This window comes from Podarcis tiliguerta (assembly GCF_965153285.1).
Source record: "Podarcis tiliguerta genome assembly, chromosome: 2".
Lineage (NCBI taxonomy): Eukaryota > Metazoa > Chordata > Lepidosauria > Squamata > Lacertidae > Podarcis > Podarcis tiliguerta.
In genome coordinates, this window is record NC_139535.1 from 17,323,693 (window position 1) to 17,603,019 (window position 279,327).

The 279,327-nt window shown below is 46.8% G+C and overlaps 21 protein-coding genes and 1 long non-coding RNA gene across 42 annotated transcripts in view; 14 read left to right on the forward strand and 8 right to left on the reverse strand.

The window, feature by feature from the left end:
- LOC310670784 (olfactory receptor 2G3-like) overlaps positions 1-845 on the forward strand; it is a 12,664-nt gene extending 11,819 nt beyond the window's left edge. For both annotated transcript variants that reach the window (XM_083426544.1, XM_083426545.1), the window contains exon 2: positions 1-845. This exon is cut by the window's left edge and continues 169 nt beyond it. In XM_083426544.1, coding sequence (XP_083282670.1) covers positions 1-776 — 776 coding nt within the window. In that variant the 3' untranslated portion in view covers positions 777-845.
- A 7,165-nt stretch (positions 846-8,010) lies between these two features.
- LOC310670753 (olfactory receptor 2G3-like) lies at positions 8,011-10,528 on the forward strand. The gene is made up of 2 exons (XM_083426482.1): positions 8,011-8,505; positions 9,510-10,528. Exons 1-2 carry the CDS (start codon positions 8,431-8,433, stop codon positions 10,455-10,457), a joined length of 1,023 nt encoding a protein of 340 aa, XP_083282608.1. The 5' UTR covers positions 8,011-8,430; the 3' UTR covers positions 10,458-10,528.
- A 3,005-nt stretch (positions 10,529-13,533) lies between these two features.
- On the forward strand, positions 13,534-19,826 carry LOC310670786 (olfactory receptor 2G3-like). The gene is made up of 2 exons (XM_083426547.1): positions 13,534-13,595; positions 18,853-19,826. Exon 2 carries the CDS (start codon positions 18,856-18,858, stop codon positions 19,798-19,800), a length of 945 nt encoding a protein of 314 aa, XP_083282673.1. The 5' UTR covers positions 13,534-13,595; positions 18,853-18,855; the 3' UTR covers positions 19,801-19,826.
- An 11,181-nt stretch (positions 19,827-31,007) lies between these two features.
- LOC310670750 (olfactory receptor 2G3-like) lies at positions 31,008-32,250 on the forward strand. The gene has a single exon (XM_083426479.1). It carries the CDS (start codon positions 31,222-31,224, stop codon positions 32,245-32,247), a length of 1,026 nt encoding a protein of 341 aa, XP_083282605.1. The 5' UTR covers positions 31,008-31,221; the 3' UTR covers positions 32,248-32,250.
- Positions 32,251-38,964: 6,714 nt separating this feature from the next.
- LOC310670709 (carbohydrate sulfotransferase 6-like) lies at positions 38,965-40,602 on the forward strand. Its single transcript, XM_083426403.1, has one exon. The coding sequence runs from the start codon at positions 39,084-39,086 to the stop codon at positions 40,227-40,229; it is 1,146 nt and encodes a 381-aa protein (XP_083282529.1). The 5' UTR covers positions 38,965-39,083; the 3' UTR covers positions 40,230-40,602.
- An 8,600-nt stretch (positions 40,603-49,202) lies between these two features.
- Positions 49,203-94,133, forward strand: MGAT1 (alpha-1,3-mannosyl-glycoprotein 2-beta-N-acetylglucosaminyltransferase). 10 transcript variants are annotated; one of them, XM_083426240.1, is made up of 5 exons: positions 49,412-49,467; positions 50,988-51,071; positions 51,456-51,561; positions 60,788-60,922; positions 89,253-94,133. In XM_083426240.1, exon 5 carries the CDS (start codon positions 89,332-89,334, stop codon positions 90,679-90,681), a length of 1,350 nt encoding a protein of 449 aa, XP_083282366.1. In that variant the 5' UTR covers positions 49,412-49,467; positions 50,988-51,071; positions 51,456-51,561; positions 60,788-60,922; positions 89,253-89,331; the 3' UTR covers positions 90,682-94,133. The 10 variants fall into 10 exon arrangements, with proteins under 10 accessions (XP_083282362.1, XP_083282364.1, XP_083282366.1 ...); XM_083426239.1 differs by lacking the exon at positions 49,412-49,467 and adding an exon at positions 49,611-49,854 and having other exon boundaries at positions 50,971-51,071; XM_083426236.1 differs by having other exon boundaries at positions 49,203-49,467; positions 50,988-51,561.
- An 8,335-nt stretch (positions 94,134-102,468) lies between these two features.
- LOC310670677 (uncharacterized protein) lies at positions 102,469-116,720 on the forward strand. Its single transcript, XM_083426338.1, has 6 exons — positions 102,469-102,723; positions 108,931-109,094; positions 109,270-109,383; positions 111,011-111,583; positions 114,558-114,638; positions 116,136-116,720. Exons 2-6 carry the CDS (start codon positions 109,061-109,063, stop codon positions 116,576-116,578), a joined length of 1,245 nt encoding a protein of 414 aa, XP_083282464.1. The 5' UTR covers positions 102,469-102,723; positions 108,931-109,060; the 3' UTR covers positions 116,579-116,720.
- Positions 116,721-119,209: 2,489 nt separating this feature from the next.
- Positions 119,210-210,596, forward strand: LOC310671075. Its single transcript, XR_014507750.1, has 3 exons — positions 119,210-119,224; positions 209,872-210,301; positions 210,476-210,596. It is a non-coding gene; the product is annotated as an uncharacterized lncRNA (long non-coding RNA).
- On the forward strand, positions 120,966-127,860 carry LOC310670522 (uncharacterized protein). Of its 2 annotated transcripts, none has more exons than XM_083425993.1 (3): positions 120,966-121,475; positions 124,715-124,811; positions 126,125-127,860. In XM_083425993.1, the coding sequence occupies exons 1-3, from the start codon at positions 121,416-121,418 to the stop codon at positions 127,489-127,491; spliced, it is 1,524 nt and encodes a 507-aa protein (XP_083282119.1). In that variant the 5' UTR covers positions 120,966-121,415; the 3' UTR covers positions 127,492-127,860. The 2 variants fall into 2 exon arrangements, with proteins under 2 accessions (XP_083282119.1, XP_083282120.1); XM_083425994.1 differs by having other exon boundaries at positions 120,967-121,717.
- LOC310670952 (histone H2A-like) lies at positions 134,811-135,491 on the reverse strand. Its single transcript, XM_083426836.1, has one exon. The coding sequence runs from the start codon at positions 135,416-135,418 to the stop codon at positions 134,942-134,944; it is 477 nt and encodes a 158-aa protein (XP_083282962.1). The 5' UTR covers positions 135,419-135,491; the 3' UTR covers positions 134,811-134,941.
- Positions 138,423-139,207, forward strand: LOC310670954 (histone H2A-like). Its single transcript, XM_083426838.1, has one exon. It carries the CDS (start codon positions 138,470-138,472, stop codon positions 138,944-138,946), a length of 477 nt encoding a protein of 158 aa, XP_083282964.1. The 5' UTR covers positions 138,423-138,469; the 3' UTR covers positions 138,947-139,207.
- On the reverse strand, positions 141,439-142,053 carry LOC310670953 (histone H2A-like). The gene has a single exon (XM_083426837.1). The coding sequence runs from the start codon at positions 142,028-142,030 to the stop codon at positions 141,554-141,556; it is 477 nt and encodes a 158-aa protein (XP_083282963.1). The 5' UTR covers positions 142,031-142,053; the 3' UTR covers positions 141,439-141,553.
- LOC310670872 (butyrophilin subfamily 2 member A2-like) lies at positions 144,361-150,130 on the reverse strand. Its single transcript, XM_083426689.1, has 6 exons — positions 149,689-150,130; positions 148,669-148,698; positions 148,340-148,408; positions 148,042-148,072; positions 147,311-147,352; positions 144,361-146,396 (listed from the first exon to the last, which is right to left on the reverse strand). The coding sequence occupies exons 1-6, from the start codon at positions 149,731-149,733 to the stop codon at positions 145,876-145,878; spliced, it is 738 nt and encodes a 245-aa protein (XP_083282815.1). The 5' UTR covers positions 149,734-150,130; the 3' UTR covers positions 144,361-145,875.
- On the reverse strand, positions 150,677-171,822 carry LOC310672857 (E3 ubiquitin-protein ligase TRIM39-like). The gene is made up of 10 exons (XM_083430512.1): positions 171,024-171,822; positions 169,282-169,377; positions 167,535-167,765; positions 163,265-163,287; positions 160,291-160,409; positions 159,128-159,184; positions 157,408-157,922; positions 153,130-153,651; positions 152,677-152,772; positions 150,677-150,888 (listed from the first exon to the last, which is right to left on the reverse strand). The coding sequence occupies exons 1-10, from the start codon at positions 171,441-171,443 to the stop codon at positions 150,694-150,696; spliced, it is 2,274 nt and encodes a 757-aa protein (XP_083286638.1). The 5' UTR covers positions 171,444-171,822; the 3' UTR covers positions 150,677-150,693.
- On the forward strand, positions 172,693-186,630 carry LOC310670599 (zinc finger protein RFP-like). Of its 2 annotated transcripts, none has more exons than XM_083426174.1 (8): positions 172,693-173,292; positions 173,823-174,258; positions 177,747-177,842; positions 179,499-179,729; positions 182,899-182,921; positions 183,732-183,850; positions 184,444-184,473; positions 185,130-186,630. In XM_083426174.1, the coding sequence occupies exons 2-8, from the start codon at positions 173,836-173,838 to the stop codon at positions 185,636-185,638; spliced, it is 1,431 nt and encodes a 476-aa protein (XP_083282300.1). In that variant the 5' UTR covers positions 172,693-173,292; positions 173,823-173,835; the 3' UTR covers positions 185,639-186,630. The 2 variants fall into 2 exon arrangements, with proteins under 2 accessions (XP_083282300.1, XP_083282301.1); XM_083426175.1 differs by lacking the exon at positions 172,693-173,292 and adding an exon at positions 173,308-173,404.
- LOC310670741 (butyrophilin subfamily 1 member A1-like) lies at positions 187,683-197,793 on the reverse strand. Of its 2 annotated transcripts, none has more exons than XM_083426464.1 (6): positions 197,595-197,793; positions 196,884-197,165; positions 195,261-195,365; positions 192,381-192,401; positions 191,109-191,141; positions 187,683-189,290 (listed from the first exon to the last, which is right to left on the reverse strand). In XM_083426464.1, the coding sequence occupies exons 1-6, from the start codon at positions 197,692-197,694 to the stop codon at positions 188,776-188,778; spliced, it is 1,056 nt and encodes a 351-aa protein (XP_083282590.1). In that variant the 5' UTR covers positions 197,695-197,793; the 3' UTR covers positions 187,683-188,775. The 2 variants fall into 2 exon arrangements, with proteins under 2 accessions (XP_083282590.1, XP_083282591.1); XM_083426465.1 differs by having other exon boundaries at positions 196,884-197,217; positions 197,595-197,628.
- Positions 203,371-216,136, reverse strand: LOC310670888 (ohanin-like). 3 transcript variants are annotated; one of them, XM_083426722.1, is made up of 4 exons: positions 215,968-216,136; positions 212,629-212,729; positions 211,563-211,658; positions 203,371-204,439 (listed from the first exon to the last, which is right to left on the reverse strand). In XM_083426722.1, exons 2-4 carry the CDS (start codon positions 212,702-212,704, stop codon positions 203,934-203,936), a joined length of 678 nt encoding a protein of 225 aa, XP_083282848.1. In that variant the 5' UTR covers positions 212,705-212,729; positions 215,968-216,136; the 3' UTR covers positions 203,371-203,933. The 3 variants fall into 3 exon arrangements, with proteins under 3 accessions (XP_083282848.1, XP_083282847.1, XP_083282849.1); XM_083426721.1 differs by lacking the exon at positions 215,968-216,136 and adding an exon at positions 215,815-215,929; XM_083426723.1 differs by lacking the exon at positions 215,968-216,136 and adding an exon at positions 215,111-215,260.
- A 1,572-nt stretch (positions 216,137-217,708) lies between these two features.
- On the forward strand, positions 217,709-219,980 carry LOC310670762 (uncharacterized protein). 4 transcript variants are annotated; one of them, XM_083426496.1, is made up of 2 exons: positions 217,709-217,786; positions 218,666-219,980. In XM_083426496.1, the coding sequence occupies exon 2, from the start codon at positions 218,876-218,878 to the stop codon at positions 219,860-219,862; it is 987 nt and encodes a 328-aa protein (XP_083282622.1). In that variant the 5' UTR covers positions 217,709-217,786; positions 218,666-218,875; the 3' UTR covers positions 219,863-219,980. The 4 variants fall into 4 exon arrangements, with proteins under 4 accessions (XP_083282622.1, XP_083282619.1, XP_083282620.1 ...); XM_083426493.1 differs by having other exon boundaries at positions 217,771-217,902; positions 218,660-219,980; XM_083426494.1 differs by lacking the exon at positions 217,709-217,786 and adding an exon at positions 217,788-217,896 and having other exon boundaries at positions 218,660-219,980.
- Positions 219,981-224,703: 4,723 nt separating this feature from the next.
- On the reverse strand, positions 224,704-225,525 carry LOC310670907 (histone H1-like). Its single transcript, XM_083426757.1, has one exon. It carries the CDS (start codon positions 225,463-225,465, stop codon positions 224,821-224,823), a length of 645 nt encoding a protein of 214 aa, XP_083282883.1. The 5' UTR covers positions 225,466-225,525; the 3' UTR covers positions 224,704-224,820.
- Positions 225,526-231,406: 5,881 nt separating this feature from the next.
- On the forward strand, positions 231,407-242,120 carry RACK1 (receptor for activated C kinase 1). 2 transcript variants are annotated; one of them, XM_083426530.1, is made up of 8 exons: positions 231,407-231,660; positions 233,609-233,780; positions 234,643-234,790; positions 235,686-235,781; positions 236,443-236,553; positions 239,611-239,751; positions 240,713-240,823; positions 241,975-242,120. In XM_083426530.1, exons 1-8 carry the CDS (start codon positions 231,552-231,554, stop codon positions 242,038-242,040), a joined length of 954 nt encoding a protein of 317 aa, XP_083282656.1. In that variant the 5' UTR covers positions 231,407-231,551; the 3' UTR covers positions 242,041-242,120. The 2 variants fall into 2 exon arrangements, 1 of the variants encoding a protein (XP_083282656.1); XR_014507629.1 differs by lacking the exons at positions 240,713-240,823; positions 241,975-242,120 and adding an exon at positions 237,673-238,519 and having other exon boundaries at positions 231,423-231,660; positions 236,443-236,999; positions 239,027-239,677.
- A 5,279-nt stretch (positions 242,121-247,399) lies between these two features.
- LOC310672942 (uncharacterized protein) overlaps positions 247,400-279,327 on the reverse strand; it is a 38,532-nt gene continuing 6,604 nt past the window's right edge. The window contains exons 4-15 of the mRNA XM_083430625.1: positions 278,547-278,569; positions 276,091-276,203; positions 275,616-275,672; positions 270,725-271,237; positions 265,678-266,334; positions 260,363-260,588; positions 258,763-259,831; positions 257,056-257,151; positions 256,083-256,313; positions 255,194-255,216; positions 251,766-251,893; positions 247,400-249,278 (exon numbers count right to left, since the gene is read on the reverse strand). Coding sequence (XP_083286751.1) covers positions 248,755-249,278; positions 251,766-251,893; positions 255,194-255,216; positions 256,083-256,313; positions 257,056-257,151; positions 258,763-259,831; positions 260,363-260,588; positions 265,678-266,334; positions 270,725-271,237; positions 275,616-275,672; positions 276,091-276,203; positions 278,547-278,569 — 3,660 coding nt within the window. The 3' untranslated portion in view covers positions 247,400-248,754. The remainder of the gene's footprint in view (positions 249,279-251,765; positions 251,894-255,193; positions 255,217-256,082; positions 256,314-257,055; positions 257,152-258,762; positions 259,832-260,362; positions 260,589-265,677; positions 266,335-270,724; positions 271,238-275,615; positions 275,673-276,090; positions 276,204-278,546; positions 278,570-279,327) is intronic.
- LOC310670716 (uncharacterized protein) lies at positions 263,311-268,329 on the forward strand. 2 transcript variants are annotated; one of them, XM_083426417.1, is made up of 2 exons: positions 263,311-263,441; positions 265,359-268,329. In XM_083426417.1, exons 1-2 carry the CDS (start codon positions 263,432-263,434, stop codon positions 266,474-266,476), a joined length of 1,128 nt encoding a protein of 375 aa, XP_083282543.1. In that variant the 5' UTR covers positions 263,311-263,431; the 3' UTR covers positions 266,477-268,329. The 2 variants fall into 2 exon arrangements, with proteins under 2 accessions (XP_083282543.1, XP_083282544.1); XM_083426418.1 differs by lacking the exon at positions 263,311-263,441 and adding an exon at positions 263,475-264,178.

Consider the following 279,327-nt stretch of genomic DNA (forward strand, 5'->3'; position numbering starts at 1 on the left):
TGGACCCCCATCTCCACACCCCTATGTATTTCTTCCTCAGCAACCTCTCCTTCCTTGATCTTTGCTTCACTACCAGTGTGGCCCCGCAGATGCTGGTGAACTTCTGGAGGAAAAGCAAGACCATCAGTTATGGTGCCTGCGTGGCCCAGCTCTACATCTCTCTCGCTCTGGGCTCCACAGAATGTGTTCTTTTGGCTGTCATGGCCTGCGACCGCTATGCTGCTGTCTGCCATCCACTGCGTTACACTACCATTATGAGCCACTCTGTATGCTTCAAAATGGCTGCTTTTGCCTGGATTAGTGGGCTAAGCACCTCAGTGGTGGAGTCGGTGATGACTCTTCGGCTCCCACGGTGTGGAGAGAACCGAATAGACAATTTTTTCTGTGAGGTGCCCGCCTTAATCGAATTGGCCTGTGTTGACACCTCCTTCAACGAGGCTTTGCTTGTCGCTTCTAGTGCCGTCTTCCTTATAGTGCCACTAGGCCTCATTATGGTCTCTTATTGCTACATTGTGGTTGCTGTGTTGAGGATCCGCTCAGCAGAGAGCAGGCAGAAGGCCTTCAACACCTGTGCTTCCCACTTGATCGTGGTGTCGCTCTTTTATGGGACAGCCACCTTCAGCTATGTCCAGCCCGCATCCAACTACTCCCGTGATCAAGGCAAGATGGTTTCCCTTTTCTATACATTTGTTGTCACCATGCTCAATCCTTTAATCTATACCCTGAGGAACAAAGAGGTGCACAAAGCTCTAAGAAGACTGACGAAGAGAACTTAAGACTAATGTCTCCCAACTCCGTTCAGAGACTGTGTGGTTATATTTTAATAAAAAATAAATGAAACCTCACCGATCACTTATGTGGCACTTTTTGTCTTAACCAGAGCTTCTTATTAATTTTGAATTGGCTGCCGGATATGCCAATGAATCAGGCTGGACACTGCAGTCTGTACTGCACCCCTCTGAGGTCTGTGGCCTAGGCAGTTATCTAGTTTGCCCCATGATAGGGCTAGCCCTGGGTGCCAGTCTCAGTCAAATAGGCCTGTTCTGATACCTCACTGAATGTGGTGGTGCTCTTTGCTTCCAGTGTGGTATTCCTTATAGCACCCCTAGGCCTCATTATGGACTTTCATAGCTACACTATGATGCTGTGTTAGGTTTACTCAGCTGAGGGCAGTCAAAAGGCCTTCAACACCTGTGCCTCCCACTTGATTGTGGTGTCGCTGTTTTATTGGACGGCCATTTTCAGTTACCTTCAACCTACTATTCTTGTGACCAGGCAAGATGGTTTCCCTTTTCCATACATATGTTGTCACCACGCTTAATGCATTAATCTATATCCTGAGGTACAATGGGCTTGCCCCGTTCTTTCCAGGCACATGTCCTTGTTTTAAAACTTTGTGTTTTAGTGCCCCCCCTTTTTGCTCCTGTGCATTCACCACAGAAAAAACTCTGTAAAGCGAAAGGTCATTCAGGCGCAGATTTAAAGCATGGACCATGTCTGGAAATGTGGAGGAAAGCTAAAAGTGGATAAGCTCAAAGAGAGCACAACAACCACCCTCTCCAGTTGCAGTTCCTGGCAACTGATATTTAGAGCCTGAATACCATGTATATTGTAATGTCTACATTCACCTTCAGAGTTCAGGTGCATTCATTTTAAGGTTGAATGGTAACTGCTGGTGCCTATTTGGTACGTTCTCCTTCATCCCTAGAAGTTACATTTGGAGGTGTGCATTGAGAACTAATATCCTTTTTAAAAAGATAAAGATAAAAAAGACTGCCATTAATACGACCGTTGGGTTGATGGGAATAAAATGGGGGATAAAATGTCCTTCCTACAAATCTACTGTAAGGCCAAAGATGGGAGGGGAAGGAAGGTGGGGAAAACAGTGTCAAACTGGTTCTGCAGGATGGAAGTAATCTCCACCAAAGTAGCAATAATACCAAATGGCTGGTTCACATGACACAATGACAATCAGCAGCTGTAAAATGCATTAAACAGAAAAGCAGTGTGTTGGTATGGTGTGTGTGTGTGTGTGTGTGTGTGTGTGTGTAGAACTGGCAGACAGCTAAGCTGAAATATCTTGGATTGGAAAGTCAAATTAAGGGCCCCTGCAGCTGTCCTTTTTAACACACATTCATAGCTCTTTGTGCTCAGGATGCTTTTGGGGTGGTCACATACAATCCAACAACAACAACAATTATATATGTACCCTGCCCATCTGGCTGGGTTGCCCAAAGCATGCTGATTGCACCTGCAGAATTTGGGGGGGGGGCAGTCACACTGCTGCATTTCCATTCATTGCAAACTTCCTGTTGAAATACTCTATACTACAAATGTTTGGTGTAAGGGGTTTCTCCCACATCTGTTATGCTATAGCCCCAGCAGTTATGTGGTAACACTGAGGAAGCATCACAAAACAACCCGAAGCAAATTATTTATGCTACTACTAATCAGTGCTTTTTTCCTCGGGGGGCACAGGGGTACGCAAATCCAAAACATTTTGTGAATCTAAGTTTGGCCTCATTGAGGGACAGTATTTCAATATGAGTAGGAAAATGAGAGCACCCCTAAACAGTTTTTTAGGAGGGAAAAAGCACTGCCACTAATACACAATGATGGTGTTAAAAAAATGTTGCAGAATATCACTGACAGGGCCTTGAATATCAGTACATCACCACAAGGGGGGTGAACTGTGTCGTATGCATAGCAAGGAAACAAAACCCAAGTGGGAGAATAACCAAATGTAGATCAATTCCTAGTGAATTTTGTGGCTGTATGATGATGTGAACCCAGATCCCCCTCCCCTTGGACTAAAACTAGGTCTCTAAACGTGACACCAACACGAGGTGTCCAAAGAGCAAATTGGAGTACACAGAAATATCAATATGCATTGAAATAAATTTATCCAACCAACAGTTTCCATATAGCTAGTTGCTAGCCAGGGAGACCAAGGCCAGAGTGCAGATGTTTATAGGGTCTTTTAATAATAATAAAAACCATCATTGATCACTTTTGTGGCACGCTTCACTTGTATAAAACTTTATTTTTTCTTTCAGTTTGACTGTCATTAATATGACCATTAGGTAGATGGGAATAAGAATGGAGGATTAATCTTCCTTCCCAAAGATCCACTGTAAGGCCAAAGATGCAGGTTGGGGAGAGGGGGAACAGTGCCAAATTGGTTCTGTGGTACTGAAGCTGCTCCCACCAGCAGTAATACAACACTCTTGGTTCCCATGACATGATCAGCCATAGTAAAATGCTGCCATAGACTGGCTTGAAGTTGAGGAATGGTGGGAGGACACAGCTCAGAGCTTGGGGATTGGTGGTGGGACAACACTGAGGGGTCAAAGGGAGCAGAGGGAGAAGACTGGGAGGAGGTGTTGGTAGCTGAAGAGATAGCAGGGCTTAGTGACCCAGAGGAGCCTGTAGCAGAGAGAAGTCCAGAATAAGGAGCTGAAGCAAGAAAGGAGGGAGACCACGAGGTAAGGATGAGTCTCTGGCTGGTGAAGAGGCATGGGTGTCTCCCCCACCTGCTGTGATGAGCTCTCCTCCCTGCTGGTCTCACATAACCATGAGAGGTATGACATAAGAGACAATGGAAATGTAAAAGGTGTAACAATAGGATGTAATGAATACAAGGTAAAAGCCTTTGCTGATGACTTGGTTCTAACTATTGAGGATCCTGAGCAAAGTATAAAAGAGGTGTTGGAAGAGATAGAACAGTTTGGTAAGGTGTCTGGTTTTAAATTAAATAGGAAAAAGACTAAAATAATGGCTAAAAACATCGATCAAGAAATAATTGAAAGAATACAGCAACAAACCGAGATGAATGTGGTTAAAAAAGTAAAATACTTAGGGATTATGTTAACACCCAGAAATATTGACCTGTATCAGAATAATTACGTACCAGAATGGAATAAAATCAAACGGGACCTGGAGGTGTGGGGAAGAATGAAATTATCATTTTGGGGAAGAATAGCAACGATAAAGATGAGCGTGCTACCGAAACTGTTGTTTTTGTTTCAGACAATTCCAATAATTAGAGGTGTGACAATATTTAAGGAATGGCAAAGAACAATATCAAGATATATATGGCAGGGCAAGCAGCCAAGAATAAAATTTAAGATACTGACAGATGTGAAAGAAAGAGGAGGCTTTGCCCTGCCAGACCTAAAGCTGTATTATGAAGCTTCGTGTCTTTGCTGGGTAAAGGAATGGATAAAATTAGAAAACACACAATTGTTGGATTTAGAAGGGTACGACAATAGATTCGGGTGGCACGCATATTTATGGTGTGAAAAGTATAGAGTGCATAAAGGTTTTGAAAACCACATCTTTAGAGGACCGCTGAATGAGGTTTGGAATAGGTATAAAAACCTTTTAGAATTCAAAACACCATACTGGTTATCACCATTGGAAATTATGAGTGTAAGAAAGGTCAATATGTCAAGGAATTGGATTACATATGAGAATTTGTTGGTGAAAGAAGGTAATAAATGGAAACTAAAACCATATGAAGAAGTTAAGAAAAATGTATATGATTGGCTGCATTACCACCAGATAAATGCGATGTTTAAAAAGACATTGTGGGAGAGAGGTTTCCAAGAAAAGCAATCGAGGTTTCAGCAGGAGATTCTGAACAATGATGTTAAAGTTCTGTCAAAAATGTATAAATTATTGCTTGAGTGGCATACGAAAGATGAGGAAGTGAAATCGGTTATGATTCAGTGGGCCAAAGATTTCGGATATAATATTCAATTCGATCAATGGATAAAATTGTGGGAGGAGGGAATGAAATTCACTGCATGTACTACAATAAAAGAAAACGTAATGAAAATGATGTATAGATGGTACGTAACACCAGTGAAACTTGGTAAGATGTACAAAATTTGTAACAAATGTTGGAAATGTAAAGAAAAAGAGGGAACATTTTACCACATGTGGTGGGAATGTAAAAAAGTGAAATGCTTTTGGGAAATGATTTACAATGAGATGAAGAAAATGTTGAAATATACATTTATCAAGAAACCAGAAGCATTTCTACTTGGGATAGTAGGGAACGAAATCAGTAAGAAAGATGTGAAATTGTTTAGATATGCAGTGACAGCAGCAAGAATTTTGATGGCCCAGAAATGGAAGCAGGAAGAAATGCCGACCAAGGAAGAATGGAGAATGAAATTGACGGAGTATGCAGAGATGGACAAATTGACTGGAAAAATAAGGAACCAACGCGATCAGAGATTTTCCGAGGACTGGAGTAAATTTACAGAATATATCAAAACTGAATGTGAGGAGCAACTAACGCTTGTTGGCTTTCAAGAAGCTTTGTGAAAAAGACTGATAGAAATGTTGCTTAAAAGAAAGGTTAAGACCAAGAGATATAATGTGCAATATAAATGTAAGAAATGTGAGATGTAGTGAGAGTATGGAGAATTTTCAGATAGGCTGATGGAAGTCAAAAAGATGTTTATGTCAAAACAAATGTTAAATTTGGAGAAAATGTTTATTGGAAAGTGAATAAAAATTATTTATATAAAAAAAAAACCATGAGAGGTATGACAAGGGAGAAGTTAGCTTCACCCAGGTGCAGTCTCAGATTGCTTGGGGGGGGGTAATCCAGGTGAAGAGGGGACTTAGGCAGCTATGAGGAGACTTGGCAATTGCTTCATGGGAGCAAGACCCACTGGAGATGAGTTGCTGTGCTCATTAGGCCTGACACTCCTCCGCAGATCTTGTTTTTGCTAGTTAAGAGTTAACTCCAACTTGCTCAGTGTGATTTACTGCTGACTCGCTCCAGTCAGATGCATTAACTCAAAAAAGGTTGGTGTTCTGCCGAAGACAGTGGACCTTTAGGATTCAGTTGGACAACAAAGACCATCAAAATTGCTCTTTATTGGGTTTTATTAACAGGATGAGGAAAATAAAGAACGAAGGAAGAGGAGGCAGACAATATCTTATGGCCACATCTATTGCTGGAGAATCCCCCTTCTTGGGCCAGCAATGAGTCGAACGGGTCTACAGGAAGGTCTGCAATGAGATTCCCTTTGGTGGGCTTGGACCTTATACACTTTATGGAAGTATTGACGATCACCTTGCCTATTCCCATATAGCTAGTTAATTCAAAGACTTTTGCTCCCTAAGGAGTTAAGTAGTATTTTTCTTTCCATGCTTTCCCTCATGCAAGTCACAGCCTCCAGAGGACATTATGCAAGCAAGGAGGAGGAGAGTCCTCTGAGCCTTTGTAAAATTTTCCCCTAATTATTGAGTCTGAGTTCTGTTCCTTCTGGGGCTCCATGATGGTTCTTCAGGGAGCTGCTGAAGATGGAGGTGGATAGCAACTTGTTCCACCACCTCCCTGCTGGAGAACATCACAAAATCAGTTCTCCTGACTCCAGAAGGCCCCTTTTGAGAGAGACCGTGCTACTACAGTCATGTAGATGTGCAGATACTAACAGATACTATGGGACACAGTGCTGAGACAGAAGGGCCCAGGCGCTGGACTGAATTAGGCAAGCCAACCGAAGTAAGAGTTTTCTGGGGGGAGCATTTCCCTTTTTCTTCCACCTTTTGCATTGATCATTATGCAGATGTCGCCAAACATATGAGATTCCGCATCCCTGTCTCCTGCTTTGAGCTGTCTCCCTTGCCACTCTCCCCCTCTTTGCATGCCTCTGTAGCTGCAACATACTCTGCTTCGGTGGAAGATAATGCTACACAGTTCTGTTTATAACTACCCCATGAAACAGGTCCATCCCTGAACATAAACACATATCCACTTGTGGATTTATAATCAGCATAGTCGCCAGCCCAATCTGCCCCAGTATACCCAATCAAACCAGGATTACTGACAGCTGCTAACCTTCATTTAGAATATATAGTACCCTTTAGATACTGCACCACCCTTTAAACTCCTGCCCAATCATATTCAGTGGGGGCATTTACTTTTCTACTAAGTATCCCCACAGCATTGGCTATGTCAGGTCTACATGTGGTAACTGAATACAAAGGTTTACCAATCATTGACTGATATTGTTGACTGGCAACGGGTTTGAACTCTGCTGATTCTTTAAGAAGTCAGTGGCCATGGCTGTAGCAACTGTGTTTTCAGCTTGCATCTGCCTGCTTTCAATTAGTTCATGGATCTTTTGCCTTTGGTTGAGAATCATAGAATCATAGAGTTGGAAGAGACCACAAGGGCCATCGAGTCCAACCCCCTGCCAAGCAGGAAACACCATCAGAGCACTCCTGACATATGGTTGTCAAGCCTCTGCTTAAAGACCTCCAAAGAAGGAGACTCCACCACACTCCTTGGCAGCAAATTCCACTGTCGAACAGCTCTTACTGTCAGGAAGTTCTTCCTAATGTTTAGGTGGAATCTTCTTTCTTGTAGTTTGGATCCATTGCTCCGTATCCGCTTCTCTGGAGCAGCAGAAAACAACCTTTCTCCCTCCTCTATGTGACATCCTTTTATATATTTGAACATGGCTATCATATCCCCCCTTAACCTCCTCTTCTCCAGGCTAAACATGCCCAGCTCCCTTAGCCGTTCCTCATAAGGCATCGTTTCCAGGCCTTTGACCATTTTGGTTGCCCTCCTCTGGACACGTTCCAGTTTGTCAGTGTCCTTCTTGAACTGTGGTGCCCAGAACTGGACACAGTACTCCAGGTGAGGTCTGACCAGAGCAGAATACAGTGGCACTATTACTTCCCTTGATCTAGATGCTATACTCCTATTGATGCAGCCCAGAATTGCCGTCTTCTTCTCTTTCAACTTGAATCCCAAGGTAGTACTGAACATCTCCCAGTTCCTTGATATCCACTTCTTTGCTAAGATGTGCATAGTCTCTTTAATTTGCTGTAGCAATAATCAAGTCATGCAACTGAGCAGTTATCTCTCAAAACTAGCACCAACCGCCAAACTGATTGTCACAGCAACCGGTTAGAACATGGCGGTCGTTAGTCCTCTGTCGGAATGTTGAACTTTACTGTACCTTCACATCCCAGAGGGGTCCCTTCCAACACTACAGTTCTATGATTCTATGAAAATACTGTTATGAGTTTGAGGGGGGACAGGCTGTAAGCCTGGGCCCCTTCTAATTCCTGGATCCGGCATGGATTCAGTTCTTGGACTAGCTAGACCAGCCTGGTAATGGCCCGCTAAGTATGATTTAAGGTAACAAAGGAAGTGGCTCTGTGCAAATGGGTGGGCCTCCCTCCCTAAACTACCTGCTAGCTAGGAAGACCAAGGCCAGAGTACAGAATTGAGTTAGGAGAGCTAGAAGCTGGAGAAAAAGCTACAGGCTAGAAAGACAGAGGGAGAGTCATACCTGATTTCTACTGGAATCCAAGGCTATGGCTATGGGAGAAGGAAGACCCTCTTGGAGTGTAATGTTGCCAACCCCTCCATCATAGGCCCAGGTGGTATATATGTGTAAAGAAACCATCTCTCTTAAAGACACCACCGTCTCCGCTGTCCCTCAGTCCAAGGAAACGGAATCCTGGGTAAGCATCTGGGACCCTTTGAATATTCAGGGAGCATGTACCAATAATGTTGAAAGCAAAGCTACACCATGTCTTCATGTTGATTAAATGTGTATTGACCGGGGATGGAGGAGACATTAGACTGAGGTTCTAATTTAAAATGAAGTTACGTAATTTCCTCCTTCTGAAATAAATATGCTAACCTAAACATGGCCATTCTTTGAAATTCACACAGCGCAGCTCTCCAGTCAAGTAATGTGTATAAAACTGCATATAAGTCTGCACCCTATTCTTCTGACAATCATCTGGTTTAAATGTTGTTGTGTTGTTGTTTTTCAAAAAATAGTAGATTACCTTTGGCCCTCCAGATGTTGGTGAACTACAACTCCCATCATCCCAGTATTTGGCCATGCTTGCTGGGGCTGAAAAGAATTGTGCTTCAGCAACATCTGGAGGGCTAAATGTTAAGTCATGTAAACATGAGAAAGTTTTCTTGTACACGTGGTTCCTGGTTCATATTCATACTGTAAAGATTCAGAAGCAGTTTGGGTAGATATTACACTTAACTGGAGCTTGGATTTGGAGTACGGGGACTAGTCTCATGTCCAAGAATGAAAATCATTGGGTGATCACAGCCTTGCAAGAATAATAATAATAATAATTTATTATTTATAACCCGCCCATCTGGCTGGGCTTCCCCAGCCACTCTGGGCGGCTTCCAAAAAAATATTAAAATACTGTAATACATTAAACATTAAAAGCTTCCCTAAACAGGGCTGCCTTCAGATGTCTTCTAAAAGTCTGGTAGTTGTTGTTCTCTTTGACATCTGGTGGGAGGGCATTCCACAGGGAGGGCGCCACTACCGAGAAGGCCCTCTGCCAGGTTCCCTGTAACTTGGCTTCTCGCGGCGAGGGAACTGCCAGAAGGCCCTCGGTGCTGGACCATGCCACTATTGCTTTTGTGTTGTTTATCCCAACTCCATTTTGAGTAGGTGTTTTGCTATTTTTGTTTCTTCCTTTTCTAGATAATGTACAGGGAAGGATTGTGGGAAGAAGGTAATCAGAGCTATGAAGGCGAATTCATTTTACTGGGAGTGGCTGACCGCCCACGCTTGGAGATGTTGCTCTTTGGTCTTGTCCTGGTGTGCTACACAATTACCTTGCTGGGTAATACAACCATCATTGTGGTGTCGCGGCTGGACCCCCATCTCCACACCCCCATGTATTTCTTCCTCACCAATCTCTCTGTCCTTGATCTGTGCTTCACCACCAGTGTGGGCCCTCAGATGCTGGTGAACTTCTGGAGGAAAAGCAAGACCATCAGTTATGGTGCCTGCGTGGCCCAGCTCTACATCTTCCTTGCTCTGGGCTCCACAGAATGTGTTCTTTTGGTTGTCATGGCCTACGACCGCTATGCTGCCGTCTGCCACCCGCTGCGCTACACTACCATTATGAGCCACTCTGTATGCTACAAAATGGCTGCCGCTGCCTGGGTTAGTGGCCTTTGCAACCCAGTGATGGAGACAGTGATGACTCTTCGGCTCCCACGGTGTGGAGAGAACCGAATAGACAATTTTTTCTGTGAAGTGCCAGCCTTAATCAAACTGGCCTGCGCTGACACTTCACTCACTGAGGCTGTGCTCTTTACCTCCAGTGTGCTGTTCCTTGTAGCACCCGTAGGCCTCATTATGATCTCTTATAGCTTCATTGTGGCTGCTGTGTTAAGGATCCGCTCAGCTGAGGGCAGGCGGAAGGCCTTCAACACCTGTGCTTCCCACTTGACTGTTGTGTCTCTCTTTTTTGGAACAGCCCTTTTCACTTACCTCCAGCCCCCGTCCAACAATGCCCATGACCAAGCCAAGATGGCCTCCCTTTTCTATACATTTGTTACCACTATGCTCAATCCACTCATTTATACCCTGAGGAACAAAGAGGTGCACAAAGCTCTAAGGAGACTGATGAAGAGAACTTAAGTCCAATGTCTCCCAGCTTCATTCAGAGGCTCTGCAGTATATTTTAATAAAAAGTCCTCATTGATCACTTATATGGCACTGTTGAAATGTACAAAGCTCCCCTTTCATTTTCGTCTCCCACAGAATAATCCAATGAATTAGAATGTATTATAATGGTTATTCCCGAAAGTCGACTACAAGTTGCTTAAGATGAGCCAAGCTGGATCAAGCCAAAATCCTATATAGTCTAGCGTTGTCATATGTCTGGGAATTCCGGGACATGCCCTCTTTTGGGGATCCTACATGCCCATCCGGGGGGGGGGGGGCGTGTTATATCTTAAAGCAAATGTCCTGGATTTGGGGGTTTTTAAAGAAAAAAATGTGCACAGGTGACTCTGGTTCAAGCTCAGCCTCTGGTGCTCAACACAATGGCTGTGCATGTTTATAGTATCTTTTAATAATAATAAAAAACCCCTCTTTGACCTCTTTTGTGGCACTCTTCACTTGCCTAAAACTTTATTTCTTCTTTTAGTATGACTGTCATTGGGGACACGGGTGGCGCTGTGGTCTAAACCACTGAGCCTCAGGAGGTCAGCGGTTCGAATCCCCACGACGGGGTGAGCTCCTGTTGCTCGGTCCCAGCTTCTGCCAACCTAACAATTCAAAAACCAGTGCAAGTAGATAAATATGTACTGCTGTGGCAGGAAAGTAAATGGTGCTTCCGTGCACTGCTCTGGTTTCAGTATTCCGTTGTGCCAGATGCAGCTTAGTCATGCTGGCCACATGACCCAGAAAAACTGTCTGAGGAGCAGACAAACGCCGGCTCCCTCGGCCTGAAAAGTGAGATGAGCGCCACAACCCCAGAGTCGTTTGCAACTGAACTTAACTGTCAGGGGTCCTTTAACTTTTTTATGACTGTCATTTATATAACCACTAGGTAGATGGGAATAAAAATGGAGGATCAATCTTCCTTCCCAAAGATCCACTGTAAGGTCAAAGATGCAGGGTGGGGAGAGGGGAAACAGTGCCAAACTGGTTCTGCGGTACTGAAGCTGCTCCCATCAGCAGTAATACAACACTCTTGGTTCCCATGACATGTTCAGCCATAGCAAAATGCTGTCATGGACTGGTTTGAAGTTGAGGAATGGTGGAAAGAAGCAGCTCAGAGCTTGGGGATTGGTGGTGGGACAACACTGAGTGGTCAAAGGGAGAAGAGGGAGAAGACTGGGAGGAGGTGTTGGAAGCTGTAGAGGTAGCAGGGCTTAGTGACTCAGAGGAGCCTGTAGCAGAGAGGAATCCAGAATCAGAGATAGGAGCTGAAGCAAGAAAGGAGGGAGACCACGAGGTAGGGATGAGTCTGGCTGGTGAAGAGGCATGGGTGTCTCCCCCACCTGCTGTAATGAGCTCCCCTCCCTGCTGGTTTCACATAACCAGGAGAGGTATGACAAGGGCAGAGAAGAAGTTAGCTTCACCCAGGCGCAGTCCCAGATTGCTTGGGGAGGGGGGGGGTAATCTGGGTGAAGAGGGGACTTAGGCAGCCATGAGGAGACTTGGCAATTGCTTCATGGGAGCAAGACCCACTGGAGATGAGTTGCTGTGCTCATTAGGCCTGACACTCCTCCACAGATCTTGTTTTTGCTAGTAAAGAGTTAACTCCAACTTGCTCAGTGTGATTTACTGCTGGCTCGCTCCAGTCAGATGCATTAACTCAAAAAAGGCTGGTGTTCTGACAGTGGACCTGTAGGATTCAGTTGGACAACAAAGACCATCAAAATTGCTCTTTAATGGGTTTTATTAACAGGATGAGGAAAATAAAGAACAAAGCAAGAGGAGACAGACATTAATAAACATTAATAGAATTAAAACCTATCTATTAAAGTTTAACGTATCTCTTAAAGGTAACAATTAATTCAATTTATTCTTAGAGAGCTGTGCTCTACAAGGCTGCAAATGCTAGGCCCAGCCTATGCCTGGGCACTTCTGAAGGCATGCAAGGGGGAAATCTTCAGAACTCCTTGTGATACAATGGTCTTCTGAATATGTCCCAATGCAGTTGCCATAAAGCAAGTCTGATATATCCTGGAACAAAGGGTTGGAGCAGGGGGCCCTTCCAGATGCCTCTTTTTATTGCACATCCATAACTGTTTGTGCTCAGGATGCTATGAGCAGGCGTTATGTGCAATCCATGGGCGTTGCTGGGGGTGAGCAGGGGGCAGCTGTGCCCCGAAATGACATCAATAAATAAAAATACTGATCTAACTGACCAATCAGGTCGCAGATAACTCAGTTCCCCCCTCCCCCCAAAAAATCCATAAAGCCTGTTTATGCCTGTGGTGCAATCCCACTTTCAATACGGCTTGTACCTGGGAGAACTCACACGGCTTCATCCCCATTCAGTAGAGATCCCATAACTTCCTGCTACAGCCCCATAACTTTTTAAAGCACAAATGTTTTGGGGTGGATGTAGGTGTCTCCAAAAAATAATTTGGAGTACTCGGGAAAATCAATGTCTTCTAGCAAATTTTAAAGTTTACTTATTGCTTGAGGATTTAAATACTGGAAGGGCACTCCCAGTGGCGTAGCGTGGGGGGTGCAGGGGGGGCCAGCCGCATCGGGCGCAACATCTGGGGGGGGCGCGCTCGCACTCGCAGCTCTCTGCCCCTACCTGGCCCCACGGCTTAGGGGGCGCAAATTACTTGCCTTGCCCCGGGTGCTGACAACCCACGCTACGCCACTGGGCACTCCTCCACTGCCCTTTGCCCTTAAAGGGTTAAGCAGCTCTTTCCCTTCCATCCCTTCTCTGGTGCAAGTCAACCCCTCCTGAGGATGCTGTGCAAAGGAGGAGGAGGACGGGAAGTCTTTGGGACTTCCTTGCTCATTATAATGTGTATATTTTCTCTCCCTAATGATTCCGTCTGAGCTCTGGTCTTTCTGGGGCCCCATAACAGGAGAGCTGCTGGAAAGTGGGAAGAGACATTACTGCCCTTCTCCGTGATGTCATAATAAAAGCATCTCTCCTGACCCCACCAGGCCTCTTTTGAGTTAGAGAAATCATGCTAGTGTGCCCAAGCAGGTGGGCAGATGCATGTAGGTACACTTGAAGACAATGCTGAGCCAGAGGAGCCAAGGCGCTGGGCTGAATTAGGAAGACCAACCAGGGTAAGAGCTGGCAAGGGAGCTGTCCTTCCCTCCCTCTGCCCCACTATCATCGATCCTTACGAAGCTGGCTCGAAATGCATGGCATTTTGACTCTCTGCATTCAGTTCCATTCTTCAACTGCTTCATCTCTTTCTGTACATAGCACAGAGGTGTCAAGCAGCCTTTCCTGGCAGATGGCCTTCCAGGTGTTCCCATCAGCCCAGCTGACATGGCCGATAGTCAGGGAGGATGGGATTGTTACGCTTATCCACAAGAGTTGTAGTCTTGAAATATCTGGAGGGCACCAGTCTATGTGTTGAATGCTGTGGTTTTCTTTGCAAATCTAAACTAGGTCCACTCCTCCCTCCCTCTCCTCTCCCCATTATCAGCCTGACGGATTTCTCTCCCTAACATCTTCCTCAAAGCCTTCCCTTTCCCACTGTTCCATTCTGCTTTAGTTCTCTGCCTCTCTCTCTCTCTCCATCTCTTTGCCTCTATCCGTCTACACAGTCTCCTCCTTTGCTTGGCTCCCCCTCACTTGGGTGTCTCCCACCGTCTTTGTCTTTTCTCTCTGCCCCTCTCCTTCTAGTCACACAGGGAAGGCTGTAGCTCAGTGGCAGAACATCTGCTCTGCATACAGGTGCAATCGCCAGGAAGGTCTTGGAGAGACCCATGCTTGCAACCTTGGGCAGCTGCTGCCATCAGTATAGACCAATGTCCTTCAAGCTTGGGTCCCCAGATGTTGTTGGGTTGCAAGCGCCACCATCAGCTAAGGTGGCTGGGGATGATGGGAGTTGAGGTCCAACAACATCTGGGGATGCAAGGTGGAAGAACATGGTACAATACTGAGATAGATGGCCTAACGCTCTAACGTGGTGTAAGGCAGGTTTCTATCTTCTTGCTCCATAGGCACACCTAAGATACCTCTGGAATCCTCCTCACTGTAGCCTCATGACTGCACAGACCTATCTATGGACTGCAGAATCATGGAATCTTTGAACTGTAGAGCAGGAAGGGACTCTGAGGATCATCTAGCAGTCCAATCTCCTGCCAGGCAGGAATATGCAGCTGCTCCATACAGGGATCAAACCTGCAACCTTGGTATTATCAGCACCACACTCTAACCAACTGAGCCACCCAGGCTGACCTGAGAGTTCTATCCAGAGTTAGTCCAGTGAGAACTTCATTCACCCAGGGTTGAGCCACCAGCTCCCTGAACAAAGGCTCTCCTAGCAGACCAAGAGACAAAACTATGGACCACTCCATGGAATAACGAGGACGACAGGAGGTTGGATGCAAGTGAGCTGTGTAGGAGCAAGCTGAAAGACAAATTTGTGGAGCCTCTTTTTATTGGATAAAATACAGTTGGAAAAGAGGTAGTGAAACCATTCTGAACTTTTAACACATTCCATCTAAGCACATTTTAAACGTTAGCTAATACACGTGTCAGCAGGTATTTCCTGCAGATGTTGCAAAAGTGGATTGTGTCTGTGTTCCTTGTCATGCTTCAGCCAAGCGTCCTGTCTAGTAAACAGATCTTATGAAAGGATAAAAGGTCAGGGGGAATATTCTGTCTTCTAGCCAGGGGGCAGGAGTTCAAGGACTGTGGGTACAAGGCTCCTTGGCACACTGTTGCATGCTGGGTGCAAGGTGTGCCTCAGCACAAGCCAAGCAGAGCGTTGCCTCCACACTCTTGTGGGTTTCCCACAGGAAATCTGGTCAACCACTGTGCAAACAGGACGCTGGACTGGATGGGCCATTGGTTTGACCCGGCAGGGCTCTTCTTCTTAAGTTCTTGTTAATTTTATTTATTGCAAATGGCTTGGGTTTCCATGCTTCAATCGTCCCCCACCCAGACTATCTTGGAGATCTCAGAATGCAGTGCAGGCTACTCACATTTTAAAGAATTAAAATGATACCCGTAGCCCACATGCAAAACTAAGCTGGGCACAAGGGATCTGCTTCTCACTGAGACAGAGGTGAGGTAATGTGAGGAACGTCTTGAGAAAGAAAGGGGCTGTGGATGATAGAATTAAAGAGATTAGCAGAGATGAAATATTTTTCCATTCATGGGATGTAGCACTTTTCTTTCTTTTTTTTAAAATAATTTTTTATTAGTTTACAACAAAACAAAACAAAACATACATTATTTTCACATTCAAATATTCAAAGTCTTTCTTTTTTTTTGGACTTCCTTCAGCTTTTCCATAAATCTTTCGTAGTCTCTATTAATTTACGCATTTCTTACCCTTTATATTGTCATTATTTAAGTCTTTTTCTCTTCAGTTCCTTTTAACAATATCCCTCGCATTCTCACAGTGCTCTTTTAAATCCTTCTAGTGTTATTTCGCCATCACTTATACTTTCCAGATAATCAACAAATTTTCCCCAGTTTTCTGTAAACTTTTGGTCTCTTAGGTATCTAATCTTTCCAGTCATCTTATCCAATTCAGCATAGTCTAATAACTTTGATCTCCAGTCTTCCATTGTCGGTATTTCTTGTTGTTTCCATTTCTGTGCCAGTAGCACCCTTGCAGCCGTCACTGCATACTGGAAAAACTTACTATCCTTTCTTTTAATCTCTTTTCCTAAAATACCAGGGATGTAGCACTTTTCACGATATCCTGGTGTGTATTTTGCTGTGCTTTGCTTTCCTCCCTGAAGTTTCTTACCGTCCCACTTTTGAGACATGTGCTCGGAAATGAATAGAAAAAACGTGTCAGAGGAAGGTAGCTTGAAAATGCAGGTGGGGAGCAGATTGAATAGATTTATTACAGCTTTCTCCCTCATTTTTAAAAAACAGCTTTAGTGGTTCTGTTACTTGAGTCTGCAGCTAATGTGTAGTTAGGTCAATAATAATCTTTCAAAGTGTTTTTCCCCCCGTAAACTAAAAGGAACCCAAACTCTTAGATTTTCCTAGTCTAGAAGAGCTTCGTCTTTTTTTAAAAAAAGGTTTTATTGTTAAAATAATTCAGCATTAATACACACATACTGCGAATATACAAGCATACAAACATACATTTCATACAATCCTTAAAAATATTCAAACATACCTACACTCAGTCCCACAGATAATTCCTTTTCCCATCACCATCCACCACCCCTCACCCCACCTTTGTGTTAGACTTCCAATCTACTCAATTGCAATTTCTTTCCACTTCTATTACTTTCTTTCACACACCTTTAACCTAATTTCATGCTTCTTTTTCTATTACACATTGTTATCCATCTTATTTAGTATTTCAGTATTTAAAACGGAACTTGTTTATTCTAATAGGAGTTCTGATTTTTCAATATGGTTTTGCAAGTATCCTTTAAACACCTCCCAGTCCCTGTCTCTGTGGTACTATACCAACAAAAATAGAGTGGCTTGCCAAATTATTGGAGTACTACATTATATCCAAAACAATGGGAGAAATTGGAAGGATCTCGAAAGAGAAGATAGACAGGATCTAGAAGAGCTTCAAATCCAGTAACTTTCTAACGAGGAATTTGTGATATCTTGACCCATTTGTGATGTTAAGCCTCAATCTGGAAGCACCTGCAAGAACAAGGAGAGGGGCTGAGCTTCGATGCCTAAAAGAAACAGGGGAACAATAAAATGGCAACTAATGATCACGAAAAAACGAGTTGGCTTCATGGGTCATCAGACCTCTAAATGAGGCTGGATGTTAAGGAAACCAATACAATAAAAGGTAGGGACGCGGGTGGCGCTGTGGGTAAAAGCCTCAGTGCCTAGGGCTTGCCGATCGAAAGGTCGGCGGTTCGAATCCCCGCGGCGGGGTGCACTCCCGTTGTTCAGTCCCAGTGCCTGCCAACCTAGCAGTTTGAAAGCACTCCCGGGTGCAAGTAGATAAATAGGGACCGCTTACTAGCGGGAAGGTAAACGGTGTGCGGCTCTGGCTTGCCAGAGCAGCGATGTCACACTGGCCACGTGACCCAGAAGTGTCTCTGGACAGCGCTGGCCCCCGGCCTCTTGAGTGAGATGGGCGCACAACCCTAGAGTATGTCAAGACTGGCCCGTACGGGCAGGGGTACCTTTACCTTTACAATAAAAGGTGGGGAAAGCATATCATCCAGTGCCATGAGAAGTGAAAATTTCACCCCATTCCTTGTGACTGCTCAGTTCTGGGGTGGGGAAGACTTTTCACCCAAAGACATATTCCTTCTGGCAACCTTCTGAGGACCACTCATCAGTGGGAGGGGCCAAGGGCAAAAGTGGGTGGAACAGCAAATGCAAGCTTTTCTTTTCATATGTTAGGCTAGTTTCTACACACCCTACCCTCAAGCAAGAGACAGTAGCGGAATTCAAGGGCAGATTCCAGCCAGGGAGAAACACTTGGGGGGCAAAGCAGAGACAGTGGGGAAAACTCTTAAGAGACCTGGAAGGCTGCCTTTCACTGCTGGGCATGAGGTTTCCCAACCCTGGTTCAGTTGGTCAAATGGGACTCAGCTACACAGCTGCAAATATAACATTTTATATGTGTTTTAATTACATTATACAAATGTGACATTAGATAGTGATAGTGAGCTAATGGGAAATTCAATATATATGTTAATATATATATTTTTAAGAGCATCTTTGCAGCGTTTTTTATATATGTCTAGATTCAGCCATGGTCTCATCTTACTCTTACCTCTGGATCACCCCCCCCCCCCAGTAATGCACAAACATAGCTATCCTCAACTATGTATTATGCACTATAGCAGGGGTCAGCAAAATTCTTCCCGGACATACACAGAATCCTTCCATCAGAAGTAGTATCTGGGCAAAATATTTGGGAAACACATGTCAGCAATTTTGTTTTTGCCGATTTCCCTTAAAAATAGCTCAAAAATGTCAAACAAAGCTCAACAACATTGCCAAAAACGCAACCCTAGAATAGAATGTGAAGATCTATTTTCTTTTCAAGTACAGTGGTACCTCGGGTTAAGTATTTAATTCGTTCCAGAGGTTCGTTCTTAACCTGAAACTGTTCTTAACCTGAAGCACCACTTTAGCTAATGGGGCCTCCCGCTGCTGCCACGCCACCGGAGCATGATTTCTGTTCTCATCCTGAAGCAAAGTTCTTAACCTGAAGCACTATTTCTGGGTTAGCGGAGTCGGTAACCTGAAGCGTATGTAACCTGAAGTGTATGTAACCTGAGGTACCACTGTATGGGAATCTTGGGTGATCATAGGCTTAGAATGATACCACTAATCTTCTTCTGTCAGCTGCTTATACTAACTCAATTTTGAACTTGTGTTTCACAGTTTTCCTTATTTTCCCTTTTCCAGATAATGTACAGGAAAGCAGTATGGGAAGAAGGTAACCACAGTTACCAAGGAGAATTCATTTTATTGGGAGTGGCTGACCGCCCACACTTGGAGATGTTGCTCTTTGCAATTCTCCTGCCCTGCTACATGATGGCCTTGCTGGGCAACACAACCATCATTGTGGTGTCGCGGCTGGACTCCCACCTCCACACCCCCATGTATTTCTTCCTCAGCAACCTCTCCTTCCTTGATCTTTGCTTCACCACCAGTGTGGGCCCTCAGATGCTGTTAAACTTCTGGCGGAAAAGCAAGACCATCAGTTATGGTGCCTGTGTGGCCCAGCTCTACATCTTCCTTGCTCTGGGTTCCACAGAATGTATTCTTTTGGTTGTCATGGCCTACGACCGCTATGCGGCCATTTGCCACCCGCTGCGCTATGGTGCCCTTATGAGCCAATCCCTATGCTTCAAAATGGCTGCCGTCTCCTGGGTTAGTGGCCTTACCACCTCACTGGTGGAGATGGTGATGACTCTTCGCCTCCCGCGGTGTGGACAAAACCGGGTGGATCACTTTTTCTGCGAGGTGCCAGCCTTAATCAAGTTGGCCTGTGTTGACACCTCAGTCAATGAGGCTGTGCTCTTTGCTTCCAGTGTAGTGTTCCTTGTAGTACCACTAGGCCTCATTATGGTCTCCTACGGCTACATTGCAGTTGCCACACTGGCAATCCGCTCAGCTGAGGGCAAGCGAAAGGCTTTAAACACCTGTGCCTCCCATTTGATTGTGGTGTCCCTCTTTTTTGGGACAACCATTTTCACCTACCTCCAGCCCCCGTCCAACAGTGCCCATGACCAGACCAAGATGGCCTCCCTTTTCTATACATTTGTCACCACTATGCTCAATCCACTCATTTATACCCTGAGGAACAAAGAGGTGCACAAAGCTCTAAGAAGACTGATGAAGAGAACTTAAGCCCAATGTCTCCCAGCTTCATTCAGAGGTTCCACAATTTATTTTAATAATAATAAAAACCCTTCAATAAAATCACTTCTATGACAGTAATCACACAAAGCTGCTTTTTTTGTCATCACCCACACAATAATCCAACAAATTAGCCTATAATGAGAATTATTAATGTGGCAGCACCAAGGAGGCATCGTAGAACAAACTAAAGCAGAATAAATCCGCCACTAATGCACAATTATTGTGTCAGGAACGTGTTGGAGAACAATAGAAAATAACTGGAAGGGCTCTTAGTAGCAGGATCAACACAAGGGGGGGGGAGTGAACTGTGCCGTATGCATTGCAAGGAGACAAGCAATAGAGGGGGGAGGGAGGAACCCTGATGTGAATCATCTCCTAGTGCAATGGTTTTCAACCAGTGTGCCATGACACCCTGGGGTGCCTTGAATGATGGTCAGAGGTTCTGTGGGCAACATTGGCCTCTGTCTCTCTACCTTTCCCTCCCTCCTCTGATGCCCTCTCACTTCTCTGCCTCTCAAAGGCTTGCACAGCTGTTTATTGCAGCAGCCCTGGGTGCAAGCTACCCTGGCGAATGATGCCTCTAGGAGGCGCCTCTCTTTGGGGGGGGGGAAGGCAGCTCAGAAACTGGGGCAGCAGCAGCGGCTGTCCATAGGACTCCCAAAGAGAGGGGAGAGGAGAGGAGGCTGAGGGAGCCCTCCACAAGGGAGGGTGTTTGAAAAAGAGTGAGAGGCTGCCGGCTCTGCAGGAAAGGGGTGGCATAACTGGGCTGCTGAGCCCCACAGGGGTGTAGTAGTTGCTCAAGGGAGCGGGGAACTCAAAAAGGTCAAAAACCTTTGTCCTAGTGAATTTTGTGACTGAGTGGTGACATGAAGCCAGATGTTCCCTTGGACCAAATCCTGTTCTCAAACTGCTACACCTCCCTGCGTTTCCAAACAGCAATTTGGACTACTCTGAATATTAATAAGCAATAAAATAAATTTCTTCAAGCAACTTTCTAAGTGTCCACATTGCTTGTTGGTTCAAAGACGGCAGAGACATTCTTCCTCCCTTTTCCTTAAGGGGTGAAGTAGCCCTTTCCCTCTCATCCCTTCTCTGGAAGAAGGCACCCTCTCCTGAGGAAATTGTGCGGAGGAGGAGGAGGAGGAGGAGGAGGAGGAGGAGGAGGAGGACAGATCTCTGAGGTTTCCTTGCTCATTGCTGCAGTGTAAGATGTAGCTTTCCCCTAATTATTCAGTCTGAGCTCTGGTCCTTCTGGGACTCCATTGGAGAGCTGCTGAAAAGTGGGGAGGCAGCTTCGTCGTCCTCCTTCAGGAAGGAATCATAAAATAAGCTCCTCTGACCCCACCAGGCCCCTTTCGAGTTAGAGCAACCATGCTAGGGTGCCCATGTATATGTCCAGAAGTATGCAGATACTATGAGAGATGATGCTAAGCCAGAAGAGTCAAGGCTGAATGAGGCAGACTAACCAAGTCCAAGTCTGGTCCATGGGGTCACGAAGAGTCGGACACGACTAAACGACTAAACAACAACAACAAACCAAGGTAAGCATTGATGGGGGAAATCCTTTCCTTCCCACCCCCATCCTTTACTTTAAACATGATGTAGCTGATTCCAAACGTATGCCATTGTGTTCCGCTGCCTCCACCTGTCTCCTGTTCTGTCCCTTTACCCCCTCCCCTTGAAACCCAAAAATGTTAATGCTCTTTCCACTTTTTAAAGACTCTTCGTTTATTCACTTTCAACCTCCATCTGCTTCAGCTCCTTCTGCACAGACAGAATAGAAAGGTGTAAAGCAGCCTTTTCTGGTGTGCTGCCCTCCTGGCATTTTGAACAACTCCCCTCAACTCCTGCAAGCCTTCCCTTTCCAACCGCACCACTCCTCTTCCATGCTCTGCCTGCCATCTCCAGAAAGGGCTGGGCAAAAACATGTCTGCAGTCATGGACAGTTGCTGCTCATCAGCATCGTTCTGAGATAGGTGGACTAATGCTCTAACTTTGTATAAGGCAGTTTCCTGTCTTCCTTGGTTCACATATCTCCTCAGGGTGTCTTCCTCACTGGAGCCTCGTGGCTACATTGGCCCATCTCTGGTCTTCAGAACTCCATCCACAGTCAGTCCTGTAAGAGTTTCATGGGCGCAGGGTTAAGGAACCTGCTTCCCTATCAAAGACCCTCATAGCAGACCAAGAGGCCAACCTATGGACGACTCCATGAGATTAATGGCTTATGCTAATTTTATTTATCGCAAACGGATTATGTCTTATTGTCCCCTGTCCAGAGATCTCAGAATGCAGTGCAGGGTATATACATTTTAAATAATTAGAGATCATTTGCCAGTGTGCAAAGCTGACCGAGGCGTAATGAGTGTGCTTCTTACTGAGACAGGGGTGAGTTAGTGTGAGGAGTGTCTACTTGAGAAATAAAGGGGCCATAAATGATAGAATGGATGAATGTGAAATGAAGAAAAGAACAGCTATAAAATGAAGAGCAGAGCAGAGATTACATATTCAATGGTCTCAATTCATGTGCTATACTGTAGCACTTTTCACAATACTTTGGTGAGTTATTTGCTTTTCTTGTCTCCCTCCCTAAAGTTTCTCACCCCCATATTTTTGAGGCATATGCCTGGAAACGAACAACACTTTATTGTATTTAGCTAAAAGCCATTACAATCCAATTACAGATCCAACAAATTGAATAAAAATAAAACCTGTTAAAAGAGATCCAGAATGTATATACAGTGGTAGAGTCATGCTGGCCATATGACCCGGAAGCTGTCTGTGGACAAATGCCAGCTCCCTCAGCCAGTAAAACGAGATGAACACCGCAACTCCAGAGTCGTCTGCGATTGGACCTAACAGTCAGGGGTCTCTTTACCTTTACCTATGGCTAGATTTCAGAAAGTGGCACCAGGAGGAAATTTTTGAGATATGGGTTAAAGATAGGTCTTGCTCGTTATCCTGTTTATGAATCCAATAGCAGTCTTTTAATTCCAAGTAATACAAAGATATCTGTTGTCAAGTTTTTTGAGGCTAGGTGGTCTTGTACTATCTTAGCCCAGTTCCTTCTGCCTGGAAAAGCCTCTGGAGAAGGGATTTTGAAGTTTCAGGTGGAACATTGATTGAGCATCTTTATTGCAAAATGCTCCCTTCTGAAGGTCTTGTTTATAAATCCAATAGCAGTCTTTTAATTCCAGGTAATACAAAGATATCTGTTGTCAGGTTTTTTGAGGCTAGGTGGTCTTATACTATCTTAGCCCAGCCACACTTCTTCACTGTTCCTCCTGCCTGGAAATGAACAAGAGAAAAGCCTCTGGAGAGGTGTGAGGGATGTGTTTGCTGCCTAGCTAGTTAGGAGATAACATTCCAGGCATTGAGCCACTTCTGTCCGGTAGATTTATGACTGCGAAATCCGAGCCCTTGCAGGAGGCCCAAACAACACCTCCGTGTTGCTCAGTCAGTTGACGCTTCTAAATTTTTGTGGCCTGACTTTCTGGACCAGCATGCCCAGTGAGACAGGGAACACCTCTTATCACCTAGGAACAGCTAGTTCCAGGAACAGACTGGCCACTCCCAATTTCAGTCTCCGATTCAGAGGACTGGCTGGAAAAGTGCTGTTTGGGCTCTCGGTAAGTGTTTCCATGCCCCCCCCCCGTCTCTGTCTGCCTCCCTTTCCCTGACATCCACCCCCTCCTCAAAGGCCCCCTCTTCTCCGGGAGCCTCGACTGTCTCCAATTCCTTCCCATCCGGGGTGGCGGATGGAAAACCTGTAAAACTACCCTCCTCCTCATCCGTTACTTCAAAAACCTCCCTCAAGTCCCCCATTCCTCGTGTTCCCCAATATACTTCTTCTTCTTCTTCTTCTTCTTCTTCTTCTTCTTCTTCTTCTTCTTCTTCCTCCTCCTCCTCCTCCTCCTCCTCCTCCCCCTCCGATGGCTGGAACCCCTCGAACTCCTCTTCATCGTCCGTTGTCTCGAACACCTGTTGCAAAGACCTACCCCGGGGCTTGGGCTTGTCAGGGAAAAAACTGTGAAACTCCTCCACTAGGTCCCATTCTGTGATGCAGCTTTCTGGAACCCAGGTGTTCTCTGAGCTTGGGGCCCCTTCCCATGCCACCAGGTACTGTAACTGCCCCCCATGCCAGCGAGAATCCAGTATTTCCGTTACCTCGTTGCACTGCTCCCGTTCCTCCATTTCAGGTGGTGGGGGTTCCCCACCCTCACCATCCTGCCTCCTTCCCCCCCTCCTGTAGGGGGAGAGCAGTGACCGGTGAAACACTGGATGGATTTTCATGCTCTCTGGCAACCGTAGCTTAAAGGCCACCAGGTTGATTTGTTGGATTACCTCAAATGGTCCCACCCTCCGGGGCTTGAGTTTCTTGCAACCTCCTTTCCAGGGCAACCCTTGCGTGGACAACCACACCTTATCCCCAACCCGGACCACTTCCCCCGGCCGCCGATGCTTGTCAGCCTGCCTCTTGTAAACCTCCTTGGCCCTTTCCAAGTTCAACTGCAGCTGCAGGTGGATCGCCTCCATTTCCTCCGCAAAGCGTTCCGCTGCGGGCACACTCCATGACTCCTCCCCCCTCCCCGGGAATGCCCTTGGGTGACAACCATGGTTAGCAAAAAATGGAGTCATTCCCGTGGAAACATTCTCCACGTTGTTGTAGGCAAACTCAGCCAGAGCGAGTTTGTTCACCCATTCGCTGGTTCTCTGACTGACATAACACCGCAAATACTGTTGCAAGACAGCATTTGCTCTCTCCGCCTGCCCATTGGTCTCCGGGTGCCTGGCTGTGGTAAAACTCACCTCCACCTGCAACAGACTCATGAGTTTGCGCCAAAAACGCGAGGTGAACTGAGTCCCCCTATCTGAGACCACCCGCGTGGGTACCCCGTGTAGCCTAAACACGTGCTCAACGAACAGCTGGGCTATCTCTTCTGCCGTCACGGCATGCGAGCAGGCCACAAAATGGCACATTTTTGTTGGAAGATCCACCACCACCATGATCGCTGTCTTTCCCCCTGGACCTGGGCAGACCAGTGATGAAGTCCACCGCCACCACCTCCCAAGGCCTGCCCGGTGTGGGCAAAGGTTCCAGCAAACCAGCTGGTGCCGCCCTTTCCCCTTTGGCCCTCTGGCAGGTGTCACATCCTCTCACGTACTCCTTGACATCTTCCCTCACCTTGGGCCACCAAAATTCCCTGGTGACCAGCAACATGGTTTTATGCTGCCCAAAGTGCCCCGCCGTGCAGCTATCGTGGAGTTGTTTGAGCACTCTGTTCCTAAGGTCTCCCCCCAGGACATACAAAGCTCCCCTATAGTACAGGAGCCCCCCCCTAATTTCGAAACCTCCCTCGGAACCTCCCCTTTGCCTTAACTCCCCCATCTTTTGCCTGGCAAAGTCATCCTCTCTGAGCAGCCCCATCAGTTCATCGTCCTTGACCAATGTCCCCACACACAACCACTTGCTCTCAGGAAACATCAGTCTTGCCACCGGAGCCCCTTCTTCCGCCATGTACTCCGGTTTCTGTGACAGTGCATCGGCCCTCGCATTTTGTTCTCCCGGCACATACTGGATCTGAAAGTTAAAGTTGGCAAAGAACTCCGCCCACCTTATCTGTCTCTGGCACAACACCCTCGCCGTTCGCCAGTACTCCAAATTCTTGTGGTCAGTGCACACCAAGATTTGGTGCCTCGCTCCAATCAGAAAATGCCCCTATTGTTTGAATGCAGCGACGATAGCCAGCAATTCCTTATCGTAGATAGTATAGTTCTGCTCTGATTTACTCAGTTTCCGTGAAAAGAAGGCACACGGACGCCACTCCCCTTTTTGATCTGGCTGCAGCAAAACCGCCCCAATTGCCCGATCAGAGGCGTCCGTCTCAACCCGTAGTGGTAGATCGGGGTTGACATGGAGCAGTTGCTCCTCTGATGCAAAGACCCTCTCTAGCTGCTCGAAACCTTCTTGTGCCGCTTCCGTCCAGCGAAACTTCTTCTTGGCACTCAGACAGTCCGTTCTGGGCGCCGTTAGTTTCGCGAAACCTTTGATGAATTTCCTATAGAAATTGCTGAAACCCAGGAAACACTGAACATCCTTCCTGGTCTTAGGGCTCTTCCATTCCACCACCACCTTCACCTTCTCCGGATCCATGGTCAGACCCCTGTCTGACAGCCGGTAACCCAGGAACTCGACCTCTTTCGTGTGGAACTGACACTTCTCCAGCTTCGCCCACAATCGATGCTCCTTAAGTTTGCTCAGGACCTCCCGTACGTCCTTGACGTGCTGTTTCTCGTTGTCTGAGTACACCAGTACATCGTCCAGGAAACAAACGCAGTTCCGGTACAGCAAAGGCCCTAGCACGTGGTTCATGAAAGCCTGGAAACAGGGACTGCCACACTGTAATCCGAAGGGCATAACGAGATACTCAAATGCCCCCAGCGGGGTGAACATGGTGGTTTTCCACTCATCGCCCTCTCGCACTCTGATGAGATTGTACGCCCCCCGGAGGTCCAACTTGGTGAAAATCTTCCCTTTTCGCACCCTGGCTAGAACGTCGTCAATCCGGGGCATTGGGAAGGCCACCGGTTCTGTTAGGCTGTTTAGGATTCTGAAATCTACGACCAATCTGCGTTCATTAGTCGACTTCTTGTCCACAAAGAATACAGGGCTCTCACCAGCCGCCTTGGATTCTCTGATGAATCCCCGCCTCAGATTTTTCTCAATAAAGTCCTTTAGGTTCTCGATTTCTCCTTCCGACATGGCGTAGGTCCATCCCACAGGCAACGTGGCCCCCGGCTTCAGGTTGATCTGACAGTCATATGGCCGATGAGGTGGCAACGCGTCAGCCTCCTTTTCACTGAACACCTCCTGCAGGTCCTTGTAACACGAAGGTATCTCGGGCGTTCCTGCTCCGCATGCTGCTGCCATCCTGGCCTCCGTCAGCTGTTGTTGCTCTAGGCCCAGGCAGTTCTCCATGCAGTGCGTCGAACCAAAAGTGAGTGACCGTTGGTGCCATGAAACCACCGGGTCGTGCAGAGCCAACCAACTCATGCCCAATATGATCGGTGGACCCGCCAAGGTGGCCACGTGGAAGGCGATGACCTCGGAGTGGGTGGACACCCGCATCCTCATGGTAGGCGTTCGATGTGTGACTTCACCCCCCAACAGTTCTCTCCCATCAATGGTAGTAACTTGCAACGGAAAATCCAAAGGCCTCAGGTTAAGTTGGTGCTGGGCCGCAAACTCCTTGCTAAAAAAGGAGGCAGAAGTGACCCTGGCCAGTTCGTCTTTAACTTCCGAATTCAAGCCTCCCCCCCTTAAATAGAGCTTGTACTGGCGGTGATTCCAGTTCCCAGCCCAGCTTGTGTATAAGCATGGCGAACTCGGCCCAGTACTCTCGCACCGTGGATTTCCCCTGCTTCAAAGCTAACAACTCCTCCTGTGTCTTGTCAATTAAACTTTCATCTGAGTAGATAAAGTCCATAGCCTGCCAGAATTTGGACAGATTCTTGAGCGCTGGATTCCCCGAGGCAATTAATGGCCTCACCCAGCTTTTGGCAGAACCCGATAGGTGACTAATTACGTGGGAAACTTTCTGCGCTTCATCTTCAAACTGAGCGCTGTGCAGTTCCAAAAAATAACCCATTTCAGTTTTGAAATCCAAATAAGTCTCAGGGTCTCCACAGAATTTTTCAACCCACGCAGACCTGCCCCGTGCCCCTAGCAAACCTGCGGTCCTTTGCTGTGCTGCTCTGGATTCCATAAGCCGAGCTTGCAAGTCCAAAGCACGGGCCTGAAGTGCCGCATTTTCCTTTTGCAAGTCTGCAAATTGTTTTTCCATCATGGGCCGTCTGCTTTCTGCCACTAGCTCCCTGCAGCAAAAAATTGAGAAGCGTCAAGCTGTGAGGGATGTGTTTGCTAACTAGCTAGTTAGGAGATAACATTCCAGGCATCGAGCCACTTCTGTCCGGTAGATTTATGACTGCGAAATCCAAGCCTTTGCAGGAGGCCCAAACAACACCTCCGTGTTGCTCAGTCAGTTGACGCTTCTAAATTTTTGTGGCGTGACTTTCTGGACCAGCATGCCCAGTGAGACAGGGAATGCCTCTTATCACCTCTCTTCTGGGAATAGCTAGTTCCAGCAACAGACTAGCCACTCCCAATTTTAGTCTCCGATTCAGAGGACTGGCTGGAAAAGTGCTGTTTGGGCTCTCAGTAAGTGTTTCCATGCCCCCCCCCGTCTCTGTCTGCCTCCCTTTCCCTGACAAGAGGGGATTTTGAAGTTTCAGGTGGAACACTGATTGAGAATCTTTATTGCAAAATGCTCCCTTCTGAAGTTTCCCTTTAAACAAACAAACGAAAGCACCTTTGTGTTTCTGTTACTTGAGTTTGCAGCTAATACATAGTCAGGTCATTAATCATCTCTTAAGCTTTCCTAAACTAAAAGGAACCCATTTTTTTTTTTTAGATCTTTTTAGAAGAAGAAGAAGAAGAGTTTGGATTTGATATCCCGCCTTTCACTCCCTTTCAGGAGTCTCAAAGCGGCTAACATTCTCCTTTCCCTTCCTCCCCCACAACAAACACTCTGTGAGGTGAGTGGGGCTGAGAGACTGTGACTGGCCCAAGGTCACCCAGCAGCTGCATGTGGAGGAGCGGAGATGCGAACCCAGTTTTTAGTAGGAAAAGCCTTCAGTGTGGGATCATTTTAAGTTTCTGTATTTTGTCCTCTTCTTTTTTTACCTCTTTGAAGTCTACGTTCTTTCTGAAATACTATTATTATACTTTCAGAATACTATTACACTATTTAAACTGTGGGTGATCACCCACTCGCCCCACTCACACATGAAAACAAAGACCAACCACAAATGAATAACCACACCCTAGGCCAACCCCAACCTCTCTAACCACCAAAGGAACACAAGCGAACAGCAAAGAACCTGCACAAGCAACGCTGACACCAAACCCTACATATAGTAAGTGAAATAGAAACATTGCCACCCGACCCCACTCCCCCCCATCTCTCCCCCTCCACCTCTGTCCCCCTTATCTCAACAAATGAAACTGATTTGTAAAAATGTTACATGGGGAAAAAACACGAGAGAGAGAGACATTGCACACTTTTGTAAATCAACAAAATCTTATATATATATATATATATATATATATATATATATACCATTAAAAAATGTGGGTGATCGTATGTTCATATATTAGCGTATGATCACGGGTAGTTTATTTCATTCTAATAGATTTTAACTGGGAATTTTTATTCTTTACTTTAACACAATACCTTGTCTTTTTCAGTAAGCTTTGTAATCTGACCCCAAGATGTCCAGTTCAGAGCCAAACAGTGTTTTACTATTTCTTTCCTTCCTTCCTTCCTTCCTTTATTTAAAACAGGTGTGCCTAACTCACAGTTTCTGGATTCCTGTCAGCAATGTACCTGCTTCATTTCGTACTAACTAAACTTTTCTGGTGCGTTTTTTAAAAGCACCATTAGCACATATTTATTTCTTTATGAAATATATATATAGAGAGAGAGAGAGCCGTCAAGTGTCCCTTATTTGAAGGGACAGTCCCTTATTCCAGCGCCATGTGCCGCTGCTGTCCCTTATTGATAGATGTCCCTTAAATGTCCCTTAAATGATGTCCCTGCTGGCCAGGGAGGAGGGAGGCTCCAACTGTGTTGCTTGGCTGTGTTGCTCACCCAATAAGAAGTCTAAGAACGACTGGGGGGTGGAGCTTGCATGCCTTGTGTGTGGCTAGTTAATGCAAGCTGAGGAGGGTTTTGAATGCTGGATGCCATTTTGTTGTACGTGCTGCTGCAAACTTTGCAGTGCAAAGCCAGGCCAGGGAGCCATCTTAAGTTGAGGCTGCATAGGCCTTGTGGTGCATGTGATTCAGATTCTATTCAGTTGAACCTCTAGTTACAAAGTTGGTTGGACAGTGTTCTCAAAGCTACCAGCATGAGTTTGACCAGACTGCAGGAGGACAGGAAGACTGGAGTGCCTGGAACAGGTGAGGCTGCAGGTCCCTTATTTTGGCTGATGGTCCCTTATTTTCAAGGCTGCTGATCCCTTATTTTCAAATCTGTAAGTTGACAGCTATATATATATATTTATATACTGCTGTTAGATATGTTTACAACAGTTACACATTAGACCAAACAATTAGCACCATAAAAAAAAAAAATGAAACCAATGATATTGCACTAGTCCTACAACTTCCATCATCCTTGACTATTGGCCCTGCTGGCTGGCAGTTGTGGGAGTTGGAGTCGGAGTCAAATCATATCTGAAGGGCACCATGTCGGCTATCACTGTGCTAGAAAAAGCTGGAGTAACCACATTAAAACATAGTAACAGCCCTGCTAGATCAGAGCAAATGCCTCCATCTAGGCAAGCAAGTAGCAAGAGGGACTCAGCTATACCATTTATAAATAAAACATTTTAAGGGTGTTGTAAAGGGCATTGTGGACGTGGGTGGCGCTGGTGGGTTAAACCACAGAGCCTAGGACTTGCCGATCAGAAGGCTGGTGGTTTGAATCCCCGCGACGGGGTGAGCTCCCGTTGCTCGGTCCCTGCTCCTGCCAATCTAGCAGTTCAAAAGCACGTTAAAGTGCAAGTAGATAAATAAGTACTGCTCCAGTGGGAAGGTAAACGGCATTTCTGTGTGCTGCTCCGGTTCGCCAGAAGCGGCTTAGTCATGCTGGCAACATGACCCGGAAGCTGTACGCCGGCTCCCTCGGCCAATAAAGCAAGATAAGTGCCACAACCCCAGAGTCGGCTACGACTGGAGCTAATGGTCAGGGGTCCCTTTACCTTTACCTTTAAAGTGCATTATACAAATACGATGCTAGATGGCGATGGTGAGCTATGGCAAATTCCATATATTTTTCAAAACTTTTTTTAAAAAAAGCATTTTCACAACTTTTTTTTATATGTGTCTAGATTCCACCCAGCAAAGTTCAAGGGCACATCCTAGCCAAGCGAAAACAGTTGGGGTACAAAGTTGAGACAATGAAGAGCAGGGTAGGTAGACCTATCAGAAGAGCTACCTCTGGAGAGCTGCGTGCCAGGTTGTTTTTCTCAAACATTGCTATAGCAAGGTGGGGTGAACTGAGCAGTAGCCTCTCCAAGCACCACCTTCCTAAATTGGTCCTTTGTGTAGAAACTCAACCAGAACATGTGGGATTCAAGATGTTTCTAAAAGACAACTCCCATCATCCCTTGCTATTCATTGGCTATGTTTTCAGGACTGATGAAGGCTATGGTTCAGGAACGTCAGGAGGGCTAAAGGTTCCTCACCCCTGTACGAATCAAGTGTAGCATGCGTTCCTTCCTCATGTGTGTGATTCCTGGATCGTATTCATACTGTTATTGAGTCCTCGGTCTTAGAAATGTGTCACTATGGCTCTTGTGTCAGCTGCTCATACCAGTTTCCATTTTGAAATGGTCTTTTGTTACTGTTTTTGTATCTTATTCCAGATAATGTATGGGGGAGCAGTTTGGGAAGAAGGTAACCACAGCTTCCAAGCAGAATTTGTGTTATTGGGAATGGCTGACCGCCCACACTTGGAGATGTTTCTCTTTGGTCTTGTCCTGATCTGCTACACGATGACACTGCTAGGCAACACGACCATCATTGTGGTGTCGTGGCTGGACCCCCACCTCCACACCCCCATGTATTTCTTCCTCACCAATCTCTCTGTCCTTGATCTTTGCTTCACCACTAGTGTGGGCCCTCACATGCTGGTGAACTTCTGGAGGAAAAGCAAGACCATCAGTTACGGTGCCTGTGTGGCCCAGCTCTACATCTTCCTTGCTCTGGGCTCCACAGAATGTATTCTTTTGGCTTTCATGGCCTACGACCGCTATGCTGCCATTTGCCACCCGCTGCGCTACGGTGCCATTATGAGCCAATCCCTATGCTTCAAAATGGCTGCCGTTTCCTGGATTAGTGGCTTAACCACCTCAGTGGTGGAGACGGTGATGACTCTTCGCCTCCCACGGTGTGGAGAAAACCGGGTGGATCACTTTTTCTGCGAGGTGCCAGCCTTAATCAAGTTGGCCTGTGTTGACACCTCTCTCAATGAGGCTGTGCTCTTTGCTTCCAGCGTAGTGTTCCTTGTAGTACCACTAGGCCTCATTATGGTCTCATATGGCTACATTGTAGTTGCCACGCTGGCAATCCGCTCAGCGGAGGGCAGGCAAAAGGCCTTCAACACCTGTGCCTCCCACTTGATTGTGGTGTCCCTGTTTTATGGGACGGCCATTTTCAGTTACCTCCAGCCTCCGTCCAACTACTCCCGGGATCAGGGCAAGATGGTTTCCCTTTTCTATACATTTGTTGTCACCATGTTTAATCCACTAATCTATACGCTGAGGAACAAAGAGGTGCACAAAGCTCTGAGAAGAGTAATGAAGCGGAATTAACGCACCAGGCTTCATTAAGAGGTTCTGCTATTTTTCTTTTAAAAAATAAAGATTCCTTGTTGATGACTTGCTTGGAGCTGTTTACAGTACAAAGCTTCCTATTTATTTTGTACCACCCATAGTTGAATCCAATGAATTAGGCTGGATTGTGTATTGCGATTACAGTCCTTCTAGGAAGTTCTATGAGGCAACCATATGTTTGTGGGAAGGCAACATGCAGGACTTGAGTTCAGCAGTCCTCTACCCATGTGATTACCCCAAACCCAAAGATCTCCAAATTCTCAACTTGGCATTCCCAGCATTTATTGCCCCTGTTCACTAAGCCCTGTTACCTCTTCAGCTTCTGATACTTCCTCCTCCCAGCCTTCTCCTCTGTCCACTTATCATTGTCCCACCACCACTCCCTGGGACCCGAACCTTATTCTCTCGCTGGTTCCCCAGCTGGTTCCCCACCACCATTTCTCTGCATCCAACCAGTTCGTGCCACATAGATTTCTCAGCTTTGATTATATCAAGCAGATCAACTCTAGCCTTGGTCACTAATAGTTGATAATAAATAGAGGGAAGATGGTCCCATCTGTGTTGTGCTTCTAAATCAATAATCTCTTTTTCCAACCCTTTCTCCCCCCCCCCCCTTGTGTTTCTTCTTTCCCCCCTGCAACTATAATAATCCTACGTATCACTGGTTTGAAAGCACTCCACAATACACAGAGTTGTAGATCATCTACCGATCCACAATCAAGTCTGAAATATTAGTGTATTTCCCTCTGAATCTGTTGTCTAGCTTCTTTTGTCCACTATAGTAGGGTCAAAATGACAAGTTATTTCTCCTCGGTGTAAATTCCATTCTGTCCATCGAGCATCAACAGAGGAATGATCCGAAACCAACTTGAGTTCAATTTTAGCTGCTGCCTCTGCTTAACATAATCTGGGAGATATTAATATGAGGTGTTTCTTTGAATAGGAGTTGCAATTCACTGAGAGAGAAACTTAGGGTAGCTGGGTAAAGGAAGAACAAAACCGCTGGACTTTACATTAGGAGTATGCAGGGGGAGTACAGTGGTACCTCTGGTTGCGAACGGGATCTATTCCGGAGGCCTGTTTGCAACCTGAAAAGAACGCAACCCGCATCTGCGCATGCGTGGGTCATGATCCGCTGTTTCTGTGCATGTGCGTGATGTCATTTTACGTGTCTGCACATGCACAAGTGTTGAAACCCGGAAGTAACCCTTCCTGGTACTTCCGGGTCGCCACGGGACGCAACCTAAAAACACGCAACCTGAAGCAAACGTAACATGAGGTATGACTGTATATGGGAAAAGAGAGAAGAGAAGAGGAGGGGGAGAAATACTCTTCTACATGCACCAAAACTAGGAGACAGAACAGAGTTTAAAGCAAATTACAGCCCCAAGAAGGCTATCAATGGCTGCTGGCCATGACAGCTACGCTCTGGCTCAAAGTTCAGAGGCAGTAATGCTTCTGAATGCCATTTCCTGGAAATTGCAGGAGGTGGAGTGCTCTTGTGCTTGAGTCCCTGCTTGTGGGACATCTGGGTGGCCGCTGTGAGAACGGGATTCTGGACTAGATGTGTCATTGGCCTGATTCAGCAGGCTTCTTCTCATGTTCTCAGGGTGGGTCCTAAAACCTCTCAAGTATCAAAGCAACCACATTATCGTGTGGACGAGTTGCAAGATACACCTGCAAAACGCCACCATTCTGGAAGGGCGCTAGATGCTCCTCACATACCAGTCTCAGGCTTTGGGGAATCGGATCCCTCTCCCGGTGGCAGTAAATAAGCAGATCAAATGAAAGGAGCGTTTTTACCAGTTAGTTTCTTTAATAATCACAGTGAGACAAAGGAATGCATATCTCTCTAGATATGGCATTGCTCCCAGTACAGGTTCACCCCCTCCGTCCCCCTTAATCTACAGCACTCCTACGTCGGGTAATCTGAGCTTGTTGCAGCTGAGCTCTCTGTTCTATCACTCTCAACGCCTGTCTAGTCTTAGGCAAAGGGGGCAGGGGCGGGGCAGGAATGCTTTCCAAGGACACTGAATCTGCCAGCTCGCTCTCTCCTGGTGTTTCTTCTTCTAGCTGTTCCTCACCCAGTATTTCCCAGCTTTTCCCCTCTGGACTATGCCCCTCTGCAAACCACTGCTCTAAATCAATACAGTGGTGCCTCGCAAGACGAAATTAATTCGTTCCGCGAGTCTCTTCGTCTAGCGGTTTTTTCGTCTTGCGAAGCAACCCTATTAGCGGCTTAGCAGATTAGCGCTATTAGCGGTTTAGCGGCTATTAAAGGCTTAGCGGCTTAGCAGATTAGCTGCTAAAAGGCTATTAGCGGTTTAGCGGCTTAGAAAAAGGGGGTGGGGAGCGGGAAAAAATCTCAAGACTCGCAAGACATTTTCGTCTTGCAAAGCAAGCCCATAGGGAAATTCGTCCTGCGAAGCGCATCGAAAAACGGAAAACCCTTTCGGCTAGCGGGTTTTCCGTCTTGCGAGGCATTCGTCTTGCGGGGGACCACTGTACTGTCTTCCTGCCCTTAGGAAGGTTCAGGAGAAGGGGGTCGGCCCCACCATTCCTCCTCAGTCCTGCCCCTGGCAACCAGCAGTCATTAGCATTCTGCCACAAGGTGGCAACAGCCTCAGCTGAACTTCTGTAACTGGACTTGCAGTTCTCCTGGACTGGTGTTTTGATGGCATCTACACTTCAAAAATATTTTTGCATAGATGAGAAGCACCAATCCCTGGGTAAGCATCCATCTGGAAGCAGCACCATAGTTATAACTGCAATGTGTTGCGTTTAGGGAACTCTGTGGGGTCGTCGCCAACCACCCTGTTCCGTTTGTGCAAGGATTTCCGCTTGCGCAACAAAACTCCCCTCCCTTTCATCTCCCCACTAATTTGCTCCAGAGTCCAGAAGGAAGACCCAGAATGGATTTTGTCAGGGAACTGCCATCAGCCCAGACGCGAGAGGTTGAAGGGCAGTTGTGTTATAGGGAACCTCCAAAAGTCTTGCGACGCAGTTCCTCCTCTGGTGAGGAGGAAAGCCCCACCTCCAGCGGGGAGGAGATGGTGGGACCAGGGGGTGCTAGGGAGAGCCTCAACACTGACCCTGAGCAAGCTGGAGAGAAGGGAAGCACCTCTTCGCCAGCGCCCACTCTGTGCAGTAGGTTTCGGCGCAGGGAGGGGAGGAGAAGGTTGGGGATCAAGCGACTGTTATGCTGGGGGAGGTACAAGGACGGACCACTCCCAGATTCTGCTAGTGACTGAGCCAGACATGAACTTGTGACGCTCTTCACTGTAAATATTTTGCACTAAGAATAAAGCTTGGAAAAGGCAGGTCGGAGTCTTGCCTGTTTGCTCTTGAGCAACGACATCATCATCTGACAGATTTGGAAAGGCAAAAGGGGAAGTGTGGGTTAACACTTGCTTTGACACAGCATCATCTGACCTCCCGGCAAACAAATCAGGATGAATGCTCACTAAATAGCCAACATGGTCTAATCTCCCTGCAAATAAAGCAGGATGAAGGCTCAACAAAACAAGCCATTTGTAAGTGCCTTGACTTTCATCTGCCAGGTTTCTCCCTCCTCCCCGCTCCCCAAATTTGAGGAGGTGCATTTAAATATCTCCAGTATGTCCTTAGGAAACACATACAAAGGCCGCAGTCTCAGGACCCCAGACATATCATAAGCTGCCAAAAGCCCAAGGGTGTAAAATGATTTTAAGTATGGCGCCTAAAAGACTGTAGGCTACTCAGGAGGTGGTGGCTTCTCCTTCCTTGGAGGTTTCAAAGTGGAGGTTTGATGGCCACCTGTCATGCATGGATGCTTTGGTTGAAATTCCTGCGTTCCAGAGGGTTAGACTAGGATGACACTCAGAGTTCCTTCCAACTGCATAATTCAATGATTCTGTGGCATGTGGGCCCTGCATGAACGTGGCCTTCAACAAGTGTGTGTGGGGGGGGGAGCTAGAGATTGCCCATTCCTGCCCTCCTTTACTTCACTGATCTAAACAGCTCCATGGACTAAAAAGACGGGTATCTGCAGCATCAACAATGGCGATTTAGGCTGCAGAAACAGCACAACAGGAAGGAGTTAACAAACATACCCCCCAGTGTCTCTTCTCCTATTAAATTAATATCTGAGATGTTGGCGGTCCAATGACAGGTCTCCAGAGCCATGTCTGCTTAGGCCATCACTGTCTATAAAGAAGGTTGAATGAGCTGGGAGTGAAATGCCGTCCGAGGGATCCTGGTCCCTACTGGAAGCCATCATTGCACCCCACCATTCCTCATTAATTGCCACCATGTGGCACAGTGGGCCTTGTTAGTGTCTCTCTGTTGGGGATGGCAACACCGGAGAGCCCTGTTTCTTCTTAATGCCGCTTGCTATTTATGAGAACGGAGACTGTAAACAAGCATTCAGTTCTTTAGCAAGCGGGAGTCTCTTGATGAGCCCCAAAGGGAGAGCCAAGAAGTAACAAAGTCAGAGAGTGTTGCAGCAAAGTTTCAGGGAATCCATAGGGGAGCCGGCACTTCTACAAGTACCCAGAAAAACTCCAGCACCTTCAAGGACTGCATGGAGCGATGGAGAAAATGTCCCCTGATAATGCAGCTCTTAAGTAGGGGCGGGGAGAACCTCGGGTTCAGGTCTGAATAATAGATACCGATTGTATTTGCTCGATTGATTTCCATTCTAGATATGGGACAAATCCGCAGGCGTCCGAAGTTTCCTGTTTCTCTTTTCGTTGGACATCCCCAGCTGCAACCACCTAGGATGGCCAGATGCGAAATAGAGAACTGCGCTCTTGCACCTTTAATAATCTTCAGCGCAACTGCTAAAGGTGCAGGAACCCCTTGTCCTCTTTTGCACCTGGATACCTTAGACTGAGGGGGACATGGGTGGCGCTGTGGGTTAAACCACAGAGCCTAGGACTTGCTGATCAGAAGGTTGGCAGTTCGAATCCCCGTGATGGGGTGAGCTCCCGTTGCTTGGTCCCTGCTCCTGCCAATCTAGCAGTTTGAAAGCAAGTCAAAGCGCAAGTAGATACTGTAAATAGGTACCCCTCTGGCGGGAAGGTAAACGGCATTTCCGTGCACTGCTCTGGTTCGCCAGAAGCGGCTTAGTCATGCTGGCCACATGACCCGGAAGCTGTACGCCGGCTCCCTCGGCCAATAAAGCGAGATGAGTGCCGCAACCCCAGAGTCGGTCACGACTGGACCTAATGGTCAGGGGTCCCTTTACCTTTACCTTAGACTGAGGGCATGTAGAGGATGGGCAGGAAAGACCAATATTGAACTGTTCCCATAACCCATGGCCCTCTAGATATTAGAAACCAAGATACTTCCTTTTATGGGTGACACTGATAGGGTTTTTTTTGTTTTTGTAGCTGTTCCAGACATTGTTTTGAAGATGCCCGGAGCATTCTTGTTTGTTTTTCCTGAATGGCCCCAGATTATCATTTTCCTCCAGGGCTGAGTACACCCTTTGAGCACACAGAGAGGGAGAGAAAGACGCAATAGTCCTCTTCAAGGGGAGCTTCATTCTTCAAACAGGAACAAAAGCCATCTGAGAGAGGTAGAGGCAGCTGCAACAGAAGGTAAAACTGGCTCCCTTATCTATCCCAGGAAAAGTAGAGACAGACCTTTAGTCATTGCTGCACTATTTTAGGTGGTGGGGGGGGGGGACTCAAAAGTCTAAGTAGGAGAAAGACGAGATCATGCAGATCCGGTTTTTGATAATAAAGAGTAAACGCCAACTTGCTCAGGGTGGTTTACTGCTGACATTGTTGGAAGGAAGGAACACAGGAAGAGACATGTAGATATCCAAAGGGTAGAGAGAAAACCATCTCATTGTCCTATTCTGGTCTGCACTGATAATGTTATGTTTAAATGTCCCCTAGGGACAAAAGTGAAATGTGGCCACAGAAATCATTTCAATGTACAGTGGTACCTCGGGTTAAGAACTTAATTCATTCTGGAGGTCTGTTCTTAACCTGAAACTGTTCTTAACCTGAGGTACCACTTTAGCTAATGGGGCCTCCCGCTGCCGCCGCACGATTTCTGTTCTCATCCTGAAGCAAAGTTCTTAACCCGAGGTACTATTTCTGTAAGCCGAGGTACCACTGTATCTGTCACAGGGCATAAATGTGTCGATTAGTAAACCCTCCCAGCTCAAAATGGAGAAACCACTTTCTTCTTCTTCTTCTTCTGCTGCTGCTGCTTCTGCATCTGCTTCTTCAGCGATCACTAGTAGCCGAGTAAGATTGTCTTCCATAAACATGGTTTTAACAATGACTCCAAAAGTGACTGTGGAGGCCAATTCTGGACCCACACGTCCTTCCACAGTGGGGACATTGGTTTCCGGGCAGGAGTTGATCACGGTGTGGATTTGCCAAGCATGCCTTCCTCTTAGCACGTTTCTCACTTTCATCCTGAGTTCGAGTGTCTTCAAAGCCCATGACACCTTTGGTAAAGGCTCTTCTCCAATTGGAGCGCTCACAGGCCAGTGTTTCCCCAGTTGCCAGTGTATATACTACATTTTTTTAGATATGCCTTCAGACAGTCTTTAAACCTCTTTTATTGACCTAAACAGAAGGGGAACCCCAAAACAGTCCAATGGAAACTGAGCATGCTCAGTGTGCATGGAATGCTGGTTGGCTGACAGAGGAGGGCAAAGAGGAAAATCGGGGAGGGGTGAGTGAAATCGATTGCCTGGATCCTCCAATTGCAAAGCACTCCACACTGCAACATTTTGTTGCAAGCCCCCCCCCATATGTCTCTAACTCTTGTTCCGCCTCTCACCTGCAGGTCCCTCTCTTCCACCAGCAAAAATGCTCATCAGAATCAACACCGCCCAGTTTCTCATTGTCTCGGCGCTGCTGCTGCTCCTCTTGTTCTCATCCTGGAGAAGGCTCGGGCCCCAGGAAGGAGTCTCAGCTCCCACCCAGACCCATGTGCTGATCCTTTCCAGCTGGCGTTCCGGCTCGACCTTCGCAGGGCAGCTCTTCAGCCAGAACCCCTCGGTCTTCTACATGATGGAGCCAGCCAAGCACGTGTGGCATCGCCTGCCCTGGGCCAGCCCCGAACTCCTCCAGGGGCCCCTGAGGGACTTGCTGCGCTCCGTCTTCCTCTGCGACATGGGGGCCCTCCTTGCCTACATCGAGGATCCCAGCATGGTCTACCAGCTCTTCATGTGGCCCATGAGCAGGGCACTCTGCTCCCCTCCGGCCTGCGAGGCCTTCCGACGCTCTGACATCATCGGGGTGAAGGAGTGCAAGTCCCGGTGTGGCCAAATGCCCTTTGAGAAGATTTCTGAGGCCTGTGCCACCTACAGCCACGTGGTGGTGAAAGCCGTCCGCTTCTTCCAGATGGAAGCGCTTTACCCGCTCCTGACAGATCCCTCCCTCCGCCTCCGGGTGATCCACTTGGTCAGGGACCCTCGTGCCGTGTACGCATCCCGCCAGGCCGTGTCTCTTCACCTTGATGACCTGGTCATCGGCAACGCCATCAACGGCACTCCCAGCACCCTCGGAGTCATGCATAGGGTCTGCCGCGCCCAGGCCGAAATGTACCTCACGGCCTTGCACCGCATGCCTCCGGCCTTGAGGGGGCGATACCTCCTGACACGGTATGAAGACCTGGTGAGGGACCCTCTGGAGCACCTGGCCAAGTGGTACCGGTTCACAGGCCTGACTTCCTCCCATAGGCTCGAGTCCTGGGTCTACAACATAACTCACTGGCCCACCGCCAACAGTGACCAGAAGCCTGGCATCTCCAGCGTGGACCCCTTGGAGATACAGAAAAATGCCAAGGTGGCTTCCCAAGCTTGGAGGAAGCACCTCAGCTTCCAGAAGGTCCAAGACGTTCAAAGCATCTGCAAGGAAGCCATGGAAGTCTTTGGCTACAAGCCAGCTGCGTCAGAGGAGGAGCAGAGAGATTTGACGAAAGACCTTGTCCTTCCCAGGGGAAAAAATTAAGTCCCATGCAGATGGGCTATAAAGCAAGGGAGAAGAGGAAGGGTGAAATGGAACCCCATAGCCACAGCCTCACCTTACACTGGGGGATATCTCTGGAGATATTTGCCCAAAGAATGCCCACTATATTCTACAATGGTAATGTGCTGCAATCTGTCCTCCAATTTCCTCCGAAGTTTTATTCCTCTGTGAAAGAGGTTCTCATTCATTCTCACGGCACATGGAAATTCCATTCACATTTTGGTGGGTGCAGGATTTTCAGAGTACCTTGTTGTTGGGAGGTGGGTGGCTGAGGGTGCTGTGTGTGTTTTCCCCTTCTGTTTCTCCAGCACTTGCAGCCACCCTGGCTGCCTGCACTTCCTAATCTTAAAAAGCCCCTCCATTTTCAGACACAAGTTCTCATCTCATTAATTGATGGAGAATGGTTGAAAATACAGATTTTTTTCCTTCAACACCACACTAATTCTGCCATCGCAAAAGCAAGCCAAGATCTCTGTGACAATCTAAAGACCAGCCTAACATATTTATTGTGGCAGGAGCTTCTGTAGGATTATTATTATTATTATTATTATTATTATTATTTCTACCCGGGCCATCTGGCAGGGTTTCCCCAACCACTCTGGGTGGCTTTCAACAGAACAATAAAAACAGAATAAAACTTCAAACATTAAAAGTTTCCCTGAACAGAGCTGCCTTCAGATGTCTTCTAAAAGTCGGATAGTTTTTTATTTCCTTGACATCTGATGGGAGGTTGTTTCACAGGGTGGGTGCCACTACCGAGAAGGCCCTCTGCCTGGTTCCCTGTAACCTCACTTTTTGCAGTGAGGGAACTGCCAGAAGGCCCTCAGAGCTGGACCTCAGTGTCTGGGCTGAATGATGGGGGTGGAGACGCTCCTTCAGGTATACTGGGCCGAGGCTGTTTAGGGCTTTAAAGGTCAGCACCAACACTTTGAATTGTGCTCAGAAACATACTGGGAGCCAATGCAGGTCTCTCAGGACCGGTGTTATGTGGTCTTGGCGGCCACTCCCAGACACCAGTCTAGCTGCCGCATTCTGGATTAGTTGCAGTTTCCGGGTCACCTTCAAAGGTAGCCCCACATAGAGCGTGTTGCAGTAGTCCAAGCGGGAGACAAAACACCTCCTTCATTGGATGCAAACCTATGGAGCATATGGAAAGGAGTGGCTTCTGGGGAAACTGCTCCTTCCTTCCTTTCTGTAGGTACTTTCCTTGTCCGCCAGAAGAACCCTTAAACCCATGCTGCTTTGGGAAGCCTGCCAGGGAAAGCTTACTCACGGGTAGTTTAGCTGCTCTCTCTTGACACTGAACGGGTTCCAAAACTGAAGCAGGCACTCCGAAACAGCAGAGACTCCCTTATATGTACACACAACTGAAGAACCACATTTGAGTGCTTTCCAGAAGAACATCCCCTGCAGCCTCCATGTTCAGGTTTCTGCCACGTTGTCGTAGGCTACTTTAATCTGGAGAAATCAAGCGGCTGAATCTTTTCCTGGCATGAGAACAAGGGGTGAGAGGGTGGGGGAAGCATGTCCTGTTCAATTCCTGTGCCTCAGGATCCTGTTAAAGCAGGAATGGGGAACCTTAGATTTGGCCCCCTCTGGTTCTCCATCTGGCCCTTGGAACTCTCCCCAGGGCACGCCCTCCTGAGCCACACCCTTCTCCCGCTTCCTTTAAAGCCCTATACGGCCTAGGACCCTCGTACCTACGAGACCGCCTCTCCTGGTACGCCCCACGGAGGACCTTACGGTCTATAAATAATAACGCCTTGGAGATCCCGGGCCTCAGAGAGATTAGGCTGGCCTCAACCAGGGCCAGGGCCTTTTTGGCCTTGGCCCCGGCCTGGTGGAATGCTCTGCCACAAGAGATCAGGGCCCTGTGGGATTTGACATCTTTCCACAGGGCCTGCAAGATGGAGTTGTTCCGCCAGGCCTTTGGTCAGGGCTCAGCCTGACTCCCCTTTTCTTTTTGTATAAGAACTAATATGAAAGAGGCCTCTCAGCATTCTCACAGGCCCATATAAGATCAGCGTAAACAGTTGGGCCAATGAGCACTTACTGTTCCCAACCCTAACCCTGCGGAAAGCCATCTAATTAGATTTTAATTAGATTTTGACCTTTTTTAGGAGGTAATTTAATCATTGTTTGATTTTATACTAATGTTATATATTTGATGTTAGCTGCCCTGAGCCCAACTTCAGCCGCGGAGGGCAGGATGCAGGATATAAATAAAAGTTGTTTGTTTGTTTGTTTTTGTTGTTGTTGTTGTTGTTGTTGTTATTTGCTCCTTGAACCCTGCTCCTGCTTGCCTGATGGAACACAGAGAGGGGTGTTTGACTGTGAAGGAAGTCGCCCACTGTACAAAGGACAAAAATAACATCCATCGCACCCCCCACTTTTGCATTTGGCCCTGCCCAGAAACTGGCATGTGGTCCCCCCAGAAGGTTCCTCCAAAGGGATTGCAGATATTTATAGAATTACAGAGTCAGAAGAGACCCCTGGGGTCATCTAGTCCAGCCCCCTCCAACGTTGCTGGCCTCCATCTGCCATCCACCCCAGCCAGCATGACCAATGGTCAGAGATGATGGGAGTTGCCCAGCAACATCTGAAAGACTACAGGGCCCTCTCAGCCCTCTGCTATAAAGGTCCAGGGAGGTCCCTCCCTTCCTTCATACCACAATCATCCAACCACGAGCCTCTGCTTTAAAAGAACATGAAGACTTGCCCTGTTGGGTCCAACCAAGACCCATCTGGCCAGCCGGAAGGTTCTGGGCATCCCCAAAGAGTGATGCTCTTTGTTCCTAGCATGCAGGTTAGAGCTGGGGCCGGCCAGATGTTGTTACACTACAACTCCTGTCACCCATGACTATGCTGGCTGGGGCTGATGAGAGTCGGAGCCCAAAAACATCTCAAAGGCCACAGATTGACCATCCCTAATGAAGAAGCTGAGTCGTCGCTGGACTTGGAGGTGCCATTTGCGTGGCGAGTTCCCGTCCCCCCCAGTGGAAATAAAGACACATGACACAATTATTAAGGTTAATGGGCTAAATAAGGCCACAACTTTATTGATTACAGGTGATGAGCAGTATTGGCTTAGGCATTGGTCCTAACCGACTATATCCGGCTTCAGCCCGTCCGCTTGAAGTCCGGGAAGGGTTAACCACCAGTAGGGGGAGTCCTGCTGATGCACATCAACTAGGAGCTCCCCTGGGGTCACCACCTGGGGGCGTGCCTTAGGCCCTCACCTCCATAGGCTTTGGGCTGGGCCACACCCCCCAGAATCCTTTATCGGACTACCCTTCAATATGCGGGGCAGGTGATGGCGCTTCCTCCCCTCTTCCATCTACAAAACAATACCCTTACCAATGCCTAACCGCCAATACCAAAAAAGTTGTGACGATTTGCTACGAGGTAGGCGAAAAACCAAATGGCAGGTGCCAATTTGCCAAGTGGAAAAATTCCTACCAGGCCCCTCAACAGTGACCAACCAAGATCCATAGCAAGGTCAAGGAACGAAAACCTTAAAGGGCGGAGGGTGGGAAACAGGAACAGCTGATAGGTGGGGAAAGAGGGAGATCCCCAGCCAGGCAGGCCACACCCCCCAGAGCCAATTGGCTGGCCAGGGGGTGACGTGGCCGGGGATCCCTCCAATCACGTGGGGTCTGGGCTCCTCTCAAACTACTTGACAAACTACAGTTCCCATAATTCTTTGGGAGAAGCCAGGCCCTTCAAACGTGCTTTAAATGAATGGTGGTGGTGTGACCATTACACATAAGAAATGCCATCTTTTTGTGCCAGTTGGCTGCCTAGGATTTTGAAGGAGGGAAGGAAGGAAGGAAGGCAGGAAGGAAGGAAGGAAGGCATTCTCTCTCCTGCACCCCTCCTCTGCCCAACAACCACAAATAGATTTAGAAACGCATCTCTCCCCATCAACCCCTCCTTTGTTGTCTTTTCTCTAAACTAAAAAGCCCCACAGACAAAAGCTGTTCCCGCCCATTGATCCAAAGGAAGTTTGTCAAACGGCTTTAAAAACAATATCCCCAGAACTGCAAAATGCACACAGTACATAGTTAACGAAGAATAATAGCTGAGACTAAGCTTTTGGTTTCATGGGCCACTGCAAACTCTGGTATCGCTCTACGGGTTCACTGGGAAGAAGCCAGTCTGACTTTTCCATGCAAAAGCGTCTGCTAGCAATCATCCGTCCAATTAAAAACACCTGTCTTGTTAGAGGCTCTCTCCCATATCCGAGTAGAGAAACCTGTGCCAATTTTTGTTTTCCTTTTTGAGAGAGGGCAAACACACTGTGGCTGCATCCCTTGTGGGGCTCTGTGCAACCACACAAAATGTCCCTCTGGTAAAGAAACAGCCTAACTTTCCACAACGGCTAACTAGATGCCTCTAAGAAGGCAACAACTCCCTTCCCCATCCCCTGCTGCTGCCACTAACCTGCCCGCCCGCCCAGCTAGACATATGCCCGTTTGTTGGCTGATGTCCATTGAAACTGGTAGGGTGGTGGGCAGGGAGCCCAACAGTAGGTGGCGCCAGAGCCAATGACTACTAAAGGGACCCCTGACCATTAGGTCCAGTCGTGGCCGACTCTGGGGTTGCGGTGCTCATCTCGCTTTATTGGCCAAGGGAGCCGGCATACAGCTTCCAGGTCATGTGGCCAGCATGACTAAGCCGCTTCTGGTGAACCAGAGCAGTGCACGGAAACACCGTTTACCTTCCCGCTGGAGCGGTACCTATTTACCTACTTGCACTTTGACGTGTTTTCGAACTGCTAGGTGGGCAGGAGCAGGGACCGAGCAACGGGAGCTCACCCCGTCCCGGGGATTTGAACTGCCAACCTTCTGATCGGCAAGTCCTAGGCTCTGAGATTTAACCCACAGCGCCACCCACGTGTCCCTGCTAATAGGGACTACTAGATGGCAACTTTAAGTTCACCATTGCAAAGAAGGACTATTGCTACAAACAGGGATGCAGTTGGCACTGCAGTCTAAATCACTGAGCCTCTTGGGCATGCCTATCAGAAGGTCGGAGGTTTGAATCCCCATTGCTCCCGTTGCTCGGTCCCAGCTCCTGCCTGCCTAGCAGTTCAAAAGGACACCAATGCAAGTAGATAAATAGGTATTGCTGTGGCGGGAAGGTAAATGGTGTTTTCCATGAGCTCTGGTTTCCGTCATGTCGTTCCATTGCACCAGAAGTGATTTAGTCCTGCTGGCCACATGACCCGGAAAGCTGTCTGTGGACAAACACTGGCTCCTTCGGCCTGAAAGCGAGATGAGCGCCGCAACCCCATAGTTGCCTTTGGCTGGACTTAACTGTCCAGGGGTCCTTTGCCTTTTTTAAAATTCATTTTACAAAACAGAATATTGTACGTTCAGCTGCAAATTTCCCTGCATCAGGCTCCTTCTCAACACATTACAGCAGGTATCTACAAACTCGGCCCTCCAGCTGTTTTGGGACTACCATTCCCATCATCCCTGACCACTGGTCCTGTTAGCTAGGGATGATGGGAGTTGTAGTCCCAAAACAGCCAGAGGGCCAAGTTTGGGGGTGCCTGCATTGCAGGCATACCTCATTTTAATGAGCAGCCTCCATAGCTCAGCTGGTAGAGCATGAGACTCTTTGAATCTCAGGGTTGCAGGTTTAAGCCCCAAGTGGGACGGAAGATTCCTCCATTGCAAGGGGTTGGACCTCATGGTCCCTTCCAGCTCTATGTTGGAAGCGCTTTATTGCGCTTCGCAGATATGGCTTTTAGAAAACACACACAAAATGAAGGGCTGGAGGAGTCAGCATCCATCAACATCAAGCCAAGACCCTCCATCAGCAAAAAGATCCTGACTTGCTGAAGGCTCAGATGACGGTTACCATTTTTTAGCAATAAAGTACAGTGGTGCCTCGCAAGACGAAAAGAATCCGTTCCGCGAGTCTTTTCGTCTTGCGGTTTTTTCGTCTTGCGAAGCAAGCCCATTAGCGGATTAGCGCTATTAGCGCTATTGACAATTTAAGGGCTAAAAACGGCTTTTTAAGGCTTAAGGGATTAGCGGTTTTGCTGCTAAAATGCTTTTAGCAGCTTAGCGCTTCAGAAAAAGGGGTTTTGGAGCGAAAAAAAATTCGAAATTTTTCGTCAATTTTTGTCTTGCGAAGCAACCCCATAGGGAAATTCGTCTTGCGAAGCGCCTCTGCAAACGGAAAACCCTTTCGCCTTGCGGGTTTTCCGTCTTGCGAGGCATTCGTCTTGCGGGGCACCACTGTATTTTTTAAATTAAAGTATATGCATTGGTTTTTTTAAAAAAACATAATGCTATTGCACACGTAACAGAAGACAGTATAGTGTAAACACAACTTTTATATGCACTGGTGGGGGGAACTATGCGACTTGCTTTATTGCAAGATTCGCTTTATTGCGGGGGTCAGGGATGGAACCCCGCAATATCTCGGAGGCAGGCCTGCATTTACAAATATGACCAATGGACAGCAGGAACAATCCCTGTGCAGCAAACATCCTATGGGCATAGCCAAAGGGGGACTGAGGCAGCCTGCCCCCCCCAGTCAATTAAATCAATAAAAATACTTATCTAACTGGGGTTCTGCTCCCCTCAGCATAAAGTCTGCCCCCTAACATAAATCCTGGCTACATCCATGAAACATGCCAAGCCCTAATTTGGTTTCGCCCTGCTTCTCTTCTTATTCCTGAGCTGTCCCGCTTTTCTAGTTATGGCCACATCTCACTTTCGTCCCTGGGGGACATTTAAAAATTAGTTAATGGGGGAGGGGCGGTTCTGAGGAACAAAGTGAGAACCAAAACAAGGCCATCCTTTGAAATTCACAGTTACCTGAATTCTGTGGCGCACTTTTCCAACCAACCAATGCTCACTAAAATGCAGATTATATGGGGAAAGCGTGCATAAAAAATGAATATTTTTGTAAAAATTTAAAAAAGCATACAAAATGTGTTATATTAGGGGGAACTGTTTGCAAAAAATAAATAAATCGCAAATTTGCGGCAAAGATGTGGAGAACTGAATTTAAGATTCGAAAAATGAGAAACTGGGAGGACCGAAATACTGTAGATCCTTCTATCTCTAGCAGCCCTGTTTTGAGTGTTTGTGCTGGAATAAGCTTGAAATAACTTGATATTCCTTGCCACCTGCTCTGTATTGCTGCATTTCTTATTTTAATATTGTACATGCTTTCCAGTGATTTTATCAAATATCATAAGCCACCTTGGGGAAATGTTGCATTTTGAAAAGGAAGCTAACAATAAATACATAAGCATGTTGATGTGAGATTTCTGTTAATCTGATGCCATGCAGTGTTAAGAGTTGTATCTTTTGATTGTACTTGTCAGAGACTGACAGTGCAATCCTATGCATGTAACTGTGTTCTAGGGTCCCAGGTCTACATGATGGTGGTGACTCTAGGGCTTGTGGGAGTGGTTTGATGCAGGGAAACCAAAGAAGGATGTCAAAAGCACCAGAATGGCCAGTTCTAGCACTTTATTAAAGAAGGTGTCAATGTGCAACACACCGTACAGAGCCTTGCTACCTTTGCAGACGCAGGTCAAACACCGCAGACAATCTGGGCAGCTTCCAACATATATAAAAACAAGATAAAACTTTTTTTATTTTATTTTTAACTTCCCTATACAGGGCTGCCTTCAGATGACTCCAGGTTGGATAACTCCATACCCTCCAACGTTTCTCCGATGAAAACAGGGACATCCTACCATACCCTCCAATATTTCTCCGATGAAAATAGGGACGTCCTAAGAAAAAAGGATGGGACGCGGGTGGCGCTGTGGGTTAAATCATAGAGCGTAGGACTTGCCGATCAGAAGGTCGGCAGTTCAAATCCCCGCGACGGGGTGAGCTCCTGTTGCTCGGTCCCTGCTCCTGGCAACCTAGCAGTTTGAAAGCACGTCAAAGTGCAAGTAGATAAATAGGTACCGCTCCGGCAGGAAGGTAAAAGGCATTTCCGTGGGCTGCTCTGGCGGGAAGGTAAATGGCGTTTCCGTGGGCTGCTCTGGTTCGCCAGAAGCGGCTTAGTCATGCTGGCCACATGACCCGGAAGCTGTACACTGGCTCCCTCAGCCAATAAAGCAAGATGAGCACCGCAACCCCAGAGTCAAGTCACGACTGGACCTAATGGCCAGGGGTCCCTTTACCTTTAAGGAAAAGTGGGACATTCTGGGATTAAATCAGAAACTTGGGATGGCTTCTATAAATCCAGGACTGTCCCTGCCTGGAAAATAAATAAAAATATAATTTTGTTATTTATTTTGCACGCGTCAGACCAACACGGCTACCTACCTGAACCTGGAAAATAGGGATACTTGGAGGGTCTGCAGTTTGAGAGAAATTGTGGTCCTCTCTGAGACATGATGTCTCTCTCGAATTCCTTATGGATAGGCAGGGAGGAGAGAGAAGGGACACAGATGCCAGGGACAGTGGGAGCCAGTGCCATCGGTACAATATGGAGGCTCTTGATGCGTGCCAGTAAATGTTTAGTATGCATGGGCATATACACCATGCGGCCACAACTGGATATACAAACACAGAGTTCTTCTAGGGACAATTGACGTTGTATGTAAGAAAGCTCTAGTTTTCAAATGATTATTCTGAACCGCCAGGGGGCGCAAGAGGCACACGGACGGAGACGCGACTCGAGCGAAAAACCAGCCTCGAAACCAAGTAGGAAGCTGGAAGGGAGGGGTTCCCAAAATGTGGGCGTGTCTGGTGCGGGCTGCTGGGCGGCGGATTGGAGGAAAGGAAAAGGAGAGGGGCGAGAGTCCTACCTACGTCGTTTTACGTCCTTTCAAGCGCGCGCGCGCATGAATATACATATTTCTGAGGCGAGAGCGACGTCACCCGCCGCGCTTCCCCGGCCCTCCTTACGGAAGAGGTGACGCTTTTGACGCGACGGGTCAAGGGCGAGCGGGGCGTGGCCGGCGCCGGATCGAACGGCCTTGCGAGTCGTGTGTTGGTTCGGAGCGCGGAGGGAGGGAGGAGGGCGTGGCCTCCGGCGAGGACGGGCTCGCCTTAAGAAACCGCCCTCCAGTCTCCGCCCACGCATGAGGGAAGGGAGGCGTGGCCTCAATCCGAAAGCGGGTGGGGTGAGGGGGGCGGGACGGCTGGTTGCCATGGGTTCGCTTCCGGCGCTGCCTGGCGGAAGTGGCTGGAATTCTGCTGCTGGCTGCCGTTTGCTGCCGTTGCCCTCGGTCAGTGCGCGGGGAGGCGGGGGGCGCCCCTCTCGCCGGAGGAGTTGGGGGGCAGCGCAGGGCCCCCCCAGAGTGAGGCGGGCGGGGGAGAGAGGGACCGGGAGGGGTATGGAGGGGAAGGGACGGAGGGGAGGGGGAACCGAAGGACACGAGGGAGGGAGCAGGGCAGCCCTTCTCCGGCCCGCGCCCTATTTCTCCGCGTATTTAGTAGCGCCGGGGCTTAGGGAGCGAGCCTGAGGGAAGCGAAGGGGCTGCTCGCAGTCGGCCGGGAGGTCGGCGCAGAGAAGGAGCCGCGAAAGGCCCTGTCACTTGACTTTTTAAAGGGGAGACCTCTTCCCTATAGGACCTCCCTTCCCCTGGTCAGTAAGGGCGCATATAAGCAGCACTGTCCTCACAATATAGGCTGCCTGGTACAGGGGTACCTCGGGTTAAGTACTTAATTCGTTCTGGAGGTCTGTTTTTAACTTGAAACCATTCTTAACATGAGGTACCACTTTAGCTAATGGGGCCTCCTGCTGCTGCCGTGCCACTGGAGCATGATTTCTGTTCTCATCCTGAAGCAAAGTTCTTAACCTGAAGCACTATTTCTGGGTTAGCGGAGTCTGTAACCTGAAGCGTATGTAACCCGAGGTACCATTGTACTGGGTAGCCCAGTATCGTTTTCTCTCACAGGTAGTAGCTGCCCCAAATCTTAAAAGCTGCACTGGTGTTTGTGCATATATATATATATGTATATATACATACATGCACACACAGTGGTGCCTCGGGTTACATACACTTCAGGTTACAGACTCCGCTAACCCAGAAATAGTACCTTGGGTTGAGAACTTTGCTTCAGGATGAGAACAGAAATCGCGTAGCAGCAGTGGTGCTTCAGGTTAAGAACAGTTTCAGGTTAAGAATGGACCTCCGGAACGAATTAAGTACTTAACCCGAGGTACCACTGTATACACACACACACACACAAGATATATATATGTCTGTGTGTGTTTATTTTGAGCTGGGATCCGTTGTGATAAAGGGTGGGCTAGAAATGTACCTCATAAAGAAAATTATTATGGCCCTGTTTATAATATTATATTATTAATAAGAGTTTATTTATAAGCCACCCATCTAACTGGGCTCCCCCAGCCACTCTGGGCAGCTTCCAACAAATCAAAACACTAATTAACTATGTGACCCCTGCAATCTATGCGAGGGAAGGTGTGTGACAAGCGGTCCCATCTGTCCTTCAGCGTCGGGCAAGAGGTTACATTTTAGAGAAATGATTAGATGACTGCCCTCCCGGGTGGTGTTTGCTTGAAGCAACAGAGTTATCATGGGAAAAGTTCTGGTCTCAGTCTGTGTTTATTATGTTTTTAGAAGTGTTGGAAGCCACCCAGAGTGGCTGGGGCAACCCAGTCAGATGGACAGGGTACAAATAAATAATTGTTATTATTAGTGGTAGTGATCAAGGCTTATTTAGGAATGTGTTGCTTGAAAGGCAGAAGGTTTTTAATCCAGTTTTATATGCTACACAGGGGCATGGTGACTGAGGCCAGAACAATTGGCGACGCAGTGTTGTGCCTCCAGCCAGGGAATCCTACTGGCATTATTTAAATCCAGCAAGAACTTGTCTTTTTTGAGATTGTGTCTAAAAAAAATCTACAGTACTAAAAGATGTGGAATCAGGCTTAAGGACAACTGAGAAGAACAGCTAGACACTGAGGATAATGAGAGTGCTTTGCTCCATGGGTTTTCTGTAGCGGAGTTTATGATCAATTGTGAAGACTGAACCTCCCCTCTGTGAAATGGAAGATTCCACACGAGCCTTAAAAAAGACTTGAAGGGGATTATCCTGGCACCAGAAGACCATGCTGCCATTTGTTTTAGTGGTGGCTAAGGCTGCAGGAACATTTCACCCCTACCTTTAAGCACAGTGGGGTCTGTGTAAGAAATTGAAGAAAGAAGACTTTTTCTGGCTTATCTCACTCTACTGTTTCTTCAAGGTGGAGTCTTTGAAGGGGGAGGGGGGTGCCAAGAGACCCCCCTCCCCCAGGAGAGAAGAACATTAGGCTGGCCACCCTATATCTATGGCAATATGACACCTTCCAGGTGAGTAGTTAGGTGCAATTCACTCAAAGCTTACACTTGTTTTGCGCTGTAACCATATTCTGTTTGGATGTCATGCACTATGTGTTCAGTTATGAAAGTGCAAGTATGAAGTGAATGAATCCTACCCCTTGTTTTTTACCTTTAATCTGTTGAAATCTGGGCTTGATAGGTTATGTGAGTAGGTAGGATTTCATGTACCTCTTGTCCCTAATGTCTGTAGTGACCCATTTCTTTCCTAATAAAGTAGGTAAGTTAAGTAGACTTGCTTGCATCTGTTTGGCTTTCACAATTTATACTTGGTGTAGAACTGCCAATTAGCTAGGCACACATAACCCTTCGCAGTAATTGAATCTTGTTGCAACAGGAAGGATGTGAGGGCCTTTTGAATACACCCTGTAGTAGATCAGGGTGCTTTCCTGTATCGGTTAACTGCAGTCATTCAGAGACAGGGACCAGTTGTGCATGTAGTGCCTGAGACCTGTGAAAGGACAAAAATAATCATTGCAGGAACAGATGTCCAGAAATGTGGTATGTATTTCTGAAGCAATCTTTTCGCTGGAGAACACATATGCTAAAATATGCTGGGCACATTGATCATACGTTTCTTTGTTTCTCTTTATCATATGGTTGTGTTGGGTGTAATTTGAATTTATTTGATCTAGAGGCTTCATTTAGTTTGGATATGAGATATTTCTAGATTGACTTAATGGAGTGATTGTACTTATTTCTTTAGCCAGATCTATATTTCAGTTTCAATATATCCTATCATTATTTTTGTAATCACAGTATTATAATGGTAGTAATAATCACAGCATATGGATAGAATGCTTGTCAGAATGCTTCAGATTACAAGGCCTTTGTAAGTTAATATTTCAGTCTTATTGAGCATTGTTGTTCAGGGGTAGGAACCCCTGACAGGGGGCTGGCTACGCACCCTCTTTATCCCTGTCAATCTTGGCTGGTAAAGTCTTGTGGGAAGTAATGACTGGATGGTCCATTGTGGTTAATGCCTTGCTATTGGAGGTAGTTATGCCCACTGCCTTGAAAGAGGTGGTAGTGTGGCCCCTTTTGAAGAGGTCTTCATGGGTTCAGAGGTTTTAGAAAATTGCTACCCAGTCTCTAATAATTCCTTCTGGGAAAGGTGATTGAGGGGGTGGTGACCAGCTAGCTACAGGTATACCTGGAGGAAGTAGCGTGAGATACCGGTCCCAATCAAGGTGTTAGTAAGAGTATACAGAGCCTTAAACAAAGCTTGGGACTGAGGTACAGTATCTAAATATGTTTTTATTATAAAATTTTGCTACTTGGGTGTTTGATACTCTGGAATCATGGGATGGGATAGGAAGAGATAAAATTTAATACATAATAATAAATTGACCTGGCACAGGTTCCAGTTTTGTCTGAGACCTCCCCACACCCCCTGCAAACCACACCCACCTGATACTATACAGTGGTACCTCGGGTTACATACACTTCAGGTTACATACGCTTCAGGTTACACACTCCGCTAACCCAGAAATAGTGCTTCAGGTTAAGAACTTTGCTTCAGGATAAGAACAGAAATCGGGCTCTGGCAGTGGTGCTTCAGGTTAAGAACAGTTTCAGGTTAAGAACGGACCTCCGGAACGAATTAAGTACTTAACCCGAGGTACCACTGTATGTAATGCCAGGTGTGGAGCAGGTAAATGGCTGCCAAGGAACTATCAGGAGCCTTGGAAGTGTGTTGAGGTTGTACCCTAAGCTGACTGGGTACGTTACAGAGTTTCCATTTGGGAACTCAGTAACACAGCTGTCCCCTCTGTAGCTATGTGGTATGTGAATCTGTGAGAGATAGTAGCTTGGTGAAGGCAACCTAGTGTCAGAAGTAAAATCTAGGCCAGAGGCTTCTAGTTCACAGATCAGTCCCATGAACTGCAAACCTGTGTATGTTTATCTAGAACTCAGTCCTAATGCACTCACTTGTACTCCCAGTAAGCGTTTGCAGGATTGCAGCTTTGGCAATAGTGGAATTGAAATACTTTATTGTCACTTGTACAACTTGTATACAGTGAGATTACACGAGCACCCCCCACTCAGCTCTCTTAATTCCCCTCGTTTACTGACGCACACCCACCAAACCCGAAAGTCATTTGCCCTGTTGTTACCTTTTCATTCAGCAGCCTAACAGCCCACGGATAGAAGCTGATATTTACACTGTTGAAGCAGTAGATAGGAAACTGGAAGTTCAATTTAATGGTTTCTGTGAAGGGTACTTGCTGAAACTGACACGTGATTCTAGGGCCCAGGGTTGTCTGTCCTGTCTGTTTAGTCTCTGAGTCCTGCCACACATGTTATTGAGTTCATACTAGCATAATTTTGCACTGAGGGAAGGGTGGTTCAACTGGCATGGATAGGATAGTGCTCAGTGTGGCCACTGCCCTGCCTACGTGATGCCACTGTCTCTTGCCAAGTCTGACTTGATCAGTTCCACCCTGATCTAGTTGTTGTATCATGAGCTGCTGTGGTGGTGCATAATCACAACACATGATATCACACTGGAGGAAAAGCCCAAATTGCTTCCTTACATAGCAAATCACATGCCAGGCTAGTAATCTGACATGGGCAAAGCAGGGGCTGGCATGGGGTATTTTTGTAAAGTTCTGTTTATAGTGTCTATTTGCTCACTCTCAGTATACTAAATATTGCTTTCTGAGCACTATTTTTGGCACTTGACCCTCTTGCTTTGACAAGTTCCACAAGCCTCTGCTCTACTTTTTTTAAACCTGTTTGATTACTTTGATCTTTCCTTTAAAAATTCAAACTTCTGAAAGCCCTGATCACCTAGTGGGCTTATTAAATCAATGTGCACATTTCCATACATCTAAATACAGCAAGTCCAAACATGATTGTAATGTACTCCCAAGAGTTGTATATGGGCTTCCACAATACAGATGGCGCTTAGCTCTGATACCATGCTAAATTAGAGGGGAGGAGATATTTGGATGTCCCAGATGGAAGATGAAACAAATATGCAGAAAGTGCAGAAGGGGAGGGTGCACGTGGAAATGCTTCTGTTCCACTGATCCCATAGAGCAGCAAGGATATGGAGCAAACTGGTTGTATTGCCTGCTACCTCGTATCTGCACAACAGACGGAGTCATTAGGACTTTGGGGAGAAATTCAGCCTTGCTCTAAAGTGATTGTTCTTTCATGGACTTGCCAGATGATATGATTCCCCCCTCTGTGCACTGTTCCAGAGTTCGTATCTCCCCTCCCCCCCCCTGAGCGCCCCCCCCCCCCCCGGGAGGCGAAAACTGATGTCTCCCCTCCCCTGACAAAACTTCTGACAGGGCTTCCTCTGACGACTCATTAGTTGAATCCCACCGTAAGTCTCCAATAAGCAGCCCCCATGCTTTTAACACTGCAAGATTGGCCTTAAATGGGGTCAAGTTGAATCCACCACAGTGTTTTACACTGTATATTCAGTATTCCATGCAGCATGTCCTAATTTAAAGTTAAATGTTGGCTCGTAAGGTCAGTGATACTGAAATAATTTAATAATGGTTGGCTAGGTTTGTATTATGGGCAAGATGTTTCAGCGACTCCCTGTTTAGTTTCAACATCACGTACAGTATTCCCTGTGAATACTGAATTCCACCCATCTCTGGTTTTCTGAGCTCATGACTGTACAAGTACTTTGAGGCCCTAATTAACTCAGTCTCTTCGAAATATGTTCAGCCTCTTATGACTTTGTGCAAATTAATGGGGGAAGAGAGAGACTGAGATCCAGGTGGCCACAGAAGCTAAACTGAAGATGTTACTGTGATGGTGGATGGCTTAGGGTAGCAGCTCCAGGGTCTTTTCTGGGGGATCCATGTTATCCCCTTACTTGGAATGAACCCAAGCAAAGCATTGGACTTGCACCTGTTCTTCACTTCCATGTGGTGAGGAGGAAGACTTTGCTTGCATTTACTTTGGGTTTCACAGAATCCTGCTGCCTTGTTGCATGCAATGTAATAATCTATGGTTTGAAGTTGGCTTGATTATTTGACCAGAGTTTGTTTTAAATTCCAATCTTTGATTGGTATAAAACAAAAGACCTCTGTCAAAGTAAACACTAATGAATTTCTTTTCCCAACTGTTATAGGGGGAAAGAGGGAACATATGAGATTTCATTCATTCTGACCTGTGCACGTATCACTGAACAATGGTTTAGTGTAACACACAAACCAGGTAGCTGTCTGTTTGGCTACTCAACATGCACAGCATAATAGTTTATCCTGTCCGACCAAGTGGTTTTTGCTAGCAGCAATGTTAAGGAATATGTAAAAATGGATTATTAACGGGTGATAATCTAAAACTATAATATATTAAGATAAAAGATTAAGATAAAAGTAAAGAGGGAAAGGATTTGCTGAATTAACCAATTGAAATCGAATACAAGAAAGGGAGGTGTGAGGAGGTCAGGGAAACAAGCAAATGAAAGATAAGATATGGAGAGACTGATTTGTTTTTAACTGTTTTTATTTAGTATTTTCTTTTTTTCTTTCTTTCTCTTTTTTATTCTTTTTAATTTTTGTAATATGTTGAAATCTCAATAGATATCTTTTAAAATATATATATATATCCTGTCCGACCAGAGGGCTATTTCAACTGAAATGTGTCATGTGGTTTCTCTCTCCTCTTCTGCAACACCTGAGAGTTGTGTTGTTATTGCCTTGATTGTGGGCGATCCCAAATTTAATTAGTGTGCCACTCTAAATCAAGATAAACTCTACTCAAGTATAGCCAGGACACTTCAACAAGCAATGCCTTGGCTGCATCTCTTACTCCCTCACGTGGAAGTAGTTGTATGTGTTTACTGTGTAATTTTGGTTCCTGGGAACATAAAGGCCAGTGGAGAAATAGTCTTAGCTAGCCAGGTCAGTGGGAAGGGACATCCTGGATGAAATGTGAGACAAACTGGGGTGGATGTGAAGCTTGCCTCCCTATAGAAACTATTTGTGCTTCATGAGGGTGGCCCCTCTCACAGCTGGAGAACTCTTAACATTTCACTTCACCTGTGAGCTGCTCGTCTCCATTCTTAAACCAATGAATTGTTTTCCTGCAAGATTATTGCGTAAATTACATTATTTCTGTTTACAGCTATGCCCAGTATAACACATTTGTAGTAAGTAGACACAGGTACCTGCAATATGTTCTACGCTAGAATGGGAAGCCTGTAGCTTTCCATATGTTTTAGGGCTCCAATTCCCATCAGCCCCAGGCCAGGAGTTGTAGCCCAATAACACTGGGATTCTCCATCCCTATTCTGTGGTGTCCTCACCTCAGGAAGAAATCACAATGGGCCTGGCCTGTAGAATCTAACAAGATTGCAGGTAGAAACATCTCAGTCTCTCATTAGACCTACAAGAATTCCTTGGCATTCACTTTCTAACAGGAATCAGCCAGATGTTTCTAACAGGAATCATCCACTAACAAGTCATGAATGTGATGGCTCTCTCTATGATTTACCCTCCAGCAACTGGTATTCAGATCTGTACAGCCTCCATCTGTGGTACTTTCATTTCAGCTTTCATGGCTAACAGTGATTGATAGGCCTATCCTCTGTAAATTGGTTTGGGCATTTTAAAAAGCCATTTAAGCTGCTGGCCATCTTACATTCTGTGAGGTGATCTGATTCAGAGTTCAGCTGAGACTGACTTGAATGAGTGTTCAGAACTCAGCGATGGCTTCTGTGTTCTGGGGAAGAACTCTTTTCATTAGTGTTAAATATTGAAAGCCATTCAATTAAGTCTCTGTTGCTTGGCAGAACCCAAGAAACATTGCAAAGGGCAGACACGTGTTTTCTGACAGATTGCTCTGATCTGCAGATCTAGAAACCTTGGCTGGCTCTGTTGAGAATTCTGGTTACCATTTGACTGGTAGTAGAAAAGAGTCTGTGTAATACTGATAACATATTTTAAGAGCTTGTTTTTAGGAAGAGTAGCAGAACTGCTAATTGCAGAAATGTCTGCCTTCTAGAAGCCAGAAGATTTCTATTCTACTTACAACAGACATGTCTAAAGTCCTAAAGTCCGCTTTGGGAGCCTAATCCAGACCACGCCGGCCAAGTTAATCTGGCCTTTGTGGCAGTATATGTCCTGGGGTAAAATCCTAAAAAAAGCTCAACAACTTGGGGGTCCTCATACATGTTCACTTCATCAAATCTGGCCCCCCTTGAAAAACGTTTGGGCACCCTTCTTTACAAGTCAGCAAGCCAGGTTAGTGTGATGTAACAGCTAGAGTTTCGTTCGTAGAACAGGGAGGCCCAGCTTCAAAAAGCAGCTCCACCAAAAAGTGACTAGCCCAAGGTTTCCCAGTACTATCTCTCAATCTCAAAGGGTGGCAAGCAAATAAAAGGTGTGGTGAACGCTGTAGGTAGTTCTGAACTCCTGGAGAAAATATGGAATGGAAATTGAGCACCTTCCTCACCACCCCAAATGCAGTTACCTTGGTAATAATCTTGACTTCAGGGCACTTGTGGCCTGTGCTGTGTTTCGCTTAAGTGAGCACCTCTGAGAATGGCCAACTTCACCTTCTCTATGTTCACCCCCACCTGAAATTCTTTAAGATAAGGGCTCAAGGGCAAGTGTGCTCCCAAGCATGTTCAGAGGGCCTTTCCTTTGTGAGGATAATGTTTCTCTGTCGGGGGGGGGGGGATTGTGTAATTTGGTGACTTCCTCTCTCCTGCCTCCAGGGACTGCAGCCTCACAACTGCAGCACTGTCTGAGAAGTGACCCAGTGTGAGATGGTGGTTCAGCTGAGAAGGAGGGAATTGGCCCCTCTGCTGCACTTGCTGACTTACTTTTACCCATCTAAAGGTAAAGGTACCCCTGCCCGTACGGGCCAGTCGTGTCCAACTCTAGGGTTGCGCGCTCATCTCGCTCAAGAGGCCGGGAGCCGGCGCCGTCCAAACACACTTCCGGGTCACGTGGCCAGCGTGACGAAGCTGCTCTGGTGAGCCAGCACCAGCGCAGCACACGGAAATGCCGTTTACCTTCCTGCTAGTAAGCGGTACCTATTTATCTACTTGCACTTAGGGGTGCTTTCGAACTGCTAGGTGGGCAGGAGCTGGGACCGAACGACGGGAGCTCACCCCGCCGCGGGGATTCGAACCGCCGACCTTACGATCAGCAAGTCCTAGGCACTGAGGTTTTACCCACAGCGCCACCCGCGTCCCTTTACCCATCTAGACAACCACTATATACATACTCATGTGGTCGCTCCAGGTGCACTCTACAAAATGGTGCCTGCCACTTCCCTGATAGCCTCGTATTGAGAGGCAGAGCTGAACGGAGCAATACAATGTTCATTGCAGTAGCAGCACAAAGCTTTTAGTGCTTTCACATGTGTACCCCACTACAAATGCAGTTACTGCCCCCATGTGATGCCTCAGCGCTTGCTATAATGGCACACGTGGGCACAATAATAGCACAAACTGCTCAGCTGGAACTTTTTGGCTTTGCGTTCTCTCGTGATGGCAATTGGCCAAGCCCGTAAAATTCTCTCTAGTTGGCAGCACTAGACTCGTCCCCTCTGCAACTGCTTGTGTGTTTCTTTTTGTTTTGCTCCTAACCTCTCTCTTCTTATTTCTGTTCAGATATGTCAGTAGGAGAAGCTGGGTTGTGTAATTTTAATTGTGGCAGTAGAACTGGAGGGAGGGTTACAGGGCATATGGTGGCAGATTGTATAGGAAGGGCGGGATGCATGGCTGGGCAGCATGGAGACCTTACTCCTGCCATTGCAAATGGATGATGTTGTTGCAAGAATGCCAGTTTCACATTGGCATTATTTTTCATATGGAATGCTTAGCCACAATTGGATACTATTATCAGATAGGCTGTTGGTTGGCATTTGGTCTGTCACTTGGTAAGCATTACAGTTCTAAGCAGGCAAGGCTGGAATCTGTTGGATTAGTCTATCATTCTGAAAAACATTCTCTAGGTTTCGAGGCTTCAGTGGATAAGCCTGGAAACCAAGAGGATGTCAGTCAAAGATGGGGCTTTTAAGAATCATGGGGGAGGCATCATGTGTGAATGTAAGTCTCTGACATATTGACTGACAACCCAAAAGCAACACAGTAGGCTAATGATATAATTACAATACTTTTGTATCACTATTGAATTATGTCTTAATTTACAATCATATAACGTGCAATATATACATGGTGACACCATCTAATGTGAGTTAAGAAAACGTCCCAAAATAAGGGATTTTTAGGCTGGTAAAACCTCACAAAGAATCACTAAAGCTTGAAGCAAATATGCAGTATTTGCAGAGAGTAAACTGAAGACCGTTGGTGCTCCAAACACAGCAACAGGACAGCCTTTCCAGAATGACCGACTGTTTCAATCAATATTCTTCCTCAGCTGATTGATAATAATACCAAATGGAATCAGTTACATTCAAATACAATAAATGAGATGATATACCTGAACATTCTCTAAATGGTTATTACACAATAAGAGATACATTACCAAGTAAAACGTCCAAAAGGGTACACAGGATACAAATGTTGGTGTCACCATGTATATATTGTATGTTTGTATTGTATTGTATTGTATCTGATTGTCAATTAAGACATAATAAAAGTATTGTAATTATATTATTAGCCTACCATGTTGCTTTTGGGTTGTCAGATTGTTCTGTTCACAACACAGTGGTCCTTTTTTGTTTAGTCTCTGACATATTGTCAGGTATTTAGGAGCCCTCAGTGGCTGCTGTTGTGTAGAAATGTTGGCACATCTGAAAAAGAATCTGACTTACGTCACTTTGTGTTTTTATTTTATTTTTTATTAAACCTAAAATGCATTACCCCTTTTGATGTAAAGACCCATATTTTATTACATGAAGTCTCCTGCCTATTCCCCCTGCACCCCCTCCCAATCTGCTTCCACTATGTTACACAGTTTATAAGGCTGTTTATTCGGAGGTCCTGGGAGTACAGCATGACTTCAAAAGTTGTGTGAAAGCTGCATTTTTTAAATTTGTGCCAGAAATCCAAGTTTCACCATCCAAAGCATGGAGATTAAGCTTTCTGAAAAAAATGAACTTGGTCTTCTGACATCTCTCTCCTGATCTTTGTGCCATGCCTCATCTATCATTAGTGCAGTACAGAGATCCTAATGGTACATCAACCTATACTAGATATATTTGAATTTTTCTTTGGCAGCAAATATCAGACTTACTTTTTCTTTTTATTTAGGTGACTTCTGGGAGCCTTGAGTCTTTTGCAAAGTGGATATAACATCTGCACACATGTCATCATGGGAGTTGTCTTACACGCTATACTTGCGTTTAAAAATATAAGAAGCTTTTTGTACCTGCTTCTGAGAAAAAGGTAGGTAGGGACTCAATGAGCATGGGTCTGTTGTGGAAGTGGGGGAGGTGGATCAAACTTTTCCCAGCTTACATTTTTTAGATGTGAGAGTGCCAAGCATCAACCATCACTTATCTTTAAAATCAGCTGTTTTAAAAGAAGTAATAAAATTTTATCAAGGTCACTTATTTGGATGTGGATCTTGCATTTTTATGCTATGAAGCACCCTAAGATCTACAGATGAAAAGCAGTATACAAATTTAATAAATAAATATTGAAATCAGTGCGAAGGTGGCTTGTTGACAAGTTAGCTTTGCATTTGAGATAACCAAGTTTATTACCAGAGAAATTTCATGCACTTTGTCATGGCTTATGACTTTGAGCGTATGACTTTATAACCCTGTTGTTGTGATGACCTTTTGCCCCGAGAGGCTTTCATTTTCTCACGGAATGGCTGGGAATGAGTTCCCACATAGCAGTTAACTAGGGTTGCCATATTTACAAAAGTGAAAATCCGGACAGAGTAGTTGTTGTTTTGAGTGGATCCTGCCACCTTCGCAAAGCCTGCCTGATTTTGAGAAGGAAGCGTAAGGGCTCTTAGATGCTCCCACAGCCCTGGCACTGCTTTTCCAAAGTGAGACCTGCCTGCATCTTCCTTTCCATCACTGCAAACTAAGATGCCTGAAAGCGCTACAGAAGCCCTTGGAGGGAGGGAGTCTGCTCTAGGAAGCAGAGAAAGGGAAAGAATGGAAGAGGGATCCTGGCAGAAGGAGAGAGGGGGAAGGGAAGGGAAGGGAAGGAAAGGAAAGGGGAAAGGAAAAAGGAAAGGAAAGGAAAGGAAAGGAAAGAAAAAGGGTCTGGAGAAAGAGGAGTGGGTGCTGGGGGGAGGGGTGTCCAGACAGGAGGCGGGTAAAGGGGGGGGGGGGAATTAAATCAGTAAGTCCCAGTTGGAGGCAAGGAGAGTCTCCCTGAGCCAAATATATCCTCATTTTCTGGAGGGAGCCCCGCAAACGGGGAGAGAAGGATGTTGGTGCAGGGAGGCGACGTTGGATGGAAATTGAGAGGAGAGGGGGGATGCAGAAGAGGCATGCTGGGAAGGAAGGGGGGAGCCGGGAGGGGGGGCTGGTACTTGTTTTGTCCTGGGGAGCTTGGATTGTGATGTGATGACAGTTGGGTGCTGAGGAAAAATGCAGCAATTCTCGTTTGTGATTTGGCAGAGGGGTAGGAGAGGCTTAAAGGCTAGATGTCCCAAATCAATACAGTGCCAAAAGTATCTCTTTAGGGTCCAGTTTTTAAAATTGCTCAAGGTATTGGAACCGTTTTATCTACGCCTCTCTCATTTTTATTCTTTCTGTTAAATGCAGGTATGCTAACAATCCTGCCCTATATTTGCTGTTTGATCTCCCATGTCCATTTTATTTTTCTTCTGGCTCAGTGGCAGTCTGCTGCAAAGCATACCATCTCTCTCCTGGAGTCAGGCATGACATTTCTTCCCTTCTTTTGATGCTCAACCTTTGTGGATGTCTCTATTCATCTTAAAACGTGCCCTAGAAAGAGAGGCAGCTGCTGACGGTAGATAGAATAAAGCACAGGGAGAAATGTAGCTTGCAAGTGTAAAACGAAATGGAATAGCACCCCATAATAAGATGACAAAAGATTGGGGGCCTATAATGGGTCCTATTTCATTCTGTGTTGTTTTAAAAAACAAACACTATTTTTAAACCTTCCTGAGGCTTCTAGCAGACAATAGTATTTCTGACCAATAATCTTAGTTATTAGCAAGTGTTGCACATCACCTTAAAGTGGTTCACAAAAATTTCTTGCCAGCCTGGTGACTATTAGTCCTTTACTGGCATACTGGCAATCTGAAAGGGTTCCTTCCCTGTTTCCCCATTGGATGGCAAATCTTCCTCAACCCAGACAGCTAATGCCAACTATTTACAAGGCTAGCCAAATAGTAAGAGCAGGTTGGGAAATGAGAAGGCAAGCCATGGGAGGATTGTTCAAGTAATTTCTGATTTTGTACATGAGGATAGCCACTCCAAAACCAGCACATTGTTTGATGAAGAAGTGTCAGGCCACTGTAATGTGGCAGGTTTCAGGTCTGAGAAAACAGTGTGCAAATTGCAGAAATTTGCTTGAAACTGAAACATTCAAATAGGGTGCACACATCTGGCACAGGAAGTTGTTTTGCCGGTGTGATCAAAGTTGTCCATCCATGTCCTAGACTAATACTGGGGTCAGATTCCTTTATTAAGGGTGCATAACCTTAAAATGTAGCAGAATGCCAGCTCGGCATATATAGAGCCACACTAGACATTTTTATTTAACAACATTTTATATAGGTAAAAATAAAGGTAAAGGACCCCTGGATGGTTAAGTCCAGTCAGAGGTGACTATGGGATGCAGCACTTACCTCGCTGCAGGCTGAGGGAACCAGCGTTTGTCCACAGACAACTTTGCGTCACGTGGTCAACATGACTAAATCACTTCTGGTGCAATGGGACACTGTGACAGAAGCCAGAGCGCATGGAAACGTCGTTTACCTTCCCGCCACAGTGGTACCTATCTATTTATTTACTTGCACTGGTGTGCTTTCGAACTGCTAGGTTGGCAGAAGCTGAGAAAGAGTAACGGGAGTTCACCCCGTCACGAGGATTCGAACCGCCGACCTTCCAATCGGCAAGCCCAAGAGGTTTAGATCACAGTGCCACCCACGTCCCGTTAACATTTTCTGTACCACTTGATTGTAATAAAACCTCTAAGTGGTTTCCAAAAAATACCAAAATTATCAGAAAAACAATTTAAAACAATTTAAAAAATCATTAAAATAAACTAGAAAATATTAAAACACACCAACATTTATAGGTCTGGGTTGTTGTTGTTGTTTCGTCATTTAGTCGTGTCCGTAGGATTGCCAAAACCTGTTACAAGCAAGTTCCAAAAAGAATGTAGTCAGGGCACCTGCCCAATGTCAAGAGGCAGGGAAATTCAAAGTATGGGTGCTGCTATACTCAAAGACTTGATTCATCAAAACTCTGGAGCAGGTATTATGTGGCACCTGTAACAGTGCCAGTTCTGTAGATCAAAGTGGTTGAGAGGGCAGATATTGGGTAAGGTGATCCCACAAGTAAACTAGTCCCAAGCCATTAAGGGCTTTGTATACTAATAGTAACACCTTGAACTCTGCCCGGTAAGACATCAGCAACCAGTGCAGATATCTGAGCAGGGTCTCACTCCTGTTAGCAACTGTGCTGCAGCATTCTACACCAACGGCAGTTTCTAGGTCAAGCACAATGGAGCGCCACTTAGAGTACATTGCAGCAATCCAGACTTGAAGTCACCAGTGTCTGAACTATTGTGGTCAAGTTTTCCCAGTCCAGGAAGAATGAAAGCTGTTGTGCCAAGTAAAAGGCGCTTCCAGCCACTGAGTCTACCAGTGGCTCCAGTGACAAAGCTGGACCCAGAAACACCCCTGACTGCATATCTGCTCCTTTAGGGGGAGTGCAAGACAGCTGACCAGTTTCCCAGACACCGGAACCACTCCCCCACAGTGCCTTTTTCTTGCCAAGATTCAAGCTCAACTTTTTCAGTCAAGCTCAGCTCATTACATGGTATGAGGAGAAAGACAGCAGGCAGTTGCCTACTTTATTAGCATGTCACATTTTTTCTTATCTTAACTGTGATCCAACCTTGGCTCACTAGTTGTCCACTTCTGCCGCTCCGTATTAGTATTGCTTAGCCTAATAACCCATTATGACTGTACCACAGTTCTCACATTTTTCTTTTTAAAAAAAATTCAGGTGTATAAGCTTGTGTCTTAGCCAAGATCTCTAAGATTGCTCACATTGGAATGCAGCATAAAGGACAATGGAAGCCCATCAGGAAAAAAAATGTATTCCAAATTAACAGCCAACCAGGAAAACAAATGAGTAATAATAATTTTTTAAACAATCTGTAGGCAGATTCTGACATTGTTCCAAGAGGACGAAAGCTTTACCAGTCTTCTAAACTGTTTGTAGAATTGGTCAGGTGAGCTTTTCTCGTTAAAGAGCTCCCATCATTGGAGCACCACTGTGGAGGAAACCATACATCTTAGGCGCATGGACTATTCTTCGTAGTGGCCTTCCTTCGAATATTTTTAAATCCTGGGGTGATGTGGAAAGCAAAAGAGCTCAAAGCAACACCACCCCTCATTCACCTATGATCTGATTACTTCCTTCCTTAAACCTTTTGAATTCCCCCTTTATGCAGAGATAGGAATCCGTTTCAAGTGTTCAGTCTCTTGTGCCCTGCCTGTAGCCCTTTATCATGCTGTTAGCTGGGTCACTGTGTCCCAAGCAAGGCAGATTGCTTACAGTGCCCATTATGCCCAGGGAAGGAATCTGTCACCAGTTCTTCAGAAGGATAAAGGAGAAGCTACAAAGCAAGACAATGGGTGTTAAAAACAAGTCTACAGATCGGATTCTCTCAGAATAATTTCCAGGGATTTCTGCCCATGGTGTGCATTATTCCTATATTTTTACAATTTTTGTTTTGCCTTTTCTTTCCAAAAGAAGAGGCAAGGTAGTTAACAAAATGCCTGAAGTAACAATCAGAATAGTTTATTTGTTGTTTATCTTTATTGATTTAAATATTACTTTATATCTCACTTCTCCTCCATTATATTCCACCTCTTTCCAAGGGAGTAAACATTCAGGCACTGAATAGACCCAGAGCTGCTTAGCTTCAGCAAGGCCTCGTGTGTGTGCCTTCAGATCATACACTAGGACCATATCTACAACAAAATGGTGCTTATTTCCAAGTAAATGTGTTTTCCATTCCTTTAGCAAAAGCAAACTGCATTTATTCATGTAGTCATGATACTGCTTTCAGTTTGAAATCCAAATTTCACATGCTTAAAAGCATTTCTATCCCATCAGCACAAGCTTTTCTACTCGGATAATGGGACTTTCCCTGCTCCCCTACTTCCCCACACTCTTGGTTCTGATTTAAGCCCATGAATACAGTCAAACCTGCTGGTAAATGCTATTCAACAATTTCATGCTGGATATTCTCTTGGAAGTTTTTTTTTTTTTGGCATGAAAAATATTTATGTTTACGTCAATGGTAGAGTATCCTGAAAGGCTGAAATGTTCTCCTGCTGGTTTCTAAATGTACATGGGATTTATATGTCTGGCTTGTATCCATTTACACTCCTGCATAGTGACTGATCTATTTGCGCCATATAGAAGGGCTTTGTTGGCAGGTGATGGCTTCCATCACGTGTTGAAGATAAGGGAGTGTTGTGCTGGATCAGACCAAAGTCCCATCTAGTCCAGCCTCCTTTTCTTACAGTGGCCAACCAGATGCTGCTGAGACATTTGCAAGCAAGACCTGAGTGCAAGGCACTCTCCCTATCCTTTCCATTTGTTATTCCCAGCAACTGATGTCCCACAGTGGAGGTAGAAGTATAAGCAGTTGAATGAGCCCCTGATGGTGTGGTGAATATTATTAAGCCCTACAGTAGTGTTGTCTGAGTGTGTAGACGGGCAGGCAAAGTTAGCATCTGGATATGTTGCATGATCTAGTTGCTGGGTTCCTATCTGTCTTGGGTGGTCCATTATTATTCATTCCAGTTGTTTGTCCCACCTTTCAGAATACAAATCCATCCAAGGCAGCTTACTAATAAGATTAAACTACATTTAAGAAACCCACAATAAATTGCAGCAACATATAAAACGTAACTGGGATCCTTTCTGTGTTGGTGGTGGGAGTCCTGTGGAGTCCAGCCAGAGGAGGTCCTGATGCTGTTGTCTTTGCCTGTCTCCCTGTCTCCAACCTTGAATCCTTCCTACAGTCGATGCTGAAACAGGCTCATTCTAAGGAATCCTTCCTGTTGCTGACTAGCTGTTTGAGATAAGACAGGCCAGAGCAAGCATGAGACTTTGTTTCTAAGCCTTCAGCCTTCTCCTCCTCATCCCACCCCTTTTCCACCTGAAGCTGGCACTTCCTGAAAAGGGACAAATTGTGCCCGAGGACACGCGTATTTTGTGCTGTGTCACAGAGCACAGAACCTGTCCTGGGATTTGGCTCTTTGAGCATTGCATGCTTTCCAAGTGACACAGGCTTTTGGTCTCCACAGCTTGGAAGTTTTAAAGCTGCGCAGATGGGTCTAATGAAAGGCTTACAAAGCAAAAGGGACTTTCTATGAGGTCTTCAAGTGGCAAGGTTTCCCTGGCTCCGGAGCTTTTTATTTCCCTTTCAGTGGCTTGCATTCCTTAGCTCTGGTGGCCCCAATTCTGACAGGCTTGGTCAGCAGCCAAGCCTCAAGAGTCTGTTTCCGTTTTTCCAGCTTAGTGCTGCCCCTTCTTGGTGGGAAAGTGCTGTATTGCTCAATTCCACTCATCAAGCAAGCAAAGCCACCGAGCAAAACATTATCAATTTACTCACTGAGTTCTCTCTCTCACTACTTCCTCACACACCCCTCTTTAGATGGGAAAGGTTAATCCTCCCTGATCTGGTTGCTGATGCTCACAGAGGAGGGAGTTAGGTATCATGAGGGAACCAGCTGGACTAGAATATCTCCATCCTGGAGTCTCAAGGGAAGGCATGTTTTTTGTACACCTGTAAAACAAGGCTTCCTGGCTGCCTTCTTAACTCTCTGCGAGTTCACATGTCTTTCTCCTGTTAAGTGTTCATCTGGCCCAGAAAACTATCATGAAAATTGTTGACTCGTATTCCGGCAAGTGAAACTGAGAGGCAAAAGGTGAGGTCATCTTAGTCTGCTTCTTCATCACCATCAGGGTGGAGAATGTGGCAATGGAGTTTTTCCCCTTTGGGCTCCTATAGCTGCCGTTTCTCCAGTCACTGGGATTTGGAGACTTCAAGATTCGGGGTTGGTCTCAGTGGGGAGCTTTCTCTGATTTCCATCTGCCTGCTCTGCTCATAGGCATGAACTTGAAGTGCTCCTCTTTTCTTGCTTTGAGGACTTTCAGTTTGAGACATTTATCCTCTAGAGCCCTCCAGGTGTTTTGGGACTAAAACTCCCATCACCCCTAGCTGACAGGACCAGTGGTCAGGGATGATGGGAATTGTAGTCCCAAAACATCTGGAGGGTCAAGTTTGACCATGCCTGCTTTAGAGCAGTGGCTAGAACAAAGGAGTCTTGATTAAGCCTGAGCAAAATGCTTGATCTAGTGGCCTGGTTGACAATTAGCTTCATACTGAGGGCTAGTTTTAGACCTGCCTGCTGACTTCGTCTAGTACAATCTATAGGCCAATGGTTCTTTAATCCCCTACTCTTCCTTAGTGCACAACATAGACTTGGACAGAGCTCTCTCCTGAAGATATATCACAGCTGCACAGTCCCCTGTGTGAGTCAAAACACAGGCAAATGGGAGTGAGCAGCTGAGGTGTATGTGAATGCTGCCAATGTTTCTGTTGCTGTTGGCACAGGAAGATTTTTTTGCAATATGTGAGCTCCCATAGGACAAAGTGACCGAGTTGCCTAACGAAGAGCTGTCTAAGTAACAAGGAGGGTTCTATCTTGGAGGCCAAATGGGAAGTCCCGTGGACCAAACTTGGGTTTGCTGCTAGCCTGTTTCAGGACTACTGAGAAACTAGGAACTGTGTCCTTGCACAGAGATGAGACTATTTCTCATCTCTAGGCTCGAATCACAGCTCGACAGTATGACCTTTCCAGCCATCCTTCAGCCTTCCTTCTGTAATTGACTTGGCTATATGCACGTTAGCTTGGGAGGGAATAGATCATAGGAATATAGTTGCCCATACCTGTCTTCCCTCTGCTGTGGAAATGCATGTTGTTTCCATAGTCAGAAGGCACAGCACATAGCAGCTTTGCTAAAGCTAAGCAGGTTTGTGTCTGGTCAGCGCATGGCTGGGAGACTGCCTTGGATACCCTGTGTATGCTGCTTGGAATTACATTGTGGAAGCAAGGTGAGAAATAAATTTTTAAAATCCATGTTTTGAACCTTCCTCAACCTGGTGCCATTCAGAAGTCATCTGGAGAATATCGGGTTAAGGAATGCGGAGTTCCTTCAATGGTTCTGAGCTATTAAGTAGAAATTTACTATAAGGTTGCATATGGAGGATTATCAGTGACAAGATGACTGTACATTACCTCTGCTATCCTAAGTGGCATGCTTCTGAGTATCAGTTACTGAGGATCATCAGCAGGAGTGCTCTTGTGCTCATTGTGGGCTTCACTTAGGCATTTGGTTGGCTACTTTAGGAGCACAATGCTGGACTAGTAGGGCTTTGGCCTGATCTACCAAGGCTGCTCTTAATTGTCTGCCTAGGTTTTGTTGATGGCTTCCTGTTTTTTTGTCCATTCTGTTCATTTCCCCTCCCCCCCAACATAATTACGCAGAAGACCAGGCAGGCTGGGACAGAGTTCTGTTTCCTATTAGTGAGTAGGCAGCTGTGGTGGGGATGGAGTTGGAGTGATCTGGTCCTAATTTTGCGTCTGACTCTCCCCGTGTTCAATTGCAGCCTTGATCTTCTGATGCAAACTTGATCCAAATCATCCAATAAATGTTTTTGTTGTTTGGTGTTACAGATATAACACAAAGTCTGATTTGTCACGTCATAAAATCAGTGAGAGCAAGAGAGTTTGGTGGACTCAAATGTGTCCGATTAGGCATTTTAACCCTCTTTGCCTCTGTGTCAAGCTGAATCCTGTCCTCATAATTAAACTGGTTCCCAATGCAGTAAAGATTTTCTTCTTTCTCTCCCGCAATCCCCCAGCAGCCTCTTTGGTTAAGGAGGATTTTAAAATAAACCTATCTGCCGCAGTGCTCCAAGGCACATTACCATTGTATCTCTTTTCCTTCCTCCCCAGCAGGCTCTTCCCTTCTCTCACAGTTCCATTGTGCTGGTGTGGAAGACAAAAGTACACACCCAGCCACAGGTAACACTTCACTTTTTCCCTTGCTGTCCCATTGAGACCTCTGAGTGGTCTGAGATCATGCTCATGCTGCTTCTCCCTTAATCCCCTTCCCATGATGGGACTCTGAGTGGTGGTGTACATTGCACCCTTAATGCACAGCTCGCCTAAAGTGGTCTTCCTAATTTCCCCACGATTATCCCCTCCCTCTTCTGTATCCTGTTTACCTCGAAACCAGCACATTCTCTCTCTCACACTCTCACACACGCACTTCCTCCACCACCACCACCACCACCAGAAACAGGCGACCAGCTGGCTGAGAAGAGAGCAGTTAATGGTTAACGCTCCTCTGTGGGGAAACGTGGCAGCAGAAATTAGCTCATTGCGGTCATTGCTTGCTTTGCTTAGCTAATCATCTCCAGGAGAACTGTTTTCTCTTCCAGACCTATTCCTAGTATTTTACCAAGAATATTGTACCTTTCGCCTGTGCTTCTTTGCTGACACTCTACTTCAACTCCACCAAAGCCCACTTTTAGCAAGAGAGGGTCATGTTGATCTGTTTTCTTGGCATAAATGCAGTATGAGGGGGAGCTTGGCATCCACTTCTGTCACTTAGGTCAGAATCTGATCCCAGCTTTGACTCAGTAGAATCATCCGGACTGGGCTAATGCTAGTAACTGAGGTCAGAATCCAGTCCTCACCTTTCCCATATTGGCCAGTGCAACAGTTTCAGGATTGCATTAGCTTCACTGCAGTCGCTGTAAGATGCAGACTTGAGAATCCAACCCTTTTTTATCTTCAGCCTCCCTATGGATGTTCTGGGTGTGTGAGGGTTAAGCCTTCCCTCTTCAGGTTGAAGGAGGAGAGGGGCCCTGACTTCCTGATAGAGAGGGCTGCCCTGTGGCAACCTCTTAACCCTGCCCCCTTCCCTCCTACAAAGGAGGGGCCACGTTTCCTGATTTCCCCGGGGAAGTGAAACTAGCTCTCTGGGTTCAAAACTTTGCAGCAGGGCAGCGTGCCGTGCCGTCTTTTTTCCCTCCCTCAATTCAGGCATCCAGCGAATCTGTCAGATTCTGCCCTGCCGCTCTCCTGCCACTGGAAATTGGATACCGGCGGAAAGATCTTTTTCAAGCGATAAAAACTGCCAGAGAAACAGAAGGCAAGTTTATAACGCTGGACTTGGGCTGTTGATCGGAGAGCGGGACAGAGAGGGGAGGTAGAAGCTGAACATAGCAGCAGCGGCAGGGTGCTCTTGAAGTGGACTTATTTGTCGAGGCGCACAAGGAATGTCTCCTGAGCTGGACTTGCTAATCTGCTCGGGACAAACGCTGTGTGTTAACTCCACAGAGCTTCAGATAGAGGGGAAAGTGCTGGCACCATGTGGCAACAGCAACTTAATGGTGACGGTGGGTACAAGCTGAACTTCTAAGGCACTATGGAGAGGGGATTTAGGAACGCTTTACGGTGGCGCGGCCTTTTAAAAAGGATCGAATTCTAGGTTGTTCTGGTAATTCTACGTTTAGTTGTTTATATCTGATGAACTTGGTGGAAAAGAACTGTATAAACAGCCCTGCATGCATTCAATGTGTTTCCTATGTAGTAGTCTCTGTACAGTTCTGTGGTGGGTATTACACATGGGAGCAAAACTTTTGAGAGACCTTATCTGACCGGTTTTAGATCCGGGAGTGTTTGTGTCTGTTGTGGCTCATGAGTACGTGTACATTTCCAGCAGTGCTGTTTGGATAGTGGGCCTCTTCGGCCTGCCTTCTGTGTATTTACCTGCTCTAATAGCACTTACAGCAAGGAATTAGGTGATAGAATGGTCTGCACCCCTTAGAATCACTTGGAAGGAACAATTTTGCATGGTCATGGCCTCTCTCCTGTTGCCGCCTTGTATTCTCCCATCATGTTTGCATCCCTCATCTTACCACCCAGCTAGATCCTTGTGGTGGTTTATAGACAAAATATATAAAATAACTGTACAGGCTGTCTTAAGAGCTGGCTATTTAATACACTGAGATGCCTTTGGCGGCTGAGCCACTATCTGAACAGACTTGCTTGAGCCTCTGGGACTCTGTGTGTTTAACTGTAACTAGTTCTAAGTCCAAGGTTAAAGCATGGAGCCGGTCATACTGATATCCTGTCTTGCTAGGCTGCCTCGTGATTAGTCGCTGGGCGTTTCTGTTTGCTGAACAGCTGAGACTGTTGTGTGTTTTTTCTTTTTTCTTTTCAGTCTTTAGGTAGTTCTGCTTCCCATTAACCTTCTGTCCCCACACTTTGTAACGTCAAATGCTTTTCTTCTCGTGCTCCATTTAGAGCAGGTGTAGATAATCTTTGGCCCTCTGAATGTTAGTGAACTACAACTCCCATCAGTCCCAGCAAGTGTGGCTGATGGCCAAGGATGATGGGAATTGCAGTCTGGAGGGCCAAAGCTTCCCTATGCCTGTTTGTGAAGCTTTCACAACCAACTATTGTGGCTTCAACTGTTTTTATGGGCCTGGCAGAGTAGAAAGTGGGACCTAGTTCCTGTGAGCATTAAACCCAGATGAGGGAAGAGTGTTTCCATCACTTTGCCTTCTGAGCATGAGCACCAGTAACCATGAGGCTGGCAGCTGCGCTGACTTCCTGAAAGGCTCAGTGCTGCATTTAGCTTCACGAAAGTACAAAAACAGAATTTACTTCCTCTGGGCAGGGCAAAGTGTTATCTAAGCTGTCACCTAACAATGATGAACTGAACTAGAATTTGCCTAGAGGCTACCTTTCAGGCAAGATCAAAACCCTCCATCTATCCTGTTTTAGTAAATATGTTATCCTTTTGCTTGTGGATACACACAACTAGAAAGAGTACTTTAACTCTCTCTTTTGGGGTGGGGGCAGGATGAGGGAAAGAGTATGCTCAATTCTGGCAGGGCTGGAAAACTTGAGCCATGAAGGAGTATGATTCAGTATATTTGGGGTTAGTCTCTTGCTCATCTGAATAAGTTGCACAGGCTGAATGTGTTGAGGTTTGGGTTGTTTTCCCAATGTAGTCTCAGGCTTGTTGCATGTAATGTAGTTTCTCCTCAAATTCTGAGATGACCTTTGTGAAATCGTGAATCCCCAAAGTTCCCTGTCTTTGCACACAGTCCCATTGCATTGTCTGATGCATGGCTGTGGGTCATTGTGACAGTCGAGGCATTTGACCAGGCACCTTCCCAGTGTATGCATTACAACTCCAATATCAGCAACTGTGTGCCAATTGCAAAGGTAAAAATGGAGGCCCTGATCATCCAAAGCTCCTTGCATACTACTTTCTGATTTGCTTTTTATCTCCAGTTTAGCCATTGATTGTATACTCCAGTAAGCAATATGCATAGGTAAAAGACACAAGCCCTGAGAGTGTGATTTGCATGAGTCTTCTGCTTCAAAATCTCTACCCTTGCCTTAGTAAGCATGACTTCCTCGTGTTGTATCTGAACACCACCATGCCCAGACCCGACCTTCTCAGGGTCTCCTCCGTAAATGCAATAGTAATAGGAAGTGTGTAAAGCTTAGTCTGTAGTTTGGAATGTGAAACGCCTCCTCTTCATATTTAAGGTGTTTATTTTTTAATGAGAGAGAGAATTGAATTGTTAGAAGTGATTGATTTCTTGGAACAGCATTGTGTAGGCTTCTAAGATTTAAGGCCTCAAAGCCCATTGCTTAGAGGGGCTACGTCAAGCCAAAGGCATGTTTCATGAATCTATTGCTAGGATCAGCCAGTTGCATATTCCTTCCCAGCAGCGTGAGGAAATAGAACTAGTCATAGCTCTCCAATGGAACAAGAATTTCTATTCACGCTGCCAAGAACCCTTTTCTTCCCCCTTCCTGTGTTAACCTAGCAAATGTTTGAAAAATCATTGTTATTCTGCAATGACTTTGTACCTCCCAGATTTCAGCAGAAAAATAGGAGCAGGTCCCAATTAGCTTGCAAAACCAATCCCTAACTCTGATACAGAAATGGCACATAGTTATGGCTATTTATGGCGAGATCCCTATTACTTTGTGTCCTTCATATCTAGAGGGCTGAAATGTCAACATATGAATTTGAGGGAGTGCTGTTTTGCCATAAGGGGAACAAATGTGTAAGACCACAGACACTATAAAACCCTGAGCAGTACCCACAATTGTTACCCAGTATTTCAGTGATCCAATCCAGAGCTAAAATCCTGTTATTCTAATGTGAGGCGTGTATGCATACATATACATCTAATACAGAAAAAATGTTTCGGTGCTCCCTGCATTTTTTTGAAGGAACCAATTTCTCCACTGATGCAAATATTGTGACTCATATCTGGTGCTTTGACAGTATTTAGTTGTGCATGTGGGGCTGTGAGGAATTTAACTGAAACTCAACAGTATCTGTTCCTAGGTTCCCTTTTGGGACCAGGGTTTTCCTCATGTGGATAGAGCTGGAGCCAGACAAAACAGGGATTTGTTGACCTTCCACCTTTGATTTTCTAATCCAGACCAGGGCTCAGCTTTGGACAGTCAAACAAGTTTGGCTGGGAGTTTTCCACTGACAGCTTGACAGATGCTTTGGAAGTTTCGGCATAGCTATTAGTCTGCTGGCGGGGGTGGGTGAGGGAGTTCCTGGCTTGGGCTGGATGGACTTGTCTGGACCTCAGCTCCTGGTGGGAAAAAATGCTCAAGGTGTTTTGATTTGGAAAGTGGTAGGTCAGGAAGAGGTCCCTCTTATTTGAAGTCCCCATGCTGAAGAAGCCACTGTCTCCTTCTTTGGAGGTCTTTAAGCAGAGGCTTGACAACCATATGTCAGGAGTGCTCTGATGGTGTTTCCTGCTTGGCAGGGGGTTGGACTCGATGGCCCTTGTGGTCTCTTCTAACTCTATGATTCTATGATTCTATGACACATAAATAACTCTCATTCATTGACTCAGCTTTACTTCATTCATGCAAGACAGTAGACCAAGCTGGGGCACTTGGTTGTGGGTTCTCCCTTCCTGGCCATGACTGGGAAGCAGGGGGCTTAGAGGTTACTGTGGCCTGCAGCTCCCAAAGGAAATATCTGTTTGGATTCTGCTGTGCCTGTGTTGGGGGTTGGAATATGGGGGGAAAGGAGGGGTGTTGGGTATAAAACAGACCCGATGTTCTTGAAACGTGGAACTCAAAACGGGAGGGTGTTGAATCCTGCAAGTCTCACTGAGTCCAGTTGTGGGTATTACTAATCCATGCGACATGTGTTCATGCACTTGGAATGTTTTCTTTTGCTAGGGGCTGAAGGGAATACATGAGGCAGCCCTGAGGAAGTCTTATTCAGCCCAAAGAAAGAAGAGGCCTGTTGAAGCAGTGGATGCTCGGGTTGCGAACATGAGCCGTGCGGGAGGCACGTTCGCAACCCGCAGCGCCGGGTCTGCACACACGGGTTGCGATTTGGTCTTCTGTGCATGCGTGAGCACCGAAACCCGGAAGTAACCTGTTCCAGTACTTCTGGGTTCGGCGCGGTGCGCAACCTGAAAACACACAACCCGAAGCGTCTGTAACCTGAGGTATGACTGTATTGTGTTTGGATTTGGTCATGAGATCCCAGAGTTATCACCCCAGCCCAGCTGGAGGCTTTGTAGTTGCCTCAAAGGTGTCCCTAAAATTATTTGCGTCTCTTTCCAGGGAACCGGAAGATGATGGTGTGCTTTGTGAGATGAATGAGTTGGTTGAAGCATTTTACAAACTAGGGCTGAATTCCTGAACACACTTAGCAGGGAGAAATTGAGTTTCATCCATTTTAAAATTGAGATCAGTATACATCAAGCTGGCCAAACTATGGTTAATACAGACCTGATCCTTCACAGTTACTACATGGAGGCATCTCATTCCATCATTCTCTTGGGGGGTGGGTTTCCTGCCATGTTTTCAAGCACAGCAATCATGGCCTACAGTGTTAATAAATGTTGTCAGTCAGCTCTTTCACTTCAAAGACTTAACTTAGGGGTTAACACTCCTGGCTTGGTCTGGTCTGAACCAAGGGAAGCAGTCCGCAAGATGTCTTGGTCCCAAGTTGTTTAGTGCTTTAAGTGTTTATAACAAAATACGGACTTACTGGGTGGCTTATTAGCAGCCAGTGCAGATCTTTCAGTGCAAGTGCAATATGTATAAAGATGCCCAGATAATTTATTTTATGAGGTGCCATAGAAAAAGCAAACAAAGAAATAGAAGAGCTGTATTTTGTACTAGCAGGAGCTTTCAAACCAGGTGCAAGTGTAGCCCCACATACAATGCATTGCGGTACTCTAATTGTGAGGTTACCAGTGTATGGACCACTGTAGCCAAAGCTATCACTGTCTAGGTATGGTTGTAGTACAGTGGTACTTCAGGTTACATACGCTTCAGGTTACATACACTTCAGGTTACAGACTCCGCTAACCCAGAGATAGTACCTCGGGTGAAGAACTTTGCTTCAGGATGAGAACAGAAATCGTTCTCCGGCGGCGCGGCAGCAGCAGGAGGCCCCATTAGCTAAAGTGGTGCTTCAGGTTAAGAACAGTTTCAGGTTAAGAAAGGACCTCCGGAACGAATTAAGTACTTAACCTGAGGTACCACTGTAGATGCACGAACAGAGGTTGATGGGCACACCTAGCCACTGAGGGCCCCTGGACCCCTAGTGACAAATTAAATCCAGATCCCTTGGGGACATTGGATCACTTTTGCAGCTTCTGTAGGTCTGTGTATTCTGTGTATATATTTGTGTTCATGCTGAAGGTCCTTTAAAAGGTTTTATAGACCTGGCACACGTTACATTTTGAAAAAGCACATCTTTCACAATCCAAACTTCATCCCACTTCATTTTAGTAGTGGGGAAAGAATGAGTTGCTCTGCGGTGGTTTTTTAGGGCATGAGGAGTCCTCATGCTAATTTTATAGAGGATGTCTTGTGTGGAAAGCAGAATCTGAGGTCAGTGGAGTTCGTCAAGTAATTGGGAAAGGAAGGAGTGTTTGGAAGATAAGACAAGAAAGGGGGAAGTTGAATTGGCGCAGAGATTTTGCATTAGGCAAGGGGTCATTCACCACCATCACACACACACACACACACACATACATATGAAAGTAGTAGAAGTTGGCAGAAGGATACTTATGGTAATTGGGATTGTGCTGCTGCTGCACCTCTTTAAAATGCATCCTGTTTGAGGATTGTGAAGGGGAAGGAAGGGGGCAGATTCTGCTCAGGTTATGGGGATGGTGGTATTTGACTGTACTGCTACTTAGTATGGTGTAAACTGCCCTGATCCTAAGGTATATAGGAAGTGAATCTGAAGTAAAATAGCAAGAGGGCTTTATCTGCAAGCTTGCATATGTTTGCATAGAATAACTGTTGCTTTCTCACCCCTTACTTATTAAACAAACCTACAGGGGGAAAATCAAAACTCCTGCTCAAAGTATAGACAAATTTGGTGGCTACCATGCACAATGGCTGTTATTCCACCGCTTTGGGAGCAATAGTCCCCTGAATGCTAGTTGCTGGAAGCTGCAAGAGGGGAGGGCGCTGTTGGAGGCATCCCATAAACATTTGGTTGACTACAGTGAGAGCAGGTTGCTGGAGTGGATGGACTTTTAGCGATACAATCAAGGCTCTTAACATTTTTATTGGTTGTGTGGGGGGGAGTATTATCCCTCCTCCCCTTTTTTTGCCTCCTTAGAGGAATTCTAAATTTATTCTCCACATATGTTCCCTAAATTATCTTAATGGACAGCTTTGATTAGAGCCTAGAATTGAAATGGAAAGAGGTGGGATCTGTCCTACACAGCTGAGGTTCTCCATCCATTTTAGAGGATGTTTTGTCACCTGGGTAGAATTCCCCTGCTTAGACATTACCCCCTTTCCCTTTGTTGCCCTTTCCCTGTCCCTTCTCTGCCTTCTAATTCCTGCCTTCTGTAATTTGGCCCTTTCTCAGGGCTTGTTCTGAATCTGGCAGAAGGCGATGCTTTAATGCTTCTGTGGTTTCCAGTGTTGTAGTGCAGGACAACAGTTTAAGAACGTGCTTTATATTCTTGCATTTGAGGTGGCTTTGCAAACTTTTTGAACCTGCCTGCTCAGCTTACCCTACATTCTGCCCCTTGCCTCAGCTTACCCAATTCTAACCCTCTGCTCTACAGCAGAGTGCACAGCAGCCCTTCAGCACAGTACAAAGATCTGTGAAGGACACATGACACTCCACGTGACATACATTGCAGGGGGTTGGACTAGATGACCCTTGGGTCCCTTCTAACTCGTAAGATTCTGTGATCAGAAAAGGAGTAGAATAAGACACCTCTGTGATCCCCTCCTAAAGCTACTTTTCCCAAATCTGATTGGGATGGTGATGTAAATTTAAGAGAAGGCATCCCTCAGTCCACGATTACTCAGAGAGGATCCTCTTGGCTGGTAGGCAGAGGAAGGGTACAGTTTTCTCAGTCATATTCTTCCCTGGACACTTTTGTCCTCTTCTATGTTTTCCACCTTCTTCCTACCCAATCTTTCCTGCAGTTCAAAAACCACTGTTCTAAAGAAATATAAAATGACTTGTGAGTTGAAGTGGCCCCCTTGAGTAGGACGTCTACTGCTTAGGAGCTGCTCCTTGTCCTCCATCTTTGGTTCCATTCCTTTTCATGTGTCCTAGTTTCCCTGAAACTGACTTACATTGAGTCCATCCAAAGGTCTACTTGGCCAGGGCTGTCTACTCAAACTAGCATCAGCTCTCCAGTGTCTCGGCTCTTTCCTAGTGCTGCCATTTAGTTGGAGCTACTGAGGATGGCACCTGGAGCTTCTTCTATGCAAAGCATCTGCTGAGCTGTTGTTCCTATGGCTACTGCCTTGGTGTTCATAGCAAAGCTCTTTATGTTTTACCCCAGGAAAAATGCAAACCTGTAGAATATTTATTTCGACCCATTTGTTTATTATGCAAAAACTCAAATACAGTGTTCAGAATTTGAAGAAGACTGACAAGGAGAAATTTGGTGCCAGGAAAGATACTGAAAGTTAACACCAGTTAGTGGCAGTACATGAGTGAAATTTCACTCATCTAGCAGATTGGGTTATGAACAGCACAGCTTGCTGTAAGTTGTAGAATAAGCGCTGGAACACTGACTAGTAAGTCTTGAGAGAAGTTCTAAGTATTGCTAGTTATTAAAGCTTAAACCCACAACTACATCCCATGGATGGTGAAGCCTTCTCTTCCCATCATCACCCTCTGGTTTGTTTGCACATGATGTGTCTCAGTGACCATTGGGAAATAAAAATGAGACTCCAGCCCATACCAGAAATGTCCATAGTTCTCATTCCACAGCTCCCTTTCTTTGCTTTCCACCATGCTGCCCTTGCTAGTACTATCAACATTCTTTAGAAGAAGAAGAAGAAGAAGAAGAAGAAGAAGAAGAAGAAGAAGAAGAAGTAACGGGGTTGGAATAAATCATGCAACCTAACTCGACAATTTGCATAATTCCTATTCTGGATGCAAGGTATTTGTCTGCTTGTTGCCGGCCTTGCACTTCTTTGTTGGGTGTACACGGTTGTCTGGCTTTGCAGGAATATGAGTTCTTCTTCTCCGTTAAGACCTTGACAGATACAGTTGGACTTTCTCCTCATTTATATCAGTGGCTTAGTGAACTTGGCTTTTGAGATCAGTGTGCTGCTGGGATAATCTGCTTTAAAGCTGACTTGGTTCTCGTATGCCTTGCAGATAAGGAAGGAGTGTGGTGCTGTGGCAAGAACACATTCTCTACAAGCAGAAGATTGCATGTTCAGTCCCTGGCCATCTCCAGGTTTGGCTCAGAAAGACCCCTCTCTACAACCCTGGAGAGCTGCTGCCAGTTGGTGTAGAGTGATTAGTATTAAGCTAGGCAGACCAATGGGGGTCTGACCTGGTATAAGGCAGCTTTCTGTGTGATGTAGGAAGAAGATGAGCATGTGTGGTGGTGCTTGGGAATGCCATCCTGGCAACTCTACCTTACCCAAGGCTCTTTTCTGACTTGCTCACTGCTGATTTAGGCAACCCTCTGCTTTCTTTTGTTGTTTCTGGCATCCCTGGGTGGAATGCAGAATATATGCCGTCTTCGGTTTTGCAGAGTGCAAAGATGGAATTGTTCTCTCATCTCTCTGCTTTGCTGAATCAGAAATGTGTGGCTGCTTCTACTTCTGGCTCATTCTTAAGGTGGCTGCCCTTGCAAGAGCGTCAGGCTCTCTTCATTTGCATGCAAACCAGTTAATTCTGCCAGTACCCATGTCACTGAAAACATTTAGGGGAATTTCTCTTCAGACTCTGTTGACACTGATGTTGTAATGTTTGAAGAACAATGCTGCTGCTGAAAGTTCTCTTTTGTATCACCATATCCTTCCCCAACCCCCTTCTAAAATCCTGACTAATCTTTATTTTTGCAAGGCATATGGAAAAAACACGACTTCCTGTTCTAAACTGCCCTCAGTTTTTTAGCAAGACGAATACAGTTCCTCTGAAACAGTTAAAAGCAAACCTGTTCTTCTGCTTGACGCTTGCTTGGTCTGGCATTCAAGCATACAACTGTTTTCGGACAGATTCATAAGGCCCTCTAAAGTTGTATCCAGAGCTGTTTATACTATGCAGTTAATACCTGAGCAAACTTCTTGCAGAACATGCACTATGGAATAGAATCCAGGCACTGGAGATTATAATCCTCATGGCTGTCTTAAAGAAATGCAAGTATCATGTATGTGACTGGTGCAAGGCTGGGAGTGAGTACAGTACCTTTTGAGTGCCCTAGTGAGGGTATTGTTGCTGGGGGGGGTGCAGGGGTGTCTTATGTGTTCTGCTTGTTCCTTTTTAGCAATGTGTTCCTGTGGGATCAATTGTTGCAACTGGGTGGCCAGTGGTGGGAAGTAACTACCGTATTTTTTGCTCTATAAGACTCACTTTTTCCCTCCTAAAAAGTAAGGGGAAATGTGTGTGCGTCTTATGGAGCGAATGCCCTCAGAAGCCAGAACAGCAAGAGGGATTGCTGCTTTCGCTGCACAGCGATCCCTCTTGCTGTTCTGGCTTCTGGGATTCAGAATATTTTTTTTCTTGTTTTCCTCCTCCAAAAACTAGGTGCGTCTTATGGTCTGGTGCGTCTTATGGAGCGAAAAATATGGTAGATTTCCTTCCTTGACTGTCCCACTTTAGTTTTGTTTTTCTGCTTCATTTTTAAGATCCCCATTCAAACTATAGGCATGTTTGGTGCAGCCTCAGTTGAATAGTCAGGCATAGTACAGGGCGTCACCATTTATCATGTGCGTGTTGTGACAGAGATATGGCAGTGCTGGCTGGGCTTGCCTGGTGAGATAAGGAGATGTTGAGCAAATAGCAAACTTCTGGATCCAAACTGCAAGAAAGAAGATTCCACCTCAACATTAGGAAGAACTTCCTGACAGTAAGAGCTGTTCGACAGTGGAATTTGCTGCCAAGGAGTGTGGTGGAGTCTCCTTCTTTGGAGGTCTTTAAGCAGAGGCTTGACAACCAGATGTCAGGAGTGCTCTGATGGTGTTTCCTGCTTGGCAGGGGGTTGGACTTGATGGCCCTTGTGGTCTCTTCCAACTCTATGATTCTATGATTCTATGATTCTTTTTACTCTCCCTTTACTGGGGACTCTAATTGCCAAGTCAGCTTCTCTTTGCCTGTTCCTGTTAAGTGCCAGATCAGTCTTAAAAAGAACAGCGGTAATTCAGCATTTGATCCTGGATAACGAAGCCACTCTGGCTTGGATCACAGAGCTGGTGGGATGAGGCAGCTGAGCCTGCGACTGTCCTACTTTCTCCAGCCAGGTATTTGGTCTGGCATCAGTGTAGTGGTGGTGGAAGCAGAGGAGGAATCTATAAAGATTCTATCACTCTCACCAGACACCTTGTCCTGCAGAGGGTTTTATTTAGTACATTTATCTTGTATGGCAGGGGACAGCCTGGGGGCTTGGTCGTCATTCCACCCATCATAGTGCCTGACTCCCTGATTGACTGTGCAGATGCAATCTCAAATTTGGTGTTTAACCACCTCAAAGCGATTCATTCTTCTTTTCTAGTGTAGTCCAAAATAACCAGGAGGCCAGTGTATTTTGATCTCTACACATTCTATCAGTCATAGATTCATTTTGGGTTTTGCATAGGCTATGAGAGCTGTTTCTGGTGTCTTAGCCATAAACCGTGAAGGTCAGTATCACAGGATTTATTTGTTTTCCGCAGGGGACCTGTTGAAATGGTCTGCCCCTGGGAGCAGTTGAATATGTTGGCTTTCCAAGCTACTCTTTGGGTTTTTCCAGCAGACCTTGCAAGCTCTCCTGTCCAGTCGCTGGTCTGTTCCTAGCGTAAGGTATTAACATGGGTGGCTGACTATTGCTCCTTTAGTCCAGTGACTAAAACAAAGGCTGCTCCTTCGTTTTTTGAGGAGCTGTAGGAGATGAAGCAGTTGGGATGGCAGCAAGAGTGCAAGTGGTAGACTATTCAAGGAAAATCTGCCCGAATGCTTATTTACACGTACCTTTTGCCCCACTCTTTCCAGGCACAAGTCCACACTTAAAAGCTGTATGTACAAGCATTTTTTTTTAAAAAAATTGCCCCAGAGCTTTCCCCACGAAAAGCCATACTTTAGCACTCAATCAAAGCTACTATCAGTTCGGGTTTTCTGTGGATTGCTGTTTACTTCAATAAAGCTTTAAAGAGTGGGTTTTCATGGTGAAAGCTCTGGAGCAAAAAGAGCGGGGAAGCGGGGCTTGGACACAGAGCTTTAAAGCTTGACTGTGCCTGGAAAGAGCGGAGGAAAGGTAAGTGTGGATAAGCCTGAATGTGGTTTAGAAAGCGTAGGCAGAGTTGGTAACGAAAGAAGCCTATTTGTCATGTTGCCCTATGGAGCTACACCAAGTGGTTAGGCTGCTGTTGCAATCTTTGCATGGAGACATCTGCAGCCCACTATCACCAATTTTGCCAAGCATGTTTGCACTTGAATCACTTGCCTCCATTCCGCTGCCACTTACTTTGGAGTCTGTTCATGAAATCGCCTTAGCTTTAGTGAGTTGCTGCTATTTGGATGAATTTCAATTTACTTCAAATGAGGAAAGGGGCAACGTTATAGGAGAGTATGGGGCACCAGTGGTTGCACAATCATTGCCCCTCCTTAAACCTTTGAAGGACCCTGATGACCTTAAGTACTTACTGGTTGTTTTCAGCATCTGTCATTCCAGGTTCTCTTAGGTGAAGCTATTCCCCTCCCCCTACATCCTTAGCAGTCTGATTTTAGCACCCACTGTTGCAATAAAGTAAACGATTATGGTTGCTTTGGCTGATGACTTCCCCCAAGAGAAGTATGGGGGAGTGGGACCATGTGTCATAGAGAAGCTATCTTTCCAGATTCCCTTTGTGGATTGGTGATTGGAGACACCATATTGTGGCAGTTTTGCTCTTACGTGGAGGGTAGAATTCAGAAGGCAGTGCTGGGGGATTGTTACTCCTGTGAGATTCCACAGGAATCAGTATCGTCTTCTGTTGTATTTAGTACCACTGACTGAAGCCAAGTGGGGATGTGGTGTCATCAATAGGCAAACCACTGTTTACTTGTTCAGACCATCCAGTTTTCTCCAGAACACAGACAAGAAACTGATGCTAAGCTGCTTCAATCTGTGGGTGGACTGGCCTGCTTCATGTATCTTGGATCTGATCCAGTAAAACTCTCTGTATTCCTCTGCAGTCTTCTTGGATAGTTAACATGTTGTGTCTGGGTCCCAAGGGCCACAGCTTCTGCTGCCAAATGTTTGGAAGAAAGCAGTGACTACTGAAGAGGAGGAAAGGGAGTGAGAGATCTGTGTTGCTGGGTGTAGATCCACTGGTGCTTCTGCCTTGCTTGTCTCTTTCAAGTACTGGATCTGCTTTTTTTAAAAAAATCTTACCCATGAAAACTGTGGAGCCTTTCCTTAAGATCATCATCTCATATCCTCTGGCAGATTCAATTCTTTATTGTACCGCCTGGGTGTTTGCTATCCTGACTGTGGTCTTTCTAACCCCTGCCTGGACAAGAGGTGGTCATTTTAGGAATCTGTCTGACTTAAACAGATGTTGAAGGAAACATCTTGATAGCTCTGCTGAGCAGCACAGAGGGACACCAGACAAGCACCTAAATGTAATTTCTGCATGCCTTCCTTGATCTCAGGGACACTAAACAATTGCCTCTCCGTTTTTTTTCTGCATGCCACACAAGCTAAAGGCCACCACAGGGCATTTTTATTTGTTTCAGGAGTCAAATTGTATATGGGCAAGCCAGTCAATATCGATTGTCGTCTCCTGTAAGAAGCTGAGGTTCCCTCAGAGTAGTCTGGCTATTAAGTGGGATTCCAGGGCCTCAGAATAGCCAGGTTTTGCAGAAGCCTGGCTGCAAAGTCCATATCCAACCCTGCAGTGTTAAATGTATATGTCTGGTTCTCTTACTGAGTGGGGATTAAGAAGGTTGCCCATGCAGCTGCTAAGCAGCAGGGGCCAAAGGGAGTCAAGAAGATTAGAGGTTTGAGGATTAGTGTTTAAGGGGACAAGTGGTTATGGGGGTCAGCTGCAGAGTTGTGGGGGGTTAAATCGGGGGGATTTGCAGGTCACTCACACCACAGACCCATAGCATGAAGTGTGAAGGTTTAGATGAAAGCCTATTGAACCATACTTGTATGCCTCTCACAAAGTCACTATCTGCAACCTCACATTCATGAAACCTTCAGCTCCATGGGTAATATATGCTATCAACTTTGTTATGCTGTGTGGTTTTTGCCAGTATTTTCTGTTTCCCCATAACTAGGTTTATGGCTGCTGTTCCCCTACCACATGACAAGCAAATTATGAGCAGGGATGCTTTTAAGCCCTCGATAATTTACCGCTACGAACTCTTGAAGTTGATGCCACTGGAGACTTGACACGTAGAACAAACTAGCTTTACTTACTACTCTGAAACTCTTACTGCTGCAGCTGATCTCAAAACACTTCTTTCATAAGCTTTCAGTTCGCTTTTCACGTTACCTCTGCACACACCCACTCATGAAATGCGTTGTATTATTAGAATTTCTACCCCCATATTTCTACTTACCAAGGTAGTGCTTAAGATGACTACTGGCTGTATCCAAAATTCCTACTGTCGTTGAGAGAGGCTGATCTGAACCTTGGTTGCTCACAGAGGAACTTGTGGACATAACTTTACTACAGGAGGGATCTTGGTTAGGCAGGGCCTTGCTCTCTTTCTCATTCTGAGGGTGATGGTTTCAATGACTAGGTTCATTGCTCAGCACTGGTTCATTGTAGAATAGTCAAGTACCAAGGTAGCCAACAAGGGTCCCTTCAAATGTTCTTGGATTTTAATCCCCACACTCCCAGTTGGCATAGCCAGTGCTCAAAGGCAATGGGAGTTGTAGTTCAACAACATCTGGAGGTCACCATTTTGGCTCTCCGGAGTCTAGCAGCACTCAAGCCCCTCTGTATAGAACTGTGCACCCTTAAAGGTAAAGGTAAAGGTACCCCTGCCCGTATGGGCCAGTCTTGACAGACTCTAGGGTTGTGCGCCCATCTCACTCTAGAGGCCGGGGGCCAGCGCTGTCCGGAGACACTTCCAGGTCACGTGGCCAGCGTGACATCGCTGCTCTGACGAGCCAGAGCCGCACACGGAAACGCCGTTTACCTTCCTGCTAGTAAGCGGTCCCTATTTATCTACTTGCCCCCGGGGGTGCTTTCGAACTGCTAGGTTGGCAGGCGCTGGGACCGAGCAATGGGAGCGCACCCCGCCGCAGGGATTCGAACCGCCGACCTTTCGATCGGCAAGCCCTAGGCGCTGAGGTTTTACCCACAGCGCCACCCGCGTCCCTTTGTGCACCCTTAGGTGTGTCTAAGTTGGTCATCTGCTTAGGACTTGGGTCCAGTGGAAAGTGTTTCACTTGGATCAGAGTTCAGATTGCAGCCTCCTTAAGGCTTTTGCAATTGCACCCTATCAAGGAGTTTAAGCAGAATTTCAATGGACAGGGGTGTGATTTCAGGGCTCCCTGTTCCTTTGCCTCACTATCCGAGACCCAAAGAAGCAAATGTGTGCATTGTAATAGGGCCACCTACCACAAAATGAACCCTGATTGATAATCAGCCACTTCTTAACTGATCAGCTGTTTGGTTAATAAAATAAATTTGCATGTTCTAGATTTCTCTCAAGAGCTTACATTTTTAATAAAGGCTGCCACTCACTGTTAGAAAGCTGTCTCAAATATTTCCTCTTTCCCTCCTTACTGCGGTGGCAATACCTGCAGCCAAAGAAAGACAGACCTGGCTTTGATTCACCCTGGTCTGTAGCAAACTGCTGCTGGATACTCGAGTCATGGCTCTGCAGCGCTGGGTTGGGCTTTGTGCCAGTCCGTGCCGTGCTTGGGTAGTCTCCATTCAGTTTTGTGGTTTCCTCAAGAAGTTAATTGTGCTCTTTCTTTGCCCTGAAAGGAGAGCTGTCCCTGCTTTGTTCTCCCAAAAGATCGGATTCTGCTTTCCAAATAAATTATGCAAATGAAAGTGCTACAAAATTGTCTTGTGCGCAACAAGCTCATGTTACTTTCTTTGTTCTGAACTCAAGTCCTTGAGGTTTTCTGGAGGGAGAAGCGTGGTGAAAATGGACTGTGCTGAGCAAAGGAACATGGGGACTGAATGGAGAAGGGGCACGAGATTTCAAGGCCACGGCCCCAAACACACACAGCAAGCCAGTCGGCACGTGTTGTGCAGCACAATTGCTCAGCAAAGTGAATCGTTCAGTCTAAGCAGGGGTATAACTGATGTGCTCTTCCCCAGCATTTGGGATGTTGCCTAGTGGTGGGAAAGGAGATTCCCCCCCCCCCCCAGCTTTTAATCTCCCTCTGCCAAAAATCTATTGTCAAAAGAAGTGTTTATGTTCGCTTCTACTGGTTGGTGGAGATGAAAGGCTGGCTGGGGGTATAAAGAAGTGTGTTTCTCTTCTGCCCAACCCAAGCAGTGAATGGCAATATGCATTTTTGATTTTGTCATTGAATTGTTTTATGTGGACGCTGGAAAAACGTATAGCTTGACTCATCTTTTGTACGCAGCCTGTGGAGATAGCCTTGCCCTGAAACACAGCATGCAAGGACTTTAAAAATAAATGTCGGCCTTCAGCAAGGAATGAGGGGAGATGGGAAGGCCTTAATTCGTTGTTTAAGCCTGTTAGTCAGCTTTGCCTTAGGGCAGGAGGGTGTGACTTGACCAAACTGGCCTGTTGGGCCTAATTCAGCCTGTGGGGCAGAGTGTGGGGCACATTTCCTGTGAAGAATTAGCTGATTAGTGTTTTGCAGGCAAAAAAGTGGTCATCTGGTGTCATTGTGATGCCAGCACTACCCACCTTTCAAATTTGGCCCACCACAGGTGGGGGAGATAAGCTGGCCAGATTCAGTTCCCCACCCCTGCATTAGATGCTAAGGCTGTCCTAACTCCAATCAGCAGGACTTAACTTTTGAGTAAGCATGACTAGAAATGTGCCTTAAGTTTCCAGGTCTCTTCTGGGTGGTGCACAGAATGGGAAAGGGGTTTGTGTAGGGCACAAAACCAAGAAACCCTGGGTGGCAGCTGCTGCCGTTAGCCAATACTCCTGCTTTGAAAATAGGCAGAGATTTTTCCACCCCACCCTGGTCTGTTAAACACACTTTAATTCAGAAAAGAATGGAACTGGAGGGTGTTTATAGGGCAGATGTTGGGATCGCTTCCAGTCTCCCGCAGAGATTCTTCGACCCAACTGGGGCCAAGACTGTAGCAAGAAGCAATGATTGTCCCAAAGCTGCTACATGGAGCATTTGTATTCTTTGTGGCTTGCCCGCTATAAATTCAGATACTTTGCTCAGATCCTCCAAGTGTCTCTATTTTCCAAGGATGTCCCTGATTTAGAGAAGCCGTCCCGGTTTCTGATTTGATCCCGGAATGTCCCGCTTTTCCTTAGGATGTCCCTATTTTCAGTGGAGAAATGTTAGAGGGTATGACTTTGCCCTGTTTTAAAATTTTCTTATTTCCAAGAATGCTGCACTGTAGACCAGCTACTGTAATTGCAGGCATGCAAATACTCATTTAGCTGATTGCCTGTGGCAGAAGAATCATCTCCAGATGCCCAGACAGGGAACTTAACAAAAGTCTTTCTTAATCTACAAAATGACTGACATTGTTTTTTTAAAAAAATGTCTGTGGGCTTGTAACGTTTTCTGGACTTGCTGGTACAGCCGCTTTGTCTACAGTGAGCAGTATAATCTCTGTGCTGGGCAGGACCATGCCCTCAGCTGACTCCTTTTCTCTGCAAAACGATGGTTCTCAGTGATTGGTCATAAGAGCCCTCTTGGACTTTATCAAATAGATATGTATGGGGCAATTAGTGCCAGTCCAAGCAAGCTAGATTGTGTAGGCCTTTGATTTGACGTGACCATGTTTTCTTGATTCTGACATTGTGTTTATTTCCTTGCAACAGTTCTGTATTTCAAGTAGCCCAAACATTCAGGAATGCATGCCTGTTGCTTTCACTTAGCATAACTGTCTTGCTTCCATTGCCCTTCTCTAATATTGCTAATATGAATGGTGGGGCCTACATGGAGCAAGGGAGCAAGGTAGAGTGGACTTCAGAGTAAAAGTGATGCTGAAGGTAGATGATGAATCGAGACTGAATATACCTCTGGTGTTTCTCTTGTTGAAATACCTGGAAAGCACTGAGAGCGCAGGCCCATTAAATCTCTCCTACCTACTGCAGAATTGCACCTTCCATTCAGAGATCTGTGTTAAACATTGCATGTATCATCTTTTTAATAGTCTGGGTTGGTAGGGGGCAAGCAGTGATGTGGGGTAAAAAATAATGAATAGATGCCAATCGCAAGTGCAGTATTATGCAAGCTTGGCAGTTTTCATAGTTGTAATTGTTGTTTTTCAAGTAATTATCTCTGGCAAGGAGATAGTCAGCATATCATGCACAAGCCTTTGGATTGCTAAAATGGATTAGTGTGTCAACAGTTTTCAGCACCTCTGTTTTTTTGCTTAAATTTGAACAGTATAAGGAAATTGCATGCTATTAACTGTAAGTCTCTCCCAGTAATTCTTCCCCCACCTCCATAATGCAACATTTAAACCACATTAATTTAATAAATGGTGATGGTGATGATGATAAAGGAAGGCTTTGATTTTCATCCCCTCAAATATATCAGGTCAAACTTTTGTGGTGTGTTGGGGAAAAATTAACATGGGGTGGTTTTTTTTAAAAAAAAACCCACAACAACTTTTGTTTACTAAATGCAAGCAAAATGAACGTGATAAATTAGTACATTCTCTAAGGTATCGGAACTTGCCTCCAAGCAATTTATCCTAATTTGCATAGGATTTTAGTGTTTGGAAAACCCACATCACTGAGGGCAAGGAAGGAGGAGAAAAACCGATGGAACATGTTGTGGCCTCCCCTAACACCCTTTTATTTCCCCCCTACTTGTTGTGCAGGTCGATGGTGGTATTGTGACGCCCATCGGAGGGGAAAGCGAGCACGAGAAGACAGGGTGGGGGCCTGCGCCTGTGAAGGATGCTGAAGAAAAGCAACCTGGTTCTCTGGGGCGTGGTGCTTTTTGTGGCCTGGAACGCCCTGATCCTCTTCTTCCTGTGGACTCGGCCTCAGTCCTCCTCTGACCACAGCCGCCTCACCGAAGAGGTCATCCGACTGGCCCAGGACGCAGAGGTGGAGCTGGAGCGCCAGAAGGACCTCCTGCATCAAATCTACCGCTACAGCGCTCTCTGGAACAGGAGGAAGGCTACTGAAGCCAAAAGGCTCCACCTCTCGGTTGCGTCCTCCGCCCCGCCTTCGACAGCTGCCCCCTTGCCCCGCCGCAGCCAAATCTCTCCAGACGCCGTCTTGCCAGTGCTGGTGATTGCCTGCGACCGCAGCACGGTCCGCCGCTGCCTCGACAAGCTGCTGCACTACCGCCCCTCCAAGGAGCGCTTCCCCATCATCGTGAGCCAGGACTGCGGACACGAGGAGACCGCCAGGGTCATCGCCTCCTATGGAGACGCCATCATGCACATCAAGCAGCCCAACCTGAGCGACATCCCTGTGCCCACCGACCACCGCAAGTTCCAAGGCTACTACAAGATCGCCCGGCACTATCGCTGGGCCCTGAGCCAGGTTTTCCGGATCTTCAAGTACCAGGCGGCCATTGTGGTGGAAGACGACCTGGAAGTCGCTCCAGACTTCTTTGAATACTTCCAGGCCGCTTTCCCGCTCCTGCTAGCCGACCCCACCCTTTGGTGTCTCTCCGCCTGGAACGACAACGGCAAGGAGCAGATGGTGGACGCCAACCACCCGGAGCTCCTCTACCGTACGGATTTTTTCCCCGGGCTGGGCTGGCTTCTGCTGTCCGACCTGTGGGACGAGCTGGAGCCCAAGTGGCCCAAGGCCTTCTGGGATGATTGGATGCGACACCCTGAGCAACGGCAGGGCCGTTCGTGCATCAGGCCCGAAGTGTCGCGCACCATGACGTTTGGCCGCAAGGGCGTGAGCCACGGTCAGTTCTTTGACCAGTACCTGAAGTTCATCAAGCTCAACGACCGCTTCGTGCCTTTCACCCAGATGGACCTCTCTTACCTCAAGAAGGATGAGTATGAGCGCTCATTCCTAGCCCAGGTCTACGGGGCCCCTGAGCTACGGGTCGAGGAGCTGCAGGGTAACCAGCGCCGGGAGCTGGGCACTGTCCGAGTGCAGTACACCACTCGCGACTCCTTCAAGGCCTTCGCCAAGGCCTTGGGGGTCATGGACGACCTCAAGTCCGGAGTGCCCCGTGCCGGCTACCAGGGCATCGTCAGTTTCCTCTTCAGAGGCCGCCGCGTTTACTTAGCACCTCCTTCGGACTGGACAGGCTACGATCCTAGCTGGAGTTAGCAGCCGACAACCCTTAAGCATGTTGGACCCTGTTGTCAAAGGGGTGCTTGGAGTTGGGAGTGGGGGGCGGGGACAAAACTCTGTATTTTTCTTTTCCTGTGTGGCATTCGAGTGCATTCCAGGGATGAGGGTGGTTTTGTGCACTTAAAATTATGGGGTAGGAGGGGCGGGGTTGCGGGGGTTATTCCGATGCCCCAAAGAGGGGGTGAGGTGGAGCGTTCCGAGTGCTCTCTCCGTTCTACCCTCCAGTGCCTATTCTCCTTTTTTTTTTTTTTTTTTTTGACGTGGTGGTCTGTTCACTCATTAGATCCTTGGTGGCTTCTCCAAGTCGGTGTGTTTTTGAGGTCAAAGCCCGTGCTAAACCAAAGCAGCAACCCATCGAGGTTTTCCCAGCTTCGTTGAGCTCACGGAGGCCTGCGCAGCTTGCGGCCCAGCAAGCCAGGTGCAGTTCTGCAGGCACCCAACATGGCTTGATAACTTCCCTGTTCCACGTATGCAGGCAAGCAAAAAAATTGCTGACCTCCTGGTAGGTCGCTTTGCCTAGCTGGTGTGCTTCATTCCGCCTGATGGGTCACAGTTTGTGCAGGCCTGAGCAACAGGGAGGAAATGAGGGCCTTTTCTCCCCTTTTGACTCCCTGTTCCTTTCTCATTTGGACATAGTTGAATGCTATCATTGCAAACAGGAAACTCCTTTGGACGTTCAGTGAGTCCCTTAGAAGGACCACTTTTATTGACCATATTGGCCATTTTTACTTGGGTCTCCTGAATAACTCATTCTTGAACTGTGTTCGATGGGAGGTAAGGTGCGTGCACTGATAAAGGTGATGTGAGGGTTGCTCAGGTGAGGCGAGTGTCTAAATCTCCAGTTGTTTTTACCTGGGTAACGAGGAAACGGTGGCATGGGGGGAGATGTGGTTGTTGCCAAAGGAGCTTCTTGTCAGCTGGTCTTTACTGTAAGCTACGGCGACTGAAATCTGGACGGGCTGGACCATTTCAGATGGCAGGTCGGGGGTTAAATTTGAAAACTCACCCACATGAAATTCCCCTTATATGTGCAAGGCTAGCATGTCCAGGAGAAGGTCTTGGGCTAGCTTTTTCCGTGACGTGTGTGAAGGAGCATTTGAACCCCCACTTAGTCAGAAATGGTACCGTCTTGAGCACCTATTTGCTCTCAGTTATGTTTTGTAGCCACCATTATATAATAGCTACATGACACTTCAAGGGAGGTTGGTTTAATTCTGGCGTGATGCCGCGTTCTCTTCCCAGGTTGAGTGAGGAAACATGTCCCCAATGGCTGCCTTAATCCGCCTTGGGTTTGGGGGGGGAAGGGCGGTCCCTAAATTCAGCCCCACCACAGAGGTGACTTATCCCTCAGTAGCATTTCTTGCAACTGGTTGTCACATTAGCACTGATCCACCACCAGGTCTGTGGGAGCAACGGGGCAGAGGTAGAATCCCTAGAACGCACCATGGGAGGAACCCAGCCTTATTCAGCGGTGCAGAAGCTTCTTTCCCCATTCTTGCCTCTAGAAGGCGCTGCTGAGCTGCTCCAGAGCCACTAGATAAAGTAAGCATGGAGAAGGAGCTTCGGACCTCATATGGCCAAAATTCAGACCACACCAAAGGGTAGTATTTTGTTTGTTTCTTTGGATGCTGTATTACTTTTTGTCTTTTTTTATATATATAAAAAAAACCTATTCAAATACTCCATGGTGAATGAAGAAAGAAATACGGGGTTGTATTCAACATAGCACTAAGGAGATCGTTCTGCCAGTGCAACTATTTCTTCTGGTCCAACAGAACGATCTCCCCTGTCCTCCTCCATCCTTGTGTGCTGTTGTGGGTTCTCCTAACCCTCTGGAGCAGATGTGGAAAGGGCGTGGGGAGGAGAGGGGAGAAAGTCCTATTGCGCTAGCTGGGATCCTTCTGTTGGCTTTCACTGGTTCCACAATTTAGTTGAATACGGCCCCTTGTCTCTGTTTTGGAATTCCACTTCAGTAAGGAATTTCTCCCCTGCGGCCAAGTTCAGCAAAATGGGCGTGAGAGGCCTTCCTTCCGCATCTCTTGTTTTCCTAGCTGGTGCAGATGGAAGAACAGGAGATGATGCCTCGGGGGAACCGCATTTGAATGATCTTGTTGCATCTATTTAATTATGTTTTGTTAGTACTTCCTAAAGCAGTATTGCTACTGGGATCGTGAGAGAAAGACGTCTCTTCCGTTGAAAACCCTGATCATGAGATTATTATTTTCTTTTTCAAAGGGTGATCCATCTTGGGTTTCTCTCAGAGGAGGAACCTCTGTGAGGGGATACATATTGGTGAGGTTTTGGGGAAAATATTCCACTCGAAAGGGTGTTCACTTATGAATGGGAGATTCTCCACTGAAGGCAAAGGCCTTCTCTTCTCCCCTTGAATGGGTACCTGTGGAAACTCACTGACAGACCATAGGAGGGTGTAAGAGAGCAGGCGGTGATGGTGAATTGCAGTAGGTCCTGCGCCCTTCTTTGAAATTTGCTTGAATTGGGGGTGGCAGGGAGACATCAAGATGAAAATGAGGAGTAGCTCGAGGACTCTCTTTAGTTTGGGGTTCACATTCCTAGACTCAAACTGATCTCCAGTGCAGGCAAGGAAGCACCTTGAAAGATGACCTCTTTGGCCAGTGAAAGGCAGTTAGTGAGGTTGGGCTTGGGGGAAGGAGGAGCACGTTCTGTCCCTATGCTTCCCCTTTCTGTCTTTAGGGGCACAAGCAAAGGCCCCTGAATTAGAATGGGAAGGAGAGAACTGGTGAAGCCGTCTCCATCCTCCCCCTTTTACCGCAATCGCTCACCTTGCCTGTGTGTCTACCCTTCTTCCTCCTGTCCAGGCAGGAGTTGGTATTATCACCCACCTGTAGAATTCTGAAGATTCAGCCAGTGGATGAGACAGTGTTTTTAGGGAACTGACTCTACCTTTAACACCAACGCAAGGGCCTGACATTGAGGACTTTCTCTGTCCTTCCCACCCAACCCTTTGTTTTGGATGGCACAGTTCTGTCCCTCCAAGCCATCTATGGCCTGAACTCTTTCTTGTGGCATGTGGTCTGTGTTTTGTGTGAACGTCCTAGCTCACAGTGCTACTACCTCCCTTTCCATTCCCAGAGAGTGCTTCAGGTGAAGGGACTTGAGATCAGCTGAGATGGCATTGGCCCCGGAAGAACGTTTTGGGTCAGTCGGGGAGAATCCGCCAGCATCTTCCGTTCCCTCCTTCTCTCCCAAGCTCCCCTTCCGCTTCTGGAACGGTCCGTTTTGAAATTCCAGCTGAAAGTAAAAGCTTGTGAAATTTTGGGGTGGTTGAACTCTTTAAGGTGTTTGCTAGAGAGACGCTGTTTTTAATGTCCAAATTTCAATTGGTGAAATGTTTGAAGATGCAAAAACTTATTTTCCACAGCAAAATAAAAGCCGGTCCTTTTCAAACAGCTCCTGTCTTTTGTGTCTTTGATCTTGCAGAATCGGTCGGTGTCAATTCTTCAGCGTTTCATGAGAGTCTGTAACAAAGGTCTGGCGGGGAGCGGGCAGGGAATGAGCGTTGCCTTATTGGTTCAGACCAAAGATTCATCTAGCTCATTGTTCTGTCCCAAAGTGGCTGGCTAGTTGCTCCTGGACAGTTCAGAAGCGGGATGCAATAGTGATTTATTACACCTGCCCTCTTGTTCATTGGCAGCGTAATGGGTCCAGAGGCAGCATACATCTTAACTTGACAGCTCCATTATACTTTGAATATGGAGCTTACATACCTAGTTAACATAGCTAACAAGAGCCATTGGCTAACCTATTCTCCATCCTCCTGTTGAATAAACACGCCTCAGGTGGAAGAGGCATCTGTATAATTGGCACTGACGTTTGAAATGTGATGTAACATGAATAAAACCTGCAGCTTTCTCACTCATGTGGCTACATGTTGAGGTTAGCTATGTGGGTAGCTCCTTTCTCATATACTTTTTTCACTGGAAATCTATTTAAGAAAAGACAAACGTGCACAAGGGGACAATGAAACAAAAGAAGAATTGCTATCGACAGTCACAGTAAATATAGATCTATTTGTATTTACACTTAGTGTATTGACATATGCTCTCCAAATCATAGAACTGTAGAGTTGGAATGTCTGAATAGGTATTCAAACAAAGTTAGTGTTTACAGAATATAAGTTTGAGTGTAACAAGGGTATTAAGGTAACCCTTCTAAATCTCTTAGCACCTGTAAAGGCTTGTAATTTCCATATTGTGTCATGCCGATTGCTCCCATATTACAAGAATATAATGTAAAAGTATATGAACATTTGGAAAAAGTCAAGGATTTCACTGATAATAAGAGGTAGTATGGACAGCAACTTCAGACCAAAATGGAAATATTGCTGGACAAGCCCAGATATCTGGGCAAGTTCATGATGAACTCTTAAGAGGCCTTGGCAGAGCAGACCAGTTGAGGCATCACAGGAATGGGAATAAGTGCTTGAATAACTTCATGGGTATATTTTATATATACCTCTTCTCTTCCAAAAAGCAATACAAAACCTTCCATTCTTTGCAATCAGGAGTTTATGCAAAATATGCCAATACGTGCAAGTCAGTCGTTTAATCCAGTTGTCAAAACTAAAACAACAAGAAGATTCCCTTCATTTGAAAGTGTATGTTTAAGCAGAAACTTTGGTGCTTAGACCTGTGCAAACATCTGGATTTGTTAGGCAGTGTGACCTGCATTTTTAGTCTCATGAAATCAGTTTCTCAAAGCCTCCCAGATTCTGTGTACAAGTAGGCTTTCTCCCACCCATTCAAAAGCTGACAGGGTTACCATTTGTAATTAAGGAACTGATTTCCGCCCTGGATCACAGATCTCTTTGTTGTTCCAAGGTGTTCCTTTATTTCAAATGGGAATTACTGTGTTTTCATAGGCAGTACCAGCAGTAGAGTCGTGAAACCTGGGGCAGCATCTGACTTGGCCAGCTTTTCTTCATGTGTTTCTCTAGAATCCCTGCAGTATCCTAAGAAGATGTGGCAGCTGCCCAAGAAATACCTGCAGGATACGACAAATGGGTTTTTGGAAAGGGGAGGGGAGAGGAAAACAAGCTTAGGCCTGAAGGTGAGCCCTGCTGCTGTTATAAAAGAGAACCAACTGTGATTTAAGGGAAAGGGTTCCTTGTTCTGTATCAGGAAGGAACAGCAAAGGGGATCAAGAACATTTCAAGTTAAAGCCGTTATTCTCTCGCACGCACAACCCACAACAAAATGCAAAAAGAACAGATGCAGGTTGTGAATGCTTTGCCAACAACAGCAAAACTTCCTGGAATGGCTCCTGCGGGATCTTCCAGCAAATTGTTTTGTTTCCTTTCTCTGTGCATTTCAGTTCAGGAGAGAGGGCTGCTCTTTTTTCCCTTTTCCCCCCACCATCCTTTCCCAGTTGCGACTCCTGCCTGCTTGAAAGCAGGCCTGTCCAACCAGAATCTCTAAAAGACAAAAACAACAACAAGTGAGATGTTGCCATTGCTGGTGCTTGACAGACTGTTTTATTTACTTACTCTATTTCATAAAAAGTTATGCACTGCTTGACTGTTTAAAAAGCCCTTGTAGCTGTTTGCAAAAAGGTAAAACCATAAAAATCCAGAAAATTTTCCACCTATGCTGTGAAGCATTACGAAAGTTAAAATATTAAAACGTATCAAAATTGCCACCACTTTCTAAGCATCTGCATAGACTTGTCTCACCAGGAATGTTTTGAATCGGGTGCCAAAAGTATAGTGAAGGTGCCTGCTTGATCTCTATAGGCAGGGAGTTCCAATGTTTAGGTGCTGTCACACACTAGCCCTGGGATCTCCAGTCTGGCTGCCCGAAAATCTCGCTGGTGGGAATAAAATAGAATAGAAATTGAAATAGAAGTGGGCCCGCAGAGGAAAGTATCAAGATTCCAAGCGTCAGAGTTGGAACCGCTGGCAGAATCGCAGCCGCATATCGTGATGCAGCTTCGCCGCTGACCTACCGCCACCGTGTGGCAGAACCGGGGTAGGGCAGCTATTTTGCTTGGAAAGCTGAGCTGCAAATATGCATAAGCACACACGCACGCACTAAGGCAGGTTCACACGTTACGCGCGCCTACCGATATGCACACGCGCGCCCATTTGTACACGTTCCTGTGCCTCTCTCTGCGCCTGTCCTTCGCGCCCTGCAGCCGCGTCGCCCAGTCCGATTAGCAGGATTGCCACCCTGCGCGCATTAATCTGAGAGTAATCCCTTCTGAACACTCAGGAGATTCCGAGTCTGCATGGATAGCATCGACCAGCTGCACGACGACGAGCGTGGTTTAATTCCCATCTGTCTGCAAAAAGCAATATATATATATATATATATATATGTGTGTGTGTGTGTGTGTGTGTGTGTGTGTATGTTTGCAAAAAGATAAAACCATAAAAATCCAGAAAATTTTCCACCTATGCTTTAAAGCATTACAAAAGTTAAAATATTAAAACATATTAAAATTGCCACCATTTTCTAAGCATAATATATATTATTGCCTCCCCCTCCATGCTAAATTGGTCAATTTTACAGAACGTGGCTGGAATGCGTTGCTTTAGCGTTGGCAACGTGCCTTCAACGTCATCTTTTCTGTTGAGTCAACAAATGTGGAATTTGGAAGGCGGAAAAGCAAAGAAACGAAACTGATCGCGGAGGCGCTTATTTGCTGTGACTAAAAGCAGTGAGTGCGCTCCTTCGATAGCTCAGCTGGTAGAGCGGAGGACTGTAGAGTGTGAAAAGCCGTCATCCTTAGGTCGCTGGTTCGATTCCGGCTCGAAGGACATTGTGTTTTTTTCCCAAATGCCCCACCAAATTTCAGATGCATTCTCAATTTAATTCACAGGTGATCAGAGTGCACTGAGGGCATCAAAAGTCTTCCCCCCACCCCAAAAAAAGGCCCCGCCACTGGAATGTATTTTCTTATAAAGGTATTATGACCAGAGAACCTGGTATCCAGAAATACCTTTAACTGTTAGGCTCCGCTAGGTCAGATCTCACATGTTTCTCTGGCAATGATAGACAGATAGATAAACAGGTAGATAGATAAGGAAAGTTTAAATCTGTTTCTCTGCTTTCTGATCGTGGGTTTGGGTTGCACGTGTGAGCTTTGCAACGAGGAGAGATGCTCGTTGAACTAATGGGTGTTACTCGAGAGTAGGCATGCACAAGATCGCTCTGTTTGTCTCCCTTCTTTCTTTCTTTTTAGTACTGTAACTCCAAAAGCCACGATCGGGCAATAATACCGTTATTGGAACCAAAAGGTCACAAAAGCATGGCAAGTTTTCCTAGTCTGCAGAACGTTTCATCTGGCAGGGCGCCCACGCAAAGGATCGGGCAAGAAGTGTAACCAAAACAATGGTGGAGATGGTCTGTTATTAGGCTGCACCTGGAGTTTCCTTACGTAAAAACAGGACAGGAGTAGGAATAGAACTTCTGGGGAAATTCTTAAGTACAGAACTGAAACTAAGGTCTGCGATTGGCTCGTTGAAATTGTAAGGAGGCCACGCTATTGGGTGCAAACTCCTACGGAAGCAGCGAACGCTATTGGTCGGTCTGTTGACTTGGGACACCCCATTGGCTACTACTTTTTTAAGTTATACATCCCACTTCTGCTTATAGTTTTTTTGACTCTCTGCTCATCTGCTTTGAGCACATGGACCCGAAAATGCCATATTTTTCTTGCTAGCGCACATTGGAGAAGCCACAGCGATCTCACTGAATAACTAGGCACAGAATTCGAGGAAAAGTGTTGATCACCGTGGACTAGAATCTTGTCCCGAAGTGATTAGGAAAAATACAACCTTATATACCGCGGACCTTGGTCCGCCCAGCTCAGCGTTGTCCACACTGTCTGGCAACAGCTGTCTCTCTCAGCCCTCACTGGAAATGCCGACCTTCGGGCTTTTCAGCAAAACATATTGTCCTTCGAGCCGGAATCGAACCAGCGACCTAAGGATGACTTTTTCTTAAGTATTCTACAGTCCTCCGCTCTACCAGCTGAGCTATCGAAGGAGCGTGATTCAGGTGTCAAAGGAATGTTCTTTAAACCAGCCTGCTCAAGAGTGTTCTGCCTTGTGCATTTGTCGAAATGTAAAACTGAACAGGTCCTTTTAAAATCCTGCTAATTTAAGCACGTCGGCAGTGCAGATGATCAAGAATCAAAGCGTAGTCGCACACAGGCAAATCAGCCCACGTTAGGGTAGTCATCATGTTAAATAAATCTTACTTGGTTGATCAAATGAATTTTAATGGATCGATTAAGTCTGCATGGATTTGCACCCTAATGCAGAAACAGGATTTTTATTTTTAAAGTACTTTTTAAATGATCGTGTGTACAGATTGGAAGAGGAATTCCACACAAAGTGGGGGGTTTGGCAGAAGGATGATGTGAGGGGAATCATAGAACCCCAAGAGTCATTTGTTTCAACCTCTTGCAATGCAGGAATCTCAGTACAAAAATGGCATGAATATCTCTCCATCCATCACAACTTGCATGAAGTTTAAAACTCAGCCTTTCCCACCTCAAATTTACGTCCCTTTGCGTCTGCTGCCACCTGGTGGCTCTTGAGGAAATTTCATTAAAGATCACTTTGTTATGCAGACCGCTGCCAAATTCAGGCGGAGTCCAGTGCAAGATTTGTTATTGTTTAGTCGTTTAGTTGTGTCCGACTCTTCATGACCCCATGGACCAGAGCACGCCAGCCACTCCTGTCTTCCACTGCCTCCCGCAGTTTGGTCAAACTCATGCTGGTAGCGTCGAGAACACTGTCCAACCATCTCGTCCTCTGTCGTCCCCTTCTCCTTGTGCCCTCCATCTTTGCCAACATCAGGGTCTTCTCCAGGGAATCTTCTCTTCTCATGAAGTGGCCAAAGTACTGGAGCCTAAGCTTCAGGATCTGTCCTTCCAATGAGCACTCAGGGCTGATTTCCTTAAGAATGGATAGGTTTGATCTTCTGGCAGTCCATAAAAGGTAAAGGGACCCCTGACCATTAGGTCCAGTCGTGGCCGACTCTGGGGTTGCGGCGCTCATCTTGCTTTATTGGCCAAGGGAGCCGGCGTCATGTGGCCAGCATGACTAAACCGCTTCTGGCGAACCAGAGCAGCGCACAGAAACACCATTTGCCTTCCCGCCAGAGTGGTACCTATTTATCTTACTTGCACTTTGACATGCTTTCGAACTGCTAGGTTGGCAGGAGCAGCGACCAAGCAATGGGAGCTCACCCTGACGCGGGGATTCAAACCGCCGATCTTCTGATTGGCAAGTCCTAGGCTCTGTGGTTTAACCCACAGCGCCACCCGCGTCCCTCTAGCTCTCCTTACAGAACTTTAAATTCCTTGGCCTGGGAAGAGATAGTATTAAAATTATGTCTAGCACAGGAGATGTGGTCTTTCATAACAGTGCTGTCACAGGCATGGCAGCCTCGCTTTCTTAAGGACAGTTTCTTTTTAAGTGGCCGCAAGTTACCACCTTATCTCACTAACCTTTCTCTTATGCATTCAAAAGCTGTCTCATTAACTGTTGCTTTTTCTGCATCTGCAGCACTGAAGTTACCTTCCTGGGCTGCAAGCCTGGGCAGTGTATATGGAGGTCCTGGGATGCCCAGATAACAAGACCCCACTCTTGGTCTTGCTGAAAGGAAAGAAATATGCTTGGCTGCAGGTGTTGCCAGAAGGAGGCGTACAAGGCAATATCTGATCCTTTTAGGGACTCCACTCCTGATTTGTGTAGGGTTTACTCCTTAGCCGTTTCTTCTCCCAAAGATGTCCTACAAGCCAGCAGGTATGAATTTTTCCTCGGGGTTCACAAATGAGTATATCCACAAGGCAGTGGAGGTTTGTTGTTGTTGTTGTTTAGTCATTTAGTCGTGTCCGACTCTTTGTGACCCCATGGACCAGAGCATGCCAGGCACTCCTGTCTTCCACTGCCTCCCACAGTTTGGTCAAACTCATGCTGGTAGCTTCGAGAACACTGTCTAGCCATCTCGTCCTCTGTCGTCCCCTTCTCCTTGTGCCCTCCATCTTTCCCAACATCAGGGTCTTTTCCAGGGAGTCTTCTCTTCTCATGAGGTGGCCAAAGTATTGGAGCCTCAGCTTCAGGATCTGTCCTTCCAGTTAGGATCAGAGTTTTCCATCCCCTAGATCACCGCATGGTCTGAGGAACGGTGCACCTGCCCACGGCTGAAAAAGGTTGCTGCCCCCTGTCCTAGATGGGCTACGTTCACAGGCTGACGGGCCCATCTGTTCTACAGCTCATGCAGAAGCCGCCTTCTTGACCATTGGACCCACTATTCGCTCAATCTGTCGTCTTTGCATTCAGAAGTTCCTAAATCATGGAGGGTTTGAGACCCATCGGCTACCCTCACCTGGTTTAGCCAGCAAGTCAAAGCCATTCCCAGAGTGTGACTACTGTTGCACACTGACTGATGTACATAATTTCAGCAAGCGAAGCTGCACCCCACCCCAGCACACAAATGAAGTGCAGGTGAAAGCTTCACCTGACAGGTATCTGTCTGGTTAGGTGTAGGATGGAAGGGAGCAGGCAGAGGAAGAGTCCTCAGCAATCCTAATAGTGCCGTTTGAATGCATGCTTATACAGAAGCCCAACTGCATTCAGTGGGGCTTACTCCCAGGTAAATGTGCAAAGGGCGGCAGCAACTCTGCAAGTGTTTACTCAGAGGTAAACCCTACCAAGTGCCTTTGTAAGCATCTTTGGAATTGCAGCCTGCAGCTGCCATCTTATACAGACATCCCAGAGACTAAATCACATTGAATTCAACGGGGCTGACTTCCGAGTAGTCATGCATAGGCTTGCACGACAAATCTATTTCAAAATGTTTGTTCATTCTTTTATTTTATATACAGTGGTACCTCGGGTTACATACGCTTCAGGTTACATACGCTTCAGGTTACATACTCCGCTAACCCAGAAATAGTGCTTCAGGTTAAGAACTTTGCTTCAGGATAAGAACAGAATCGTGCTCCTGCGGCACGGCAGCAGCAGGAGGCCCCATTAGCTAAAGTGGTGCTTCAGGTTAAGAACAGTTTCAGGTTAAGAACGGACCTCCGGAACGAATTAAGTACTTAACCCGAGGTACCACTGTAATTTATACACTGCTTGATTGCAAAACAAACAAACAAAACACTCAAAGCGCTTTACAAAACAGAACAAAACAGTAAAATTATCAATAAGGAAAACTAACAATATTTTTATTACATATTTTGTGTTTTTTCCCCCCTAATCTTGACTATTGTGTGTGTGAACCATCCTGAGATCTGCGGATGGATGGCAACATACAAAAAAATTTACAGAATAATTTAAAACTCCCCCTCCCCAAAATTAAAACAATAGACTAAAAACGGATTAAAACTCGCGTCAACTTTCTAAACATCTGCCAAACAAAATCGTTCCTTCCAGGCTCCATGAAGCCTCCAGGAACAAAAATCACAACTTTAAAAAAATACCAAAAAACCCCACAATCAGCCATGCACATTTGGCCGCTCATCTTTTCGTAAAATATATATTTTGAAACCCTCATCGCACCCCCCCCCGCCCCAATCCAAGGCGTTGGTCGCCGCTTGCGCCTCTCGGCATCTGCACTACAAACACAAACCGGTTCCAAAACTAGTTCAGCTAGTCCGGGTCCGCTCTCTCTCCCAGGGAACTCTGGGAGTTGTAGTTCCGGCGGGGAACAGAGAGACTCCGGCGAAGAGAGGCGCCGCCTCTGGCCGAACTACAGTACCCGGGCTGCCTTGCAAGGGAAGCCACGACAGCTCCGAGTGCCTGGGTCTCCTTTTTTTCCATGTTTCCCCCGCTCGGTGCCGCGAAGTGTGTGGACGTGCTGGCCAGGCTCCTCCGCCTCCTTTCCTCGGAAGCAGCAGCAGCCGGAGCCATTGCAGCCGCGGGTGGCGAGGCTGCCTCCTCCTTCTCGCGTTGCAAACGCGCTCCGGGAGCGCGGAGCCTTTGCAGACGCGTCACTTTTGCAGAAACCAAACACCCAGCAGGTAAGGGGGGGGGGGTAAAAAAGGGAAAAGGTGCGTCTCTAAGACCTGGCCGGAGTTGGGCAAGTGTGAGTCATTCTGGCAGGTCGGGGTGGCCCTGGAAGTGCATCAGAGTTTGGGGTGCGAGTGGACCCCCCCCCCAACTCCCGTGATCGCGCGTTCTCACGTGCTTTTTCACGTTCCTGCTTCTCTTGCAGATCTTGGGGTTTGGGAGTGGGTGGGTGGGGGCGAGGAAACAGCAGCAAGTCCTCTGGACTTTGCAGAAAGAGAAATTCCACGCCCCACCCCCAATAATGATTGCTAGAAATCCAGAGACCCAGAATCGCAAGAAGTGGAGAAGGCGATTGGGGTGCTGAGACACCCCCCTTCCTGCTAAGAATGACTTGTTTGGGCTTAAGATAGGGCTGGGGAAAGTAGGGTGGTGGTCTGACCTGATGGACGTTTTCCCTGGGGCTGTGGTGGAGTTGGTGAAGTTCTGCTTGTGAAAAAAGCGCAGCATGATGGAACTCAGTGGAACTTGTTTCTGAGAGGACAGCAATAAACTGGTGGGAGGCTTGGGGGGGGGGCGTGTTGTTCCTGTTTATGCCTGCATAAATCCACCCGTATGAGGAAGAGAAGGTCAAGAAGTCAGGTGCTTCTGCCCCTAAAGAATTCCCTAAAGAAAATTGAGATCAGCACTGCCACTCTGTCCCCTTTCCTCACTGAAACTCCAATGTCTTTTTAGTTTTTAGTCCTGGGGTCCTCAGTTGACACCCTCACCCCTCCCTCTGTGTGTGGCCTCAGCTGCACTATATTATTATTATTATTATTATTAAATTAATTAACTTATCTGTCCTTCATCCCATGGTTCCAGGGTGGGTTTCATTGTTAAAGCGCAATAGTAAAAACTTACAATCAAGAGGGGTGCTAAAAATATACATCTCTAGGGTAAAATCTAGGATAAAGAGGTGAGTTTTCACAGCACTTTAAACAATCATGGCTTCCTCCCCAATAATTATGGGAGCTGTAGTTTGTTAAGGGTGCTGGAAGTGGTTAGGAGAACCCTGTCCCTCTCTTAGAGCTACCATTTCCAGAGTGGTTTAACAATCAGTTCTTCTTCCTAAGAACTTCTGTGAGCTTTAGCTCTGAGGAGAATAGGGGTCTCCTCTAACAGCTCTCAGCACCCGTAAAAAACTACAGTCCCCGGGATTTTGGGGGGGAAGCCATGACGGTTTTGTCTGGTATGATACTGCATTATTATTATTATTATTATTATTATTATTATTATACCACCCTTTATCCAAAGATCTCAGGACGATTCACAAGATAATGTATAGGGCCTGAGTTCTGATTTTTATTTTTAGCACATCACTACTTTAATTATGGGGACACAGGTGGCCCTGTGGATTAAACCACAGAGCCTAGAACTTGCCGATCAGAAGGTCGGTGGTTCGAATCCTCGTGACGGGGTGAGCTCCCGTTGCTCAGTCCCTGCTCCTGCCAACGTAGCAGTTCAAAAGCACGTCATAGTGCAAGTAGATAAATAGGTACCGCTCTGGCGGGAATGGTAAACTGCATTTTCGTTGGCTGCTCTGGTTCCGCCAGAAGCGGCTTAGTCATGCTGGCCACATGACCCGGAAGCTGTACGCCAGCTCCCTCGGCCAATAAAGCGAGATGAGCGCCGCAACCCCAGAGTCGGCCACGACTGGACCTAATGGTCAGGGGTCCCTTTACCTTTAATTATTTACTTTTAAGAGAGAGTTGCAGGTGGCATGAGAGAGGCAGTGTTGTCCTGGTTTGTGTGCATGCACTGTTGGTTTCTTTTGAAAAGAGTCCAGAAGCTGTTGGAAAAACCTGCAGAGCTATTTGATCAGAGATGGTGGTGGAATAAGTGTGAACAGACACAACTGTTATGCTATGGGAGCCAACCCTGTTATGCCACCAGCCTTGGGGGGGGGGGGACCAGTGTGGTGTAGTGGTTAAGAGCGGTAGTCTCGCAATCTGGGGAACCGGGTTCGCGTCTCTGCTCCTCCACATGCAGCTGCTGGGTGACCTTGGGCCAGTCACACTTCTCTGAAGTCTCTCAGCCCCACTCACCTCACAGAGTGTTTGTTGTGGGGGAAGAAGGGAAAGGAGAATGTTAGCTGCTTTCAGACTCCTTAGGGTAGTGATAAAGCAGGATATCAAATTCAAACTCTTCTTCTTCTTCTCATTTAGACTGAGTCTGAAATTATTGTTCTGCCGGTCCTGCAGTAGACAGACCCCAGATTCGTTATGCCTGCATTTGCTACTCTGATTTCCTTCTGTCTCGAGACAGTTTCCCAAGCGGTGGCTCTTATTTTTAAACAAATCAACTAGGCGTTTGGAATCTGGTTTCAGCCACCTTCCTCGCTAGGCAGACACGACTTGCCCACCGTACTCCAAAAAGCATCAGGCAAGATTCCTGGCTGGGCTTCTAGTTATTCTCACCTGTTTTAAAGCAACTGGACTGGTTGCCGGTTCATTTCCAGCCCCGATTTAAGGTGCTCAAAATAGTGTTTAAAGCCCTAAATGCCTTAGCCTGGGGGAGGGCATTCACTGTCGCAACCTCTAAGTCAGGCATAGGCAAACTTCGGCCCTCCAGATGTTTGGGACTACAATTCCCATCATCCCTGGCTAACAGGACCAGTGGTCAGGGATGATGGGAATTGTAGTCCCAAACATCTGGAGGGCCGGAGTTTGCCCATGCCTGCTCTAAGTTGTAGGGGTCTCTCCCCACAGAGTGGCACCTCTACCCTTGCTTTTGAGGTGTACATTTTAAGCGCCTGCCTTATTTTTGTGACTATAAAACTGTTTTTAATACAGTGGTACCTTGGGTTACATACGTTTCAGGTTACATACGCTTCAGGTTACAGACTCCGCTAACCCAGAAATATTACCTCAGGTTAAGAACTTTGCTTCAGGATGAGAACAGAAATCATGCTCTAGTGGCACGGCGGCAGCAGGAGGCCCTATTAGCTAAATAATAATAATAATTTATTATTTGTACCCCGCTCATCTGGCTGGGTTTCTCCAGCCACTCTGGGCGGCTTCCCCAAAGACAAAAAATACACTAATATGTCATACATTAAAAACTTCCCTGAATAGGGCTGCCTTAAGATGTCTTCTAAATGTGAGGTAGTTGGTTATCTCTTTGACATCTGATGGGAGGGCGTTCCACAGGGTGGGCGCCACTACCGAGAAGACCCTCTGCCTGGTTTCCTGTAGCTTTGCTTCTCGCAGGGAGGGAACCGCCAGAAGGCCCTCGGCGCTGGACCTCAGCGTCCGGGCAGAACGATGGGGGAGGAGACACTTTTTCAGGTATACTGAAGTGGTGCTTCAGGTGAAGAACAGTTTCAGGTTAAGAACAGACCTCCAGAACATATTAAGTACGTAACAAGAGGTACCACTGTATTGCAGTTTGGTGTTGCAATTCCCGGGACCTTAGGGTGGGGGGGGGGGGGCAAGGACTAATTAGACCAACCACAGAGACAGGCTCTCAGCACAGAAAATAACCTCTTCTGAAATTCAGAGGTGGCGTCTTAGAGCCATTGTTGTTGCTCAACATATACTTGCGGTCTCTTTCCCCAACCCCACCAGCTGGGATCTCTGTTCAAACTGGTTATGCAGGTTTTAATGGTGCTTTTGACGCAGGACCCAGGGAGGAAAAAAACCACCCTGAAATTGCTGGGGTCGGGTGTCCCGGAAGGCTCAGAGCAGCTTCTGAAACCTGGTGGCCCTCTCAGGGGTGCTGTAGTTGCATCCCTGTCTTGTAGATCCTGTATGGAGCAGCGGGGTTGGGCTGGAGGACCTCTTGGGATCCCCTTCCACCGGAAAATTGCTGGAAGCGAGACAAGAACTTGGTTGTTTCTCTCCAACAAGAGCAGTAACAGGAAATGCCTGACTTCACCCAGACACAACTCAGTCCTGTGCCACCTAATGACTGCCAAGCTACATAATGGCACATTATTAGCACATCAGGCCAATTAAGTGGCTCTTGGCAGCCCTTTTGGTTTCTGCCTTTGGCATGGTAGCCTGAATTTTATATATATACAGCGCATGAGTGTTTGTGTGACTGGCAGGCCGATGAGTCTAGTGGAGGGGAGGCTGGATGCCCAAACTCCCTATTTCTGAGCTTGGGCTTCAGCCACAATGACGCTGGAGCTATTTGCCAGGTTGTTGGGGCTACATTTTGGCTCTGGCGGGGCTAGAACTTGCCCTTCATGGGCCAACTTTGACAAGTGGGCGGGGGAACCCAGCTGACTGTCACCTGATGCCACAACTGGGGATCATTGGATCTGGACTGTTTTCACACACTAATTTCCCATCCTGTAGAAATCTATCAGTTATATTTTATCTGCACAATCGGAATGAATTTCTGGAGCCAAGATGCTTTTTCTGTGCAGCCTGAGAAGGAGCAGTCACTCTTAAGAAAAAGAGGTTAAAATAGGCCAATACAGTGGTACCTCAGGTTACATACGCTTCAGGTTACATACGCTTCAGGTTACAGACTCCGCTAACCCAGAAATAGTGCTTCAGGTTAAGAACTTTGCTTCAGGATAAAAACAGAAATTGCGCAGCAGCGGCGCGGCAGCAGCAGGAGGCCCCATTAGCTTCAGGTTAAGAACAGTTTCAGGTTAAGAACAGACCTCCAAAATGAATTAAGTACTTAACCTGAAGTACCACTGTATATATGTGGACTCTCCCAGGATCAAGTGACTTTCCTTCTTTACGTTCTCAAAGCTCTTGGCTTAGCTCAAGGTTGTCATCTGAACTTGCCAGATGTTTAACTGATAATCAGCCATGGTCAGTCCAGGAGAAGATGGCAAGTGTGGCAGGAAGATTCAAGGACAGTCAATATTATATTTTGGGAATGATTCACGTTCTTACGTAGCTGCGTCATTTTATACTTTCTGGCCGCCCCATGATCATATTATAAAGCAGTTGTGTTCTGTGTTATAAATCAAAGACTGCTAGAAGTTGTTGCCTCCCCCCCCCAATGTATTTCTTATCAATAAAATATATGCAAACAATTTTTTATTCTGAAAGTGTGGCCCAGAGAAAAAAGTTTGAGAACCGCTGGTCTAAAGCAACTAATACAGTGGTGCCTCGCAAGACGAAAAGAATCCGTTCCGCGAGTCTTTTCGTCTTGCGGTTTTTTCGTCTTGCGAAGCAAGCCCATTGACGGAGTAGCGCTATTAGTGCTATTGACATTTTAAGGGCTTAAAACGGCTTTTTAAGGCTTGGGGGATTAGCGGTTTTGCTGCTAAAATGCTTTTAGCAGCTTAGCGATTCAGAAAAAGGGGTTTTGGAGCGGAAAACCCCCCCGAAAATTTTCGTCAATTTTCGTCTTGCGAAGCAAGCCCATAGGGAAATTCGTCTTGCGAAGCGCCTCTGCAGACGGAAAACCCTTTCGTCTTGCGGGTTTTCCGTCTTGCGAGGCATTCGTCTTGCGGGGCACCACTGTATAAACAATGCAATAAACATCAATAGTTTAAAATGGCACCGATTGACAGACAGTTACACCGGGTATAACAGAACAAGCTAACCAGAGCCAAAGGCTCCAGGAAAAAAGGACAAATTTTAAAGAGAGATTTGAACATATAGAGTGAGGGGGCAACTCAGCACTGCTTCCTGGAAGGTGATTCCAAGCATATGGAGCAGGAAAATGAAAAGGGAAAAGACACGCTAGAGAACAAGAAATTCTTGAATGAGTTAGAAGCACAGAATCAGAAAAAACACAACAGACAGGGTGAGCAGGCTTTGGCTTCAACCATGTTGCAGCATCAGGTAAAAGGTAAAGGACCCCTGACAGTTAAGTCCAGTTGTGAACGACTCTGGGGTTGCGGTGCTTTACTGGCCGAGGGAACCGACGTTTGTCCGCAGTCAGTTTTTCCGGGTCATGTGGCCAGCATGACTAAGCCACTTCTGGTGAACCAGAGCAGCACATGGAAACGCCATTTACCTTCCCGCCGGAGTGGTACCTATTTATCTACTTGCACCTTGACGTGCTTTCGAACTGCTAGGTGGGCAGGAGCAGGGACAAAGCAACGGGAGCTCACCCCGTCACGGGGATTCGAACCGCCGACCTTCCGATCGGCAAGCCCTAGGCTCTGTGGTTTAGACAACAGCGCCACCCGCGTCCTACTGTTGCAGCATTGGGTGCTCCCAAATGATTCGCCATTTCCTCTGCTTTCCCCCTACATGTCACAGTTCCTTGGTTGAAACCGTGGGAGGAGACATTTCTCTGGATGGTGGTGACTCTTGAGCCCAACAGTGGTGGGACTTCATCAGGGAGCCGTTTTGGACCAGAACCAAAGAGCCCTGCGCTGGGGGTGTTGTCATGCAGAACAACTTTGCAACGATGGCCTTGCTTGGTAAGAACCTCAAATCTTGCACCCTCCCTCCCTCCCTGCCCCCCCCCAACCTTCCATCCAGTAATGATAGAATTCATTTTGTTGTGGACTGGGCTGAAGCAATGGAGAACATCTCCCTAGCCAATGATGGGTGGAACGGCCAACTGACCTGGGCCTTGCTGCTCTTCTGCTCCAGGGTTGCCTGCTGACGAGCCAGAGCTGATCTGCAAGATTGAGTCTGAGGAAGAGCCGTGGATCCCAAGCGAGCAAGCCGCGAGAGGGAGGCGGATCCTGCCTGGAAGCAAGTTAGGTGAGGGGCCAACTCCACCTGGAAGGGCTAGCGCATGCCTTCTAACCAGGAAGTCTATTCTCTCTCACTATAGTTTTTATTAAACTTTCTGTTTTGCAATTTAGAATACTCATTTAAGCAAGCTTAAAATGTCAGTGGCTTCCCTTCTTCTCTTTCCATAGTTCATTTTGCATATCATAAATCCCTGCTTATTTTACATACAGTGGTACCTCAGGTTACATACGCTTCAGGCTACAGACTTCGCTAACCCAGAAATAGTGCTTCAGGTTAAGAACTTTGCTTCAGGTTAAGTACGGACCTCCAGAACGAATTAAGTACTTAACCCGAGGTACCACTGTAAACTAAACCATTCGGTATTCCATTATTACATCCACCAAAACTTGTTTACAATGTTGAATTTATGTTAATGCTGCCAATGTTTTCAAGTGTACACAATTTCTCCCCATACATTCAGTAAACATTTTCCAATCTTTAAACGTATGTCCCCCTTGCTCTCTTATGTTAGGTCTGCAAGCTGCACATATTCCATCAGTTTAAGTTGCCATTCTTCTTTAGTTGGGACTTTGCTCGATTTCCATTTTTGGGCTAACGAAACACAAGCCGCAGTAGTGGCATACATTAATAACCTTTTTTGACACCTGGGAATTTTGTCTGAATTATCCCCAACAAAAAGGACTGGTGTTTTTTTTAAAAAAAGTACAGTGGTAGCTCAGGTTACATATGCTTCAGGTTACATACGCCTCAGGTTACAGACTCCGCTAACCCAGAAATATTACCTCGGGTTAAGACTTTGCTTCAGGATGAGAACAGAAATCGTGCTCTGGCGGCGCGGCAGCAGCAGGAGGCCCCATTAGCTAAAGTGGTGCTTCAGGTTAAGAACAGTTTCAGGTTAAGAACAGACCTCCGGAACGAATTAAGTTCTTAACCCGAGGTACCACTGTACTTTAAAACATTTTTTTCAATTCATTATGAATTATTTCCCAATGTTCTTTTACCATTTTACAGGTCCACCACATATGAAAGAACGTTCCCTCAACCTCTTTGCAAGGAAGTCTATTCTCCCTCTGTCTGCCCAGAGTTTGAGTGAGCAGGTTGTGCTCACTCAGCACTGAGGAAGATGCACCCTCCTCATTCAAAGCATCAAAGAAGAATCAAAGAACTGTGGAGTTTGAAGGAACCACGAGGGTCATCTAGTCGAACCCCATGCAATGCATGAATCTCTTGCCCAATGTGGGGCTCGAACCCACCACCCTGAGATTAACGGTCTCATGCTCTCCCGACTGAGCTATCCCAGGGGATTTTGTGCATTGTGTGCCTCAAGTCTGGCTGTACAGCAGAGTCCACTTGAGGAATGCTGAAAACCTTCTCGCTTCTTAGTGTCAGATCTCGTGCAGTCCTTATTTTTGTTGATACCTCCCTCTGTTTCAAGAGTTTAAAAATTCTTGTAATTGTGATGCTTCGGGGGGGACACACACACACAAAGATAGTTAAATATTGTCAGCTCTTTTCTCCCCACCCTGTTCTGTCTGATTTAACCTTTCTCTTTCTCTCTCTCTCTTCACCTCTCTCCCACTTGGCTTCACCTCCCTCCTACTTGGCTTCACCTCTCTCCCACTTGGCTTTCCAGGTGCCAAAACGCCCGAGCCAGCCATCGCCCCCTACAGGCAGTATCGCGGCACCACGTGGACCTACCCCGAGATCATAGACCTGCTGGTCATTTGGCGCGAGCGGGAGATCCAGCAGGAGCTGCAGCGGAGCCACCGGAACATCGAGACTTTCCAAGTGGTGGCCAGCAAGATGGCGCAGAGAGGCCACAAGCGCTCTGCCCTAGAGTGCCGCTCCAAGATCAAGACTCTGAAGAGGGACTACCGCATAGCCAAGGCCAACAATTCCCCGGGGAAAGGACATTTGGCCTGGCTCTTCTACGACCAGCTCGATCACCTATTGGCCAACGAGGCGGACGTCCCGCCCCCGGAGGTGCTGCCCGCCTTGAGCCGCCGCGGGGCGTCTGTCGCCGACTCGATGTCTCAGTGCTCCACCGAGGAAGAAGCTGCGGCAGAGGGGGCCAGAGTGGGCAGCCGGGAGACGCTGACTCTAAGGACGCGGTCGCCCCCCCAGGTCCCCAGCCTGGGGGGCGGCTTCCCTGTACCGTACATAAAGGAGGAAGCCCCCGATGAAATGCCTGTGACGTCTCCCACGGGTCAGTGGCGGCATTTGGTGTCTGAGGAGAGCCCTGTGGAATGAGGTTTTGAAAATAGCCTTTAAAAAAGAAAGCAATCCCTGGGAGACAGTGTCTTTTGTTTTATTTTCGTGCATTTAGATTCCGCCTTTTCTTCCAAGGAGGCCGAGGTAGCGTACATGGTTGTCCTCCTCATTTAATCCCCCACAACAACCCTGTGAGGTCGGTTAGGCTGAGAGCCTGTGAGTAGTCCAAGGTCAAGGTCATTGAGCTTCATGGAAGAGTGGGGATTTGAACCCGGGTCTCCGTGCTTTTCTTGTAGGAAAAAAAGTGCCGGTTCTCACCATGAAGTCGTTGCTGTAAATGCCACACTTGTAGCCAGTTCTTTTTGCCTAGGGGAAAAGGGTGCCAGTTCGGCGCTGTGGTCTAAACCGCTGAGCCTCTTGGGCTCACCGATCGGAAGATTGGCGGTTCGAATCCCCGTGACGGAGTGAATTCCTGTTGCTCTGACCCAGCTTTTGCCAACCTAGCAGTTCAAAAGCACACCAGTGCAAGTAGATAAATAGGTATCACTGCGGCGGGAAGGTTAACAGCATTTCCATGCACTCTGGCTTCCGTTACGGTGTTCCGTTGTGCCAGAAGCGGTTTAGTCATGCTGGCCAAATGACCTGGAAAGCTGTCTGTGGACAAATGCCGGCTTTCTCGGCCTGAAAGGAGATGAGTGCCGCAACCCCATAGTCGCCTTTGACTGGACTTAACTGTCCAGGGGTCCTTTAGCTTTACCCTTGAGTACCCCCAGGGGGAAAAATACTGCCTGGTCTCCCAGGTCTTAGTCTGACACTCTAACCACCTGTACCACTACATTGACTTTAATGTGTGTTCCGCCTTTCACCCAAGAAGCGCTGATATCCAATGCTGAAATCAGAGGTGTTAAATAACTTATCCTACACTGAGTTTTGGATGCTAATAGCTGAAATTCCTTCATTGTTCAAGAATCCTTCTAACTCTCCAGTTCTGTGATTCTGTGAGTGTGGCTAACTTTGGCTATCAATAATAATAATAATAATAATAATAATAATAATAATAATTCATTTATATCCCGCACATCTGTCTGGGTTGCCCAAGCCACTCTAGGCGGCTTCCAAGACATGAAAAGATACTAAAGCATCAAACATTAATAGTAACAATCTGATCCAATATAAAAGTCATAATAGCTTTAAAATAAACAACTTCTCTCAAACAAAGCAACGTTCAGCAGTCCATCAGAATCTAATAGTAAAACAGTAAAATTAAACATTGGCAAATAGTAATTAAACAGTTCAACCACAATAAAGAATTACCAGTCTGCAGTCAATAAAAGTAACAGCAAAATACCACAAAGCATACAAAAACCATGTAAAGGGATCAAATTGAGAAACTAAGAAGCACAACATAAAACTGTGTTAAAAAAATATCCCTGAACTCCTCACTTCCCAGCTGCTGCTGCTGCTGCTCTTCTCAAAGTTATAGTCTGGTAAGGCTGGGTGGGGACAGACAGGTGGAAAAGCCATTGCCTGATGAGGAACAGAAAGTCTCTCTCTCCTCACCCAAGCACTTTTGCACCATAAGGGTAAATTAAAAATGACCCGCTGTTGCTGTGAAAGGTCAAAGCTACTGTGGCATTTGGAAGGCTAAATCAATTTACCGTGGCATAATTGCTGCTTTTGCAGCATACATCTAGTTAAACAGTCCAAAGCCTGCGAAAAAAGTGGAATAACTTGGTCTTCAACATGCCGCAGGACTCCAGAGAGCCACTGTGGGGTAGTGGTTAGGAAGGCAGGCCGTGATGGGAGACGACAGGGTTCGAATCCCCAGGAAGCTCACGAGGTTAAAATTGAGAGGTGGGGTGACAACCATGTGCTGCCTGGACCTCCTTGAAGAAAAGTAGGGGGGGGTGTATATACTCTTCTCCTTTGCTGCACTCGTTATAAGCATGTAGATCCAAGCGGATGATTTTGTGTCACTGTGCCTCTTGGCTGTCATCCCTCTCCCATAATGCACTGCTGCTTGGCCAGTGTGTTGCTGGTGGTGCACATTAGCTACCATGAGATGTACAGGGACTTGGGTGGCACTGTGGTCTAAACCACTGAGCCTCTTGGGCTTGCCGATCGGAAGGTCGGCGGTTCGAATCCCCACGACGGGGTGAGCTCCCGTTGCTCCATCCCAGCTCTTGCCAACCTAGCAGTTCGAAAGCACACCAGTGCAAGTAGATAAATAGGTACCGCTGTGGCGGGGTGGTAAACAGCATTTCCGTACGCTCTGGTTTCTGTCATGGTGTCCTGTTGCGCCAAAAGCGGTTTAGTCCTGCTGGCCACATGACCTGAAAAGCTGTCTGCGGACAAACGCCAGCTCCCTCGGCCTGAAAGCGAGATGAGCGCCGCAACCCCATAGTCGCCTTTGAATGGACTTAACTGTCCAGGGGTCCTATACCTTTTTACCTTATTTAGTTATGGGATGTTTAGTTAGAATCTCCTTTCTTGTAACTTGAATCAGTGGTTTTGGTCCTACCCTCTAAAGCGGGAGCAAAACAAGCTTGCTCCATCCTCCACGCGGCAGCCCTTGAGATATTTGAAGATGAATATCCTGTTTCCTCTCTTCCAGGCTAAACACACCCATCTCCTTCAATCGGTCCTTCATTAGGCTTGGTTGTCTTTGGCTGCCAGCCTAGTGCTTGAAGACAAGTGTTATATTCTTGAACTCGATAATCAAAATGCAAGGGCTGGGTTAATGCCCAAGGGATTGCGGTGTGTTTTGTTTATGATGATCATTTTATTCTTATGCTTTCTGCATTCACACATCTGCCCCCAAGCAATTTCCTCAGTCCATTCTGCACAACAGTATGCATACGTTGTGGTTTTTGATACAATAGACCAGAAGCAGAGAGGGGCTAGGGTTGTTGCTGTGGACAAAGGCCAGCTATGATCCTGTAATGAACCAATTTTATGTGTTTCTTCAGGAACAGCAGAAGCCAGCAGTCCAGCTCCACCTCTGCTGTCTCCTCCCTGCGATAAACCGGGCAGTTCTGCCTCAACAGTAGGTAAGAACAGAACAAAACAAGCAGATAAGAACTGCCAATTCATGAGGTTCATCCTTTGAATGACTGGATGTAAGTTAGATGCTCGCCTGGGGCAAGGAAGAATCCTTTCTAATAGGTGGAGTTATGTTAATAGGAAGCCTTATTAATTTATGAATCACTTTTTACATTCTGTCTCAAGGCAATTGGCAGGCAGGCCACAGAAGGAGCGGAACACACACAAACACACAAAAAAGCTTTTAAAAGCAGCACCAAAAACCAAGTTGACGTTTTCGTTTTGTATTGTTAAACCTAAGGCCGTTTCTTCCAGGTGGAGAATTGTGTCGAAACAAAATCGTCTTCAGTGTTTCCAGAAATGCCATTCATTTCCAGAAAGTACTGGTAGCGAGTGCTTGTCTCATGTCAACAGGGATGCTGTTCGAGGGAACAGCCTTGCAAGTTGGTCTGCAAACTTCACCCGCCCATGGTCATCTGCAGGAGCTTGCCGGGCCACACAAAACTATGTTAGTTATTTGTGGCCCACAAGCCAAAGCATAACTCTTCCCTGTTGAGTTACCAGGATGCATTTTTCTTTCTTGCCACAAGCAACCAGACAGGTAGGTACCAACAAGCCGACTGGGCTGCATCAATAGGAGTATAGCATCTAGATCAAGGGAAGTAATAGTGCCACTGTATTCTGCACTGGTCAGACCTCACCTGGAGTACTGTGTCCAGTTCTGGGCACCACAGTTCAAGAAGGACACTGACAAACTGGAACGTGTCCAGAGGAGGGCAACCAAAATGGTCAAAGGCCTGGAAACGATGCCTTATGAGGAACGGCTAAGGGAGCTGGGCATGTTTAGAAGAGGAGGTTAAGGGGTGATATGATAGCCATGTTCAAATATATAAAAGGATGTCACATAGAGGAGGGAGAAAGGTTTTCTGCTGCTCCAGAGAAGCGGACACGGAGCAATGGATCCAAACTACAAGAAAGAAGATTCCACCTAAACATTAGGAAGAACTTCCTGACAGTAAGAGCTGTTCGACAGTGGAATTTGCTGCCAAGGAGTGTGGTGGAGTCTCCTTCTTTGGAGGTCTTTAAGCAGAGGCTTGACAACCATATGTCAGGAGTGCTCTGATGGTGTTTCCTGCTTGGCAGGGGGTTGGACTCGATGGCCCTTGTGGTCTCTTCCAACTCTATGATTCTATGACTTGCAAGGGATGGATAGGAGCCAACATGTTTGTCTTTCCTTCGCACTGTGGCTCAGTTGAACCAACCCATGGTAGAGAGAGCTTACAAATCAATTTTTAAAAAAAATCAAGCTATACCAAAAAATGACACAACACAAAAGGAAAATAAGAGGAGGAGGAAGGAGGAAGAGGGGGGAAAGCAAACTCACACACTGCTTCTTAAAGTTAACGCTGAAAATCCGAATCATGTTGACTCAGAAAGTCCCGCTTTGTTTGATAGGACTTGCTGTTGAGGAAGTGAGTTCTAAGCATTTATTTCGTTCTTTTCAGACGGGGCCATAACCCCCTCCCCAAGTCCCTTGCCCGACCCCGCCAGGTCGTACGCCGCAGAGCGCCTCGCCAACATCCGGAAGCGGAAAAGGAAAAACAGGCAGGATCTGGCGCTGGAAATCACCCATGCGGCCGACAGAAGGGTGCAGGCAGCCACCGACCGGATCCTGGCAGCCCTGGGCGAGTACACAAAGGCCGATCTGGAGGAGCGGGAGCGGGACCGCGTGGACACTGAACAGATCATTGCGCTCATGAACCGCCAGACGGAACTGCTAGAGTCACTCGTGCGAAAGCAGGCAGAGGCACAGGCTCCCCCGGCCCCGGCCTTAACCCGGCAGGCCCGTTTACCCCGGCTCGGGCAGCCTGGTCACACGGCAGACGCTTCTCCCTTGCGCTTGGGCTCCACCAGGCGGTCCATGGCGAGGGCGAGGTACCGGAGGTGACTCCCGAGACGGCGGTGGCAGCGGTGTGGCTGTGGCGACGCTCTTTGGCTGTAGTTCCGTTAGCGTGCGGGACACCCGGGCTGCGTTTGTAACGGGTTGTAGTTTTCTTTTTCAGGAATTTAAAAAACCTTTTTGCAATTAATGATTTTGGCTGGCCAGTTGTGTAATTATGAAGAGGGGGTGGGGGTGGGATAAAAGTTGGAGGGTGGGGTTCTCCCCCCCCCCTTTCTTTCCCCACATTACTAGTTCTGGTAAATAAGGGGTGGGAGAAAAATGTTGTAGCACAGAGACTCACGTGCCACTCAACACAAAACCATTTTGTGCCATCTTACTTCTCTCTATATGTATACACACAAACACACACACATAGATATATATATACAGTGGTACCCCACAAGATGAATGCCTCGCAAGACGGAAAACCCGCTAGACGAAAGGGTTTTCCGTTTTTCGATGCGCTTCGCAGGACGAATTTCCCTATGGGCTTGCTTCGCAAGACGAAAATGTCTTGCGAGTCTTGAGATTTTTTTCCGCTCCCCACGCCCTTTTTCTAAGCCGCTAAACCGCTAATAGCCTTTTAGCAGCTAATCTGCTAAGCCGCTAATAGCCGCTAATCCGCTAATAGGGTTGCTTCGCAAGACGAAGAAAACGCTAGACGAAGAGACTCGCGGAACGAATTAATTTCGTCTTGCGAGGCACCACTGTATATATATATATATATATATATGTCACATATCTGGGACCTTAGGGTGAAGGGTTTTTGTCGGCATCTGTCTGTCTCGGAAGACAACGGACAAGTGCGCCTTTTGGGGTGAAGCCAAACTGTTGGAGAGTCACAGCACCTACTGTGGCTGTAGAGGCCAATATAGGAGAGACATGTTTTGTTGCAGCTGGGGCATATGAAGGCGTCTGGTTGTGCTGTTGCCAATGCACCATGGCGCATCTTCTCTCTACAGGACCTGTTTGTCTCCAGGCACATTTTTACAATGACGGATGGCCTGGAGACCATGGATAGGGAAAAGTTGGTGGCAGCGTCTTCTGTGACATTGCAAAGGATCTCAGACGCACCTCTTGGTGAACACAAAATACAGAATAAAGCAGGGACAAAACAGCCCCCTCCCACAATCTGTCTGAGTGGTTGGGAGCCAACATGTATAAACCTACAGGCAATATCTTCAATGTATGGTTCCTCTATTCCGCTTCTACTGTGTGCAGTAAGTTGTAAGCCCCATGCTGGAAAATGACTTACTAGGATAGGTTAAAAGAATAGGCTGGCATTTGAAATAACACGCAGCCATTGGGCTAAGCTGCTGCAACATCATGGAATGTTGTCGAGTATTCTAAGTGCAGAAGGGGAAGTGATAGTTAACATACTGTTGACAAATCGCTTGGGAAGGAAATGAAGAATGGATTTGGCTGGAAGAAAACTCCACGTATGTGTGTGTTGAAAAGAGGGGTGGCGGTGTTAGAACTGGGGGGTGGAAGGGAGCCCAGAGGATGGAAGGATAAAGAGCAGGGTGGCTGAAAGATGGAGACAAAAGCAAACAATAATGGATAAGAGCACAATGGGTCGGTGCAAATGGATGTTAACCAGAAAGTTGGTGTTTCGAGCCCACCCAGGGATGGCTGTGCGCAGGATTCCTGCATTGTAGGGGGGTGGGCTAGATGACCCATGGGGTACCTTCCAGCTTTTATGAGTCTATGGGGGGGGGGAGAAGAAGATGACACTGGGAGGCAGGGTTGAGCAAGGTTGCTGCGGACAAGAAGGAGGATGGACAAGGCAAGAAAACGGGTTCTGGGATGGCCTTTCTCTGGGGTCAGCAAACTTTTTCAGCAGGGGGCCGGTCTACTATCCCTCAGACCTTGTGAAGGGCCGGACTATCTTTTTTTTTGGGGGGGGGGGAGAACAAATTCCTATGTCCCACAAATAACCCAGAGATGCATTTTAAATAAAAGGACACATTTTACTCATGTAAAAACACGCTGATTCCCGGACCGTCCTTGGGCCGGATTGAGAAGGCGATTGGGCCGGATTCGGCCCCTGGGCCTTAGTTTGCCTACCCATGGCCTTTCTGCAAGCTTCTGGTTAGGGGTGGTGCTACGTCAGAGAAGTAGTAGATTTGTCCTTTGCAGAAGGGTTTGGAGGTGGCAGCGGCGAAGAGACCTTGTCAGACGGGTCTGCCTGGCTGGGTCTGCTTGTTGACACACCCGCCTGTTCTTTGAGAATGGCCTGGAGCATCTTTTGTTTTCTGGGATGCAAGAACCAGCTGTTCCTACCTAGACACATTATAAGAAACAGGCTCCACATTATTATTGGGGGGCTCAAATAATAATAATATAATAATAATAATTTATTATGAGTTTCCCAAGCCACTCTGGGCGGCTCCCAATCAAGTGTTAAAAACAATACAGCGTTAAATATTAAAAACTTCCCTGAGTATTCAGATGTCTTTTAAAGATAGGATAGCTGCTTATTTCCTTCACATCTGAAGGGAGGATGTTCCACAGGGCGGGCGCCACTACCGAGAAGGCCCTCTGTCTGGTTCCCTGTAACCTCACTTCTCGCAATGAGGGAACCGCCAGAAGGCCCTCGGCGCTGGATCTCAGTGTCCGGGCTGAACAATGGGGGTGGAGATGCTCCTTCAGGTATACTGGGTCGAGGCCGTTTAGGGCTTTAAAGGTCAAGAGCAACACTTTGAATTGTGCTCGGAAACGTACTGAGAGCCAATGGAGATCTCTCAGAACCAGTGTTATGTGGTCTCGTCGGCCGCTCCCAGTCACCAGTCTAGCTGCCGCATTCTGGATTAATTGCAGTTTCCGAGTCACCTTCAAAGGTAGCCCGACCATACAATGAACCATGCAGACCCAAACAACCCCGCCCTCCTTCCTTTGTATCATTTCCCTTCTAAGTATTTCTGCAGAAGCATTTTTGTACTGGAAATTCAGACACAAAGCTTCACATCCCCCATGGCTGCCAGGTGAACATGGCACTACAAGACCCATCATCCCTAAGGTGGGTGGGGTTGGAAGTCCAGTAACATCCCAAAGGCTACAGGTAGGGGAGAATTCGTCCCCCATGAGACAGTGATGGGATGATTGATGGGAGAATTCGTCTCAGAGCTAGACATTTATCGCCTATTACGCTCGGACTCCTGTTGAAGGCACAGCTGCTGCAGCCAATTGAAAGCCACTCGCGAGTATCATATGTTGCTTGGCAAGTTGAACGTTTTGGCTCCCAAACGCCGCACACCCGGAAGCGAATGTTACAGTTTGCGAACATTCTTCGGAACCCAAACATCCGATGTGACTTCCGCAACTTCCTGCAGCCAATTGGAAGCAGCGCCTTGGTTTTCGAACATTTTGGAAATCAAACGGACTCCGTTCGACTTCCGAGGTACCACTGTACTTCAGTTGAGAATCTGGCATTGCAGGGGGTTGAATTAAATTACCCTCCGGTTGTCTTCCATCCCTACAATTTTATGATTCTATGGAAGAGTGTACCTGGGGGGGGGGGTAAAGTCAAACCGCTGGAGAGTCACAGCACCTGCCGTGGCTGTAGAGACTGATGTAGGAGAGACCTGTTTTGTTGCAAGTGGGGCAGATGAAGGTATCCAGTTGTGCCACTGGAGATGCCCCATGGCGTTTCTTCTCTCTGGGCTCCTCCCAGCGGTCATTCCCCCTCTGGTCACTGCTGTTGATGCCTGACCTGTTTGAGCAGGGCAGGCTGATTCTTGACCAAGTTGATCACCCTGTGTGCCCTGCACCCATGGCAATCCCGGGGTCTGGAGGAACTGCATGAAGTCTGAAGGAGCCTGACTCTCCTGGTCATAAAGATAAAGGTAAAGGGACCCCTGAGCATTAGGTCCAGTCGTGACCGACTCTGGGGTTGCAGTGCTCATCTCGCTTTATCAGCCAAGGGAGCCAGTGTACAGGTTCCGGGTCATGTGGCCAGCATGACTAAGCCGCTTCTGGCAAACCAGAGCAGCGCACGGAAACGCCGTTTACCTTCCCGCTGGAGTGGTACCTATTTATCTACTTGCACTTTGACGTGCTTTTGAACTGCTAGGTTGGCAGGAGCTGGGACCGAGCAACGGGAGCCCACCCTGTCACAGGGATTCGAACTGCCGACCTTCTGATCGGCAAGTCTTAGGCTCTGTGGTTTAACCCACAGCGCCACCCTCTCTTGGACATAGGTGCCGGCTAACTGGGTGACCAGGCACCCAGAAAATTCCCCATGAAGGGGCCCGGGCACCCAACAAATTTCAGTGCCAGGGTCATGCTGCATGGCACCCACGGCCCCGGGCACCCACGGCGGCGGGGCCACACTCTGGTGCCAGGGCACAGTCATGATGCCTAAGGGAAGCAAGAACTGCATCGCAGACACAATCTTGATGAAGAAGCCGACCCAGAATAACAACTCCCGGGAGTAGGCAGGCTTTAGGACCCTGAGGGGAGCTGACACGTAAGAGATCTTCAGGCGCAGCCGCCACAGGAAGAGGATCTCCTCGGTCCCGTGGCTGCCGGGGGAGGGTTTGCTGCCGATCCTGGATTCGTCTCTCTTCTTGCACGCTGCACGCGCGTTTTCTGCCTGCATTTGCAGAATCCGCGAGACTTCCAGGAAGTGGGGGATCCCAGTAGATCCCAGTCTCCCCTGCTGCTTACAAGGCGGAGGAATCGTGCGGGGCGGATTTTAGAAACCCAACTTTGCCCGGAGAGCCGATCCGATCCTGGGGGGGGGGGGGGAATCTGAGATCTTTTCATCTCCCAGATGGAGCGACCAAGCAAGATGGTTCTTCTGGTCCGCAGCGTGCGATAAAGGAGCCTGGCGCCTCTCTGAATGCAAACGGGAGGATGGTGTAAGGAAGACGCCGACAATGCTGGATCAAGTGGGAATCCGGTAGGCGGAAGGTGGCTCGAGATCTGCTGAGATCTGGAGGGTTTGCAGTAGATCGGCAAGGGCTTCCAGCGCTCGGTCGTCCCATCAGCAGTGAAATGATGTTCTCCACCTAAACATAAATTCCTGAAATGGAAAAAAAAAAATCCCTAATCTAATCAGGAATAGAGTTCCGCGTGAAATTCAGCTACGGCTCAATTCATTTCTGGCCCTGGAAATAAATTATTGCTGCTCAAAAACACAAGGTAACTCCACCGGCGCCCTTAAGTGGTTTTGGGTTATAGCTCCCATCCTCCCCGACCTTTGGCAATGCAGGCTGCGGCTTCTGGGAGTCGTAGTTTGAAGTATTAGGAAATCACCACACAGGCTGTCCCTGCCCTAGACCAGGGTTTCCCAAACTTGGGTCTGCGGCTGTTTCTGGACTACAATTCCCATCATCCCTGACCCCTGGTCCTGCTAGCTAAGGATGATGGGAGTTGTAATGCAAAAAAAACAGTTGGAGCCCCACATTTGGGGAAACCCCGCCCTGGAGGTATGCCTTTTGCATCTGGCGCTGGTTGGAAGCTCTTGGTCTTCTAGGTAAAAATAAATAGGATATCAGACAAACCTGAAGACTGCTTGCCTCTGATTTAGCCATACATTGTCTGCAGCTCCACCAATGGCGAGTCTCCCAAGTCAGGAAAGGAAGACCTGTGGCTCTCCTGGTAGTGTGGGACTCCAGATCCCATCAGCCACAGGCAATGTAGCTACTGACCAGGCATGGGGGGCGATGTTGCCCCCAGCTATCAACCCCCTGCCCCATCCCTGCCATAGGCAGGTCCTAAACCAGGCATCCCCGAACTCGGCCCTCCAGATGTTTGGGGACTACAGTTCCCATCATCCCTGACCACTGGTCCTGTTAAGCTAGGGATGGTGGGAGTTGTAGTCCCAAAACATTTGGAGGGCCGAGTTTGGGGATGCCTGTCCTAAGCCTTCTCAGGCTAGCTACCTGAAATCCTGAGGTGCCTGGGATTCAACCTAAGACTACCTCCACCACAGAGCAATGGCCACCTTCCCCAATCCCAACCCAATCCTGCGCACGTTTCCTTTGGCACAAGTGCCAATGAGTTCAGCAAGACTCACTTCCTAGGAAGCTTGTTTAAGGGTCCCTGCGCCTGCCAACCTAGCAGTTCGAAAGCACCTCCGGGCGCAAGTAGATAAATAGGGACCGCTTACTAGCGGGAAGGTAAACGGCGTTTCCGTGTGCAGCTCTGGCTCGCCAGAGCAGCGATGTCACGCTGGCCACGTGACCCGGAAGTGTCTTCGGACAGCGCTGGCCCTTGGCCTCTTTGAGTGAGATGAGCGCACAACCCTAGAGTCTGTCAAGACTGGCCCGTACGGGCAGGGGTACCTTTACCTTTTTTATGCCACTTTAAAGGCCGTGGCTTCCCCCCAAAGAATGCTGGGAACTGGGAATAGTGTTATTTAACCCCAGGGAACTCTGGGAATGGTAGCTCTGCGAGTGGAATAGGGACCTCCTACTTGCCTCACTAGTCCAATGGCCCATCTAGACTGGTATCCTGTTCCCCTAGTGGCCTATGGGGAGGTTTGCCAGCAGGACATGAGCACAACGGTACTATGCCCTGCTGCAGTTCCCAGCGACTGGTAGTCACAGACAAGCAACGACCCTCGGCACCTTTAACGAACTACATTTCCCAGAATTCTTTGGGGGAAGCCATGACCTTTTTTTGAGCGGAATGATACTGCTTTCAATGTACAGTACAGATGGGGATGTGGTGTTGCTGTGGGGGTCTGGTGGGCATTAGAATGGTGGATAAGCCAAAAATTGATGAGTTATGCAGAGTTGGCTAAATTGACACATAAATTGCGGGACAAGGACAACTGTGGCTTTAAGGAAGAATGGGAGCTTTTTACAAACTATTTAAAAAGACAACAAAATGAACTGGACTCCCTGACAGGTTTTGAATAAACATACACAAATTTATTGGCTGATAACATGTTAGGTAGATAATGTAAGGATATGTACAATTTTATAATATGCAGAGAATAATATGTGCTGAGAAATCAGAGAGAGGAGCTGAGGGAAGTCTTTGGTGGGGGAGAAAAAGGAAGGGGGAAAATAATGTATGTGATTATATGGTTTGATAATTTGTTGTGTTGAAATTGATAATAAAAATAATTTAAAAATAAAAATAAAATGGCGGATAAGCCACAATGCCTGGCACTGTTCAGAGCGCTGGGTGGATCCGCTCTGATGCCCAAGGATGTCAGACATTGCCCCTGTTCAGTATTGTCATACGAGTATGTGAGTGTTTCCAGCCTCTTGACAATTTTGGCTGCATTTTTCTGGAGCTTTTCCAGCTCTACCAGGAAACCAAGCTGTAATTCCTGCATTAGAATCATAGAGTTGGAAAGGGACCATGCAGGTCATCTAGTCCAACCCCCTGCAATGCAGGATTCTTTTGCTTGAGCCCACACCCTGAGTCTCATGCTCCACCAACTGGATGACGTTTGAGGTCCCTTCCAACTCTAAAGGTAAAGGTAAAGGGACCCCTGACCATCAGGTCCAGTCGTGGCCGACTCTGGGGTTGCGGCGCTCATCTCGCTTTACTGGCCGAGGGAGCCGGCGTACAGCTTCCGGGTCATGTGGCCAGCATGACTAAGCCGCTTCTGGCGAACCAGAGCAGCGCACGGAAACGCCGTTTACCTTCCCGCCGGAGCAGTACCTATTTATCTACTTGCACTTTGATGTGCTTTTGAACTGCTAGGTTGGCAGGAGCTGGGATCGAGCAATGGGAGCTCACCCCGTCGCGGGGATTTGAACTGCCGACCTACTGATCGGCAAGTCCTAGGCTCTGTGGTTTAACCCAGCATTTCCCAACCTTGGGCCTCCAGCTGTTTTTGGACTACAACTCCCATAATCCTCAGCTAGCAAGACCAGTGGTCAGGGATGATGGGAGTTGTAGTTTGAAAACAGCTGGAGGCCCAAGGTTGGGAAACACTGGTTTAACCCACAGTGCCACCCACGTCCCTCCTTCCAACTCTATGATCCTACAAAAATCTGCTTCAGAATCTACTCTGCTCAGCACATGCTTGTATGATTATAATCTTTGGAGCTTCTCATCTTGTAAAGGCAGCATCTTGCCGGAGTAGGAGCGGCAGGCCTTGTTGGAATCTGCCAGCCCCTAGTGGTGGTATTAGTTCTGGCTTCTCTTTCCTGACTAGGTTTTCCTTTCTTAAAGCCTAAGGTGAGGTTGAGGATGGAGAGAGAAGAAGAAACATCGAACCTGGACCCCCAGGACCCTAAGAAAGAGGATATGCCAAGGAATAGCAGCTCAGGTAAGGACTCGGACAGAAAAACAAAACAGAAGAGTATTTCAGTGGCAACCGTGTGAGTCATAAGTTTGATTTCATCAGGTGGGAGGTGGGTGTCCTTGCTGGCCTTTGGGTCCCTTCTGTCTGGTGTGTCTAAGAGGCTGCCTTTTGAAGTCAAACAGAATCCCTTCCGAAGTCCATTTGACTACCAAAAGGTTCGAAAACCAAGGCACGGCTTCCGATTGGCTGCAGGAAGCTGGGAAAGAGTTCCACAGTTTAACCATGTTCTTGTACGCAAGAACGTTACTTGCCCCAAAATTGGAAAGAAGCAGATGTCCCAGCGAAAGAAGAATGGGTGCAAAAACTTATGGAATATGCAGAAATAGAAAAATAAAGAATCAATATAAACTTTTTATAAAAGAATGGAAATGGTTTATTGGATATTTACAAGTGAACTGTAAACAGGTGAGAACATTGGCAGGGTTGTTGTAATAACCCGCAGTTTTATAAGAGTATATATTTAAAATAGATGAGTAAATTAAGTTAATTTGGATATGCAGAAAATATTTAAAATAAATTTAAGGAACCGCAGAAAGGAAGTCAAGTTTTGAAATGTTAGAAGGATTGTAAAATTATTAAAATGTATAAAACTGAAAATCATTTTTTTAAAAAAACCATGCACTGCGTGAAAAAGCCCTTTCTTTTATAGGCCCCACCTAATATCAGCAGGATAAGGTCCAGTTGTAGAATGAGGTGACCATTTCTATTGAGTTGGAAGCCATAGGCAGCCTTTAATATAAGAGGAGTTTGGATTTGATATCCCACTTTATCACTACCCGAAGGAGTCTCCAAGTGGCTAACATTCTCCTTTCCCGTCCTCCCCCACAACAAACACTCTGTGAGGTGAGTGGGGCTGAGAGACTTCAAAGAAGTGTGACTGGCCCAAGGTCACCCAGCAGCTGCATGTGGAGGAGCGGGGAAGCGAACCCGGTTCACCAGATTACAAGTCTACTGCTCTGAACCACTACACCACACTGGCTCTCTATAAATAAATAAACAAATGCCACTCAGCAGCCCCACCTGACCTAAAATGAAAGTAATGTCCTTTTCTGGAAATGAGGACTGCAGCTCAGCTGGAGAGAGACTACTTGGCCTGCACCTCCAGCCTCAGGCATCTCCTGCTCAGGCCAAAGGTGGTGCAAGGCTTTTCCCCGCTGAGGCTCCTGAGACCCATTGCCTATCAGATATGGGGCTCCATCACCGGAATCTGCCCTGGTACAAAGCAGCTCCTTCCTGGTGTTCCCGAAACGACCTCTCTTGTCTTTCCTTTTCTCCAGAAGGCGATCAGACGGCGTCAGCTGCTCTCGCCGCCGCAACAGCTGCTGTGGCCGCCATCACGACCGTCGCGGGGATCCAGTCACGCATCTTTGCACGGCTGGCGACACGCCGGAAGCTCCTGCCGCGAGGGCACGACGACCTGGCCGAGCTGGAGGAGATGGTGGAGACGGCCGCGTCGGTGCGCCTCCGGGCGGTGGTGGAATCGAGCATTGACTCTCTGAAGGCCATGATGTGCTCGTGCCTCTTCCAGTCGCCGGCCGTCCTAGCCGGCCTGATCGACGAGCTCTACATCATGGAGAGGGCCTTCTGGGTGCAGCCGGGCCGCTCCGAATGGTGGGAGAAAGTGGTTCTGCCCCACTGGGACGACCATCTCTGGCAAGAGAACTTCCGCATGAGCAGGAGGACTTTCACGGAGCTGTGCAACCAGCTGAGGCCCGTCCTCGAGCGGCAGACCACCAACATGCGCGCTCCGATCACCGTCGAGAAGCAGCTGGCCATCGCCGTCTGGAAGCTGGCCACACCAGATAGCTATCGCTCGGTGGCCGAGTGCTTTGGGGTGGGCCGCTCCACGGTCTCCAGGATCGTCATGGAAGTCTGCCAAGCGCTCTACGACGTCTACCACCATGTGGTCCACCTGGCCGGTGCCCAGGAGGTGATGGAAGGCTTCGCTGCCAAGGGCTTCCCGCACTGCATCGGGGTCCTCGACGCCACCCACATCCCCATCATCGCCCCGGCGCACAGAGCCACCGAGTACATCAACAGCAAAGGCTACTACTCCATGGTCCTGCAAGTACTGGTTGACCACCAAGGCAGGTTCACGGACGTCTACGCGGGGCGCTCCGGGAAGCTTCCCGGAGCCCGGATTTTCCGCGGCTCGCCCATCTTCCGCGCCATGAACCAAGGCACCTTTGGTCCCGGCGTGACCGTGGACGTGGGGGGCGAGCAACTGAAGCCGGTGATCCTCGGGGATCCCGCTTACCCGCTGCTGGCCTGGCTGATGACTCCGTACGGCGGGCACTTGGACGCCCGCCAGCAGCGGTTCAACGATGCCCTCGGCCACTGCCACGCGGTGGCAGCGTCCGCCTTTGAGCGCCTCCGGGGCCGCTGGCGGTGCCTGCTCTCCCGCCTGGACGTGAGGGAGCGCTACGCCCCCCGGGTCATCGTGGCCTGCTGCATCCTGCACAACATTTGCGAGACCAGAGGTGAGCCTCTCCAGGAAGGCTGGCAGGAAGTGGTGAGGTCCGTCTCGCGGTCTTACCAGCAGCCGGAGAGGCAGCCGGTGTACGCGGCCAACCCCCGAGCGCGGGAGATCAGGGATCTTTTGAGCACGTACATGGAAAGGAGAGAGTGGGGGAAGTCAGACTGAACCTGTTGCTTTCCCCTAAAGGAACCCTCATGGCTGGTCTTGGAAAGAACGGGGCCTTCTCTGCAGTGACTCCTCGTCTGTGGAATGCTCTCCCCAGGGAAGTTCGCCTGGCGCCTTCATTATGCACTTTTAGGCGCCAGCCAAAATTGTTCCTTTTATTGAACTGATCAACACCCTATACCCTTTTTAAATGCGGCTCTTTTTTTGGGCGGGTGTTATTGGGTCATTGTTTTTATTTTGATTTTATATATTGTGATCTTTGCTGTGAGACCTCTGGGTGTAGGACGGTATATAAATTCAATAAATAAATAAATAATAAATAAATAAGAAGAGACCATCTCTTCTGTCCCCATATGAAATAAAAATAAATGACCTTTTAATATAATAATATAATAATATCTTTATTGTCATTGCCCCCTTCGGGGACAACGAAATTACTTGGCTGCTCCATAAAAACACTAATTAAACAATATAGTAAAATACAGCAAGGGAGATTAGATGACTTTCAAAGTCCGGGCTTCCCATTCAGGGCCGAGATCGCTCTGGAGAAGAAGCTGTTCTTAAGACGGCTCGTTCTTGTCTTCATCGTCCTGTATCTCCGTCCCGACGCCAAGAGCTCGGCAGCTATGAAATACATGGGTCCCGGCTGGCTCTCATGTAAAGGGAAGGGATATCGTGGCATAATGGCTGAACACTTGTGCTATGAATTTGAGAGTTGCCTCCTCCTCTCTTGTAATGAGTCCACTCAGGTATCCTAGACAAGCTTCTCTCTCTGTCTCTCTCACCTCCGCCATTTGCAGCCCTCAGATAATAAAACTGACCTACCTTGCAGGCTTGTTGTAAGAATTGCGAAAGGATGTATATGAAAGGTTTGAATACGAGTACAGTGGTACTTTGGTTCTCAAACTTAATACGTTCCGGAAGTCCGTTCCAAAACCAAAGCGTTCCAAAAACAAGGCATGTTTTCCCCTAGAAAGTAATGCAGAACAGATTAGTCCGTTCCAGACTTTTAAACAAACCCCTAAAACAGCAGTTTAACATGAATTTTACTATCTAACGAGACCGTTGATCCATAAATGAAAGCAATAACCAATGCAGTGTACTATAAAATAAATAAGACAGTATTGTAAATTATATAAATAAAAAATTATTACCTGCACTGATGATAGTCATTGTTTGGATGAGGTTTTTTTATCCATTTCCACAGTCACACAATCAATCAATCAATCAATCAATCAGTAGCTGAATTGGGTTCCACAAAAACAAAAATGCAAAATAAATAGCAAAACAAAAGCGCCAAACATAATCTGTTCTGGAATTCCGTTTGACTTCTGAAATGTTTGAAAACCACGGTGCAGTTTCTGATTGGTGCAAGCGCCCCAAAATACAGTGGTGCCTTGCAAGACGAAAAGAATCCGTTCCGTGAGTCTCTTCGTCTAGCGGTTTTTTCGTCTTGCGAAGCAAGCCCATTAGCGGATTAGCGCTATTAGCGGTTTAGCAGCTATTAGCGGCTATTAAAGGCTTAAGGGATTAGCGGATTAGCTGCTAAAAGGCTATTAGCAGCTTAGTGCCTTAGAAAAAGGGGGTGAGGAGCGGAAAAAAAACCCCAGGAATCGCAAGACATTTTCATCTTGCGAAGCAAGCCCATAGCAAATTCGTTTTGCGAAGCACCTCCAAAACAGGAAACCCTTTCGTCTAGCGGGTTTTCCGTCTTGCGAGGCATTCGTCTTGCGGGGCACCACTGTAATAGCCAACAGCCACATCAGCCGTTCGGCTTCCAAAAAAAGTTTGAAAACCGGAACACTTACTTCTGGGTTTTCAGCCTTTGGGAACCAAGGCGTTTGAGAACCAAGGTACCACTGTACAGCCTGAATATTCCTATACAGTGGTACCTCGGGTTAAAAACTTAATTAGTTCCGGAGGTCCGTTCTTAACCTAAAACTGTTCTTAACCTGAGGTACCACTTTAGCTAATGGGGCCTCCTGCTGCTGCCGGAACACGATTTCTGTTCTCATCCTGAAGCAAAGTTCTTAACCTGAGGTAATATTTCTGGGTTAGCGGAGTCTGTAACCTGAAGCGTCTGTAACCTGAAGCCTCTGTAACCCGAGGTACAACTGCAATTATATAAAGCTGAGGAAGCAAACTGGGGGAAGGGAGGGGGGGAGGGCAACCAATCTGTGGCAATCAATGCCCCCCTCGATATTCCCAAAGTAGAGTCTCTCAAGGCTTCATTCCTAACTTCACCTGCAATTGTCAAACTTTTTTCCACAGATAGATACTGTGCCACCAATCACAGAGGCCCATGTGGCAGGAACAAATCTGTTTAATTAGGGGTTGGATTAGATTAACTTCACATATACCCAGGATGTATATTACCTCACCATTATCAATTACATTTAAAGTCAAAATGAAGTTCAATGGACTCATTTTCTCCTCCCTTAACCCCCTCCCCATCACACATAAAAATTAATGTGGGGACCCTAATATTCCAACCTACCTCACAGTGTCGTAAGAATTGCTAAGAGAACGTATTGGTGTGTTTTCAGCAATTTGTAGGGCTGTATAAATGTTTAGAATTATCCTTATTAAAATGTACTCAAAGTTGTGAGCTCTCGTTGCGCAAGGCTCCATTCCTTTGGGGACTCCCAGGTGTCTGGAACTAAGGGGGCAGAAAATTTATACCTCTCCCCGCACTGAAATCCCATCGAGGTAAAGTAATCTCTATCCCACATCTCCCTTAAAAGAGGCACCCCTTATGGGCCAGGGGGAGATTGGAGTTGTGGAGGCCTTTAGCCTCGAAGGGACTTTGGAGCATGCCCTGAAACACCTTTGGGACTTTAGTTTTGACTATGGAGTATGGGCTGACCTGCCGACAAGGAATAAAGGAACTGTCAAGATGGAACTAAAGTGTAAGCATAAATTTGAAGAAGACCTGCAGATGGGGCATGGAGAAGAGTTAAGAGCCTCGGATAGAAGATCACCAGGCTGATGGGCTATGTAGAACTGATAGAAAGGACTGACAGAATCCGAGACCAGGGAGAAGAGACGGTGGAAGAAGATTGGGGGGGGGGGGATAAAAAAACCTGTTTAGAGAAATATTGTAAAATCAATGAATGTTGGGAAATGTTGGAATGAAATTATATGACTTTAATAGAAATATTATAAGGAGTTAAGTATAAATAAACTTTAAGGTTTTGATGATAAGATAAGGTAAAAATAAATTAAGATAACTAAAAGGTAGAAAGCAGTGAAAGACGGAAAGGATTTGCTGATATAATTAACAACTGGAATACAAAAATGGGAGGTGTGAGGAGGTCGAGGAAATAAGTTAATGAAAGACAAGTATTTTGATATATTGTGTTTTTTATGTATTTTTTGTGTTTTGATATATATATATTTTTTGCTCTTTTTCTATGTAATTTTTTATTCTTTTTTTTCTCTTCGCTTTTCTCTTTTTTTCCCTTTTTGTGTAACTTTTAAACCTCTAATAAACATTTTTTTTTAAAAAAAAAAAGAGGCACTCCTTATGATCATTATGAAAAGTGTTGGGGTGGGGAAAGAGGGGAAAGCTGACATGGATGTATAGAAAATATGGGAAGAGGAAAAGGCAGAAGGCCAGTGTGGTGTAGTGGTTAGAGTTAGACTTGGGAGACCAGGATTCAAATTCCCACTCAGCCATGAAACTCTGGGGGCGCAACTTGAGGCAGACTAAGCTATGCTGACACCTAGATAGGGTTGCTGCATTTGGTTATCTTTTCATCTGGGTTTGAGCTGAAAACCCTTGTACAGAAGGTGCTGTTTTTCAACATGGTAATGCAGAGATGGGAAAGCCATACCTGTTGAGTTTTTTGCCTGTGGAGGAGCTAATTCAGACACATAAACTTTCTTATCTGCTATTATTATTATTATTATTATTATTATTATTATTATTATTATTATTTACAACCCTTCCATCAGAAGACCACAGAGCACTTTACACCACACAACTACATAAAATAGTTTCAGTACAACGTAGAAATCAAAACAATTCTATAAATACAATTATAAAGGGAGTATTTGCATATATTACCTATTTTGCCATAGAGGCCGCTTCTTCCCTGTCTTTTGCCATCCACCTTGTTTATTAGGATTGGCGCTGTGGGTTAAAGCATCAGCACCTAGGTCTTGCCGATCGAAAGGTCGGCGGTTCGAATCCCCGCGGCGGGGTGCGCTCCCGTTGTTCGGTCCCAGCGCCTGCCAACCTAGCAGTTCGAAAGCACTCTCGGGTGCAAGTAGATAAATAGGGACCGCTTACTAGCGGGAAGGTAAACGGCGTTTCCGTGTGCGGCTCTGGCTCGCCAGAGCAGCGTTGTCACGCTGGCCACGTGACCCTGAAGTGTCTTCGGACAGCACTGGCCCCCGGCCTCTTTGAGTGAGATGGGCGCACAACCCTAGAGTCTGTCAAGACTGGCCCGTACGGGCAGGGGTACCTTTACCTTTTAAGAGACACCTGCCTGCTCCTGCCCCTGTAAAGCAGCCTAATGTGCAGAAACCAGCAAATGAAGCTTTTCATGGTATGAGGATGAAACATCTCCTGCTCATTGCTGCAGATCAACAACAAAAGTGAAAGCTACCAGCTGTGGCCACCAGGATTCTAACTCTGCCTTAGAGCAGGCAGGTGACACACCTGTGTCCTGATTAGGTGTCTTGGGTATTTAGAGGTGCGGCAAGCAACTCTGTGCAAGGTCTTTGCAAGCGGTTATAGACAAAAGGACAGTGGAAGCTCTGTTGTGTAGGTCAGTAAGTGCCCATTGCCAGGAGTCCGTCTATGTCCGGACCTCTTGGTCTCAATGGGATGTGGACTAGATCAGCTTTCGCCATCCTAGTTCCCTCCAGAGGCTTTAGCTGATGGGAGCTACAGTCCCCAAACATCTGGAGGGCTCACCAGCTTGGCGAAAGCTGATCTAGTCCACATCCCACAGTGAGGCCACCTGTCCCATCTGCCTAGAGATTCTTAAGGAGACTGTGATTCTGGACTGCAGGTGCAATTTTTAAAACTGCTTGTACAGTATTAACTTTTCCAAAGAGATACTTCTGCCTTTTGGCCACTAGGTGGCAACCACATACGCATTTCTTGCAGTACGGTATTTCCATACTACTGTATAGGACAGGGGTCTGCAACCCGTGGCTCCAGAGCCGCATGTGGCTCTTTTACACCTTTGCCGCGGCTCCGGGGCGGATACTAGCAAGGGGAGGAGGCGCATTGTGCGCCCCGACACTCCCCACTGTGGCGGGCGCTGTAGTGGCTGTGACATCGCATGAGGGCGGTGCGTGCGTTAGTCACCAACCGTCCCAACGTCACCTTCCCGCCCGCTGTCAGATCGGACATTAAGGTAAGAAACAATATATGCAGTGTTATATTTGTTTTAAATGTCGCAATGGTTTTGCGGCTCCCAGGTTTTTTTCCCCTTTGGAAACGGGTCCAAGTGGCTCTTTTTGTCTTAAAGGTTGCAGACCCCTGGTATAGGAAAGGCTTGACCTTTTGGGTTTCTGCCAGCCACACTGAGCTGTTAGCAGCTCAAGATCCCTGGCTGCATGCCCAAAGGCTAAATTGTGCTTTTGTTAGTAATAACAATAACAACAATAATCATTTTATTATTTATACCCCAACCACCTGGCTGCGTTTCCACAGCCACTCTGAAAAGCTCCCAGAAGAATAGTAAAAATACAATAAAACATCAGACATTTAAAACTTCCCAAAACAGGGCTGCCTTCAGATGTCTGCAAAAAGTTAGGTACTGTAGTTGTTTATTACCTTGACATCTAAAGGAAAGACGACTTCACTACCAAGGCCCTCTGCCTGGAGACAATATTTGCATTCTTCAGGCTGCTAAGATATGGAGCCCAGGTGAAATTATGTACTTAAAGGCTACGGACTGGCAACCGACTTATTAGAGAGGTTAGCGAGTCTAGGTGTGTTAAGTTTTAGAGTTAAGCTGTTTACTGGGCAATGTTTTCATAGGATTGTTTGTAAAGTTGTACATTTTCCTCCAAAGCTAAAAAATAATAAAGTGCTGAAATATTTATCTGAGCTTTTGTGTTTTCTTATGCCACTAGACCAGGGGCACGGGTGGCACTGTGGGTTAAACCACAGAGCCTAGGACTTGCTGATCATAAGGTCGGCGTTCGAATCCCCGCGACGGGGCGAGCTCCCGTTGCTCGGTTCCTGCTCCTGCCAACCTAGCAGTTCAGAAGCACGTCAAAGTGCAAGTAGATAAATAGGTACCACTCCGGTAGGAAGGTAAACGGTGTTTCCATGCACTGCTCTGGTTCGCCAGAAGCAGCTTAGTCATGCTGGCCACATGACCTGGAAGCTGTACGCCGGCTCCCTTGGCCAATAAAGCAAGATGAGCGCCACAACCCCAGAGTCGTCCATGACTGGACCTAATGGTCAGGGGTCCCTTTACCTTTTTATGCCACTAGACCACCCGCCCTCCCAGGGTGGGGAGGAGATGAAACCACTGATAAGTACAGGGTGAGTCCTTTAAAAGAGGCCCTGTGGATACTGAGTACACATGTTCCACGGGGCCTCTTTTAAAAGATTTGCCCTGTATGAGACACATGGTTTCTCCTAGACAGAGATGAGTTTGTCAGTTCTGCTTTGGTGAATCTTTGGATTCTCACAGGATGCTGATCCAAAACAGTGACCTGAGTCTGGGGGAAGGGAAATCCATAACACTTGTTCAACCTGTGTATTTGTTACCAGAAGAGCTTTCCCCACAATCCCCTCTTGGTTTACTTCAAGCTGTCACTGTCTCAGCAACCTGCGAATGGGGTAGGGTGGGGTGAGAGGCCTTGCTGCTGCTGCTACAAAGTGAGTCAGAACTCTTTGCAAATCCCCCAAGTGTACAGGCATTATGTAGCAGTTGGAGAATAGCGCAAGGCCCTGGAAGCAGTGCCTTTTGGTGCAAGCTGGTATACAAAATAGATGGAAAGCTGTTAGTAGAACTGGCTGCAGGCTGTATCCGACCATACAGCTAGATCCACCAGTTAGATAGGAAATTATCAGGCAAGTGACCCATTGGAGCTATGCAATCCTTTTCCTAAAACATGGGGTGCAGGTGCTCATATGGATGCATTGTGCATGCAAGCACAAATTAGCTGTCACGGTCCCCAAAATTGCTAATTGAAGTTACATAAAAAGTTGGGATTTCTGCTCACATGGAATTTAAGTGTCTAACGAAATCAAGGGATGGGACCAGCTTAAAAGTGATTTAAAAAATGGCCAAACGTGACCCAGAAACCTCATTTCCCAGGAGTTTTAAAAATCAATGGGCCAATTTTCCAAGCCAACACCTTAATTTATTTAAGAGTGGTTTCGTTCTTCCATGAGCGTTGTAGGTGGCTCTGAAAAGAGCCTTTGAGTCTGGATATTTGGTCGCCCTCGGCAGGACTTTTTGCCATTTGCTCCTCACTGGACTGCAACGGGCGCGGTGCTGGCCTTGAGGGCCATTTTGGTCCCTTTGGCGGCCTTGGTGACGGGCTTGGGCGCGGCCTTGGCGGCGGCCGCGCTGTGCAAAGCTTCGGTCTTCTTGGGTAGCAAGACGGCGTGGATGTTGGGCAAGACTCCGCCTTGCGCGATGGTCACTCCGCCCAGCAACTTATTTAACTCCTCATCGTTGCGCACAGCCAACTGCAAGTGGCGCGGGACGATCCGACTCTTCTTGTTGTCCCTGGCTGCGTTGCCGGCCAGCTCCAGGATCTCGGCGCTGAGGTACTCGAGCACCGCGGCCAAATAAACAGGCGCCCCGCCGCCGATGCGCTCGGCGTAGTTTCCCTTGCGCAGCAGCCGGTGGACTCGGCCCACGGGAAACTGCAGCCCGGCTCTGGAAGAGCGAGACTTGGCCTTGGCTCGTGCCTTCCCGCCTGTCTTGCCGCGACCTGACATCTTCCAAACCCCTAACTTCTTTCTCGACGAAATAACGAAAAGACTGCAGGTGTTTGGGAGTGGGCGGCTTTTATACTTTTCTTGAGCTGGCTGTGATTGGTCGAAGATGAACAGGCCAATAGAAAAAAGGATTCTATTTCTAAACCAATGAGAAACGAGTGCGCGCGGGTGGGGTCCAGGGAGAGGGGAACAGAGTTAGAATATTGTAGGAGGACAAATAGTTTCTCTCAGCTTGCGATTCATCCGACCGTTCCCGAATGTTTTTCTAATGGAAATTTTGATGCTTGTGGCTTTTTTTTTTTTTTTACCCACACGGTGTTTGGTGAGAGCTGGGGATATTTTGCAAGTTTCCGCTGTGCATTGAGTTTCTATCCGATTCCTTTGCTTATACATTTCCAGCGCGTAAAAGCTACAACGGTCCTCCAAGAAACCTGTTACGGAGTTTACGTTAGACAGTTCCCTGCGATACTTCGTTAAAGTGCCCCTCTAGACTCGAAGACTTAAATATGCGCAGGCTGCGGAGGAGAAAGCAGAGGGGGCGGGGCTTGATGCTCCTGAGCAGTTGGGGGAAATGGCGGCCAAGCGCTTCAGATTTTCCCGCCTTTTTTCCTCCCCGGCACCTCGCTCGCTTGCCTGAGGGAAAAGTTGCGCCGCTCAAAAAGACACTTCTTTTTTGACGTTCACATAGGCAAAAGGTTACCAACAAATAACATCTGAGGAGATATCTCATTTTAATATTTCCTTTTAAAATATAATCTTGTCCGACATGGTTACTTTTCATGAACTTAAATTCTATTTCAGAAACTTTTGATTTTCAGTAATAATTACTCCTATGTATAATCTTATAAGTGGATGAGGAGCCACGTTCTCGTCTGTTGCCACAAACACAGCAGTCTTTATGGCAACTTAAAAAAACTAAGAAGTATATTTTGGCAGAAGCTTTTTTTCCGCTGCAGTCCGACATTTATCTTACTTTTTTTTTAATTTACAGATGTTAAAAATTTACAGATTGTGTGCCCTCTTACCTGTAAGACACTGTATACAGTGGGACACACCTAGGATATACAACTTATTCCAGGTATCTGAGGAAATTGGAATATCATACTGAACTGCCTTTGTGTTATATTTTGGGTGTGTTATTTCATTTTTAGATTTGATTGTTTTCTTTAAATGTGCACAGAAATATTCTGGGCGTTTGTATTAGGCGGCCAATAAATTGAAATAATAGGATTACTCTATATGTATATAGTGCGTCTGATTTGATTCTCTCACAAGCGCAACCTTAAATTGTTCCTGGTTAATTCACTGACAGTCTGAAACCTGGAAAAAGATTTCAAATCTACGTTATTTCATTCATTCATTCGATTTATATACTGCCCTTCATCATAAGATCTCAGGGCGGTTATTGCCAACGAATGTCAGATAGGCAGATTGAGCATGACTTTTGTTAATTTCTGTAGCAGTCAAAGGTTTTACAGTTGCAGCAAAACAATTTCAGGAATTTCTGCATTCACTTCACATCAGGGCCGGACTGAGATGTGATCCAAGCGCCACTGTATTTTCCAGACAATTCCAACATATTTGCCATCGCCATAAACAGTCTCTAGCTATTATTGTATTCATATTGCTATCTACTATCAAGTCTTTTTCATTTACCAATTGCCAAATCCGCACAATACAATAGAACCACAGAACATCCTGGCTTCCTTTCACCTTTCAATCATCCCACTTTTTGTGTAAACATTTTTGTCACCACAAAAAAATCCTTCTGTTCCTGGATGTCCAAATTAACGCGTGAGGTTTTGTTGGCAGATTCCTCCCCCCCCCCCCTTTGGTACTTGTCCCGTCCTTTACTCAGTGGGAACAGTCTGGCTTAAATATATGCATCATTGACCTTTGTTACTAACTTATTCTTAAATTACTAACCTAAGTTGTAGACCAATCAGAACCTACTTTTTAAGAATCCAACGTGTATTAATCATCAGGATGATTAGTAAACAAAACCGGAGTTTGCGTATGTGAATAAAAAGGCTGACATCAAGGCAGCTTTCCCGCCTCTTTCTTCGCCTTTGCTGTTCCAACATAACGAAGAGCTTTGTAAACACGACAACTTGTTCGTTGTTTTGTGACATTTTGATTTCTCCTAATAAATGTATTGTGGGATCATGTACTGAAACGTGCAGAGCTATGGCAAAGCTAAATCAGTTTCAAAGAATCCCCGATCCCCGAGTCGATACCAATCATAGCACCACCAGATGATGCATCCCTAGTATGATCTCGCTAGGGAAACCTTTTTTGTTTTGCTCAGTCGTCTTTGCATTGGTAGTCGCCGTTATAAATTGCCTCCGGGTTTTATTTTACTTTTCCTTTCCTTTTCTGATTCCACTTTGGTACGCAAGTATATTTGCCCTTCATACAGCGCTGGGGACACGAGATTGATCGGAGTAAGGATAATAATCTCCTATCTGAGATTATAAATCACTGCAAACCACCTCGAGTGCGTGGAAGCCAACAGGAAGGAACAGAAAATTCAAAGGACTGGTTTGGGTTGCTGTATGAAAACAGCCAATGAGGCAGTCTACATTAAATATATTCTAAATTAATATGTTCCCAATGATATGTCGCTTTCCCGCGCCGGAAATGTACAGTATAAGCAAAGGAATCGGCTAGGAACTCAATGCACAGGGGAAACTTGCAAAATATCCCCCAGCTCTCACCAAACATCGTATGGGTAAAAAAGCAACAAGCCACGAGCATCAATATTTCCATTTGAAAAACATTCGGGAAGGGTCGGATGAACAGAAATCAGAGAGAGACACTATTTGCCCTCCTAGAATATAAATATATTCTAAATTAATCTGTTCCCCTCTCCCTGGACCCCACCCGCGCGCACTCGTTTCCCATTGGTTTAGAAATAGAATCCTTTTTTCTATTGGCCTGTTCATCTTCGACCAATCACAGCCAGCTCAAGAAACGAATAAAAGGCGCCCACTCCAGGCACCTGCATTCCTTGCGTTCTTTCGTCGAGAAAGAAGTCAGGAGTTTCTGAAGATGTCCGGTCGCGGCAAGACAGGCGGGAAGGCACGAGCCAAGGCCAAGTCTCGCTCTTCCAGAGCCGGGCTGCAGTTTCCCGTGGGCAGAGTCCACCGGCTGCTGCGCAAGGGAAACTACGCCGAGCGCATCGGCGGCGGAGCACCCGTTTACTTGGCCGCGGTGCTCGAGTACCTGAGCGCCGAGATCCTGGAGCTGGCCGGCAACGCAGCCAGGGACAACAAGAAGAGCCGCATCATCCCGCGACACTTGCAGCTGGCGGTGCGCAACGATGAGGAGTTGAACAAGCTGCTGGGCGGTGTGACCATCGCGCAGGGCGGAGTCCTGCCCAACATCCACGCCGTCTTGCTGCCCAAGAAGACCGAAGCTTTGCACAGCGCGGCCGCCGCCAAGGCCGCGCCCAAGCCCGTCGCCAAGGCCGCCAAAGGCACCAAGGCGCCCCTCAAGCCCAGCACCGCGCCTGTCGCGGTCCAGTGAGGCCAAATGGCCAAATTGCCCGGACCACGCCCGGCCACAAAATAATCCAGACCCAAAGGCTCTTTTCAGAGCCACCCACAATGCTCAGAGAAGAACGGAAACACTGACGCCCAAAATATTAAACCTGCGCTCGATCGCACACTTTTACCCCATTGCTTCGAAAACGCCTCCCTATCATTTTACGCCTTAAAAACCTTGAGGCTGCTGCAGGTCGCAAATGGGAAGTCTACATACACATCCCTGCTTGCTTTACAAACTTCAGTCCCATGAAAATCGACCTTTTCATCTGGCTGCCCACTTACACATGATTATTACAGCTTGTTGAGCCAATAACAGCTATTTTCTGCTGGCATCCACAACACAGTATGAGCACTAGGACCCCATGTACTGTGAAAATCACTGCGTAACCCCTACCCGGCACTAAGCAACAACCTAATCCCCTAAATTTGCAGTTGCAGCCTGCAGCCAGAAATACTTAGTAGCTTTCCAATTTTTTATTTTGTATTCCAACTTGCACAAAAAGACGCTGGCTCTAGTGCTCTGCTCTGTTTTCCACCTACTATAGAATGCTACATCTGGGAGATGTGGAACTAGCATTAATACAGATTACTATATAAATCCCTATATTTATACAAGTATCTACTTAAAGTTAGGCCCCAATCAGAAAGGATATGGAGTTGCCACAACTATTATGTAGTGCACTTGAGAGCATACACATAACGGAAAGTGATGGGAGGAGGGCACCAAATACTTAGGAAGCCTATTTTTTTATTTGCTCTGGGCTCCGTATTACTCAAGCAAATCTGACGAAGGATGAGACTAGCGTGCATCCGCACCTAGTGCTGTTATAAAATTGAAGGTTCATGAAGCATGGATCTCTACCTACCTAAATGTATTTTGATTCGGTTGTCTGTGCACTGTGCTGTGAGGGGTTTGCCTCAGAGAGGCATTACTGGGAGGTAGCAAAAATTCTGTGGGATGGGCGCTGGGCGGTGGGCGTTGCTGTGAATCTGCCAAAATGATAGGTGAAATTGCAGTGGGTCTTGATAGGGGATCTGGGCTCTGAAATAAGATCTCGATTTTCTGCCCTCGGGGACATAGTTCAGCAGACTCTGTGTTTATCAGGACTACGAGGGAAGGAGAATGGCATTTTTTATGCCAGTTCCAGTAGTTTGATTACCATTTTCATGGCAGTTGATTTTGCAGGGGAAATAATCTTTCCCAGGGGTCAGCAAACTTATTCAGCAGGGGGCCGGTCCACTGTCCCTTAGATCTTGTGGGGGACCGGATTATATTTTTTTTTGGGGGGGGGATGAACGAATTCCTAAGCCCCACAAATAAGCCAGAAATACATTTTAAATAAAAGCACACATTCTACTCACGTTAAAACACCGGGCAGGCCTCACAAATAACCCAGAGATGCATTTTAAATAAAAGCATACATTCTACTCATGTAAAAACATGCTGATTTCCGGACCTTCCGCGGGCCGGATTGAGAAGGCGATTGGGCCAGATCCGCCCCCGGGCCTTAGTTTGCCTACCCATGATCTTTCCATTCTTCATACTGCTGAGATATGAAGCCCAGATATACTTGAAGGCTCTGAATTGGACTTGAAAACTTTACCATTCCTCTGTAGTATGGCTTGCTAGAGAGACTAGCCAGGCTAGCTGCATGTCACTCAGCCATATTTCAGATGAAATATAAAGTTTTAACAGGGGTGGGGAAGAGATGAAACCACTGACAAGTATAAGACGTGGGTCCCTTCTTAGATAGAGATGAGTTTGTCAGTTCTGCTTTGGTGAATCTTTGGATTCTCATAGGATGCTGATTCGAATGCAGGGCAATATATTGCACCTGCGCAACCTGTGTTTTTTTTACCAGAACTGATATTGTATTTCCCCACAATCCCCTCTTTTTGCCAATTATTTTATTTTTTTTTCAAAATTATTACACCCCATAACCCGCCCCCCCTTCACTCCAAGCTGTCACTGTTTCAGCATCCTAGGAAAGGGGCTGAGTGTGTTGAATGCTTTGGCATTGATGCTGCTGGGATTCGTTTTAAAAATACGATTCAGAACTTTTTGCAAATCCCCTAATGTCCTAGCATTATGTAGCAGGTGGAGAACAGTGCAGAGCCATGGAATCAGTGTCTTTTGGTATAAATTGGTTTACAAAAGAAAAAGGCGAATAGCTGCTAGAATTGTTGGCTGCAGGCTGTATCTCTGCTTCACCAGGCAGGCGATCATCGAGTCCTTTTTGGCCACGGTGCTTATATAGATGGGCTGCTGTGGGTGCCATGAAATAGATATCATGGGCACAAAATGATCGATTTCCATTCCCAAGGGACCGAAGTTAAGCAGGGATGTGGTTGCATACTTCCCGCTTGTGGCCAGCAGCAGCCTCGAGGTGTTAAGAAAGGCGTAAAATGCTAGGGAGGCGTTTTCGAAGCAATGGGGTTAGCGCCCGAGCAAGCACAGGGGTTTAATATTATTTTTGGCGGTAGTGTTTCCGTTCTTCTCTGAGCGTTGTGGGTGGCTCTGAAAAGAGCCTTTGGGTCTGGATTATTTTGTGGCCGGACGTGGTCCGGGCAATTTGGCCTTTTGGCCTCACTGGACCGCGACGGGCGCGGTGGTGGGCTTGAGGGGCGCCTTGGTGCCTTTGGCGGCCTTGGTGACGGGCTTGGGCGCGGCCTTGGCGGCGGCCGCGCTATGCAGAGCTTCGGTCTTCTTGGGCAGCAAGACGGCGTGGATGTTGGGCAGCACTCCGCCCTGCGCGATGGTCACACCGCCCAGCAGCTTGTTCAATTCCTCATCGTTGCGCACCGCCAGCTGCAAGTGTCGCGGGATGATGCGGCTCTTCTTGTTGTCCCTGGCTGCGTTGCCGGCCAGCTCCAGGATCTCGGCGCTGAGGTACTCGAGCACCGCGGCCAAATAAACGGGCGCTCCGCCGCCGATGCGCTCGGCGTAGTTTCCCTTGCGCAGCAGCCGGTGGACTCTGCCCACGGGAAACTGCAGCCCGGCTCTGGAAGAGCGAGACTTGGCCTTGGCCCGTGCCTTCCCGCCTGTCTTGCCGCGACCGGACATCTTCAGAAACTCCTGACTTCTTTCTCGACGAAAGAACGCAAGGAATGCAGGTGCCGGGAGTGGGCGCCTTTTATTCGTTTCTTGAGCTGGCTGTGATTGGTCGAAGATGAACAGGCCAATAGAAAAAAGGATTCTATTTCTAAACCAATGAGAAGCGAGTGCGCGCGGGTGGAGTCCTGGGAGAGGGGAACAGATTACATAATTTAGAATATATTTATATTGTAGGAGGGCAAATAGTGTCTCTCTCTGCTTTCTGTTCATCCGACCCTTCCCGAATGTTTTTCCAATGGAAATATTGATGCTCGTGTCTTCTTGTTTATTTACCCATACGATGTTTGGTGAGACCTGGGAATATTTTGCAAGTTTCACCTGCGCATTGAGTTCCTAGCCGACTCCTTTGCTTATACACTTCCGGCGCGTGAAAGCTACAACGGTCTGCCTAAAAATCTGTCACGCAGTTTGCTTTAGGCAATTCCCTGCAATACTTCGTAAAAGCGCCCCTCTGACTTTAGGACTTAACAGGCCCAGGCGGCTGTGGAGAAAGCAGAGCGGGGCGGGGCTTGACGCTTCTGTTCAGTTGTGGAAAATGGCAGCCAAGCGCTTCGACGGGTTGAGAGGATTGCAGAGACGTGAATACTCTCCGTACTGGGAGAGCAGAAATACTGTAAATGCTGTATAAAAGTTAAAATAAAAAAATAGGAGAGCAGCAAAGCAGTGTGATGAGTGTGAGGGGCTGCTTTCCTGAAGCTGGAGGGAACAGGGGAGGGAAGGAGTCGGCCTCTTTCAATGCTGGGCTTTGCCAGTACTTGAAAGCAGCAATAATTTGCTGCATAAATAATAATGAAGGAGCGTGTCCACCCCCATCGTTCTGCCCAAACACTGAGGTCCAGAGCCGAGGGCCTTCTGGTGGTTCCCTCACTGCTAAAAGCAAAGCTACAGGTAACCAGGCAGAGGGCCTTCTCGGTAGTGGCACCAACCCTGTGGAATGCCCTCCCATCAGATGTCAAAGAGATAAAACAACTACCTGACATTTAGAAGAAATCTGATAGCAGCCCTGATTAGGGAAGTATTTAATATGTGACATTTTAATGTATTTTTAATCTTTGTTGGAAGCTGCCCAAAGTGGCTGGGGAAACTCAGCCAGATGGGCGGAGTACGAATAATAAATTAATAATAATCCCTTTCCCTGCTTCTTAGCGCCTTCAAAGCATGGTGTGAAGCAGAACCATAGAATCTTAGAATTGGAGGGGACCCCACGGGTCATCTAGTCCAACCCCCTGCAATGCAGGAATCTCAGCTAAAGCATCCATGACAGATGGCCATCCAACAGAAGGCTGACCCTTCTGCCTACCACCAGACCTTTTGCATGTGCCTGAGAAACTAATGGCTGGCTACTGGAGTCATTCAGAATGTGTGGGCACCTGGACTTGTGTGGAAGGGGTGTATGTCATAGGTTAGAAGATGGTTCTGTTGCCAGAATCTTTAGAGAGCCCGAAATCCACCAGATGAGCGGATTAGCTCTTTTGCTCAGCATTGCTGCCAATATCTCCTCTTGCAGGCTTGCAGAAAAGTCCCACTGGCCATGGCTTGAACAATGAAGGTTTCTCAAAAGCTATTGAGGGCAAGCACGCTAAGGAACAAGTGCCCTGCAACAGGCTCATAAACATTCTTCTAGCCATCGCAAACCTAGGCTGCGAAATCTGAGATGGGTTGATGAGCTTCTGATCTTGAAGAAAGTGTGGACGTTTTCCCCCCCATGAAGAAGTGACCCACTGCGATCCCGTTTCAGGGGCCTAATCTGGCCCGCTAGTTGGTTTAATCCGGCTCTTGTGGCAGTTTATTTCCTGGGGTATTATCCCAAAAAAACCCCAACAACTTAAATCCTAGGAAAAGGTCAACAACTTTGGTTGGCCCTTTGGTCAGTCCTCATGGCCCTTCACTTCATCAATTTTGGCCTTCTTTGAAAAAAGTTAGAACACCACTGCTCTAGGGTCAAAGCTCATGGGCAGAAAAGTCTTAGTGGAGTTGTGTAGCCAGTAATTGCCACCATTAAAGGAGATGGCCCAGATCCCCTCGCTGAGCACATATGAATTGGCCCCTTCTCTATTGTAAACAACCTAGCTTCTTGCAGTTTCTAGAAATCTCACACAGATTAATATACACAAGCTGTTGTTTCTACGAATGAATGAATGAATGAACATGTGCCTGATTGCCACAAAAGGGAACACAGGATTTAGGGAGGTGTGGGTGGTTCCCCCGCACAGGACACCAAGCCAAAGGGTTGCAAAAACAATAATAAGGAATTATTGTGAAAATAAGTAATACTTAGTGGGTGGTATCAAATTTTATTCTTGCTGAGGGTGCCACATTACCAAAGTCCATCCCTGGGCAGACCATGGTTAGCGTGCCTGCAACCCCATGAATTATGCACCACTCACACAGATTCAGGTGATGTGTAACAATACATTGAAAGTAATATACATAAGATACTTAATACAAAATAGTGACAGGATTTTCGATTGGCCTAAAAGATATATAATACTCCACTAGAAGTTTCACAGCACTCTTCCATTTCCAGCATGGATCTAACCGGGATTGCATTTTGCAGCATGCTCAACTGCCCAATATGCAAAATAATATTTTTTCAAAAAAAATTTAAAGCGAAAGGAAGGGACAGGAGAATGGGGCCTCATACAAAATACCTGGGGGTCAGGACCCTGGGCCAGGCATAGGTAAACTCGGCCCGCCAGATGTTTTGGGACTACAACTCCCATCATCCCTAGCTAGCAGGACTAGTGGTCAGGGATGATGGGAATTGTAATCCCAAAACATCTGGCAGGCAGTTTGCCTATGCCTGCGGGCCTGGGCTAACTCCAAACAATACTCCACATCAAACACATGTATCTTAAAATGAAATATTGGAACCAACATTGCAGAATGTTAAAATGTTCCTTTACTCACAGGCATTTCAGGGGATAGGATGGGAAGGTTTTTAACATAGGCCTGGTTAATTGGTGAGCCTAGTTTTGTTATTTTGCTGGGATGGTTGATTTTTAAAAAATAATTCTTACACTATGAACATTATCTTCATCATTTTTGTTCAGTATGGTACTTTTAAAAAAGTTTTTAGGATGCCTCGAATCTTTTAAGAAAAGCAATAGAATAAACTAAAATTATCATAACAGAAGTGCAGCATAAAAAGTAGTTAAGAAAACAAAGGTTAAAAGGATTTTTTTTAAAAAAACACACGTTATTGAAAGATTAATGAAATGATTGAAAGACTGCAATGGCGACAGCAAATCACAGGTTCATTAAAAGTAAAAAGCTACAGTTCTATGCTAACAAATAGTAAATATATGGGGAGACTAAGGGTCAAAAATAGACAATATGTGGTTTATTTAGCATTAAAAATGCAGGTTTGTAAAGCTGCAAAATACTGAGAGGAGAAGCTAATGATTATTCGAATCCCCAAAAAAGTGGTGGGAGATTTAACCCTTTGCTTTGGTCCCAAGTATAATCCCTCCTCTGAAGCTGCTATTTGCACTGGGAAGAAATCCCCCACTGGCACCACCGAGAGGGTGCAAAATTAAAGTAACATTATTTGCAATACTGTAGTGCTCCTTTTCTGTACTGGATTATAAAGCAATCATCTGCACAGTCAAGCCAAAACACCATGGTCCTTTGTTGAAGGGGAATGTGGGACAGCAGCCTGGGATGGAAATTGCAGCCTGCACAGACTTCCAAAGGGATATCTGCTTCTCTTTGGAACTAACACCTGGACTCGTCTGAGAACCCAGGAAAGGAAAGGCAAAGCAAAGCAAAGCACAGGCCAAGGACCATGGGTTTTAAGAGCACAGCTGGAGGGGAGCTGATGAATCGACAATCCGGAAAAAGGGAAAAACTTCCTCCCCCTCAAAATCAATTGACTCAAAATCAAAGAGGTAGGTGTTATCTACAGCATCATAAAAAGCCACAGTTCCTGCTTCATAGTTCAACGAAACTTGGATTTGTGCTGGGCCTTCTTCTGGGTCCAAGTAGGTAGGAGGTGAAGTCAGAGCTTTGAACCGATTATGGGGGCTAAAGCCCACTGCCCAGATCCCTTCATAAGGTTCAAAATTAATTTCCCTATCCCTCTCCACAGACCCTCTGGCTACGCCCACAGCCCAATGGTTGACATTTTGGACATCCACCGTCCAATAATGTTTCCCTGAACTGAATCCCCACATTCCAAGTACGCAGCGGGCATATTCAAACCGAATTGAACTGTAGGGGTAGTCCTGACGGACATTTCCCCACCATAATGCTTTTCCATCTGGAGACACAATATATCGCGGATGGGCTGTTTCCGGATCAAACACCACGTTTTCTGAAACACAACAGGAAGACGGGTGGTAAGACAAAGCAAACAAGACGAACACTTAACAGAATCGGTTACCTACGTAAGGTAGTGCTCGCAAATTGCACGTACAGTGGTGCCCCGCAAGACAAATGCCTCGCAAGACGGAAAACCCGCTAGACGAAAGGGTTTTCCATTTTGGAGGTGCTTCGCAGGACGAATTTCTCTATGGGCTTGCTTCACAAGACGAAAATGTCTTGCGATTCCTGGGGTTTTTTTCGCTCCCCACCCCCTTTTTCTAAGGCACTAAGCTGCTAATAGCCTTTTAGCAGCTAATCCGCTAATCCCTTAAGCCTTAAAGCCGCTAATAGCCGCTAAACCGCTAATAGCGCTAATCCACTAATCGGCTTGGAACGGATTCTTTTCGTCTTGCGAGGCACCACTGTATTCTTTAGGAGGAGAGGAACGCAGAACCAAAGTAGGTCAATTCATACAACCAAATTTGCATGACAAGAATACAAGAGCACATGGAGGGTGAGAGTTGCAAACTGGAGGCTGTGTGTACAGAAATTTACACTCGCTGCTTCACCCACTTCTGACTCTGGCCCCCCACAACATAGCATGTGGCCCTTGGAAGGCTGTTTAGAAGAGAATGTGGCCCTTGAGCTGGAAAATGGTTAATGTAACCTTTTCCACAACACCATTTCCTCCTATCTAAGTCCCCCTTAAGCTATTTACTTGCTGGGGGTGGGGTTGGTTTAGACTGGAATGATAGGGCAGGGACTAGCTCACTTCCTCCGCCCCCCAGCACTGCTGCCAGGGCCTCAGTCCAGTTTGATCTCCCCCTGCAGCAGCTTATATCTCAAGAGAAAAACGTCAGGACGTCAAATGGTGAAACTCTCCAACATCTGGGCTGCTTTTGCTCTCCAGAAATAGCAGCTTACCTCTTATCCATTTTGATTTCCCCTTCTTGGGAATATAATAGTCTAGGAGGAGAAAAGAGAACAGGGTAAAACGTCTGCTGTAAGGCTAACAGAAGAGATCTTAAAGGTAACCCTTTAAGAGTTACCTAAGAGATCGTAAAGGGACCCCTGACCATTAGGTCCAGTCGTGACCGACTCTGGGGTTGCGGCGCTCATCTCGCTTTATTGGTCGAGGGAGCCGGTGTACAGCTTCTGGGTCATGTGGCCAGCATGACCAAGCCGCTTCTGGCGAACCAGAGGAGCGCACGGAAACGCCATTTACCTTCCTGCCGGAGCAGTACCTATTTGTCTACTTACACTTTGACGTGCTTTCGAACTGCTAGGTTGGCAGGAGCAGGGACCGAGCAACGGGAGCTCACCCCGTCGCGGGGATTCGAACCGCCGACCTTCTGATCAGCAAGTCCTAGGCTGTGCGGTTTAACCCACAGCGCCACCCGCCTCCCGAAGAGATCTTTCAGCCTGTTTAATCATGCACCAATGAAGTTTTGTTGCTAATTAAACTACAAGAATCATTCACAATAATTTATTGACTAATGCATGAATCGTGTTCTTAAGGCTAACTGTCAGATGAACAACTGCTGTGTTTTTGCCTTTCTTCCAGGGGCCAGGAGAGGCATGGCATGCAATCGTTTATTTCGCCCCATTTGACGACCCAGTGTTGTTAGACCCGCAAACTTATCGTCAAAAACTACCGTCAACTGTCAGGGAAAGACCCCCTAGGCTCTGGCGAAAGAAAAAGAGGAGACATAAATGAGGAGAAGAGTTACGCTCAGGGCAAGAATGTACATTACTCGTATGTAGGTCATCGGGTTAACTGCCCAAATTTAGTAGTACAGCAGGCAGTTTGTCAAAGGATGGGCCAAGCGAGGGGACCGTCTCATTTTTCTGAATAGCTTGGAAGTCAGGGATGGCAAACCTTCCGGATGTTGCTAGATTCCCATCAGCCACTGGCCACCCAAATATTGATCCCCATTCTCTCCCATTTTTTACCTGCGGCAGGTGCTGGATAGACAAAAACAGAAGTACATCTGTGCTGACTGAGTTGCTGTGGCACGCCTCCTGGATTCAAAAACACAACAGTCACCCCATTCCTCTCAGATCAGTTAATTTCAGTCTAACACGAATGTCTGAACATGCACATGAGACCAAAGAAAAGGGCTGCGAGGCTGCATCTCCCAATTTCCCTCTGCCTGAAAGCAGGCACCTGCTGCTCAGCAACAGTGCCCAACCACGCCAGCCACTGGGGCCTGGCTTTCATATCCTACGGAAGGTTCTAGACTAAATGCTTCTTTCCCATTCCGGCACAGATGCAAACTCACCTGCTCTCGGACTGGCCAGTTTTGGAGGTGCTGGGGAGAGAAAGGTGAAAGGGAAACTCAGACAAAGTTTCAGATACCACGTACAGTTCACTGGATGTATACTCTATATACCGGTGTGTGTGTGTGAAAGCTCTTTATTTTTGGAGGGAGAAACCAGAAAGGCTGCAATATTTAACTGTGGTCCCAATCGTGCAGGTAAGATTTTAGCTGGTCATGCTGGTAGTTAAGGGGGTACTTGTTTAATATTTACTGCCTCGTTCCCTATGAGGGAAAGCAGTCTCTGAAAGAAAGTTGGAGTCTCCCAAAACTGAGTAGCAGCTTTGGTTAAGCTGTCTTGTTACTGCGACCCAGTACTCTGAATAATTCTACAGTGGTACCACAGGTTAAGTACTTAATTCGTTCTGGAGGTCCGTACTTAACCTGAAACTGTTCTTAACCTGAAACACCACTTTAGCTAATGGGGCCTTCTGCTGCTGCCGCCGGAGCACGATTTCTGTTCTCACCCTGAAGCAAAGTTCTTAACCTGAAGCACTATTTCTGGGTTAGCGGAGTGTGTAACCTGAAATGTATGTAACCTGAAGCATATGTAACCCGAGGTACCACTGTACAGACTTTTTATAAGGATCTGCTCCAATTACTTCAGGATTAACCACAGACGCAGATCAAGACCTGGCTTTGTGAACTGCCAATACAGTGGTACCTCTGGTTATGTACTTAATTCGTTCCAGAGGTCCGTTCTTAACCTGAGATACCACTTTAGCTAATGGACTGCCACCATGCCGCTGGTGTGCAATTTCTGTTCTCATCCTGAGGTAAAGTTCTTAACCCGAGGTACTACTTCCGGGTTAGCAGAGTCTGTAACCTGAAGTGTTTGTAACCTGAGGTATTGATATGCACTATGTGAGATGAGGAAGGACTCCCATATATATAACTCTGCACTGGCAACTTCTGTCTCTTTTGGGGGTGAGCCTGACTGACTCATGTGATTGTTATTATCCTAGTTAAAACATAATCTGTTACCTGAAAGCTCACACAACTTGGTCTGCACCAGCTGTAGTTTTTCATTAAGCCACTCAACTTTTTTATTCAGATCAGCTTTGGGTTTCCCATATATTTCTGTGTTGCACCTGGAAGAACATATGATTTAAAATAAAGCACTGCCCTGTATTGCTCCCCGATTCCTTTCCTGTTCAATAAACTAACAATTGCTTCGCTTTCATGGCATAATCAGCTGCCTGAGATGGCTGCCTTAATCTGCCTAATGGCAGGACTGTCCCAATCTTGAAAAATAGCTTAGTTGGTCAGAGCAGGGTGCTGATATAACCCCAAGGTTGCAAGATCAATCCCTATATGGGACAGCTGCATAATCCTGCATTGCAGGGGGTGGGACTAAGATGATCCTTTCCAATTCTAGGATTCTGTAAACAGGGGCTTACCTGCTCAGTAAGGAATCCATAGCCTAGGGGGGAAAGATAAATTGATCAGTTTATTACAGCTCATCAAGTACTAACTCTTAATGCATTTTGCATATTTACAGCCCACCTTCCTTTCAAGACGGAACAATGAAAACAGGACAGGCCATCAACACTATAGTAAAAAAGAAGACGATCATTATGGGTTGTATTCAAATAGCGTCTACCCAGAGTAGACCCGCTGAAATTAACGAACCTAAGTTGACCATGTTCATTAATTCCAGTGGGTCTACTTTGAGTAGGATTAGCACTGACTACCACCCTTCAGCTCCTCCAGTGTCAAAAAGGGGTATGTGCGAGAACACAAAAGCCTCATTTTTCTGTGTTATTGCTATCAGTTTCTGCCTCATATTTGCCATCACATTTATAATGACTTCTAAAAAAATGAAGGTTTGTCTGGATTGAGACAAATCTGCTGTACCCTTTTCACATCATAGACCAACCTTTTTTTTAATTTTTCCTTTTTTTTCATTGGGGAGGGGAACAACAACAAAAAAAAGGCTTCGGGAGAGGAATGTCCACCCACCCCAAATTTCCCTGGGCTTTCACATCTTCACAATCTCACCTGCAGGAGTTCAAAGGCAGACTTCAGACACATCTCCTCTGCCTCTTTAATCAGCTTGGCGAGATGAGAACTGCACTCTGAGAATTCGCTGGCTAGTTTGTCGATTGACTTCATGATCTCTTCACACGCATCTAGCAGTTCCCACTTTCCCGCAGCTTGATTCCTGAGGCTTCCCACGCGTTTCTGCAAAGAGCCGAGGACAAGAGAGACCGAGTTCAGTGTGCTGTTGTGATTCCATCCCCAGGGAAACAGGCACAAACAGGGGGAAAGAGCCAGTTGTGCTTAGTTTTACCAGGGCTTATTCATTCCACCATAACAAGCAGGAGGTGTAACCTAATGCAAAGATCAGTAGGGTGGACATTTTCCTCCAGTGCTTTTGCGGGGGGGGGGGGGCTTCCCAAAGGCATCTGTTTGGTCACTGTGAGAATAGAATTCACACTCCCAGTGGCCAGCTTGGGGTCATCTCTTTCTGATTCATTCCCAAATCCACCACCATTCTCTTGACAATAACCTTTTCACCCACTTCTTTGCTATTACTGACCTGGGCAAGAACATTACTTCCTCCTGTTTTGCAATCTACGTATTTCCAACCTTGTCCCACTATCTTATCTGATACCTTCAGTTAAGCTATACAGTGGCACCTCGGGTTAAGTACCGTATTTTTCGCTCTATAACACGCACCCGACCATAACACGCACATAGTTTTTAGAGGAGGAAAATCCGTAGGCATGCCACCCATAGGCATTCCCTCCATAACACGTACAGACATTTCCCCTTACTTTTTAGGAGGAAAAAAGTGTTATGGTGCAAAAAATACGGTACTTAATTCGTTCCGGAGGTCCGTTCTTAACCTGAAACTGTTCTTAACCTGAAGACCACTTTAGCTAATGGGGCCTCCTGCTGCTGCCAGAGCACAATTTCTGTTCTCATCCTGAAGCAAAGTTCTTAACCCAAGGTACTATTTCTGGGTTAGCGGAGTCTTTAACCTGAAACGTATGTAACCCGAGGTACCACTGTACTAGTAATAATGATGATGATTATGATAATAATAATAATAATATAAACAGTTTATTATTTATATCCTGCCCATCTGACTGGGTTTCCCCAGCCACTCGGGGTGGCTCCCAATTGAATATTAAAAACACAATACATAGGAGGTGTCAACTCCTACGGGTTTTCAAAAAAGCTGATGGGCATTGCCATTCAAATGGGGGGGGGGGTTGCACTGCATCATGTGATCAGTTATTTGGGACAGGGCTTACCTGTCCCCACTGCAATATTTTCTTCGATTTCGCTCCAGAAATCTATAATGTAACCATATTCACTTCTGAAATCCTGTGTTCATCCATCTCTATATCTTAAATGTTACAAAAGCATTTTGCAGGTGCCTTGATACACTTCAGCTTATGTTGTATGGACCTATCTGCATTTGGCTGTGATTTATTGTTTTTAGATTGATTTCATGATACACCAAGTTTCAACAAAATCAAAGACGGTGGGTGACAAGACAGTGTTGAACTTATTGGAATTTCAGCTCCGGTCGTCCGAGCTGATAAGGCTCATCTTCCTTTGAGCCCAGCAGAGCACTAAAACAATGCCACAGCGGAAGGATGAGATCGATATGGGCTACATTGCTATACTTTATTACTAAGCTATGCAGAGAGCAAAGAAATATACATGTTCTCTCTATGAGAAGCAGAGAGCAACAGAACAAAGGAATCAAAGAACAAAGGAAACAGGAAACCAGTAACATCCCATCTCCCTTTCCCGTGAGACTCCAACAGTATCTGGACTCTCTGGAATGTAAACAGTCCTGGGACTGCAAGCAGCAGCTCAGTGAGAAACAGAAACTAACAGAACTGACATGGAATGCCCCAACAATAACTCCTCCTCTAATGGGCCTGAGAGATCTGGGGAGCACAAAAAGGAGGCAGCTGCGTTCAGTGGATGGCAAACTGGGAGCCTGCCTACCTTCATTTCCTGAATTTCTCTCTCACTGCACCATTTCCTCTTCAAAATTAAATCTCTCTCCTTCTTCAAGTTTGTTAGGCAGCTTTGGAGTTGATCCTAAAAGGAAAAAAAAATGGCACTCAGCGCTTATACTATTAATTAAAAGATTTAGAAGCCGCTTTTTCACTAAAGAGCTCTCAGAGTAGTATACAAGTAAAACTGCAAATAAAATCCTGGGGATGGTGGCATTTGAAGATCAACATTATCTGGAGCAGGCATAGGCAACCTCGGCGCTCCAGATGTTTTGGGACTACAATTCCCATCATCCCTGACCACTAGTCCAGTTAGCTAGGGATGATGGGAGTTGTAGTCCCAAAACATCTGGAGGGCCAAGGTTGCCTATGCCTGAGACACCTTTTTCCCATCCTCTTCGTACTCCATATTCTCCCAAAAGGAGGGGTCGATTTCGCTTACCTTAGCATCCTGGGCAGCCTCGTCGATGGGGAGGGCGACGTGCGCTTTGTGCGCCCGCGATTCCCTGCAGACCAAGCAGATGAAGGCGCGGTCCTCTAGGCAGAAGAGCCGGAGGGCTTCGTAGTGTTTCCCGCACAACTTCGGCGCTTGCTTCTTGGGCTCCCCTTCGGCCAGGCTGAGGCTCTGCAGGCGGAGGCGCTGGATCGCTTCGGCCATATTCGCCAAGTGCCTGTTGGGCCGGAGGCTGCCCCGGGGGAAAGCGATCCTGCACTGAGGGCAAGACGAGTGGTCGCGGCTCGGCCCCTCCGGGCACTGGGCGATGCAGGCTCGGCAAAAGCTGTGCCCGCAGTTGATGATCATCACCGGGTCGCAGAAGTAATCCAAGCAGATGGAGCAGGTCGCTTCGTCCTGGAGAGTTTTGGAGGGGTCCCCGGCGGCGGCGGCCATGGGTGCGCCTCCTTGCGCGCAAAATGCGCGGTCTGGGCAGCGCGGGAGAAAGAGAGTCCCGCCCCGCCGCGGTAGAGATCAATTTGGGGTCCAAAAACGGAGGATCCCTTCTGTCGCGGCCACCTGAATCCCTGCAAAACGAGGAACGGAGAGGAGACAGGCGAAAGCGAAAGCGAAGACGCAGCGCAACACGTAGACGAGCAAGACGCCAAAAGGTCTGAAGGGGGCGTGGCGCTGAAGCGAAGGGGGAAAGTGCCGCGAGGGGACAGAAAACAGAATAATGCACTTTGCAGGAAGTGGGTGAGGCTCACACCCATGAAGATATGCCTGATGGTGGTGCTTAAATGCGTTTGATTGCACCACTTGTCTTTCTTACATTTGCATCGCTTAAGGAGCGCAGGGCCGCATGTATTAAATTTCTGCTCCGCCTTTCCTCCGAAGACTTTACAATATAAAACCACGAAAATATACACATAGCATAGTAAGCAATGACCCGCCAACCCAAAGTTTAAAAGTTCAAAGATTATATTTATTGTTTCCTGCTCTCTGCTTCCTCTTTCTTAATCAGTTTAGGACCCAGTTGACTAGAGGAGCAGGACTAGTGGGTGTCTGGGGTCTTCTTAGGATATGTTTTACTTATATACTGTTTTTTAGCCCCCAAACTCCCAGATGTAGTGAACAACATTAAAAACAATAAAAAAGAAATATACTGTTTTGAATTGAGGCGGGGGGAGCAGACTCTGCATAATTCCTGGATTTAGGAAGTCTAAATTATCAAGGTTTGATTTGTTGTTGTTTAGTCGTTTAGTCGTGTCCGACTCTTCGTGACCCCATGGACCAGAGCACGCCAGGCACTCCTGTCTTCCACTGCCTCCCGCAGTTTGGTCAAACTCATGCTGGTAGCTTCAAGAACACTGTCCAACAATCTCGTCCTCTGTCGTCCCCTTCTCCTTGTGCCCTCCATCTTTCCCAACATCAGGGTCTTTTCCAGGAAGTCTTCTCTTCAAGAGGTGGCCAAAGTATTGGAGTCTCAAATTCAGGATCTGTCCTTCCAGTGAGCACTCAGGGCTGATTTCCTTCAGAATGGAGAGGTTTGATCTTCTTGCAGTCCATGGGACTCCCAAGAGTCACCTCCAGCACCATAATTCAAAAGCATCAATTCTTTGGCGATCAGCCTTCTTTATGGTCCAGCTCTCACTTCCATACATCACTACTGGGAAAACCATAGCTTTAACTATATGGACCTTGGTTGGCAAGGTAATATCTCTGCTTTTTAAGAAGCTGTCTAAAAAGGTAAAGGTACCCCTGCCCGTACGGGCCAGTCTTGACAGACTCTAGGGTTGTGCGCCCATCTCACTCAAGAGGCCGGGGGCCAGCGCTGTCCGGAGACACTTCCGGGTCACGTGGCCAGAGTGACATTGCTGCTCTGGCGAGCCAGAGCCGCACACGTAAACGCCGTTTACCTTCCCGCTAGTAAGCGGTCCCTATTTATCTACTTGCACCCGGAGTGCTTTTGAACTGCTAGGTTGGCAGGCGCTGGGACCGAACAATGGGAGCACACCCCGCCGCGGGGATTTGAACCGCTGACCTTCCGATCGGCAAGCCCTAGGCGCTGAGGCTTTTACCCACAGCGCCACCCGCGTCCCAAGAAGCTGTCTAGGTTTGATTAAACTTTGCCAAATACTGAAATCGCCTGGATTTAATTATTCTAATGAGCCAAGCCACATCTGCAGAGCTGGCTGGATGGGCCATTAGCAGGGGACAAAGACCAGTGATGGCCCATCAAGGAAACCATCAGAGGACAAGAGTGCCAGGCAAAGGGGAGTGGGCCCTCTTCCATGATAGGGGCTAGTGGGTATAGACAAAGCCAGGTTCAACTTTGAATGATCCTTGCAGAGAACACCATGTGAGCGGGGGTTGACAGACTGGAACCAAGAGACAGAGGGTGGCTTTTTTTGATGTCCTACGAATCCACTGCTTCCTTTAAGGGGGAAGCCAGACCCTCATAGTGAAGGAATGGGTTTCCAAAACCCAAAACTGACTGTGCAGGCAGTTTGAAACTGCACCAAAACCCCTATTTTTCCTTAACTGAAATTCATTAACTTGAGCTCTGAGCTCAATGCATAAACAAAAGCCCGGCTGTATAGACCAGTGCTCAGAGCCCTCTTCTTCTTTATCAGTTGTGACGGCAACTATGGCCTTCACTGTACCAGTAGTAGAACAGAACAGAGAGAAGACAAGTCTGTGCTTTATCTTGCGTCCTGGACACACTCTGACACACAAACCCAAGTCCGGAAACAAAAGCCAGAGCATGTTAGGTAAAGGTAAAGGTACCCCTGCCCGTACGGGCCAGTCTTGACAGACTCTAGGGTTGTGCGCCCATCTCACTCAAGAGGCCGGGGGCCAGCGCTGTCCGGAGACACTTCCGGGTCATGTGGCCAGCGTGACATCGCTGCTCTGGCGAGCCAGAGCTGCACACGGAAACACCGTTTACGTTCCCGCTAGTAAGCGGTCCCTATTTATCTACTTGCACCTGGGAGTGCTTTCGAACTGCTAGGTTGGCAGGTGCTGGGACCGAACGATGGGGGCGCACCCCGCCGTGGGGATTCGAACCGCTGACCTTTCGATCGGCAAGCCCTAGGTGCTGAGGCTTTTACCCACAGCGCCACCCGCATGTTAGCCTCACACAAAATACAATACTCCATCTTGAAAACATGTATCTTAAAACAAAATATTGGTACCAACATTTGTCATTTTTCTGGCACAATGCTAAGATGTTCCTATAGTTGCAGACATTTCATGGGATGTGAGGTGATGATAGGCCTGGTTAATTGGCTTGCTTGGTTTTGTTATTTTTCTGGGATGGTGGGTTTCTTAGTTAATTCTTGCGCTATGAATATGAATGTTCAGTATGGTTCTTTTTTAAAAAAGAAAAAGGGTTAAGATGGGATGGTTTGAAACATAGGTCTGGTCAATTGGTTAGCATATTTTTGTTATTTTTATGGGATGGTGTTTTTTTAAAAAAATAATTCTTATGCTATGAACATTATCTGTATCATTTTTGTTCAGTATGGTACTTAAAAAAAAGTTTTTAGGATGCCTTTAATCTTGTAAGAAAAGCAATTTAATAAACTAAACATATCATAACAGAACTGCAGCATAAAAAGTTAGTCAAGTCAAAACAAAGGTTAAAAGGATTTTTTATTAATTTTATTGACGGATTAATGAAATGAGTGAAAGACTGCAATGGCGACAATGGTGACATCAAATCACAGGTTTATTAAACGTAAAAAGCTAAAGAAAAAAACCTGAGGAGTTCTATGCTAATAAATAGTATAGTTAATATAAACCAAGGATCAAAACCAGACAAAATGTGGCCTTTCATTTAGCATGCAGGTTTTTTAAACTGCAAATTGCTGAGTGAGGGAAGAAGCTGATGATTATGAGAATCACAAAATGTGGTGGAGGATTTAACCCTTTCCACCTTTGCTTTGGTCCTAAGGATAATCCCTCTGAAGCTGCTACTTGCATTGGGAGGAAATTCCCCATTGGCACCACCAAGAGGGTGCAAAATTAAAGAAACAGTATTTGCAATAGTATAGTGCTTCTGTGCTGTACTGAATTATAAACCTATCATCTGCACAGTCAAACCAAAACACTGTGGTCCTTTGTTGAAGGGGAATGTGGGACAGCAGCCTGGGATGGAAGCAGACTTCCAAATCAATGTGCACAGAAATGATATCCGCTGCTCTTTGGGACTAACACCTGGACTCGTCTGAGGCAAGGCAAGGCAAAGAAAAGCAAAGCACAGGCCAAGAACCATGTGTTTTAAGAGCACAGCTGAAGGGGAGCTGACGAATTTCCAATCCGGAAAAAGGGGAAAACTTCCTCCCCTTCAAAATCAATTGACTGGAAAATAAAGAGGCAGGTCTTATCTTCAGCATCATAAAAAGCCACAGTCCCTGCTTCATAGTTCAAAGAAACTTGGATCTCTACTGGATCCTCTTCTGGCTCCAAAATGGTAGGAGGTGAAGTCAGAGCTTTGTACTGATCATAACTAAAGCCCATCGCCCAGATCCCTTCGTCAGGTTCAAAATCAATTTCTCTATCCCTCTCCACAGACTCACTGGCTACGCCCACAGCCCAATGGTCAACATCCTCAACATCCACCGTCCAATAATGTTTCCCAGAGCTGAATCCCTGCGTTCCAAGCACACAGCGGGCGTATTCAAACCTCTTTGGGTTGTAGGGGTAGTACTGGCGGACATCTCCCCACCGTACTGATTTTCCATCTGAAGACACAATATACCGGGGATGGGCTGTTTCCGGATCCAACACCACATTTTCTGAAAGAGAACAGGAAGCAGGGCAAGACAAACGCTTAACAGAATCCATAAGGTAGTGTACCAAGCTTGCAAATTGCATGCATTCTTTAGAAGGGGAGAAATGCGGAACCAGTTAGGCCAATTCATACAACCAAATTTGCATGGCGAGAATACAGGGGCACATGGAGGGTGAGAGTTGAAAGCTGGAGGCTGCGTGTGCAGAAACGAAGATGAAATTTACGTTCGCTGCTTCACCCACTTCTGCCTCTGGCAGGGGCAAAACTAGGATTTATTTCACCCGGGTCAAAGGCTCAGTTTGACTGGAAGGTGGGAGTCTCAATGGTGCCCCTCTGAAGGCTTTATATCCCTGGCTAGCCCCCCTGTAGCTATGGCTTTGTTTCTGGCACCACCCAGCATGGCCTGTGGTCCTTGGAAGGCTATCTTGAGAGACAGCCTTCTCTCAAGGCTGGATTGTTTTTGTATGCAACAGCAGCAGCAGCAAGGATGCTGATTGCCAAGGGGTGGAAAGGAGATAAAATTCCATCAAAAGAGAAGTGGTAAGCAAAACTGCTTGAACAAATGGAACCAGCGAAAATGACAGAAAAGATCAGGGATTGACCGACCCGAAAGTTTAAAAAGGAATGGGAGATTCATAGACAAGATTTAAAAGAACATTGTCCCCATATTAAAACTTTAGAATGCTTTGAATAACTCTCGGAACTCGTAAGGGATATAATACAGGCTATGTTTATGGAAAACGTCGAGGAGGTCGGAAGTCAATGGCTGAAATCTTGTGTTTCCGCATTGTACTGTTTTATTTTATTTTTATTATTTGTGAGTTATGTGCTGTGTGTTTTGCTTTCTTGGTTTTTTTGTATGTGTGTGCAGTTTATAAACCAATAAAGATTGATTTTTTTTTTTTTTAGGAAGGCTGTCTTGAAGAGAATGTGGCCCTTGAGCTGGAAAATGGTTAATGTAACCCTTTCCACAACACCATTTTCCCCAATCTAAGTCCCCCTTAAGCTATTTACTTGCTGGGGGTTGGGGGGTTGGTTTAGACTGGAGGAACAGAACAGGGACTAGCTCGCTTCCTCCGCCCCCCAGCACTGCTGCCAGGGGCTCAGTCCAGTTTGATCCCCACCTGCAGCAGCTTATATCTGAAGACATCAAATGCTGGAACTCTCCAACATCTGGCCTGTTTTTGCTCTCCGGAACTAGCAGCTTACCTCTTATCCATTTTGATTTGACCGTGTTGGACTGAGAACAGTTGGGCTCAGAACAGTCTAGGAGGAGAAAAGAGAGCAAGGTAAAACGTCCATCATAAGGCTAACAGAAGGGACCTTGCAGCCTGTTTACCCACGCACCAATGAAGCATTGTTGTTAATTACAATAATCATTCACAATAATTAGCGACTAATGCGTGACTCATGTTCCTAAGGCTAACTGGCAGATGAACAACATCTCTGATATGATGAATGATTCTGTTAAAAGCAAGGTCAGCTGTAGTGGCAAGAATGATAAACAGGATGATTAAGTGAATTCTGGGTAGCCAGGAAGAGGGGACGGGGCACATGCCACACACTTTGGGTAGCAAAGAGCGAACGCCTCTTTCCCCCATACTTAAGGTGCACAACTTGCATAATGGGGACACGATAGCAATAGACAAGAATGGGGAACTGGCCAGATTGTTCTCTCCTCCACCCAATCACAAGCCAGATTTGACAATCCCCTGATGTCATAATGATGTCAGGGGACCCTTTCCCCCTCCCCCCACTTCATGGGTCTAACAGAGAGCTCTGCAAGGGGCTTCACTAGGCCAGACTCTCAGCTAATCGCCAGACCTTGCAAGATGCTCAGCAAAGCTCTGCAAGACCAAACTATCAGCTGATAGTTCCCCCCCCCCCCCTAGAGTTTGCACAGGGCTTCTCAGGCACTGCTGATTAGCTTACAAAGCCCCTTTTGACTGAGCCTGGTCATTACCTGCCCTGCTCCTGATGGCGGGTGCAGGGCAGATGTGCAGGACATAGCCAGCTTGGCTTGCAGTCCAGATGTGGAGGCCTGGCGCAGGAGATTGGACAAGATGACCCTTATGGTCCCTTCCGACTCTACAATTCTATTAGTTCTATCTATAATCAAAGTGGTCCAAGGTCGCTTAGTGGGTCTTATGCCTGAATGGAGCCTCGACAGTAGTCGTCCCTGGTCTTAGCCAGACCTTTTATCTAAGCCATCAAACCACACTAGCACAAAGTCACTCTCTTTTTCTAATAACGAGCACCAGGGGGGAGAATCTATGGCTGCTGGCATCACCCTGCTATGCTTCTCTTAAAGGTGGAGTGTGGCACCTCATGTTTCATCCCTGCAATCCGATTTAGGGTTCTCCTTTACAAACCTCTGACTCTCCTCAGAGAACTCGTCAAAGATGCACTTTCTTGAGAGAATTTCCTCAGTCTTTCCTTCATGTCTGCAGAAGCAGGAGTAGCTGGAAACTGAAATTTCTCTGTCTCGCATCTAGTGGGAGAAAGCGAGATATTCAAAGGACCACCCTCATAGAATCACAGAGTTGGAAGAGACCACAAGGGCCATCGAGTCCAACCCCCTGCCATCAGGAAACACCATCAGAGCACTCCTGACATATGGTTGTCAAGCCTCTGCTTAAAGACCTCCAAAGAAGGAGACTCCACCACACTCCTTGGCAGCAAATTCCACTGTCAAACAGCTCTTACTGTCAGGAAGTTCTTCCTAATGTTTAGGTGGAATCTTCTTTCTTGTAGTTTGGATCCATTGCTCCGTGTCCGCTTCTCTGGAGCAGCAGAAAACAACCTTTCTCCCTCCTCTATGTGACATCCTTTTATATATTTGAACACGGCTATCATATCACCCCTTAACCTCCTCTTCTCCAGGCTAAACATGCCCAGCTCCCTTAGCCGTTCCTCATAAGGCATCGTTTCCAGGCCTTTGACCATTTTGGTTACCCTCCTCTGGACACGTTCCAGTTTGTCAGTGTCCTTCTTGAACTGTGGTGCCCAGAACTGGACACAGTACTCCAGGTGAGGTCTGACCAGAGCAGAATACAATCTAGTTGTACAGTCCCTTACTTTAACTGCCACCTTTTTTGCTTCACAAAGGCTCGCTTGCAGCTTCATCCACCACTTGATAGCATATGGGTGCTATGATGGTAAAAAGTTTAATTTCGGCCTCATAGTTAATGGCATAACGGTGAGTGCTGAAGTGTAGGAGCCTTATAGCCGTGGCCCCTTCAGCAAGCTTTTGAGTTCTCCAGAAATCTTTGGCCATTTTTAGATTACCTGCTTACATACATGCCGATTTGCTTCAAAGGAGATTGGATGACATTGGCTATTTAATGAGCATTCATCCTGATTCGTTTACAGGGACGTGAAGTCAAAGCAAGCATCACAACATACTTTGCAGTACAGCTACCTGTCCTTATCTCAAAAGAAAGTCTGATCTTTTAAGGAGGTAGCTACATTGTACAAAACCTTCCAATCAAATTGCTGGTATGTGACTGAATCCCACCCTACAATAGCATCAGTCTGGAAGCACCTTTAATCAAGCAAGAGGTTATGCTAAGTGACGGACTGGGCACCGGGAGAAAGGGGAGTAGGCAAGGAAAAACAAAGCACAAAAATTGTGCTGGATCTTGTAGTCATGTCAACTGAGGTCAGCTTAGATAGTGAACTAGGTAGACAACTGATTATTTATCCCAGAATCCTAGGTGTAGCTGTACCTGCTATCTGTTGCACCAAGGTGGAGACTGCAGGCTGAATAAGGTGCCAAAGGGACCTAGGATTCTGGGATGAAATAGTGATGGACTCAGCTATACAGCTGTATATAAAACATTTTAAGTGTGTTGTAAAGTGCAATATACAAATGTGACACTAGATGGTGACAGTGAGCTATGGCAAATTCAATGTATTTTTCAAAAAATAATATTTTTTTAAAAAATGTGTGTGTGGATTCCATCATGGCGTCTTTACCTAGTTCAACATCCAAAATTTTAATCCCTGTTTTTGCTAACACAAAGGCACCACTTTTCTTTTTTACTTCTGTGCTCTGCCTAAAAAGGAATCCTGAGTTGCATGCCAAGGGCTGTCTATCCTGATATGATGAGACAGAGGTCTCAAGAGTGACATTAGGTTCCCCAAGCCTGGGGATCCCCTAAATTAGACAAACTTCTGCCCTGCCATTGCATGTAGCTGTTGAAAACAGAGAGCACTCAGGTTTGCTGGGAGATGGGGATGAACGACTCAGTGTCATCGCAAAAGAGATCAAAGTCTGGATCCTCTCTCTAGGCTAGGCTCTATGCATTTAGTTTTACTAATCAGGACTCCCTTGTCAAACCCAATTTAAGACCTATCACAATAAAATAAGAGAGTGGTGTAAAGTATTGCACTTGGGCAAAAAAAATGAGAGGCACAAATACAAGATGGGTGACACCTGGCTTGAGAGCAGTACATGTGAAAAGGATCTAGGAGTCTTGGTTGACCACAAACTTGACATGAGCCAACAGTGTGACGCGGCAGCTAAAAAAGCCAATGCAATTCTGGGCTGCATCAATAGGAGTATAGCATCTAGATCAAGGGAAGTAATAGTGCCACTGTATTCTGCTCTGGTCAGGCCTCACCTGGAGTACTGTGTCCATTTCTGGGCACCACAGTTCAAGAAGGACACTGACAAACTGGAACGTGTCCAGAGGAGGGCAACCAAAATGGTCCAAGGCCTGGAAACGATGCCTTATGAGGAACGGCTAAGGGAGCTGGGCATGTTTAGCCTGGAGAAGAGGAGGTTAAGGGGTGATATGATAGCCATGTTCAAATATATAAAAGGATGTCACATAGAGGAGGGAGAAAGGTTGTTTTCTGCTGCTCCAGAGAAGCGGACACGGAGCAATGGATCCAAACTACAAGAAGATTCCACCTAAACATTAGGAAGAACTTCCTGACAGTAAGAGCTGTTTGACAGTGGAATTTGCTGCCAAGGAGTGTGGTGGAGTCTCCTTCTTTGGAGGTCTTTAAGCAGAGGCTTGACAACCATATGTCAGGAGTGCTCTGGTGGTGTTTCCTGCTTGGCAGGGGGTTGGACTCGATGGCCCTTGTGGTCTCTTCCAACTCTATGATTCTATGATTCTATGTATTCAAAATTATAGGGGAGTGGGACTGAGGGCAGGAAGGCCCTTAATGAAACCCCAAAGCCCTGCCCCACTGACTCACCCATTTTAGCCCAATGATGGTTCCCTGCAGCCTTAAAACAGTAGCTAAGAGGCGATTAAAAGGGTAGTTGGGGAGGGGAGAGGGGCCCCCAAGTAAGTCAAGCATTGTTATAAAGCAAAAGCAGAAGGTAGGTACCTGTCCAGTATGCTTCCAATACCCTAGAAGTGAAAAGAGCAAAGACAATTTAGCTACATTTTGCACATGGTGTAATTTCAATTTAATGGGTGACATCCAATGTTAATAATACTCAAAGCCATTGGTTTCAATGGGTCTGCTCGGAGTATGACTTTGCTGGACGCCAACAAGTTGTTATCATCATCATCATCATCATCTCTCTCTCTTTCTCTCTCACTCTCTCTATATACAGTGGTGCCTCGCAAGACGAAATTAATTCGTTCCGCGAGTCTCTTCGTCTAGCAGTTTTTTCGTCTTGCAAAGCAACCCTATTAGCGGCTTAGCGGATTAGCACTATTAGCGGCTATTAGCGGCTATTAAAGGCTTAAGGGATTAGCGGATTAACTGCTAAAAGGCTATTAGCGGTTTAGCGGCTTAGAAAAAGGGGGTGGGGAGCGGAAAAAAATCTCAAGACTCGCAAGACATTTTCGTCTTGCGAAGCAAGCCCATAGGGAAATTCGTCTTGCGAAGCGCCTCTGAAAACGGAAAACCCTTTCGTCTAGCGGGTTTTCCGTCTTGCGAGGCACCACTGTATATTAGAACAATTGTTTCTCTCTTTGCTATGTTTCAATGCCCTTTTATTGATTCTATACTGCTTCGTGCGGCTTTGTATTAACTTCTGTGCTAGGCTGCTACTGCCTCAAATGTTTTATCCGATTATATTTATTTTCAATTGATTTTAAGTTGTGAACTGTGTAGAATGTAGTCATACCTCGGGTTACAGACGCTTCAGGTTGTGTGTTTTCGGGTTGCACACCGCACCAAACCCGGAAGTACCGGAACGGGTTACTTCTGGGTTTTGGAGCTTTGCGCATGCGCAGAAGCACCAAATCGTGACCCACGTGTGCGCAGACGTGGCGCGGCGGGTTGCAAATGTGCCTCCCGCACAGATCACATTCGCTACCCGAGCGTCCACTGTAGTTAATTGGGTGGTATGTAGTTACAAAAAAAATGGATGAACAAACCAGTTTTGAGCCTCTTTCCCACTGTGCCTGTGTGAAAAACAAAAATGTTCTTGTTATCAGATTTCTTAAACCCTGTGATTGTCGTGCAGAAAGGTGGATTTACAATTGTACTTCGTCCTACTCCTGTTATGGTTCTCTCATCACCTTCTAACAGATGTCTTCCATGAAGCTGTTTCAGTCCTCCAGATATCCTTTTGTTTCTTACGGGTCTATACATTCGACAATGGCATCTTTCACATCCCACCTAGTCTCTTCCCCTCGCACAGAAGTGTCTCTTTGGCCACTCACGAAAGGGTGAGGCTTCCTTGCCTGCTTCCTGCTAATTCTGCACAACTGCGAGGAAGGATCCACTGCATGGCCATTTCCTTAATTGTCTCTGCCCACCTCCCTTTCCTAGTGTCAAGAGAAAGCTGGGTCAATTTCACCAGCGTACTTGGCTCTCCAATTGTAAACGTACCCTACGTAACTTCACAATGGAGAACTGTGGATTCGCAAGGTCTTTGAGGCTCTAAGATGTCGGGTCGAGGTAAAGGGGGGAAGGGGCTCGGGAAAGGGGGCGCCAAGCGCCGCAGCAAGGTGCTGCGCGATAACGTCCAGGGCATCACGAAGCCTGCGATTCGCCGCTTGGCTCGCCGTGGAGGAGTCAAGCGCATCTCTGGGCTGATCTACGAGGAGACCCGGAGCGTGCTGAAGATTTTCCTGGAGAATGTCATCCGCGATGCCGTGACTTACACGGAGCACGCCAAGAGGAAGACCGTGACTGCCATGGATGCACGCCAAGAGGAAGACCGTGACTGCCAGGGCCGCACTCTGTACGGTTTCTGCGGCTAAAATTAGGCGATGCCGCAGTAGCATTAGCAGTTACCAAAAAATACTCAAAAGGCCCTTTTAAGGGCCATAATAAAAAAAACAAAAACAAAAACAATGGAGAACTGGGGTCACAAGCACACTATACATTAAAGCACAAGGCTTCAACCAAAGAATCCTAGAATCTGTAAGCTAGTTTCCCCCCTATGGCATATCTAGCTAAACTTAAAAGTCCCTAAGCACCGGAGGGCCTATGGCTGATGTCATGGCCTCCCCTCAGCTGTCCTTGAAGGCGGATACAGGAAGATTGCTTATCTGGAGAGGCAGTGCCCTGTGACTGTGGACAAGCAGAAACAACAGAGCACGTGCTTCTCCAGTGTCTTTATTATAGACATTCATACTAGCCTCATCTTACCAACGCTGCATAAGTACCCAGGGCACACAGGACAATTCTATACCTCCCTACTTTCAGGTACCAACCCTGCTACAACATTCGTTGCCAGATTCTGCACGGCAGCGCTCAAAATGGATGACCTGTGCCACAAACTAGATATAATGGGCACTCTTATTAAGAGTGCTCTGTAGGTATAGGTATAGACTATAGGTATAGTCTGTAGACTATAGGTATAGTCTCACACTCCTTCACTCTTGTCTAATGTTCCTAACCCTTCTTTTAGATTTTCTTAGCTTCTTTTGGATTCTTATAGACTTTTTAAATATATTTTCTGCTTTAACTCATTTTAGTTTTGGGGTTTTTTAAAGGTTTTGAACAATTGTATCCCGCCCTCCTTAAGCTGGCCTACGACCGTAATAAAGATTTGTTGTTGTTGTAAGCTAGTTTATGGTGCTTGAGACTGTAACTCTGCTACAGTTCCTAGGACTATTTAGATAGAGCCATGCACTTTCAAATCCATTGTATGGATGTGACCACAGAAAGGGAGAGGGGTGGCTGGTTCTCCAAACTAACACTCCACCGGGATTCAGAGTCTGCGTATGGCCTGATATGGCAGGCTACTATGAGTCCTCTCATAAACGCATGAAACAACTAAAGCAAAATCTATATAATATGAAAAATTATTTAACTCTACTAACAGAGAATATTCATTTTTCTCACATGTGCATGCGAATTTCTTTAGGTTTGATTGTTTTCCAATACCATCTTTCTTCCAACATATACTTATCCCCTGTATGACTTCTTTGATGGACTGTGAGATTGGCTCTCTCCCTGAACTTCTTTCCACATTCTCAGCACTGTTGTGGCTTCTCCCGTGGATGAATTCTTAGATTGGAAGTGAGATGGGGGCTCAGAATGAAGCCTTTTCTACATTCCAACTAGTGATACGGTTTCTCCCCTGTACTAATTTTTTGATGGAAAGTGAGACTCATCTTGGAATTGAAGCTCTTTCCACATTCTAAGGATTTAAAATGGTTCCTCCCTACTATGAGTTCTTTCATGTGAAGTGAAGCTTCTCTTATGAGTGAAGCGCTTTCCACATTCTAAGCAAGGATATGGTTTCTCCCCGGTATGGATTCTTTGATGGGAAAGATTAGAACTGCTGAATTTACATGGTTCAGCATTCCATCAATTACCTCATTCATTTCAGTCTGCTTTACATACCTGGATTTGCATTCTATGTTTGTATATAAAGGGTAGGAATAAAGTGATAATCAATTACAAAATAACTTGACAGTCACATGTCCACTAGCTTCTTTGGCTTCAAAAAACATGGGATTCAATCCAACGCTATAGTCGTTCTACCCTTTGCCGTTTTTCAAGAGACTTGGGACTTTGAAAGTGGCTGCAACTCCAACTCATTCTGAGAATGATGAGGGATGCATACTCAATGAGAACAACTTACAGTGGCGCCTCGCAAGACGAAATTAATTCGTTCCACGAGTCTCTTCGTCTAGCGGTTTTTTCGTCTTGCGAAGCAATCCTATTAGCGGATTAGCGCTATTAGTGGTTTAGCGGCTATTAGTGGCTATTAAAGGCTTAAAGGATTAGCGGATTAGCTGCTAAAAGGCTATTAGCGGTTTAGCGGCTTAGAAAAAGGGGGTGGGGAGCGAAAAAAAATGCAAGACATTTTCGTCTTGCGAAGCAAGCCCATAGGGAAATTCGTCCTGCGAAGCGCATTGAAAAACGGAAAACCCTTTCGTCTAGCGGGTTTTCCGTCTTGCGAGGCATTCGTCTTGCGGGGCACCACTGTACTTGCAAAAAAATCAACCATCGGTGGCCATTTTTCTTATTAAACTATTGCTTATCACACATGCAGTGAGCTGCTGGCCAGCTGCCTCTGCCAACCAATTTGTGCTGGCTATGAATCAATATTGGATTAGAATACCAGCTCCAAAAAAATCTTTTGCCGATTGGCCACCCTTACCTGCCATCTCACCAATCAAGTCACCGATGCAGGATATTTCTGTCATGAATACATTCTGGTTCAGAATACTAGACCTACCTCCAAGAATTCATCTGGTGATTGAGTGCCCTTCTTTTCTATATCACCAATCAGATCGTTGATGTAGGATATTTCATCCTCAAATTTGTTTGCATAATCATTTCTTCTCTTCTCAATCTCCCTTTTTATGTCTTCCAACCTGGCCAGCTGGCGTTGCTCTTGTTCCTCCAAAAACTGCCGCTGTTGTTGGAATTCAGACACAATCTCCCCCCTCTTGGCTTCTGCCTCTTTCTACAATGGAGAGATACAAATGACAATGGAATGTTCTAATAGATTGCCCAATCCAGATCCTAATAATATCACATTGGAATATACAGTGGTGCCCCGCAAGACGAATGCCTCGCAAGACGGAAAACCCGCTAGACGAAAGGGTTTTCCGTTTTGGAGGTGCTTCGCAAAACGAATTTGCTATGGGCTTGCTTCACAAGACGAAAATGTCTTGCGAGTTCCTGCGGGATTTTTTTCCTTCCCCCCCCCTTTTTCCCAAGCCGCTAAGCTGCTTAACAGCTGATCCGCTAAGCCGCTTATCAGCTGATCCGCTAAGCCCGCTAAGCCGCTAATAGCGCTAATCCGCTAATGGGCTTGCTTTGCAAGACGGAAAAAACCGCAAGACGAAGAGACTCACGGAACGGATTCTTTTCATCTTGCGAGGCACCACTTTATATCACATACTCAGTGGCGGCTTTTCCTAGAAAAATAGGTGCTGGTACTCACCGTGAAATTGTTATAGCAAGTGTCACACTTTTTAACAACAACAAAAAGATGTGCCGGTACTGCGTAGCCCCTGGAAAAAAGCACTGCACGTAATTGGAATTAAATTGATTAACATCTCTTTCAGGTGTTCACATCAAATGTTAAGAAAACATATGAGGGTGTTAAATGAACACACCAGCCATTCACTGAACAGAAACTAAAATGGGATACAGGATAACATTAAAATATTTCAACTCCTGTGACTGTATTTTTTAAACTGTTTTCAATCTTGAATTTTAAATTGTTTTAAACCAACCTGTGGCCTGCTGGTGAAGAGTAAAAAAAAAAAGTCGTTATCATCACATGGTACAAAAAGGTATTAACAAAGGCACCATGCAAACCTATTCCACAAATTGGGGGCCACCAGCAAAGAAGCCCTTTCTCTGTCGCCCTCCATGCTTCAGAATGAGGGGGCATATTGGAAAGTTGGTTTCAGTGCCAAACCCAGGCCTAAAGTGAAATGGATCCAGAAAATATGTTTCCCCCATAAATCTTGACTTGAAAGCAGCCTCAAACATATTCCAACTTCATGATCACAACAATATCAAGGCACTTATCTAGTCCTTTCCCCTTCCTAGATACTACAGTAATGTAAAATATAACATAGGTCAGGAGAATGTGGATCCTTATCAAATCACACTCCCAATGTACACAGATCCTTGCTCTCAAATGATAACGTTGCCAGTGGTGATCAGCTCACCGTAGACAGGCCTTAAAAGGATGAGTTAGCCATGGGTAGGCAAACTAAGGCTCGGGGGCCGGATCCAGGCCAATAGCCTTCTAAATCCGGCCTGTGGGTGGCCCGGGAATCAGCGTATTTTTACATGAGTAGAATGTGTCCTTTTATTTAAAATGCATCTCTGGGTTATTTGTTGGGCATATGAATTTGTTCATTTCCCCCAAAAAATATAGTCTGGCCCCCTACAAGGTCTGAGGGACAGTGGACCGGCCCCTGCTGAAAAAGTTTGCTGACCCAAGTTATGCCAATTCTTACCAATAGCTCCTGGCACGGCTTCTCACCATTTGATTTAACCGACAGAATCTTGCTTCTTTCTTTTTTCAGTTCCTTTAGATGTCCAAGTAGTACACCCTAAGGACAGATAATGGATGATACGGTAGATTTAAAGTTTCTGCAAATTGAGAATGTTTTATTTACAAGCAGCAGACTTGAAAATGTTTATAGGACGGGACGGGGGACCCTGCAGCTGACCAGAAGTTGTTGGGCTCTCAACTTCCATCAGCCGCTACAGTGGCACAGCTTGGCACAGGTCCCAGGGAAGTGGCCAAAACAAAACACGCCCACTGTTGTAAACAAAAATTGCCCTTTTCCCTTATGGGGTATCCAAGAGCTCATGTAGAGTCCTTACATAGGTTCCCTATTGGTAGGAAAGAATAACCAACCAGAGAATATTGAGAAGCAAAGCAGCTAGTAAGCCTGATCTTTACTGAACTGTTGCAACAGGGCGCTCCCCTCACACGCAGGAGAGGGAGAGGAACCCCGAAAAATGGCGTAAAAGACCTTATAAAGACTTTTGACATTCCCACCCTGTAGATCAAGACCACCCCCAGAAACATCATACATACATCACAGAAGGGGTGTAACCACCCCTCAGATAGATCATACCTACATCACAGAAAAGGCGGTCTAAAACAGAAATTTTTTAATGTTGTTTTTCTCCTGTCATTGTTTATCTCCTGTCTGGCAGGTTACTTCATTGGATTTCCTGGGGAGCCTGGCTAGTCTTTTAGAATGATAAATACTTAGTTCCTGGGCCATGTCACAGGCTCACACCCTATTCAAGCACAGACATACCCTTAAGACAGGATTTGTGAAGGAAAAGACAATGGGGAGGCTCTTCCATTTTCCTTTGACCTTGCAGAGAAAGCATTTGGTCAGTTTGGGACAGTTTGGGAATCAAAATGGTTCCAGGTCGGTCTTCCTGTGCTGATCTATGTATGTGCTTGGTTGGTACACTTATGAACATTGCCATATGTCTAAGACCATACAATTCCTATCACAGGATCCACCCAGGCTCTTTTACAGAATCTGGATTTTAATTTTTTTTTTTTTGCATTATTAAAAAAAAAGCACTTCATGTGGCAACCTGTGAAAAAAATACAAAAAACAAAAAGGCAACCATTTCACTATAAATGTTATGCACAAGGAAGACCCCAAGACAGAAACAGCTGTGGCTGCTTAAGACAGGAATTGCCAACCTTTGGGGGCCAATGGACACCTTGGAATTTTGAGGGGAAATTCCTGTAAACCCGTCACAAAATGGCTGCCACACTTGAAAGAGGCTGGCCCACAAAATGGTGTGCTGAGCCTGCCCATTATTGAGGGCGAAGGGTAGGTCTCTGGAAGTATCAAATATCAACCTTTGCAGAGAGCTCTGTGAACCACTAGCATGCTTCAAACAGAATTGGCACAGTGTGGTTTGAAACTAACCCTGATTGTAGATTTAAAACACCAGCTCTGAAAAGGGGAGGAGAAATATACCAAGTGAGGTGTTCACCTTCTATATCTGGGGCGGCTACTCACCTGTGACCCTCAAGGTGCTGCTACCCTACAACTCCCATCACCCTTGCCTGGGTTTAATGGGAGCTGGGCTCAAAACACCTGGAGGACCACAAGTTCCCTGTCCCTGTTCTATATCGTGGTTAGATTAGAGATATCACAACTGCACCGGGCATACACATGCAATTGCATTCTTTGCTAAAATGCACCGTCATTACCTTGTAATCTGCAGCAGCTCTTTCTGGGGAAATAACACGGTGGTTTCTGTGAGCCTTGGATCTCTCGCAGAACATGCAAATAAGGGCATTTTCCGTTTGGCAGAAGAGACTCAGAGGCTTCTTGTGCTCCCTGCACATTTTCTCCCTTCCTGGACTTTGCTCCAGCTGCAGACGGAGCTGCTTAGCCGCTTCCACCATGTTCGCCAGGCGCCGGTTGGGTTTCAGGCTTTGCCAGGAAGCTGCTCTTCTGCAATCCGGGCAGCAAATGGAAGCTCCTGATTTTTTCCAATACTTTGTGATGCAGGCTCGGCAAAAGTCGTGCTGGCACTCCGTGATCATAACTGGATCCTTGAAGTAATCCAGACAAATGGAACAAGTGACTTCGTCCTGAAGGTGTTTTGCTGGATCTGCGGTAGCCATGATCGCCCAAGAAGCAGCAGCAGCTGTTTTCCGAGAGCTGGAGGAGAATAGGCAAGCTCAGTTTCGCTTTCGTGTTCCTGCAATCGGGCGTTTCGTTTCTTCCCAGGCAGAAAGCCTGGGAGAAGAGGAAGGAGTACCTCTATGTTGAGGCACTGACGCGGGAAATGGTGGATAGCCTCTTGCTACTTTTGACCCTAGTTAGCAGATTACTAATTAACTCGAAAGTATGAAATCGCTTTATTGGGTCACAGCTGCTGGCCAGGTTTCATTCAATACTCCTCTCTTGCAAGATGCAGCCCAAACGCTTTCTCCTTTTAAATATCCAGCCCTCATTGTGGTGGTGGTGAAGGGTTGCTTAGCAGCTTCGTTATACATCTTTAAGGCAAACACATTCCCCTTCTCCCAGGCCTTTCAAACTTTGTGTTTGCTACTATTGTTATAAGAAAAACTGCTCTTTCCTTTCTGGGGTATTTCAGGAGCCCATATAGAGGGTTTCCTATTGGCAGGAGAAAAATAACAAGAGTATTTTGAGAAGCAAAGCGGCTAGTAAACCTGATCTTTATTCAAGGAAGTGTTGCAACAGGGTCCCTCTCAACAGGGAGAACCCTGAACAATAACTTTTGAAACTGCCCACCCTGTAGCCCAAGACCCCCCCCCCCAAAAAAAACATCATATATACATTACAGGAGGAGGCCATCTACTGCAGAAATCCTGTCTCCCAGGACACCTGATAATGGTAACTGATTGCATTACCTGGGCAGCCTGGCCATTCTTTTGTGATGGTAAACACTTTTATTTTTTTTAAGTTTTACTGAGTTTTACAATTTTATAATCGCCATAATCCATACACACACACACACACTTAAATAAATAAGTTTTAGAAACAAGCACGTGTGCTAACCTTGAAAAGGGTTTCTAGATGCGCTCTGGAGCCAGCATGTTGAATGGGTGTGCAAGTTTCTGCAGAGAACAAACCTGCAAGCTGTTTCTAAGCATCCGGTTCCTGCGAGTCTTCTCTCTGCAACTGTGTTTTTGGATTGCGGTGCAAATCCGAAATGCAGTGGTTGTTTGGCTTTAACAAAATCAAGAGGATGCCTCCATTTCCTTGAGAAGAAGATTGAGAAGCAGTGTGGTATAGTGGTTAGTGTCGCACTAGGACCTGCGGGAAACCAGACCCGCTGCAATTGTGAAGCTCCCCCTTCTGAACTCTGGCATGGTCTTTTTCTTTTTTTGCTAAATACCCAGAGCCCCCACGGCACTACAATTCATTCTGTACCCTTCCCAAGCTCCTGCGCCTTTAAGTGTTTCCTGGCAGGCAGGAAAAGAATAGTCCAGTATTTGCCAGCATTGTATATCCAGGGTAGGGTAAAATGCACCTGAACCCCATGCCTCTTACACACATTTATTTATTAAAATTATTTCAAGAGAGCCTTGCAAAGCAATGGGCATAAAATTGCTGCAAGCAACACCGATTTAAAAATAATAATAATCAGAAAACAGCTGTTTGCTTTCTTATCCCTTAAGGAAACCACCTGGTGGTAGTTGGAAGAGGCAACCTCTGGGAGCTGCCTAGTGGCAGCGAACCCAACTCATTTCCTTATTTCCAGTTTTTTAAAGGCCCCGCTCCCTTTTTCTGTTGGTTTGTTATAATCCAGATGGGTGCCTTATAGGAGACGCAGCTGGCAGAGATTTCCCGTTGGGAGCGCTGTGCGGGGCGGAGTTCGGCCGCTGCTGGGCTCTCTCCTTAGGCCGGGCCGAGCTGGGCTTTTCCCTTGCAGGTTGGCTGATGATTCCCGGGGGTCGGGCGCTGCATTTTTAGCAGGCGAGAACAAGAGGGGAGCAGAGCAAGGTAGGTGGGCGGGTCGAGAGCGAGCGAGCTGCAGGCGACATGGGTGGAGATGGGGCAGCTGAAAAGCCATGAGAGAAACCCCGGGATGCCCGAAGCGTGGTCTGCTTAAGAGGTTTTGCTTTTCTAATTTTTAAACAGCGTGGTGGTAGTGTGGCATAGTGGGTAGAGCGCGGGGGAAAGGTTCGGAAAAGAGGTGTCATGAAATGATGGGCATTTAAAATTGTTAGTGCCATGGAGAAAAGTTTTTCTCCCTCTCGCACAGCTCTAGAACTCGTGGGCGTCCAGAGAAACCGTGTTGGAAGGTTCAGGTCCAGCTTTCGAGCTTCCCACAGGCACCTGGTTGGTCACTGTTTGGAGCCATCACAGTCTTTCAGCCTCACCTACCTCGCAGGGCTGTTGTGAAGTTAAAATGGAGGAAGGGAGGAAGGAAGGAAGCATGTTTTGTCACCTTGTGCCCCACTTCCTGATTGCAAAAAGGAGACACACCCCTCTCTGTAAGCAAAACTAAACTTTGTTCCTCTGCGTTGCAGCTAGAAGACGCCAATGGCTGCGCCGAACCCAGAGAAAAGTCTCCAGGATGAAGCCACCTGTTCCATCTGCCTGGATTATTACCAGAACCCTATGATGGTCATCGACTGCGGCCACAACTTCTGCCGGGACTGCATTGCCCAGTGCTGTGAAGGCGCCATTGCCAACGTGTTCTCCTGTCCGCAGTGCAGAAAACCCTTCCCTTGGCAGAACCTGCGGCCAAACAGGCACCTGTGGAATATCGTTGAGCTGGCCATGCAGTTCAGCAAGCGGCGAGCCAAGGAGTCGGGAGAACAGGTGCTCTGCAAGAAACACCAGGAGCCGCTGAAGCTCTTCTGCGAATACGATCAAACGTCCATCTGCGTGGTTTGTGACCGGTCCAAGCTGCATAAATATCACAGCGTGATTCCTATAGAGGAGGCCGCTCAGGTTTACCAGGTAACGTGGGTGGCTGAGAGGGGCTCGTATTTTTTTTGGGGGGGGGGAGATTTTCAATCACGTTTTTCGTAATTGCTAAAAACAATGATGTTTGATTCTCAAGGGGAGGGTCAGTTAACAGCCGAGCTTGTTGAAATGAGAGCACAGGAAGGGAAGGGAAGCCGTTATTGGGGGTCTAAGGATTGCACACACACGAAGGGGCAGGGAAGGGAAGACCTCTCCAGGTGAGAGCTGGGGGGTCTGACACTTTCTGTGTGAGACAAGGGGAAAGAGCTACTTTTCATAGCATCATGCAATTTTGAAGTTGGAAGGGACCCCAAGGGTCATCTAGTCCAACCCCCTGCAACGCAGGGATCTCAGCTGAAGCATCCATGAGAGATGGCCACCCAACCTCTGCTTAAAAACCTCCAAGGAAGGAGAGTCTACCACTTCTCATGGGAAACTGTTCCACTGCCAAACAGGAAGAGGATTCTACTTTCACTTTCAGTTTCTGTTTTGCTGTACAGTAGTTTTACCTTATTGTATTAAGAAATAGCTTTAATAAAATCTTATTTTTTTAAAAAAAGAAACAATGGAACAAACTCCAAATCTTATCTTTAATACATTTTTATTGATTTTTTAACTATTAGTTCCAACAGTCATACAACATATCTTCACATCTTATACAATATTTTAGACTTCTGATGATTTTCTGTTCTTTCACTTTTTCTGCATTTCTTAATTTCTACAATTTCTATATTGCATTTAATTGTCCTTAACTAATAATTCTTTTCGTAGTCTTTCTTGTAATATTTCAAATAATCCACCTTAAAAAACTTCTTGCAGTCCTACTAGCGTAATCTGTTCTTCACAATTACTTTTCAAATAGTTCATATATTTACTGCAGTCCCCTAAGAATCTCTGATCCCGCAGGTTTCGAATCCTTCCTGTTAATTTATCTAATTCTGTGTGGTCCATCAACTTCATCCTCCATTCTTCTTTCGTCAGGAACAAACTCCAAATCAGTGGGGGTTCTTGGGGGTTGGGACATCTTAGAAGAACTGGAAAGCAACCAGGATTCATGTATTGGTACATATGAAACAACTTATTGCCAGGTTAGTATGTCTAGCCCTATATTACCTGTCCCGTCTGACAGTAGCACTCCAGGGTCTCTGCAGTGATCTTCCCCTGTCTGGATCCTCTGTCTGCAGAGGACAGAGGCCTTCTTACCCTTCTCCATTAATCCTGTGTCTGTTGCTTCTGTCAGCATCGCCCTTGAGCCAGTGCCACCGACTGGACTCATCCACTTCAGCCTGACTGGGCCAGGCGAGCTGGGGTAGCACTTCCAGAGACCACCTTCTGCACAGGAACAGGTCAAAGTGCTGTGGACTCACAACTCAGAGTTGTGAGCACCAGATTCACTCCCGAAGACAGTCGTTGCACAGCAGAGTACAGCAGAGCATAAACCACTCGGAGAACAGCTCTGTAGAATAACTACTTTTGTTCTATCTACAGCAATCATACAAACTAAATACAGAGCTAAATGAGGTCTAAACGAAAATGCTGAACTGCACTGAGTGTCTGCAGCTGCTCTTAGCAGCAACCTTATCTATACAGAGATATCACTCTCTAACACTCAGTTTCTCTCTTTTGATGTGAGGCTTTAGCGGAATAAGTAGTAAGCAGAAACCACCCCCCTCCTCTCTGGAGAATCAGCAGAGAACATCAGCAGATTCTTGGAATGGGAGGGGTGAAATCTCCTCAGTTTCCTCACTGTCTATTTTAAGCTATAAGATCTTTGGGAAGTTTGGGGTCACCTGCTGCCTGTCTCTTTGGAAGGTGCAACGTACTTCAAAAAGATAGCGCTCCTGCAAACGGCTAATGTTAAACAGTCAAACTCAGGTCCCCAACCGTTGTTGGACTACAACTCCCATCATCCCTGACCACTGGTCCTGCTAGCTGGGGATGATGGAAATTGTAGTCGAACAACGGCTGGGAACCCAAGGTTGTGTTAAATTAGGCATGGCCAAACTTGGCCCTCCAGCTGTTTTGGGATTACAGTTCCCATCATCCCTGACCCCTGGTCCTGTTAGCTAGGGATGATGGGAGTTGTAGTCCCAAAACAGCTGGAGGGCCAAGTTTGGCCATGCCTGTATTAAATCAAGGGGATCAAGCTTTGCAACTCCCTGAACAAGTCCCTCCCAAATTGTCACTTTCTTGGTGCAGCTTCTTAATTTTTGCCTAATCTCACAGAGAGGCTGTCATTAAAGACCTATAGGCCTGGGATTGAGGGGACAGGACCCTGTGACTTTCCAGGTGTGCTTGAACTGCAACACCCATCATCCGCAGCTGGCACATCCAGTGGCCAAGAATGAAGGTGGTTTTCAAGCAGAGGTTGGATGGCCATCTGTCATGGGTGCCTTAGCTGAGATTCCTGCATTGCAAGGGGTTGGACTGGATGACCCTTGAGGTCCCATCCAATTCTATGATTCTAAGGGAGCTACAGTTGGTTAGAGCACAGTGCTGATTACACCAAGGTCTTTGATCCCCATATGCAGGCATAGGCAAACTCCGGCCCTCCAGATGTTTGGGACTACAATTCCAATCATCGCTGTTAGCTAGGGATGGTGGGAATGGTAGTCCCAAACATCTGGAGGGCCGGAGTTTGCCAATGCATGCCAATATGGGACAGCTGCGTATTCCTGCATTGCAGGAGATTTGACTAGATGATCCTCGGGGTCTCTTCAACTCTACAATTCTATTATTCTGGCAGTCCACAGATTTTCCTATTCCTGATACAGTCATACCGCGGGTTACAGACGCTTCAGGTTGTGTTTTTTCGAGTTATGGACGCACCAAAACCCGGAAGTACCGGAACGTATTACTTCCGGGTTTTGGCGGTCGCGCATGTGCAGAAGAGCTAAATTGTGCTTTGCGCATGCGCAGAAGCGCCAAATCTCAACCCGCACATGCGCAGATGTGGCGCTGCGGGCTGCAAACGTGCCTCCTGCATGGATCACGTTCGCAACCCGAGCGTCCACTGTATAGGCTAGACTCCAATAGGCCAAACTTTATTTCAACATATAAAAAAATTGTCCAGTAGCAAACCCCCATAATTCCTTGATGCTTATCCCAGGATGTCTCTCCCAAAATATTGCCACCAAAGCAACAAGCACAATCAATGCATTAGGAAAAGAAAGGGTTTAAGAAACTTTAAAACCTGTCTGGTGCTTGAACACTACAAATACAGAAAACCAAACAGCATCTGAGTATCTAAGCGAGTGGGTGGAGGCTGGAAGAAAATCGGTCTTATTTGAAGATTGTGTGTGAAATAAGCCAGAGGAGCAGTTTTAGATTAGTTATACAGCACAGATGCAAATTTGCAATCTGATGGGATTTAGATGTTGTTACAGCGCTGCGCTTAAATAATTCTCTCTTGCATGTGTAGCTGCTTATTGAGGAGGATATGGTGAATGGCTCAAAAACTGTGTTATTCGTGTCTGTCTTAGGAGAAAATAAATCACTGCTTGCAAACTCTGAAAGAAGAGCGAGACAAGATTTTATCGTTTAAATTAGATGCAGAGAAGCCAAGCCAGGATCTGCTGGTAAGTGCAAGCAGATTACATCTTCACCATTAGCAACACCATTACATCTTCACTTGGTTTTTAATTTGTATATGGCGTTTCTACATTTCTGTGTTGGGAATGTCAGCTCTGCATGTGTTATCCATGTAGAGTGCCAGTTTTTAGCTACAGGTGATAAACTGATAGTCCTGGGCTTCTGTTTGATCTGTTTCAGTAAAGTGTACACCTGGAACTGATGTGGGCTCAGTTCAGGTTTTATATAACAGCAATGAAACAATTTGTATACAGGAGCGAATCTTTTGAGTATCTATTTTTATTAATGTTTTAATGTTTGGCATTTTATGTTTTTGTATGTGCTGGAAGCCGCCCAGAGTGGCTGAGGAAACCCAGCCAGATGGGTGGGGTACAAATAATACCATTATTATGATTACTATGATTAATGCTCCTTTTAATAATACATGCATATATATACTCTCACAAGACATATAGATAACCTAAGGTGAGCAATAATAGTACTTAAAACTTTTCTTGTTACAAAGTCTAGATTCTTAAGAATCTAGATTCTTAAGAATCCAGTAGTATCTCTGGATGTGAATGGAATCTGAAGCGAACGCAACCCGCATCTGCGGGTCTCGATTCACCGCTTCTGTGCATGTGCGTGACGTCATTTTCAGCGTCTGTGCATGTGCGAGCGGTGAAACCCGGAAGTAACGCGCTCCATTACTTGGGGTCACTGAAGCGACCATGTTCCAAAGTGGTTCTATGTTTTATAAAAACAAACCTTTCCACCTGGTGCATTAAGTTGATACCTATTGCCCCCCAAAGTGTTATGATCTTGCTTCATGCACCTGTGAACTAGCCCTTGGCAGCTGGATTCTGAAAGTAGCGACTTTACAAAAGCATCTAATTATAATCTGTTGCTGAGTTTCAATTTCAGCTGGTGTTTCACAACACCAGTCCAAGGTCAGCTTCTCTATCTGCAGAAGAAGACACGGCAACACACATCTACAACAACTCGGTGCAACACCATTTTGCATAATATGCAATGGAGCAGCCTGGGGAATAGCTGGATTTTGACATTACAAAGCAGGTGCAGGGACCTTTTAGCCCTGTAGATGTTGCTGAGCTACACTTTCCATCAACCAGTGGCCAGGGATGTTGGGAGTTGTAGTTCAGCAACTTCTGGTGAGCCGAAGGACACCCGTGCCTCTCGCAGAGACATTCGCTGTGGGTTAAACCACAGAGCCTAGGACTTGCCGATCAGAAGGTCGGCGGTTTGATTCCCCGCGACGGGGTGAGCTCCCGTTGCTCGGTCCCTGCTCCTGCCAACCTAGCAGTTCAAAAGCACACCAGTGCAAATAGATAAATAGGTACCGCTCTGGCGGGAAGGTAAACGGTGTTTCTGTGCGCTGCTGTGATATCGCCAGAAGCGGCTTAGTCATGCTGGCCACATGACCCGGAAGCTGTATGTCGGCTCCCTCGGCCAATAAAGCGAGATGAGCGCACAACCCCAGAGTCGGCCATGACTGGGGCTAATGGTCAGGGGTCCCTTTACCTTTGGAACACACAAAATGGTGTTTCATGTGTCAAGGTGCTTTCCTATGGGTGGGTAAAAAAATATTACAAATAAATAAACCAGTGCCCCTCCCCCTCACTGTTTGCACCTGTCCCAATCAGGCAGAAACTGAAGCCGAGAGGCAGAAGCTTGTGTTGGAATGTCAGCAGCTCCGCCAGTTTCTAGAGAAAGAAGAGCAGCTCCTCTTAACCCGGCTGCAGAAGCTGGAGATAGAGATTGAGAAGAAGAAGGAAGAGCATGCAGCTAAATTTTCCGAGGAGATTTCCCGTATCAGCACTCTAATTGACGAGCTGGAGCAGAAGGGTCAGGAGCCGCCAGGTGGGCTGATGCAGGTAACGCATATAGTAAACTACTGTAATTCGCTCTATGCGGGGCTGCCCTTGAAGCTGTCCCAGAAACTCCAGCGGGTGCAGAATGCTGTAGCGAGGCTCCTCATGGGGTCCCTGCCATGGGAGCATATTCACCCAGTGCTTTTCCAGCTGCGCTGGCTCCCGGTGGAGTACAGGGTCAGATTTAAGGTGCTGGTTTTGACCTTTAAAGCCCTTTACGGCCTAGGACCCTCGTACCTATGGGACCACTTCTCCTGGTGTGCCCCGCGGAGGACCTTAAGGTCCATAAATAGCAACACCCTACAGGTACCGGGCCCTAAGGAAGTCAGATTAGCCTCAACCAGAGCCAGGGCCTTTTCTACACTGGCTCCGGCCTGGTGGAACGCTCTGTCTCATGAGACCAGGGCCCTGCAGGATCTGATTTCTTTCCACAGGGCCTGTAAGACAGAGTTGTTCTGCCTGGCCTTTGGCTTGGAGTCAGTTTGATTCCCTCCCCCTCTTTCTTTTTTCCTCCTGTGATGAGGCTGCATTTTAATGTTTGAATGTTGTATTTTAATCTTGTTTTTAAGTTGTATTCATTCAATTTGTTTTTATTATTGGTTGTTAGCCGCCCTGAGCCCAGCCTTGAATGGGGAGGGCGGGGTATAAATAAAATTTATTATTATTATTACTAAATGCCATTATATAAGAGCCATAGCACAGTGATCACACACGCAGGAGAAAGTCTTGGCTTCAGCCCCCGTCATCTCCAGGTAGGACTGTGTTGGAGGGGAGGCTTTGCCTGAAATCTTGGAGAGCTGCTTCCAGTCAGAGTAGACCATATTGAGCTAGATGGGACCAATGGCCTGATATGGCACAGGGCTGCTTTCCTTTGTTTGGAAGAAGAGTTTGGACTTGATATCCCGCTTTATCACTACCCGGAGGAGTCTCAAAGGGCTAACATTCTCCTTTCCCTTCCTCCCCCACAACAAACACTCTGTGAGGTGAGTGGGGCTGAGAGACTTCAGAGAAGTGTGACTGGCCCAAGATCACCCAGCAGCTGCATGTGGAGGAGCGAAGACGCGAACCCAGTTCACCAGGTTACGAGTCTACCACTCTTAACCACTACACCACACATCCTCCTCCTCATTTGGCCTTCTCACCCCTCTCACCACATTCCTGCAGTGGTGTATTGTTGCAGGGTTAACACCTTTCCCGATCTCTGGAAGCCCAGTATTTTGAACCTGGGGGAAAAGACGACCTGAGTTTCTGCTGGTGTTGTGTGTCCAAAGCAGGGCCTTCTTCCCCCTCCGCAGAGCAAGATCTTAGCCAGTGCTGTGTTGTTTGTTGGCATCCATCTGTCTCAAGAGCCAACAGAGTGCGTCTCTGAGGAGGAGGAGTTTGGATTTGATATCCCGCTTTGTCACTACCCGAAGGAGTCTCAAAGCAGCTAACAATCTCCTTTCCCTTCCTCCCCCACAACAAACACTCTGTGAGGTGAATGAGGCTGAGAGACTTCAGAGAAGTGTGACTAGCCCAAGGTCACCCAGCAGCTGCATGTGGAGGAGCAGGGAATCGAACCCGGTTCACCAGATTACGAGTCCACTGCTCTTAACCACTACAACACACTGGCTCTGGGGGTGAAGTCAAACCTGGCAGTGTGTATGAAGGTCCTGGGCTGCCCAGACGACAAGATCTCCCCACTCTCGGCCTCACTGATGCGGTTGAAAGGAAAGCAGAGCAATACGTTTGGCACATGCTTGGCTGCAGGAGTTGCCAGAAAGAGGCGTACAAGGTGCCTTAGGGACTCCACTCCGATTTGTGTAGGGTTTACTCCAGGGGTAGGCAACCTAAGGCCCATGGGCCACAAGCGGCCTACGGGGGTTGTTTAACCGGCCCATGAGCCCACCCACGAACCGAGCCGCCCGCTCGGCGAGTCCCTGCGCCCTGCGCTAAACTGGCACAGCACGGGGACTCACTTCCACGGTGCCGGAAATTGCGTCTGTGGAGAAATCACGGGCTCACGTGCGAGTGCAATCTGGCCAAGGGAGGGATCTCCGCTGGAGTGAACCGGCCCAGGCGAGGTAAACCTTGCTGACCCCTGGTTTACTCCTTGGGTTTCTCTTCTCCCAAAGATATCCCACAAGGAAGTAGGTATTGTGCTATGCATCCACAAAGAGACTGAATGAATTGGCTTGTTAATGCTGCCAAACTGAAACTAATGCTTTGAGGGTTGAAAGCAAAATGAGCAAGAAGATAGTAGGTACAGTGGTACCTCAAGTTAAGTACTTACCGTATTTTTCGCCCTATAGGACACACTTTTTTCCCTCCAAAAATGAAGGGGAAATGTGTGTGCAGCCTATGGTGTGAATGCAGGCTTCAGGAAGCTATCCGCAAGTCTTGCAAGCCCGGCGGGAGGTCCCGCGGGCTCGCAAGGCTTGCGGGCAGCAGCCTGCAGCCCAAAAGCTCGGGGGACAGCGGGGAGGCGCAGTGCCGCCACCCCGCTATTCCCCGACCTGATCTGGAGGCTGGCGGGGGGGGGGGAAGCAAGCTTGCTTCCCCCCCCCCCCGGCAGCCCCACAAGCTCGGAGGACAGCGGGGCAAGCCGCTGCCCCACGGAGGCTAGAGAGGCTGTCCCTGAAGGCAGAAGCTCTTCTAGCTTGGGGATGGCTGCGCAAACCTGGGGGGGAAATAAACATTTTTTCCTTGATTTCCCCCCCAAAAAACTAGGTGCGTCCTATGGGCCGGTGCGTCCTATAGGGCGAAAAATACGGTAATTCATTCCGGAGGTCCATACTTAACCTGAGACTGTTCTTAACCTGAAGCACTACTTTAGTTAATGGGGCCTCCCGCTGCTGCCACGCCGCCGGAGCCCGATTTCTGTTCTCATCCTGAAGCAAAGTTCTTAACCTGAAGCACTATTTCTGGGTTAGCGGAGTCTGTAACCTGAAGCGTCTGTAACCTGAGGTACCACTGTACTTGATGCAGCAACCTTTTGGTGGCTGGGCATGTCTGGGCCTGGTCAGTGCCTGGATTAGGGGCCACCAGGGAAACCTACGAATGCCGTTTCTAGTTTTAGGATGTCAGGAAGGCAGGATATAAGATGAACCCCTGTAGAAATTAATTCCAAATATGATGGGTGTTGGACTGGATGACCTAACCTCTCTTTCTTGTCTCCTCTTTTCCTCACTAGGATATTGGAAGTATCTTCAACAGGTATGAGGCCGTTCTTCCTGTTGCCATTTCTCCACCCTTCACAGATGGCAATTCTAGTAATGTTCTGCATGCATGCCAGGATCAAAAGCAGTATGTCTCAGTGGGAGAGTGTGATTGTGCTCATGGTCCCTGTGGCAGCCTTCTCCAAGTCTGCTTAGGAGGGAATGCTTCCTTTTTTATATATACAACATTTTTAATTATTTTTTTCCAGTTTGTACATCTCAAAATAAACATTTTACATCATGCCATGAAACAATGGACTTAACCTCCTTCGCTTTTCATGGTTCATTTTACTTACCTATCGTTCCTGCATATTTCACTATAACCAATCTAATCGTTTCTCATTTTGCATCCTCCAAATATTTACCATGCCGTTGAAGTTATCTAAATACTACCAGCGTTTTCAATTGTACGGTTATTTTCTAATTATTCAAGGGGGGATTCTCTTTGAATAAAGATTCTTCTTGCTCTCTTATTCTATAAATTAAGCCTGCTGCTTCCACAAATTCTATCATCTTAATTTGCCAACCTTCCTAACTAGGGATCTTCGCTCACTTTCCATCTTTTGGCTTGGACTACATAGGCCATTGGTCTGATCCACCGGGATGCTTCTTGCATCCTTCCCTTTCTACCTAGAGTAGAATTTTCACTAGCATGTTTCCCTAGCACACACTCAACCCCTAAGTTGCAAATCCATTAGCCAAGGTTGTAGTTCACCTTCCGTCAGCTTGGCCAGCGCCTGATGTTCTGAGAAGCTGCGAGTGAATAAAGATTTCTTTTCATGCGGTTTCCTGTTTGTCAAACCTCTAGGTGCAAGAGGGGCAAATTTCAGTTTCCTACTCCACCTGATTCTTCGGAGTTCAGTTCAGTGCTTCAGGAATTCTCCAAAGAGAGTGCTTCACTGCAGGGCAAACTCAGGAAATTCAGAGGTACTAAATGGGTTTCTGAAGCTGATTGCTGGGGTGGAAATCTTACTGTTGTTCTTATTTAGCTCTTTATGCAGGCGAACAGTGAACGCTTGTCCCAATCACATTTTGCCTTTGTACAATACCCACCATTAAAATACAGGCAATGGATTCAGAATAACTTGGTCATTCTTTAGTGGTTGAAATTGTTGGGATTAGTTTATGATTCCTGACTTGTCCCTTTGATTTCAAGGATCTTAATGCATGATGGCCTGGATCCATAGGGCTACAATATTGTGAGCTTGATAGTTTACTTGCTATCTGCTAATAATAATAATAATAATAATAATAATAATAATAATAATAATAATAATAAATAATAATATCATTGCTGTAAATGTGCTCCAAGGTTTGATGCCTACAAAGGAGAGAGAATTTAGAATTTAGAAGTGCAACTGGGTAGCTGTAGATTTCCAAAGTGATAATACTCCTAAGGCTTTAGAATGGTGCATGTGAATTAATGGTGTATTAATATATGAAGTTCATTTGTTGCTAAATATAACACATTAACGAATCACAGAAGTTTGCATATGCCTATCCTCCTTTTCTTCCTCTAGAGACTTTGGATGAACAAAAGTGGATAAATGGTAAGTCCCCACAGATTCTGGATATCTCACGGTAAAGATGGATTCATGCCTTTTTGTATTTAAAAAAAGAAAATAAGGCAACCTGTGGTTTTCTATATATTGTTGGACCACAGCTCTCCTCGTTCCCAGCCATGCTGGCTGACACTGATGCGAGTCTCAGATCAGGAGGAATGCTCAATAAATAAGCCGCCTTCAGAAACAACCATCTGCAGCAGATGAACAGTTACTTGTTTTATACATTGGTCTTTGGGAAAGGTTCATGGAGCTTGGCTCCATGCCTGACAGTTGCATTTGATCTCTTGCATCTGAAGGAGCGTGTCCACCCCCATCGTTCTACCCGGACACTGAGGTCCAGCGCCGAGGGCCTTCTGGCGGTTCCCTCCCTGCAAGAAGCCAGGTTACAGGGAACCAGGCAGAGGGCCTTCTCGGTAGTGGCACCCGCCCTGTGGAATGCCCTCCCACCAGATGTCAAAGAGAACAACAACTACCAGACTTTTAGAAGACATCTGAAGGCAGCCCTGTTTAGGGAAGCTTTTAATGTTTGATGTATTACAGTATTTAAATATTTTTTGGGAAGCCACCCAGAGTGGCTGGGGAAGCCCAGCCAGATGGGTGTGGTATAAATAATAAATTATTATTATTATTATTTATTACAGAGAACGTGACACTGGACCCCATGACAGCTCACCCTCGATTTGTTGTGTTTGATGGTCAGAAAGCTGTCGCATGGGGATCTGTCCGCCAGGAGCTTCCCTACAGCACCCGACGATTTGACCCCACCCGCTGCGTGCTTGGCTGTCAAGGATTCACCTCGGGGAAGCATCACTGGACAGTGGATGTGAGCAAGGGAACTTTCTGGGCTGTGGGTGTAGCCAAAGAATCTGTGCAGAGGAAAGGACATCTGAATATCGTCCCTGAGGAGGGAATCATGGCTGTGGGTTTTAACAACGGTCAGTACAAAACCTTAACGTCGCCCCCGACCATTCTGAACCCAAGCAAAGACCCCCAAAAGATTCAAATCCGTTTGGACTATGAAGGAGGAACGGTGGGGTTTTTTGATGCGGAAGAAAACAAGCGCCTTGTTCTCTTTAGTGTCAAATTTGTGTCAAGAATATTTCCATTCTTCCGAGTTGGGGACATGAACACTGTGCTCCGCCTGTGTTAAATTATATATGTTCTTCTGTTGGACTTGGGTCTTTGGCCCTTCCAACAGTGAAGTAGTGTCAACATAACTCTCTCTGGCTGTAACACACAATACTGAGCTTCAACGCGGTTAATACAACAGCTGCTTTTGACTTGCCTGAATTCCCTTATCAGGTTACTATATATTCTGAATGGAGACTGGAGCCTAGGCTTACAGAATGTGGGAGACCCAAATGCACACACCATTTAAAACTACTTTGTAGATATAGCTTGTAGTATGTTTTAGCAACATCTTTGTCTCTCCCGGCTATATTTCCTCTCATTTGGATACAGATTCCAAGGTTCAACATTTGTACCCCTCATATCAACTGCGAGTGGTACATCTCTTTTAAACTGCAGCCTCTCAGAAATACACGGAATGGTGATCAGACAAGAATGGAGATCCAGCTTGTGGACATATTGCTGTGAAAAATGGGAATTGAAAGAGTGTGTTTGTGTGTAGGTACAAAATCGATATGAGGTGTGTGTACAGGTATTTTGCATTTGGATATTTGTACCCAAATGAAAGCAGTTATTGCAAGATAAAGCCAGTAGTTAATGGTTGAGTGCAGTCAATTTATCCAAGCTAAGCTGAAACCAAGAAAGACGGTGAAAATTGATAAGAAAAGTGGTGCTTTGTAATTTTAACACGGTAAATGCAGGGATACAGGAGATCACCTTGGTTTTCAATTGAGATCTGTTTAGGATGCCTTGTTAACGTACCTTGGAAATTTTTACATTCTGGAAAATATATATATTTTTAAATTACAGACTTTTTAAAAAAAGTAGAGTAAAAGTTTATCCAAATTTGCGTAAGTATTTTAAGAATTCTTTTTTACTTTTACTTTTTTATATAGAATGCTGGAATGAAAAAGCACAGGTGACAGGAAATGTTTAGGTACTGGGTTGTCAGAATTATTTGTTCTGCCCTGTACCTCTTTGCCAAAACTTAATAAATGCTGACATCTCCTTAAATATGTTGCCGTCCTTTACTCTATAAATACAATATTGGTCAACTTAAAAAGCCATTCTGCAACCTTCTACAATCGGCTCCTTTTCATCTGGAGGCTGTTTCAGTTCTTGCCCCATTTAAAACACTTGCTGTTTTCTCTTTCCTTGAGTGGTTCAGTCTATAACTCGCAAATGCCAATCCAGAGGAAACTTGATGGATGTTTGCTGCAATTTGGTGGCAAACAGCGGGTTTTCCCAGGGGAAAGCAGCAGTGTGGGTGTGCCCATGGTTAGCCTTCCAATGTAGGCGTAAAGGTAAAGGGACCCCTGACCATTAGGTCCAGTCGTGACCGACTCTGGGGTTGCGGCGCTCATCTCGCTTTATTGGCCAAGGGAGCCGGCGTACAGCTTCCGGGTCATGTGGCCAGCATGACTAAGCCGCTTCTGGAGAACCAGAGCAGCGCACGGAAACGCCGTTTACCTTCCCGCCAGAGCAGTACCTATTTATCTACTTGCACTTTGATGTGCTTTCGAACTACAGTGGTGCCCCGCAAGACGAATGCCTCGCAAGACAGAAAACCCGCAAGACGGAAAACCCGCAAGACGAAAGGCTTTTCCGTTTGCAGAGGCGCTTCGCAGGACGAATTTTCCTATGGGCTTGCTTCGCAAGACGAAAAATGACGAAAAAAAATTTTTTTTTGCTCCAAAACCCCTTATTTTGAATCGCTAAGCTGCTAAAAGCGTTTTAGCAGCAAAACCGCTAATCCCCCACCCCTTAAACAGCCGTTTTTAGCCCTTAAATCGCCAATAGCGCTAATAGCGCTACTCCGTCAATGGGCTTGCTTCGCAAGACGAAAAAACCGCAAGACGAAAAGACCTGCGGAACGGATTCTTTTCGTCTTGCGAGGCACCACTGTACTAGGTTGGCAGGAGCAGGGACCGAGCAACGGGAGGCTCACCCCGTCGCGGGGATTCGAACCGCCAACATTTTGATTGGCAAGTCCTAGGCTCTGTGGTTTAACCCACAGCACCGTAATTAATGGAACGCGGAACCATGTATACCGAGTAGATCTCACCTTAGCACTGAAGAGGCTTTTATTTATGTTCATTTAAACAAATACTCAAGAATAACGACACATCTTTCACTAAAATCTTGGACATAATCACTTTAGGCAAATCAAGAATGCTACAGTATCACTGTCCGCCGTCTCATTACTCCGGTCCTCGTATGACTCTCAGTACGTCTTGTGTTTGGAGGACGGTTGGACAAATTGCTTACAAATGAAAACTACCCTATTTGAATTGGTAAATACCAAAGGTGCTCTTGAATGCTTTTACCTGCATGCAATCCAGGGGGAAGCCTACCCAAAAATATTCTTCCTTGACTATCACATTGAAGGCAGTGGCATATAATCAGAGCAACGCTTCCATGGTTAACGCTTCCTCTGATATTACCGCTGTTAGCTGTCAAACTAGCTGCTGATGGTGGCATCACAGAGTGAGGTTCATCCTCTGGTTTTGATTGCCTGTTTTATTCATGCTCAAGGACGCCTTGCAACCTTCATCCTGTCCATTTGCTCCTCTGCGAAGGGATAGCAGTTCGCAAGCTGCCCATTCTTTTCCTGCTGAAATTTGATGATGGCGGTGATTTAACTTATATGACTCCCACCCAGCTGGGTTGCCCCAGACACCCTAGGCCCAGGGGTCAGCAAGCTTTTTCAGCCATGGGCCGGTCCACCTTCCCTCAGACCATGTGGCAGGCCGGACTATATTTTGAAAAAAATTATAATGAACGAATTCCTATGCCCCACAAATAACCCAAAGATGCATTTTAAATAAAAGCATACATTCTGCTCATGTAAAAACACCAGGCAGTCCCCACAAATAACCCAGAGATGCATTTTAAATAAAAGGACATTCTACTCATGTAAAAACACACTGATTCCCAGACCGTCCGTAGGCCGGATTTAGAAGGCGATTGGGCCACATCCAGCCCCCGGGCCTTAGGTTGCCTACCCCTGCTCTAGGCGGCTCCCCACAAAATATTTAAAAGCATAGTAAAACATAAAACGATAGATGCACACACCCTATCCCCAGTGCATAAGCAGAGATGACTTTTGAGGTGCCTTCCAAGTCCGCTGTGTCCGTTAAGCCTCACACAAGGAAGGTCTCAGGGGCACAGTCGAAGCCAGCATCCCACCCCGACCTGCAGGAAAGGGAAGACCACCTCCCCGTTGAAAGCAGCGGAGGGGAAAGTGAAGATGGGTGTCTTGTGGTTGACGTCATGAAACGCCACTTGCCCTGTCTCGTAGTCCAAGTAAATCCCAAGTTTCCTGGGTCTCTTCCGCAAAGACAGAGGGGTCTCTGGGATGGTGAGAGCTTGGTACTGGACCCGGCACTTCTCCACGGCCCAGATCCCTTCGCTGGGGTCGAGGCTGAGGCACTCCTTCCTCCTCACGGAACCCCTTGCCAGCCCCACGGCCCAGTACCCCTCCTCGCCCACCTCGACTTCCCAGTAGTGCCTTCCTGAGGAAAAGCCCTCGCTTCCCAAAATGCAGCGCTCGAGGCTGAATCTCAGGGGGCTGTCAGGCAGGCTGTGCCACGTGAAGCCTTGTATGACTGTCTTCCGGTCCGCAGACAGGATGAGCTCGTTGTTCGCTGTGTCCGGATCCAGGGTTACATTTGCTGCAGGGTGGAGAAGATGAGAAGGAAAGAGGTCACGGAAGGAAGGAGGGCAATATCAGTGTTAACCAGACAGTGTTGCGGCTGAGGGCCAGCGTAACCAGTTGCACTGGCACGTGCTATCTGCCTGCTGCCTTCTTGACCTATTGGAATATTCTAGAAAGAATTGGTCTTGAACAGGTTGCTAGGCAACAGAAAAATCTCGTAACAGGAGCCTCTATTAAGGGCACGTGGTCATTAAAGGTCAGAGTCAGTGTGTAAATGAACAAAGTTGAAAACGAGCAATTGAATCTCAGAGTCATAGAATCATAGAGTTAGAAGAGACCACAAGGGCCATCGAGTCCAACCCCCTGCCAAGCAGGAAACGCCATCAGAGCACTCCTGACATATGGTTGTCAAGCCTCTGCTTAAAGACCTCCAAAGAAGGAGACTCCACCACACTCCTTGGCAGCAAATTCCACTGTCGAACAGCTCTTACTGTCAGGAAGTTCTTCCTAATGTTTAGGTGCAATGGATCCAAACTACAAGAAGCAATGGATCCAAACTACAAGAAAGAAGATTCCTAGTTTAGATCCATTGCTCCGTGTCCGCTTCTCTGGAGCAGCAGAAAACAACCTTTCTCCCTCCTCTATGTGACATTCTTTTATATATTTGAACATGGCTATCATATCACCCCTTAACCTCCTCTTCTCCAGGCTAAACATGCCCAGCTCCCTTAGCCGTTCCTCATAAGGCATCGTTTCCAGGCCTTGGACCATTTTGGTTGCCCTCCTCTGGACACGTTCCAGTTTGTCAGTGTCCTTCTTGAACTGTGGTGCCCAGAACTGGACAAAGTACTCCAGGTGAGGTCTGACCAGAGCAGAATACAGTGGCACTATTACTTCCCTTGAGTCGGATGGATAGAGGAGAAGGAATTATGTTGTTTTATTTGACCAGTGTAAATTTGTGTAAATAATAAAGATTTTCTGTAAGAAGAAACTCTGCTGCAAGTTTGAATTAAAAGAATACACCCAAGAGTAGATGCTCACGCGTCAACTTTATGCACCGGTAATACTATCTGGCAGTCAAGTGGAAGAATCTCCTTTCCCCCCTAGAGATTTGAAAGTTCTCCACAGCAGCAGTGTTTCCTTAAATTGGTTCATTCATTTCATATGGTTGATACACTGCTTGATTGTAAAAAAATAAAAATAAAATTCCCTCAGGGGTTGATGAAAAGAAGGAAACAATAAAATCTTTAGTCAAAACTTATCTGAGCATTCAAAAAATTGAAACCAGAAGCAAACTAAAAACACACCAGCATTCCAATACCTGAGTAGGCTTGTCTAAGCAAAAATGTTTTTGGCAGGTGCCGAAAAGAGTACAGGGATATCAACAAGTGCCACCACACTAAAATATCTATTTATTTCAGATGCAGAACAGGTATTCTGTGGCTCCAGTAACAATTAATGGAGGATATCAAGGTTTGTAAAACGCTTAGAGGTTTTCTTGTTCTTTAAAAACAAACAAATCAAGTGGTATATAAATCTTGATAAACAAACAAACAAAGATTCCCGTAACCGTTGAGAATCTTCTGAAGTCACTATTAAAAAACGTGACCCGAATGGATAACACCAGATTCCCATCACATGGTGAGTCCTAAATCTCACCACGCGAAAGATATTCACCTCACAGGTTCTCCTTCCCCACCCCACTCAACCGCACCATGGTAGTTTTATTGCGTCCTCAATTAATGTCAAAAATTCAGCATCAGGGAGTGGCGACAGATTTCATGCCTGAAATAATGCATTGTGACACGCATACGAAAACAGGAGAGCTGTTTACCTTTTTTGATTGGCATCACCAAGTTCCTCCAACCTAAAAGCAACCACACAATGACAAATTAACATTGATATGGAAAATCTTGATCTTTGGGTGCTTTACGCATAAAAAACACCAATACTATTTCAGTGCTGACAGCTATGTAGGCCTGGCACAAGACAAGGTACCATCTGAAGGAGATGTGCTGACTGCCTTCTCTTCTGGTGTGCTGACCTCCTCTGAGGCCTGTTCTGAATGGTTTTTGGTGCCATTAAATGATATGGGCCCTTCTAGACTATCCTGGGTTATTTTGCCTCAGAGTAGGCCATTGGACATTGTACAGAGAGTGTCTGTGCTTTGTGGCAGTTCTGGGAACTGTAGTTCCCTCAAGAGCTTCAATTCCCAGCACCATTAAACAAACCACAGTTCCAAGGATTCTGTAGGGAAAACGATGTTGAATATGTGAGAGCCCCCTCCTACAATTCAAACTTTTTTTAAAAAAGGAACCGAGGCTGAATCCCTCAGTTTGATGAATTTCACCTGTTCTTGGAAACATGGAGAGAAAACACCCAGTGTCCTGTAATAATAATAATAATAATAATAATAATAATAATAATAATAATGGTATAATAATAATTTATTATTTATACCCCGCCCATCTGGCTGGGCTTCCCCAGCCACTCTGGGCGGCTTCCCAAAAAATATTAAAATACTGTGATACATCAAACATTAAAAGCTTCCCTAAACAGGGCTGCCTTCAGATGTCTTCTAAAAGTTTGATAGTTGTTGTTCTCTTTGACATCTGGTGGGAGGGCGTTCCACAGGATGGGCGCCACTGTTAGTGTAGTGTTGGCAGTTTTGCTACCCAACAAGCCTTATTCTAAACTGGGGAAAGGTTTTTGAATTACCTTTTACAGTGGAAATTCTGAATCAATTATTTTTACCCACTCAAGCTGCATGTGTTGTTTCAGCCATCAGTTTTTGCTATTGGCTTGAACTGAACCAAACTTTCACGTCTACTTAAAAACAACAACCTAATTTTACTAAAATAGTCTCCCCCCCCCCCTTTTTTTTTTTAAGGCCACAGTCCAATACAGAGTCAGTGCAATTCTATGCACAATTACTGGGGAGTAAAGCCAAGTGAAACCAGTGGGATATGCGTCTGAGTAAACAACAAGAATTGTACTCTCAGGCATGGTTAAGTTTATTTAAATTAATGGACTTAAGACTGCCTGTCTCTGCACAGGACTGTGACCTAAATGTGTTTTTCTTCTCAAAAGAGGCAGAATGACTTACTCAGTTCTGCAGAAAGCTTTCCTAGAAGAGAAAGGAAAGAAGAAAAAAATTATAACTGCTGTAAACATTTGAGTGTACAATCTAGCCACCCGTTGTTTCTGGTCTGAATAAGGTGTGCTGATTTTCCTGTAGTATCATGATTAATTAAGAGCAAAACTGAAGCAGATGGAACCTCTTCTTTTTGGCAATACAAATTGTAAGTCTGGATGCACAATCTGGATTAGGCCCACTGTGGGGGCCAAGAGTTAAAGCCACAGCTTCTCATTCTGGGGACCCTGCACGGGCTGCTTTTCAACAAACAAACCCAGCACTTAGGGCCAGAGCTATGTAGGCTGGCCCTGAGACCACCTTCAGTCAAAGAAGACAATCCTAGCCTAGATCAGAGGTGGGAAGTATTCTTGGCCCAGCAGGCCTGATCTTTATCTCCCACCACTGCCACCCACCTGTAAAAGTTGGTCTGTGGGGATGGGGGGAGAGAAAGAGTAAGTAGGACTGAATGCCCCTTTGACTCCTGCTGTCTACTGGGTTTGGGTCAGCGAGGGAGTTCCCAGTGGGGAAATTGTTGGATTTTGCCTACGTGCAGCTTCACACAAGGCAATTAAAAGTTGGCCGAAGGCCAAGAAGACTGAGCAGAGGGAGTTATTCTGCCTAGAGATATGGGACCTTGGATACAACTCTGCTATTGGTCAAGGTCTCCACATAGGCATGATGATTCATGACCTTCCTTGCTGGATAGTTGGTTGGTCAGTGAGGTGTTCTGAGAGTCATTTGGAGTTTGTTAAGAGCGAGAATTTAAGATCTGTATCTGTATCTTGTATATAGTAACTTGTGAGTGTTGTAAATAATAAACACCTATAAGTAACCAAGTTACTGGTAAAGGTAAAGGGACCCCTGACCATTGGGTCCAGTCGTGGCTGACTCTGGGGTTGTGGCACTCATCTCGCTTTATTGGCCGAGGGAGCCGGCGTACAGCTTCCAGGTCATGTGGCCAGCATGACTAAGCCACTTCTGGCGAACCAGAGCAGCGCACGAAAGCGCCGTTTACCTTCCCGCCGGAGTGGTACCTATTTATCTACTTGTACTTGACATGCTTTCAAACTGCTAGGTTGGCAGGAGCAGGGACCGAGCAACGGGAGCTCACCCCGTCGTGGGGATTCGAACCACCGACCTTCTGATCGGCAAGTCCTAGGCTCTGTGGTTGAACCCACAGCGCCACCCGCGTCCCGAAGTTACTGGTAGCAGCGTCTTGTTCCTCCTTCATCCTACCTGCCTGCAACTGATTGCTTCTGGAAGTCTGCGTATGCTCTGCTATATTCAACTGGGTCTGGCTAAGGTCCTGCAACAGGTTAAAGTTGCGAAACACCAATAGAACTCTTGTGCGCTCCGACCAAGCAGTTATCATCAGATAACTGACAGGGAGTTCAATCCAGCCACATCTCCCTACCTGTCTCACACTTCACATCACATATGATGACAGTTGTGGGGCCGTGGGCATTGTTTGGAAGACAAATGGGGAGGCCTGGTGGGGCAAATCTGGCCTGTGGGTCAGACGTTTCCCCATCGCTTGTCTAGATGCCCCGACTGTAAACAAAGCAGAATGTCTGCTCTGAAACAGTTGCAGATGCCAATTGTCCTGAAGTGGGGTCTCATGTACCTGCCCCGATAGCATTGTGAGCACAAATCACAGTGAGTGAAAGGGAGTGAAAGGCGGGATATCAAATCCAAACTCCTCTTCTTCTGAATGAATGAATGAATAATGAAAAGGATAACCTCAGCATAACCTCTGTGCAAACAAATCAGGACGAATGCTGAATAAACAGGTTGTCTGGAGGAAGAAGAGAAGATGAAGAAGAGTTTGGATTTGATATCCTGCTTTATCACTACCCGAAGGAGTCTCAAAGCGGCTAACATTCTCCTTTCCTTTCCTCCCCCACAACAAACACTCTGTGAGGTGAGTGGGGCTGAGAGGCTTCAAACAAGTGTGACTGGCCCAAGGTCACCCAGCAGCTGCATGTGGAGGAGTGGAGACGCGAACCCGGTTCCCCAGATTACGAGTCTATCGCTCTTAACCACTACACCACACTGGCTCTCCAGGAGACCTGTGAATACACACCTGTCCGGAGACTAGAAAAGAATTTTGTAAGCCTCTCTCTAATAAGAACAGAACTGTAACTTCTGACTTCCTCCCATGTATTTAGAATCATAGAATTGCAGAGTAGAAAAGTATCAAAAGGATCATCTAGTCCAGTGTTTCCCACATTTGGGTCTCCAGCTGTTTTTGAACTACAATTCCCATCATCCCTGACCACTGGTCCTGCTAGCTAGGGATGATGGGAGTTGTAGTCCAAAAACAGCTGGAGACCCAAATGTGGGAAACACTGATATAGTCCAAACCCCTGCACCCACAACCCTGAGGTTAAGAGTCTGCTGATCTACAGACTGAGCTAGAAGATGCTACACAGTGCCACCTGGTATCAAAAGCACATAATGACACAATTTACACACTGGTGGCGCTGTGGGGTAAACCACAGAGCCTAGGACATGCCGATCAGAAGGTCGGCGGTTCGAAACCCCATGACGGGGTGAGCTCCAGTTGTTCGGTCCCTGCTCTTGCCAACCTAGTAGTTCAAAAGCACATCAAAGTGCAAGTAGATAAATAGGTACCGCTCCGGCGGGAAGGTAAACGGCGTTTCTGTGCGCTGCTCTGGTTTGCCAGAAGCGGCTTAGTCATGCTGGCCACATGACCCGGAAGCTATATGCCGGCTCCCTCGGCCAATAAAGCGAGATGAGCACCGCAACCCCAGAGTTGGTCACGACTGGACCTAATAGTCAGGGGCCCCTTTACCTTTACCTTTATGACGCAGCTTCCTAGGTACTCACTGTTTATATTAAACAGGTAAAGGAGGAGGAGAATGAAACCAAGAACAGCCAAGAGGGAGACACACAAACCAGCTATCCACTGAGAGATCTTTGGGAAGAAGTGATCTGAAAACAAAGCAAATTACCAACGATGTTATAAACCTGGTTTCTGAATCAAATAAAAGAAAAACAGATGCCAAAGATAATATAGCACTTCTTCCTATCCTTGCTGAAATATGCTCAGACATAACACTTGCTTCATCCAGCGTGGCATCCCAGTACATATATATATGCAAGGGTGATGCTGTCTGGAACTGAATAGCAATATGTCCCAGAACTTTCGTCAGCCAGGGGTTTAAGGACTGTTGTGAGTTTGCAGGGGAAGGGGTAGTTTATTATGAAAGCCACTTTGAGAATCACCCGACTGAAAGGCAATAAATAAAATGGGGTCCCTGTGTCTTCCCCATATCTCTCTCTCTCGCTCTCGCTATTGCTCTCGCTCTCTCTCCCTGCTGATGAAAATGTAACATGGAGCTGAGAAAGGGGTGCAGCAATAAAATTGCTAGCACATTTGCAATGCTCAGTAGGTTCCAGTATGGTTTCAACCTGGATGGGGAACTAGATCAGGGGTCAGCAACCTTTTTCAGCCGTGGGCCAGTCCACTGTCCTTCAGACCATGTGGTGGGCCAGACTATATTTTTTGGGGGGAAACTGAACGAATTCCTATGCCCCACAAATAACCCAGAGATGCATTTTAAATAAAAGGACACATTCTACTCATGTAAAAGCATGCTTATTCCTGGACCGTCTGTGCGCCAGACTGAGAAGGCAATTGGGCCGCATCCGGCCCCTTAGATTGCCTACCCCTGGACTAGATGACCATCAAGGTCCCTTCCAACTCTACAATTCTACAGTCCTATGAAATCATCTTGGTGCACATTTCGACAGCGAATTTAATCTGCCACTGTCTCTAGTGACCTAGTTGGGAAGTGAGCCTGCTGGTTCTGACTGGTTCTCTTTTCGAGTTCCTTCTCTTTAGAATACGTTGGTGTCAATGTTGGTTGACTTCAGGCTTCTCCCCTCACTCGTTCACCGCACATCACTTGAGAATTTAAAACGCTGTGGGTTAAACCACAGAGCCTAGGACTTGCCGATCATAAGGTCGGCAGTTTGAATCCTGCCGAGCTGCCGTTGCTCAGTCCCTGCTCCTGCCAACCTAGGAGTTCGAAAGCATGTCAAAGTGCAAGTAGATAAATAGGTACCACTCCGGCGGGAAGGTAAACGGTGTTTCCGTGTGCTGCTCTGGTTTGCCAAAAGTGGCTTAGTCATGCTGGCCACATGACCCGGAAGCTGTACGCCGGCTCCCTCGGCCAATAAAGCGAGATGAGTGTCACAACCCCAGAGTCATCTGCGACTGGACCTAATGGTCAGGGGTCCCTTTACCTTTACCTTTATACCTTCAAAGCACATTCAAAGTACATCCTTTCCCTCAAAGGATTCTGGACACTGTAGTTTAGCCCTGACCCTTATCCAACTACATTTCCCAGAATTCTTTGAAGGAAAGAATATATTTTGAAGGCATCGTTTGTACAGAGCCACAGCCCCAAAATACAGAACCGTTATCAAGAATTCTGGACAGCTTACCTGCGATATGAATAGTTGATTCCTTTTCCTGGTTGAGGAAGCTGTTCCGGACCACACAGGTTAGGCTATGATTTGAACTTCCCGTTAGGATGATGTCGTTCTGCACCTCAAACAATCCATTGCCCTCCATGGAAATTTTTTGTCCCAGTGAAGGGAAATGCCTCCCATTGGGACCTCTCCATAGGATCTCAGGCTTTGGGTACCAACCACTGGATCGGCAAGCTATTCGGATCCCCCTGTCCTGATAGCCTTCGATGGAAATAAGGGGAGCGAGGCCTGTTGCTGAATTGAGAACGAACAGAAATAGTGGGATAATTCAAAGTCTTCCTGGAATCTATTCAAAAGAAGCATAAAAAAACCCAGCAACAACAACTGTTTCTTTAAACCGCTTTGAGGTTTTCTTTTCTTATAATCAATCGGTATAGTTTAGGAAATAAATAAAAAGGTATCAGACTGCTCTAAATGTATGGCATGGTTGTGACGTTAATAATCTTCCCTGAGACCTAAGTATGCCACAACAACTTACAATTTCACGGTACTTTTGGGTACGTATGAGAAGCTGGTATCTAGGCTGCTGGTAGATTTATTATTATTATTATTATTATTATTATTATTATTATTATTATTACTATTATCTCCCTTCAGAGAAAAATAAGACACTTTAGCCACAAACAATAACATTTCTATGAGAGGTACTAGTAAGAGTCTTACCAGGGTCCACATTATTTATAGGTGGAATAACAAAGAAAATGGTGAGAATGAACAGAAAGGAACGCATGTCTGGGTCGCAAGAGAAGATGGGCGCCTCCATTTTCTTTCTTTTCTGGCCTCTGGGGGATAAAGCAAGATAAAGAGAGAAAGAAAGAGAGAAAGAGAGAGAGAGAGAGAGAGAGAGAGAGAGAGAGAGAGAGAGAGATTTACAAACTGATTATGATACCCAATCCTCTTTCTCTCTCTGTTTTCATAAAGTTTTGTAACTTAAGGTGCATGCCTGCGGAATGGTCCATGATGACCACAAGAAGATGCTAGGAAGATGTTACTTTGAGATTAGCTTAAGGATGGGGAGCCTCAGACCTCCCAGGAGCTGAATATGGCCCTCCATGCCTCTCTATCTGGCCCTTGGTGCTCTTCCAATTATCAGCCTTTGCTAATTTGGTTACCTCCAGATGTTTTGAGCAACTACTGCCATCAGTCCCATCCAGCTCACATGCTGGGGCTGATGGCAGTCGCAGTCTAAAGCACCCAGGGGGCACCAGGTCGGCGACTGCTGCAATACGCTTTTGTGATGCAGCCCGGTATACTTGAAGGAACGTCTCCACCTCCATCATTCAGCCCAGACACTGAGGTCCAGCGCCGAGGTCCTTCTGGCGGTTCCCTCACTGCGAGAAGCCAAGTTACAGGGAATCAGGCAGAGGGCCTTCTCGGTAGTGGCACCCGCCCTGTGGAACGCCCACCCACCAGATGTCAAAGAGAAAAATAACTACCAGACTTTTAGAAGACATCTGCAGGCAGCCCTGTTCAGGGAAGCTTTTAATGTTTAATTGGTTATTGTATTTTAGTGTTCTGTTGGAAGCCGCCCAGAGTGGCTGGGGAAACCCAGCCAGATGGGCGGGGTATAAATAAATTATTATTATTATTATTATTATTATTATTATTATTATTATTATTATTATTGCAAGAGGACTCTCTTCCGATTTGCTTTGCCTCACCGACACCTGCAGTCAAACAGGATTTTGAAATAAGAAAGACATCTGGCTGTGTTTACTCTGCATTAGGGCTGCCATACAAAGGTGGAAAACCCGGATGTATAGCAAGAAAGGTTTTTTAAAAATAAAAATGCTTTAAAAATCAAATAAAAGCCTCAAAACAGTTAACATCTCCCCCAAAAAGCTGAACAACTTTGTCCTGATTGTCACTTTTAGGAATATTGCACCCCTGCTCTGTATCCAAGGCACTGGTCTGAGAAGCAGCATAAAGCACGACATTTGCCCCAATCCTCATCTATCCTGTCGTTTCTTAGGAAATACTGTGTTTTGATGCATTAACCAGCTTTGATCCAGATTAAGAAAACTGGTAGTGTCCACACACAACCTCTGTTTGCCAGAGGCAAATCGGGGATGAATGTATACAGTAGGAACAGGCACATCTCTTTCAAACTTCTTACCACCTTTAAGTCTTTCCTTTTCCTTTTTTTTTTTTTTTTTTTTTTTGGAGGAGGAGGCAGGCAGGGGAGAACGATGGCCCATCTCCAGAATGAAGCTCTGCGCCTTTAACTGACATGCAGAAATTACGCATGCAGGTTTCCCCTGCATGGAGAGGTAATGAAGGAATGGGCTGTGGTGGCTCAGTGGTAGAGCATCTGCCTTGTCATGCAGGACGTCGCAGGTTCAATTCCCAGTATCTCCAGGTAGAGCTGGGAAGAGGTTCCCTGTCCGAGAGGAGAGCCTCCGCTAGTAACCATAGGCAAGACTGGCCTAGAATGGACCAGTCTTGGGTTCGATTCAGTAAAAAGAAACTTCTTATGTTCCTGTATGGGGAAAGTTGGAACCGGCTGGATTTCTGCCTGTCATAGATGCCACTTCCAGTCAATCTGTTAATGTCAGCATTTACCCTAATTTGTCTTTATGACATCACGTCAAGCAATTTGTTAAGTTGTGGGTGAACATATCGGACGACACAGCGATTCTTCAAGCAGCTCTTGTTTATTCACAGGCCAGAACAGAACTGAACTGAAGGGTTCAGCCAGCCTGCTTATATAGAGCTCCACTACAACGCAACAGTAACCACTTTCTGTAACTATCCAGTCACTGAATGTCACTTTCAATCCCTTATTTGCATATGTGGACCTGACTGAAAACTATCTATAGTGTCCCCCTGCTGGCCCAGGGTGAGAACTTCAGTACACAACACAATTGTTACCAGTATGTTATTCTGGCACAAACAGTATTATCTTTTTTTATTATTACAAGAGTGCCCAATCCACTTTAACTGCACAATCTGAACTTGCCAGAATGTGATTGACTCCCACCCACAAAACTGTCACATTCTGGAAGTGCCCATAGTTGGTAAAACCACAAGAAAAATGTGTTGGCTACTGTTATTCCTAAAGGCATTTGTCATTCTCCCAGTCCTTTGGAATGAATCACTGTTACTCCACAGGATGCAACCTTGGCACCACACTCTAACCATCTGAGCTCTTCCCTTCCCTTCTATCTACCATCAAGCCATTATTTATTTTTAAAGATGTGTTTTCAAGCCATCCAAAGTCAAAAGCCCTTTTAAAGTTGAAATCCTTTAACCACAGAGCAAGCCTTGCTCCTGTGCTGAATTTGATGGGACTTTGAACACATATCTGTCTGTAGTGGTGCTATCAGTTCCACTGAGTTCCACTATAATCAATGAGATTTAAGAGTGTTTAACTTAGGATGTTTACTATTTACTGTACAGTATTAGTTTTATACAAAGCTCTCCCGTCAATAATTGAAGTACTACAGAAATAAAATATTTACATATCTATCATCTACCGTATCTATCTATCTATCATCTATCTATCTATCTATCATCTATCTATCTATCTATCTATCTATCCATCCATCCATCTATCTAATCATGTCATTAAAGGGTCTAACAAAACAGATATATTAAAGGTTTAAAACAAAACATTTCAGTTCTCTTTCTTTAGCTACTCTGGTGTGAAAAGGGTTCACATCAAAACAGCCAAGAAGGCAGAAACCGAAACATTTCACTTCAAAACTTTTAAATAACTCTTGTTAGTCACTGCAGTACATATATTGTTTCAGGGATTAGCTACATATTTTGTGGTCCATAGCAAATTTGTCTGAAGTGCTCTTTTGTTGCTTTAAAGCTGACCGGCTGCAAAATCACGCTATAGCACTTTCTTTTACCTTACATGTGAAGAATATTTGTCACTGATATCCCAGGTTGCCTTCAGCTTCCATCTCCTGAAAACCAAAGAATTCTGAGTGATTCTTTTCCTCTCGAATCTCCCCTAAGTTAGAAGGCCCTTTTTTTCCTTACAATATCACAGCTGGACTTGAGCAATCAATGAAAGGATGAAAGAGGTTCCAAACGCTCTTATCAGTCAGCTGGCATCTGTCAGTCATCTCCACGTTTGATGGTTCTCAAGCCAAGCTAATGTGAGATGGAGAAAGAGAGGGGGACCTCTATTTGTAAGGAACCCAGCCCCAAATCTCCGTGTCTGATGGCTGTTACGTTATTCTTCTAAGGTTCCCCATCTGTCTCCGTCTTATCAGCTGCCCGCAGATGGACAGGAGGCCAAGTTTCAAGCTCACGTCACCCGCAGCTTATCACCAGCAGTCAATAGTCTACTCCCAAAATGTTTACAGAAACCGCAGCATAAGTAGTTTGTTTTTATGTCTATGAAATCATGAAATCCTAGAGTTGGAAGGGACCACAGGGGTCATCTAGTCCAACCCCCTGCAATGGAGGAATTTTTTGCCCAAGGTGGAGCTCTAACCCATGACCCCGAGATTAAGTGTCTCATGCTCTAGTTAAGTACAGGGAAGGAATTCTGAAGGGCATTTTGTTCATTAAAATGCCTGGCTTTTGCTCAATGCATCAAGCTCCACCTTAAATAACTGTACAGTGGTACCTCTGGTTACAAAGTTAATTCGTTCTGGAGGTCCGTTCTTAACCTGAAAGTGTTCTTAACCTGAAGCACAACTTTAGCTAATGGGGCCTCCCGCTGCCGCCAGCGTGTGATTTCCGTTCTCATCCTGGGGCAAAGTTTGTAACCCGAGGTACTATTTCTGGGTTAGCAGAGTCTGTAACCTGAAGTGTTTGTAACCCGGGGTGTTTGTAACCTGAGGTACCACTGTACGTATATTTGCATATTGCTCCACAGAAGGAGCAGAACCTGTCCCCACCAGAGGTACTACTCCTAGCATCTCATATAACCCTCCTTTGAACAGTCTTTGGATAACAAGTGCAAAGAAAGACAGGACTCATATTTATTTATTAAGCCATTTATATACTGCTTCACCCTTAGCATTTCTAACAAGCTGCATGGCTCACTGGTAGAGCATATATTTTGCACCCCAATCTGATTATTTGGCATCAATCTGAGAGTTAATAGTAGCTGGCTGTGTGTGTTTTACAATATTCATCAGGAGAGGAGCTGGAGAGAAAGGACAAAACTGCCCTTCGGTCCAGTCCCTATCACAATTTAATTCCTCCCTGCCATGGTTGCTACTTAAATAAACAGCAAACAGGATATAAAATGCAGACATACACTTAGTGTACGGTCCAGCTTACTATAAGTCACCTCCTTTTCTGGAATGGAGCATGTTCAGGTTTCTTTCACTTTCACATGAACCTAGTGAAATTTCCCCCTTAAATTTCCATATTAATGAAAGCTGAACCACGCAGGAAATTCTTCTTCTGTAACTGATTGTCCAGAGACATGGCCTTACTTTGCATAATGATTACTCTAGGTTGGAAATGGACAGGAGTTTTAAGAGCTGAAGGTGGAATGAGAGAGAGGCATGGTCCTTTTGGTTAAACAGTTTTGGCAGTATCTGCAGCAATACACAAAGAAACCCTCTGCAAACCTGTTTATGAGAGATGACTTATGGCAGTGGTGAGGAATCTTTGGTCTTGGCCTGCTGAAGGGTCCAATGTGGCCTACCTGTCAATCAGCTAATATCATTGTGTGATGTCCACACCTACCCGTCAATCAGCTAATATCATTGTGTGATGTCCACACCTACCTGTCAATCAGCTAATATCATTGTGTGATGTCCACACCTACCTGTCAATCAGCTAATATCATTGTGTGATGTCAGCTGATGGATGGGACTCAGTCCTGCATTGGCTGCGCCTGCCAGCTCCCTATAGGGAACTGACACACACAGGGAAAGCAGAAGACTTTAATCCTCCACTCATTGGCTGATGAGTGGAGGTTAAATCCTACTCAGGCCCCTGCAAGGGAGCAGGACTGAACTCTCCCCACATCAGTTGATGAGCAAAACGTTGAATCCTACTAGGTGCTTCTTCACCAGCACATTCCCTGAGGGGAATGCGCTAGCAAAACGGAAGCCTCCCTCCAAAGGATGCAAGGCGACTTTTGACAGGTAGCTGGGACCGCCCACCTATCAGTCACCGGCTGTCATCATGATGTCAGATGATTGATAGATGGGTGGCTCCATTCACCTGCCAAAGTTGGTCAGCAGTGATGGTGGTGGTGGAAGATCAGGATCTGGCCCACTGCGCCAAGAAAATTCCCCATTCCTGGTGAACAGGATATCAAAAACAATGCCTGTTTCTCATGCCACCTTCAACCCTACAACACTTGAATCTGAAAGGTTGGGGATGAGGAATTGGAAGAAGAAGAAAATGGAAAAGATACAATCCCAAAACCCTTGAAAACAAACATTACATACTTATTATCTAGTACTCCACCCCACCCACCCGCAGCTTGCCTCCGCCACAATTCGACTTCTTTAAATCTCTATCTCCAAATGTATCTTTGCATTTTCCAAATATATCATTCTTTGTACATCTTTTATCTCTTTTCTTTTCCGATTCATACATATACATTTTTTATTCTAGGCATATCAGCACATCTTTCTTAGAACAATATTTTAACATGTAATCTTCGAAACATTTCCATTCCTTTTTTAATTTTTGATTTGACTGATATGATGTTAGCTTTGCCAGTTCTAAATATTCATTTAATTTGCAAATCCACTCCCCTTTTGAGGGCAAGATTTGAGATTTCCATTTAGAAGCAATCACTACCCTAGCTGCTGTAGTTGCATATAGGAATTTTTTTTTTCCACTTGCGGTATATCTTTCCCTATCAGACCTAGGAGATATGCCTCTGGTTTTTTTAACAATTGGGATTTTCAACGTTTTCTTTAATTTCTCATGTAATACTCTCCAAAATTTCTTAATCTCCTCACAACCCCACCACATGTGTATTGGTGTTCCTGTGTCTTTACCACATGAAGCCAGAGATTCTTAAATCCTTAAAAATGCATGGCGTGGCGCTGGCGGGCAATTCTCCGCTCACTCTTTTAAGTCGTTCAGGCGGAGTGAAACATCTCCACCCACATAGAAGAAAGGATAAACGACCTCTCCGTTGCGGGGAACATCTTTCTTAATGACTTTACCAGCCATGTAAAAAGTCACGGTGTCTTGATCGCAATCCAGAAGAACCCCAATGGTTCCAGAGCCTTGGGGAGGTGGTTGGGGGTCGCTTTGCCGACGCCGAAGCCACCAGAGACCTTCCTGCACAATCCCCTCCTCTGGTTTAAGGGAGAGGTAGACATCCCTTTTCACAGACTCCCGGGCTACCCCGACCGCCCATTCCCTCTGGTTTCCGTACACCACTTCCCAGCAATGTTTCCCCGATTTAAACCCTGGAGAGCCCAACACGGCAGGGCTTTTAGTGAACCTCTTGGGGTTGGGAGGCACGGCGTGGTCCACACCTTCCGATGTCACAGTCTTCCGGTCTGTAGACACAACAAGTGCTGGGTGGGCAGTGTCCGGGTTAAAGGTCACTTTAGCGGCAACTGGGGGGAGACAGAACATTGAGTGTTATGGGCCCAACCAAGTCCTTGCAGAGGAGGGTTGGGCCAAGCCTAATCCCCCCCCCCCCGCCCCTGGCTGTGTACACACCATATATTTAAAGTACATTTAAAGCACATCCTGCCTCTAATAATAATAATAATAATTTCTAATTTGTACACCGCTCATCTGACTGGGTTTCCCAGCCACTCTGGGCGGCTTCCAACAAAAGATTAAAAATACATTAAACATCAAACATTAAAAACTTCCCTAAACAGGGCTGCCTTCAGGTGTCTTCTAAACGTCAGATAGTTGTTTATTTCTTTGACATCTGATGGGAGGGCGTTCCACAGGGCGGGCGCCACTCCCAAGAAGGCTCTCTGCCTGGTTCCCTGTACCCTCACTTCCCGCAGGGAGGGAACTTCCAGAAGACCATTGGATCTGGACCTCAGCGTCTGGTGAATGATGGGGGTGGAGATGCTCCTTCAGTGTTATGTACTGAGTTGAATAGGATCCAAACTGCAGCAGTCTGATTGGTCCTAGAACAATAGGATCCAAATTGCAGCAGTCTGATTGGTCCTAGAACAATAGGATTCAGAATGCAGCAGTCGGATTGGTCCTAGGACAATGCAGCAGTATGATTGGTTGGCAGGAACCAACCAATCATGCTCCAGATATAAGTGAATCCACAACCTGATTGGCTTACAGTAGAATTCCAGAATTAGCCAATCATGTGCAGCCTATTGTGTAAATAATGTATATAAAGCAGATACTATGAGGGGACATTCATTCCTCCTCACCACTATGAGCTGAATAAAGAGCATGAAATCACTTTGCGACTCTGAGTATATTTCACTGGCGACGAGGATGGGATCCCGCTGAGCTGACTGCCACACACAGCACCGCAGCACCGCCACCTGCCGCACCGCTGCCTCGCACCGTGTATCCAGGCTTCAGCTCCGGGACACAAGGAACTCAGAATGGCAACCGACAGCAGCTTCTCGCCGTTCAACCCAGCATCTGGAGACTGGGAAGCGTACGCCTCCCGTTTCACCTTCCTCCTAGAAGCCAAAGGGGTCACTGATGAAGAAGACGCCAAGAAGAGGGCAATATTCTTCAGCGTCTGCGGAGAGGAGACGTTTGAAATCGCCCGGGCTCTCCTTGCGCCTGAAGACGTCGCTACTGTTCCATACAAAACAATAATGGAACAGCTGAAGGGGCACTTTTCGCCACAGCCCTCAGTGGTGGCTCGTCGAAATGCCTTCTACGCAAGCGGCAAGCCCCCGGGGAAACCATAACTGGGTTTGTGACCTCTCTCCGCCAAGCCGCCCGGTTCTGCAACTTCTCAGAGCTGGAGAACATGCTTCGTGACCGCCTCGTCGGTGGCCTGGAGGATGAGAAGCTGCAACGACGCCTCTACGCTAAGAAGGACCTAGCGTTCCAGGTCGCTCTGGAGGAGGCCCTGGCAACGGAAGCTGCCAAGAGGTCGACGCAAGAGGCACGGCCGAGACTGCCACCCCAACCGAGGGTCCACCACGAAGACCTCACCGACGACTCAGGATCTGACAGGGAGGAGGTGCACCGAGTACAGCAGCGCACTCAAGCAGCCCACATACCACAGCTGCCTCGGCGAGAAGGAGGGAACTGCGCAAGCTGCGGGGAAAGTCACGAGAGGAGGACCTGCCGTTTCCGCAACGCAGAGTGCAGGCAGTGCAGAAAATTGGGACACATCGCCCGGGTGTGTCGAGCTCGGTCCACCCGACGCCAGGCATCAGATGACCAATCCAAGAGCCCCAGGTCCCGGGGCCCAACGCACCAAGGCAACTCGACGGAGCTCACGGACTTCCAGGTATACCAGTTGCCCCACCCCAACGTAGAGAAAATTTATGTAGAGGTACAGATAGAGGGCGCCCCATGCCGCATGGAGCTTGACACGGGTTCAACTCTATCCATAATCTCGGCAAAGACCTTAAGGAAACTGTGTCCTACTGGGGGTCCCAAACTCAGGCCGGCCCCATTCACCCTCCGGGACTTCCAGAAACGTAAGGTCCCCACAATGGGGGTGGGGACCTTCAGGGTGCAATACCGAGGGCGGACGCGGCAACTGGACTTGCTTGTGGTCAAGGGCCCCTACATTAGCTTACTGGGATTGGCATGGTTTGGACCACTGGGGCTAGCCATCACCGGGGTGAACCACACTACCTTACAAGTGGACGTGGACGCCATATGCAAGGAATTTCCAGGAGTTTTCGATGGGAAATTGGGACAGTATACGGGCCCCCCCATTGCGCTACAGCTTGACCCCGCAGTACGACCGGTCAGGCTCAAGGCCCGCCGGGTCCCGTTCGCCCTGAAACCCCGTATAGACGAGGAATTGGACCGGCTCGTGGAGCAAGGAGTGCTGGAGCCGGTGCCTAATGCCCCCTGGGAAACCCCAATCGTCACACCCGTCAAGCCCAATGGTTCGGTCCGCATCTGCGCAGACTACAAATGTACCATAAACAAGGCCCTCACGGCCCATGCATACCCAGTGCCAGTGGTCAGCCATGTCCTTGCCACCCTGGCTGGGTCGAAAATTTTTGGCAAGCTGGACTTAGCCCAAGCATATCAACAGCTGCCAGTAGATGAGGCCACAGCAGAGGCACAGACGATTGTGACGCACAGAGGAGCCTTCAGGGTAAAGCGGCTGCAATTCGGTGTCAGTGTGGCACCAGGCATATTCCAGAATCTAATGGACTCGCTCCTTAAAGGGATTCCTGGCGTCACCCCCTTCTTCGATGATGTGTTGATTGCCGGGCCCACACCAGAGGAGTTTGAGGACCGCCTCCGCACCGTTCTGCACCGTTTCCAGACGGCGGGTCTCAAGGTGAAGCGGGAAAAATGCCTACTAGGAGTGCCTCAGGTGGACTTTCTGGGATTTATGGTGGACGCAGAAGGGGTCCACCCAACTGGGGACAAGGTACGGGCCATTTGTGATGCCCCAGCGCCCAAGAGCAAGACTGAACTTCAGGCCTTCTTGGGACTATTGAACTTTTACCATTCCTTCCTTCCCCACAAGGCGGCGGTAGCGGAGCCCCTACACAGACTTTTGGACAAGCGGGCCCCTTGGGTGTGGGGCCAGCGCCAGGAGGCTGCATTCCAGGCAGTCAAGGACTTGCTTGTCTCAAACTCAGTCTTGGCACACTTCGACGAGAGGCTGCCGGTGGTGCTAGCATGCGACGCCTCACCCTATGGCATTGGCGCTGTCCTGGGACACCAACTCCCGGACGGAAGAGAGGTACCGGTAGCATACTTTTCCCAGACACTCAACGCAACCGAGCGGAACTACTCACAAATAGACAAGGAGGGGCTGGCAATTGTGAAGGGAGTAAAAAAATTCCATGATTTCTTGTACGGGCGGCCCTTCACCGTGGTGACTGACCACAAACCGTTGCTTGGCTTGTTCGCCCCCGAAAAGCAGACCCCCCAAGTGCTGTCTCCTCGCGTCCTCAGGTGGTCAATTTTCCTTGCCAGCTACCAGTATGCACTGATTCACCGACCTGGGAAGGCAATGGGCCATGCAGACGCCCTCAGCAGGCTACCACTACCGGAAACAGGCCCCGACCCAGCACCCGCACAAGAGGTTATGAGCCTGGAGCTGCTTCCCGACCGCCCCATTCAGGCACAAGAAGTTGCACACCATTCCAAGAAAGACAGGGTCATCTCCCGGGTCCTGGACTGGGTGTGGAGGGGATGGCCCAGCAGCAGCCCCGGGCCAGAATTCGCTGGCTACACAACCCGCAAACATGAACTGTCAGCCCACAAGGGGTGCCTGTTATGGGGAAGCAGGGTCGTGGTTCCCCAGCCCCTCCGCAAAAGGGTCCTCACAGCCCTACACGAGACACACCCAGGGGTAGTAAGAATGAAGGCCCTGGCCAGGAGTTATGTGTGGTGGCCGGGGATCGACGGAGAGATAGAGGCCTGGGTCAAACACTGCCAGGCCTGCCAAGAATCCCGCCCAGATCCCCCAAGGGCCCCAGTACAGTCCTGGGAGTCCGCCCGAGCACCATGGTCACGCCTGCATGTGGACTTCGCCGGCCCCTTTCAGGGGAAAACATTCTTCATAGTGGTGGACTCCTACACCAAATGGCTGGAAGTCGCACTGGTACCATCCACTTCTACATCCGCAGCCATCCGTGTACTACGCAAGCTGTTTGCAACCCATGGGCTCCCTGACACTCTCGTCTCAGACAACGGGACTGCATTTACGTCAGAAGAATTCCAAACCTTCACAGCGCAGAACGCCATCCGCCACATCCGTTCGGCGCCATTCCACCCTGCCACCAATGGCCAAGCAGAACGCATGGTGCGGACCACCAAGGACACCCTTCGCCGCATGACGCAAGGGGACTGGGAGTACCGCCTTGCCACATTCCTCCTAGCACAGCACAGCACCCCCAGCTCAACGACTGGCCGGAGCCCCGCTGAACTACTAATGGGTCGGCGCCTTGCAATCAGATTGGACCGCCTTCACCCCGATAGAGCTCAGGATGAGGTAGTGGTGGGGGAAGGCAGGAACCCCCGGACCTTCAAGGCCCAGGACCCAGTGTACGCAAAGAATTTTGGGGCAGGCCCAGCATGGGTTCCCGCCACAGTCACCAGGGCCACTGGCCCCGTGTCATACGAGGTGCTAACGGATGGGGGGCAATGCTGGCGCCGCCACTGCGACCAGATACGCCGACGATTCCCGGGAGAAAACCAGGAGGAGGAAAGGTCAGAGGAGTCCCAAGGGAACAGAGGGGCAGGGAGGCCCATAGAGCAGGAGGGGCCAGCAGGAGAGGCAGAATCAGTAAATACAGAGAGAACCCGCGAGGCCGAAAGGACACTGGAACCAGAACCACGACTGAGCGAGCCGGTTGCGCCAGACCAAACAGGCCCATCACAGCCAGCATCCTTGGAACACGAGCCAGAACCTGAACCCCGGACCAGGGAACACCACAGGCCGCAACGCACACATAGGCCGCCGGCGTACCTCGAGGACTATGAATGCGACCTCCCGGGCAGGACTGGAACTTAGAGGGGAGGGGTGTTATGTACTGAGTTGAATAGGATCCAAACTGCAGCAGTCTGATTGGTCCTAGAACAATAGGATCCAAATTGCAGCAGTCTGATTGGTCCTAGAACAATAGGATTCAGAATGCAGCAGTCGGATTGGTCCTAGGACAATGCAGCAGTATGATTGGTTGGCAGGAACCAACCAATCATGCTCCAGATATAAGTGAATCCACAACCTGATTGGCTTACAGTAGAATTCCAGAATTAGCCAATCATGTGCAGCCTATTGTGTAAATAATGTATATAAAGCAGATACTATGAGGGGACATTCATTCCTCCTCACCACTATGAGCTGAATAAAGAGCATGAAATCACTTTGCGACTCTGAGTATATTTCATTCAGGTATACTGGGAATTCTGGGAATGGTAGTTTGCCCCATCACAGCACTATAATTTCCAGCACCCTCAGCAAATTACACTTTTCATTATTCTTTAAGGGGGTGAAAGGGAAATGTGCTTTAATGCATAGTGTGTATACAAGCTAAGCAACATGGAACTTTGTTCCAAGAAGTCCATCTCTCTTCCTGGGTAAGCCATCATCTTTCCTTTCTTTGGCAGATGTAGTGTGTGTGTGTGTGTGCACGCGAGCGCACACACATACAAACACAGCACTTCAAAACGGGGACTTAATTTGTGCATGAGAGATTTGGCTAGAAACTTGTCTTGTTCTGCACTGGACCCAGAGTTATGGCTTGGGGATCTCCCTGGGAACCAAATACACAGGCAAGACCAGTAGAGTGCTGATGCTTTGAGCCCCTCCATCTTATGCTCAGGTCAGTGGCGTAGCGTGGGTTGTCAGCACCCAGGGCAAGGCAAGTAATTTGCGCCCCCTAACCCGTGGATTTTAGCAGGGGGCAGAGAGCTGCGAGTGCGAGCACGCCCCCCCCAGATGTTGCGCCCGGTGCGCCCGGCCCCCCCTGCACCCCTACGCTACGCCACTGGCTCAGGTTGTGTATATATGTGCAAATAAAACCATAAATCTTAAAGAAACCACATTCTCTCTTGACCTTCATTCCAAGAAAACTGAACCCTGCCTGGGTAAGCACAGGCACCCCTGGAGTCTCTTGCCGCTCAGACAGTGGTGTTGCGTGGGTTGTCAGCACCCGGGGCAAGGCAAGTAATTTGCGCCCCCCCCCCGCTGCACTGTCCCTCCCCCAGATAGTCCCTCTCTCTCTCTCCGCACCGCACTGCACCGCACCGCACTGCACCGCACGCCTGGCACCCTCTCCTCCACAGTGGGCGGCGACCCGGCGGCTCGGATCGGATTCGCACAGCCAGCACTGCAGTGAGAGTGAGTGAGCCAGGTAGGGGCAGAGAGCTGCGAGTGCGAGCGCCCCCCCCCCAGATGTTGCGCCCGGTGCGGCCGGCCCCCCCTGCGCCCCCATGCTACGCCACTGTGCTCAGAGGTTGGGGTACGCACAAGAGCACATTTCTATGATGGTCCCTTCAACAATTACACCAGAGATGCTGTACCTGAGACCTTCGAGTTGTGCTGGACTACATGCTGGCTGGGGCTGATGGGGCTTGTACTGTAGTCCAACTTTTAGAGGGTAGCTGTATCCCCACCTCTGAATTTAACACAGCTAGGGCTGTCATACATCTGGAATTTCCTGGACATAGCAGTCAGAACAGTGTCCAGGTAGAAATCACTGAAATGTCTGGGAAAATCCTGGCATATGGCAACCGATTTCAAAAGCCTATATTTTGGTGAATTTCCTTTAAAATAGCTCAAAAACTTCACTTTTATTATTTTTAATATTTTGCACACACACACAAGTTCGACTTGGTCAAAAGAAGCTCAACAACTTTTGTGCCCAGATTCTCACCTTTTTGAAATATGGCAACCCACACAAAGCCCCAAAGTGCCTTACAACATTGCCAGCTTTGAATGCACTGGGATTTTCTGGCAGTATTTCTCAATTCAGCCAGAATGACTTTTAGAAAGCTGAATTATTATTATTATTATTATTATTATTATTATTATTATTATTATTCCAACCCTCACCCCACAGTCTTATTTTACTCATTGTTTACCTCGATAGCAACCCTTTGGTAGTGAAGCCAGGACTTTCCCACCACCTTTCTGCTCAGCCAGAAAGCACAGCATTAGCCACAGGATACAATAGAATCCTAGGGAAGTACAAATGGGAAAAGAAAATGAAACCAAGAACAAGATGCTTCCATAAATAGAACCAGCATGGACTAGTGGTTAGGGTCTTGGACTAGGACCTGGGAGGCCAGGGTTCAAATCCCCACTTGGCCATAAAGCACACTGGGTGAACTTGGCTCTGTCACTATCACTCAGCCTAATGCACCTTACAGAGCGGCTGTGAGGAAAAGGTGGGATATAAATGTAATAATACTGTATTTTTCGGCCCATAGGACGCACCTAGTTTTTTGGGGGGGAAATAAAGGAATTTCCCCCCCCTTTATTCCCCCCCCCCAAACCAGGTCGGGGAATCCAAACCAGGTCGAGGAACAGCGGGGAGGCGCTGCCCGATGTCTGCCCGAAGTGGGGGCGCTCTGCTTCCAGCGCGCCCCGCGCTCCGGGAAGTAGGCTGCTATCCGCAGCCTAGGGAGCCCTGCAGGAATTCCCGTGGACTCCCCAGGCTTGCTGATAGCTTCCTGAAGCCTGGAGAGTGAGAGGGGTCGGTGTGCACACCGACCCCTCTCGCTCTCCAAGCTTCAGCGAATGCCTGCATTTGCCCCATAGGACGCACACAGATTTCCCCTTAATTTTTGGAGGGGGAAAAGGGCGTCATATAGGGCGAAAAATACGGTAATTATAATAAACTAGGATGCAATGGGGAGGTGATGGTGTTTACTTCTGTGTCCTTTATAGAGGATGTTCCGTATTTTGCAGAGAGCTTTACGGTCTTTGCTGTGTTTGCCCTCAGAGCATCCTTGCCAGGTAATTTCCTCTATATTACCAGCCCTGCCAAAGAAGACATTGGGTTTAAGCCAAGCCTGACTGACTTGGATGGCGGCCCGAATCTACAAATGTAGGTCCGGCTAAGTAGCCTCTGAACCCTTTCAGTCTTGCCTTATGATATCCAACGGGTTCTGAGATAAAATGAATAGCAGCAGTTCTGGCCATTACCTTTCAGCGTCGGCTGAACACCACTTCTCATTGGAAAGTTCCGGAAGCTCAGCCAAGAGACCAGAGAAAAAGACATAGCTGCCAGGACCTCTTCCTCCTCACTGAGGGTGGCCGCAAAGAAATAAAAACAAATGAAATATAATAAATATTTGTTTTTGTTTTTTTAAAAATACAATCAATAGAAACTTTTAGGGGGAAAGTTATTTATGTATGCTACAAGAGAGGCAAGAGTCTTGATAGCACAAGGATGGAAGAATGAGGAAACCCCGACAAAAGAAGAGTGGCAAGAGAAATTGATGAACTATGCAGAGCTGGCTAAATTGACATACAAACCGCGAGATAAAGACAACTGCAAAGAAGAATGGGAACTTTTTACAAATTACTCAAAAAGACAACAAAATGTATTGGACTCCTTGGCAGGTTTTGAATAAACATACACAAATTTATTGATTGTTAACATAGTAGACAGATAACGTAAGGATATATACAATTTTACAGTACACAGAGAATAATATGTGTTGAGAAATAAGAAAGAGTTGCTGAGGGAAGTCTCAGCAGGGAGGGTTTGATGGGGAGGTGGGGGGGAAAGGGGAAAATTATGAATATGATATGTTTTGATATTTTGTTATGTTGAAATTGTTAATAAACAAATTATATAAAAAAGAAACTTTTAGGGGGAAAGTTGTTACTGTTTTTGTTACATTGGAATCAACACAAAAGAAACAAAGCAGTAATTATGGCGCTATTAGATATAATGCATTTAACTGTATATCTCTTAGGTTTGTAAGGCAATTATATATTTCATACTCATGGAATTTGGGGGGGGGGGAACAGTATTAAAAACCAAAAGTAATACTTTGTCCAGCTGTTAATCCTACTATGAGTGGGAGATTGGGATCAGGGCTACACTGATAATAGGACCCATGGAGGGGAAGGTGGGAAGTCTAGATATTCGGAGAAATGTCTCAATATAGATATTTTGTTTTATACAGTCATACCTCGGAAGTCGAACGGAATCACTTCCGGAAGTCCGTTTGACTTCCAAAATGTTCAGAAACCAAGGAACGGCTTCTGATTGGCTGCAAGAAGCTCCTGCAGCCAATTGGAAGCCGTGTAAACCGCGTCGGGCATTCGGGTTCCAAAAGAACGTTCGCAAACCGGAACACTCACTTCCAGGTTTGCAGCATTAGGGAGCCAAAACGTTCAACTTGCAAGGCGTTCAACTTCCGAGTGGTACACAAGCCAACACACAGCCTCTTTTTTCTGTTTTCTTTTTAATGAAGCTTGCTAGTAGAATACATGCATTAGGTCACACCACATCTTTTCCGCTAGCCCTTGCACAACAACTCACAGAATTGCAGCACTTCCACAATTTATTCAGTTTATGTATCACACTTTCATGGAGATCAAGGGGGGAGCTGAAAACTAGTGTGGGTGTAGGATTTGCAGCTGTGGACACTTTTAATTTGGGAGCAATAAAAAGTCCAAAAGTACACAGTTTGGCAAGTAGAGACTTGCTTTAATCATCAGGGATCACAATTTAAGGTGACAAATCAGTCTCACATTTTCAATCAGCATAGCATTCAGGTGGCAGATCATTACGTCCTGACATGTGTTTTGAAACCTTTAATTTTTATTTCCAATGAAATTTAGACATGTTTATGCAGAAACCTAGACAGCATCTTAAAAATCTGAGACATCACCTTGCCAACAAAACCGTATAGTTAACCGTATAGTTAACCGTATAGTTAAAGCTATGGCTTTCCCAGTAGGGATGTATGGAAGTGAGAGCTGGACCATAAAGAAGGCTGATCGCCGAAGAATTGATGCTTTTGAATTATGGTGCTGTGGGAGACTCTTGAGAGTCCCATGGACTGCAAGAAGATCAAACCTATCCATTCTGAAGGAAATCAGCCCTGAGTGCTCACTGGAAGGACAAATCCTGAAGCTGAGGCGCCAATACTTTGGCCACCTCATGAGAAAAAAAGACTCCCTGGAAAAGATGTTGGGAAAGAGGAGAAGTTGGCACAAGGAGAAGGGGACGATAGAGGACGAGATGGTTGGATAGTGTTCTCGAAGATACCAGCATGAGTTTGAGCAAACTGCGGGAGGCAGTGGAAGACAGGAGTGCCTGGCGTGCTCTAGTCCATGGGGTCACGAAGAGTCGGACATGACTAAACGACTAAACAACAACAGCAACATGCAGAAAGTAAAGGTAATTGTGCTGGGCCACAAGATTTGTGAATGTGAAATGCTCACAATGTTCAAAAAACCAAATTCTGGTATGCTGTTAGTCTTTGGATTTCAGCCATCACCATTTACAGACTTTTAAGCCACGTAACCCATTCCGCAATGAAATAAAACACACGAAATATTCCTTGCATCACATGATCCTGTACAAGATGTTCAATAGATGATGCTTTGCATTTCACAAACAATTGTTCCAGCAATCAACACTTATACCTGCATCGTAATGGCTTACCTTGTTTTCCAGAAAAAAACGTATTTTTATTTGCGCTGACAGTGCCCAGCCTATTCCAGAAAGCTGGCAGGACTTCTCTGTGGTTAATGACTGGAGTTCACTTCGCTGAGATCTTTTAAATGATCTAACAAGGATGTGGCAAGTCTTCCAAGAAGGATGTGGGGACACATCTAACCCTTTCCTAGATTACAAAACAACCTGTAGAGCCTGTTCTATAGCACTCTCCGAGTGGCTTATAGGGGAGCTAGTAAGTGTCAGTTTATCTGATGCAAGTTCAGGAAACATTGCAAGCCCCCAGGAAAGACTTAATTTAGGAAGAGAAGGTCTTTCTTTTAGCTGTTGTACCACATATTGGGAACTCGGGTGGTGCTGTGGTCTAAACCACAGAGCCTAGGACGTGCCAATCAGAAGGTCGGCGGTTTGAATCCCCGTGACGGGGTGAGCTCCCGTTGCTCGGTCCCTGCTCCTGCCAACCTAGCAGTTTGAAAGCACGTCAAAGTGCAAGTAGATAAATAGGTACCACTGCGGCAGGAAAGTAAACGGCGTTTCCGTGCGCTGCTCTGGTTTGCCAGAAGCGGCTTAGTCATGCTGGCCACATGACGGAAGCTGTACGCTGGCTCCCTCGGCCAATAAAGCGAGATGAGTGCCGCAATCCCAGAGTCGGTCACGACTGGACCTAATGGTCAGGGGTCCCATTACCTTACCACATATTGAGAAATGATATTGTTGCACACTCAGGTGGTAAGAAGTTCCAGAAACTGTGCTGCCTGGAGCTGGGGTTCCTTTAGAAGAGAAAGCACTGGAGACTTGAGGCACTTTATATACAAATGTACAGGGAGAGAATAAGGGGTCCTTACCTTGTAGATGATCTGCTGTCTCGCACCAGACTTCCAGAGACAGAGCTGTCTCTAGGTCTGTCTAACTGCTCACTCACTGTCTGTTCCCAAAAGTGCCCCAAATGCTTGGGTTGGACGCCTCCCTCATCATTTCCACTCCCAACCTCTGAAGGCTTTCATATTTAAAACACAAGAGAGAACTTCAGTTTCGGTCCCATCGATGAAACCAAGATGCTGGCAACGAACCAGCAAGCTGCTCCACAAAAGCAATTGTTTGTGCCAGTATCACCTACGCCTCCACGGGGCCCAGGAAGTGGCATACAACAATAAAAAAGGACAATGAGACGTACAACCGGTTCCAACACATGTTGTACCCATTGTAGCTTTTCTTTTTTCTTTTTACAAATAGAAGAGAGAGAAAGAAATGTCGTCAGTTGACTTTTTAGCAAAATAACATACCATGGAGCCTGACGTGAACATTAATTGCTTTGTGTTACATTGATCAACGATGTAAGCCTTACAAAAATTATATGGGCAGTCCATATATCCAAGTAGGCATTAGAGTGATGATTATACACTATGCAGTCAAGCATAGAAAGGGCAGAGAGATCTTCAGACCACCAAGAGTACAAGGGCTTGCCCTTGAAGATTATTATTACAGTGGTACCTCAGGTTAAGAACTTAATTCGTTCTGGAGGTCTGTTCTTAACCTGAAACTGTTCTTAACCTGAAGCACCACTTTAGCTAATGGGGCCTCCTGCTGCTGCTGCGCGATTTCTGTTCTCATCTCATTCAGGTTGAGAACAGAAATCGTGCTCCAGTGGCGAAGCAGCAGGAGGCCCCATTAGCTAAAGTGGTGCTTCAGGTTAAGAACAGTTTCAGGTTAAGTACAGACCTCCGGAACGAATTAAGTACTTAACCCAAGGTACCACTGTACCCTCCAACATTTCTCCAATGAAAATAGGGACATCCTGAGGAAAAGTGGGACATTCCGGGATCAAGTCAGAAACCGGGACTTTTTCTCTAAATCAGGGGCATACCTGGGAAATAGCAGGTCTGGACTTGGAGGGTCTGATAGGTTTCAAAAGGGATTAGACACATGCATGCTGGATAAAGCTATGAGTGGCTACTAGATGCAATGGCTGTGCTACAATACAAGAACATAGGCTTCTGAATATTAGTTTCTGTGATTCACAAACTGAGAGTGGACTGTTGCTTGTGGGCTTCCACAGGGATCCGAAGGGCCACAGAGAAAACAGGATGCTTGACTAGTGAGATTAGGCTTCCAGTCTGATCTGGGAGGTTCTTTTTATGTTCGTTTGACATTAGAAGCCTTCTGACTTTAGAAGGCTTTTACTGTGTCATACTTTTTAACCATCTAGTTCAATATATTCTGCATGTCAGCTCTCCAGTGGTCTTCTGGCCATGATTCTTTTAAGCGGGAGTTGCCAGAGACTGAACTCCACCCCAGTCCAATAGTTTTTTTGTTTTTCCCTGAGGAAGAAATCCCTTTCCCTTTTCATAACCCTTATCTAGTCCTCCTGACCACACCCAAAGCCTAATTAAGTGAGCAGTGTTTCCCAACCTTTGGTCTCCAGCTGTTTTCGGACTACAATTCCCAGCTTCCCTGACCACTGGTCTTGCTAGCTAGGGATGGTGGGAGTTGTAATCTGAAAACAGCTGGGGACCCAAAGTTGGGCAACACTGCTAAGCGAGGCTTCTGCAGCTCAGAGCTGACCAGTTACTGAACCATGTGATAGTTCTGTGGGAAGCCTGGTCACATGGTTGCATCACAGAGCAACATTGTGATGACACAATTACTTACAGGAATAAGGCAGGTGTTTCCCAAATCCCATAGGTGTACTCCTTTTTAAATACGATTATCAACCTCCCCCTTGTTATTCTGATTATCATCGTCTTGTCACCCTGATCAATGGACCAAACGGAATAGTAAAAGTGGGTTAGGGGTCTTGGGGTTGTACCTGCTAGTCCCACCCCTGACCTCCATTCGTTGATTCTGCTCTTCTGTGCAGAGTCAACGTGTCTACCACATGCATATGCAAAGACCCCATGAAGAAGAGATGGACCCACTCATGCAGATCAGCATCAGGACCAGCGGTCAAAATGTTGTATCTCACACATGCCTGCCCCTTGTCTTGCCCAACTTAACAGGGCTTATATTTCCTTTACAGCACCTTGAGGGGACTGTGGCCCTCCAGATACTGTTGGCCAAAAGCTCCCATCGCTCCGATCATTGTCTCTGCCGGCTGGGACTGATGGAGTTCCAACAACATTTGGGAATGCTACTGGTTTCCTCGCCCTGTTTCAGAAGGCAACACTGGGACGGAACATTTGTAAAAAGCCTGCTCTGGAGAATGTGAGCTGCTGGGAAATGGAGGCTCTTTAGCTTCCCTTCCCATTCACACACCTCCTTTGAGCGGCAGGTAGGCAGGTGAGGCCATTGTTAAGAAAAAAGGCCAGCAGGGCTGTTTCTTGAGGCTCTGGTGGCCTTTCTGGTGTGGAGTGCTTCCCATCAGCTCTGACTGTTAGCCCAAATTGATAATAAAGTAGGTGCTCTTGCTTTTTGTGGTTTTACGAAGTAGCAATCTAGTATTGAAAAGAAAAGAAAAAAGCTTTTCCTGACATGGAGATGTCTAGTGGGGGAAAGTGTAACCTGCTAAATTTCCATGCCAGCTCTACTTTTTTTTAATAGGATGAGGGGGATGGAGCAGGTGAGGCGAGTTTATGAAAGGTGAGTTCTCAAGAACAAAACGGAGGGAAGTGATTGGCTGTTGGGAACAGAAGCAGGCTGGGATTGATTCCGTTCCATCTATAAATACTTCATACAGGAGTCACACGAGTCAGTCTCATCAGAGGCTCCATGCAGTGAGTAGCAGAGTCCCAAAGAAGGGCAGCAACCCCACAAGAAATGACAATGACTGAGGTTATGACGCCTGTAGGAACACAGGCCCCAGTTCCTAGGAGAAAGAGGCCAGGCCGAGGCAAGAGAGGAGAAACTCGTTTCCCCGAAAAGTCGTCAATAATTACAAGGTCAATGAAAAGGAGGAGAAGCTTGAATCCTGGTAAGACCATCAAGTCCCTCCCTAATATCTCAGGGCTAGTTGTCCAAGCGATTGCCGCAAGTGCGTCGAACGGCCTCACCCTCACAGAGCTGAAGGAAGTGCTCAGCGCCAAGGGCTACAATGTGAGGAGGCAAAGCCCCAGAACTCAGAGGAAAATGAACGCCTTGGTGTTGAAAGGCGCCGTGGTGCGCATGACTCACAGCGATGGCTCAAAGTTTTTCGTCATCAGGAAGCACCAGAGCAAGGCCAGCAAAATATTTGAAAACCACAAAAGGACTGCAGGGGCAAGGAAAGTCCGAGTTGGGCGAAGGCATGGCGGACACACTGGCACAAAAACGAAAGGCGAAGCGGAGGGAGCCAAGAGCTCTGCGGATAAGACGGGAGAGGCTCGCCAGAAACTCCGAATCTGCAACAGGAGGAGACGATGCCCCAGGAAAAATGGCTCTGCCCGGAGGTCACAGAGGCTTGCCCAAAAAGCTGCTTCTAGCATGTCCGACAACTCGGATAGCAAAGCCGAAGGTCAGGGCTGTTCCACCAGCAATGTTGCGTCTGCTTTGAAGACCACCAGGAGCCTCAGGAGCAGGCCTGCCTCTGCGGAGAAATCGAAAAGGGCTAGTAGCAAAAGCACTTCGGAAAGGTCAAGGTCTTCTAAGAGCAACAGCACAGCCTCTCCCAAAGGTGTGGGGAAGCCCTACAGCAAGGAAACACCCAGTGCAAAGAAAACAAGATTCTGCAGGAGCAGAGATGTTTCCTCTGCCAAAGAACAAAGCCCCAAGGGGAAAGCTACATTTCCCCCACGAAGGCCCAAGCGCAGAGCTAGACGAAGGAGATAGCAGTACCAAAGCCCAAGGCAGGAAAGGCCTTAGAAAGGTTGCATTTTGCTAATATAGATGTGTGTCTTTTTTCAGAACTATGTAAAATTCAATAAAGATAACTAATAAGCCCAAACAAGCAGCCTGCAAGAGTGGTTTTACTGTCTTATAAGCCAGAGTATTTTATCTATTCATAGGTATTCATAACTATTCATAGGCAGCCAGAGTATTTTATCTATTCATAGGTTTCGATTCAAAGCCATGGCCACTTCCGAAGAGCCCCCCGGATCAGGCCAAAGGTCCATATATAGTCCAGCTCCCTGTTCTCACTGCAGCCCCACAGATGCCTGCAGACCCTCCAAGTGTCCCTATTTCCCAGGGACAGTCCCGGATTTACAGAAGCCATCCTGGTTTCTGATTTGATCCCAGAATGTCCCGCTTTTCCTTAAGACGTCCCTATTTTCACCTGATAAATATTGGAGGGCATGGAAGGACGTCCCTATTTTCATCGGAGGAATGTTGGATGGTATGGAGCTAAGTGACCCCCGAGCCAAGGAGATAAGTAACTATACAACCTTTAGAAGACATTTGAAGGAAGCACTGTATAAGGAAGGTTTTTTAAAAATATGTTTAATGTTCTATTTTTATATATGTTAGAAGCTGCCCAGAGCAACTAGACCAACACAGTCAGATGGGCAGGAAGAAATAATAATAATAATAATAATAATAATAATAATAATAATGTCCCTATTTTCATCAGAGAAATGTTGGAGGGTATGAAAATATATCTCCCCTGCCCTCACTCTCCACTGCACAGACCAGGCCCATGCAAACCCCTTCCTCTCACACTTCCAGCTCCACCCCACCCTCCCAAAAGACAACCATGTTTTTCTAGGGGCGGGTGGCAGACGTAGGGTTAGCCCACACCATTTTGCAGTCCTGTCTCCCCTCGTCCTCCTCTTTCAGAAGTGGCAGCCATTTTGTGCTATGCCACACGCTCCACAGCAGCCATTTTGTGGCTGCCGCCCGTTGCGCTCTCCTGACATTCCAAATGGGCACCCCGGCCCTAAAAGCTTGGTGGTCTCTGGGTTGCCATTTAGGTACCATCTATTAGTACTCAGTATCTGTGCTTTTATTATTGCAAGGAATGCCCCTCTGCCCCCCCCCGCTGCCACAGGTTTAACAACAGTAGCTGCTTGCGGAAAGGAAACGGAGGGAACACATCCACTCAGATTGCTTGTTTTAAAACAATGAGCAATAATGGTGTTTAAGGGTTCCTGAGTTTCAGGGAATTGCTGCGAATCCTTCCAACACATCCTTTTTGCCCTGTGTATTGGAGGTGCCTGCAACTTTCTTGGCTGGTTGCAATAGCACAGGTAACTTCTAAGTGAGTGCGGTGAAATGAGAGAGGTGAATATTTTCCCTGATACTGAGGAACGCTCCCTGTTGCTATCAGTGTGTGCACATTTCTGCCATTGTAGCGTAATGGTTAGAGCATCGGTCAGCAAACTTTTTCAGCAGGGGGCCGGTCCACTGTCCCTCAGACCTTGTGGGGGGCCGGACTATATTTTTTTGGGGGGGGGGTGAATGAATTCCTATTGTAGCCCCACAAATAACCCAGAGATGCATTTTAAATAAAAGGACACATTCTACTCATGTAAAAACACGCTGATTCCCAGACAGTCCGTGGGCCAGATTGAGAAGGCGATTGGGCCGGATCCGGCCCCCGGGCCTTAGTTTGCCTACCCATGGGTTAGCGTGTCAGACAAAGACCTGGGAGACCATGGTTTGGATCAATACTCAGTCATGAAACTCACTGGGCGACCTTGCGCTAGTCATTGTCTTAGCTAAACCCACCTTACAGGGTTGTGGGGAGGATGAAATTTGGGGACGGGGACCACATACACCACTGTGAGCTCCTTGGAAGAAAGGTGTGGTATATAAATTTAATAAAATAAATCAATAAAATCAATATTGTATGAGTGTCACAATCAGGACATTGCTGACTTCCCATAGTAAGCCTAAGGTAGCTGTTGTGGGTGACTCTAATTTTGTGTTATGTGTCCCCACGGCAGCTATTTGGTGACAGACGCCACTCAAAATTTAAAGTGTGTCTATTGGTCCAAAAAAGTTGGCAACCCTATGATTCATGTTTCACTTTGCTCCCTCCCCCCCCCCCAACTACAAAGGCTCAAAAGCTGTACCTTTTCCTCGTAGGGGGAGTTGTTCTCACTCCTTGATAATTTCAGTTTCTCTTTTCTTTCTGTCATTTTAAGTAGTTGGAATTACTGATCAAAAGGCTGTATCTGAGACCGTGGAAAGAGGAAAATCTGTGCTGTATGCATCTGTATGCAAAACCCAAAATAGAAGGTTTTGCCTGGAAATGTAGGCTAAACTACTTGTATCTTGTACATGAACTTGCATTGGTTCTTATCAATAGTAGTTCTTAGCCTGATCACAGAATGATGATGATGATGGAGAAAATGATGATGATGGTGATGATGATGATTTCGACTACACCAAAATGGCAAAGATGACCGTGAAGATCAGGCACCAAGATGATAAAAAAATTAGTCAAGAGTGGAAAAAGTTTATAGAATATCTTAAAGACTGCAGTAGATATTAAAAAACGTTAGCAGGATTGTTGTAACACTTATACAGTGGTACCTCGGGTTAAGTACTTAATTCGTTCCGGAGGACCGATCTTAACCTGAAACTGTTCTTAACCCGAAGCACCACTTTAGCTAATGGGGCCTCCCACTGCCACTGTGCCGTCGGAGCACGATTTGTGTTCTCATCCTGAAGCAAAGTTCTTAACCTGAGGTACTATTTCTGGGTTAGCGGAGTCTGTAACCTGAAGCGTATGTAACCTGAAGCGTATGTAACCTGAGGTACCACTGTAATGTAATATGAGTTAAGGTAAAAAAGGAGATAAAATGGATTTGAAAAATGTAATGCGATGCAAAAAAATAGGGAACATTGGGACCCGGGGGTGTGGGGAGGAGTCAAAGGGACTAAGTAATCCCAGAAGTGTAGAAATTGAAAATGATGTGAGTACTGTATGTAAGAATATTGTTTGAAAAAATGAAATAACAATAACAACAATAATATTTGTACCCCACCCATCCACTGTATTCCATGTGTTGACAACATTATGGCTGGATTACTGCAACATGCTCTGCATTGGGCTGCCCTTGGACCCTGGTTCAGAAGCTCCAGCCGGTTGCAAAAGGCAGCAGCTTGACTAATGATGAAGGCACATACCTGACATGTGACACATCCGCTACAAGCCAGGTTCACGGTCCGTCATATCAATTTACAAAGCCCTGAACAGCTTAGGTCCAGGGATACCTTAGGCACCACCGCCTGCCTGACACCTTATATCCCACCTTGATCACCTGCTGCAGTGTCATTCAACAAGTGAGCGAGGCTAACCTCATAGTTATACGAAACTGAGTGATTTGAAACATTACCCCTTCCTGTGGGATACTCTTCCAACAGAGATTCAGCAAGCACCTTCTGATTTAACCTTTAAACATACGCTGAGTAAAATCCGGTTGTGTCCCTGTCAAAGGACAATGAAGACATTTCTCTGCATGGTGTCAGAAAACCCATAGGCTCTTTTCAGAGTCAATCCAAATCTTTCTAAGAGCTGGAACAGAAGTAGTGTTGAAGTCTCATTTTCCATAACTGATGAGTGAAAAGTCCCTTTAGCTGCAATTGTACACCCACTTGCTTGGAAGTTCCATTGAAATCTTTGCCTGTATACATAGGATTCTGCTGCTGCACGTGTTTCAGATTTTATTTTATGGCTATTGTAGAGTTGGAAGGGATCACAAGAGTCATCCGTTCCAACCCCCTGCAATGCAGGAATCTTTTCTCCGACATGGGGCTCAAACCCATGACCCTAAAATCAAGAGTCTCATGCTCTACCAGCATGCTCTAACCTTGTAGCTAATTATAAAGTATTTGGAACAAAAGTACAGGGCTAATAACATAGTCTCCTCCCCACTTCTCTAATTACTTTTTTTAAAATTTTGTCCACTGATATTGTAAATGACCATTTTCAAAAGGTTGCAATTTGGATTTTTTTTGGTTGTCAGAAATAAAGCCAGTGGGTCTTCATTTCATGGGTGCAGCCAAACCAAGCAAATAAATAAAAATACTTAACTAAAAGTAGATACTGCAGGAAGATTTTTTACAGAATTTTCTGGGCACTTGGGGTCAAAAGAACGTTAATTTAAAACTGTTGTTGACATTTCATTCCGAATCTGCTAGACAGAGGATGATTACCAGTGAGTGTCCTGCCTCCCAACATAAATCCTGGCTGTGCCCATGCTTCATTTTATAATGTTGTGCTGAGATTTGGATTAATATATACTTCAATGTACAAATCAGTATTTTGTTAAAACTGAATTGAGCTGAAGCATCTCTGTAACCCAGTCTTTAGTTTAACACGGATAAATTGGATTGTGGCCCTGCTTTTTTTTGGTAGAATGTGTAAAAATAAGTAATGAAATAAGCAAGAAAGGTATTTTTATGGATTAATACTGGATTAGCCCGAACTTTCAGTGTTTTATCCATGCAACAACCCTGTCTTGTGGGCTAGGCTGAGATGGTGACAGGTCTATATGGTCAGACAGACCATAAGCGCTCTTTAACACCCGAGACTTTATTAAACCTCATCGAACTTTCCACGAAAAAACCCCACCAAATGTCCTGAGTTTCCACACCACAGCACTCTCGGTTTTTATTACCATCATCCTATTTAACCTTATGATTACACCTAATCTAAAACTACCGAGGCGAGAAAACCAGATGTCAGGAGACGAGCAATACTAATAGGCAAAGTACTTCAGAGGTCTTTAAGCAGCGCGCTTTTAATCTGGAAATGCAGCAGCTCTTTCAGCGAGTCTTGAGTGGCTCTTAAAAGAGCCTTTTTAAAGATATTAAAGTAAACTGCCGGGTTTTCTCTGTATTTAAGAACCTTTCACCGTTGAATGCTTGTCGAGCTGCCGTCTCCTGCCAGGGACGGCTGTCTTTCTACTACTTCGGACACCTTTTGGTTTAGAAACGGCCGGCTGTTTCTTCGGCGACTTCTTTCTCGGCTCCCTGCTACCCGACGCCGGCCTTTTGTGGGCAGCCGCTGTTTTCTTCACTTTCCTCGCCTCAGGCTTGGCAGATTTCTTCGGCAGGGTTTTCCCGCCATGCTTGAAGGATCCCGAAGCGCCGCTGCCGGTTAAGCGGATCAAGACCCCATTCGATACCAGTTTATGCAGCTCCCGTTTGAGGTGGCTATTTTTGTTCCTGTTCAGGTTGTAGCCTCCTTCCCTGAGGAATTTCTTCAGGGCTGCCAGCGACACGCCCTTCCGCGTGCTGGAGCCCTCGAAAGCCTTCAGGATAAGCTGAGACAAAGGGCCGGAAAGGCGCTTCTTTCCTCTCCCCGAGGATTCGGAAGTGGACGGTTCGGAAATAGTTGCAGGTGGAGGGGCGCTCGAGCCTTCTGCCTCGGTGTGAAGTACGGGGCTTCCCTGTCGGATTCCCTGCCGGGTTGCTTGACGCCTTCCCTGCCGAGTTCCTTGACGCTTTCCCTGCCGGGATCCCGGCCGCCTTCCGCGACCCATCCTTCCACCCTCCCGCGAAGACAGCGCGCTGCCAGCTGTCCGGAGCGCCACTGAGAAATAAGCCGGGCATCAGGGTATATATAGTGTGGTGAGGCTGACGTAAAAGAACAAATTTGCATATGTACGTCTCTTCTCCCCCACCCCACCCCCGCCTTCCTTCTGTCACACAGTTGGAGAGAACCTTAATAGTGACAGTTTTCACTCAGGTCCGCTTTGGAACCCGCCGACTACATGCCTAGCGTCGATATTACCACCGCGGGGCGGGCTGGGGGCGGGAGGAGAGAGAGAGATGCGGGGTGTTTTTTTTAGCTATCTCGTATCTAATCATTTGTTTCTTAAATGTGCTAGTTGGGGTCTTTTTTTGGGGGGGGGTACTCACCCCCCACTTTCCAGGTGCGAGGAAGCACAGGAGGCGCCTAATAGGGAATGGACGAAGGTAACATTCAGCTAACGTTTAGAGCCGGTAGTCGCCGAGCTGTATGAGAGCTCCTGAAATTTGATTCCGCGATGATGGAGCTTCATGCATACTTAATTGGTAGCCCTTTTGTATTTGGCATTCCGTCCCGACACGTTAATTACTGGGCAAATGCTGCATGAAAACTACCAACAGTGCTATCCTGCACATATTCGAAGAAGGTCCCACCGAGTGCAACGGATTTATTGTTTATTTCAAATGTTAGAATGCAAGAGTGGCAAGTCTCTCAAGAGTGGCTTCCAGAAAACATACATCTGCAATAGCCAGAAATCAAAAATATTAATACGCATGTGAACCATAAAGCATCCAGCCTGGTGGCAGGATTTTAGAAGGAGCATCACATTTCCAGGCCAAAAAGATATACAGCCTTATACTTAGTTGGGCCACTGGTCTTTATAGCTCCATGTTATGGACACTGGCTGGCAGCAGCTCTGCAGGTTACTGAGATGTGGAGGCTTAAACCACATACCGTATAATTTGTGCCTTCGTGTCCTGGAAAGAAAATGGGGGGGGGGGAGAGGCACCACCTTTTTTGAGCTTGAAAATTACTGATGGGGTACTTGTTGTCCACCATATGTTGTTGGACTCCAACATTTACTTGTTTATCCTATATTTTATTCTGTGAACTGCCCTGAAATCTTATGATTAAGGGTGGCATATAAATCTAATAAAATAAAATAGATCCCCAGCATGGCTAACGTTGAGGGATTGAAGAGAGTTGTGGTATGGGGTTTCACCCAGACCCATCTTTATTGCAAGGTGGCCTCAGTGGCTAAGGGTATATTTTACCAGTTTGGGTAGGTAAGATAGCTATGGCTGTTTCTGAACAGCGATAGTCTGACTACTGTTGTCAATGCACTGGAAATCTCCAGACTGGATTACTGCAATGTGCTGCATGCAGGGCTGCACTTCAGGGTGACCCAGAAGCCGAAGCTAGTGATTCATAAATGAAATTTGGGGGGGGGTTGGGTTTGTCCAGCAACATCTGTAGAATCCAATATTCCCCATTCCCATTCTAGACCAGAGTTTAATGAATAACACACAGAAAACACACACACACACACACACACATGTCCCATGTATCCAGTGGAGCTTACTCCCAGGTAAGTGTGCATAAGACTGCAGCCTTTCAGCACAGTCCTCCACAACTACCCTGAAGTAAAACCTATTGATTTCAATGAAGTTTTATCTGCATTGAGTAAATGGGACTTACAAAATATGAATAGTACTGTTAGAGTATGGATGTCTGAAACAATGAGTGATCACTTGAATGAATGGACATACCTGCCAGATTGGATATAATATTCAGACTTGATTGTGAACAAGCAATAAACCTACAGGTTAAAGTTTGTATGATTTTATGTGTCTTTTTAATAAAAAAAATTAAAAGTCAAGTCACACACTTTATTCAGTTTTCTCTGAACTTCTCCAAAATTTAATGGGCTTTCAAGCCACAAGCATTTAATTTCTCAGTATCAGCACAAAATCCTACTTTAGAACAAAACATACTTATTTTGTCGGTTAATGAATTTACAAATGGGAGGTGGGAGATAAAACAGACTCTTTTTAACTTATCAACTTCAATGAAGTCTTGATCTGCAGTCTCTATTAATGTAAAGGCAAAAAATGTATCTAAGGCTGTTTCTGCCCGGTTTCGAACCGGGGACCTTTCGCGTGTGAGGCGAACGTGATAACCACTACACTACAGAAACCCAGCTGTATGCCTTCTCTGAGCTACTGTGGCTGATTGGGAAAGCATGACTGGTATGAAAGCCATGGCAGTTAAAAGGAATCTGCTGACACATCATTCTTGGGTCTGAGTCACTCTAGTCTCAGTGGGAGTTATTGCCTGTAATTACTGCTACTGCTAAGACCTTCAGGCTATAAATTGAACTTACTGAGTGTATAGGATTGCAGGCAGAGTTTATTCTCACAGCAGCTCAACAGCATCTACAGCAGCAACATGCATAGATTTGTGTGCAAAAATGTAGAGCATTTAGGTTCTCAAGAACAGGGACTGTGTATTGGTTCAAGTCATAACCTCCAGCCAGTTGCCAAAGGGAAAACAACACTGTGGAGTGATCCTTTGGGAAATCTGAGCCAGATGCCCAGAAACTCTGCTGTACTGGAGGGTAGCATGAGACTTAAAGGTAACGGGACCCCTGACCATTAGGTCCAGTCGTGGCTGACTCTGGGGTTGCGGCGCTCATCTCGCTTTACTGACCAAGGGAGCCGGCGTACAGCTTCCAGGTCATGTGGCCAGCATGACTAAGCCGCTACTGGCGAACCAGAGCAGCGCACGGAAACGCCGTTTACCTTCCTGCCAGAGCGGTACCTATTTATCTACTTGCACTTTGACGTGCTTTCGAACTACTAGGTTGGCAGGAGCAGGGACCGAGCAACAGGAGACTTAGCAACCGGAAAATATTACTGCTGCTCTTGATATTATATTAAATATGTGATTTCAACATTTTTACATTGCATTTCTGTTGCTTTTCACGATAGGTCGTGATGATGGTGGCTTTAATAGAAAAACAGGCTATAACCATTAAATCCCCATCATCAATATTTCATAGAAAAATCAGCAAATGCAAGTTAGCAATTGGGGAAAGGGTGGAAAAGAAGGGGGAGATGGGTGTCCACCGGCTGTTGTATCTAGCTTTGAAAGAAGGAGCTATGATTCCATCAATAAAGGATATTAAGTGGGTCCAATGGTCAAGAAGGCAGTTTCTGCACACCCTGTACAGAGAAGTGAGGAGCAGATGGGGCTCATCAACCTGGGAAGACTGCCCATCTAGGAGAAGGTTGGTGCTAAACGTCCACTGCCTTGCAGGATATTTTCAGGAGAAGAAAAGGCTAAGGAGTAAACCCGACACAAATCTAGAGTCCTTAAGATGGTTGGATGGCATCTTGTACCCCTCCTTCCAGCAACTCCTGCAGCCAGGCTGGTGCCAAACGTATTGCTGTGGTTTCCTTTCGACCACATCAGCAAGGGGGGGGGGGAGTCGTCACCTGGGCAGCCCAGGACCTCCATACACACTGCTCAAGCTTGCGCCCTGGAAAGGTCACTTTGGTGCTGCTTGTGCAGCCGTTTGACTTCACCCCCCGGAGGCACACTCCATTGCGTCTCAAGATATATGGATGCCAGCAACATCAGCTTTCAGAAACCTGGTGCTCCAGCTGGATAGCTCAGTCGGTTTGAGCATGAGACACTTAATCCCAGGGTTGTGGGTTTTGAGCCCCATGTTGGGTGAAAAATTCCTGGGTGAAAAATTCCTACATTGCAGGGGGCTGGACTAGATGATCCTCATGGACCATTCCAACTCTGATTCCAGATGTTTTGGACTACAGCTCTCAATAGTTAAGGGTCCAAAAACATCTGGAGAGTACAAAGTTGGTGATGGCTGTAGTACATCAAGGCATTTATCATGGAAATGAATGTCATCTTCCTAAGACTTCTGTGGAATTATAATTATGATTTTAATGGATCTCCTGGGAATGCTAAACTAGCCTTGTGTTTAGCCTTGTGCATATGCAACATGGATTTTCACGCAGGAGAATGAAGGAGTTGGCAGGGGACTAGCAGATTGATTTTCCCCTCAAGTCCACAGCCAGCACAGAAACACAGTGGGAAGGATGGCAGTGAGAGCAACAGAGGGATGGATCCTTCCCTCTCTCCACTTATCCATTTGATTTTAAAAAAGAGAATATTTTTATTGATTGCCCTGTTTTCATACCAGCCACGGAGGGAGGGGCTGTCAGGCTATTTAGTCCCATAACCAGTTAGGAAAAACAACTACTGCCGTAACTTTTGTGGTCTTATTTACAAGGCTGCTTTAAATGAGCAGAATATTGTCTTTGGTTGAGACTCGGCTGTTGGTTCCTATTCCTTGCCAAAAAAGCAGCAGGCAAGTAGTGTGATCTTAGACATACCCAGGGTGACCTTAAACATATTACCTTCCTTGTTAGTCCCACTGAGATAATTGGGACCTGCTTCCTAATAAGTATACTTAAGATTGCTGGAACATATGCAATCAAAAATACATGTGTGGCATTCCCCATGAGGTTCCCAACAACACAAGACTCCCACATCTCACTTCTGGATCCCAACCTTGTATTTGATTTCAGAGATAAAAATATGTAACTGGGTTTTTTTTGTCATGATTATATGCCAAACAGAGGCACCATCTGCATCATCATACCACTTTAAACAGCCATGGTTTCCCATAAAGAATCCTGGGAGTTGCAGTTTGTTAAGAGTGCCAAGGAGTTGGTAGGAGGCTCCATCACCGTGCTACAATTCCTAGCGTGGCTTAACAATACTTCCCTTTTCCCAGGGAACTGTGGGAATTTTGGCTCTACGAGAGGAATACAGTGGTACTTCAGGTTACAGACTCCGCTAATCCAGAAATAGTGCTTCAGGTTAAGAACTTTGCTTCAGGATGAGAACAGAAATTGTGCTCCAGCGGCGCGGCGGCAGCAGGAGGCCCCATAGGCTAAAGTGGTGCTTCAGGTTAAGAACAGTTTCAGGTTAAAAACAGACCTCCGGAACGAATTACCGTAAGTACTTAACCTGAGGTACCACTGTATGGACAATAAGGTTGAATTATGTTGTACACCACCTTGCTATATTTTCTACGGAAGCGCAGCTTATAAATGTCTGAATAAAGATTTATTGCACATTTGTGTGTGGAGTGGGGTGGAATTGCAAACAAGCAGTTCAGAAACAAACCAAGTTAATACTTCATGCACCCGAAAAGGTGGGCTTTAGCTTAAGTTATGACTGCAGCTAATGGCACCGTAATTATTTTGTTGGTCCAGGAGTCTGCTTGATGTAACAGATCCATATAACCCTCCTGGAAAAAAAAAGATCTGCGCGTACCTAAGAGAGGAAGAGAACTAGTGCCGCAATTTTGTACCGCACGTTTGTGTTTATATGTGTTGGAAGCCATCCAGAGCGGCTGGGTCAACCCAGCCAGATGGGCGGGGTATAAATAATAATAATATAATATTATTAATATTCTGTTAACCCGCCTTGGCAGAAAGGCGGCATATCAAGGAAGAACCGCTCCCCGCAAATCAGTTGGAGATGGGCCAGTTCACTGAGCAACGAAGGGCTCGGAATGAGTCTCCCACTAGCATATCTGCCCATTAGCGACCACCATGCTTACGCCGCAAGCGCGGGCGGAGGAGTCTCGTCGCAAGATATCGCGAGATGTGAAACGCCAAGGCGCCGCCATGTTGGCTGCTCGTGGGGAAGAGGCTGCGGCAAAGAGTCTTTTCTAAGAAGCATGCCGCCGCGTTTCGTACTTATGGATTCGCAGCATTGCGCGTCGCAATTTGCCTGCGCGAGGCTGAGGAAGCGCGGCCCAGCGCAAGGCGCTCCGATTGGCCGTTCGTACGGTTGACGTGGGGGCCGCCATGTTGCTGTACGTCGGCGCCGGCGCCGCGAGAGGGCGCCGGGAGAGGCTATTTCCGCTTCCGGAAGAGGCTGCCGCTTCCTTTCTCTCCCTGGGCCTCAGCGAGCTGGCAGGTCCGGGCTAAGGGCCGCCGGTGAATCCGCCTCCATCCTCCGCCTGCCGCGGGAGCTCGAGCCTTCTCAGCCGCCGCCATGACGGAGCAGATGACCCTGCGTGGCACCCTGAAGGGCCACAACGGATGGGTGACCCAGATCGCCACCACCCCTCAGTTCCCGGACATGATCCTCTCCGCCTCACGCGGTAACGGAGGGCCGGGCCGGGAGAGACCAACTCACGAGGCGGCGCGGGGGACGCGGGGAGGGAAGCGTGGAACGGGATGGGAGAGACCACCGTGTGATGCGGGGTGGGGGGGGGGGGGAGAGAAGCGCCTAGTTGTTGCATGTGAGGTGAAGGACGCGACCATGCAGCCCCATCTACGTGTAATTGGGAATGGGGCATAAGGAGAGAGACAATCACGTGCTGGACAGGGTAAGGGTTTGGGGAGGCTCCCAGGCCCCAAGGGTTTTTTGGGAGGGGGCGATAAGGAGAATAGGAAATCAAATGAATAGCAAGGGGTCAGCCACAGAATCATATGAGTGGGAAGGGACCACGAGGGTCATCTAGTCCAACCCCCTGCAATGCAAGAATCTTTTGTCCAATGCGGGGCTCGAACCCACAACCCTGAGATTTAAGAGCGTTATGCTGTACGCCTTCTCAGCATATTCAGGCAGAAAATGAGGTGTATGTAGCAAGGCCCACTTGCTTCTCTTTCTTCCCAGCCCTGATGATTAAATTTGACATTTGTCTGCTGATCTTGAGGTCTGAAGACATGTCCTGCAATTATGATGGGGCAGGAGAGGATCTGTTCCCGAAAGGGAGCTTTCGGCCTTCAAAGCCAACCAAAAGTGGCCAGGAACAAGCCTGCAATTCAGGAATAATGAGGCTCTACAGCTGGTCATTCATACTTGTGGGTTAGAGGGGAAGGGCAATGAATTTCCTCCATTAATTAGCAGCTCTAGCTTAGGAGGGACTGATTTCAGGCTTTAACTTCTATATTGTTAATTCATACCCCATCTTTAACAACACACTCAAGTTGGTGTGTGTGGCATCCAGTTTAGTGTCACACCTTGTAAGGCAGGTGAGACTAAGCAGTTTTGTCACTGGCCCTGTGAGCTTTGTTGCTTAGTGGGGATTTGAACCCCGAGGTCTCTCTGGTCCTAGTCTGACATGCTAACCCGGGGGGGGGGGGGTAAGCCAAAGTGGTGCTCTGTAGATGTTCTTGGACTACAGCTCCCATGATCCCTGATGGTTGGTCCTGTTGGTTGGCACCTCATGGACATCCTCTGCTCTAACTGCTATACCAGGCATTACATCCTTATCACATTGTTCGTAGGGTGGTTGCTTTCTGAGCCTAGATTATGCCAGAGAAGGAGCGAGCAACCTATTTGGTGATGTATGCCAATGCTAACTTTTATAGCAACTGCTGAAGCCGGAGGAGTCCACAACTCTGGTGAGCAATTGAGGATAGCTTTCTCTGTGATATTAGGGCACAGGTGGATGTTTAAAAGGGGGTAGTACTGGGGTGTTACAAAGGATACCTCGTATTTGGATCTAGATGCTGAGACCTACAGTTAATTCCTGGTAAAGCTGTAAAAGCTGGGTCATAATTGTGTGTATTTGAAGGCAGTCTCTGGTCTGAGAGGACTTTTCTCTCCAAGGGAATTGTGGTTAGGGACTGCATCTTTTTCATGTGGTTTCAAGTGAGGGCATCTTAAGAGTTTGCAGAAAGCCTTGGCTAGTCACTGAGATGGTAAGGCAGAGTCTGGATTGTAACACTTCAGACTGCAAGTGGGGGGTGGTATAACTTGAGTGCTCTGCCAGCCATCCACTTCCCTTCACATGGAAAACTAGATGTTGGGGAGAAGTATTCTAACCTAGCCATCTCCCTGCAATGCTAGCTTTCTGTGTGCAGGAAAGTGTTTGGCAAGGTGGCGCATTCAACTAAGCAAGTCCCCCCACCTCCAGTCTGAAGTGGTACAGTCCAGGCATGACTACTCCCTCACTAGGAACTTGGCCACAGTGGAGTGCAGCAGCCTGATTCAGGGAATGAGTAGTAAAGGAATGAGATGCCTCTCGCCCCTCAAATAATATCTATCTCATTTTGAGGAAATCTGTGGAAGAACCATGTGCTATCTTTTTCCTCTTGCAGACAAGACGATCATCATGTGGAAGCTGACCCGGGATGAGACCAACTACGGGATCCCCCAGAGAGCCCTTCGGGGCCACTCCCACTTCGTCAGCGATGTGGTTATCTCCTCAGATGGGCAGTTTGCCCTCTCTGGCTCCTGGGATGGCACCCTGCGCCTCTGGGATCTTACCACGTGAGTGTAGATTGGGGAAACAGGGTCTGTGTCGATTGAAAACGATTGTCCTCAGCAGACTGGTTATATGTTTCATTCTGCCCAGTTCTCCCGTGGTTTCCCCCTTTCTTCTAGGTTTTTATTCCTAGTACGGTTTCCTGTTTTTATCACGGGTTGCTTTGGGATCAGGGTTTTGTGCTTGCTTCCTCCTGTCCCGATGATTAGATCTGACACAATATCTACAGACTCCACTGGGGTTTGATGATACGTCCTGCAATTATGATGGGACACTACAAGAGAGACTGAGAAAATGGAAGCTTTCTGTTTTATTGGAAAGGGGAGGGGAAGGGGAAAACAGTTGGAAGGCGACAGCTGTTTCTGGCAGGTTTTTGGAATTGCACGTTTCCCCATACAGGACATTTCAGGTTGCCCTTGTCATGCTTCCGCAGTGAGGGTGCTGAGAAATTCTCATGCCCCTTTCATTTCCCAAAGTTTGGGGAGGGTTATGGACTCGGTTCAGTGTAGATCCAAGGGGAAACCTCTTGTTGCTGGTTTGTTAGTTGCTCACCCTATGAGAGCTGCACAAGGTGGCAGGAGAAGCTCTGCTTCCCTCTCTTTAGGACTCATTGGCTCCTGAAATTGGAGTGAGGGACGTGGTCCTGTCTCAAATCCCGGAAAAGTTCCATTGAAGCAGGAGATCCTCTTCGAAAATTAACCTTATGGGCCCTAGGAGGAGATCAAGGCCAGAAGGGGAGGGTCTTTGCAGGGGAAGGGGGTTACAGGAGGTAGCATGGCAAGGCAGGGAAAAACGAGATTTGGTCTGAGGGGCTTTTTCTTTCCTGTGTTGCACTGGGCTTGTAATGAAATGGCATCTCCCTTTCAGAGGCACCACCACCCGGCGTTTTGTGGGCCACACCAAGGATGTGCTGAGTGTGGCTTTCTCTTCTGACAACCGCCAGATCGTCTCAGGTTCCAGGGACAAAACCATCAAGCTCTGGAACACTTTGGGAGTCTGCAAGTACACTGTACAGGTTAGCCTCTCCTCCCTCCCAGATCTGGGCATTGAATACCACTAAAGTTCATACCCCTTTGTTTTAGATTTTTTAAATATACATCACCCAATCAACTGTGTCCTCTGTGTGGGTTACAAATATAAAATAAATAAAATACAATAAACAGTATTTTAAAAGCAACACCACGATATCATTTAAATGAAGCACGAAATGTACAAAAGCCTTGATGTGCCTTTAGTTGCTGTTCCTCCAGACAGTTGCTGCAGGTGCTCAGAAAAGGGAAAACTTGCACTGCTCAATTCATGTTTGTGGAGAAAGGATGGGTTGGATCCTGCTTGGGTCTGAGGGCATACCCTGCGTTTTACATAGAAGTAACATTTTGATCCTACCCTTCCAGCCTCTCCTCATCCTTCTACAGGACTGGAGCTGCAACACTAAAAGCCTGATTTCTAGTGCAAACTAAGCATGCTAGTGGGGCAGGCAGTCCTCTTAGCAGCGCCCCTTCTGCAGAGCACAGTTGCCAGCCCAGGATATATATTGGGTGAGGAGATATCTTGTGTGCCCTGATCCCAAGTTGTTAAGGGCTTTAATTGCTCAAATGTTAACCTCTGCCAATGCTCATGACACTTTACAGCAGTTCATAAAGGGAGAGAAAAAGAAGTCTGTGCCCCAAGGAGCTTACAAGCTATACATTTTGACAGGATGTGGAGACAACAGAAGGCAGGGAAGGATGGAGGGGATGGGGAAAACATGTGCAATTGCAGTTAGATGTGCTCAAGTTTCCTTATTGATAAGGAGATAGAACTAGGAGGTGACACATGTGCTTCAATTTTTCAGAATGGTTGTTTCTCTGTAACATCCTGTTACCAGCTTGTACTGAGAGCTGTTCATACCTTCTTTTTTCTCCACTCAGGACGAGAGCCACTCAGAGTGGGTGTCCTGTGTGCGCTTCTCCCCCAACAGCAGCAACCCCATCATTGTCTCCTGTGGCTGGGACAAGCTCGTGAAGGTGAGTCGAGGATCAGCCTTAATCCTCAAATCTCTTGTCTAGGGCCTCCCCCTGGAAGTGTCTAAATGATTCACAAGCATTCTATTTCCTGTCCTCTCTTTTGATAATCTGGAACCAGCTCTTCAAATCTTCTGGTAAGGAGGGGCAGGACTTTGGAGTGCGCTGGAATCTCACCACCTCTAGCGAAGCAAAAGTCCTGAAGCCAAGCCAATGAGTTGTGGAGGTGTGGGAGGGGGGATTGGAGGGAGAATTGGGGCCACGGGGTCCATCAGATTTGCAGCAGCTTGTAAACAGGGTGTTCTCTTGTCCTCTTAGCATAGGTAACTCAATGAGCAATACAGTCTCTTTGTTGGTGCCCCGATTGGCGCAAGAGTAGAATTCTGTTAAGTCAGTCTTGCAAAGAGAGGAGATATATTGGAGGACTGCTCTTTTCACTAAATAGGCCTGCATCAAACAGCCACGTTTTATTATGTATCGGACGTTCAGTTATACTTCTAAAAGACAGGCACCGGTTTTGTTAGGCAGGCTGTGAATTACGCAAGGGGGTGAGACGCTTTTCAACAATCACTGGATCAGGAATTTGATCACACGGCAAGAGCTCACTTGAGTTTAACAGCACCAGCGAATCAGTTTTGAGTCTGTACTCTTCCCCATCTTGCAGGTGTGGAACTTGGCTAACTGCAAGCTGAAGACCAACCACATTGGGCACACTGGCTACTTGAACACAGTGACAGTCTCGCCCGACGGCTCTCTGTGTGCTTCGGGTGGCAAGGTAAGTCTCTGTGGCAAGCCTCCCCTCAGGAGGTTGAACCTGTTCAAATGTATAGCCGTGCGCCTAAAGCTTACTTGTTCAGATAAACTTTGCCCAGTAAGTCATGTTCCCTCCACACACAACCATCTAATAGGATTGTGTATGAATTCATGAAGTATGGTTTTGCATTGATTTATTTTCTTCATTGCGTTTTATCAATTCTGTGTCATACATTGCTTCAGATACTTTTAATAAAAAACAGTGTTAATAAATAGTAAACCAGAGGGGGTGGAGAGGAACTACTTTTCTTCTTTCTCTACACTTCTGCTTATCTGGTAAATCGGGAGGCCTGCCACTATAATTGGCCAGGTGTGTTGTTTATTAGGGAGAGAGAGAGACAGAAGGAAACATGGGCAGTTGCTGTGAACCGGATTTTGCTTAGCTCAAGGTACTTAGGGGGAGTTACCGTATTTTTCGTCCCATAGGACGCACCTAGTTTTTTTGGGGGGGGAAATAAAGGGAATTTCCCCCCCAAAAGCAGGTCGGGGAAACCGAACCAGGTCGAGGAACAGCGGGATGGCGGCGCTGCGCCTCCCTGCTGTCCCCCGAGCTTGTGGGGCTGGCCGATGTCTGTCCAGCGTGAGGGGCGCTCTGCTTCAGGGTGCCCCGGGTGGCAGGCTGCTATCTGCAGCGTGGGGAGCCCTGTGGGGAACTCCTGCAGGGCTCCCCACGCTGCGGATGTCTGCCCGGCGCGAGGGGCACTCTGCTTCAGGGCGTCCGTCACGCCAGGCGGCAGGCTGCTATCCGCAGTGTGGGGAGCCCTGCGGAGAACTCCCGCAGGGCTGCCTAGGCTGCGGATGTGTTCCCGAAGCGCCGGGCGCTCTGCTTTCAGGGTGCCCGACGCTCCGGGAAGCAGCCTGCTATCCGCAGCCTAGACATCCATGCGGGACCTCCCGCAGGGCTGCCTAGGCTGCGGATGTCTTCCTGAAGCCTGGAGAGCGAGAGGGGTCAGTGCGCACCAACCCCTCTCGCTCTCCAAGCTTCAGCGAAAGCCTGCATTCGCCCCATAGGACGCACCCAGATTTCCCCTTCATTTTTGGAGGGGAAAAAGTGCGTCCTATAGGGTGAAAAATACGGTAGCACATGGGTGTCGTGTTTTCGCTAGAAGCATCTAACCTAGACTTGTGAAAATAAGTTACTAGTCTGCCAGGGGCATAGCCATGCTTGTCATGGAGGGAGGGGGAAGCTCTCGGCCATTTCCAGTAAGGAAATCCAGGATTCTAGCTCTGAAATGAAATGCATTATTCCTTTTCACCAGCCTTCTAGTTGCTGACAGAAGGGAGTTAGAGCTGAGGGTCACTCAGTCTTAACTGCACAGCTACTACGACAGGAACACAGGGAGCTGTGTTATACAGAGTCAGACCATTGGTCTGTCTTGCTCAGTGTCATGTATGTCAGTGGCAGCAGCTCTTCAGGCAATGGTTCTTTTTCGGGCCTAGCTGGAAGATACTGGGGACTGAGCCTAGGAGCTTCTTCATGAGAGCAGGTGCTGTCCCACTGGGCTATGCCGTTTCCATGAATCGATGGAGAACCTCAGGCTTGGGAGCCAAATATGGTCCTCTGGATTCTCCCCAGGCCACACTTGCCACTGCCATTTATCTGCCAAGCATGGTCCTCTTTGTGGTGAGGAAATGGGTGTCTCTGCGTAGCAGGTGGCGGTTACAGAAACAAGGCACAGCTTCCTCAGCTCTTCTAAGTATCGATCAGGGGGGCTTTTTCCCAGCCTGAGGAACACTGTCTCTTCTGCTGATAATGTCGGGAGTGTGGCATCAAAACTGTTAAAAACAGTTCTGGAGTTTGTATTGTGGACATATCCTCAGAATAGACTGCAGAAATAACTTTCTAATTAAAAGCGGTCTAGGAGCAGAGGAAGCTTTGCTGGCTAATTTAGAATTGTGGAGTTGAAAGGGATCTCAAGGATCATCTAGTCCAGGGGTCTGCAACCCGCAGCTCCGGAGCCGCATGTGGCTCTTTTACACCTTTGCCGCAGCTCCGGGGCGGATACTAGCGAGGGGAGGAGGCGCATTGTGCGCCCCGACACTCCCCACTGTGGCGGGAGCTGTACTGGCTGTGACGTCGCATGGGGGCGGTGGGTGCGTTAGTCACGCACCGTCCCAACGTCACCTTCCCGCCCGCCCGCCCGCTACATTGGAAGGGGCATGTACGCTGGTCACTGCATTGAAAGGGGGCATGTACGCTGGTCACTGTTTTGAAGGGGAGTGAAGAACACACACACAAAAAAAGGTAACTTGTTAATTTAACGTTTATTTCTATGAGGAGGAGTAATTCTGAGGGGTCAAACAAAGAAATAATAATAAAAAGTGACAAAAAAGTTATTTTTATAATGACGAGTTTTGCGGCTCCCAGTTTTTTTTTCTTCGGAAACGGGTCCAAGTGGCTCTTTTTGTCTTAAAGTTGCAGACCCCTGATCTAGTCCAACCCCCCGCAATGCCAGAAGCTTCAACAAAAATATCCATGACGCTTGGCTGTCCAACCTCTGCTTTATAACCTTCAGGGAAGGAGGATATCTCATTTTGGGGGAGGTTTTCCAGGATGCTTGATCTACGTGAAATCATGCTTTTAAACGGAGCGTGTGAGCAAGATGCCCTATAAGCTGCTGCCCCCTTTTCTTCTGCCTAGCTCAGCGCTCTTGCCTGCTTAGTTACATTTAGCACTTTACCATCTAGTCAGAGAATCCTGACTGCTGTGATGAATCTTAAACATGCCATCTGACTTACTACCATGCTGATACTCAGAGGCTGTTTCTGAGCTGTCAAACATCGGGTGGGAGACCTGTTGCTTTGGAGAAAGGTAGCTCTCCCCCCTTGACAATTTCTGTTTAAGGGGCAGAGGGTGCATGAATTAATAAGTGAAATGTCACAGCTTTTTAGGGGCCTTGAGTAGATGCTGGGAGGAATGGGGAGACTTGGATGCATTGAGATTCCCAGCCCTTTTCCATTGCAAAATCATTCTGGACTTGGGGGCTTTAAATCGAATGCCTGCTTTCTTCCACCACAGGACGGCCAGGCTATGCTGTGGGACTTGAACGAAGGCAAGCACCTCTACACCCTGGATGGTGGAGACATCATCAACGCCTTATGCTTCAGCCCCAACCGCTACTGGCTGTGTGCAGCCACTGGACCCAGCATCAAGATATGGGTAAGTTAAGAGCTTGATGTTGGCTGTTGAAGGGTTGGGAAGAAGGGAGGAGATTAACTCTTCTCCCAGCCTAGGTCTTGTTTTCCTTGTCAGAATTAAGTTGCTGTTCCCTTGACATTTCTTCCTTGGCAGTCCTGGGAGAGTCATGTTAGGCTCCTGCAGCTGAAGTTCCTTGAATTTATAGTTTGAGCTTCTGAGATCTCAGCAGGCCAGAGCAGGATGTTCAGGGGTCAGGCTGGCATAGCTCCTTATATGGTAAAAACAAACTTAAGTTATGCAAAGCATTGTACACAAATTAATTTGTATGGGCTGCGGAATGTGCCTTTCTTTGGCAGATAATTACTGTTTCAAGGCTAAATGTGGTTATCTCATTCTGCCGTCTAAAGAGCAAGGGGCCTTTCTCTTAATGTCATTGTGCAGAAGATCAGTTGCCTGGATGTCTCTTGCTCCCTGCAACTGCAACACCCAGCCTTCTCATTTTTGAACAGAAGATGCGAATCTAATTGTGGCTGAATGTGTTTGCATACTTTTATTCGAAGTTAAAATCTGAACTGCCACGGTGGTAGAGGAGACAGACATTCTTACTTAAGAAGAAGTAGCCTCTCTGGTAAGGGAACTGGTAGTTGCAGATAGTAGCAGTGATGATATTCAGATGACTGTTAGGGCCCACCCAACTCTACAATTCTGTGAAGCAGAGAAGGAGCAACAGCTACCAGTGACAGTGCAAGGGAATGCATTGTGAGTGGTGATTTCAGGCTTGAGAGCGAGGGGACTGACGTGCTGTGATGAAACACACTATGCCGTCTGATTTTGCTTCCGTGCGGAAAACCAGAGGCTGTTTCTGAGCCTGTTGCCCAAACTACATACAGCATGCAAATAGCAGGTGGAAATTGAACAAAACGTTCGGCCTCACGTCTGCAACTCCCATTTGACCATCTAACCCCTGCTTTCTTAACATCAGGACCTGGAAGGCAAGATCATTGTGGATGAGCTCAAGCAGGAAGTGATCAGCACCAGCAGCAAGGCGGAGCCACCCCAGTGCACCTCATTGGCCTGGTCTGCTGACGGACAGGTAAGAACCGGGCTGTGCAATCAATCAATTTTCATTGCGGTCAAAGACCAGACAGCAAAGCTAACAACAACAAGTGCCACAACCACATAAAGAAGCGGATGTAATTAAAAATCCCCTATAAACTTATTTACATTAAAAATATCACGCCTTCAGCTAAAATCTGTATTAAGATTAAGAGATTAAAATCAGTAGTCCTTGTTGCTATAAAACAACATTTTGCAGCAGGCTGTGCAGAAAGTTAAAAAGAGCTGCTGCCTCCAGCCAGGGAAAGAACTGGGAAAGCGGGATTTGTCAAAGCCTGCATTTTTGAGCTTCCACCTTTGCCATACAGGGCTTGTGTCATGTTTGGGTTTTCTTGAGGAACCAGAACTTTTCACCCCAAGTGCAGCTGACAGTGTCTCTTGATCAGCACTTGAAGGGCGACCAAAGGAAGAGGTTTTAGCAGTGCTGCAGCTAATCCTGGTTAAAAGTTTTTCCCCCAGTCAAATTTGATATGTATAAAATACATAGATACACTGCCCAAGAAGACTGCCCATTATTTGAACTGACAGATAAACAGTGTATTGTCTTAAGATGTGAAGATGAGGGGAATGGCCCTGCCATTCTCATTTACAACTCCACTTACAGAGCGGATGGAAAGTGATAAAATTTTATTGCTTCTGGTCTTCCTGTGGGCTGGATACTTCTCATCCCTCAATACAATAAAAAGTGAACACCTTGGGTTTGTCACAATCTGCTGTTCATTCATTCAAGGCATTTTTACCCTACTATAAGCAACTGACAGAGCAGCTTGCAGATCACTAAGGAAGACTCTGTAAGCCTGGGGGCAGGAGGTATCTAAAAAGATAGGACACTAAAGGAGAATGCGATTGGTAAAATGATCTTGGTTACATGTGCATCTAGTGAACAGCTGTCTAGAGAAACTCAAGCAGAGGAGGTCCCAGAAATTGCTGTGCTAATGTGGGGTAGCCCTGCCTCTTCTCTCCTCCCCATCCCTTTCTGCTGCATCCTGAGGAACCTGGCTTCTCAGCCAAGACTCCCATTGACTTTCTATCCAACATTTGGTTCATGCAAAGTGATTGTTGCTGCCTTGTCAAAAAGCTGTCGCCCAGTCGCTTCCTAACGCTGTTTCTCCCTCTCTGTTCCATCAGACTCTGTTTGCCGGCTACACGGATAATCTTGTTCGCGTCTGGCAGGTCACCATCGGGACCAGATGAGAGAGTGCAGTTGACCACAAGGCACAGAATTATAATTATGTACAAAACAGAAACAATAAAACTTTTTGTGCTGAACGTTATCACTGTGTCCTGCTTCTCCCCCCCCCCCCCCCAAGATATACCTGGAAAATGAGAATCGCGATTCACTTACCTGTTTTTTTACAGGCTTCTCTCCCAACCCACTCAGCTGATGGAAGCTGCCATCGCTTCAACCAGGAATAAATAAAATGCCTTGTCCCCTTAGATCAGGAATGATAAAACTGTGCACCAGGGCAACCCAGAAACTGCAAGGAGTAGACCAAAGACCCCTGCAAACCTCATTCAGATAGATCTCAGTGCTGAGATGGGGTGATAAAATTCTCTACAGAACTCTTTAGAGAGTAAAAAGCAGCATATTCCCCACCAGGGTGGATTTGAATTACCGTATTTTTCGCTCCATAGGACGCACTTTTTCCCCTCCAAAAATGAAGGGGAAATGTGTGTGCGTCCTATGGGGCGAATGCAGGCTTTCGCTGTAGCCTGGAGTGTGAGAGGGGTTGGTGCGCACCGACCCCTCTCGCTCTCCAGACTTCAGGAGAGCCCCAGCGCCAGCCCCACAAGGTCGGGGACAGCGGGGAGGCGGAACGCCGCCATCCCGCTGTCTCCCGATGTGGTTTGGAGGCTGACGGCGGGGAGACGCGTGCTTCTCCCCGCTGCCAGCCCCTTAAGTTCCAGGGACAGCGGGGAGGCGCAGCACGTCTTCCCGCTGTCCCCAGACCTGGTCTGCATGCTGGCGGCAGGGAGAAGAGTGCTTCTCCCCGCTGCTGGCCCCACAAGCGCCTGGGGGGGGGAATAAAGTTTTTTTTATTTCCCCCCAAAAAAACTTGGTGCGTCCTATGGGCCGGTGCGCCCTATGGAGCGAAAAATACGGTAAATTGATTTAAATCACTAGTCAGATGATTTAAATCACTAATAAGACTTGATTTAAATCATTTTTTTACATAAAGTCTTCATTTTTGGAATAATAAATTTTCAGAGTATTTACAGTTACATCAAACATTACTGATTTGGTTAAACTATTGGAAATACATAAGGATAATTATGAAATTATTGTGAGGTTTAATAAGTTGACTGTTTATATTTACAGAACTTTATTGGAAGTAGAAAAATAATCATTTCCGTAACAATTTAAACAATTTATTTACCGGTAACTAAAGCAATAACATTATAGCATATGTATCCATGTTTGTTAACTGATGTAGTTAAAGGTTTTTTTAAAAAAAAGCTTAGACTGAGTTTTAGCACACATGGAAAACTAAAACAAATCATCATTTCCTGATGAATAGCCTTTAGACTATAATGTAACTTAAATAGAAAACTCTTTAGAAAGATTTTTCCTCCAAAAGCATTTTATTTTAAAAATCTGATTTTTAAAAAAATCCTGTTCCCCACCCCATAGCCCAACCACTGGGGAGGACTTGGTAAGAGCTGTCTTCCTGCTTGAGTGTGCGTTATGCCTGCAAGTGCAGGTCTGCTTGGTGTGTATGTATAGGGAGGCTGTATGTGTTTTTGTACATGTATATACATACATCAGCCACATGTTCATTTGGCCCTCAGACTGAAAAAGGCTATGAAGATAACCCGCTGAGACTCCACAGCTAATTCTCCCTTGGCCTCCTCACTGGCCCAAGTAGGATCAATTCAGCCAGCTAGCCCTGGGGATTATCTTTTTGATTTTTGAATTTTTTTATTCATGTTTTTATACTGTGTTTTGTTCTGCTTTTATAATTGTTTTAAAGTGTTTTAAATTTGATGTTAGCCACCCTGAGCACGGTTTTTGAACCGGGAAGGGCGGGGTATAAATAAAAATTTATTATTATTACCTACTTTTGCCGTGAAGGTAACAGAGCTGTCGAACGTCAAAGTGCCTGTCTCGGACAAGAGATTCCTTGAAAGCCCATGCAACTCAAGACAACTTGCATGGATTGTTTTTTTTAAAAAAAAACAAAAAACAAAACCTTGTTACAAAAGCCCTGTTCAAACCCAGCTGCTTCTGTACTGCGTTAAACATTTTGGGGCTAATCACAAGCATCAGCACTAGAACAGGGAAGCTGGATTGTATGGGTCTTAAAGAACATGAATACGCTTTTCCCTGGATATAAAAATCTTAAAGGGAAGGGTATGATGCTCATACCGGGTCCAGTATTCAAAAACCGGTGACAAATGCATCATAAGATAACCGGATGCAAATATCAGGACAGAAGCAATTTAGGGAAAGGCGCATAATAGCTGATGCCCCACCCACCCTGGCGCCTATGATTTAAAGTACAGGTGGTGGTTTTGAGACAAGAAAAAGGTCACAGGCAAGTGAAAGAGAAAATGATGGATGATTTCAATTACCTTCACAGAGACTGCATATGGACATTGTGAAAGTAGTGTAGCTTAGAAAAAGTTGGTTTCCAAGGGAGACTCCATTGAGTCAAATTGGAGGTTATTTTGAAACAATGAGCTCAGGTTTCTGCAATGATCGGGAAACTGGAACCCCAAGCGGATGCTGGTATGTGCAGCTTATGCAGGATAAGAGAGCTTCCTTTGCAAAAAGGAAGTACAGTGGTGCCCCGCAAGACGAATGCCTCGCAAGAAGGAAAACCCGCTAGACGAAAGGGTTTTCCGTTTTTCGATGCGCTTCGCAGGACGAATTTCTCTATGGGCTTGCTTCGCAAGACGAAAATGTCTTGCGAGTCTTGAGATTTTTTTTCGCTCCCCACCCCCTTTTTCTAAGCCGCTAATCCGCTAATAGCCTTTTAGCAGCTAATCCGCTAATCCCTTAAACCTTTAATAGCCGCTAAACCGCTAATAGCGCTAATCCGCTAATAGGGTTGCTTCGCAAGACGAAAAAACCGCTAGACGAAGAGACTCGCGGAACGAATTAATTTCGTCTTGCGAGGCACCACTGTATATTATTGCCCAGTATGTTTAAAAACAAAAAAACCCCAAAGCAACCTCCTTTAAATATATCAGAAGCAAGAAATCAGAATAAAGGAAACTGTTAAAGGAGTTTGGGAAGACTGCAGGAAGCTCAGTGATTTATTCCCCCTGCTGCTAAAAAACACCCAGTGTGTTTCCAAAGAGCATGGGTAGGCAAACTAAGGCCTGGGGGCTTCCAATCGCCTTCTAAATCCGCCCCGTGGATGGTCCGGGAATCAGTGTGTTTTTACATGAGTAGAATGCGTGCTTTTATTTAAAATGCATCTCTGGGTTATTTGTGGGGCATAGGAATTCATTCCCCCCCCCAAAGAAAAATAGTCCGGCCCCCCACAAGTTCTGAGGGACAGTGGACTGGCCCCCTGCTGGAAACGTTTGCTGACCCCTGCCAAAGAGGGTCAACAGCAAATGAGGTTTAGTGTTAAGTTAGGACACACATGGGTGGAACATCCCAAATTCCCACTGATCGTAACTGCTGGTTGAGACCCTAACTTGTCAAGAGATCTTCAGAGTTGTGGCAGAAAACCCAATGCAACCATTAATTCAATGCAGAGCTGCAGTGAAACAAAGTCCATGCTTTGGGATTATGACATACTGATATAAAATGGTCATTATCATGTTGCCTTATGTAAAAAATCATCCTGTCATGGTTTTGAACACTGCCGAGACCAAACACAAACTAAGAAAGCTTAGTGAGTGTTCACCAATGAAGTTGCTCCACATTTGCGCAATGGAACTTCCATTCCCCGCACGCCCTCCCCAAATCTGGTTTGGGGGTTGGGAAAAACCCAGAGCAGTTTTGTTGGAGGTGGTGCAGGGAGACTTGTAGACGTGGCCTCCTGTGTTGTTTTTGGCAGCAACCAAGTGACCTCCCCGGGGTGCCAGCCTGGGCAGTGTGTATGGAAGTCCTGGGCTGCCTAGATAAGACAAGATCCTTCTCTCAGCCTTGCTGCTGTGCTCCAAAGGAAAGCACAGCAAGACATTTAGCACCAGCTTGGCAGCAGCAGTTGCCGTAAGGAAGCGTACAAGATGCCAGCCTTAGGGACTTCACTCCAGATTTGTGTGTCTTTCCAAGATATCCCACAAGGCGGAAGAGTTTTGGGCTCAGCTTATGTGGTCATTACTGGGCCTTTAAAAAAAGAATCAGGTCTCTGTTATGTATTACCGTATTTTTTGCTCTATAAGACTCACTTTTTCCCTCCTAAAAAGTAAGGGGAAATGTGTGTGCATCTTATGGAGCGAATGCAGGCTGCGCAGCTATCCCAGAACCCAGAACAGCAAGAGGGATTGCTGCTTTCACTACGCAGCAATCCCTCTTGCTGTTCTGGCTTCTGAGATTCAGAATATTTTTTTCTTGTTTTCCTCCTCCAAAAACTAGGTGCGTCTTATGGTCTGGTGTGTGAGCGAAAAATACGGTAATTTCTGCAGTGTCAGCTGCCTTTGAGGGTTCTTGTCAGGCAGAATGTAAAAGTTTTAATACAGCAATTGTATTTTCTGAAATTTCCCTTGCTAACATGAGAGTTCTGCCGTCACTGTGGCATCAGAGTGATTTAAAACTTTAGAAAGGTGTTTTGTTGTTGTTTTTTGAGAGGGGGACAAGTAAAAATGCACTCCGGCTATTGGCATACATTTGGGGATTTCCTAGCCCAATCCAGCAGCCAGGTCTGTGCTCACACAGTGCCTGTCAGATCACTAGCTTGGAAGAAGGAAACAGAGGGACTTCTTCCCAAGATCCTTCCTGCATCCATGGCAACAAGGCCAATAATGCGGCTAGGGCTAAAAGCACTTGGCCCAGGTATCTACTGACAGCTAGAAAGGAATGAATATTTTCCATACAAGCAGGTCCCAGTTCCAGATAAGGTTGGGAGACCCTGGGAGACAATATAGTGCAGCAGCCTGACATACCATAAGGCAGTTTCCCATCTTCCCTATACAGTGGTACCTCGGGTTACATACGCTTCATGTTACAGATGCTTCAGGTTACAGACTCCGCTAACCCAGAAATAGTACCTCGGGTTAAGAACTTTGCTTTGGGATGAGAACAGAAACTGTGCTCCGTTGGCGCAGCGGCAGCAGGAGGCCCCATTAGCTAAAGTGGTGCTTCAGGTTTAGAACAGTTTCAGGTTAAGAACGGACCTCCGGAACGAATTAAGTACTTAACCCGAGGCACCACTGTATAGACACTTCCTCCCTCCCTCTCTCTCTGTGTCGGAGAAAGCGAGAGAGAGAGAGAGAGTGAGTTGCCATATTTCAAAAAGTAAAAACCAGGATACCCCGCGATTTTCTTAGGATGACCCAGAGGTTGTATGGCAGCCCTAAGAGAAAAAGAACACACTACACCTTGCCATTTCCCCCCATCCATTTTCAATATTTGAACAGACCATAAACACAAGAGTTCACTTGTAGAATTGTATTTATTTACTCAACTTTTCCCAAAAAACTAGATCTCCATTGTAAGTCTTTTTTACATATATAGCGAAAAATAGTTCAAAAGGAGCTCTGTAATGCCAAAAAGAATTGAGGGGGCGGGGGAACCAACACATTAACAGCTGGCACAGCTAAGGCCTCCAGGGTCTTGCAGTCAGGAGAGAAGAGACTCCACACTGCAGATCCTGGGGAGTGAGAGGAAAAAGCAATTAAAAATAAGTTAATTAAGTCCTACAAGGGTGAGGGGTGTGTGAGGCAGCAGTGATGAAGTTTGATCACCAAAGCTCCTAGTGGGATTACATTCATCCCAAGAGCCACAGCACTCCAATGGTGCCCCAGAAAATAACCACCACCCTTGGACCTGTCATTTCTCCACCCCCACCTCCAAAATGGCCGTTATATCTATCTTTCTATCTCACTAGTAGTATTGATGAATACCTCCCTCCAGGTAAAAGAGATGGGGATAACATAAAGGAAAGAGGGACAGGCAGGGGCATCCAAACTACACCTGAAACAGAGGGGCAAAACCGGCTCCTATGTGTTCCTTAAAAATAAAATGAAATCTGATGTGTGTGTAAACATGGGAAGATGCAAAACAGGAGATCATCAGGAGACAAGACACTGAGGAAGTTGAAGAAGGAACCATAACCGAACAGGAAACCAGACGGGACAGTTCTGTGTAGAGTTGAATTTAGATGTACTCACCACTATTAAGTGGTTTCAGGAGGTGACTGGTGCCTTGGAACGGCAAGGGGAGAGAGAGAGAGAACGAACTGATTCACAGCATGGAGTGGATACAGCTCCAAGCACATGTTGGGATAGCTATCTTGTCTGGGCACCAAAAGTTAACACAATCTACAAGAGCTGAGGGCCTGGCGTAAGACAGTTCAAGTGTCTTTGGAATGTCAAAGACAAACCTCCGACTACTCAGCCACCACAAGAACCGCATGCCGAATGAGCCTCAATTCACCAGAGAGATCCAGGTCGCAGAGATCCTGGAGGACAGGAGGAAAGAGAACCCCACAGGGGAAGAGAAAGAGATTCTTGCTAGGATGGAAGTGAGCCAAAGGAAAGAATTAAAAATTTATCTGGCCGAGCACCAAAAAAAGGTTATCTGTGCAATAATAGATGTATGGAAGTGGGGGTGGGAATCCCTGCTCAGAGCGAACCCACAAGAAGACAGCAAGGTAAGGAATCCTCCAAGGTCCAACACTGAAACAGACCAGGGATCTTGTCAGGGTCAATCAGCTGTGACAGGAGGATTTATCGCTAGGGAGGGGGGGTTGCATTTAGCTACGTGCAAGAGAAACAGCAGCAACCGTATCAATTGCAGATTTTGATGCGGGTCCCCTTAGAAAGGATGCGGAAGAAGGGGAAGATGCGCTCGCGGAAGGAGGCGTTGAAGGTATGGATGTGGCCCATGCTCTCGGCATTGTAGAAGCTCAGCTGGCCCCGTTCATAGTCCAGGAAGACGCAGAAGCGGCGGAGCTTCTCAGATGAGGAAAGGGAGGTCTGCTCAGTGGTCGTCAGAGCCTGGTACTTCTTGCCGTTGGTCCCCACGCACCAGATCTCCCGTTTCTGGTGGGAGCCGCCGCCGGCCGACTTCTCTTTGCGCCGGGCCGATTCGCGGGCCACCCCCACAGCCCACCCCCGCCGGCCCCCCACCTCCACTTCCCAGTAGTGGCGGCCGTAGGTGAAACCCTGCAAGGCCAGGACACAGTAGTCAGAGTCGAAGCGCTTGGGGCTGTCGGGCAGGTCCCGCCAGCGCTCTCCGAGCCGGACGCCGAGGCAGTCCGAGGAAACGGTGAGGCGCGGGTGGGCCGTCTCGGGGTCCAGAATCAATTCAGCTGCAGGAAAGAGAGGAAGAGATCAAGAAAACAAAACGCTAAAAAAAGGAGTTTGCGCATTTGGTTCCTTATACATTGAGCAGGTTCCAAGCATGGAATTCCTCCGATTCACAGCCTGCCTTATTCAAATGGCTCAGGGCAGGCTAATAGCAAAGTTACTCTCAAGAGTTGAATGGAACCATGTTCTTAAGAAGGGCTCTGGCATGGCAGTGACCACCTCTCGCAGAACAGGAGAACTCTCACAGTTGGTTTTAATTCAGCAGTTTCTAGCCCACGGGGATGGTAATAACCGTTTTAGTTTATTATGCAAATACGCAGGAAGTCTTTAATACAGGTGTGGTCAAGTAGCAGCTCAAGATTTACACCCTATACAAAATTAAAATCTTTCATTTGCTCAATTACACACATGCAACATGGCCGTGAAGACAGCTACTTCGGCCTTGGCATATTTTACACGACAGATTGGCCTCTGCTCATTCCCATACAATATAATGGATGTTTTAGGGAGGTGGGTGGCGCTGTGATCTAAACCACTGAGCCTCTTGGGCTTGCTGATCAGAAGGTGAGCAGTTTGAATCCCTGCGACAGGGTGAGCTTCCATTGCTCTGTCCCAGCTCCTGCCAACCTAGCAGAAAGTACCCCAGTGCAAGTAGATAAATAGGGGCTGCTGCAGTGGGAAGGTAAACAGTGTTTTCGTGCGCTATGGTTTCTGTCACCGTGTCCCACCGCACCAGAAGTGGTTTAGTCATGCTGGCCACATGACCCGGAAAGCTGTCAGTGGCCTGAAAGTGAGATGAGCACCGCAACCACATAGTCACCTTTGACTCAACTTAACTGTCCAGGGGTCCTTTACCTTTACCTTTTTACCTTAATGGATGTCTTATGAGAGCAGAATCACAGCGTAAAAAGTGGTTTTCCAAGCTCTAAAATTTAAACCAGTTCATACAGAATGAGGAGGAGGGGAAATCAATAAAGACATAGCCCTAGCACACCAGCCTAGTGGTCAGCCTCCCACTCAGGCCAACTCTGATATGTTAGTGTATGAAATTCTGATGGTGAGTGGAAAGAAGCTCCTATCTATATTGGTGTTCCCAAAGCTTTAACCATAAAGATGGTGAATCAGCACCGATATGATAGCAGATACAGGGCAGAAGCTTATGGAATAGTCCTATGTCTCAGACTACCCAGTGAGCTAATGGTCATGGCGAAACTTCCTGGTTTTCAGTTCAGTCTCTTTACCACTGTGATGCACTAGCTCCAAAAGACAATCTCAATGCTTTTGTCTTTTCATAGAACTGCAGAGTTGGAGGGGATGGGGGGGTCATCTAGTCCAATGAAGGAATATTTTGCCCAACGTGGGGCTCAAACTCACAACCCTGAGGGTAAGAGTCTCATGCTCTGCCAACTGAGCTTTACTGCAAAAGCCTTTTCTTCTGAAGCTTGCCACTGCTCCACCTCTCCCCCACACTATTATCCCCCCCCCTCTTCCATTCCCACCTCCAAACTCCCATTACACAGCTTTATGCCTTGCAACAGACACCTTCACCCCTTTTCACCAGAACTTGCCCCTCTCTTCGGTGCCTCTGAATACGATACGATATGATACGATACTCTTTATTGTCGTTGTCCCACACAGAACAACAAAACTGAAAAATCTCAATAAGACATTCAAAACCCAACAAGCCTGCTACCCCAGCTATCCCAACCCGAATGAATGAATGTTTATCACTACAGCCAAACAGTCAGCACAGCAAAACCAGAATTTCAGCACAAACACCAAAACGGTCAAATTGGAATTCACCAGAAAACATGCCAATTAAAAAGATCTAAAGTATGTACTTCAGGACATCTTTCCCAGAATCATCTTGTTCCGAGTCTCCCACTTACACCACAAACAGTTATTCCCCTACTCACACAGGTCGCTGGTCATTCCCAGCCTCCCTCTTCTCCCTGCTCAATAGTGTATAAGCCCCTCTAGGCAAGGGCATCTCTCCAGAATCATCTGCTTCCTGCAATTCGTTAAGGCAACTGCACAAAAGCCAATTCCTAACCTCCGTGAGAGGACTTGCCGATCAGAAGGTCCCCGGTTCAAATCCCTGTGACGGGGTGAGCTCCTGTTGCTCAGTCCCTGCTCCTGCCAACCTAGCAGCTCGAAAGCATGTCAAAGTGCAAGTAGATAAATAGGTACTGCTCCAGTGCGAAGGTAAACGGCGTTTCCGTGCGCTGCTCTGGTTCGCCAGAAGCGGCTTAGTCATGCTGTACGCCGGCTCCCTCGGCCAATAAAGCGAGATGAGCGCCGCAACCCCAGAGTCAGTCACGACTGGACCTAATGGTCAGGGGTCCCTTTACCTTTAACCTCCATAAAGCGTGGGGTAGACAGCAGCCCGACATGAGGCAAAAGAACGTTCATCCACATCCCTTAAGCAGTTGCTACAATTGACCACAGGAGAAGGACACAGCAGCAAGGAGGAGCCAGGAGCCTTTTACCTTGAGGGACTTGGCAGAAGATCTTCCCCATCTTCTTCATTAAGACATCTATAAGGAAGTAGTTTCGAAATTTCTTTCCTGCATCCACTGGCACCATCTCTGGATCCTGGAATGTAATGTTCTCACACCTGGCAAGTTGATAATTTAGAGCACAAATACGTTAAGGGTGGGCTTGGCAACCAGGGGATAAAGCATTGGGTCAGAAGAAAGGAACACGACCACCCACACCACAATGGGACATGGGGCTATTCCTAGCTCTGCTCATCCAACCTCCTCCATATTGCTGCAGTAGCACCTAACAGTCCACTTCAATCCTTTGCTTTTTACACAAGAACACTGCACACTGAGAGGGAACAGAAGCGAGGAGAGGTGAGACGACAAGGTGGCTTTTCACACTTTTTGGTCCTCACCTTCAAGAACAAGGTTCAATGAATTCTGCCAAGATTCCAAGCTTACTTCTCGTACGCTGTGCTCTCCGTAACAAGCTCAAATATTGATCCATAGATTCGTGAACTTGTTAACAATTTTGCAGTAAAAAAAATGGGAACATAAGAAGAGCCCTTCTGGATCAGACCAAAGGCCCATCTAGTCCAGCATCTGGATGTCAGGACTGGTTGTTGTCCTCGTCAGATCCCCACACAAACGCTTCTTGTTCTTTTGTAACTTTTATTGCATATTAACAAAACAATCTTATACAGTGGTACCTCGCAAGACGAGTACCTCGCAAGACGAATGCTTCGCAAGATGAAAGAGCTTTCCGTTTTCTGAGTTGCTTCGCAAGACGAATTTCCCTATGGGCTTGCTTCGCAAGACGAAAACGTCTTGCGCCTTTTGTTTAAAACCGCCAATGCATTCCTATGGGAAACCGTCAATACACAGTGGTGCTTCGCAAGACGAAAAAATTCACAAGACGAAAAAACTCGCAGAACGAATTAATTCCGTCTTGCGAGGCACCACTGTAAACGGTTCTTAAATATTATTCCTTAGAGTCACTTATTTCAGATACCTTCTGAGCTCTGCTTCTCCGTGACCAGCCACTCTCAAAATGTCGAACGTGCCCTTCCTTTTGCTTTCCCGCTCTTTTTTTTAACCTCCTGGCTAGAGCTGGCTTGTATCTCCCCTCCTCCGAATCTGAGCTAGAACTGAACCCTTCCTGTGAACAGCCGGTCCCTCCCTGTTGTTGTCTTCTATTAGATTCACTGCACTCCTTCCCCCCTTGGGGAATGCTTTCTCCCTCTGAGAAACTGGAAACTTCTAACTCTTCCCTGACACTGGACATCACAGTGGACCATCAGATGTCCCGGGAAGGTCCACAAGCAGAACCTAAATGAAGCTCCTAGAAACTGGTATTCAGGAGCACGCTGTCTTGGAGGTCAGGGAAGGGGAACCTCAGGTCTAGGGGAGCCAGACTGTTAGGCAAAGTACCAGGGTGGATTTGATTTAAATCACGATTTAAATCACTAGTCAGTAAGACTTGATCTAAATCCTTTTTTTTACAGAAAGGCATTCCTGCTGGTATAATCTTAATATTTACAACGAGATGAAGGTTTCATTTTTGGAATAATACATTTTCAGAGTAGTTTTTACAGTTATATCAAAAATTACTGATTCGGTTATACTATTAGAAATACATAGATAATTATGAAAGTATTATGAGGTTTAATAAGTTAACTGTTTATATTCAGACTTTTCTGCTGTACTTTATTGGAAGGAGAAAAATAATCATTTATTTAACTAAATTTATTTAACCAAATTATCCCAGCCAGATGGGGGGGTATAAACAATAAATTGTTGTTGTTGTTTAACTAAAGCAATAACATTATAGCATATGTATCCATGTTTGTTGACTAATGTGGTTAAACATTTTTATTTTATTTTTTAAAAAAACTTAGACTGAGTTTCAGCACACATGAAAAACTTAAAACAAATCCTTATTTCCTGATGGCCTTTGGACTATAATGTAACTTAAATAGAAAACTATCTTTAGAAAGATTTTTTCCTCCAAAAGCAGTTTATTTTAAAAATCCAATTTAAATAAAAAACTGATATTTTTTTTTAAAAAAACTGATTTAAAAAAAAAAATACAATGATTTCTTTTCATCCACCTGTAAAGTACTGAGTGACTTTGAAAACATACACCAGTTCATAGGGCCTTATTTCCAGCATTTTGATAGCAGGCAGGTGGCCTCCCCTGTGTATTCTTTTCAGCTCCTTCTAGAAACATTTTTGTTCAGACAAGCCTACCACAGATGGATTTTTCTCATGTTTTTAGTTTAGCACATATTTTAAATAGCTGTGTAAACAAAAATTTTTTAATGATAATCTTACTGTTTTATTCTTTTTGTAAACTCCTTTGAGGGTTTTTTAAAAATAAAAAACACAAGCAGTAAAGAAATTTTACAAAACGAATAAATAAAACAAATTTTTAGTGGTGCCGGGAAATGTCATTTTTGATAGCTTACACAAACACCTGTCTGTTGACTCAAAGGAGAAATTGCTGGTTAAGACGTTACTATGTGTTTTAACATAGCTTCTGAATACCCACTCCGTAAACATTTAGCTTTTCAAGTTACTCTGCCTTCCCTTGATTTGGGAGAGTCAAACACAATTATAGACTTCAATTCAGTGTTAGAAACAGATATGAAAGCTAGGAGCTAAATGGTACATTAAACCTCAGTTATGGATGCAACAACGGAATGTTTAGGCGTGCTTTTTTATAACAATACAAAGCTGAAAATGCAGCTAAAATATGATGTTCATTTTCCACATGATCTAGTCCTTCCCCTGCCCCCCCCCCAATATTATTAAGAGGGTCTCTTCTCCAGTCTTCAGAGAGTACCTGGAAGTGGGGAGGCAGAATAAGGTCCTCCTTTCCTTCCACTCTGCAGTTTTAATCTGGAATCTTAGGTGCGGTACTGCACCCGCAGCTCAGAAACTGCTCAAACTGATGAAATTCCCCATCGCAAAATGCAATTAGAACAATGGGAGTTTCGAACACTGCTTCAATTAGACTCTGTGAAAAACATTTTATGCGGATCTGGATTTTATGAAGCAGGAGCAACTATGCCACCATGCACCGAAATACTGCAGCAATTCCAAAGGCTAACCAGCCCCAAGCCTGCTTTGCTTCAGCAAAGTTGATGCGTGATGTGCCTTTAGATTATTCCCTCAAATGTATTTTTCCCTGGGGGTGGGCAGTTGATGGCAAAAATTGGAGAGCCTTGGCGCAGAAAGCAGAGGCTACCTTAAGATGGCCTTGAGACACCAGTGCCAGAGATTTATGGTCTGTGGAAGCAGCAGATCTCTTATCATTCATGGAATTTGATCAAATGAGCATATGTAAAACAACCTAGTATCTCAAGGCCTTTCAGATACACACAGGGTAACCGTCAAGGAGAAATTGAAAGCAAAAACCAAGATCAACCAACCTGACTAAAGTGCCTTTGAAATCCTAGAAAAAAAGAAGAGGAAAAAAAAAGTCAAGAAGACAGGCAAATGTGGGGAAAACAAAATTTAAGAGTCTGTAGCCACTTAAGATGAAAATTTGATCTCTTCCAGTCCTACTGAGAGGGAGCATGCAGCAGTGACTTCTTAGTACAAGGAAGGGCTGAATGTTCAGACGTAACCCCTAGGAGGACTGAATATAATGATAATTTGCCCAGGGAATTTATGAAGTCAACACCCTTAGAATCTCCAAATCTTCAACATTATTGTTTCCTGCACAGGGTGGTCTTATTGGTGGTGGTTGTCTTACATTCTAGACTTTAGTGTTATCTTCCAGACATCACTGGACTCCATCAGTCTGCCAGCATGGCCAATAGTTCAGAAATGATGGGAGTTGTACTCAAGCAACATATAAAAGGCCACAGATTCCCCACCCCTGCATTGGAATCGTCGAAGACAAGTCTGTCTCACGGATTTAGAGCATGGGTAGGCAAACAAAGTCCCGGGGCCGGATCCGGCCCAATCGCCTTCTAAAGCCAGCCCGCGGATGGTCCGGGAATCAGCGTGTTTTTACATGAGTAGAATGTGTCCTTTGATTTAAAATGCATCTCTGGGTTATTTGTGGGGCATAGGAATTCATTCATTCCCCCCCCCCCAAGATATAGTCCGGCCCCCGACAAGGTCTGAGGGACCCCTGCTGAAAAAGTTTGTTGACCCCTGAATTAGAGCTACTCAGATTCCTTTTAGCAAACTCACACAATCCTACACTAAACTCTTTGTGTCCAGGATTTGTACCCCTGTACCACTTGTAAAGGCAGATTCTTGGCCACTGGTCACCCTGAAGCCAGGCAACTAGAAAAGGGATCCATTCACCTTGATCATCTGCAAGCCATCCTGCTTGCTCTTGTCCTCCGCTTCTGCAATGAGGCGGCTGAGGGCAGCAGCCTGCTCCTCGAGGTGGGAGACGTTGTTACTCTGGCTGGCAAGAAGCACCTCGTAGCGGTCCTCCAGCTGGTGCAGCATCAGTGCCTGCTCCCCAATGAGGAACTGGTGCAGCCGCTCAAAGTCCGCCTCAAAGTCTTTCATATCGAGCTTCATCTTGTTCTGCGGGAGGATAGGTAAGGGTGAGGAAAGCAAGAGTGAAGGTGGCTGGAGCAAAGGTTTCATGGCGAAGCACAGTGGAATTATGCACCTCTTTTCTTAGTAGGTATGCCCCTTTATGAGGGACGCGGGTGGCGCTGTGGGTTAAACCACAGAGCCTAGGACTTGCCGGAAGGTCGGCGGTTTGAATCCCTGTGACGGGGTGAGCTCCCATTGCTCAGTCCCTGCTCCTGCCAACCTAGCAGTTCAAAAGCACGGCGGGAAGGTAAACGGCGTTTCGGTGCGCTGCTCTGGTTCGCCAGAAGCGGCTTAGTCATGCTGGCCACATGACCCGGAAGCTGTACGCCAGCTCCCTCGGCCAATAAAGCGAGATGAGTGCTGCAACCCCAGAGTCGGCCACGACTGGACCTAATGGTCAGGAGTCCCTTTACCCTTTACTTAAGCCCCTTTATAAGCTACAGAATTCACATTATAGGCACGGAGTCTCAGTACTATCCATATAAACAATACAACCAATCCACAAACATTGATCAATGGGAAACATTTTTTTAAAAAATACAAAATGTAACTTAGAAAAAATGGGGATGGGAGGTACCATCTTAGACATTTCCCTTTCTCTCGTGTAAGAAAATGCCTCTTCCAAGATTCCACCTGCTGCAACATGTGCATCCATCATCTGAAAAAAAACAAGCTCTCTCTTCTTTTCAGGTGGTTTGCAGGAGGATAAAATAAGCTTGTCACTTACCCTGAGGTCTGCTATTTTCTCCTGTTCGACCGACTTCTGCTTCATAACAGTCTCTAGTTTCTTCTTTAGTGGATCCAAGTGGCCTTGAAGTTTGGCCTGAAAAATAAAATACTAGAACTTTGGAGAAACAGCCATTCAAGTTGCTTCAGTGTCTGAATTCTAAAGACACTGCAAATAGAATAAATGGTGCAATTACATTTTACAGAGCTTCATGTTCATACATAAGGAGTAGGACAGGCATAGGCAAACTACAGCCTTCCAGATGTGTGGGACTACCAATTCCCATAATCCTTGACCACTGGTCCTGTTAGCTGGGAATGATGGGAATTGTAGTCCCAAACATCTGGAGGGCCGGAGTTTGCCTATGCCTGGAGTAAGAGCTCGGGAATAAACTTCTTTTTACTCAAACACATTTTCCCTTTTTAAAAAAAGTGTATATCATGCCTCCACTTTTCAGATCATTGCTTTCTGGCCACCTACTTGTCACACTTGGATGCAACTGGTATAAGCAGTTGTAGCCTCCACACAACCGCTTCCACAAATCCTGAAAATCTCAGCTATTGTTTAGAAAAGGGAGCACAAGTTTCTAGTCCCTATAGCTTCAGGATTTGGGGGGGGCTAAACTAGAAAAGTTTATAGCCTGTTTTTTAAATAAAGGATTTGAAATCAGATAGTGTCCAATATAAAATATTTGCTTAATGTATCTCTCATTCCTCTGTTCTGCCCCTCAGGGTCTTACTGACCTAGTTGCATGAAAAAATGCATACAAATACATCGTCTTGAAGGAGATTGAGCTTTCTGTACTCCACATCAATGTTCACAGAGGGAAATCAAAGTGCAAAATTTAGATTCTAGTAGTAGTAATAATAAAAGAAGCTACATGCAGCATTTTTTACAAAAAGTTCAACACACATCTGCATGCCACTCACAAATGGCATATCGAAGTTGGTGCCACTGGTGTGCATAAAGTGAAACATAAAATTCATGCATTCTTCATACAGGTTTTCTAGTTATATAACTGGATGTTAGGCACAAAATACAAATTAAATGCTTTGAAGAGTAATAGAAGTTAAACAATAGAGCTTTTATCCCTTGCTATTGTTTCTTACTGCATATCAGCAATTTACAGATCAACTGACTGCAATTGTTACAGAAGAAAACTCCTAAAGTCCTAATCCAAAAATAAAAGATTTTATGCCTTAAATGGACACACCCTAAGTCCATCTAGTCCAATATTGTCAACTCTGACAAGAAGCAACTCAGTCAGTGGACTATCCTAGCTTTGCTACATAAAAGGCTTTCACTAGAAATGTTAGGATTTGAACCTGGGATGTTTTGGATAAGTTCTAGTACAGGGCTATGCCCATTGCCTCTTTGCCAGTAGCAAGATACACACAACAGATGTTACCCTAAGCAAGAGGACACATATAGTGGTACCTCAGGTTACAGACTCCGCTAACCCAGAAATATTACCTCGGGTTAAGAACTTTACTTCAGGATGAGAACAGAAATTGTGCTCCTTTGGCATGGCGGCAGCAGGAGGCCCCATTAGCTAAAGTGGTGCTTCAGGTTAAGAACAGTTTCAGGTTAAGAACGGACCTCTGGAACGAATTAAGTACTTAACCTGAGGTACCACTGTACTAGAGGTTCAGACTCTAATCTTTTGTTCAGTCCTAACATTCACATTGCCCCCAGCCTCCTGCCTACCTTGTATTCTTGCACAACCTCTTCCAGCGGCATGACGCTGTGGTGCTTATGGGCCCGCGATTCTCTGCACACAACACAGATGGGCTCTTCGTCTGCCTCACAGAAAAGCTTGAGGGGCTCCTGGTGCTTCTCGCACAGGGTTCGCTCAGCACTCAGAGCTCGTCCCGCCGCTAACACAGACGGCGATCCGGATGAATCCCCTGCCGCCGCCAGTTCCACGGCCTCCGTGGACACCGCCACGGAGTTGAACGGCTGCGGGTGCATCTGGCGGATGATCTGCACCATATTGGCCAGCTGGAGGTTGGGGCGGAAGCTGCGGCGAGGGAAAACCTTGCGGCACTGGGGGCAGCTGAAAGCCGGGCGCATCTGGGGGGTCGGCGGAGTCGGGGGCACAGTGTACTCATCCTCCGGCTCCTCTTCCTCGTCCATCACCTCGTCGTCGTCGTAGCTGTCGAACAGCAAGTCGTTCCCCATGTCATCGTCCCACATGTCGTCGGACCCGGGGCGCTGGGCCCAGTACGCTCTCTCGTCTTCATCGTCCCACACGTCGTCCTCTTCGTCGTCGAACTCCTCCTCCCGAGACACAGCCTCCTCCTCCTCTTCCATGTCCCCGCCATCATCCAAGTACTCGTTGTCCTCCAGGTCGTCTTCGTCGGGGTCGGCGTCCTCCTCCGGCCCCAGGTCGTCGACCCCTCCGTCATCCCCGCCCGCGTCGGAGCCGGGCCCGTACCCTCCGTCCGAGCCGGAGGCGCCCGCGTCGTCCCCTTCCTCCGAGCCCGAGCCCCACAGCTGAGTGATGCACACGCGGCAGAAGTTGTGGCCGCAGCCGATGGACACCGGGTCGATGAAGTAGTCCAGGCAGATGGCGCACACCGCCTCCTCGTGGAGGGTCGCCACCGGGTTGGGGGCGGCCCGGGAGCCGCTACTTGCGGGCCCCGCCGCCGCCGCCATGGGGACCCCGAGCTCTTCCCAGTCGCCCCACACACTTCCCTCGCCGCCCCCCTTGAAGGGAGGCGCCTTCCTCCCGCTCACAAGGCCGCTCCCCTCGGCACTGCTGAGCCCTTCTCCTCACGGCGCCTCAGTTATGGGGGCGCCGCCCGAGGGGAACCCACCCCCCCGCGGCTCACCTGGTCGCAGGTACAACCGCCCGAGGCCCAACCGCCCGAGGCCCTTCCGGCCCCCCCCTCGCCCAGCCCTGAAACAAGAAGCCGCCTCGGCACGCGCTCCACTCCCGCCGCCCAACTGGCCACGCCGAGGCTCCGCCGCCCCCGCCGCCCGCGTCTCTATGGCGGTTAAGTGCGCCTCGGCGCCGGAAGAGAAGGGCGGGGGCTACGGCGCCGCTCTAGCAACCCACAGGGGGGTTTCTATGATGCGGCGTGGGAGGGGGCGGGGAGGCGTTGGCTGGCGGAGGCGGGGGAGGGAGTGGGGCCTTTCTACCCTCAGCCGAATCCTCTGGGCTCAAGCGGGGGCCCGGCTGGCTCGCAGCACTTGTTTTACTTAAGGAGCTCCAGGGTCAGAGAGCCGCGAAGCCCCCGCGGCCGCTAAACAGGAAGGCCCTATTCCTTCGAGGAAATGCGCCGGAAACCGGGGGCCGCTCTACGTTGTTTGCGTCTCTATGGTCGCCGAGGGTGCCGCCTCTGTGAGATGGGCGGCGAGGCGGGGCTGCAGCCGGCCTTGGAGGGGAAGTGGGTGAAAGAGCCGCCGGGCGGGTTTCTGGTCCCAGGAAAGGCTTGGGCTGCTTGGGCCCAGAAGGACCCGTACATTGGGGCTGGGCACCAGCTGGGCTCGTGGGATGGACTTGAATGCATATTTCCAGAAGGAATTTCCTGAGTAGGGATGAAAAGTGCACCAGGCTTGCGATTATGGCCGCAACAGTTGCAAGGAAGGAAGGATAGAAAATTGAGTATTTCAGGGTAGCTGAGCGGTGATCACGCGGCAGCAGAGGCAAAATGCCAAAGATTTTACCAGCAAGGAAAGGAGTCGCATGCCAGAAAGAGCAGGCTCTTGTTTCATGTGAAATAGTTAATTTTTGCTGAGTTTTCAAATTTACAAAAACAAGGCTGTCAGAATGCAAGATGCCGCATGGGAGAGGCTTTTTAAGTGGACAGTTTGAGTAGAGTAGGCCTTTGTTGCATGCAACCAGATGAGTGCTTTGTGTTGGGGGAGTTGTGGCTGCAGATTTAAGCCAACCCCTGACATCTAATGTTTAAGCTGCTCTGCATCAGTCCAGCCTGCAATAGGGACAGAATATGACAGAACTACACTGCACTATAAACTATACTGTGATCGACTAAGACTCCACCAGAAAAATAGTATCACTTCCAGCATCAGCTTTCTCCTTCCTTCCTCTACCTGCCCACCCCATTAAACCCTGCCACCAATGGATATAATTCACCATGCAATCCCACTATGGCTTTTTCAAACCAGTGATGTCCAGTGAATTCAGGCAATTGATTCTCTTGGACGGCTTCTGATTTTGTGCTGAGCTCCATCCCTAAAATAACTGTGTTCTTAGGGACATAATAACAAAGAATCTTGTATTATCTTAAACATGAGCTACAGACCATTTCATCTGATTAAATATTATCCCAGTATGCAAATTCACAATGTGTTTTTATTTCGCTACATGTGTTAATTGACTTACAAATGCCTGGATTCTGTGTTATCAACACTTTTTCTGTGTGTGAATTACCTCTAATGACAAAATGACCTCCCTACTCCATGTGTAAAATTGCAATGCAACATAAGATCTCAGGTACTGATGCTTTTCACTTAGGGTTTTTCTTCAGAACATTATGAAGCCCTTCTACTGATCAGCTTTGTTCCCATGGAAAGATATGCAGCAGCAAAAATTTCAAAACCGTTTTTGTGCAGCCTTTCTTTCTATTTTCAGAGTATTGTAGTGTATATGAAAAGTTGGTAGCCAGCTGGTTTCTGTAGTGTAGTGGTTATCACGTTCGCCTCACACGCGAAAGGTCCCCGGTTCGAAACCGGGCAGAAACAGCAATCCGATTTTTTTTTCCAAAAGATCTCTTTGTCTTTTTTTTTTTTTTTGCAGTTGTTAACACTGCCCACTTTATAAATAGCTTTTTCCACAAAAATATTCATCTGGATACACACAACAGGAATATGCGTACGTCACATCCTTAAAGGTGCAAATCTTCAGAATAAGGCGACGTTTGTAACGGCAGCGAGAAATCTAATAGTGCTTTTTCTGGGGGGACGCATACCCCTAAACATTTTGTGAATCTTTGTACTTTTGCACATTTACTGTATTTATTTTTCCCGATTTGAACTGTAAAATGATGATTTTCTTGAGTCAAAATGAGAGTACCCCCTAAAGATTTTTTAAAGAAAAAAAGCACTGCTCATAGTTAATAAATTGTGAGTACGTGATAAAAACAACGGGAAAGAATTTGGGATGATTTGAGAAAAGGGGCTTTACTGTTTTCTATGAGAGGCTATTCGTTTAATTTTTACTTTTAAACCACCAAACAACGCGTTGGCACTGTGTCATGTGCATATTTGAGGCATGGCTCAATTCCTGCACACTGGAGTAATATGCTAAGCTAGTATTGACTATATGATTTGCAGCGAGCGACATATTTAACTCTATATTGGAGAAGTTCCGAGAGGGCAATAATTGCATATTAACTAGACTATTTGCAGCCAAAAGCATCAGCCGCCCGGCTAGCTCAGTCGGTAGAGCATGAGACTCTTAATCTCAGGGTCGTGGGTTCGAGCCCCACGTTGGGCGCAGACTTTTGCTTTTCTTCCATTCTCGCTGTATTTTCTGAGGAACAAATCCCCCAAATGACCAGTGGCCACGGCAGTTGTGACAGCTGCAAAAACACCCCCCCCCCGAAAACGTGTTTCTTAAATCTATACATGCAAGTGGAGTTTACAATTGGAAGGAAACGCAAAACACCCAGCTTTCCGCTCTTAAATTGCTATTATTATTTTTCACTATGGAGCTCATACAAGAAAGTTCACGTGCCTATGTTTTTTCCATCTGCAAATCATATGCACGGGGTTTTTTGTGTGTGTTTTGCTAAGTGAAGAGGATGTGATAAAGAGGGGCGCTCTCCCTGGCCCTCATTTTTGCATTTTTCTTTTGCATGCCATCTCAGTTTTTCCAGCTCTTGTTTCAGTCGGTTTCCACCAGGTTTTTGCATTATTTGTCCGAGCCCAGGATGGCAGCACTACCGGTACGCAGGCTCCGAGCACGCGGACAATAGAGAAGAGTGCCCTTTAAGCATGTGCAGAGTGCATCTCGAACACCGAGCAGCACTCACACTCAGGGCCCACGGGAAAGTGAGTTCAGGTGCAGATCTGCTCCCTACAAAAGTGTTGGATCCTCTTCCCACATTTCCCCCACCCGTTTCAATTAAGCACCACTTTCCAACGAGTCTGGAAAGCAACGAGCCGGAGGGAAGAGTCCAGTCCAAGCCGAACTTCAATTCCCAGAATGCCTCGAGAGCGATGCGTTCCCCCCCTTTGCCCACCAGGACTACATTTCCCATGGTGCTTAGCGGGGGCCGTACAAAAGGCCACAGGAATGCGGTCACAGTCTGGCTCCGGGTTGGGTGTTTGCTCCGCTGCGCTGCACCCCTGCTTCTCCCCAGGATAAAACCCAGGCAGACGCATATATATATACATACATATAGGAATGGACCCCGGTAAGTGCCTGAGGCAAGTTTGTGGGTGCGCCCCCAGCCCAAAAAAAACCTGATGGTAATCCGGTTATTGCTGGAGTATTTTTGCAGGCGACTCTTGAGGCAGCAGGGCCGGCCAAGGGTTGCAGGTTTCACATCAAGGGCAAACACAGAACCCCGCATCTTAAAACCTCTACCGGGAGACTTAAAATGCACGTCATTTGACAACTTTCCTTGTCCAGCCTTTGCTGGCCTTTTGATGCCCCAGGAACGCCTCCTGTGACCACGCTGCTGAGATGTTTTTACTTTAATTTTGAGTTTATCTTTCCCTAATCTCAAGAACCATGCTTGCAATTAATTTGGACTAAGGATCCTTCCGTGGCTGTGCCATTGGTGATGTGTACCTGGGTTAGAATCCTTGCTTCACTTATAGATGTGTTAGGATAACAAATACCCAGCCATATTGTGCATCATATTAGGAAAAGTACGCTGATCCCAGTAGTGATTTTCAAGGGACAAAGCAGTTTGGAGCGTGTGCCTCTGACAGCGCAGCCTTAGATGTGTCTGCTCAGAAGTAAGTGCAACTTAGTTCATTAGGGCTTGTTCCCAGGTGGGTATAGGATTGTCGCCTAAAATCAGAAAATAGATAAGGAGGATATTGAACTAATCAAAAGCGGGCAAGCTTTCTGAGTAACGCAAAGGTCCTCATCAGGCAGAACAAAAAGTGGCACAATGAGCGTCTGAACTCAATGTGTCGGCAGGTAAGAAGTTTCCAAAATGGGGGTTGTAAGTAAACTGTTTTAAGTTTCCCTTTTTCATCCAAAAGGGCACATTGGGGAGAGTCTGTTTTGGGTCCATAAGTGGCGAGATTTCACACGCATTCAGTTGCACCAGCCTTTCATTTAAGTACTTAAGGGACAGTCAGGAAAACGACCTTGTAGCCAAGAAGGGCTGCGCTTGCAGCTGGTTATCTGAGGATGCCTGCTGGAGACAGGCCTTTTGAGTGCCTCCAGATGACACTTCATTGGGAATTCACACTTTAGCAAACACTAGAGCATCAGCACGGGGCACTTGTCAGGCTTCTCATTAGGAACTAGAGAGTTTTCACTTTCAAAGCACTTGAAAAAAATGTTATCTGTGTCTCTTAAAAATGAAAAGCAAATCACAGTATGCATCACACTAGTGATGCTGAATGTACATCTGGAAAGTGTAGTTGGGTCAAAATTAACCAAGGCAGAGCCCTCTGCTTCCGCTCAGTATCCTCCGGCCCCAGCCCTTTCCCCTTTCCCCCCCTTTCTCAACTGGCCCTCTTCTTGTTTCCCTACCCTTGACTCCCTTAACTCAGTTCAGGGGATGCAGGGAGATAGTGACTTCAAATCACCGCAAAAAGCAGAGAGCTCTGTGAGGTGCTTTGAAAGCTTGAACTCCCTGCCCATCAGCTGGTAGGTGGGAAGTCTGGCTTCTGCAGGGATGGGATGTGCGCATGAGTTCCCTGGGAGGAGGGAACAGCCGAACCGAGCAGGCTTGCATTGGCTGCCCATCAGCTGGTAGGCGGGCAGTTCAAGCCTGGGCTTTGCAGGGATTGGCAGACTTTTGTATCTGGCTGGCCAAATTTGGCCTGCAAACCAGAGGTTTCCCACCCCACTTGTGGTGGATGATGATTTGCTGTGGTGGGGGGAAGGCAAGATGGGAGATTTAATCGTGTATCTAGAAACCGAGGTGCAAGGAGTAAAAAAACATTTCTGTGCAAGAGAGGGTCAGATCTATTTCCTAGCGGCCATAGAGTTTGGCACCGCAACACAATCTCGACCTCTCAAGTCCTCCTTGAAAGTTCATTATCTTTTCTGGTTTGTAACACCCTTTCCTGCTCTTCAGCTACACTCCCAGTAGCTTGTGGCCGCATTGTGGAGAGGGAATGACTGATGGCAATCTTTCTTCCAGCCAGCGAAGATTGGATCAAGAGAGAAAATGAGGAGGAACCTCCCGGGCGAGCGGATGCTGAACAATTGCACGAGACGTTATCGGAAGGGAGCGAGGACTTTCCCGACTCCGAGCAGCCTGAAGCCCGTAAGAGGGGCCTGGAAGCCCACCGGGACGCCTTTGCGGGTGACCTTTGTTTCGACTACGAGAACGGCCCCCCGAGGATGCGCGCGAACGACCGGCCGTTCAAATGCGACGTGTGCGAGAAGAGCTTCCGCCACAGCTCCAGCCTGCTGACCCACCGGAGGCTCCACACGGGGGAGAAGCCTTACAAATGCACCGACTGCGGGAAGAGCTTCAACACCAGCTCGGCGCTCATCGTGCACCGCCGGACGCACACCGGGGAGAAGTCCTACGTCTGCTCGGACTGCGGCAGGTGCTTCAGCGAAGGCTCGGTGCTCATCAAGCACTGGCGCATCCACACGGGGGAGAAGCCCTACAAGTGCGCCATCTGCGGCAGGGGCTTCAGGCAGAGCTCGCAGCTGCGCGCCCACGAGAGGACGCACACGGGCGAGAAGCCCTACGCCTGCCGGGACTGCGGCAAGTGCTTCAGCACCAGCTCCAACCTCTCGGCCCACCAGAGGACGCACACGGGCGAGAAGCCCTACATCTGCGCCGAGTGCGACCGGCGCTTCGGCCACAAGTCCCACCTCATCTCCCACCAGAAGACGCACACGGAGAAGCTGCACGCTTGCCCAGACTGCCCCGCCAGCTTCCGCATGACCCACCAGCTGCTGGTCCACCGGAAGTCCCACCAGGAAGACCGGCGCTACAAGTGCCTCCTCTGCGGGAAGACCTTCAGCTACAGCTCGGCTCTGCTGGCGCACCAGCGCATGCACACGGGGGACAGGCCCTTCAAGTGCCTTGAGTGCGGCAGGAGCTTCATCCGCAACTCGGACCTGAACAAGCACCAAAGGATCCACACGGGCGAGAAGCCCTACGAGTGCCCAGAGTGCGGGAAGAGGTTCAACCAGAGCTCGCACCTGGTCAGCCACCGGAGGGTCCACTTCAAAAGCGCCGCCCAAAACCCGGACGCGAACGTCGGCGCTCCGGCTGAGCAGGAGGTCGAGTCTTCCTGAAGGCCGCTTTCTGCAAGGAAGTGCTTCTGTAAGTTATGGAGGCTGCCGTCTGGCTTTCTTCTGAAAGAGGTTTGCACGGAGGGACTCTCAAGCAACTCTGTGTGCCGGAAAAATGAAAGCTTCTGCACCGAGGCAGCTGGGATCCTTCGCCGAGGAAAGCAGAGTTCTGCGGCATTGGGTACCTTATGGGTGATGTCGTTAAGAGCGGTGGACTCGTAATCTGGGGAACCGGGTTCACTTCCCCGCTCCTCCACATGCAGCTGCTGGGTGACCTTGGGCCAGTCACACTTCTCTGAAGTCTCTCAGCCCCACTCACCTCACAGAGTGTTTGTTGTGGAGGAGGAAGGGAAAGGAGAATGTTAGCTGTTTTGAGACTCCTTAGGGTAGTAATAAAGTGGGATATCAAATCCAAACTCTTCTAGTATAACTTGTTCTATTTTGCAGGTCGTAGAAAAGGGCAGAGAGAGAGATGCAGGACGCAGAGGCTTATGCCCTCTGGCCCTTGGAAATCTTGCTCAGCCTTTCTGCCTTCTGGAAACGTGGGCAGTGTCTGTCCTTGCTCTCTTAAGGACTAGAAACTTGGGCATGCGGTGCTTTTAAAAATGGAATGTGGCTGAAATCGGTGCTCTGGCCTGTCCTTGTGCGAGTGCAGAATATACTCTAGAGGTGGGGAATCCTATTTTTCTTTTAGCCCAAGGGTTATGCTCCCTCCTGTGCAGTCTGTCAGGAACCCCATGCTAGTGGTGGGTGAAGCCAGAGGAAAGAGTGGGTGGAGCCACAGGTGTGCCCTCTGGCATTGGTGCAGTAGGCTACCTTGCAGGAATGCAAAAGTCAGAGGTTTTTACATACATGCAGCCCATGCCCATCTCCTCCTCCAGCTAGGCAGACGAGAGGCATTTTCACAGTTCAGGGACCCACTGAACTCTCGACACTCAAGGAGTGCATGGTGCAGGATTGGTGTGGAGGTTCCCACTCAATTCAAGAGAACTGCAGTAGAACAGTGGGACTGGAACTAAACTTAAATTATCCACGCTTTAGTCCCATTGAAGTCCATGGGGCAGGTTAGCCGTGGCATCACTTAGTTTGGATGCCAACTCAGCCTTTGAAATTTCTTGGTGGTGTGGGAGAAAAGGGAAGGTTGACCTTCAGGCCCCAGGAGGTACACAGAAACCAAAAGAGCTGTTTTTACACTGCAATGAGCTCCTTTCCTCTGTGGTTCCTCTGTTTGATGTTGGCAGTGCTAGGCAGTTGCTTATGAGACAGGACATGCTCCAACCAGCATCTAATTGGCACCTTCTATTGTCTTGTATTTGAAGAGAGGAGTACAGTAGTCTAACAAGGAAGAGGAACTGTACTTTTAAACAAAATAAATGAATGGCTATGTTTTGTTACTCGGTCATGAAATAAAACCAATGGATGACTAGATGACCCCTGGGTCCTTTCCAACTCTGGTTCTATGACTTGGAAAGTAGGAAACAAATAATCACTCACCCGCCCCAAGAGACCATGGCCATCGCTTAATAATTCCTGTAGAATGTGTGTGTGTGTGTCTCTTTATCTATATATACAGCCATGGGATGTGGGTGGTGCTGTGGGTTAAACCACAGAGCCTAGGGCTTGCTGATCAGAAGGTCGGTGGTTCGAATCCCCGCGATGGGGTGAGCTCTCGTTGCTCGGTCCCTGCTCCTGCCAACCTAGCAGTTCAAAAGCACGTCAAAGTGCAAGTAGATAAATAGGTACCGCTCCAGCGTGCAAGGTTTTTAAAAAATCTTCTCTGGCACAGTTAATAAAGTAAGCCAAACTTTTTGTTCTTGTACTACTCTGCTTAATAAATTTTTTAAAATAGTTTAAAATATTTTCGTACACCTTTCCTTGCTCTTAAGAACTGGACTACAGCGACCCTGTCTATCAGTCAGTTTTAAAACACAGAGTTGCGTCCTTACGAAAGCACACGTTTAGAGATACGGTATTGGGGTACAGTAAGCTTTCTAAAGCAGGGATGGGAAAATTGTGGCCCTCATACATTCGCAGGACTGTTAACTTTCATTATCCCTGCTCATTTGCTACAGCGGCTAGGGCCGATGTCAGTTGGGAGTCCAACAACATGGGATGTGATTGTCAAATATCTGAAGGGCAGTCACATTGATGATGAAGCAAGCCTTCTCCTGCTCCAGAGGTTAGGACCCAAAGCAATGGGTCCATGTGGCAAGAAAGGAATTCCGACCAATCATTAGGAATAAGTTTTCTGACAGTAACAGTTGTTCAAAAGTGGAGCGGGCTCCCTTGGAAGGTTGAGGAGTCGCCTTCGAGGTTTTTAAGCAGAGGCTAGATGGCCATCTGTGAAGGATTCTTTAGCTGTGATTTCTGCGTTTAAGTGGCTTTTTTAAAAAACCGTGAACAGAAATATTGCTGAGAGCTTCTAAAACCATCTCGCTGTGTTGGAAGCAAGGCTTTTATTCTACAAAAAAAGGGGCAGGGACAGATCAAAAGCTTGGCACGATTTACATGAGGCTCAGAGCCTCTTGCCCAACCCCTAACAATGCCCCCCTGCTAGCAGTTACTATTTCTAGGGCAGCCATCCCCAAACTCGGCCCTCCAGCTGTTTTGGGACTACAATTCCCATCATCCCTGACCACTGGTCCTGTAAGGTAGGGATGATGGGAGTTGTAGTCCCCAAACAGCTGGAGGGCCGAGTTTACGGGTGCCTGTTCTAGGGTACCTTTCTAGGGTGAAGGTGCTTCATCTACATTCTTTCAGTAATTCAATATTCCTCTTTTAGAAAGGTTGAGGGATAGCAGCTTGCGGAAGGACCAAGCTCCTGGCCTGAGCTCTCTGAACTTTTGAGCTCAGCGCTCTTGCACTGCATCCAGCTAAGAACAGACCCATTGAAATCCATGTGCCTACTCTTGAGTATGATACATTGGATACAACGCTAGGCATTTTAACTACCTCAATACCGCTGGGTATGGGCTCACAACTGTATGGTTTTATAAGCTGCACACTTGAGGACCAATTTGCAACTGCATTCAACAAGAAGTCTGAACAGCAAGAGAAGTCTGAAATGGGACCTGGGCTTGGATTCTCACGTGTCTACTCTGAGTAAAGCAAACTTCATGCTTCCTTGCAATGTACGTGAATGCTGGAGAAGCCAAAATTCCCACCAGTTCCAACACTGAAATGAGCCCCTCCCGCAATAATAAAACCCGGCTCCCATTTCCATTTGACCATAACCCACACTTTTCTCTTAATACCTTCTATGGACAGATACACGCTACTGAGAAGAACATTATAACCATTTATTTTTGGTTATGAATTGTTATTTCGCTTTAACAGGACATGGTAAGGATTTGGTTGAAGAAACCCTGCCCGGCTGCCCTGCTTTCGTTCTCCTCAAACCCCTCAATTGTAAGGAACCCTACAAATCTCCCTTAACGTGCTAAATCCAACCAAACAGAACATCCTTCAGAAGGTCCATGCTATGTTACTGTCACTGCATTACACCTGAGGTTTAAACTCTTCGCCGAATCTCACACAGAAGCAAACTGGGAGTACAGGCCTTAGTGAGCTATTTCATCCTCATGGCTCAGTATCTTACATCTAGTAATTTATTTCCTAGATGGGATGTGGTGCTGCCCCTTTCCCATTTGCTCCCCCCCAAATTTTGCATGCACTATTTTTAACAGCAAGAAGATCTATTTTAGTCTGGGGCTGCATTAAAATGCTGTCCCTCTGGTGCAGGCTAGTTGCAAGACCTCCACTGTTCCCAGCCAAGCTAGCAATACTAAGTATTCCAAGCAGCCTTCATCAACCTGACTCCCTCCATACGCTTTGGACTACAATTCCCATAAGCCCCAAGGAGCTAATATATGGAGGGTTTCATGCTGGCAAAGGCTGGCCCAGAATGCATGGGAATGTGTAGTATAACCCACACAAAAAACCACACCCGTCACCACCCTGTTCCCTTCCTGCGTGGGTAACATTATCCTATTCTACACCTAACAGAAACTTCCAATAATTTTATAGCTTTTCAGATGGCCAGTAAATTCTCGTGCAATTTTTCCAGTAGTTGAAACACAAGCCGTGTTCACATTGAAACTGGAGTCTCTCACCAGTGTCTGGAAAAATACAGATTTACAATACATTTCTTTGGGAGGGGGCAAGGAAGTGAATGAGCCTCATATGCTTTTTCTCCGCTCGCAGGCCAAACGACATCAACTTCCATTACTCCAAAGTGCATGTAAAGTTAGGGACACAGTCTGAGCCGGGACCGGAGCCCTACCCACATCCAGGGATGAATGATATCCCCTGCAAAGCGGCTGGATGGGAAGGCGAAGATCAAGTCTTCATTCTCTGCATCAAAAAAGGTCACCTGACCTGCTTCGTAGTCTAGATACACTTGGATTCTTTTGTAGGCCTTCCTTAGGGGCAGCGGGGTTGGAGGGGATGTCAAAGCTCTGTAATGATTGGCTCCTAAATGCTCCAAAGCCCAGACCCCCTGTTCAGGCTGGAAGTTGATTTTCTTCTTCCTTTTCACAGACTCTTGAGCTACACCTACAGCCCAACTTCCGCCTGACTCCACCTCAACCACCCAGGAGTGCTTCCCCGAGGCAAACCCTTCGCAGCCCAGCACACAGGGGTACAAGTTAAACCGGCCCCGAGAGCTGGGACGTTTCTGACGGGTGTCGCTCAACCACACACTTTTTCCGTCGTCCGAAAGGATGAGGTAGGGGCCTGCTGTGCCCGGATCCAGGGTCACACTGGCTGTAAATAGAGAAGAGAGGAACAGAAAGTTAAGGCTTGCCACTAACATCTCCCGTTTACCTCAAGGCGGTACATGAGCCTTACGGCGACTGTTCTGAACCACTTGCCCAAAGGAATGCTCATGGGAGCGGCTGGGTGCAGGTATACCATGGGTAGGCAAACTAAGGCCCAGGGGCTGGATCCGGCCCAATCACCTTCTAAATCCGGCCCCCGGATGGTCCGGGAATCAGCGTGTTTTTACATGAGTAGAATGTGCCCTTTTATTTAAAATGCACCTCTGGGTTATTTGTGGGGCCTGCCTGGTGTTTTTACATGAGTAGAATGTGTGTTTTTATTTAAAATGCATCTCTGGGTTATTTGTGGGGCATAGGAATTTGTTCATTTTTCTCTCTTCAAAATATAGTCTGGCTCCCCACAAGGTCTGAGGGACAGTGGACTAGCCCTCTGCTGAAAAAGTTTGCTGACACCTGAGGTATACTGAAGGATGCCAAAAACACCAGAGTGAGAAAATACAATTACGATTTACAGAGTTGGAGGGTCACCTAGTCCAACCCCCTGCAATGCAGTAATTTTTTGCCCAATGTGAGGCTCGACTATGACCCTGAGATTAAGAGTCTCGTGCTCTACCAACTGAGCTATCCCTCTGTATGTTCAGTCCCAGTTCAGTCCCACCTTTTATTAAAAAAAGGTGTACACTTAAAGTCTGCCAGATCTCCTAGCCGTTAGACATTTGGGGTGGACACCACAGCAAGGAGATGGCTTGTCTGCACCCAAGCAAACACACATACATTCTTTATACACTTTGTCTAGGACTTCCCAACGCTTCGCCTGCCCAGATGAGGACATAATAATAATAATAATATCTTTATTGTCATTGCCCCCTTCGGGGACAACGAAATTACTTGATTGCTCCATAAAAACACTAATTAAACAATACAGTATAATACAGCAAGGGAGATTAGATGACTTTCAAAGTCCGGGTTTCCCATTCAGGGCCGAGATCGCTCTGGAGAAGAAGCTGTTTTTAAGACGGCTCGTTCTTGTCCTGTATCTCCGTCCCGACGGCAAGAGCTCGAAGAGACAGTGACCAGGATGCGATGGATCTTTTACTATGTCCAGTGCCTTCCTATGGCACCTTGTGGCATAAATCTGCTCTAAGGTGGAGAGTGGGCAGCCAACAATGCTCTCTGCTGCCTTAACAACCCTGCACAACCCCATCCTGTCCTGGGTAGTACAGCTTCTGTACCACACACATAAGCCATAAGTGAGCATGCTCTCAATGGCACAGTGATAGAAGACAAGCAGCAGTTTCTGCGGAAGATGGTTTTTCCTTAGTATTCTCAAAAAATACAGTCTCTGCTGCGCCTTCTTCACAAGCCCCCTTGTGTTGACACTCCAGGACAGATCCTCTTGTAATTCAATGCCCAAAAATCTGAACGTTGTTACCCTCTCCACACAGACCCCATCAATCAAAAGTGGCTGGACATTGCTCTTCTGTCTCCTGAAGTCCACCACAAGTTCCTTTGTCTTCCTTGTATTTATGAGCAAATTGTTAGCTCTGCACCACTCTGTCAGCCGCTCCACCTCATCTCATCTCTATAATCCGTTTCACCCTCCCTTTCAGAGATGAGCCCAATCACGGTTGTGTCATCTGCAAATTTGACAACCCTATTACTAGTGTGAGTAGCGACACAATCGTATGTGAAAAGAATATAAAGGAGCGGACTGGCAAATACCCAGGTTTTACAGATTGTTCCCCTGTTCTGGGCTCAGAGCCCAGCACCCCAAGCTTCCTGGATGAGGGTAACGAATCAAAGCAAGTCTATTAGCTCATATCAAAGCGAGTGAATATATGGGCTCATTGCTTTAGCGACTACAGATTAGTTATGGATTCTCTTGGCTACCAAGATGGTGTAAGCAAATTCCGGAACAGTTCCCCTTTGGGTTCAACACAGTGGCTTCCAGTCTCAGCTAACCTCCCTGGCCAATCCACCATTGGGGGGAAAAGAATCGGGATTCAGAACTGCAGTGGGTGAGGCTGAACAGGTAAGAGAGACCAGCTCAATATTGCAACTGGAATGAACTGAAGGCTGAAGCGCAGTAACTGGACTGTGGATAAAGAATCAAGGCAACGAGGGAAGCAAGAATGGTTCCATGCAGCTGTATCACTGTGTGCACAGAATGACTTCTGTGAGTGCAGCAGAACTTCCTGTCTCTCTCCACCCCTCACAGCACCCCAAAATCTGCTCTGTAGCATTGGTGAAAACTCAGAGCAAGTTGGGGTATCTGTCAAAGGGTAAAGGGAAGCTCTGGTGCGCTTGTGGCAACTGTTCTGTACCTGCAGTGATTTAGTTAGCTAGAACCAGAAAAACTAGTCGCACATCACAGTATGTTACAACAACATCTTGCAATGCTTTGCAGCCCACCTACTTTAAACCTAAAAGATTCCTGACCCAGAACTCTTTGTTGACCCACAATAAATGTCAAAACAAACGTCACTTTGGCACCTCTCCCAGTCTTGTGGCGTCAGCACTCGCTGAGCCAGGAAACAAGGCCTTATCAGCCAAGGCCTCGCGCACCTGCGCAGCCTTCTCTGTACAGCCAAGATTTCACAATGCTTTCCGCTGCCGTCACCCATCGCAGCTCATCCTGGGGTTCACTGAACCCTGCAGTCTTTTGGGCCTGGCAGACACAAGACTGACAGGAGCCACATTTAATCTGACTGCACCCAATGGCCATTCAAAGCTAGGAACCAGCATGGCAGGGGTGGGGAACTTCAGGCCCAGGCCCCAAATGCAGGCCTACAAACCTCTCTGCCTGGCCTTTGCGACTCTTCCCCAAGCCCTGCTTTGTGTTTATACTTTGAAAATATATCAGTGCGAGTGGTGAGCAAAGTAGCTGGGGTGGCAGCCATCTTGTTTTTAATGCCACAGGGCCCTAACATCTTGTACTTGAGCTTGAGCTCATACCCGCCAACGTTTCTCTGATGAAAATAGGGATGTCCTATCCTATCACAGTGGACGCTCAGGTTGCGAACGCGATCCGTGCGGGATGCACATTTGCAACCCGCAGCGTTCGCAACCTGCAGCTGCGCATCTCTGCATGCACAAAGCGCGATTCGGCACTTCTGCGCATGCGCAACCGCAGAAACCCGGAGGTAACCCGTTCCGGTACTTCTGGGTTTCGGCGGTCCATAACCCAAAAAAACGCAACCTGAAGCGTCTGTAACCTTAGGTATGACCCTATTATTATTATTATTATTATTATTATTCCCCGCCCATCTGACTGGGTTGCCCCAGCCACTCTGGGTGGCTTCCAACATATATAAAAACACAAGAAAACATTTTTTAAAAAAATTTTAAACCCTCCCTATACAGGGCTGTCTTCAGATGGCTCGGGGGTTGGATAACCCTCCAACATTTCTCCAATAAAAGCAGGGGGAAGTGGGACATTTCGGGATCAAATCAGAAACCGGGATGGCTTCTGTAAATCCAGGACTGTCCCTGGAAAACAGGGGTACTTGGAGGACCTGTAAGCTTCTGGGGACCTGTAAGCTTCTGGGGAGAATCCATGTGCAGCAACAGCGAAAGGCAGCAACACCCAGCGGAGAAGGACCAGACCAAACAGATGCAGCCACTATCTTGATGTCCTTGATGGAAGATCTACCAAGGTGGCACACAGGGCCAGAGGGCAGCTTGTTCAGGGACTCCTCTGACCTGGCCCTCCTCCCACAGCAGTGCTTTTCACAACAGCACATGCCACAAGAATGTACTTGTATTTCCTGCAAAGTTGCTTCCATGCCGCAGAAATTTATCCTTGCTTAGCAAATTCAGAGCCCCAAATGTGTGCTGCTGTAGGGCTGCATCCAACTTACTTTTACTCAGAGTTGATCCATTGAAATTGATGACTGTGTGACTGAACAAAAGCTAGCTGCATGCAACCCCATAACCTTTTTATCGGCCAGAGAACAGATTACATGGGGGAAGCTCTTCTTTCTTTAAACCAAGTATTTTTATACCATTTTACTTTGGTTTTACTGGTTTTTTATTCCACAGGCCACCACACAGATTATACAGTGGTACCTCGGGTTAAGAACTTAATTCGTTCTGGAGGTCTGTTCTTAACCTGAAACTGTTCTTAACCTGAAGCACCACTTTAGCTAATGGGGCCTCCGACTGCTGCCGCGCCGCCGGAGCACGATTTCTGTTCTCATCCTGAAGCAAAGTTCTAAACCCGAGGTAATATTTCTGGGTTAGCGGAGTCTGCAACCTGAAGCGTATGTAACCTGAAGCGTATGTAACCCGAGGTACCACTGTATTTTATTTTTATATAATCGGATCATTCATATTATCGTTTTCTGAATTGTTTTTCTACACACCTATTTCTAAAGACTTCTTATCATCTTCTTTCTCTTGGAGTTCAAGTAACAAAGACTCTAGAAAAAAAGGATGGGGAATAATATGACATAAGGCTTCCAATTTCATACTAAATATTGGAGAAAGAAGCTGAAGTTCAGAGACAGAAGGAGAGTCTAGAATCCTACGTGTTAAATACCAGGGACTGAGGGGCAGAATCAATGTGCAAAATTATTATTCTCCCTTTGCCTAAGGTTCCTGATGTAAAACTGATTTATCTGTACTGTTTAATATTGATACTCAAGTATAGGTTTAGGAGAGTCTTTTCTGCATATTTCTCTCAGCTCTTTATTCTCCCCGCTGACAAAACCAGATACATTCCGAATACTCTGAAGGAGGAAAAGTGTAGGACCGTCAGGAGAAAAACCCAGTAGGAAAGTTGGAAAGTCGACAGCAAGAAAAGATGGAGAAACAGGACTTTGGCCAATTGCCCTTTACCTTTGACTCTTTTCAGGGTTTCTGCTAGTGAAATGTTTTTCTGAGAAAATGCACTGAGTTTCTCTCTTACATCTGGAGGAACCTCCTCCAAAGGAAATGGTCTCTTCTTAGACCTAGGCAAGAGGAAAACTCACTGAAATTATTCTGGAGGGCATTCTGTGGCAAGATAACTTGGGATTGAGCAGACACAGCCTAGGAACTGGGTTTTCTACAGGCTTCCCTTGCTGCACCTTATCAAAATGCTTTCTGGCATCCAATGCTCTTTTGATCGGACTTCTTACCATCAATCCCGTTTCCACTGTCTTGATCGGTTCCTCTGATCTGTTCTTGTCATCTCCCACATTTCTTCCCTTTTCTGCTCTCTGCATTGACTCTTAGGGCTCATCCACACTTACCTTTCCTCTGCTCTTTCCAGGCACAGTCTGAGCTTTAAAGCTCCATGTCTGAACAACCGTTTTTCTTTTTTGTTCCACAGCTTTCCCCACAAAAAACTGCCCTTTAGGGCTTCTTTTTATGTATTTTTCTATTATTTTCTATTATCTTAATTATGTCTCCTTTGTTCTTTTTTCTCTTTATATTTTTAATATAATTGTGTTTTGTAAGGATCATGAGTATTCTATTTTATATTTTCCCTCTCTTTATTCTTCTTCGCTATACAATGGTACCTCAGGTTAAGTACTTAATTCATTCCGGAGGTCCATACTTAACCTGAAACTGTTCTTAACCTGAAGCACCACTTTAGCTAATGGGGCCTCCTGCTTCTGCTGCGCCAACGGAGCACAATTTCTGTTCTCATCCTGAAGCAAAGTTCTTAACCCAAGATAATATTTCTGGGTTAGCAGAGTCTGTAACCTGAAGCGTATGTAACCCGAGGTACCACCGTAATGCGTTTAATTATCTTTTTACAAACGTGTTTGGATTTTAGTGCTCAGTGTGTTAAAAACCTTCAATAAAGGTTTTTAGCTTCTCAACTTCTCTTTCACTCTTTTAAATCATTTCCTATTCCTTTTTCTCTATATCATCCTTACTCTCTCTCTCTCTCTCTCTCTTATTTCCTTTCTCTTTTTAGCCTTTAGATTAATGTTTTAGTTTGGACAAAAAAGATATTCAATAGTAATCTTTGTATTTTTCTTCTTAAACCCTAAGAAAAATCTATTTGAAAAAAGAAAACCCACTCTTTAAAGTTCACTTGGAACAAATAGCAATCCATGGAAAGCCCAAATTGACATTTGCTCCAACTGAGAGCTAAAGAGCGGTTTTCACAGGCAAAACTCCAAGACAAAAAAAGAAAAAGGCTTGGACCCAGAGCTTTTAAGCAGAGACCTGAGCCTGGTAAGTGTGGATAAGCCCTTACTTCACACATCCTGTTTATTTAAACTTCTTCTGGCACTGCGGAACTGAAAGCTGAAGAACACCAGAGCAAAGAGATGACCAGCCTTGCTCCAATCACTGGTCAGAAAAGAAGTTGCTGCAGGGAGCCTACTTCCCATCCTGCCGGAAATCTACTCAGCTCTGGGACTGCAGAGCCAAAGAGGAGCCTATTCTTCCACCATCCATCAGCCAGGAGACTCAGGACTGCTAGATTCTGTGGGTTTGTGCATAAGTAACACAATCTATCGTAAGCAACCTTTAGGATCATTTCACGCTACAGCTGCTGTGCCCCAACTCCAGCCTGATCTTCGCTGATTCGCCACCATTTCAAGTCTTTGCCGACCAACATCCAACCAGCTGCTTTTGTTTTCAGCGGAGCCAATGCACACATTTAGCTGTAAGTTATCATGCATTCAGTGCTCAGAAGATGGATGTTATGTACTGAGTTGAATAGGATCCAAACTGCAGCAGTCTGATTGGTCCTAGAACAATAGGATCCAAATTGCAGCAGTCTGATTGGTCCTAGAACAATAGGATTCAGAATGCAGCAGTCTGATTGGTTCTAGAACAATGCAGCAGTATGATTGGTTGGCAGGAACCACCCAATCATGCACCAGATATAAGTGAATCCACAACCTGATTGGCTAATTCTGGAATTCTACTATAAGCCAATCAGGTTGTGGATTCACTTATATCTGGAGCATGATTGGGTGGTTCCTGCCAACCAATCATACTGCTGCATTGTTCTAGAACCAATCAGACTGCTGCATTCTGAATCCTATTGTTCTAGGACCAATCAGACTGCTGCAATTTGGATCCTATTGTTCTAGGACCAATCAGACTGCTGCAGTTTGGATCCTATTCAACTCAGTACATAACAATGGACCTAGAATTATAGCATTGCAGAGCTGGAAGGGAGGGTCATCCCCGCAATGCAGGAATCTTTCTGCCCGAGGCGGGGCTTGAACCCAGAGATGAAGAGTCTCGTGCTCTTCTACCAACTGAGCTATCCCAGGACATGCACAGATGAAGTCAGTCCTCAGACCCTTTACAGAAGGAGGAGATGGAAAGGACCGCATACATACCTGCTCAAGGTGTCCTTGACATTCTAGAAGGGTGAAAAAGTAGAGGAAAATGAAATTCACATTATGGACATGCAATCCTTTCAAGGCCATTCTGCTTCCTTCAGCTAATCTTAAGAGCAGACATGTTGAGGATCGCCAAATCCATTATTTAAGCAACCCCTTTATCAGGCTAAGGGACGCGGGTGGCACTGTGGGTTAAAGCCTCAGTGCCTAGGGCTTGCCGATCGAAAGGTCGGCAGTTCGAATCCCCGCGGCGGGGTGCGCTCTCGTTGCTCGGTCCCAGCGCCTGCCAACCTAGCAGTTCGAAAGCACCCCCGGGTGCAAGTAGATAAATAGGGACCGCTTACTAGCGGGAAGGTAAACGGCGTTTCTGTGTGCAGCTCTGGCTCGCCAGAGCAGCGATGTCACGCTGGCCACGTGACCCGGAAGTGTCTTCGGACAGCGCTGGCCCTTGGCCTCTTTGAGTGAGATGGGCGCACAACCCTAGAGTCTGGCAAGACTGGCCCGTACGGGCAGGGGTACCTTTACCTTTTATCAGGCTAACCCAAACATCACATGGTAGCATGCAAGCTTTCAAGGTCTCCAGAACTCTTCATCGGGCTAGATGGCAAAGCGTGAGAAGGGAATGGCCGGCGGTGAAGCCATGAATATGGAAGAAACCTTCCAAGATGAAACGTGGAAGGTAGTTAAAGGTAAAAGTAAAGGGAGCCCTGACCATTAGGTCCAGTCATGACCGACTCTGGGGTTGCGGCGCTCATCTCGCTTTACTGGCCAAGGGAGC

Bases quoted from the DNA above. Each gene is read 5' to 3' on its own strand.
- LOC310670954 (XM_083426838.1), top strand. From the start codon at position 138,470: ATGTCCGGTCGCGGCAAGACAGGCGGGAAGGCACGAGCCAAGGCCAAG.
- LOC310670677 (XM_083426338.1), top strand. From the start codon at position 109,061: ATGCAGAACAACTTTGCAACGATGGCCTTGCTTG. The intron at 111,584-114,557 runs GTCAGTGGCGGC...GTGTTTCTTCAG, and splicing joins GCCTGTGACGTCTCCCACGG to GAACAGCAGAAGCCAGCAGT. The intron at 114,639-116,135 runs GTAAGAACAGAA...CGTTCTTTTCAG, and splicing joins CAGTTCTGCCTCAACAGTAG to ACGGGGCCATAACCCCCTCC.
- LOC310670599 (XM_083426174.1), top strand. From the start codon at position 173,836: ATGGCTGCGCCGAACCCAGAGAAAAGTCTCCAGGATGAAGCCACCTGT. The intron at 177,843-179,498 runs GTAAGTGCAAGC...TGTCCCAATCAG, and splicing joins AGCCAAGCCAGGATCTGCTG to GCAGAAACTGAAGCCGAGAG. The intron at 184,474-185,129 runs GTAAGTCCCCAC...TATTTATTACAG, and splicing joins TGAACAAAAGTGGATAAATG to AGAACGTGACACTGGACCCC.
- LOC310670709 (XM_083426403.1), top strand. From the start codon at position 39,084: ATGCTCATCAGAATCAACACCGCCCAGTTTCTCATTGTCTCGGCGCTG.
- MGAT1 (XM_083426236.1), top strand. From the start codon at position 89,332: ATGCTGAAGAAAAGCAACCTGGTTCTCTGGGGCGTGGTGCTTTTTGTG.
- LOC310670872 (XM_083426689.1), bottom strand. From the start codon at position 149,733: ATGAAAAACTACAGCTGGTGCAGACCAAGTTGTGTGAGCTTTCAG. The intron at 148,699-149,688 runs GTAACAGATTAT...TTCTCTCCCCAG, and splicing joins CAAGTTGTGTGAGCTTTCAG to CACCTCCAAAACTGGCCAGT. The intron at 148,409-148,668 runs GTGAGTTTGCAT...TTTTGAATCCAG, and splicing joins ACTGGCCAGTCCGAGAGCAG to GAGGCGTGCCACAGCAACTC.
- LOC310672857 (XM_083430512.1), bottom strand. From the start codon at position 171,443: ATGGCTACCGCAGATCCAGCAAAACACCTTCAGGACGAAGTCACTTGT. The intron at 163,288-167,534 runs GTAGGTCTAGTA...TTTCACTTCTAG, and splicing joins CACCAGATGAATTCTTGGAG to GGTATTGGAAGCATACTGGA. The intron at 153,652-157,407 runs TAAAACACATGG...CCAAATTGATCT, and splicing joins CTCCCCTTCAGCTGTGCTCT to CTACCGCGGCGGGGCGGGAC.
- LOC310670741 (XM_083426464.1), bottom strand. From the start codon at position 197,694: ATGGAGGCGCCCATCTTCTCTTGCGACCCAGACATGCGTTCCTTTCTG. The intron at 195,366-196,883 runs GTAAGCTGTCCA...CTTTGTTTTCAG, and splicing joins ATCAACTATTCATATCGCAG to ATCACTTCTTCCCAAAGATC. The intron at 191,142-192,380 runs GTAAGTCATTCT...GGTTGCTTTTAG, and splicing joins AAAGCTTTCTGCAGAACTGA to GTTGGAGGAACTTGGTGATG.
- LOC310670888 (XM_083426721.1), bottom strand. The intron at 211,659-212,628 runs GTAATGGCCAGA...GTACTTCCCTAG, and splicing joins TGTTCAGCCGACGCTGAAAG to GATTCTATTGTATCCTGTGG. The intron at 204,440-211,562 runs GTAAACAATGAG...GTCTCCCCCCAG, and splicing joins ACCAAAGGGTTGCTATCGAG to TTGCCGCTAAAGTGACCTTT.
- LOC310670953 (XM_083426837.1), bottom strand. From the start codon at position 142,030: ATGTCCGGTCGCGGCAAGACAGGCGGGAAGGCACGGGCCAAGGCCAAG.
- LOC310670753 (XM_083426482.1), top strand. From the start codon at position 8,431: ATGTGTAAAGAAACCATCTCTCTTAAAGACACCACCGTCTCCGCTGTC. The intron at 8,506-9,509 runs GTAAGCATCTGG...TTCCTTTTCTAG, and splicing joins CCAAGGAAACGGAATCCTGG to ATAATGTACAGGGAAGGATT.
- LOC310670786 (XM_083426547.1), top strand. From the start codon at position 18,856: ATGTACAGGAAAGCAGTATGGGAAGAAGGTAACCACAGTTACCAAGGA.
- LOC310670907 (XM_083426757.1), bottom strand. From the start codon at position 225,465: ATGGGTCGCGGAAGGCGGCCGGGATCCCGGCAGGGAAAGCGTCAAGGA.
- LOC310670522 (XM_083425993.1), top strand. From the start codon at position 121,416: ATGCAAACGGGAGGATGGTGTAAGGAAGACGCCGACAATGCTGGATCA. The intron at 121,476-124,714 runs GTAGGCGGAAGG...CCTTTCTTAAAG, and splicing joins CTGGATCAAGTGGGAATCCG to CCTAAGGTGAGGTTGAGGAT. The intron at 124,812-126,124 runs GTAAGGACTCGG...CCTTTTCTCCAG, and splicing joins GCCAAGGAATAGCAGCTCAG to AAGGCGATCAGACGGCGTCA.
- RACK1 (XM_083426530.1), top strand. From the start codon at position 231,552: ATGACGGAGCAGATGACCCTGCGTGGCACCCTGAAGGGCCACAACGGA. The intron at 236,554-239,610 runs GTAAGTCTCTGT...CTTCCACCACAG, and splicing joins TGTGTGCTTCGGGTGGCAAG to GACGGCCAGGCTATGCTGTG. The intron at 240,824-241,974 runs GTAAGAACCGGG...CTGTTCCATCAG, and splicing joins CCTGGTCTGCTGACGGACAG to ACTCTGTTTGCCGGCTACAC.
- LOC310670762 (XM_083426496.1), top strand. From the start codon at position 218,876: ATGACAATGACTGAGGTTATGACGCCTGTAGGAACACAGGCCCCAGTT.
- LOC310670750 (XM_083426479.1), top strand. From the start codon at position 31,222: ATGGCTCTTGTGTCAGCTGCTCATACCAGTTTCCATTTTGAAATGGTC.
- LOC310670952 (XM_083426836.1), bottom strand. From the start codon at position 135,418: ATGTCAGGTCGCGGCAAGACAGGCGGGAAGGCACGAGCCAAGGCCAAG.